The sequence below is a fragment of the Dromiciops gliroides genome, chromosome 3 (assembly GCF_019393635.1).
Source record: "Dromiciops gliroides isolate mDroGli1 chromosome 3, mDroGli1.pri, whole genome shotgun sequence".
Lineage (NCBI taxonomy): Eukaryota > Metazoa > Chordata > Mammalia > Microbiotheria > Microbiotheriidae > Dromiciops > Dromiciops gliroides.
The window spans coordinates 476,638,456-476,926,813 of NC_057863.1; the positions used below are offsets into that span (position 1 = coordinate 476,638,456).

The 288,358-nt window shown below is 38.8% G+C and overlaps 4 protein-coding genes across 4 annotated transcripts in view; 1 reads left to right on the top strand and 3 right to left on the bottom strand.

Annotated features, from left to right (window-relative positions):
• Positions 1 to 76,210: 76,210 nt before the first annotated feature.
• Positions 76,211 to 210,226, bottom strand: B3GLCT (beta 3-glucosyltransferase). Its single transcript, XM_043998031.1, is given in 18 exon segments — positions 76,211 to 79,149; positions 86,274 to 86,418; positions 94,920 to 94,959; positions 94,962 to 95,001; positions 95,003 to 95,030; positions 96,609 to 96,708; positions 100,049 to 100,156; positions 100,159 to 100,182; positions 108,676 to 108,745; positions 111,731 to 111,862; positions 116,776 to 116,839; positions 125,068 to 125,204; positions 131,995 to 132,106; positions 132,776 to 132,852; positions 166,818 to 166,927; positions 173,903 to 173,942; positions 183,714 to 183,763; positions 209,680 to 210,226. Coding segments are annotated over 18 exon segments (1,512 nt in total). The 5' UTR covers positions 209,747 to 210,226; the 3' UTR covers positions 76,211 to 78,981.
• Positions 210,227 to 223,652: 13,426 nt separating this feature from the next.
• LOC122746462 lies at positions 223,653 to 230,948 on the bottom strand. The gene is made up of 2 exons (XM_043992072.1): positions 230,837 to 230,948; positions 223,653 to 225,013 (listed from the first exon to the last, which is right to left on the bottom strand). The coding sequence occupies exon 2, from the start codon at positions 224,641 to 224,643 to the stop codon at positions 223,669 to 223,671; it is 975 nt and encodes a 324-aa protein (XP_043848007.1). The 5' UTR covers positions 224,644 to 225,013; positions 230,837 to 230,948; the 3' UTR covers positions 223,653 to 223,668.
• Positions 230,949 to 231,408: 460 nt separating this feature from the next.
• Positions 231,409 to 260,150, top strand: HSPH1 (heat shock protein family H (Hsp110) member 1). Its single transcript, XM_043992071.1, has 18 exons — positions 231,409 to 231,650; positions 234,375 to 234,432; positions 237,447 to 237,587; positions 238,867 to 238,989; positions 240,046 to 240,145; positions 241,539 to 241,672; positions 242,651 to 242,895; positions 243,788 to 244,016; positions 246,792 to 246,898; positions 247,185 to 247,318; positions 248,595 to 248,803; positions 250,395 to 250,526; positions 254,138 to 254,275; positions 255,475 to 255,600; positions 257,769 to 257,876; positions 257,978 to 258,097; positions 258,418 to 258,579; positions 259,242 to 260,150. The coding sequence occupies exons 1-18, from the start codon at positions 231,544 to 231,546 to the stop codon at positions 259,443 to 259,445; spliced, it is 2,577 nt and encodes an 858-aa protein (XP_043848006.1). The 5' UTR covers positions 231,409 to 231,543; the 3' UTR covers positions 259,446 to 260,150.
• Positions 260,151 to 268,834: 8,684 nt separating this feature from the next.
• The window catches only part of LOC122747801 (WD repeat-containing protein 49-like), a 118,389-nt gene continuing 98,865 nt past the window's right edge, over positions 268,835 to 288,358 (bottom strand). The window contains exons 17-22 of the mRNA XM_043993629.1: positions 287,480 to 287,519; positions 285,679 to 285,767; positions 282,931 to 283,121; positions 274,836 to 274,930; positions 272,678 to 272,825; positions 268,835 to 269,074 (exon numbers count right to left, since the gene is read on the bottom strand). Coding sequence (XP_043849564.1) covers positions 268,835 to 269,074; positions 272,678 to 272,825; positions 274,836 to 274,930; positions 282,931 to 283,121; positions 285,679 to 285,767; positions 287,480 to 287,519 — 803 coding nt within the window. The remainder of the gene's footprint in view (positions 269,075 to 272,677; positions 272,826 to 274,835; positions 274,931 to 282,930; positions 283,122 to 285,678; positions 285,768 to 287,479; positions 287,520 to 288,358) is intronic.

The window sequence follows — 288,358 nt, forward strand, 5'->3', positions numbered from 1 at the left end:
ATTTTGAATGATCACTAGAACCCCAGAGTCACCATATGGAAGGAAGTCGGTCCCCCCCCATCATCCTGTCTTTAAACTAAGAGTGCCTGAAGCCCTAGAGAGCAGTCTCCTCTTACTTAAATCCTTTCTTCTCTCTTTTAGTTAAGCTAAAATCTTATTTTACTTCCAGATGAAGAGATGTTACTCATATATTCTTTGGTCTGTTCTAATCTGATTTTTATTTGCTGTTTTGCTTGGATAAACAGGCTTATTCACTATTCATTTTTTGTGTGTGCTTGAGGGCAATGAGCATCAGGTGGGAAGAGGCTAAACTGGCAAGTATAACCTAAGGGCTACCCAGACCCTTGAGAATGATCAGGAATAATATCTTTTTTTTCTGAACCTACACTCATAACTCAAGATATGTAAATATTTGAGGAGTAGTATGAGAAAATAATGGGTCTGGGGACTCCCAGAGGCTCCCCCAAGGGCCTAATCCAGAGAGCCTTGTCTGACCATTCTTAAGGCCAGCCCAGAGTCAGGAGAATTTCAAGGGAAATGTAGATTGACCTTGTTGACTACCTATAGGAAGTTACCTTACTCAAAACCACACCTACCTGAAAGCTTTCCCCCCAGAGGGTCTGTCCTCTGACCTTTGACCTCAACACGTACTGGGCTGGAACACCCTCAAGTCCAGTAAACCAATAGATTTGAATGATGCTAGCCAATTAGCTCAAAGCAGGGTGGAAGGGCTGCCTTTCCTCCTGACCTCAGGGAGTTTACACTAGCACACTTTTTCTTGACTGGGATGCTCAAGGAGGCAGGATGTGGCTTACTATCTCTCCTCTCTCCTGGGTAGGCCTTCTGATCTTTTGGAGCCATGTGTGCTCTCTTTACTAACATTTAATATGTTTTAATGCCCCAAACTGGCGTTATAGCCTCGAATTTCTAAGTAACAATATATCAGAAACCCCAGCTAAGTTCCCTAAAATTTAGGACATAGATAGGGCACCCCATAATTTTTTTCTTTTTCTTTCTTTTTTTTTTTTAGTGAGGCAATTGGGGTTAAGTGACTTGCCCAGGGTCACACAGCTAGTAAGTGTTGTATCTGAGGCCAGATTTGAACTCAGGTACTCCTGACTCCAGGGCCAGTGCTCTATCCACTGCGCCACCTAGCTGCCCCTACCCCATAAATTTTTAATCACCACAGTGGGACATATGTACATGTACATACATACATATACATAGGTATATTTAAATATATGTGTATATTCTATATATATGTTTATATACATATAACTATTATAATGTTATATTCTATATGTATTCATAAATATATGCATATATTTGTATATATGTGGATATAGATAGGATCCTGGATCCTACCTGCCCCTCCTTACAATTAGGTCATTGGCATGGCCCTCCTACTCTCTTCAAATGTGGGCCAGATCTCAGATCATATGTAGTCATGTCACCTATGAATCATGCATAAGTATACATGTGTGCATAAATGCATGTGTGCACACACACAGTAGAGAGCACACATTGGATTTATGATCTGTTTAAAACTTTTTGAGAATTAAAGCCAGGGAGAAATGGAAGACAAGCTTTCATGCTTGATCTGAGTACTATAAATATCAGCTCTTTGAGCTGGACAGCATTTCAGTAACCTTTCAGGATTTCATTAAGGATGTTCTTACTGGCCTTCTGTATTGATTTCTTATTGCTTGACATTTAAATATTTTCACACCACAAGTAGGAATCTCTCTCCCACATAAGGGAAATGTTAACCTGGTTTTGGCACCATGGTCTGCTACTGCAAATTGGAGAAAGTATATTCCATCAACCCCAGGGAAACTCCTCAGGATTTACTATAGGGACAAGTGGACTACCAATAGCTCTGAAATGTGCATAGGCAAGAGCAGGATTGCACACCTTATAGAGAAGTTTCTGTATTGCTTCTTTGCAAATGCAAATATTTATTGGCAATTTATACCAAGATACTGAATGCTTCATAGAACTCCTGACTCCCTGTACTCCACTCCAAAGGGAACTAAACTCATTTGGATCTTGAAACAAAAAATAGCCCTCCAAACCTTGAAAAAATACATTTGCCCTGGCCTCTCTTTGATGGCATCCTGACCTAAGACAGTCTTTGTGTGAGGTGTGTGGGGGTGGTGGTGGTGGTATATGTGTGGGTGGGTATGTGGTGATAGATTCAGTCAAAGGGACTAGGCATTCAGGAAAGGAAGATAATAGCTTGTTTGAATGATTAATTATAGTGTCAAGAATGTGGAGAGAGAGAGAATAAAACTAGCACAAGGAGAGTAGGGACTGATAGGTCAAGTCAACATGGAAACACACATTTATTAAACATCTACTATATTTCAGGCATTGTGCTAAGGATATAAAAATGGCAAAAAGAGTACATAACTTCAAGGAGCACATCATCTGATAGGGGAGACAATATGCTAACAATTAAATTCAAACAAGATATATACAGGATAAATTGGAGATAATCTCATAGGAGAGGCATGAGAATGAAGAGGGATTAGACTAGGAACTGAGTATCAATTAAACTACATAATGACAATCTCTGATCTAATGCACCAGTGATATCCCTGCATCTCCTGAATCAGTGGCACTTACTTGTATTTCTTGTGTTCATTTATTATGTTCTTTTTTTTGAAAGTGAAAAATAGTATGCTTCAGTCTGTATTCAAGCAATATCAGTTCTTTGCCTGGAGGCATTTTTCACTATTCTCCTTTGGGATTGTCTTGGATCATTGTATTGCTGAGAATAGCTAAGTCATTCACAGTTCTTCATCATACAATATTGCTGTCACTGTAAAATATTTTCCTGGTTCTGCTCATTTCATTCTGCATCAGTTCATGTAAGTCTTTCCAGGCTTTTCTTAAATCATCTTGTCATTTCTTATAGCACAATAATAACTCCATCACAATCATATGCCACAGCTTATTTAGCCATTCTCAAGTTGATGAGCATTTCTTTGATTTCCAATGCTTAGCCACCACAAAAAGAGCTGCTATAAATATTTTTGCACAAATGTGTCCTCCCCCCGCCCCCCACACACACCTTTTTTTGTCTTTGGGATATGGACCTAGCAGTGGTATTGCTGTATCAAAGGGTATGCACAATAATTATATCTTCTCATGTGTCAGATCTCTCTTACAATACTGGTAGTTCCTTGAGGACAGTGGTCATACAAAGCTTTAGTTACCTTTGTATCTTCCTCAACACTATTCAACACAAGGTCTGGCAAATAGAAAATGCTCAATAAATGCTTGCTTAATATTGAATGAATGTTAAGTCATGTCCTCCTATGGCCTTTACTAAGTGGATGCAATAAACTTTTCTCTTGCCATGGGCACCTAGGTGGTACAGTGGATAAAGTGCAGTGCCTGGAGTCAGGAAGCCTCATCTTCCTGAATTCAAATTTGGCCCCAGACACTTACTAGTTATGTGACCCTGAGCAAGTCACTTAACCCTGTTTGCCTCAGTTTCCTCATCTATAATATAAGCTGGAGAAGGAAATGGCAAAACACTAAAGCATCTTTGCCAAGAAAACCCCAAATATGGTAACAAAGAGTTGGACTGACTGAAAAAATGACTGAACAACAACGTGCCATAAGATTCATTCATGGCCAGACATAGCCTCAGCCTCAACTACACTAAATGCCACTCAAGTCCTGAGCACATGCTGGCGTTAGGAGCAAATGACACAGGCATCCATGGGTCACACTAACAAGGGCTGATAAAAAAAATGAACACAACAACAGCATAACAAATACTTATGAAGCACTTAACTTTGAAGCAGATGTTGGTCGATGGCATAGCAGAGTTTTTAAGAGAGAAAGGGAGGGTTGAAGTTTGGATAGAAAGATGTGAAAGGAGTTTTTAAAGTAGAGCGTAATAAATAGTTATCTTTGAAAAGGCATATTTTGTTTGGGATGTCAGATCTTGAAATAGAAAGTGTGGTTGCCTGTTTTCCATTTCTTCTGCTAGGAGAACATGTGAACTCTGATTGATTGCTGGCCTCTTCATTTTTCCCCCTCTCCCCTATTAAGGCATTCTGAAGCATCATGGCGTGAGCAGTCTCTATGGCTGCATGATCAAAGGCACCAAGTCATCAATTTCCATGTAGAAATTTAGCAGCTTTTGACGTGGACTTGGGCCTACAATGGATTTGAACTAATCCTTTTTACAGTATTTCAGTGAGGGTATTGCCCAGGAAGAAAAGAACATTTGGAAATCTCAATCCAGCTTGAATGCTAACTCTGTAAATCAGTGAGGGGTTTTGGTGTGTCTGTGGGTTTTGTTTTTTTCCAGTGTTGTCAGCATGAATCCATATTTGGTATTTGAAATTTCTCTTCCCTTATTTTTCTCCCTTTCGGAAGGTCAGTCTCATGATCAACATATTTTTGAAAGATTAACAAGATATTGTTGAAAATAGGGAAGAATATTGAGGAATCATTCTCTATCCCCTCCCCTCCCCACCTCTACAACAAGAAAACCAGTTCCTAGCACAAAGGTGAGAGAAAACCTTCCTACCTCTCTCTTTTTGTTTTGTTTCTGAAGCAAGGGTTAGGCTATAAAGAGTTAGTGGTGAAATCCTCCTCCCACAACTTTTATCCATTGATCCTACCTCTGATCTCTATGGCTGCATGGAATAAACCTAAAGGTTTTGCTTAGTTGGTTGGGTGGGTGGATGGGTGGGTGGGTGGGTGGTAGGTAGGTTGTTTGTTTGTTTGTTTGGTCGGTTGATAGGTCGGTGTCCCTCATTCTCAAAGAGGACCAAAGTGAAATCACTATGTTACAGTCAAGTTGCAATGTATCCAAACATGACTGATCAGACCAATATGAGTTCAGAAGACTTTACTGTGAGTTGGGCACAAATAGTCCAAATGAACATTTGGAATGGAAATGTCTTTAAATTTGCCCATTTCACATTTCTTTTGAGCTACTGCAATTCTTCTTTGTTCATAGAGCATAGCACCTTCTTTGATGTGCATACATCATCCTGGACAGTCTTGTGCCAGTGCCTCCCAAATCTCTCCCAAATCTCACAACTTATTCCAAAGTTCTTCAAAGAGACCTTGAGAATGTCCCTGTAGTTCTTCTTCTAACCTCCATGTGAGGGCTTGTCTTATGTGAGTTCTCCATAAAATAGTCTTTTAGGCAAGCATACATTTGACATTCAAACAACATTGCCAGCCCATCAGAGTTGAGCTCTCTAAGACAGAGTTTGAATGTTTGGCAGTTTACTTCAAGACAAACAACAATCTCAGTATCCAGTATTTGCCAGTATCCAGTATCTTGCCAGGTGATCTTCAGAATCTTCTTAAGACAATTCAAATGGAAGTGCTTCAGTTTCTTGGCATGACAATGGTAGACTGTTCAGGTTTCACTGGCATACAACAATTAAGTCAGCACAATGGCTATGTAGACTTTCAGTTTGGTGGTTAGTCTAATATCTCTTCTCTCCCACACTGTCCTTCAGAGCCTCCCAAACACTGAGCTAGCTCTGGCAATACTTAACATCAATGCCATCATCTATGCAGACATCCCTGGTAAGGATACTGCTAAAGTAAGTGAAGTTATTCACAGCATTCAAAATTTCTCCATATGCTATAACCTATATTCCAAATATGGATGGTGTGGGGCTGGCTAGTGAAGAATCTGTTTTCTTAGTGTTAATTGTTAAGCCAAAATTAGCAAAAGTGGCAGAAAATGAATCCATACTTTATTGTACTTAAGCCTCAGAGACTACATTTGTGTGTACAGTCATCTGTGAATAAAAAGTCACACACCAACTTTTCTTCCACTTTAGTCTAGACTTGTACCCTTTTCAAGTTAAGTAATTTACCACCAGTGTGGTAGCTGACTTTGATAACATTTTTGTCCTTGTTGAAGGTATCTGATAACATCACCGAAAATGCAGGAAAAGCATAAGAGCATTATTCATTATCCCAACATGCCATCTTGAAACTATGAAGTAACATGAAACAAGGATTGAACTATAGTTAATGGCGAAATTTGCCTCCCATAACTTCTTATCTATTAATCCTACCTCTGTTTTCTATGACTACACAGAATAAAGCTAATTTTTGGGGGGGTGGAGCAATGAGAGTTAAGTGACTTGCCATGGGTCATACAGTTAGTCGGTGTCAAGTGTCTGAGGCCAGATTTGAACTCCGGTCCTCCTAAATCCAGGGTTGGTACTTTATCTACTGTCCTACCTACCTGCCCCAAAGCTAATCCTTTCAACAAATATTTGAAGACAGAAAAGGGTGAACCACAGTCAAGTCAACAAGAATTTATTAAGCATCTACTTTGTGTCAGATGCTGTCATAAGTTCTAGGAAAATAGGGAAGGATAAAAAAAAATAGTCCCCACTCTCAAGGAGCTTGCAGTCTGATGGAAAAAAAATAATCAAACAAGTGTGTACAAACAGGGTATATAAGCATTTTAATTCTTGAATTTTAAGAGTCCAAACAAAACCGCTAAATAACAAATAAATTGATAGTTACCTACATAAATATGTAATGATTGGAGTGACGCCACCTGCTGGAGAATTACTGTAGGAAAGCTCCACCATGAGGAGATGGCATCTGAGGACAAGCCACATGGTCAGTTTCTTGACATCAGGAAGTGACATTTGCTCGTGGGTACTGTCTATCAAAAGCTACCAGCCAATTAGCTTGGAGCTGTGTGTGCACGTGTGGATGGGATGTTCCCAGTTTCACAGGAGGCTTCTGGGAGGAAGAAGGAAGCGTTGGGTCCTTTTTTTTTCCTGACCTCGCCATGGCAGGTCCGATGATGGGGTCTCTTAGAAATAGTTAGATTTTACCTTTCTCTCTGATGATTAAATCCTAATGCTCTTTAATAAATACTTAAACACTTAAATACTCTTGCAAAAGCTTCTAATTTATTGGCAACCACTCATTAGATATTTTGGACAGACTAGCTAGGATTTTAGCAACCTTACAAATACAAACAAGATACGGATGTCAAGCTAGCTAACTAGATCTCTCTGATAAATTGGAGACAGTATTAGAGAGAAGGCATTAAGATTAAGGGACATGGAGAAAAGCTTCTTGCCAAAAGGGAGATTGTAGCTGAGACTTAAGGGAAATCAAGGTGGCCAGATTCCAGGGACAGGAAACAACCAGTGGACATGTTGACTATATGGAGTTAAGTCATTTCAGGCTCACCTCATTTTCCTTTTTCACAGTTATTAGAGGGCGAAATCAGATAAATAAGGCACATAAGCATATACCTGGATCATAGCAATGAACTTTGACATTTTCTCCTGAGATGGATGAGGTGGAAAGATGTGGACTAGATAAATGTACAGGCAGGTAGATTCAGATGAGATTGGATCATTTCACCCCAACAATGTTGGCTAATAAATGGAAGTTAAACTGGAGGGAGGCCTCTTGAGGCTGTTGAAATAATCTTGGCCTAAAATTATGACTATACATACACACATACATGCATAATTCACAATATATACATATATAATACACATATGCACTGTATACACATGTGTGTACATACATGTGTGTATGTATTGTGTTTGAATATATACATATCATATATACATTGTATATTTTTAAAATACATAGACATAGAGACCATAGGAGATACTGAGGAAATGGATGAGATCATCAAAAAAGAGTGGGGGGAGGGCCAGAGATATAACTTATCAGAATACCTATTCTTAGAAGCAGGAAAAGGAAGAGGATTCCTTGTAAATGGATTCATACCCAGACATTTTTTTAGCTAGGGCAAACATAGTTATGGAGGATCCAGAGATGAGATCCTATAGCAAACAGGGCAGAGGAGAGTGGGTTCAGTTATGCCACCAGGTAAGGGGCATTCCCCACAAGGATTAAAGGGAAGGTAGCTATAGGAGAGAAGTGTCATTATGACCAGATTTTGGAGAGGAAAGTTCCCATGGAGAAGGGAGGCAGTTGTTCTATATAGCAGTATATGTTGGCAGAGGACTACAAGGCAAGGGGTAGAAGCAGTTGTCACCACAGGAAGGAAACCAATACATTGGACCAGTGCCATTCTTGCCTATAAAATCACCCAATAGAATTTTGAATGAAGAAAATCCTATTTTATTTTAATAATAACACCTAGTATTTATGTAACAATTTAAGGTTTACAAAGAGCTTTATAAATATTTCATTTATCCTCTCACCAACCCTGGGAGATAGGTGTTCTTATTATCATTGCTTTACAGATGAAGAAACTGAAGCAAATTGAGGTTAAATGATTTGCTGCAAAGTTATCAAATGTCTAAGACAGAATTTGAACTCATTCTTTCCTAATTCCAAGCCCAAGTCTCTATCTACTGTGCCACCTAACTGCCTATTTCACAGTGAAACCTTTGAAAATGCAGGCACTGATCCAGAATCTAGTTTACATGTATTTTAGGGTAGATCACAGCATTTGTTTACACTTGCAGAGAAAAAACAAACATACTAAAATGAAAGTTTTGCAAAGATATCTAGCCTTATATCACATCATTATTGGCTCCCAGGAAACAAAGGGTAATCTGGAGAAAAAGGGAATAAAGTTAGAAAAGTTCTGGTCAGTCAGGGATGGTCCATTAAAGTCTGTTGCCTCAAGAGGAAACAAGCTCTTGGTATGAATGAATCAACACACATGTATTAAATTCTTACTGTGTTAAGCCCTGGGGATACAGTTTAGTCTTTCAGTTCTAATTGTGCTCTAGGCTTCCTTAGACTTTATAAGAACACCAAGACTCCTGAGCAAAGTTTATGGGATCATTTAGTGAGGCAAATATTACATCTGTGAAGAATGCTTAAGGAACTGGGAGGATCATTAGGGGAGTACAATGACAGATACCCAGGGGACAAGAGAGAAAGACTCAAGAGAATCTGAAATAGCTAAATAGTCTTGGATATGTATTAACTGTGTGACTCTTGGCAAGTCACTTAACCTCTGTGTGCCTCAGTTTCCTTAACCAAAAAATAAAGATGATAATAGCACCTATCTCCCAAAGTTATTGTGAGAATCAAATGAGATAATATTTGTAAAGTACTTAGAACAGTACTTGGCACATAGTAGGTGCTGTATAAATTATTATTATTATTATTATTATTATTATTATATAATGGGATGGTTCAGAGTCAAATGCAGATGGGTAGCAGAGGAAGCAGATAGAGAAAAGGTCCTTGAAATTGGCAAGAAGGTCACTGGTTGCCTCCTAAAACAACAGTTTCAATAGAGTGGTTGGAGTCTTCTAAAAATTCTTACAAATGTGTTAAGTTCGTGCTTGTTCCTCTTTCTTGGTGCTTGTCTGCTTCCACTGAAGTCCTGACTGAATGCGTCATCATTATGCCACTGAAGGGCAAGCTTTGGGAGATGCAATCAAGTAAGAAAGGATTCAAATACAGGTTTGGCAACTGCTAACATCAAAGTGTTGGACATGGAGTCAGTTACAAGCCAGTTACAAGCTATATTAAATAAATCTTGAAGAAGTTGGATTGTCTCTAGTTCTTAGAAGGGAAAGATATTCACGTGGGGGGGAGTGTATACTTCTGTAGAAACAGGAGCAGAAGATGATGAGTGAAGAAACTGAAGCCATTCTGTCTTTGAGGAAAAAAGGCCCACAAAGGGAGCAGAATACCCGGTGATGGCACTGGGTAAGAGAGGCAGCAGGTAAATCCTGGGCCTCAGGTGAGAAAGGAAAGTGAAGTATTATGAACCTCAATGATGAGCTCATTGATCTTAGAAAATGTAACGATTGGAATGACGCCACCTGCTGGATACTTACTGTAGAAGAGTTCTGCCCATGAAGCGAAGGTCTTTGAGGGCAAGACCAGGAGTCTTTTCTTTGGCGGGAGGAAGTGACGCGGACTAGTGGGAGGAGGAAGGAAGAGACTGGCGCTGACTCTGGGGCCTTTTTTTTGGACTCTGGTGGAGAGCGGAGCTAGAAATGTGCTCTCCCTTTAATAGATAGGAATCTAGGCCTTTCTCTCTCTTTACCAAAATTCTTATTCTCCTTAATAAATGCTTAAAAGTCTAACTCTTGCTAAAGCTTATAATTTATTGGCGACCACTCATTAGATATTTTAGACAGTTTAGCTAGAATTTTATCCCTTAACAAAAAACATGGAAAGACTTGCACGAAATAAGGAAAAGCAAAATGAGCAAAACCAAGAGAACATTGTATACACTAACAACATTGTTTTAAGAACAGCTTTGAATGACTAAGTCATCTTGACCATTATAAATACCCAAATTAGGGGCAGCTAGGTGGCGCAGTGGATAGAGTGCCAGCCCTGGAGTCAGGAAGACCTGAGTTCAAATCTGACCTCAGACACTTAACACTTACTAGCTGTGTGACCCTGGGCAAGTCACTTAACCCCAATTGCCTCACCAAAAAAACCAAACAAACAAAAAATACCCAAATTAAACACAAAGGACATATGAAGGAAGATGCTATCTGTATCCAGAGAAAAAACTGATAAAAGTATGTATCGAATGGTTACACACACACACACACACACACACACACACACACACACGTGCATTTGCATCTAATGGTGGGCATCTTTGGAAGGGAGGAGAAAAAAAGGGAAAAATAAGAAATTGCAACTTTATTATATATTTAAAAAGAATAGCAAGTTGTACATAACAGATTTGCAATTTCTTGTGCAACCATCTATTTTTCTATTCTACTATGTTACAGAAATTATTGTTTTCTTTCTTTTTTCCTTTTTTTTTTTTGGTGAGGTAATTGGGGTTAAGTGATTTGCCCAGGGTCACACAGCTAGTAAGTGTCACATGTCTGAGGCAGGATTTGAACTCAGGTCCTCCTGACTCCAGGGAAGGTGCTTTATCCACTGCATCACCTAGCTGCCCCTGTTTTATTTCTTATGTTCCGAATGAAATAGTTTTGTTTAAAGAGAGAACTGGGGATAACACCCATAGTACCTGGTTCCCAGGGCCAATGTAAGACCAAAATGAGGCAATCGATGCAAAGGAGTCTGTAAACTCTAAAATCTATATAAATACAATCATCATGGAGGCATCTTGGAGGAATGGATAGAGAGCTGGGGAAGATGGGAGGTCTAGTCCCACCTTTAACTCATACTGGTTATGTGAGCTCACATCTCAGTATTCTGCAAGCTAGCAGAGATAGTACTGACTGATAGAAAAAGGTTCCTCACCTGGGAGTTCCTTACACCACTAAAAACAGGCACAGTCTCCAACCCTAAGACCATCATGATCAATACGTACCTAGTATCAGTGCATCCTAATTGAAGGTGACAACCTTGGGAAGAAATATCTAGCCTCTTGAAAGGTGTCCTTGCAAGGTCAGATATAAAAGTGACTATAAAGGTCATAGCTGCCAAGTGGTTCCCATTCATATAGAAGTGTTATAAATATCAGTTGTTCTTGTTGTTACCAGTCTCCCTGAAGCTCAATTGCTTCATCAATAAAATGAAATCATAATACTATATCACTTACTGCACATGGTCATTGTAATAATATAGATAAACATAGATAAACTCTACACAAATATGTAAATATGAGGCAGTCTGGTGGTGCAGTGCCTAGAGTCAGGAAGACCTGAGTTCAAATCAGCTTCAGGCAGTTCCCAGCTGTGTGAACCTGGTCAAGTCACTTAACCTCTCTCTGCCTGAGTTGCCTCAACTGTAAAATGGAGGCAATAACAGCACCCACCTCACAGGATTTTTGTGGGGATCAAATGAGATAATATCTGTAAAGTGCTTAGCAAGGTACCTGGCACATAGGAGGTGCTACATAAATTTTTCTTGCCCTGCCCTTCCTTTGCCTAACATACATTACAAAGTCTAAAATAATATATGAATTCCCACCATTTTTATTACTTCACAATTTAGCAATAAATTACTCTCTTTATTTTTTTATTTTATTTTATGTTTTTTGCAGGGCAATGGGGGTTAAGTGACTTGCCCAGGGTCACACAGCTAGTAAGTGTCAAGTGTCTGAGGTGGGATTTGAACTCAGGTACTCGTAAATCCAGGGCCGATGCTTTATTCACTGTGCCACCTAGCTGCCCCCTCTCTCTTTATTTTTGCATGAATATAAATCTTGTTTCCCCAGGTAGATTCTTAGTACCCTGGGGATAGAGATGTGGATAGGAATTGGGCCTATGACTTCATTAGCAGGGGGAATTCCCAGGTGAAGAAATAACTGCTACCAAAGCAATTGGCACTTTCTCTGCAATTTATAGTCTGAAGAGAGTTGCCTAGAGCAATAAGCCATTAAGAGAAAGAATGAAAAACCTTTATGTGACAGACACTGTGCAGAATCTTGAGAACAAACAGGGAGGTAGGAAACATTTATTAAGCACCTACTATTTATTATTAAGGAAATATTTATTAAGCACCTCTGCACTACCTGAGCTACCTCTGACTAAGGAGCTAGACCTGTGATTTTATTGGTATAGAAAGTTCCCAGGTAAGGAAACCCTGCTACCAATGAATGTCAGTATATTTTCAGTATAATCCTAGAGGATTGTCTAGGGGTCATGAGAAGTTTAGTGACTTGCTGAGGGTCACAGAAACCAGTATAAGGGGGCAGCTAGGTGGTGCAGTGAATAAAGTACTGACCCTGGATTCAGGTGGACCTGAGTTCAAATTTGGCCTCAGACACTTGATACTTACTAGCCATATGACCTTGGAAAAGTCACTTAACCCTCATTACAGAAGAAGAAGAAGAAAGAAGAAAGAAGAAAGAAGAAGAAGAAGAAGAAGAAGAAGAAGAAGAAGAAGAAGAAGAAGAAGAAGAAGAAGAAGAAGAAGAAGAAGAAACCAGTAGGGGTCAGAGGTGGGCCTTGAACTCACACCTTCCTGACTCTCTACATACTAAATAGGCAGCTAGGCGGGATAGCAGATATACTGTTGGGCTTGGTGTCAGGAAGACCTGAATTCAAATTCGACCTCAAACATTACTAGTTGTATAATTCTGGACAAATAATTTTACTCCTCTCAATCTCAGTTTCCTTATCTGAGGATAATAATAGCACAGGGTTTTTGTGAGATTAAATGACTGTAATTTAATTAATACATGCGCTTTGCAAAACTTAAAGCATGATATAAAGATATGTATTAATATTAATGTTATTATTATTACTCCATGCCATCACTGGGAAAGGGTCTTATTTTTTCTTGTATAATCTCCCCACAATACTTAATATAGTCTTGAATACTTAAAAATATCTGCTGATTTATTCATTAGAATTTGGCCATTGAAGTATAGCAACAGCCTTAGTGACCTCCCCCGCCCCCCCCCCCAAAAAAAAAGCAAAAATTATTTTGTCAGAGTTTGGCCAGTGAAGAGGCAATGGATTAAAATTACAGTGACAAAGAGAAGAGTACCCAGATCTAGGAAGAGGGAAAGCCATGGGAAACTGCTAATGGGAACCAGATGGATCAGCAGCCCTGACTGATGGGGTATGTGCTGAAATGGTGGAGGAGCCAAGTTCACTAGCTCTTGTCATTCATTACTGCTTTAGTGCAGGGGAAACCAAGGTGTCAGATTCAAGGGGCAGATAGAAGCTGTAGCCAGATCTGGAGGTGTGAGTTGAGCCAAGCCTTAGCATGATGCTATGGGGAGATAACTCAGATAAGTGAGGCAGGCAAAAGGGGAAAGGTCAAGGCAATCTGAATCAATACCTCTGTGAAAGGATTACAGACAGAAGTCACCACAGAGACATGTTGACAAATGACAAGATCAAGGGGCCCAACAACTCTTTTTGGCAAAGTGTACCAACATAATGGCTTGGATTATCTAGATGACTTAAAGAAGCCACAGATCAGTGTCTTTGCATCCAGACATATTCTTTCATCCATAGCACAATGGAAAGAGCAAGATCTCTGGAATCTGAGGGTCTGGGTTTTAAAAGCAGCCTCTGATGCTTTACCACCTTGTGTGACATTGGGCACGTTAGGCAACCTCCATGGGGTGCAATTTCCTCTTCTGTAAAAGGATTGGGTTGGACTGGATGGTCTCTGAGGTCTAGATCTGGGATCCTTTGGTACCAAGTTTTAGGATTCTGCTATTAAAAGGAATTGCCAGCCTGGAGCTAAACTCACAGCATTTCATAAACTGTCTCTCAGATCACTACAAATAGTAGGCAGTTATTTTATGTAGATACAATCACATGATAAAGACAATCATCTTCAAGATATCCTGGAATCTTGGGCTCTAAGTCAAGGTTTTTTATCTAGGGCACTGACCAAGAGTGTTTTCAAAACTTTATAGCTTTCATGAGATCCAAATCTGTGGCATGAGACATTAAGAAATTGGGGATGTTTGATCTTCTTCGTGAGCCCCTCCTGGAAGCATGTGCAAAGCTTGTAGAGTTTGAAAAGGGGCTACATTTAGATTAAGCCAGGAACAATCCCCTTCTTTTACTCCCAAAGCTTTGTAGGAGTTACCTTTGTTCTGCCCCTATTAATAGTGCTGAGCTAGCCATCTCAAGAACTACATCTGAGAGAAGGGGGAAGTCATAAATTCTAACATCAAGGACTTAGGTGGAAGACAAGTCTTCCAAACCTATGGCCCCAAACTGAGTGAATGTGAAAAACTGGGCCCTTTGCATGAACTAACTTAGTGACAGAATGACTCAGTTTCCCATTAATGGTATGTTTAGAACCACTGATGTGCCTTATACCAAAAGTATCAAATATCCCCAACAGAGGTCTGCGAAAGACAGCATGAGATGGTGGAAAGAACAATATCCTTAAAGCTGGAATCAAGTTTCCACTCTGTCATTTAATTACTATGTGACCTTGGGTGATTCAGCTGGCCTGTCCACTGACTTCAGTTTCCTAATTTGTGAAAAGGAGGAAACAATGCTTATGCTCCCCCTTGTGTTAAGTTATTGTGAGGAAAGTACTTTTGAAAGTGAAAAGTGCTATAAAAATAGGAACTTCAAGGACCTCATGCTGCTCAGTGCACAAAAGATCATTTTTTCAAATGGTATCCCACCACCACGACCCCATATACCACATTGCTATGGATCTTGAAACACTACAGTGTCAGAAGATATAAAAAAGTTACTGAAAAGATGAGGAAAGACACAAGCCACCCACAATTGTGGGCAGCTAGGCTGCTAGATATTACCAATAATGACTTTTTCATGAAAAGTTTCATTAAAAGCATCATTATGGACATATAGATAATAATAGTTAAGATTTATATAGAATTTACTATGTGTCAGACACTGCTAAGTACTTTACGATGATTATCTTATTTGATCTTCACCACAACCCTAGAAAATAGGTGCTATTATTTACAGATGAGGAAACTGAGAGATTAAGTGAGTTGCTAAAGGTCACACATCTGATAAGTATCAGAGGTTGAATTTTTTTTGGGGGGGTGGGGTAGGGCAAAGAGGGTTAAGTGACTTGCCCAGGGTCACACAGCTAGTAAGTGTCATGTGTCTGAGTCCAGATTTGAACTCAGGTCCTCCTGAATCCAGGGCCAGTGCTTTATCCACTGTGCCACTTAGCTGCCCCCAGAGGCTAAATTTGATCTCAGGTCTTCCTTACTCTAGGCCCAGCACTCTACCCACTACATATCCTAGCTGCCCCTTAGAGACAGAAAAGCAACTCACATCTCTGAATCTATAGAGTATCAAATGTCTTCTAGTGATGTCATCATGCTGTTTTCTTCAGGCCTATTCCCTATTCACATTCCATGGGTGTGCAGTGTTTGGTGGATATCGTATGTAATCTTGACTAGATTTTGATCCCCACTGACTTCATGTGTCTATTGCTCAGCATTTTTCCTTTCATTCTGTAGTCACTGTTGATGGTTCCCAGACATGGGCACCTTGGCAAAAGGTATGGGGCTCATTTTTGCTTCCAATTTCTGGCTTTGACTATAATCCTCAGCTAAAATGCTACCTCTTCCCCTAGTAGGAATGTATTCTACTCTTGCTCTTCTGGCTTAAAACTCAAAGACTTTTCTGCTATAGCTTTGTTAGGAGAAAGAAGAGGTCCTAATAAACACAGTCATTAAACTAGAGAGAAAAACTCTTTTTTTCCTCCCATTGGAAAGTCTATTTCTTGAAGACTTGGCTAGAATGGACATTGACTGACCATAAGGAGATTCTTTGCTTCAGCCCAGCTATTGGGGCGCACACTGCTAGAGATACTTTAACGTCAATCATCAAGCTAAAATCTATCTTTTTCCCCTCTATTTCCTGGTCACTGAGGGCTACCTCTTAGTCACAGGTCTCCCTCTGACTTAGGATCAGAAAATCCATGTAACTTGTTCTTCTGTTTCTTCGTGCCAACCACACTCAGTAACACTAACACCAGTTGCTAACCAACTCTTACTGATGAGCAGATAAGACCATGAGCCCCAGGACAGCAGCATTGCCCAGATGAAGAGTCCTGCTTCTAGCCCACCCTCCACAGATAATATGTCAAAGACCCTTGTGGAGATCAGACCTGGAAACTGCTTCTGCAGTTTCTACAGCCTCTGCCTCTTCAGCAGCCACAACTACTGAAGACTCAGAAAAGAATGTTTTTGCCTCCAACGTCCTTGGCATTGTCAACAATGAATATAATTTTATTAGTGTCAAGACTCTGAGACAGCAGAACAGAGGAGACTTCTATTGATTCTAGGTTAAGGGTTTTAGCCCTTTATGGGGCTAAAAAGGCATAAAATTACCCTAGGTCAGGATTTCAGTGAAGCCAGAAGCCAGAGGTGGTGGTGGCTACTACAGTCAAACAGAAAATTCAAAAAGGAATAATTCCTATTTAAGAATATGCATCACAGGGGGCAGCTGGATGGCGCAGTGGATAGAGCACTGGCCCTGGAGTCAGGAGTACCTGAGCTCAAATCCGGCCTCAGACACTTAACACTTACTAGCTGTGTGACCCTGGGCAAGTCACTTAACCCCAATTGCCTCACTAAAAAAAAAAAAAAAAGACTATGCATCACAATCTGCTTTGTTTATATACACTATCTGATTTGTAGTAGAAACTTCCTAAATGTGCTGTCTCACCATTTTAGAATGTGGGCTCCTTGAGAACAGCAACTTTCTCCACATTACAGTTTGAATTCCCAATGCTTAGCACAGTTTTTGGCACATAGTAAACATTTAACAAATGCTTTTTAAAATTATTCATTCGTGCTAAACTTGCTCCTAAAATTATAACTCAGGAGCCCCATAAGTGTGTCTACTTTGCCCATCAGCCAGAAGATTCAGTTATCTGAAAGTAAAAATATTTACTAAAATGCCACAGTAAGAGCAATAGCAACAAAATATCTTCTCCATAAACCTGGGACACACTCTTCTACAAATACATACCATGTCAGTATATATATAAAAAAAAGATATCCAAAGAGTTCACAGGAAGGGAGCCTACATGGCCAAGTCATGTTTGAAGAGGAAAATCTCATACTTTTGGTACTTCAGGATCACTGATGTCTTCCTGTTTGACTGTAGTCTACACACACTGATACCTTCCTGTTTGACTGTAGTCACCACCATCTCTAGCTTTTGGCTTCACTGAAATCCTGACTATTGAAAATTAAATATAGTTTTTATTTCCCTGTCTCCTACAAAAAAATAATAAACAGATCAGTTAAATTAATTTTAAAATATCTCTTACAATTTGTGTCCAGGAGAACAAACAGATCAGAGAATATGTCTAAAAACCAGATCAGAGACAGACAGGAAAAACATGGTACCAATTTATTTGTCCCAAAAAGAAGGAAGCATGATCATGTGGAGACCCCTTCCAAAAGGGGCTCCAAGACTCCCTTTTTCTGAGGGTATATAAGGTTTTTTTGTTCACTGGTTATAGGGTGTTGTCAGTTTCATTAGCATGATATGCATCAACCCAAAAGCAAATATTATAACAGGAATGGATGTAATGCGAAGTAGTTTGAACAATTTTAGTTATAACAAGTATGGAGGAAATATAGAAGCACCATGATAAGATGATAGGATTCCAAAAAGGAGTTTGGCAAGGATGAGGATGCCCAGATGTCCCCATAAGATAGGGACTTACTATCCTGTGGAAAGAAGTCACCAGGTAGGGACTTTGATCTGCTAGCTATCTGGGTTCAGCTTGGAGTTCATTTGAAGGACATTTTGCTCCTATTAACACAAGGTTTCATAAAAAGTACTTTGGGATAATAAGGCACCTCCCTCAAACCCAGGTGGTCCATACATTCCTATTAACATGAGCTAAGGTACTTCTATGCTCTTTTAATTTTTTTCTCCCACAAATGGCTGAAACTCTTACTCTGGAATCAACAGGAGCTTCCTCAATGATGTGGTCTCAGTCTCCATTCTGAGGTCTGCCATTTCCCAAACAGCTGGGTCCTGGCCCCAGGCACTAGGTTCTCTCTTGTCCCATTAACTCATTTTAACTCTATATCTGGACTGCCTAGCAGGCTCAACTTTTCCATTTATAATATATAATTTCATATGTGTATATATACATATGTATAAAGTGAATCAATATGGCTTGTAATGTTGCATCTACTCATGACCAACTCAAAAATTAATAACTTTATAAGGAACTCAGCCAGTAGTGTGTAGGATGTGAGAGCTGGCAAGAAGGAAAAGATTCCTCTGTATTCCCAGTAGCAAAAGCATTTTATGACTTGTACTTGGAAACCCAATTATAATTTCACTGATTAGCATCATGGGAGACCTTGACATTATGGCAATATTCCTTCATGGGCTAAACAATGGATTGGAAACTCAAGAAGAATCATTTGTTTTTTAAATCTGCTTGGCCCCTTTGCCCTATGAGACCTTAGACAGGTTAATCCACTTCTTTATTTCTTGGTTTGGCCCAAAATAGAGATTATATTAAATTATCTTGTTGGGCAGTTGTGTTTCACAGCCAAATTTTATGAAGAATGACTCCTCCAGACTCTGGAGTTCTGCATATTACTACATTTGTTACCTTGGAAGATCTGTTCTAAAGTATCAAAAAAAACATTGTAAACTTTCCAGTTTGGGCTACAGAAACCAATAAGATGCAAACCACAGCTGGTAAATAGCCCTTGTTATAAGGAAAAACAAATCAAGAATTAGCAGAATACATAACAGGAGGCTTATGCCAGCACAATTCAAACAATGGTAATGGGGCTTTTAATTGTTTACAGCCTCTCTTGCAAAATCATCAGCCTCACTCTCTCCTCCAGAGCCATCTGGGTCCAGTGACAAGATATAGATCAGACCTACTGGAGATGGCCTTGGATGCAGTGGGAGATCTTGATCTTTTTAAGCTAAGGGCCTTCCCACACCTACATTTGCCTGAGGCAATGCACATTCAATAATTAATGCTAGGTAAGAAAGGAGGCAAAAAAAAAAAAGACCTCTTTTACCTAGTCAAAAATAAAAATAAATGGTGGTGTGTGTGGGGAAGGGGTGGGGATTGTTGGGGGGAACAGCCTCAGGGTTTCTGACCAAAATAGAAACAATTGCTATTCACACCCACTCTGAGCCATCAAGAAGCCAAATTAGGGCCAAATGAGGCTTGGGCTGGGACCAATCAATGAGACCCAGAATTATTTGGGTTTTAGGAGTGATCCTCAAAAGAAATCTAGCTCTTAAACATCAATACCCCTGGTGAGGTTTCAGCAAACATATTCCTTTGGGCATAGTGCCTGCAGGTAAGGGTTTTCTCCACTCCACTTATTTATTTTTCTTTTTTGACTAGATAAAAGAGGCCATTCTTTGCCTCATTCATTACCTAGCCTTAATCACTGGATTGGTGCTACCTCGAGACCTGGGAAAGACCTGAGCTTAAAAAGGCCAAGGTCTCCCACTGTTTCAGAGCCATCTCCAGTCTTTCGGATCTATATCTTGCCACTGGCCCCAGATTACTCTGGAGGAGAGAGTGAGGCTGGTGACTTTGCACATGCCTGCCTCACTTAAATCTAATTCATTACAAGCCGTCCACCACTGTCCTGATGTCATGGTCCTCTTTGAGAACCAAGGACAAACAACAATAACAATTACACATCCTCTCTTGTCTTGGCCAGAGCATTCTCAGCAATCCATTGTTCTAAAATTCTGCCCTGAAAACTACTCACAAAAAAATAATTAAAAGTCATATTAAGAGATTCCAACATATGGACTATTTCCACTTGCTTGGTTGCTTTAATAGGTACAAGGAACTTCTCTCAGAAATGGTGGTACCAGGGGGCAGCTAGGTGGCACAGTGGATAAAGCACGGCCCTGGATTCAGGAAGACCTGAGTTCAAATCCAGCCTAAGACACTTGATACTTACTAGCTGTGTGACCCTGGGCAAGTCATTTAACCCTCATTGCCCCACCTAAAACAAAAAAAAAACAAAAACAAACAAACAAAAAAACCCAGAAATGGTGGTACTGACTTCTGAAGTATTTGGAAAAGATCCAGGAATATGGCCTAGAAAGGCTACAGCATCTTCAGTACCAAGTAGAATTTCGGTGATGTTCGTTTTTCCCCTCTCTGGAGTGCCACTTCTTAAAAAAACAATCTATGATTTCATTGAGGTAGGGTGCTCTGAGTGAAGAACTCCCTCTTCTAACACAAAGCAGCACTTTCCCCAAATTTGTAGTCTTAAGAGAGCTACCAGTGGCACTGAGAAGTCAGATTTAGTCCAGGATGTTTCACCATTAATTCTTCCATTTACATTCCACTTTTGCTTCATCTCCTTGTATACTTTTAGAAGGGAATCTCTCAGCAATCCCTCTTTTATTGTTTGTTGTTTGGTGGTGCTGATCCCATAAGTATCTTTCTCTCTGTTTCCCCCCTTTTTTCTGGCGTAATTTATTTTGTTATGGATGCTTTTCTTGGTTGCTATATATGTTTACCTTTTTGTATTTCTGTTGTCTGGGCTGTTTGCAAAGCAAATAATCTGTTCAGGTCTGGTTTTCTTTGTGGGGATACTTCAAATGCCTCTTTTTGATTCTATGTCAATCTTTTTTTGATTAATAATTAGGCTTATATTTGCAGGATATGTTACCATGGGTTGCATCTTTAGCTCCTTTGCTCTTTGGAACATATAATTCCATTTTTTCTTGCAGTTTCTGGTGGATATAAAATAGACATGTTACTCAAATTTCCTTTCTTTTATATTTTAAGATCTTTAACCACTCTGAATTTGGGGTTTGCAGACCAGTTTGTTAGTTTGTTTGTTTTTTCTGGAAACAAATGTATGAATTATTTAAATTGGCACTGTTTTTTCTGTGTTCAGAATTTCTGGACAGTTTTCCTATTTTATTTCTTTTGTTCAATCATGTCTGGCTCTTCATGACCCCATTTGGGGTTTTCTTGGCAAAGATACTGGAGTGGTTTGCCATTTCCTTCTTCAGCTAATTTTCCAGATGAAGAGCAAAGGCAAACAGGATTAAGTGACTTGCCCTGGATCATTTTAGGAAGATGAATACTTTTGACTTCAGGCCCAGCACTCTATCCACTGCCACACCTAGCTGTCCCATTTTATTTCTTACCTTATGGTATTCTGGGTTTTTGACTTGTGTTCTTGAGAAAGACCTGTGATTTTTTAAATTGTCTTTATGCATAAAGTCCTTGAGATCAATGTGTTCTAGAGATTACATGCTCCTTTGATATTTTTTCTTTTTTACTTCCCTTCTTCCAGACTGTCCTTCATAATACAGCACCCTTTCCTATTAAAAACACTAGAGAAGGGGGCAGCTAGGTGGCGCAGTGGATAAAGCCCCGGCCCTGGATTCAGGAGTACCTCAGACACTTGATACTTACTAGCTGTGTGACCCTGGGCAAGTTACTTAACCCCCATAGCCCTGCCAAAACAAAAAACAAACAAACAAACAAACAAACAAAAACCCACTAGAGAGCATAAGAATAAATGGAGCTTTCCTTAAGATGATAAACAGTGTCTATCTTAAACCATCAGCAAGCATTGTATGCAATGGAGATAAATTAGAGGCATTACCAATAAGATCAGAGGTTAAACAAGGATATCCATTATCACCATTATTATTCAATACTGTACTAGAAATGTTAGCCATAGCAATAAGAGAAGAAAAAGAAATTGAAGGAATTCAAATTGACAAGGAAGAAACAAAATTATCACTCTTTGCAGATGATATGATGGTATTCTTAGAAAATCCTAAAGAATCAACTAAAAAACTACTTGAAACAATTAAACAACTTTAGCAAAGTTGCAAGATATAAAATAAACTCACATAAATCATCAGAATTTCTATACATGACCAACAAAGCTCAGCAGTAAGAGATAGAAAGAGAAACTCCATTTAAAAAAACTGTAGACAATATAAAATACTTGGGAGTCTACCTGCCAAAGCAAACCTAGGAACTATATGAACACAATTACAAAAAGCTTTTCACACAAATAAAATCAGAACTAAACAAATGGAAAAATATAAATTGCTCATTGGTAGGCCATGCTAATATAATAAAAATGACAATTCTAGCTAAAATAATTTACTTGTTCAGTGCCATACCAATCAAACTACCAAAAAAGCATTTCGTAGAGCTAGAAAAAGCAATGACAAAATTCATATGGAAGAACAAAAGATCAAGAATATCCAAGGAATTAAAGAAAAAAAATGCAAAAGAAGGTGGCCTACATGTACCAGATTTAAAACTATATTATAAAGCAGCAATCATCAAAACTATTTGGTACTGGCTAAGAAATAGAGAGGAGGATCAGTGGAATAGGTTAGGCACACAAAAAACAGCAGTTTTGATGAATATAGCAATCTCCTGTTTGATAAACCCAAAGATTCTAGCTTCCAGGATAAGAACTTACTATCTGACAAAAACTGCTGGGAAAACTGGAAAATAGTATGGCAGAAACTAGGCACAGACTGTCCTTCATTTCTGTATATTTGTATTCCCAATCAGATATTCTCTCTTTCACTTTTTTGGTGAGACTTACCACCTTGTACTATTATTTTTTTGCCAGCTATTTCTGCTGTCCAGGCCAGAAACTGCTTTTACAAGCAGAATACTCTTACTTCCTCATTGAGCCACTTGGGAACATCCTGGTATGGTTCCATGCTTTCTTGAGAACTCACAGTGTCCTCTGCTTCCTTAGGTGCTGAGTCATTTTCTTTTGTCTTGAGATATTTATTCAATGATGTTTGGACTCATTTAGGTGGTCCAAAAGCCATCTTTCCTTCTGTTATTAATATCTTCCCTATCACTTTTATCTGCTTGTGCTAAAAGTTTTCAATTGATTTTTATTCCTCCTGTTATCTTTGGTAATTTCAAGGGTTTGTGCAAGCAGAGATGGCAGCAGCAAAAAGGAAATTGCTGAGTGGTCCTAGGGCATAAACCCATAATTTCTGTTCTGGTACCCAGCTAGAATGTGGAGGCGGCTGGGCCAAGGGATGCTTTGTGAACGTGTTTGGGATTAGGAATGAGCCTTCTTCTGTTTTTAATTCATTGGGTTACTACATTCTCAGGGTTCTTGGTATCTTAACCTATGAAGTCAGCTACAATTACTTTATCTCTTGAGCACAATTCTTATTTTAGAGAATTTTAAGCAGTCCTAAGGATTACATGAATTCTGCAAAAGTATAGAAATAGAAGGGGGAATGGAAAAGGCCTAAGTGTTAGGGAGCATCCATTATTGGGAGGCAGAGGGAAGAAAAAATAACTAATAGCTATGATAGAAGAGTAGACCCAAAGATTGGCAGAGAACCAGGATTGTAGAGCAAAGTTTGGGATGGACACCTATGTCAAATGCTGCAGAAAAGTAAAAAATTATGAGGACTGAGAAAAAGCTATTGGGATTTGATAACTGAAAATATTTCCTTGGGAACATTTATGAATGCAATTTCAGGAGCATGGGGGAGGCAGGATTATAAATTATAGATAATAGGAACTTGATAGGAAATAGAGACAATAGGCAGGGACAACATTCATTTGAAAAATCTGGCCTCCCTTGTAAAAGGACATTTTTGAGGTAACTCAAAAGTTTTATGTAAGGCAAACAAGTCACAGGCTGCCCAGTCAGTTACCTTGGCAACCTAAGATAAGTTTTCTTCTCAAAGGATCAGGAAATTGTTGGCTAGTTTTGAGGACAAACTGTTTCCACCTGACCTTGTGCTATTTCTAACACTGTGTCTTTCCAAGGCCTCACTACAATGTTTTATTGGGCCCTTAAAGGCTCTCCAGAGCCTTTCCATTCTTCAAATAGAGAGACTAATTACCTTTCTGAATCAAAGAATCTCAGAGTAAGAAGAAAGGGCCTGAGACATCATCTAGTTCAACTTCCCGAACTAATACCCACTTACCTGTAACTTCTCACTTAGAGGAAAGTAGAGTTAGGCTTCTTTGTATGGGAAAATTTCTTAACAGTTAAAGTGGTCCAAATGTGGACTGAGCTGGCTTGGAAGAGTTATATTCTTTACCAAGAATCTCCTTTCTACCATCCATGAGAGGTATCTAGTCTTTGCTAGAATACTCCCAGTGACAAAGAATTCACTTTCTCATTAGGCAACAGATTCCATTGCTAAAGAGCCCCACTTACTAGGAAGTTCTTTTATATTGAGCACAAATCTGTCTTCCTGTGTATTCTGTTCATTGGTTCTAATTCTTCCCTCTGGGGTACTGCAAAATAAGGCTAATCTATTTTCCACAAGATAATCCTTTTAGTATTCAAAGACAATTCTCATGTTCTTTCTAATTTTCTTCTCCAAATATAATAGCACCTGTTCCTTCAATGGATTCTGGTTTTGTTAATCACCTTTTTTGTACAAGACACTGTGCGGGAAATAAATGAGACAGTCCCTGCCCTCAAGGAACTTACAGTTTACTTGAAGAGTTCACTCCATATGAGAATTGATTGAAGGAACTAGGGATGTTTATCCTGGAGAAGGGAAGACTTGGGGGGGGGGGGGAGAGGTTGGATATGACAGGTGTCATCAAGTATTTGAAGAGCTTCATGTGAAATAAAGATTAGTCTTATTTAGTCCTCATCCTTCTTGACCTCTCTTCAACATGAGATACTTGCCTACCCTCCCATCTTGAAGACTCTCATCTTTAGATTTTTGTGACACTACTCTCTTGATTCTCCTCCTATCCTGTTGGTACACTCTTCGGTGTCCTTTGTTGTATCACCACCCATGTTCCAACCCTAACAGTGGTTGTAACCCAATTCTCTGTTCTAGTCCCTCTTTTCTATTCTCTCTCTCTCTCTCTCTCTCTCCATTATCATTCCTCTGCAAATGACTCATATAGCTAGGTCTAGTCCCCTCTCTGTAACTTTTAATCCTATATGACCAACTGCCTATTGGATATATCCAAATAGATATTCCAACTGGATATCCTACAGGCATGCCAAACCCAGAATATACAAAAGAGAATTAGTTATCCTTCACCCTAAACTCACTCTTGAGCATCTAGGTGGCACAGTAGATAGAGCACTGGGCTGGTAACCAGTAACACTAATCTTCCTTAGTTCAAATCTGGCCTCAGACACTTTCTAGCTATGTGATCCCAGGCAAGTCACCTAACTATTTGCCACAGTTTCCTCATCTGTAAAATGAGCTGGAGAAGGAAGATTCGAGCAATATGGTGGATGTAGAATCAACAAGACTTGGAAACTGAGTGGCACATGAAAATGAAACATGGGACATTACACTGAGGTTGTGGACTTGGGTGCCAAGAAAACCAGTCATGAAGTCATACATGACTGAAAAATGACTGAACTCATACCCTCTTACTAACTTCCTTATTTCTGTCAAGGATGCCACCATACTTCTCGTCACCCAAGTCCACAACCTCAGTGTAATGTCCCATGTTTCATTTTCATGTGCCACTCAGTTTCCAAGTCTTGTTGATTCTACATCCACCACATTGCTCGAATCTGCCTCCTTCTATCTACCCGAATGGCTACCACTCTAGTTCAGGTCCTAATCATTTCTAGCTTGGATTATTGCAGGATCATTTTGATAGGTGTCCCCTCTCTGAAGCCTATTCTTCTCTAGTCTTTTTCAATTATCAAATTTTTTTTCTTCCTTCTACCTCCCCTGGCCCCCCAGAAAAAGAAAAAAGAAACCCCTTTGTAACAAGCAAAACAAATTCCCACATTGACCACGTCCAGAAATGTGTTTTATTCCATATATTTAGTCTATTAGGAGCTGGATAACATCTTTCTATCATTGTTCCTCTGGTTGATTACTGTGTTGAGCAGAGTTCTTAAGTCTTTCAAATTTGTTAGTTTTTACAATGAGGCTATTATAGAATAAATTGTTCCGATTCTGTTCTGACCATGCCACTCCTCTGTTCATAAAGCTTAAATGGCTCCCTATTGCCTCTAGGATCAAATACAAACTCCTCTGTTTGCCATATCAAGGCCTTCATAAGCTGGCTTCAATCTGCCCTTCCAGTCTTATTACACTCTATTTCCCTTCATACCCTCTCAATTACATTTAGCCTGTCCTTGGTGCTCCTCATGAACAATATTCCACATCCCATCTCTACATCTCTGTGACTTTTTACAGGCTATTCTCCCATTCCTGGCCTCTTTCTCTGCCTCTAATGAGCTCTAGCTTCCCCTTAAAGCATAGCTCAAGTTCTACTTCCTAACGAAGTCTTTCCTGACCCTCACCTCCTCCTCAAACTCCATTTTAACTTACTTTGAACATATATTAGTACTTACTTTCATTGTACATTCTATTTCCCTTGATAGAATATGAAGTTCTTGAAAGCAAGGAATGTTCTGTTTTGGTCTCTGTGTTTTCAGTGTTCAGCATACTTGCTGGCGGTTAATAAATGCTTGATTGATGTACTGTTAGAACTGAGAGTCATGAGTGGAAGTCATAAAGAGGCAGATTTAGGCTCCATATTCAGAACGAGGAAACTTCCTGACATAGGCTTAGAATAACATGGGCTTGGAATCAATTAGAGAAGGGGTTCTTCTGTGAGAAGTGGACTCAAAGATGAACAGATAGCAGGACAGACATGCCAAGAAAGTAAGGGAAGATAAAGGTTTTTACCAGGAATGTTGACTGAGTGTGTTTACAAACCTGGCTGGAGCCAGGAGACAAAGATAACCCCAAAGGTTAGGATCATCATTTAAAAAAAAACATCCCGGGGTAGCTAGGTGGTACAGTGGGGTAGAGCACCGGCCCTGGCGTCAGGAGTACCTGAGTTCAAATCTGGCCTCAGACACTTAACACTTACTAGCTGTGTGACCCTGGGCAAGTCACTTAACCCCAATTGCCTCACCAAAAAACAAAACAAAAACAAAACACAAAAAGCATAAAAAAAACATCCCCCTCAACTCTCAGGAATATGACAAGCATCCAAGCTTTCCCCACTTCACCCCAAAATGGAACTTTCCAGTTTTCAAGTGGTCCTCCCATCTATCCTCTATAAAAAGTCTTGCCCCTCCTGCTGTCTGTTGAAGTGTTTTTGTGGTAAATAATGGAATTTGGCAGACTGATTGGGATGGGCCACACCTGTCCTGTCCTGAGTGATGTATGCTACTGATGTCAGCAGGAGAAACCACTCTCCACAGGAAGTTTGAAGGACCTCCCCTTTTGGGGGAGGGAGAGTAAATGCTCGCTGAGGGGAACTCAGTCTCTTTCCAGAGTCACTTTCTTTCTAGTGGTTCAAGATGCAGGAACGGGCAGAAAGAGAAACCTCTTTCTTTCCTGGCAGTTTGTCCTGTGGGCCCTGACTGCAAAGCTGTTTCCTATTGAAGCTACAGACCCCAGGTGGTGAGTTAACATATGAGCCCTGATCTTTTGAATTAGCTGAACTGGAAGTGAGTTTGGGGGTTGTATAGACTTACTATACTATCCCCGAGTGAGATTACAGATATTATCACAGCAGGAACCCTGGATGTAAAGATCCTACTGTAGGATCTTTAAAGGTCAGAGTTAAGGGGATTAACAATTTTTCTTTTTCCTTATTCCCTTGTCTTTGATTTTATTAATTTCACCTTTGCTGTTTATTTTATTCCCATTAATAAAACCTGATTCATTTGTGGGAAAGAGGCTATTAGCCTCCTTTCTTATTGGCCTGGGAAAAATATCTAAAAAGGCAGTTCAGAGCAGAGGGAGCTTTGGGCCTAGAGGTCCCTCATTATTTCCAGGACCTCAATATTACAGCGAGCCACTCAATTAACTCTCCCTATATCAAATATGGCCCCAACACTTTTGAACTCTTCTTTTTCCTCCCCCAAAAGGCTAGGTCTCTTAACTTCCTCTCAGTCACTTTCCCTAACACCAAATAAAATACTAACTTAATTATAATGGGACTGTGAGAATGTAATTCTTTATTGAGGAATACCTAAGAACCACCACCTCTCACCTTTGACACTTTCAAATAGTTAAAGTGGATGCAAAGTAGAACAGGCTGGCTTGGGCGGTAGAAGGTTTCTCTTCCCTATAGGTCTTTGAACAAAAGTTGTGTGAGAATAGTATTACCAGCTTTCCAAGGTTAATCTAGTACAGGAAGTTACCTCACAAAACCTTGTTCCTGCCAGAGGATCTGAACTTTGACCTCAGCACATTCTGTTCATGAACTGCCTTCAAGTCATGCCAATCAATGGACTTGAACATTACCAGCCAATTAGCTTGGAGAAGTGTGTGGGGACCCCCTCTTCTTCCTGACCCACAGGGAGCTTCCACTCATGGAGACACAGGATCTTTCTCTTGGTAGCCTGGGTCTGCGAGGTAGAGGCAGCTTTTTCTCCTCTTTCTCCCATAGATCTTAGCTTGGGTTTCTTATTCTTTCAGAGACACATGTTCTCTCTTTGCTAACCACTAAAATACTTTAATAAATGCTTAATGCCTAAACTGTTGCTGAAGCTTCTAATTTATAAGTAAATCCTAGTTAGCTTTCCCCACACTGGGGACAGGAATAAGGTGACCACACATTTAGTTTTACCCATCACTTTTGGATGACCAACATTGTAGAGTGGATTCTTGTTCATGTAACAAGTTGTACATGAGAGTGTATGAGGTCCCTTGCAATGCTGAGATTCTGTGACTTCTGGAAGATTGACTCCTCTACATGATACAAAGGAAGATAACAAACACAATAGGAGATGAGAGCTTCAACAAGAAGCATCAGTTGTTCTAAAGGGTGGCTGGAGTGAGGGAAACAATGTAGTAGCAGGTATGGTAGCATCCACAAATGGCATACAGTAGAAGGAAATTCAGGACTCCCATATTGGGCTGATCGCTTCCAGAAGTAGCATTAACTTCCACAGTCACTCGAATGGAATCATTTAAGGGGGGGTGAGAAGAAATACCTGGAGAAAAAATACAAGTGGAGAGTACAGCCCAGGGCAGGAATATCTAATATAGGTAAGTTAATGAATATCAGGATTCCAAATTCAAACCTGCAATTTAAAAAAAAAAGAGAGAGACCAGATTTCAGAGTTTGGTGCTAACAATTTGCCTACAGCAAAAGTCATTTAATTCATCTTCATTTTAATAATTCAGAACATAACTCCTACAAGCTTCCACAGATCAATGAGCAATCTTCCCTGGGGGAGAAGGCTGTCTATCATGTCTGGGTGGGGTTTGGTGGAAAGAGAATGAGATCTTGCCCTCAGGAAATATGTGACCTGCAGGGGCCACAAAGCCCAGGGCAGCCTGTTTAATTAAGTGGAATACAACCAAACTTCCCCTGGGGTAACCAGCATAATCTTCCAAACTGCTTCTCAGTCTCACTCATCCTTTTTATTTCTTTTGGGTCCTCAAACTTCTAGATCTCATTCTTTTTTGGCCAAACACCAGCAGCCAAAATAAATAGTCCCCTCCACCAGGGAATTAGGAATGGTCTATGGAGGTTTTAGAAAGGAATATAATTGACTGCTTAGCAGAAGCCCTCTCTAGAATTTTTCTTAAAGTGCTCCTTCCCTGAGGACACTTTGAGGATAGGAATCCCACCTAACTGAAGGAAGTGTAACCTCTGAACTGAGAGAAAGCATGCGTTCTGGTTAGAATCAGAAAGACAGAACACAGGGAAAAAACATGAGGACATTTGAAAGAAGGGGTACACTGATAAAAAAAGAGTCATTTATGCACAGCTCTAAGAATAGAGCTAAAGATGAATTTTTCCTAAAGCCAGAAATATTTTCAGGATAGATAGAATGCCTTTGTGACATAGTCCAGACACTTTGTGGAGAAAGTGCTTCTTCAAAGTGAAATGTTCCTGATGTCCAGTTTTCTCCTTTGCATCTAGAAAATACTAGGCAGTGTACCTTATAAGGCTCAGAGAATAGGTAACATATTCTTAGTTCCTACTGTCAACCTGAAATAAAGAATACTACTCTTTAATGGAGACAAGGAGATTACAATCCAGGGCCACTAGACTGCACCAAAATGCTAGAGTGGTCAAGAAGGGGTAGGGGCGAGGCAGGGTTAAATATACTTCAACAGGAAGGGAGTCCCATGAGAACACATGCCTTGGGAAGCTACCACACAAGCTGTTTTGCATAATGGCCCAAAGTTCATAGAGAAGGCTGGTGGAGACTGGGGAGTAGTAACATCTGGTCAGAACTAGGGCTCTTTTCATTTTTTTAGCTGGTTTCTACTAGTTTTGACTGCCCTCAGGCAATTCACAGCTCTGGAATCAGGCAAGGTGAATTTCTAGTCAGCTGCATGGCTAAACTGTTCCACTTGTTCCCCATAAAGGACCTCCTGTCTCTTTGCCTTTCTATAGCCCTGCCTCCCCTCCCCTCCCAGACCTGGAATACATTCTTTCCTTCCTTAGTTTCCTTCAAGGTGCAGCTCAAGTACTACCTTGAGTCCCTAGGAGTTTTACATTATATAGAGTTCAAACAAAGGTACAAGCTTGAGGGACTTACCACAGACGGTTTCCAAAAACAGCATTTTTCAGATGTTGTTTGAGATGTACATCAGCAGGTAAGTATAAACATTCAATAAACTTAGACAAGGCCAAAACACAAGATTTGGGGGCGGACTCAAAACAAGACCTGGATGGGATCTAAGCATTTCTTGCAGTAATCTGTGGCTCTCTTGGATAGTCTTTGGGGGTCAGCATTACCCACACCTCACATTCTGGGTTAAACACTATCTAGCTACATAAAGCTAGGTTCAAACAATGTGAATAAACAATATTTTTCTCACACTGCATGAGGCCTTTCCTGATTCCCCTAGTTGTTAATGCCTTCTCCACCCCAACAATTACAAGAAGTCCTACTATTACTTCAACTACAAAAAGGCCTCTGTAATGACTTCAAGTATATTTTATATTGGTGTATACTGTGTACTTTGTTTTTTGTTGTTTCCCTACAGTAGAATAGAAGCCCTTTGAGGACAAGGACTGTTTCATTTTTTGTCTTTGTTTAACACATAGTAGGTCCTTAATAAAAGATAGGTCAGGCTGGTGGCACAGTGGATAGAGTGCTGGACCTGTAGTCAGGTAGACTCATCTTCCTGAATTCAAATCTGGCCTAAGATACTTACTAGGTGTGGGACCCTGGGCAAGTCATTTAACCTTGTTTGCCTCAGTCTCCTCATCTGTAAAATGATCTGGAGAAGGAAATGGCAAACCAATTCAGCATCTTTGTCAAAAAAAACCCACAACAAAACCCAACAACAACAAACCCCTGAAATGAATAGAAGGAGTTTTGAGGTAATAAATAATCAGTTAATTAGGCTAGCAAATAATAAATTGGTGGGCAATAGCATAGAAATGGAATGAATAATGAGTTTAATCAAAGCCAATCAGGAGGCAGAATGAGTGTTGCTCCAATTTGACATGCCAGTGATCCTTTTCAGTGTCCACTGGGTGAAAACTGAAAACTTCTGCTGTACCAGCAACCACAGGACCAGCTCAAACCGGTTCATACTGGTCCCAAATGGACAGAGCTTGCACAAATATCCTGGTTCCAAGGACTCTGTATTTCTCCTATTCTCTTGCCACCCTGTGTTATAAAACCATATAAGCTGCTTCCTAAACCCCCAATCTTTAGAGTAGGAGACCAGGTTCTGCTGTTCTCCATGCACCTTGCTGTCCTTGCCAATAAATGTTTCTGGTTTTTGCACTGGGACTGTGCCTACCTCTGTTTAGGCGAATGCTGTACCCCAATTTATCGAATGGTGTTAGAAGGGAGATCGACATACATGTATAACCCATATCTGATTGTTTGCTGCCTCAAGGAGAGGGGAGGGGAAGGAGTAAAGTGATGGGGACCAAACTGTTATTCTGTTAATTATTAAAACGGAATCAACAGCCTCAGAAACTTTATACTCACTAGCTGTGTAACCCTGGGCAAGTTACTTAATCCTCATTGCCCCACAAAACAAAAACAAAACAAAAAACCAAATCGAATCAAGAAACATCTTAAGTTTGTTTTGAAGAAGAGAATTTTAATACAATCACTTTTCTTAGAAGAGGGTAACTTAAGTTATATTTTGTGTTTCACCAATGGAAAAGTCAATTTCATTTGAGTTTATGTATAACGTGGAAATAACTCCTATGTGAAAAGCATGTCCTATAGTACAAACATGTTTCATTGTAAATAAGTTATTTGATATGCACTGTTTTTAAATTAATTGCTTAAGTTTTATTGTAAGTCCTTTGCTACAATTGCATCTTACTGATAGCCCATTACTCATGGAGGATAACATCATTGTCTTATAAACTGGCGATATCTCCTTAAATAAACTAAAAGGTAGATGACTAAAATTTCCCACTGGTCAAATCAATTTGTTTTTCCTCTTTATGGGAGTTTAGTCTTTTTATGAGATCCATTTCCCACCTTTGTATACCAACTTATTTTAAATAAATAGAAAATGCACCTCAAAACAGGAATTTCACATGAGCCCTTTTCCAATTGCATTTCTGGAACTGACTGGTATCTATTATGTTCCACCCTGGTGACTTGATATATGGTGTTTTCTCAATAGACCCTGGAACTATCACATTCCATCTTAAACTGTATAAATGACACTTCAAAGTCAAATACAATGACAATGACCATGGCTCCTCTAAGCAAATATTTCTAAATTTGGTAGTGTTATTTGTCCTGACGTCCTTCTTTACTCCTTCCAAGTAGCCTAGTCTCTAATATTTTTATGTTTGTGGATCAATTGAGAGTATTTTTTTTTTTTAGTGAGACAATTGGGGTTAAGTGACTTGCCCAGGGTCACACAGCTAGTAAGTGTTAAGTGTCTGAGGCCGGATTTGAACCCAGGTACTCCTGACTCCAGGGCCAGTGCTCCAGGGCACCACCTAGCTGCTCCAGAAGAAAGTTAAAGTCTAGCAGAGGATGGTTTCGATCCATCGACCTCTGGGTTATGGGCCTAGCACGCTGCTTCAGCTGCGCCACTCTGCTAAGACACCAATTGAGAGTATTAAAGATAAACAGGATGTAAGCTGGATGAGTGGTGGAATGGTGGGACCCATTTCCATTCAATAGACATTTACCAAGCACCAACTATATAAAAAAGACTTGAAATAAGACAAAAGTGAAAGAGTGCTCTCTACCCTCAGAGTGTTTATATTCTCCTGAATCTAAAGGGTTTTTACTGCTTAGTTGCTCTTTCCACAATAATGCCCATTCTAAAAAGTGGACACCATGCCTTTAAATACAATCTGTGTACAAGGGGTGCAAAGACAAAGGGATGAAAGGAGTGTGTGAGGTGTTCAAGGAGGATTAGCACCTCTGCTATGAGGGCTTGCTGAAACTTTTTCAGGGCTGTTTATCCACCTTGGGGTACATTGGGTGTCCATCTGTCACCCAATTCTCACTTGTGACTCCAAGAAGCTGTAGCATGCACAATGGCCATACCCAGATAAAACCATCTTGGCAGATGGGCTAAACCAGATTGAGGGTAACTGACAGGTCTCAAACCTGTCAGCAAGTTAGAGGGATGTCTACCCCAAGTATGAACTACCTCCAGTGGAATGGGTAGCAAAAACCAATTTGTTCCAGTGTCCACAAACACAGCTGAAGAAGGTATTGTGGAGTGCTTAGAGTTGGGTCAGACATCGAAGATGACATGATAATCCACTGCATCCTGAGCCATCGCCATTCATCTTGACTTTTATCTTGCCACTGGACTTTGATAAGTCTGGAAGACAGAATGAGGCTGATGACTTTGAGAAATTTTGCTTCACTTAAATCCAATTTACCCCAGGAGTCACTGGTCCTCTTTGAAAATGAAGGATGGACAACAACATAAACAAAAATGAAATATTCACTCCTCTCAGGGGGCTTACATAGTACTGGATTAAGGAGAATACTAATGGATAAAGCTCTCATTAGTGGCCATTTCACAGTGCTGATTCATATTCAGATTTCATTCCACTGCATCCTGATCCTTATCATGTTTCCCTCATCTTATACTTTTGATCTTGAATAGTATGAACTCAGTTGTAGGTAGAGTGTCAATTGTAGATTTCATCAAGATATTTGACAAAGGCAAGCTATTCCTAGTGCCTGGACCAAAGAAGACTCAATGAATTTTTATTTAATTGAATTGATCATGACAGCCAATCAAAAGGTGTTTGATTTGAAACCCTCCCCAGTGAATGTAGCTGAATATTTGAATCATCTGAAACAAATGTCCCAATAGAACATTTTGTAGACCAGGTTTGGCTTCTATGGCATAAAACTACAACCCACAAGTTTATGCACTGGTTAATTGCATCTCAACACATTTACTTGCAGTAATGTAAATATGGCCCAAGTGCAAAAAGATTATTTCTAAATGCAGAGGACATCTCATTTTGGCTTAAATAGCAATTGGGCTTCATTGGGCAGAGTCAAGCTCAGTATTTTTTTATTATTATACCATGAACATTTCTTGAGTGCTAATAGTGACCTTGGACATAACAAGAGAGTCGCAGTGCTTGCCCATTTGCCATATTGTAGGAACGGTATGTTCTTGACAATCTTGGATTATACAAAGTACACTAACAACTCCCAATGAAGTTATTTGCTCCTAATTTCTTGAACATCTGTGTATTGGATTCATTAAATAGATAATGAATCTGGACATATAAGATTCATAAAAAATATTTATATCTGATGTTAACAGAATGGCCTTCCCATCTTATTTCTGTATGTGATGTCCTGTAGTCAATCTCACTTTTGTGGGTGACTAATATTTTGGCAGGAATAACTAGTTAACTGAATGACTGATTACAGACAGCATACCCCATCTCTCTTACATGACACTAGAGCAAATACTCAAATTATCAAAGAAGCCTAGAATAGAAATCAGAGTCACACAATTGAAGAGTTAGTAGAGACCTCAGTGGTCATCTGACATGCCAGCCCATACATGAAAGGAATCTCTATTATATCATATGCAATAAGTACTCATTAAACCTGAATTTGAAGACCTTCTTTTCTCTAGGTGGGGCAGTTAGGTGGAATGATGGATAGAACATTGCTCTTGAAATCAGCAAGTCATCTCTGTGAATTCAAATCGAGGCCCAGACACTTACTAGCTGTGTGACACTGGGCAAGTCACTTAACCCTGTTTCCCTCAGTTCTTCATCTATAAAATGAACTGGAGAAGGAAAATGGCAAACCACTCCACAATCTTTACCAAGAAGATCCCAATTGGATTTGGACACAACTGAACAACAACAAAAAATCTCTCTAAATAGTCTCTTCTACTTCTGAACAACTCTAAAAGTCAAGAAGTTTTTCCTCTCTAGCTTAAATTGATTTCTTTATAAATTCCATTCATTGCTTTTGGACCTACTTTCTGGAATCAAACAGAACTAGTCTAAACCATTCTCATAGGCAGCCTTTTAAGTATTTGATAGCTATCATGTGCCCCCAAGTCCTTTCTTCATAGGCTCATTATGCCCTGTTCTTTCAAACATAAGAATGAGACAACAGTGATCAATAATTTGATTTGGGGAGAGAAGACCGCCCAGATATAACTTTAATAAATCAGCCGTCATTAAGAATACACACATAGGGGGCAGCTAGGTGGCGCAGTGGATAGAGCACTGGCCCTGGAGTCGGGAGGACCTGAGTTCAAATCCGGCCTCAGACACTTGATACATATGAGCTGTGTGACCCTGGGCAAGTCACTTAACCCCAATTGCCTCACCAAAAAAAAAAAAAAAAAGAATACACACATATTGTGCAAAACTCCATAAAGTCTTAGGTTTAAAGATGAAGAAGACTTTAGAGATCATCCAGTCTAGCTCCCTTATATTTGAGATGAAAAAACTGAAACCCTATGAAGTCCAATGATTTATCTAAGGTCACATCATACTAAGCAAAAGAGTCAGTGTTTGAACCCAGGTCCTCTAATGCCAAAACCATCCAGGTTATGGAAAATAAAAAACACTGAAGATCATTGGATTTTAATTGCATAGTTTTCTCCCAGACTTGCAATTTTGTCAGTGTGGGGAATATGAAATGTAGAAATATCTTCCAGTGTGCATCTTAGGCTTAGAGTCTTAGAAAGCTGCTCAGAACATCAGTAGTTTAAGTGACTTGCCTATAGTAACAGAGATAGTATGTATCAAAGACAGGTTAAATAAATAACCGAATTCCACAGAGTAAGTTAATGACAGCTATAACTATGAAGTTTTCCCCAATTTCACTTCTGTTTTTTTATCCACTTGTACCATGTTGCCTAAGGTTATACTTATCAGGTTCATTATTCACCATGGAACTGTTCTGGGGGAGTTAATAAGTCATAAGATCAATCAAAAGGATATGTAATGGGAAAAAAAGCAGTATAGTGATAATCAGAACTGAGTTATGGCTCCAGTCTGCCATTAATTAGCTGTTGTGGTCAGTAAAACTATATGTGGTCGCCTTATTTCTGTCCCAAGTTTGGGAAAATTAGCTGGGGTTTCTAATATATTGCTACTTATAAATTAGAAGCTTTAGCACCAGTTTTGGGGCACTAAGCATTTATTAAAGCATATTAGGTATTAGTAAAGATAGGGCACATTGCCCTGAAAGTTAGGAAAATCTTGCTAGGATCTAGAGAACAAGAAGAGAAAAGGGTGCCTTCACCTATGAGTCTTAGGCCAAAAAACAAAAAAGGAAGTCTCTCTCCCTGTGTGACCAGAAGCTTCCTACAGGTCTCCTTACACACTGCTTCAAGCTAATTGGCTAGTATCACCCAAATCCATTGGTTCACTGGACTTGAGGGCAGTCCATGAGCAGAACATGCTCATGCTCAGAGTTCAGAGAACACACCCCCTGAGGGCCAAGTTCTCAGGTAGGTGTGGTTTCAACCAAGTCAACTTTAAGTGAGTTAATCAGCAAAGTCAATCCAATCAATCCCAACATTAGTCTCTCCAGCAGGGCCTCTGGGCATCCCAAAACCCATTATTTTCTCACACTGTGTAGAATTGGGCTACTCATATAACCTGTCAGCTTTCTCATTTGTAAAATGAGGAATTTAGATCTCTAGGTCTAGTTCTTCACTAAAAGTTCTAAGTTTCTCTCCTAAGGAGATGGGCATAAAGGAGATATACAGAAAAATGGTAAATCATCATGATCTCCTTTGCACAAGGAAAGCAAATGTAAATGGAGGCTGTTTTGCCCACACACTCATTCATTCAGGAAGTAACAACTTGGAATGGGAGGGAAATGTTTTAGTTCCTATGGAACTAAATTCTGTTGTCACTGTCAAGTTTTTTCTTAATTATTTTTAAAAGAGACCATAGTAAAGTTCAAACTATCCTCATATAGGTGACCTACAAATAATTCTTCTTCAAAATCTTCCCATTTGTTAGGCATGAGCTGACTTAAAAAATTGGTCTGGAGAAGTGTTAAAAAAAAAAACAAACAACAAACTCCTCTCCCTTTCGTATCTCAAGAAGGCATTATTCTTAGCCCCATGTGGAAAACAGAAGAGGCAGGATGGTTTCTGGAATAGTGTACTGAATTTGAAATTAGGAGAACCTGGGTCCAAATCCTGCCTTAAACACATACTAGGTTTAAGATCTTGGGCAAGTTACTTAACCTTCTCTGTGCCTCAGTTTCCTCATCTGCAATATAGGTGAGGGGTGGGGAGGGGGGTGAACTCAGTGGCCTTGAGGTCCCTTCTAAATCTATAATCCTAAGAATTTATCAACTCTATCCATTGTGCCATGTAGTTGCCCTATGCACCACCAGCTGCCCCAATTCTTATCTTCCTTTAAAGGCTCACCTCAGGTTCCAGAGTGATGATGATAATGACAATATCAGTGATGATGATGATATTTCTGGTGATCAGCTGTCCTGGTGGGGCATCTTATTGGGAGGAGTTATGATCAAGTACAGCTGCAGCAGTAAAAACCCTTAACTGGGAGAGAAGAAACCTACCAATCCCCTAATAGCCATTAACATATTCTTATAGCTGTATTAGTTCATTATTTTCCTAGCAGAAATTGGAGTGCTAGGAAAAAGGGACATAGTATAACTAAGTTTTCATTTTCATTAGGAACGTCCAGATGCTATTGCCCTCTTTGTTCCCTTCATTGTTTTGCCTAGAGGAAAGGTTCCTCATCATTATTCTATCAGGGATCCCATTGGCAATCTGGAGAAACCTATTGACCCCTTCTCAGAATGTTTTTAAATTCATTCAATAAAATACATAGAATCAGAAAGAATGTTAGTTATATTTAAATACAGTGGTCAAAATATTAAAAACAAAACGTGTTTATGGTCTCCTGGCTCTAGAGTTCTCTCTATATACCCAAAGGGATCAAGATGAAATTGATGGGATACCAGTTGATGAAGATGAAGAGTTGAACCAATAAGCATTAATATTCTTTGATCTTCCATGAAAGAGTAAGTTCTGTGATTCTATATTTGTGAAAGGGGGTTGATCAAGGGAGATCCTGATCAGCTTGATTAGCTTAAAAGGATTATAAGCCCTTATCCAAGCCTTTTGAGAGCATCTTTCTATGGAGGATGTGGACATGCCAACTAGCAACTTGTTGAAAGTACTGAAGAAATCTTCTGATAGTGTCTGAAGTTGTTCCAAGATGAATGAACTGGATCAGATTCCAGTGGGGCAGATGTTGTGATAGGAGCCATCCTTTGTTCTGGCCCATGCAAAGAAGCCTTCATTTCAAACTTGGTTGTCTTTTCATTCATATAACCTTGTCTGTGAGATTGTGAATGCAGTAAAGCTTAGAGTAGTCCTGGGTCCTCCCCAGGAACCTTTAATGTCGGCCTTGGCCCAAGGTAAATGTGCTCCAAAGGAAAGGAGAATACCTGGGCCCAGTTTTCAACAATTGGTAGTTAACTCTGTTGCAAGCACAAAGAACAGACCATATGGTCAGAATAATGAGAATTCCTGAACCTGAACATTCTGGAGAGAAGAGGGGAGATTTTTATGAGTTATGTGGTCCTCGAATCTAAAGAATGGGATTTGGCAATAGGCCTCAACCCTAGTAATTGCCTCTCTAGCAACCCCAGGTTCTTCAGAATTCTAGAATCCAATCTTCTGTCACAGATGAAGAGAGTTCCTGAAAGTTCCTCCCCAGCCTCTTGGGAAAAGAACATGTGGGTGATAGGAGATGAAAGCAAAGAACCAAAACTTGTCACTCTGCTATTACTGTGAGTTATTCTGACAGAGTTCGAACACCTAGTAAGAAGGTGGTTGTCTGTCTAGCAACCTCATGAACACTTCCCTTATTGAGAAGCTCAAGCCCCTATAAAACACCTATATGAATCTCTGCAGTGAAATGAGACTCACTGTAATAGGCTGTTGCCTCCCTAAGAGCACCACATATATTTCATTTCTGAAGAAAGTCTTTAGGGTGGTACTGTCAGTCTAGAGTACTAAATAGAGCCTTATAAAAAACAAGACATGCCATATAGCTCGTTTGTTTGTTGTTTTGTGGGATAGGGAGCTGCCTAGAAAGAAATTTTATGTTTATTTCCCTTCTGGTTTTGTAGAATGGGGTTATGAAGCTGCTGTGGGAAACACCCACAGTAACCAGGACCACCCACCCAAAAAGTAGTGAGCAAAGCAAGCTTTATTAGCGGGCTACAGAGCAGGTGGACACCTCAGAGAAGTGCCACACCTTGATGCCTGTTGCAGCAGGCTTTATCCCTTGGTCCCTAGTTCCCTCCCCTAGTTCCTCATTGGTGGAGTACTTGAGAGTCACAATCTTTGAGTCCATCCTACTTCATAGACCCACCCTCCGCATACAATACTTCCACTTCATATATCACATGTCTCATTATAATGTTAAATCTCCACCTAGGGGTGTGTTAGTTAATATGCAATTATCTTATTAAGCAAGTACAGTTAAGTTAGGGGTCTACTTCTGGTCAAGTCTAAGGGTCAGTTCTGCTAAATTGGCTTACATATCTATTTTTTTGTTGTTGTTGTTGTTGCTTTTTTTAGGAAATGGGGGTTAAGTGACTTGCCCAGCGTCACACAGCTAGTAAGTGTCAAGTGTTTGCAATTGTTTGAAAAGTGAGATTCAGCATAGAGAGGGAGGTGAATTGATTGTTCATGGGCTATGATGAGTACTTTATTCATTTTTTGCATTTTTTGCCAGCTTGAAGAGTACATGAAAGTTTTCTTTTTCCCAGTTTTTTTCTGGTTCTCAAGTCAAAGTATATAAGTCCACTGTTCTTGGGTATATTTTCTTTTCTTTTCTTTTTTTTCTCTCTCTCTCTCTCTCTCTTTCTTTCTTTCTTTCTTTTTTTTTTGCAGGGCAATGAGGGTTAAGTGACTTGCCCAGGGTCATACAGCTAGTAAGTGTCAAGTATCTGAGGCTGGATTTGAACTCAGGTCTTCCTGAATCCAGGGCTGGTACTTTATCCACTGTGCCACCTTGCTGCCCCTGGGTGTATTTATTCAAGGCTGAATGATCCTGTTTGGGATAGCTGTAAAGAATCCAGTAGCCTCCTTTGAAGCTACACAAAAAAGCCCTTTTGGTTGTGGTTGTTGTTATTTAGTTCTTCAGGCTCATGCAATTATGGAAGCTCAAATCCCCTGAATCGCCAAGTCAAAATAAAGCCAGCAGTAACCGGTAGTTATGATTGTTGCTCACCCCTTTCCCCCTGCAGTCAGTTTGAACATTGACTCGTCACTCCCCAGGAATCTTTCCCTCAATCCATACCCCAAACCTCCATTATCATGAACTAGCAGTAGATCTCAGGTCCAAGCTTCTTCCTCCATCCCACCACTGTCTGGTCCTGCTCAATCCAGCAAGGAAGTATATATACACACACACTCATATACATGTGCACACACAAAGTCATACATGTATACATGCACATGTATATGCACACACATATTACATACATACATGTATATCTATGTATGTATGTATACATATATGCGCGTGCGCGCGTGTGTGTGTGTGTATGTGTGTGTGTGTGTGTGTGTGTGTGTGTGCGTGCGTATAAAATCTCTAGTCTTTATTGGTACAGGTACCCAATTTCACCAGCACCTCAGCAGGATGTGCTGACTTCTACTAGACCTGACCTATTTCTATCTTCCCCGACTGCTCTTCTTTATTGTATGTCCACTCCATTAAACTGACTTGCTTTACTTTTGCTGTCTTGTATGCTCTGTGTATCCATGTACTAAACTGTGGGATCCCCAATGTTACTAAACCTATAATGAAATAGTAGGGTCTTGGCAGGAAATTCAGTTCAGTTCAATTAAAAACATAATAAATTTCTTGGCTAATTGCCAAATCCTTAATTCAATTGGCCTTTGTTAACCAAATATTGGTTCCTACTGTGCTGGGCACTAGGACTTCCCAATAAAGAACTTTTTCACTCTGATTTTTCACTTCTGGATCTCTTAAAGATAAATCAGGGTCACTGATGAGCCAAAGATTGAGTTCTGGCTGGCAGGGTGAGTGGTTCCTGAAAGTAAAACAGCAATGCAAAGAGCTTCTTCTCCAGGTATCATAGAGAGAGAATACACTCTTCTTGCTACATGTTCAGCATGTTCAGTTCTTAGAGAAATTCTGCTTTCCAAACTTTTAAAAATTATTTAATTCTGTTCCTTATAAAATGGTAAACAGGTAAGCATGTCTTAAGGAACTGTTCTAGGCACAAGCCCCCACCAGGGTTAGGGCTGAGCTGATAATTATATTGAAGGAGATGCTTGAGCTCAGTAATTAAGGAAACCAGGAATTCTAAGAGGGAAAGGTGAGGGTGCAGTGTCTTACAGACAATGCTAAAGCACAAAGGGAGAAAATGAAGTCTCCTATGAGTAATGAATATCAAGGAAGCCATTTTGCCTGGATCTTGGAGTGTGTAGAGGGAAGTAATACATAATAAAGCTGTTAAGGTAGAACAGTCATATTGTAAAGAGCTTTAATTGCTAAACAGAGGGCGTTTTTATATGAATCTAGAGATGAAAGAGAGTCACTGGAGCTTATTGAGTAGGAAAGTGACATTGGAAGACCTGTGCTTTGGGAAAAATCACTTCAGCAGTTATTGTCGAGAACAGATTGGAGTGACTTGAAGGAGAGAGACCAATTGGGAGGCTGTTGTCATCATTCAAGTGGAAGGATTTGAACTAAGGTGTTGACTGTGTGAGTAGAGAGGAAAGGGTATATGTGAGAAATATTGTGGAGGTAAAAATGGCAAGATTTGGCAACTGATTGAATATTATGGGTAAGAGCAAGGAGTCAAGGATGACACCAAGTTGTAAGCTTGAATGAGGAGAAGGATCCTGCTGCCTTTAAGAAAAATAGCTACATCCAGAGAGAAAGTGAACTGCAGGGCATAGGGGGGAAGGGTATGGGAAGCTGATGTTGGAAGCAAAATTACAGAGATCGGGATGGAAGTTTAAGGGGATTATAGAGTCTAGTGAATTTTTTTAAGGGTGGGGACACTTAATGTTTGTTGATGGATGCAAGGGGTACCTTTGACCCAAAGGTTATATTATAAATTCTTCCTTTTGCCCAACATAAATCCACCTTTCAGTCTATTACCAAATATAAAGTCTGCATTCTTGATATCTCAGGAATAGTTTTGGGCAAAGAAAACCCTACTCTGACCCAGAAACTAGCCAATGAAAGTGAGTAAGCAGCACACTGCAAGTCAGCTTGGCAAGGGGCAGTAAATATATAGTCCCTTTAGAAAATGAACACAAAATAATTTAAAGGTGCTTTTCAAATTTTGCTATTATTGTTCAGTTGTTTCAGTCATATCTGACTCTTCATGACCCCATTTGGGGTTGCCCCTTTTATTTACGTTGACTGAACAGCAACTTTGTTCCTATTGACTAGGGGACAATCTTGTAAACTTTAAGAGGTCAGACAATTTGGACTTCTCATCAGATCTAATAACAATATCCTAGGACTGGCAATGACCTGCAGACAAACTAGGCCCATCATAGTAAGGCAATTCCAGAATTCTACAGAGGCATCAACTCTTGGTACCCATCAGACAAATACTACTAGTAGGGTTTGAACTAAGGTGTTGACTATATGAGTAGTGAGGAACTTAATGAGGTCCCTACAAAGAGAGAAAAGGAATTCAAATAATCAGGAGCCATGAGTTTACCCTTTAGTGATATGAACACTTTAAATTTGTCCCCACTTTCCCCAGGGACCCTGTGTATGAGAAAGGGCAGTGTGTTCCTTCTCTTTGAGGAAATGTTTCTTTAAGGTGTCATGGCATGCAGAGCACCCCAGAAATTCTCTGGGGCACACCAAGGAAACTTCTCCTTGAGAAACTAAACCAGAGGACAGATAACACCTAGAGAGATAAGGTGAACCAAATCGGACTGAGCTAGCTTCAGATTCCTACCCTTCATTCTGGTCTCCCTTACCCTGGGGAGATAAATTTGGGTGTGGCTGCAGCCTTTGTGTCCTGGAGAGAGATCTGTAGCCACCCCTCACCCAATTCCTCCAGTCACTACCAGTGGGGGTTGGTCCTCCCTCACTAAAGGAACTTTTCACTGGCAGATGGTCCACCCCCATCAGTCCTCTATAAAAGTACCTTCCAGTCTCCTGTTCGAGGAGATCTGGTACCTCAGAGCCATGTGCTTTGTGCCTCTCTCCCCATGAGAAGTCCAAGGATTTCTTTCATGGTTTCCCTCCCTCCACCCTTCCCTTCCCTTGCTCCTAAATAAACTACCACTTTATTCTAACTACTTTTTGTGTGCAAGAGGGTGTAATTCTTTAAAGAGGAATTCCTAAGAACCCCAACCCATACCCAAACCCATACCCCATTTCCCCCCATTACAAAGGTGTCCTTGCTATACCTGTTTGATAAATTTGTTGTTCAGTTGTGTCCCTATATATTGATAAATATCCATTCCTAAAAGCTAGTAGTCAGCTAGTTGGCACAGTGGATAGAGTAGATAGATAGTTCAAATCTGTTCTCAGACACTAGTTATGTGGTCCTGGGTAAGGCACTTAACCCTGTTTACTTCAGTTTCCTCATCTGTAAAATGAGCTAGAGAAGGAAATGGCAAACCACTCCAGTATCTTTGCCAAGAAAACCCCAAGTGGGATCACAAAGAGTTGGACATGACTAAAAATGACAACAAAAACAACAAAGAGCTAGTTAACTTAAATGGACTGATGATTATCAATGGAGATCACAATGGATGGGGGTCATGAGAAACAGTGCTCCCAACCTCACAGAGTCACCCCTTGAGACCCCTGAAGGGAAAAGTAGTTAATTGTTCTCTGAGGACTTGGCCTTCAGTGCTGGTAGGAATTGGAGAAACAGTCTAGAGAAGGTCACACATAAATGTTGTCTTTCTTTAATAGAGTGGAAGCTCAAGGATAGAGTCTGTTTTTGCTATTCTTTCTATACCAGTACTTATCCCATGCCATATATATTATAAATATTTAATATGCCTCCATCTCAGCATTATCTCTTCCAATTCAATGGTAAGCTCAAAGAAGGCAAAGATAATGTCATTTTTCATTTTTGCATTCCCAGGGCTTTGCATATAGCTTAATATTTCTTGAATTAAACTGAATTTCAAAGAATTTTTTAATTTATTTGACATGATTTTTACCATGCTCAATTAAGTTACTCCAGCAGATTTTTACAGGAAAAAAAATCTTCCTGCCTTTTTCCATCTCAAGCTGGGGCAAATCCAGAAACTTTTTTTGCAAAAAAAAATTTTTTTTCTCCACTCTTGTCAACCTATTTTTCCAAAAGAGACATAGCATCTTAGATTTAGTGTTGGAAGGGACCTCAGAGTCCATCAACTCCAATCCCCTTATTTTACATCTGAGGGAACTAAAGCACTGAGATAAGTGACTTAGCCCAGAATCACAGAGCTTATAAGCTGCTGGGGTGGGATTTGAACCAAGTCTCTCTGACTTGGAGCTGGAACCTTTCACCAGTCCACAAGGCTGCCTTTCACAAGAGTTGGCATCTCACTTTTTGCTCCTTTATGCCATTCTTGCTATACTCATATCCGGCTGACTTTGTTTTTCTTTACATTGGCAGCTTTGTTTGGGATTTCTCCATGAAATGATATTTAATTTTCCAATTCATTGACTTTTATTGCATTTTTGTCACCTAAATTTGAGAATTTGTATGCGGCCTCCTTGGAGATCATTGTGGTCTTTTCTTTGGGGAGTCTCGCCAGTCTTGATTCTGATATATTGCCATTGTTAGGCATGGGCCCCAAAGGGCCTTTTGTTTTCTTTCTAAATAATAATTTATGTTTATATAATGCTTAACATTTTACAAAACACTTTTCCTACAATAAATCTATGAGGTAGGTTATGCAAGTATTCTTATTCCCATTTTGCATATGAGAGAACTGAGGCTGGGTTCTCTCAAATCATTTGCCTAGAGTTATATGACTAACATGTCAGAACTAAGACACAAAGGCAGTTCTATTGATGACTCTCAATTCAAAGTACAAGGGTTCAAATCCTACCATTGATACTTACTATCTGGGTAATCCTGGACCAGGGTAGCTAGGTGGCACAGTCGATAGAGCACCAGATCTGGAATCAAGAAGACTCATTTTCCTGAGTTCAAATCTAGCTTCAAACACTTACTAGCAATGGCAAACTACTCCAGTATCTTTGCCAAGAAAACCCCAAATGAGGTCATGAAGAGTCAGACATGACTGAAATGACTGGACAACAATGACAACAACAATCTTGGACTAGTAACAACCTCCTTGGACATCAGTTTCCTCATCTGTAAAGGAATTGAGCTAGGTGGTCTCCAAAGTCCTTTATAACTCTAGGTCTATAATCCTATGATCATATGGCCCTTTTCATTATGCTCTCTCCCCAGGTACATGGTAAACATTCAATCAAAAACATGTATTAACATGTATTAAGTGTTTACTATGTACTGTGAACTTTTAGGCAATGGGTATAAAGATAAATACAAAACAATACCTGTCCCCAAAAAGCTTTTGTTATATGGTTGGAAACATGTATACATGCATGTATACACATGCAGGTATATACACATATGTGTATGTATGTATAAATGTGTATGTATGTATATGTATATTATGTGTATGTATGTATAAATGTATACAAAATGCATCTATGAATATATATATATATATATATATATATATATATATATATAAAACACAAAATAGATGCCAGGTAAGTAGGGAGCTGGGGAATCAGGAAAGACTTCATGTAGAAGGTGACTCTTAAACAAGATTTTTGGGGAAATCAGGGATTCTAAGAGGCAGAGGTAAAAGGGGAGTACATTTCCAGGCATGGGAAAGAACTAAGTTAAAAGCACAGAAACATGAAATGAAATACTGTGTATGAGGGAATATAGGAAGGCTAAATTGCTTGGATAGTAGAAGGTCAGAAGAGGAATAGTAAGTAATAAGACTGGAAAGATAGGCTGGGTCCAGGTTGAAGGACTTTATATGTTAAAAAAAGAGAGAGAGAGATTGCTCCTGGAGATAATATAGTCACTGGAGCTTGCTGAGTAGGGCAGTGACATGGTCAGGATTACATTTTATGAAGATCATTTTGACATGTATGTGAATAATAGATTGGAATGGGAAAAGACTTGAGGCATGGGAATCAATTAGAAATTATTGCAATGGCCCAGGAAAGAGCTGATGAGTACCAATGCAGGATTGGGGGGGGAGGGTTGTGGGAAGTATAGAGAAGATGACAAATGAGAGAAATGTTGTAGAGGTAGAAACTGCAAGGTTTCATGACTGATTGTATTATGTAGAGTGAATAAAAATGATAAAGTAAGGATGACACTGAGGTGGCCGACTGAAGTGACTATCTAGTAATTTGACATTGTCCTTCACAGTAATAAGGAAGTTCAAAAGAAGGGTAGGCTCCAAGAGGAGCGTTATTGCTTGTGCCTACAGAGGAGCAGGAGCCCTTCCTTGGTAAAGACCAGAGCACTGACTAGGAGAGCAGTGACCATAACTCTCATCAGATCACATCACCTTAGAAGGAAAAAAACTCACAGATACCCTCCCCCCCACCCTGCCGAAACTAAACTTTTTAAAGCCTCAAAGAAAAATGCTAATTGGACACAAACCCAACAAGAATTCCTGCAAGAGTTGAAGAAATTGGTACAGGAAAAAATGAGAAAAGAAATAAGAGTGAAAGAAAATTATGAAAAGAGTATTAACAGTTTGGTAAAAGAGGCATAAAAATAATGAAGAAAATAACACCTTAAAAATAAAATTGACAATGGTAAAGGAGGCACAAAAATTCAGGAAAGAAACAGTAACCCCTTAAAAAACAGAACTGGTCAAATGGAAAAAGGGGTACAAAAAACTCACGGAAGAAAATTCCTCAAAAATTTGAATTGAGCAAGTGAAAACTAATGACTCCATGAAATATTAAGAGTCAATAAAATAAAGTCAAAGGAATAAAAAAACAACAGAAGAAAATGTGAAATATTTAATTGGAAAAACAATTTACTTGGTAAATAGATTGAGGAGAGATAATTTAAGAATTATGGATTTCCTGAAAGCCATAATTAAAAAAACCACTTAGATATCATATTTAAATAAATTATCAAGGAAAACTGTCCTATCTTAGATCCAGATTGTAAAATAAAAATTGAAAGAATACATCAATCGCCTCCCCTCAAAAAATCCCAGCAAGATTATAGCCAAATTCCAGAACTCCCAGGTCAAGAAGAAAATATTGCAAGCAGCCAGAGAAAAATAATTTAAATATGAAGGAGCCACAATCAGGATCACACAAGATTTAGTGGCTTCCATGTAAAAGGATATGATATTCTGAAAGCCAAAGGGCTTGCAATCAAGAATAACCTACCCAGAAAACTCAGTATAATAGTTCTGAGAGGAAGGGGGCAATGGTTGTTTAATGAAATAGAGAACTTTTAAGCATACATGAAGAAAGGACCAGAGCTAAATAGAAAATTTGACATTCAAACACAAGACTCAAAGGAAGCATAGAAAGGTAAACATGAAAGAGAAATCATAAGAGACTTCATAAAGTTAAACTATTTGCATTCCTAAATGGAAAGCTGATACATGTAACTCCTAAAAACTTTATCATTAGTAAGACAGAAGAAGTTTAGATGGACAGAGAACATGGAAGTGAGTTGATTGTATTGGGATGTTCTCAAAAAACTGAGGGAGTAAGAAAGGGGGATGCTTTGGGAAAAGGGGAATCACTAAAAAGTAGCATATGATTGTGATGGAGTACTATTACACTAAAAGAAATGATGAGTGGGACAGTTTCAGAAAAACCTGGGAAGACCTATATGAACTGATGCAAAGTGAAATGAGCAAACCCAGGAGATCATTGTATACACTAAAAACAATATTGTAGTAATGAGTAACTATGAAACACTTAGCTACTCTGATGAACACAATAATCCAAGGCAATTCCAAAAGACTCATGATGAAAAAATGTTATCCACCTCCAGAGAGAGAACTGATGAACTCCGAGTGCAAATTAAAATAAAATTTTCTCACTTTCTTTGTTTTTCTTGCTTTTTTGGCATCATGTGGCCAATATGAAAATGTTTTCCATGATTTCACATGTATAATTGATATCATATACTTGCCTTCTCAGTGGGTGAGAGAGAGAGTAGGAAGAAGGGAGAGAATTTGGAACTCAACATTTGAAAAAAATAATGTTAACAATAAATAAGTAATATATTTTAAAGGAGCAGATTCGTTTCAGTAGAGCTAATCCTAGTGAATTAAACACTTCTTAGACAGGTCTGTGTTCTCCTCAGTATAGATGACAGTTGCACCTTTTCCATACTTTTCCAGTCTATTCAGTACTATACTTTTTATGAGCTCACTGTAGAAACTCAATGCAAATAATCTAAAATCAGATGTGTACAGGAGCATTTGGACCTCACTATCTGTAAGAAATCTTTCTTTTGTTTGGACTCTGCTAAAGAGAGTTTAAGTGAGACTGGTGAATACCTTAAGTAAACAAATTATTAAATACAGATTAAAAAACTAATGATGATTTTTTCTTCCCTATGAAAAAGATTTTGAAAAATAATGTTTCTACCAAGCCAGCTGAGAAAATGCAGACCACAGTACAAAAGGATGCATGAGCTAAACATTCCAAATGCCCCCCCCCTGCTTTCTCTCTTGCCCCTCCAAATCACTGAGTCAGATTCATGTTTCTATGAAAGAAATGGAAGTAATTGGGTTATAATAAATCTCTACAGCCTGGCTTATGTAGCATATGCAAATGCCTCAAAATTTATTGAAGATCCCAGCTATTACTCATCTCAAGGAGAGCCCTCTAGAAGTACCTCCAAAGAAGGCAGGATTGCAGAACAAATTTGCATCTGTCACCCTCTCATCCATGAACTTTCTTATTGAGTTCTGCCACTCTGAACAGCTAGATCTGCTTTTTTGATGCTTTGTAGAAATCTAGATTCAACATAGCCATTCTTGGCTAAAAGAAGAGACCTTCCTTGGGGCTAAATAATTGCCCAGTTATGCTTTTTGTCAATTTATGCCTCTGTTTATACATCCTTCAACTACAGGTCACCGAAATGCATTAAACAAACTACTCTGCAGGCTCATTTAAAATGAAAACATATAAATCAAGTACAATGAAATAATGTAGGCAACATCATCCATCAAAATATTATTCCTAGGTAATGAGGTTAGGTGCTGAGCTTGGTTTACGGGTAGTAAAGTCATCTTATAAAACAGCTGAAATATGAGAGTCACATGCCCAAGTGTTTGTGGAATAGATCATCTTGCAAGCAAGTTAATTCTCCCTTCCAGGGAACATGTGGCAGATTTATGGCCCATCTGTCACTTGAAAGTTCACTTTGGTTTTTAATAGCTCCAGAATTCCTGAGATTGGAGGCCAGGAGAAGAGAAGAAGCAGTGACTCGGCCCTGGCAAGGGATTCCTTATTCCCTGGTCCTTACTCTGTGACTAGAAACATTAGTCCAGCTTGTTTTCCTGTTTCAGTATCGACAACAACAACAAAAAACTGCCTAGAGCAGAGGTTCTCAAATATTTTGGTCTCAGGACCCCTTTACATTAAAAAATTATTGAAACCCCTGAAAGAGCTTTCATTTATGTCAGTTATAGTTATTGACATCTACTATATTAGGAGTTAAAATTCTTAGTATTGTTATGAAAATAATTTTAATCTTGCAGACCCTCCAAGTTTCTCCAGATCACACTTTGAGAACAGATGGCAAAAAGGATCTCTTCCCAGATGAGATAATAATTGTAAAGCACTTAGTACAGTGCCTGGCACACAGTAAGCACTATATAAATAATAGTGATATGATGGTGATGGTGGTGGTAGTGATGATGGTTGGGGGAAATTGGTGGTGATGGTGATGGTGGTGGTGGTGGTGGCAGCAGCAGCGGCAGTGATGGTGATAATGAGGATGGTAATATTTGGAGAGTTCCATTAGATATTCCCATAAGAACCAAATCTCTGGATCAGAGGCTTTTAGGTTGAGGTCTATGAATTTTTTTAAAATATTACTGATGGAGATTGGTATCTCAGAGCCACTCTCTCTGTGCCATGCCTTTCTTCCCATGAGAAGTCCAAGGACTTCTTTCATGGTTTCCCTTCCCTTCCCTTCCCTTCCCTTCCCTTCCCTTCCCTTCCCTTCCCTTCCCTTCCCTTCCCTTCCCTTCCCTTCCCTTCCTTCCCTTCCCTTCCCTTCCCTTCCCTTCCCTTCCCTTCCCTTCCCTTCCCTTCCCTTCCCTTCCCTTCCCTTCCCTTCCCTTCCCTTCCCTTCCCTTCCCTTCCCTTCCCTTCCCTTCCCTTCCCTTCCCTTCCCTTCCCTTCCCTTCCCTTCCCTTCCCTTCCCTTCCCTTCCCTTCCCTTCCCTTCCCTTCCCTTCCCTTCCCTTCCCTTCCCTTCCCTTCCCTTCCCTTCCCTTCCCTTCCCTTCCCTTCCCTTCCCTTCCCTTCCCTTCCCTTCCCTTCCCTTCCCTTCCCTTCCCTTCCCTTCCCTTCCCTTCCCTTCCCTTCCCTTCCCTTCCCTTCCCTTCCCCTTCCCTTCCTCTTCCCTTCCTCAGCCCTGAAATAAACTATTCTAACTGCAAAAAAATGACTGATAACTATATTTCAATGTAATTTGTTCTTTCATCATATCATGTATGTCATTTATTTTAAAGCCATTCCTCTCAGAAGGTTCCAGTTTATTAGGCTGCCCAAGGGGGCCATGACACACAAAAATATAGACTCCTCGTCAAGGGATTTGTGACCTAACAGTTCAATATAAGAAATATGCCCATTCTACTATCTTATCAGTGTAATATAGACAATCAAGAAAACACAGTACAGAACTGCTTTATAAGGTAAAGAAGTACCCATAAAAATGCTAGTTACATCAGTTTTAGATAATTGAAATTCAGTAGTGGATCAGAGGGAAATATGGGGATAATATCCTAGAAAGAAGTATATCCTTGCCATGTCTCTGTCTGACAATTGTCCAAAGACTGCTAGCACTAAATGCCACTAAATTGATAGTAATTGGTACTAAAAAGGGGGTATTGAGAGATGGGCTCCTCAGGTAGGGGGCAGCCTTAGCCCTTTTCCCTGAGTACAAACATATAGACACTGGGGCACTGTATACCATGGTCAGAAACACATGAAAAGCTCCTCAGGGATATGCAGAAATCCCTTGCTGGTTTTTCCTAAATAGAAGGTAATCACAGAAGAAAACTCAGCAGTCATCTAGGCCAAACCATCCCCCACCAGAAATTGCATGACAAGTAATTGTCTAGTTTCTGCTTGAAGACTTCCTGGAGGGAAGAGGTGGAAAGGAGCCTATCACCTTTTTTTGTTTGTTTGTTTTTGTTTTTTGTTTTTGTTTTTGCGGGGCAAGGGGGGTTAAGTGACTTGCCCAGGGTCACACAGCTAGTAAGTGTTAAGTGTCTGTGGCTGGATTTGAACTCAGGTACTCCTGAATCCAGGGCCAGCGCTTTAACCACTGCGCCATCTAGCTGCCCCAGCCTATCACCTTTTAAGACAACCTATTCCATTTTTTTGGTACTTGTATCTGCCTGCTGTGTAATATGCACTTAATAAATAGTTATCATTATCAATTGCTTGATTGGTATCTCCTTAAGTTGGATAGTCACACTGAAAAAGGCAATAGCAGATCCCCTGAAGTATATTCAGCAATAGTAGGGTAGATGTGCCAGTCCGTCATAGCTTAGACAGCAGAGGTCCTCAAAGAGTCCCAATGTTCCATGAAGGAGGAAGGAAGAAGATGCATGTGAGGGGAGTTTTCCAAGTAAGAAGTGATTATCAGTGTACTAGAATGTCAAGGATGCCTTGTGTTTCTGGAACAGGTTTTCCTTAGGTAATGGTTCTGAAAACAACCCTTCTTAGTGAAAACTATAGGAAACTACCAACACCTTCAAAGGGAATGCAGACACAACTTCCCAGGCTCTAGAGAGATGTTCACATCTTGTACTACTCCTTTCTGCTCTGCTATGGTCTGAAGATGGAGGCCTCCAATTATATAGTTTGAAAGCTTCTTTAGCTGAGGAGCCAAAGCAGGCCACTGTGGAGAGACTCCCATTCAGGGAAGTGCAGAAAGTATCTGCATAGTTGTCCAAAGGTAGAAGTCAGCTACTAATGATACAGGATAATGTTCAGCTGTCTTCAGACACCTCTATACTAAAATTGCTTCTGTGGCTTCTATCAAAGCACTTGTCATTGAGCAGTTACCACTGCCCCTGGCAGTACTACTTTCCAGAAGGAAATTGAGTCAGTCCAAAGAGGTGGTTTTCCTGTAGGAGGGCATCCATATTCTGGAGGGCTGAAGGGGAGGAAAGAAGTGAAGGGAGACAATTCAAGTTGTTTGTACCTTAGCCGTATGTCATGGAGTCTCAGATTAGTAGTATACCTTATGTAGCATATAAAAAGGGGCCTCCAAGGAGGAGTATTTTCCAGAGCAGGCAATATAGTGGGTAGAATGCTAGACTTGGAATCTGGAAGACCTGGGTTCAAATCTAGCCTCAGGCACTTACTAGTTATGTGACCATGGGCAAATCACTAAACCTCTGTTTCTTCTTCAGTAAAATGGGGGTAATAATGGCACCTCCCGCCCAGGATTATTGTGAAGATCAAATGAATTAACATATATAAAGTGCTTTGCAAACCTCAAAGCCCTTTAGAAATGCTATCTATTATTAACAAGAAAAAACCGATTGCAGCTGCAACTCCCAATCTTCTTGAAAGCTTTAAACAAATCATAGTACTTGGGCCTTGATAAGGCAAAGAGCAAACACAAATAGAGTATGATATTAAAAGTGTACCAACCACCGAGAGCTCAGTGGAGGGTGTGGGGGAGTCTTTTTCTATCTCCCCTAATGCATTTCTGTAATCCATCCCTGTCTGAGCTAAAAAGGGCTCTGTCCAAGCTCCTATTTTTTTTTTTTGCCCCCATTCAACAAACTGCTCTCTGGGTTGATAATGCAGAGGCAGCAGGAAAGCGTTAATCTTCATCTCTACCTCAAACTTCAGACTGACTTGATGGTCAATGAATTCAAATGAAAGCAAGAAGTAAGTGAAAACAAAATAACCAGCCACATCCAGACTTTAGACCAAAGTAGCCCCTGCATGTGGCAGCCAGCAAGGGCTGATTCCTCAGCATGGAAAGTGCACCATCTTCTTTTAATGAAAAAAGCCTTCATAAAGTCAGCTAAGAAGGAAAGGCTGAAAAGTTTTTGCTCCAAGAAAACAAACACCATGATGGCTGTAACCTGCCCTGAAGCACAAACACCAAGAGAATCAATGAGTACTTGGTGTAGCCATATTTCCTGGAAGCAGCTTCTCACAAGACCCATGTAACCTCCCTCTTCCTGCCATGGTTTGAATGAACAAATGAAAAGGAATTTATTGATCACTTGATACATTTCAAGTATAGCATACATAGATTCTAGACTTAACTCCCCCAATCCCCTTGGCAGGCTGGGGCTCCAAAGCAAAGCGAGCTACTGCTCTCTTCAAGGTTCTAGGAGATCTTGAAGGGTTTGGGTAGATTTCCAGTACTATAGTTAATGAGACCCTACTGATGTGCTCCCATGATTATACACTGATATCAATTGGTCAGTCAAATTTAATTAGCTTTTATAAAGGAGTTATTTGCTAAAATTGTATAGTAAGAACAACTGGCACAAAAATCCCCTCAAAAGTCTGTGACACATTCTCCCACCAGTGCATAAAGCGTCCAAGGGAAAGTGGACTTGAGAGTACATGTGGTAAAGAGATAATTCAAAGTTTTTGGAAGTTTTTTTTACCTTGGACATTGTCTGCTGGGTTCCTGATAAGGCCTGGAATCTGCCTTTACTAATGACATCCAGTCTTTCCTTAGCTCTCAATAAAGATCTTACTCTAAGCTGTTCTGGGGACACTTCTAGGATGTCTATGAGAAAATGCAAGTCCTTTGACCCCTGAAACTCACAAGATTCTCCTCTTGTTCAAAGAGAGCAGATAGAAGGACAATAAGGCTGAGACCAACACTAGGACTATTCTCTTCCCTATAAAATGATTCTTTCTCAGGTGTTTGGTGGGTGACCCCCATTACTCTGCTGCCAGATGCTCAAATCTTTCTGTTCCCAAAATGACTGTTTTATACAAAAGCCACAGGGAGTAAATAAGCCTCCCCAACTCATTCTAAGTCTCTTCCTTGGGGCTTCACACTATTTCATCCAATGACCTTTAAGGACTTTAAAAATTAGCAAGTACATTTTCTTCAATATAATTTCCATTGTTAAAATTGTTTTCATTTCAGATGTTGAACCATCTGGAAGTTCCAAGGGCTTTGGTGGTAAGACCTTTCCTTTTTGGATCTTAAGTAGCTGTGGCTGTGGATGAAATGGAATAAGCACAACACATGAAGTGTATTTAGGTCTTAACAGGGGTAATTACTTTGGCCAATGGCTGAGGGAGCCAAGCTAAAAACAGCATTGGTAGCCTAGCCTCTTACTTCCTAAGCTATTGATTGCTTGAAAGTCATAAGGTAATTGTCTTAATTTTATATTCATTTTTTCACCATATAGAGAAAGGTCTGGGTTATCATTCTTTACTCAAAAAGACACATACTTAATAAAGAATATTAATTAAGCACCTGTTATGTATCAGGCACTATGCTAAGCATTGTAATCCTACAACAGACCCCAAAGGTTCAATTCCATAAGAACAAATTACAAATTATAATAGCCCTGAGGTTAGAACAGGTACTGGGTGTCACAAGTGATTTGGGGGAAATATGTAGCAGAAAGATTTTAAAATAAGGAACAAGTGAGCACAAAATTCCCTTTTCATTATTCATATAATTCATATAAATCCTAAAAATTGTGGGGTTAAAGACACCTTTTTTGTTTAGATGCAGACTATGTCTTCCCTTCTATTACAATGGCACAAGATTCATAGTTTGGCTCCAAGTATTCACTTGATATTGAAGAGATCTTTAGAAGAACTGTGATCAGTGGAAACTTTTATGTTATTTTATTTTAAAGTAATGGAATAAAACAAGGATTTCCAAGACAGAGTACAATAAAAAGGATGACTGCATATGAAACTCAATCTACTATGCGCAACTTGCCTTTCCTTTCAAATATACAACAAAATTATAATGTAAATTTCTTTTTTTTCTTCCCTTACCTCCACTCCTGCCATAGAGATGGATACCATTAGAACCAAATAGGTGTGTGTGTGTGTGTGTGTGTGTGTGTGTGTATAAAATCATTCTATACATGCTTCTATTTATCAATTCTTTTTCTGGACGCAAGTAGCATCTTTCTTCATATGCCCTTTATCGTTAATTTGGATATTTATAATACTCAAAATTAAAATCACTCAAATGTTCTTAAAACAATATCACTATTACTAAATACAATGATCTTTGGTTGTGCTCATTTTACTCTTCATTATTTTGTGTGAGTACTTCATTGTTTTTCTAACATCATTGAGCTCATCATTCTTATAACACAGTAATATTCTATCACAATCGTATACCACAACTTGTTCAGCCATTCTCCAATTGCGGGGCATCCCTGAAATTTCCAGTTCTTTGCCACCACAAAGAGAGCTGCTATAACCATTTTAGAACATATAGATTCTTTTCTTTTTTTCTCTAATTATCTTTGGAAATATAACAAGTAATGGTAATGTTGGGTCTAAGAGTACATAGGTAGTTTAATACCTATTTGGACATAATTCCAGATTGCTCTCCAAGATGGTTGAATCATTTCACAATTCCACCAATGAGTTAGTGTCCCAATTTTTCCATATCCCCTCCAACATTTGTCACTTTCTCCAATATTTTAGTCAATCTGGTAAGTAGAAAATGATATCTCAAGGTTGTTTTGCATTTCTCTAATCAATAATGATTTACAGCATTTTTTCATGTGATTATTGTTTTGATTTTTTCATGGGAAAACTGCCTATTCATATTCTTTGATCATTTATCATTTAGGGAATGACTCATGTTTTTTATAGATTTGACAAAGTTCTTTATATATTTAGATATAAGACCTCTGACTGATTAACTGTCTAGAAAATTCTACCTCCTCACTCCCATTTTCTGCTTTCTTTCTTTTCTTTTTTTTTTTAGTGAGACAATTGGGGTTAAGTGACTTGCCCAGGGTCACACAGCTAGTAAGTGTTAAGTGTCTGAGGCTGGATTTGAACTCAGATACTCCTGACTCCAGGGCCGGTGCTCTATCCCCTGTGCCACCTAGCTGCCCCTTCTGCTTTCTTTCTGATCTTGGCTACATTTGTTTTATTTGTACAAAAACTTTTAAATATCATGTAATTGAAAATATACATTTACACCTAACTTTGTTCTCTGTCTATTTGTAAATTATTTGCCTAGGCATAAGTCTGATAAGTAACATGTTCTGTGTTCTAATTTTCTTGTAAAAAAATTCTCCATATTTAGGTCATGCATCCATTTTGACCTTACCTTGGTAAATGATGCAAGATATCTATGCCCAGTTATTTTCATTCACCATTTTCCTTCTCAACCTATGTTTTCTTTCTTTCTTTTTTTTTTTGCAGGGCAATGAGGGTTAAATGACTTGCCCAGGATCACACAGCTAGTGTCAAGTGTCTGAGGCCAGATTTGAACTCAAATTTGAACTAAATTCAGGGCTGGTGCTTTATCCACTGCACCACCTAGTGCCCCCCCCAGCCTATCTCTTCACCCTATCCCTTTTACCTTCTCTTCTGTCCTTAATCTCTTATTATTTATTTTACTCACCCCTCTAAATGTCCCTCCCTTATCTATTTTTATCTTACCATTCACCACACCCTCCTAATCTTAATTTATTTGCCCTTCTAAAAATTTGTCCCTCACCCTATTCCCCAGTTTTATCACCTTTCTAGAGTTCAGAAGACTCCTAAACCTCTTTAGATGTATAGTTACCTCTTCAACCTAGATGAGAGCAAGGTTCCCATATTACCAGTCCTCTACCCCAACCTGTATTAGTTCTTTCTTTCATGTCCCATTTTCATGAGATAATTTCTCCTTTTAAACTTTTCTTACCCAATTTGAGTAGGTCTTGGAACATTATCTTTTGAAGAGCAATGGAACTTTAGCCAAGAATAACTTATCCAGCAAAATTGAGTATAATCCTGAATGGAAAAAAAAATTGATGAACTGACTTTCAGGTGTTTGTAACAAAAAGACCAGAACTCAGTAAAAAAAAATTCAATATAAATGATCCCAAAGAAATATAACAAAATCAGTAAAGACTAATTATAAGGCACTGATTGAGGTCAAACTGTTTACTTATGATATATGAAAATGTTATTAATATTAGTAGTAATAGAACTCTTAAAATTGTTACCATTACTAAGGTAGTTTGACAGAAAGGTTGGTGCTGAGTTGTAAATGATGAGATAGAAAGTTTTTGATGAGACTTGAACTCTTTTTGCTCCCCCTTGATTCTAGTGAGCAACACCAGGAAATAAAACAGACCTTGGGAATCTGACTGAAGAAGCAGCTGTTGGGGATTCTGGTAGACTTGTGGACAGTATAAATGGTGTCCTTGTGGGGACACATGAGCCAACATTCTGTGAGAATAAAGGAGGGCATGGATGGAGCGGAATGAGGTAGAGTATCACTTAAACCCTAGAATCGTAAAGCTTGAGTGAGCACAGAGGGAAAGGAAAGACTGTGTTCCCTACTGATTTCCTTGATTGTATCCTTCTTTTCTCTTTCCCCGTCCTGCTTCGGTGTCAGTCAGTCCCAGTACAGGAGGTTAGAAAGAGGCCAAAGTTCCCTTCCCTTGTTGATACTATCTCCCACTCTCAATTCACTCTACTTTGTAGTTGGTTCAGTCATGTCTGACTCTTCATGACTCCATTTGGAGTTTTCTTGGCAAAAATACTGGAATTTTTTTTGCCATTTCCTTCTCCAGCTCATTTTAAAGATGAGGAAACTAAGGCAAACAAGGTTAAGAGACTTGCCCAGGGTCACACAGCCAGTAAGTGTTTGATTTGAACTCAGGAAGATGAGTCTTCCTAACTCCAGATTGGGCACTTTATCTATTGTGCTACTTAACTCCCCTGCAGCTACTTTAGTCACATAATTTCCCCTTAGACATAATAAATAAAAGAATTTATTGCTTTCAGCACTGGCCTATCTAATTCTTTTGCAGAACTTTTTAGTCCTATCACAGAAATGAAACCTGTCTCCAAATAAATTTCACCTCTAGGGGGCATTGCTTGCCTCTATTGTGATCCAGTACAACCACAGGCATCAAGCACTTAATACTGCCTGTGCTCGTGCAGGCAATTGCATATTGTACTTAACTTCAAAAGTTATATTTGGAGGATATGCTGTGGTATGCTGGTAAATGTTTAGCAACCAATTCTTGAAAAAAACATACACATGACATACTTTTAATTTTAATCTCCATTATTAGCATTTTTTCTACCACTTTCTTGTCTTGATAATCAATGAAACAATAAATCAAGCCTTGATTTATAGTGTTTGTTCTACTCACACTGAAAATTTAACAATTGACCCTCCTGAGCCAGAATGAGCTGGCTCCAGCATCATAGTCCTAGGGAATATGTCAAGCTATCTATGATTCTCAGATAACTATTATTTTCTATCACCTAACTGCTCCCCTTTTTGGGTAGTAGTATTCACCTCCTTAATCTATAGATACATGTGCCTTTATCCAGTTAAAATATTATCTTAGCCCCTGCAGACTGATAAAAGCCTACTCTTCTGTTTCCTTTTATGTTACATTTCCTTGAATTCTAAACACATGTGCATGCCATAATGGAATGGACCAAAGAAATATGACTTGACTGAATACAGTATGCTCATTACCATAAAATTCAAAAGAATAAAATCAAAATATATTAAGACTACTTTATGGACTGTGAACACATGACTTTTCCCAGATGCAAGCAGCCCACAATCTACAGGTATGATTCAAATGCAGTTACTTCTTGGGCACAGTTCAGATTCTTAGACTCAGCTGCTCTCCCAAAGAGCTGCAAGCATCTCTAGCACTGGAGTTAGCAAACACCCCTAGCACTCTCTCATCCAAGCCTGGGTGTCCTTTATCTATTTTTTCCCACTCATAGATTCCTGAGTGGTCAAAGTCTAGTCAGTTGAATAACCTGGGATCCAAGATTATTTCTTTTTGTTGTTGTTGTTGTTGTTTTGTTTGTTTGGTTTGGTTTGGTTTTGGTGAGGCAATTGGAGTTAAGTGACTTGCCCAGGGTCACACAGCTAGTAAGTGTTAAGTATCTGAGGCCGGATTTGAACTCAGGTCCTCCTGAATCCAGGGCCGGTGCTTTAACCACTGCGCTGCCTAGCTGCCCCTCAAGATTATTTCTTGATGTGGCTACTTTTCTGCTCACAGTTCTGTTGCTGGCATTAACTTCCAAACCTGCCCTCTGACTGTTTCTCAGGGTACTCTAGGCTGACTCTAATCAGTCTTTACTACTGTCACTTACTAATAGAGTAGTAGAAAGGACATAGGAGGGGGCAGCTAGGTGGTACAGTGGATAGAGCACTGGCCCTGGAGTTATGAGTACCTGAGTTCAAATCTGGCCTCAGACACTTAACACTTACTAGCTGTGTGACCCTGGGCAAGTCACTTAACTCCAATTGCCTCACTAAAAAAAAAAAAGGGGGGACATAGGAATATGCCACACAGAAGGAGACTCCTCCAGTCATCATTACTCCCATATCCTGGAACCACTATTCTTTCAATAATCATCTAACCCACGTCTTACATTATATCTGCCTTAGTACTTTTTGTCTTTTTGGTATATCAGTCATCAATTTTGGCCATGCTCACCTCCAAAACTTTTGTGGGCAAAACTAAGTCAAGGCAAGGGCGCCAATGGCTCCTCAGATAAGACATAAATATAGCCCTCATTACATCCATAAATGCAGACATATTTGAGAAGGATGAAAGCAATAACAACTAGATAGTGAGCAGAAAGACTTCATGAGTGAGCTCTAATGCTTGAGTTCTTGGAAAAAAAGGATTATAGAAGACAGAATAAGGAAGGAAAATGTTCTGGGCACAGTGGACAGCTTATATAAACAGTTGGGGGTGAAAGGTAACAAGTGGAGTTTAGGAAACAGTAGGTCAACTTGGCTAGAATGTGGAGTCCTAAGGAGGAAACATGGTGCACAAATAGGGAAATATAACAGATGCATATGAATGAATGCACTTTTTTACAGGGTAGGAGTAGGTATCCACTCAAAACTAGGGGAATTATGGCAGGCTATTAAAGAAAGAATAGACAATTAAAAATCAAACTAGTATATCATCAGCTCTGTATTTATGTTTTGGGACAGTGAAACATGTCCAGAAAAATGAAAGAAATAGGCTCCACAAATAAGGATTCACTTGCAAGCTTCCCACTGTCTTGCCTCAAAGAAGAACCACTTTTCTTTGGGTTTCTACATGACATCCTGGTCTATTGTCTGCTGTTGTTTCCTCAGAAGTCCATGACTGTGTGTATCATTCAAAACTATGCTTCAGTGTGTTCTTCCAGGGTCCTATTTGTCTTCCATGCTTCAAATTACCTCATGTTAGTTCTCAACACCTCTGTTGTTTCATTTCCCTGTTATCATGTTTATTTCCTACACAAAATCTGCCCACATCCCGCCCAATATAGTTCTGCTCTGGGGATATTAATTCCAGACAAATGAAATGATTGCATTTTGGGAACTCACAGTTGGAGATCCTGTCTTTTTACTTAATGTATGGCCCACAGGTGTTAAAATAACCAGTATCTGGGGTAACTTTTCTTGGATCTTGGTAAATGTCCAGAATTGAGCCTTACATGGAAGTTGCCTGTTAGATGTTGACTCATATTGCATGTATAATTGGACTGCATTTTTAGTCACTATTTTAATAAAACTGTTCCATTATAGTATCTTGTGTTTAATTTTTTTTAAAAGTTATCCATTTCCCCACAAGTCCTGATCCCCACAATTTCCATAAATTTAATTCTTTCTATGGCAGTTTTGAATTTTTAAGATCCTCATTGAATATAGGCTAGACAGATAGAACGGCATTTCTGTAAATATTCCAATTGTTCTGGAGTTAATGACCATACTAGCTCCACATTCAGTCTCCTCAGAAAGGCTATACTAATCTTCTTGGTTTGGTTTTCTAGTCTATCCATAGTGCCCATAAAATTATTCAATGTTCAGGATATCCAAAAACTCAAATGGATCTGTGATTGCATGTGCTCAGATTACAGATTACAGATCACAAACCATCTATGCCTGCCTATCCAATGAGACTTGTCCATGAGCCCCCCATAAGTTCAACATAGAGGGCCCACTCAACATTCAAGGGGAGCTCCTTGATTTCACTAGATAATTAATGACTATTATTCCAGCACATGGACAGCCCTTTGGTTATCTCTTACTCTTCTCCTGTGACCAGGTCATCTTCTTTTTTGAGTGTACCTTTCTCTAATGACATCCTTTGCTTCAGTTTTTCATGCTTCCTTATGTGGGATATGTTATACCTGTTCACACCTATTACATGCCTTCCCATTGCTCTCTGAGTGAAACTTGTTCTTTATTCTTCAGAAACTGTAGTGTTCCATGACTCAGAGCCACATATCAGTATAATATTGGACATATATATCAGGGACAAATTCAGAATTACTAAAAGAGCTTTGCAACTACTCAAAGACAATTGATCCCATCCTCCTTCTAATTCTGGGCCCAACTTATTGTCTATTTTCAGTGTCTATTCAAGCTATATGTACTGATAGATAAGCCCTGTAAGTTGTCCATCTAACTAGATGTCATAGTCTGGACAATAGCAATTCTTCATCCACTTGGCTTCTCCTCTGTGGATGATTTAGGCCAAATTCTTTTGAATGGCTATGGATCTCACCCAGGGTTTTCTGCAATGTTTGAGGGTTTAATGCAACCAATAAAACAATGTCATTCCCAAAAAGGAGCCTCTGGAGGACCTCACTTTCTATAGGGAATCCCTCTTCAATTTGGATTTTGTGCGGGATTTCATTTATGACAGTGGCCAACACCTTTGATGAGTACGTACCTCCTGTTTTATACCTCACCTTGTATTTATGATCAAATTGCTCTTCTCATTATATCTTCATGGGTGAAAAACAGAGAAGCAAATCCATCTATTACAATCACCTTGGACAGTTCCTAGGGGAGAGCACAGCACCTTTCTCCTAAGTATCTCATAATGCCATATGCTGTAAAGCACTACAGATATGTAAGGTGGTTCTATTATTATTAATATTTACTACTTGGGACACACGATCTCATCAATGTGTTTACTCCTTCCCGTGGTGAAGATCACAAGCCATTTATGCTTCTTCATGGTGTGAAACTCTTATCCACATTCTATTGTATGTGTTTCAAAGGGCATCCGCCTAATGTGTTGGGGGCTTTCCTGCTAATCTTTTGACCTTATGTGTGTATCACTGGAGCATGTGGTCTATCCATCTGTTATATGTCACTCTCACTACAAAAATGTTCCACAGACTTTTCTTTTTTCTTTTTTTTTTTTAGGGCAATAGGGGTTAAGTGACTTGCCCACAGTCACACAGCTAGTAAGTGTCAAGCGTCTGAGGCCGGATTTGAACTCAGGTCCTCCTGAATCCAGGGCCAGTGCTTTATCCACTGCACCACCTAGCTGCCCCAGCCTTTTCTAATCATACATGTCTTTGATAGTATCTTGTATGCACAATTTATCATTTGTAATGTTTCTCAGGTGTTTGTCACTGTCATGGAGGCTGTCTAGTGCACAGTAGAAATGGAAAAGGGATTCCCTAAATATGGTGAGACCCTCCAGATGTTCCTGCTTATATATAACACTGTGCTGATTTCATCAAGCCCAAGAATATTGCAGTGTCTCCTAAATTATACCCAAATCACTAAAAAGAGTTTGGTCAACCTATGTACATAAGAAAGATCAAGTAAATAGAGGCTATAAACATGGAACCACTGCAGAAATACCTGTATCTTGGACAGGCACCAATGGACAGTGAATTAACCCCAGAATCAAATAGAGGGAAGTCAACAGCCTGGATTGCATCAGGAAACTACTTAGTACTTTCAGTGACCCTGAAATAAAATAGCATCTTTTTAATACCAGTGTTCTTTTGTTTATGATACATGGCTACAAATCATGGAACGCCACAACTGCCTAAGAATCAAAACTTCTGGTCATCCAAAAGGCAAAGGAGAGATGTATGATAGGCATAAATATTGTTATTATCATGGGTTTTTATATCTATGCATAAGTGAATTGATCTATAGCTTTTTGAGAATCCTTTTTCATCTGTGATTTTGTTTTCCATTCTCTGGGGGATTTGAAATTGATTCATTCCTCTTTAGTACAATCTTCCTTTAAAAAGTCAGTAAACTTAGTTCTGGCAGCCACCTCAAAGTCTGTTCATTGGAATTTAATTCGAGCTTGGCTGTGATCTCATCCATAGCTTTGGCATTCAACATGCCCACTTGGCAGGGCTCCAACAAACCAGTCAGTTCTCTATATTACTGTGGCTGTCATGTTGTTAATCCTACTGGTTAAAAATAGTAAAAAGCCCAATGTAGAAAAAAATAGATTTGCTTCTGATCCTACTTCCATTTTGCCCTTCACTTCAAGTCTCTACCCAATTCCCTTTCTTTCTAGTTCCTCTGGATTTTATTACAGACTGTGTAGACCACCCTCTGGAGATGACAATAGTGTTGATGTTCCAGCAAGTATTCTGATGCTCTGCTGGGGGAAAGCTGGTGGCATCTTATGAATGTTTAGACCTTGGATCTGAAGAATCTTACTCTTACTAGTCTGGCTTCAGCATAAACAGTGCTGGCTAGTCTAGTACTAAAAGCTCAGCAACTCAGTCCTGGTTGAGTGAGATTGGTAAATAATATTTGTTAGATTAATAAATAATAATTTTATATAATACTTTAAGTTTTTCAAGATACCTTGCATAGACTTTCACTTTTGATTTTGATCACCACTGCAATGCTATGAGTTAGTATTATTATCCTAATTTTACAATAAGAAAAATGAGGTTAAGAGAGGTTGGGCTGGGGGCGGCTAGGTGGTGCAGTGGATAAAGCACTGGCCCTGGATTCGGGAGTACCTGAGTTCAAATCTGGCCTCAGACACTTGACCCTTGCTAGCTGTGTGACCCTGGGCAGGTCACTTAACCCCCATTGCCCTGCAAAAAAAAAGAAAAAAGAAAAAAGAAAAAAAGAGAGGTTGGGCTAGGGGCAGCTAGGTGGTGCAGTGGATAGAGCACCAGCCCTGGAGTCAGGAGTACCTGAGTTCAAATCCGGCCTTGGACACTTAACACTTACTAGCTGTGTGACCATGGGCAAGTCACTTAACCCCAACTGCCTCACTAAAAAAAAAAAAAAAAGAGAGAGGTTGGGCTACTTGCTTATGGTCACACAGTCAGGAAATGGCAGAAGGGGGAGTGAAGCCAGATCTTTATGACTCCAACTCCCATCTCTCAATCTACTATGTTATGGTTAAAGAAGTATTAATAATAAATGTTGCATAGTTGTACTCAAAGCATGGAAGAGCAACCACCGAACTCCTCCACTCCTCCCTCCCACCCCCCACTAAAGTCAATTTCTGGACCATCAAATAATAACAAGACCAACTTATTTGAATCTCTCTTTTTTGTTTATCAATTTTGTTTTGGTTTTGCCTTTCCTTGTATTCCCAGAACATAGCACAGTGCCTGGCACTTACTTACTAGATGCTTAATACATATGCATGTTGACTTGACTTGATTGGATATTATAATGCTCTACTTTCTGAGCTAGTAGGTTCTAGCCATGCCCTTGGTAATTACCATTTTAGTCTACTTTTTAATAATAATGATAATGATGACAACAACAACAATAATAGCTAGAATTTATATAGCACCCTAAGGTTTGCAGAGTTCCTTATAAATATTATTTTATCATCATAACCATTCTGAGATACAGGTGCTATTATCACTCCCATTTTATAGATGGAGAAATTGAGGCAAGTGGAGATTAAGTAACTTGCCCAGGTCACACAATCCATAAGTGTCTGAGTCAGGGTTTGAACTCAGATCTTCTTAACTCTAGGTCCAACACTTTTTCCACTACACCACTTCACTGCTTCCTTTTTAAGATAATTGATACACCCAGACCCACAACTGGAGACTGAGAGCAGCTTTTAAAATGTGTTGGCAAATAGCTCTGTGGTCCCATCCCTTTTCACAGAAAGAGGACAATGTAGTTTGTGTGCATTCCTTTGGTTACTTGAAAAAAAAAATCACTGGAATTTAACAAAAAGTAATTCCAGGGTTTCTGGCTCCTTTGTATCTTTATCTACACACCATTTATAGGTATTGGAAGCAGCAGCTCAGGATGTGTGTGGCCAAAGCTCCCCAAGGTCTTTTTCTCAATCCCTCGGACAAGCAATGTGAAAGTTCCTTGTATGTTTAGGTGTTTGAAGATGGTGTGTTTCCTTTGTCTCTCTTCAGAAAATTCAAATCAAGGTCTAGTTAATGAAACAGAAAGCCTAGAAATCAGGTCGTGGGACTCTCTCCATGACCTGAAGAGAACTGATTACATTTGGGTAAGAAGGCATAGCTAGCTTTAAAAATTATTGCTATCACTTTTGCATATGTTTTCTTCTGCTAGACATATGGGTATGTCTGGCAATCTGAGAATTCAAAACACTTCATATGTATATTTATGAATATATAGTGATATGGAGAGAGAAAGGGGAGGGAGCAGAGAAGGAACAAGAGAGAGGGAAGAGGGAGAGAGAGAGAGAGAGACAGGAAACAGAAAGGGAGACAGAGAGGAAGAGAGAGAGGGAAAGGGAGAGGCAAAGAGAGGAGGGAGGAAGGGTGGGAGTGAAAAGGGAGACAAGAGAGAGGTGGGTGCAGCCTGGCATAGTGGATGGGAGTCAGGGAGATGTGGATTCAAGTTCTGCCTCTGACAAAGTAGCTGAGGGACCCTGGGAAGACCCCTAGCCTTTCAGTGCTCTAGACAACTCTTTAAGACTATAAATTGTTAAGAAGTTGCTGACCTGCAGTATTGCAGTTTCCTCACCTGATCATTCCCTATAGACATGAATTGATATGTGTGTGTGCATGCATGTGTGGGCATACACACACTATAGGTATGCCTATGCACTGCACAATATACTAACATGTGTGTGCACACATACAAAGACATGTGTATCCGTGCACATAAAAACCTCTGTGCATATACATGCACACACATGTGCAATATATTTCTACACACATGCATACAAAGGCACATGTGTATGCATACTTGCCCAGCACATTTAAACGTGTCTTGCATATATGTACATGTATTCATATGTACAAACATATACATTTGTGTATATACACATATTGCATATATGTGCATGCTTGTGCTCTGGTAATGCCAGATCTCCCAGTTAGGGTACTGAGAACTCAGCTAGAACCAGGGTTATAGCCTGGATTGCTGAGAGATTCAGGGCCTTGCCTGTGGCTACCAGTCCTCTGCCCACTCTGCTGCCTCAGCTGCTTTTTAGCACCTCATATGCATTGGAGCTATTCCACCTTCCTACTGTTCAGTTCCCTTACTGTCCTCAGGGCACTGTGACAATGGGTGGTGTCACTCATCAATATGCAGCTTAGGCCTTGTGGTAAAAAAATATGAAAGTTTTTTAACAGTCGGTTAGGATAACTGAAAGACGCCAGTTTTTTTTTAAGGACCACCCTTTTGGGGAGGAGACCAAAGTCCGCCTGCTGCGCACGTTAGACTGCCTGCTACGCACTCGACTTCCGGGGTGCGAGCTTAAAAGACAAGGAAAGAACGGAAGTGGGGCTTTTTCCTGCTCTGCTGGTCTCCTGACTGTGCTGCACAGACGGTCTCTCTCTCCCCAAAGGTGGCCTTTGGTTTTGGTGAGTTTTTATAAGGAATATAGACTAAACTTAGACTTAAGACGATTTGTATTGTGTTTCTACTTTCCTATCCTTCTAATCAACATCACCTTGTGACTACCATTACAATAAAAGGTCTATCTAGAAAACCAAAAGCTTCTTCCATTTACTAGTTTGGGAGATAAATTAAGGGAAAGGTTAAGTAGGGGAGATTTATGATCTAATATCCAATTTTAAATCTCACAGCCTTCTGTGTTATTCTCGACCTGATTTCTTGCTCACTATATTTAGAGTTTAGCTTAGTGAGAGCTAATTAAACATTAGCATTTAAGAAGATGTTTCAAATTCTTCTGTTTAACTTTCTTCTGGTATGTAATAAGGGTCATGGGACAAGACCGGTGGCTTTAATGTCACCAGAGTCCTTATTTAAGCTGAGGAGGTAATGTCACAAAGATATCAAAGAATCACTCATAACAAGAGAAACAAATATTTAAAAAACTATGGGGTTTCAAAGAACACCTGTCAGATGGGCAAAGATGAAAAGAGTAGTTGTTGGCAGGACTATGGAAAGATAGGCACTCTAATGGTCTGTTTAATACACCTATGAGTTGGCCTAACTGGTGTTAAAAACAATTTGGAATTACACTTTAAAAACTCTCTAAGTTATATACCTACTTTGTCCCAGAGTTATCAATACCAGGTATATACCCCAAGGAAGTCAAAGTCAGAAAGGAAAAACCCAAATATACAAAAATATTTGTTGCAGCACTACCTATAGCAACAAAGAACTGGAAGTAAATGCTCAGCAACTGGGGATGGTTGATGAATATAATGGAATATCTTTATCTGAGGCAGCTTGGTATATACTAACAGCTGTTGTTCACTAATTTTTCAGTGTCTCTGACTCTTCCTGTCCCTGTTTGGGGTTTTCTTGGCAACGATACTTGGAACAGTTTGCCACTTCCTTCTCCAGCTCATTTTGCAGAAGAGGACTTGAGGCAAACGGTGTTAAGTGAGTTGCCCAGGGTCACACAGCTAGTGTCTGAGACCATATTGGAATGCAGGAAGATGAGTCTTTCAGACTTCAGGCTTGGCACCCTATCCACTGAGTCACCTGGCTGCCAACACTGATAATAGCTTACATTTTGGGGCGGGGGGGGTGTTTGGGTTTTTTTTTTTTTTTTTTTTTTGGTAAGGCAATTGGGGTTAAGTGACTTGCCCAGGGTCACACAGATAGTAAGTGTTAAGTGTCTGAGGCCGGATTTGAACTCAGGTCTTCCTGAATCCAGGGCCGCTGCTCTATCCACTGTGCCACCTAGCTGCCAATAGCTTACATTTATAAAGAGAGTCAAGATCATAGATTTAGAGCTGGAAGGGTCCTTAATGGTCATCTAGTACAACCACATCATTTTATAATTGAAGAAACTGGGGCCCAGCAAACTTAATTGACTTGGCTGAGATCACACACATAGATGTAGAGGAGCTAGGATGCAAATCCAGGTCCTATGATACCAGTTCAGCATTCTTTTCATGGCCCCAAAGAACTTTCCTCACAACAACCTTGTGAGGTAGGTAGCCCAAGTAATATATCCCCATTTAACAGATGAGAAAACTGAGACTCTGAGAGGTTGTATGATTTGCCCATGGTCACACAAATACTCTCATGTGTAAATCAAATCTAGGTCCCCTACCCCCAAGTCCAATGCTCTAGCCACTGTACCACAGTGCCTCTCAACATGTACTAGACTTGAGAGGTAAGAGAGCTGGATCCTAATCCTGGCTCAGATGTTTACTTGTTGTGCAACTGGCAAATTATTTTCTCTCTCTAAATCTGGGCTTCCTCATTATAAAACAGGAATAGTAGGAAAGCCATGTTCAGAGGAAAGCAATTTGAAAACCATGAAGGCACTATAAAAATGTTATTTTCTGTTTATATCTTCTCCCATCCAGCTCCATGAAAATCGGAACCATGTCTTACTTATTTACATCTCCCGCAGCCTAGCAGTATTCTGTGTACAGTAGGTGCTTAATGACTGTGTTTTAAAGAATTAATGGTTTGAGGAAGTACAGATCAAAAGTAATAAAATGGAAAAGTATCTCTTAAGCACTTCCTATGTGTCATGGACTGTGCTAAGCGATGGCGGTACAGATGTAAGCAAGCAAGACAGTCTCTTCTCTTAAGTCCCTCACTTGTAATTCCATTCCCTCTCTGGACTTACTCTACTGCAGGCTTCTCCCCCTGCAGATGCATGCAGTCTGAAGTCCTACTCTCCGGATTCAGTCGAGTCTTTAGCCTGGACTGCCATTTTCATCAGGGTCCCAGTCATATTCATTTCATTGCTTGACTTGGTTGTCTCTCCATCTTTTTGTTCCCCCTTTGGTGGGTATCCTCAAAATTAGAGAAAGAAGGAGGAGGAGAGAGGTGCATTAGGCATGGTATAAAGATAGCTAGCAGCTAGGTGGGACAGTGGATAAAACACCAACCCTGGATTCAAGAGGACCTGAGTTCAAATCCGGATTCAGACACTTGACCCTTACTAGTTGTGTGACCCTGGGAAAGTCACTTAACCCCCCATTGCCCTGAAAAATAAAAAGATAGCTAGAGAGTAGTGGAATGGACCTGGGTCCAGGCTACATGTTATGGGCCTAGCATACCCCAGAAGTTCTCTGGGGGTAAATCAAAAAACCTTCTCCTTGAGAAAGTAAACCAAAGGACAGACACACCTAACCAGCCTCCCCCACCCCTCGGGAAGATAAGATTAGGTGTGGCTGCTGCTTTTGTGGCATGAGGGGGAGAAAGATGGCTTGAGAGATCCTCAGCCACCCCTCACCCAACTTCCCCCAGCTACCATCAGTGGGGGATGGTCCTCCCCAATAAGGGAACTTTCCACAGTCAGATGATCACCCCCATCAGTCTACTATAAAAGTATCTGCCTGTCTCCTGCTTGAGGACATAGGTATCTCGGAGCCACTCCTTTGTGCCATGCCTTCTTCCCATGAGAAGTCCAAGGATTTCTCTCTTGGTTTCCTTTCCCAGCACCCTAAATAAACTATTATTATATTCTAATTGGATTTGTGTGCAAGAGGGTGTAATTCTTTAAAGAGGAATTCCTAAGAACCCCTATTCCAAACCCCTACCCCAAACCCCCATCTATTTCCCTATAACACTACAAATGGTGAATTCTTTATAAATGGTAGCCCAGAGTGCCAGAGGCAGAGCTTGGAATTCCAGGTTGGAGGTGGAGGTTTAAGTGCAGGGATATGTAGGTGGTTTGAGTCCATGTGTATTTATAATTTATAAATTTATAAATGAGCATTTATAAATGCTCACCAACCAGAAGTCTGGGGTCTCAGAACTCAAAGGAATCGAGATACAAAACTAATTAGCAAGTTTTTGTTAACTTATTAAGCACCTAATCTTCACAGATAGAGCACTTTAAAAGAACCAGAAAAGAAAAATGGAGAAGGGACAAAGTTAAAAGCTCAGTGTATGCTCTCCTTCCCTCCAAAAAGGGTAAACATTTTCACAATGGGTATTAATTTCTGGATGTGAAGAAATTGTGAGCAGGAAAAGCCATTTTCTCTGCTCCCCAGGTTTGGTCCTGCAATATATTACAAACTTGAAAAAAAGACCCAACACCTTAATTCATGATCTTGAAAAATGACAACAAAAATTGGGTTCAGCCTGCACTTCAGTGGGAATAGATTGTGGAGGAGATGGGTCATCCAATCAGGGTTGGGCTCTCTGTGGTCACTCTTTTATAGCTGGCTCATCACAAATAAAAAATTTGCCAGCAGTAGTACTGTGTACCCCTTCTCATAATAGTGTTTTTCTTCTGAGGAGCAACGAAATTTAGTTCTTCTCCATCTTTGGGAAGCCTAATTTTAAAAAATCTATTTGGAATTGATTGTGCTGGGGATGTCATTAGTATCTGCCTGGTGGATAGGGGAAGTTCCTAGGTCAGATGTTATAAAGACTTGTTGTGGGGTGGGAAGCAATTTTTTAAATTGTGGCAAAGTTCAGACAGTAGAAAGGAGTGCTTCAGAATCAAGAAGCCTGGATGTTCTATATTATATGGTGGCTGTATGGTAGGTTTCTTATAGATTAAAAAAGATCGATCCTAATAGAAAGTAAGACTTCACAATCTTTAGGAGAACCAGAAAGACCTTTTAAGCATGATAAAGCTCTGAAACCTTGGCCTTGTAGGCATAGCACAGTGAACCACAGTCAAATATAAAAGATGAAGATCTCCAGAGACAGAAGAGGCATAGAAAGAGTGGTGTGTGCACTGTTTTGATGAAGACCTTCAATACATCAATCACCTTATCTGTGTTTCAGTTCTAGAAAATGAAGGTAAAATATTGATAGAGCTGGCTTTTGTACAATGTTCAGATCCTGATATCAAAATTAGTCCCTCCTCCTCATGGGTAAAGCCAGTGTAGAGAATGTGAAAAAAAGAAAAAGACAAAAGGATAAAGTGGAGAATTAATTCTATTTCTAGAACCAAAATTGTCCACAAGATAGAATTTTCAGGCTGTTATAGCCATGTGTTAGATGGTGGCACCTACTGGTGAAGTGGAAGACTGCAATTCTGTAATCTGGGTTTCCTGGAATCCTGCTGGGGAGTCTCCATCAATCTGGTGATGGGTGACCAAGCTCTACTAATGTAATGAAATTACTTTCGTGCCACAAGAAATGATAAAGGAGAGACATTCAGAGAAAACTGGGAAGACTTATATGAACTGATTCATAGTGAAGTGAGCTGACCAGAAGAACAATCTATACAGTAAAGGCACTGTAAAGGCAAAACCAACTTTGAAAAGTTTAAGATGCCTGATTGATGCAGTGACCACCCATGATTCTAGAGGACCCATGATGAACCATATTACTCAATTCCTGACAGAGAGGTGATGGATTCAAGATGCTGAATGAGACATAAATTCCCACATCACCCATGTCCAAAACTATGTTTTTTCTTTTTACTAAGTATGTCTTTGTTACCATAGTTATGTTTTTCTTTTAAAATGGGGGTGGGTGGGAGAGAAAACAAATGCTTATTAATTGAAAAATAAAATAACCCCAAAATACTAAAGTCCTACTATTTTAGAGATAAAACAAGCCCTGAGAGGTCAACCCTCATCATAGGAACTTAGTTTTAGAGCTTAGAGCCCATCTAGTACCACCCCCTCATTATACAGATAAGGAAACTGAGACCCATACAGGTAGAGGTTAAATGGTCCAAGGTCACATAGGTAATAAGTAGCAAAGTAAGCATCCAAACAAAAGTCTTGAGACTCTCCCAGTTGTTTTTACTGTACCAATCTACCTCCCAATTTTAGAGATGAGGAAAATCAGACCCAATAATAATTAAGTTAAGCATTTATTAAGCATCTACTGCATTTCTAAAGGACTTTATAGTTTACAAAGTGCTTTCTTTCTTTCTTTCTTTTTTGTTGTGTGGCAATGAGCGGTAAGTGATTTGCCCAGGGTCACACAGCTACTAAGTATCAAGTGTCTGAGACCGGATTTGAACTCAGGTCCTCCTCAATCCAGGCACAGTGCTTTATCCACTATGCCACCTAGCTGTCCCCTACAAAGTGCTTTCTTTATGAGATTCAAGTATCATCCCCACTGTAGAAAGGAAACAACAGATCAGAAAATTTAAGTGACTTGCTTTTAAGTTATCTGACTGGCAAGAAAGTGGCAGACCCTAAACTCAGGTTCAGTCTTCTGACTCCAAGTTCACTGGCCATGCTTCAGCTAGTCTAAGTCCTTTCCATAGAGCCATCACTAGAACCTAGATCTTCCATTATATCATACAAGCAAAAAGAGGCAAGCAGTGTCCCAGGCCCTCCCAATGGGGAGACAGAGGTAACCCTGATATTAGAGAAAGTCTGTGTCACATTGTTAAGGACATAGCAGTGCCAGAGTAGAAACCCTAGAGACAAAGTTCTGCCACCTTTTGCATTATGCTCTCATAACAACTCACAATTACAATCTCTCAAGTTTATGCAGCACTTTTCAGTTAACAATAATTTTAAGGGAAGCAATAAAAATATATTATCAGAGTCATTTTCCACGTGAAGAAACTGAGGCTCCAAGAAGTATCTTGACTCACCTACTTGCCATTTGGCTGCTAAGTGGGAGAGCTGGGTTCCAATTCCAACTTTTTTGCCTCAAAGACTAAAATGATCTCAATGGCATCCTACTGTCTCTCTCAACCCATTTTGTCATGGGTGCGATGCAGAGGTGTTCTGGGGCCAGTTGTGAGCATTTACACCTCAGAATCAGCAAATACCATGAATCCCACAGCTTCATCTATTCTTTTGTTGATTGCCTAGACTTAGGAAAGTGGAGAAAATATCATTAATGCAGATTAAACCTAAAAGGATGTCATGTGTACATGGGTGTTTTTTTCTTTTTCTTGGAGAACCAGTTGTTAAACATTCACCAGCACACCCCTATCATGCGCAACCTTAACTTCCTTTTTGGACCAAGCTTTCAAATTCAGCACATTGGAAAATTTCTCTGCTCCTGCCCCTCACAAATCTCAGCAGTTGTCTAGACCAGCCATTTGGCAAATAATCATGTATTACTTTGTGATACCTCTTTCATGATTATTTAATTTCTTATGTTGTGGCAGGTTGTATACCCGCCTGGATAATAAGCTTTTTAGCATATTTTATTATACTACATGTTTTATTATATTCAGGACAAGTATCATAGCATCCTCACAAAAGCATAGATTTAGAGCTAGAAGAGGTCTTGGGGGTTACTGAGTTCAAAATGTCTTTATATAGATGAAGAAACTGAGGCATGGAGAGGGTTAAGTGAATTGTCCGGGTACATAGAACTGGTGGCTAAAACTGAATTTGAACCCATGTCTTCCTAATTCAATTTCAGCACTCTGGACCATTTTTATATCCCACTCCAGTACCCCATCCCAGTACCAAGATATCACATAGAGGCAGCACAAATATCTGCTAACTGATTTCTCTACCTGAGGATACATTTTTGATTTCGTGATGGAAAAGAATAGAAAATTAAGAATAATTTCCCCCAAATTACCTTTACAACAAAGGTTTGTTCAAATATTTCTGTTCTGTAAAGTGAGAAATGACTATACAAATCAGGATTGATTAGCATGTGCAACGACTCTGCTGACATTTCAATAATAAATTCAAGACCAGGGATATTAACTATTAGGCTTTCTGTGTGTTTGTTCTGTAAAACTGCTACAGTTATGTAAATGTGCCACCTGTGCAGAGACGATGCATTTCTCCTGCTTATTGAACATGACACCTTTGTTTCTGGAGGTAAAGGCTCTCAGGGCTTTTATCCATTCTAAAGGGCTCTGTTTTGCCTCTGCAGTTCTGGTTTAGTCAAAAGTTTAAAATGCAGAGATATGAAAATTCTACATCATTAGACAACTCCCCATGGCATGGCAATATCTTAAGTGGGTCTGAGCCTAAATGACTTTCCAGTTATCCCACATCCTGTGTGTTAACATCACCTGGAAAAAAATAATTCTTCTGGGGCCAAGTGTTAAGATCTCTGTTGCAAAGTCAGAGGAAACAAGCATCTGGAGAGGCCCTTTTCTGGACCCTGGAGGCTGAAAAATGAAGTGCTAAGTTTATAAAGTGAGTATAGGACATCCCTACATCAATAGCTCATTATCAGTTTGGTAGGACAAACTGAGTGATGAGTGATGTTTCAAGGGTTGGTTGGATCTGGATCAGTTATTTTTATTTATTTTATCAATATGATCAAAGTGAAAACAAAATTATATAGTATGTGGGAGATACATGGATGGATGGATGGATGGATGGATGGATGGATGGATGGATGGATGGATGGATGGATGGATGGATGGATGGATGGATGGATAGCTCCAGTTCTTAACACAATGCTTAGGATATAGCAAGCATTTAATGTGTTTGTTGATTGGACTTGCCTTTTAATAAAGCTTACTGTTTTGAATTATTATCAGTCATCATTCTTCATGTCTCTGTTTCAAGGTAAAGTGCCTTGTGCATAGTAGCAGCTTAATAAATCCCTGGGTTTTCTTTTTATTCAGAACTGTGATTGAAAGGATCTAGATAGCCCTCAAGAGGAAATTTCCCATTATGAACTTCTCTGAAGGTAACAGTGTCCCTGTATCAGGTTGCCAAGTTAAGGGACTTGCTTAGGATCAGCCAGGTCTTAAACCCAGGTCTTTCAGCTCTGCATTTCAAATAACATTCCAATACCAGCAAGGCTTCTTGACTTACTTAAAAAAAAAACAAACACAAAACCCAAACCTCCCTCCTGAACTCCTCACCTTTTCTTTTGATCTCATTAACTCATGTTTTTCTCCCTGTTGGACTAATGAATACAACATCTGAGAAACCATAAATGTTATCAAATATATTTTATTCATGTTTTGCTTATACAGTCTGAGGCAGTAAACAAAATTACTTCAACTCCCATGGTTCCAAAGAAGGTGCTCTCATGTAAGTAGGAAGGCACTAATAGGAACACAGAGGGAAGAAAGAATCAATGTAGGATCTATGTATATCTATCTATGTATGGATAGATGTACATATACATACACAGGTGTGTCTGTGTGTGTGTGTCTAAACACACAGATCAATCCAGATCCTATAAAGTAAGCTGTTGACAAGTAAGCAGGTGTCATTGACCTTTACAGGGGCAAGTGTGATATAGTCAGAGTGCTGAATTGGAGGAGAACCTGGGGCAACGATCCAGGTTATCAGAGACCACGTGATGTAATGAAACCGCTGAATTTAGAGTCACAGGACTTGAGTTCGAATCCCATTCTATCACTTACTTCCTGTGTGACCTTGAACAAGTTGTTTGTCTCTGGGTCTGCTTCCTCCTCTGTAAAATGAGGGGGTTAGATTACATGACCTGTAAAGTTTCTTCCAACTCTAGATCCATGATCCAATAAGCCTAAATCACTTTACCTTCCTCGCTCTTAACTTCTCCATCTGTAAAATGGGAATAATATTTCATTACCTACCTCCTTAGGGATATTTAAGGAAAGTGCTTTTGTAAACCCTAAACTGCTATGTAAATTTGAGCTACAATTCTTACCATTGTTGGAAATTACTTAGCTCTCACTCACAGGGCCCTAGGGGATCACCTAGCCAATGATAAATGGGCTCAAGAAAAACTATTGTTAATATTAGTGACTATTGAGATAATAGCAGCCTGGCATGTTTACCTCAATAGTCATGCTCTTTTGTCATCTCCTCACACATTATTCTGACTGGTCACAAATGAGTGTTCATAGTTCAATATTCTAAAGCAGTAGTTCTTCGCTTGGAGCCCATAAACTGGTTTTTAAAAATATTTTGGTAATTTCATTTCAATACAACTGGTTGCCTTTGTGATCGTAGAGATTTTATTTTATGCATTTAAAAACATGATTCTGAGAAGGGCTTCCTAGGTTTTCCCAGACTGCCAGAGGGCTCCTCAGCACACACAAAGATGAAGAAACCTTGCTTCAGAGCTAGTTACAAAAAATGGGCATAAAGCTCTCAGTCATTAATCAACTTTAGTGTTCCCCCATTTGGAATTTGGATTGATTTGGAAATAAGTAAAATGTTGAACTACAGGAAAAATATGGAAATTATTTCAACAATATGGCTTTAAAACCTTACATTCAGTCACAAAAGTATGGCCAGTAAAGTTAGAGAACAGCATGTCCATGTGTCTTTTTATTTTTTTTTTACAAAAAGAAAAGAAAAATATTTTACTTTACAAAAATTAGTTTAGAATATTAAAGTCAGATTTTATACAAACATCTTTACAAAACTGAATTATACATAGAAAAAAAACCCAAAATGATTTAAAATATATAATACTCTTTACATGGATGTGTTACATTACTAAGGTATCATTTGGATAAGGTTTAAAAATGAAAGTAGCTCGAAAACATCATGTTCAAAATACATCCCTTAAGAGTCCAAGAAAACTACTCAATGCTCCCACTGTCCACTTGTGTTATGGTATGGTGTTCTACAATGAGTCAAGACAGAGCTGTGAAGTAACATTTAGTGAAACCCCCAAATTACTGTGAAATAGTCAGTTCAGAACAGTCAAATTTAGCTCACTTCCTGGGATCTATATTACAGCTCATTAAGTCCAGTAAAATACTCCATTCTTATTTTCAGGTAGAGAGGGGCACTGTTATTTGGTAGCAATGAGCCCAGTGTGAGATTACATGTGGACTATAAAGACAGGGCTTCAGAGAGCAGTAGACAGGGCTGGAGACGAATTCCTAGAGTCTAAACAGGTTATTAGAAAACCCTTCTGCACCTGGGTACAGAATGAAAACTTTACAAGTAAAAAGTCAAAAAGAAAGAATGTCTAGCCAAAGCAAAGGATGGACAGACAGCCAGATTCTCCACAGGTCTTCTCATGACGTCTGGAGAAAGCGCAAGGAAGTCCTCCAGGACAGTGAACAGAGGAGCCACTGTGGCAAGCTTTTGGGAGGACATAGGCAAGCACCCCATGGGATGGGCAGCAACAATCTGCACCAGGGGAGGGAGTTCCCCAGTCAGTGAGGTCACAGATCCACTTGAATCTTCACAATCCATAGTGATTTCCCATAAGCCAGTAAGAGCTTCCATACTCTATCTACAATGCCATTCCTACTCCTTTCCCAGGGAGTGCTTCTCATCATTAGTAGATTTAAAAACCAGAAAGTAAAATTGGAATAGGTTCCCACCAATATTTGCACCAAAACACTACATTCTTCTTTGCACACTTATTTTAAGCAAGTTGTCACCCCTTGTTGAAAGATGGGTTGCAGTGTAAGGGAACAGCAGGGGGTCCGAGGGTGATGCTTTATTTTCCCTAGGATGAATTGTTGAAGATAGCTCATCAAGGCTTTAAAAATACCAGCTAAATATGATATAATAATCCCATGATTCAAAACCAAGGGAGTGTTATTCTAAGACCCACTCACATCTTCACAAAGGAAAAAAGCAAAGTAAATCAGTTGGACTCTTCCCCTTCCTCTGATCCCTCCCTTTTCCCCCACCCCAGTCCCCCACTGAAGAAACAGAACAATATACAGTTTCACTCCTAAGACTAGAAGTCTCCTATGCAACATGGCACAGTGAAGCAGTATAAGCACAACACAGCACAAGAATGCCCAGAGCCTCCACCTTCACCACCATAAGCATCTTCCTTAACAACACGAGATGCTTATAATTCTTCTTTAAAAGGTGCTTGCTTCCTGCCATTGGTGGCATCTTTCCCATTGGGTGCCAACCAGGTGAAATACACCTTTATGGGATCAATGTTCCAGTGTTTGTGAAATGATATGGGAACTTGGTGAGAAAGGTAGTCCTTTGGGTAATCCACTGGTCGAGCCTGAAAGAAAAAGAGACAATTATTTCCTTCCCCCATGGAGATTTTTTGTTTCATAGTCTTATCTGTAGGGAGAACGCTTTATTTTATTTTTTTAAACCATAAAAGCATTTTATTATTTTCTAGTTACATGTAGAGATAGTTTTCAACATTTGTTTTTATAAGATTTCTAATTTCAAATTTTTCTTCCTCCCTCTCCTCCCACCCCCCCCCACCACAAGACAGTAGGTAATCCAATATAGGTTATATATGTACAATAACATTAAACATATTTCTGCATTAGTCATGTTATAAGAGAAGAATCAGAGCAAAAGCACCCAAAACAAAAGAAATAGTATAGTTCAATCAACATCCATATTCCACAGTTCTTTTTTTTCTGGATTTGGAGAGCCTTTTCCATCATGATTCCTTTGGAACTTTCTTGTACTGCTGTATTGATGAGAAAAATCAAGTCTATCACAGTCGATCAACACATAATGTTGATGATACTGTGTACAGGGAGAATGCTTTATAATCTCAATACTCTAATAGTAGTTGCATGTATTCAAAATCAATACTGGAATCTCAGGTACCATCTTTCCTCTACACTTTACCTCTGCCTATGGAACTTCTTTCTCACCTTTTTTTTCCTACCCTGGCCTTTAAATATGTATATATAGATAGCTATAATATGTTGATATCAATATCTGGTTTCAGTTTCTTTTTATGATGTTTTGAGTTTTACATCCTTTGTTCTAAAGAAATCTATGATGGGTGAAGTTAAGATTTCACAAGTCCATGTGGACCGTGAAGCAGCAGCACGGCAGATGTCACCAAACCCTTCTGTAAAGATTTCAGGTGGCCTCCTAATCCCCCTTGCACATCTGGGTATAGACTAGAACCAGGGGCTCAAGAAGGCAGAAGTCATTCAATGTTCTTTCTCCAGTCAATGCCGCTCCCTTGAGGATGGGAAATTCATAATTAAAAGCTACAAGAAGGTTTATGATAGAGAAAACAGACAGAGGCTACCCACATAGGGTCCTCATTTTCCTTCTCAACACCAATTCCCATTCCCTTTTGCCACGCACATGCAGCATGCGGTGGACAATGAGCTTTATAGCCATCCCTTCAAAGACTGGGGTTTTGAGAATTGATCAATAAGCATTTATTTAATAACAGCCAGAATTTATACAGCCCCTTAAGGTTCAGAAAGCACTTTGTGTGTGTTGTCTCATTTGATGCTCACAACAACTCTGTGAGGTACAGATGAAGAAACAGACTGAGAGAAGTTATGTGATTTGTTCAACATCACACAGTTGGTAAATGTCTGAAGAGGGGTTGGGACTCAAATTTTCTTGACTCAGAGTCCAGTGTCAGTTAAGCCTTGCAAAGACTGTTGATATAAATAAAAAATAAATAGGAAAAAAAATCCCTAGACTCAAGGAGCTGTCATTTTTTTGGGGGGGGGGAGCACCAATGAGGGTTAAGTGGCTTGCTCAAGGTCACATGGCTAGTGTCAAGTCTGAGGCCAAATTTGAACTCAGGTCCTCCTGAATCCAGGGCTGGTGCTTTATCCACTGTGCCACCTAGCTGCCCCCAAGGAGTTTTCATTCTAATGGAAATTCTTGCCTTCCAGAATGGCTCTACCATGATATGACATAGTGAGATGAACTATTGCATACTGAATTAGTGATAGACCTAGTATTAAAAAGTACAGTCTCTGATATAGAGAATAGTATCATATTTTTTTACCTGTATATCATTTACTTAAAGGCAGCTAGGTGACACCATAGTGCACAGAAAAGTGGGCCAGGAGTCAAAAAGACCTAAGTTCAAATCTGGCCTCAGACAGTACTGGTGTGTGATTCTGGGTAATCACTAAACCTCTGTCTGACTCAGTTTCCTCAACTGCAAAATGGGGAGAGTAATAGTACCTACTTTATTGAATTGTTGTGAAAATCAAATGAGATGTTAACACTTAAAATAATTGTTTATTCCTATTAAGTGAACAGTTGTAGTTGAATCATAATCCTAAGAAATCATCTTGGGAAAAATGCCTTGTCCATCCCTTTCTCTTATATCCAAAGCATATGGTTTTCTCTTTTAAAGTCCTTGTCATTGTCAAATGATTCAAGAACAAAAATTGACATGATTTTATTACTGGCAATGACATCTGCTTTACTGATGGACCCTAAGGACCTCTGGACCTTGAAACCTGAGTTGTAGTTGAGACCTTCCATATGTGTTGTCTCTCCCATTAGAATGTGAACTCTTTGAAAGCAAAAACTGTCTTACTTTTCTGTGCTTTGCACATGGTAAGTGGTCAAATGCTTTTTTGCCTTCATCAGTTCACTCAATCATTTTTTCAAAGATCTGTAAGATGAGGGGTTTGTGATCCTGAAAAGTACAGATACTTCACAGTATTAGCTGGATACTATCTTGTTTTTTTTTTCTATTTATATCCAAAAAAGCACAGTGTTTTGTTTTATTTTTTAATTTCTGCATTAGTCATGTTGTGAAAGAAGAATCAGAAGAAAAGGGGAAAAAAACCTCAAAAAAGAAAAAAAAACTAAAAACTGTGCTTCTATCAAAAAGTACAGTGTTTTGCACAGAGTAAGTGAGCCCTTAGCAAAATGATTTTTAAAATTAATTCATCCATTCATAAATATCACCAAGACAACTTCAGGTTAGGCAGGAGTCTCTTAAGTATTGCAAAGTAGAAAAAAGTTCCCTGTGATGGCTTACACCCTGAGATAAGTGAGGAAAGGTTAAAAATCATGAATAGCGAGGCATCATTGGCTTTAAAAGTTCTAAACCATTAAATAGTTAATAACTATTTGGGAGCTATACTGTAGGAGAATATTCATATACATATATATATACGCATATGTGTTGCCATCTATTCTAATTGGTTCTTAACTTTTTGAATAATAATAGTTCAGGGCAATCATAAATCATTTGATGTTTATTTGTAAAACTCTCTGAGGCTTAACTGGCAGGAAGGAAGGGAAAAGCCAGGGGAGACATATTGCTGAATTTTTTGCTTTTACTCCCAATTCAGTACTCAGCTGATTTCACAAAGGCCCCAGAAAAGAGAATTGAAAGCAAGAGAGGCAAATCCTCACTCATTCTGCAAGGCTGAAAATGAGCTCTTTGCATTACTAACACAGCTAGCTAACAGGAAATAATAACAGACACTCACTATTTCTCTCTGCTAATGCAGATTACAAAAGGGTCTGATTTAGTCTCAGGAAGTCATGTTGGGAGAATCTAGCTTATTAAGCACAAACATGTGCTAATCGTTTTCAATAAATGAGGTACTGGAAAAAAACCAAGATGGAGCTTATGAAAAGTGAAATCCACTCAGAGAGGTGTGTGTTAATACCCAGGAGTCCTGTAAAGGAATCAATGTATTTATAACACCAAGAAAGACACCCCCAACAAGTTACCATTAGAGGATGAGAAAATAGGACACACTGAACAGATGTAAGGAAAATACCGACTAGTTGTTCTCCAACTCCACCAAATATAAACAAAGGAAAACAGACTTAAACTGTGGTAGGGGCAATATAGGCTGGGTTGAAATATGAACTTTATAGTTTTAAGGTACGGTTTCTTAATGTTTTTGTGTGTCATGGCCCCCTTGGTCAGTCTGGTGAAGTCTATGGATCCCTCCTCAGAATCATGCTTTTAAATACATAAAAGAAAATACATAGGATTACAATGGAAACAAGTAATGTTGATATATATTTATGAAAACATACATACATAATATAATATATACACATCCATATGTAGGTGTATATACACACACAGATACATACACGTGCATTTTTTTAAGTTCATGGACTCCACATTAAGAATTCCTGTTCTAAGGGTTGGGACACATTGAATTGGGCAAAAACAGAGGCTGTCCTCTTCTTCCCTAGACCCAGAATCATAGATTTAAAGACAAACAGCACTCTGAGATGCTGGGCAAGTCCCAACCATTATTAATTTCAGTCTTCTCAGCTGTTCCTTGTGCTGCCTTACCTCACAGAGTTGTGCTTCATAAATCTTAAAACATGATGGAAATGTGAGCTATTAGAGGTCATCTAGAAATATAGTAGGACTTGGAATTGGAGGCCACCTTAATTTTGCAGATGAGGAAAACATGGCCCACAGGGAGTAAGTGACTTGCCCAAAGTCACACACGTAGGAAGTAAAAGAGTCAGGATTCCAGTGAAGGTTCTCCAACTCAAAATCTACCTGTGTTCAAATCCTGCCTAAGATACTTTCTAGCCATGCAACCATAGGCAAGTCACTTCACTGCCTTCAAGTCTCAGTTTCCTGATCTGCAAAATGGGGATAATAAAAGCCCCTGCTTCACAGGGTTGTTATAAGGATCAAATGTGATAGCAGATATAAAGTGTCCTCGAAATACTGGTTACAACTGTTACTGTTATTAATATATATGCCATATAGCCGACATCAAAGTCCTTATTTTATAGATCCTTTTAAAAAAGAAAAGAAATACATTTGGATGTAAAGAGATGGACTGGACTTATTCTGAGTCCCTTTCTAGGATCCGGATTCCTATATAACCCATTCACTGAAATAGTCTGTAGAGGAGAAACCAAGCAGAGGAGTGTGAGGCTGAGCATCCATGCTAACTTTGTCAGTAAGTCAATATGTAAGCGCAGATGTTCACTTCTCTGTCTCAGAGCACAGACTCCTATCACAGGGATGGCCCTTTGAAGACATCTAGGCCAACTCCTTTAGTTTGTAAATGAGGAAACTGAGTTCCCGAAGAGTGAAATGATTTGCCCTTAGATCACTTAGTGAATAAGGACTAGAGTTTGGAATGAGAACCCAAGTCTTCTCATTCTCAGCTTGGTGTTTTCTTCCATTATGCCAAACTTACTTTTCAAATTAAAAAAAATAATCAGTTTTCAAATTTATGTAAAGCTCTCTAGGAGATACTTTAAACCTTACAAGATAAACCAGAACTTGCTAGGAATTGTAGGTTCTGGTTAGATCTTTCAGTCTTGGAAGAGGCTTAAAATACATTGCCTGTGGAACACAAATCAGGAGCTTTTAAGAATGGTAAAGTAAAAAATGAATTCCTTTAAAATTTCTTCCCTAGAATTTATGCCCAAATAATAGATTATTTTCTTTCTTTTGCTGTAAAGAATAGGAGAGCAGGATATATGGTCCCTGTCTACCTTTTCCTATGTGAGCATGCTCACAGTATTCCATCCTAATCTCTTTCTTTCCCTTTTTCTTCTTTTATAGGCCAAGTTTTTCCCTAGATAGCCAGGGCTGCTGCCCACATCTAAGAACTGTCATGTTAATATAGTGATGGATTATATCTCTCCTACTCCAAGAGTTTTAATAATTTTTTCATTTTTCACTTGAGAGCCGAAGAATAAAGACCCTCATCTGCTCTTCTAGGTCTTTATAACCTCATATGTCTAAGGTTTAGAATGGGTAAGATCATACAGGATTTGAAAGAACAGGAAAAATGCCCTTTTGTCAAGGAGGGTTTTCCAAGCTGATCATTAAAGAGCTATTTTTATCTTTCCTTACTGCATTTAGGGATGTTAAAGGGGATTCTGCCTCATCCAATGATGCAAATGCCTTCTCTGCCTCGCTAGAGTTCTCTTCTCCAGTGCTTTACCTGTCATGGTTGAATTTTATATCGCTAGGGGCAGTGACATAAAATATGGATTCTGTTGGATCTAAAATCAGGGTTTAAGTGCCATTTCAATGCTTGTTATGGCACCTAAAGTAGACATACATTTACATTTTTCAAGTCCTGAGCAGCTCTGAGTTTCTCTAAGAAAAGCAAACCGTAGGTGTTGAAGGCACTGTTGTTATTAATCCAAGTATAGAACAGAGATTTCATTTGGGGAATATAAACACATTCATAGACCTATTTCTCAAGGGACTACTAAAAATAGCACAGGAGGAACATATTTCCCCAAAGATTATAACGATGATACAGATACACCACTGATGCCTTGCGGAAATCACTGCTGCTTTTCCTTCTTTCCTACCCCCCCTCCCCAGGATGCATCCTCACAAGGGACACAACATTGAAGTTTAACAGACTAGAGAGATTAAGAGGGAAAAGGATGAAAACCCAACAAAAAAGCTGCAAAACTGATAGTGAGAACACTAGAAAAGGAGGCAAAGCTATACATGCAAGCAGAATTAAATTGAACAGCTTTGAAAGCTGCAAATTGAATTTATTATATGCTTTAAAAGGAAAGCAAACCATATATAACAGAGATCTGCAGTTTCATGTATAATCTTATTTTTCTGTTCCGCTATGTACATGGAAATATCCATTTTTATTTGGTATTTGTTAAATTCAGAACAAAAATTAATTAGGAAAAAGAATTTAACCCAAGCCAAAGGGATTCTATTAGGTTTGCCCAGGATATTTCCCCCTCAATGAGTAAATAGTGAATATCTTTCTTTTTTGGTTAAAAATGTCCAACAATATGGGAAGGGGGAGGTTTTCCTTCATCCCTGATGTGGGAGACATACTTATCACACACCATTTATTTTCCTACATGTTGTAATTCCATCTTTGTGAAGTATGTGACACAATAGCTTCCCCCAATCCTGCCCCTGTCAAAGAGGCCTCCGTGGCATGCCCATCTGGAACTTGTGTGCATAATTCTTTTTCTTTCTTTCTTTCTTTTTTTTTTTTTTTTTTTTTTGGTGCAGGGCAATGGGGGTTAAGTGACTTGCCCAGGGTCACACAGCTAGTAAGTGTCAAGTGTCTGAGGTCGGATTTGAACTCGGGTCCTCCTGAATCCAGGGCCGGTGCTTTATCTACTGCGCCACCTAGCTATCCCCCATAATTCTTAAAACTACTCAAAGAGGCAGGGCAGTTAGGTGGCGCAGTGGATAAAGCACCGGCCCTGGATTCAGGAGGACCCGAGTTCAAATCTGACCTCAGACACTTGACACTTACTAGCTGTGTGACCCTGGGCAAGTCACTTAACCCCCACTGGCCCACCAAAGAACAACAACAACAACAACAACAACAACAACAAAACTACTCAAAGAAATGATTCTGAGGGAAGAGAAAGAAATAGATTCCTCCAAGGAGAAGAAATTTTTTTTTTTAGCAGCATGGAAAATAATCCTCTCACCTGATGAAAGAGAGGGCTGTGTGTCACTGGGATTCCCAGACCACTGAAACACATGCCAAGCACCATGTCATCAGGGGCATCATTGCTATAGCATCGGCACTTACTGGCCAAAAGTCTCTGCACTGCTTCTCTGCTGAAGACCATACTAATAGATAAAGACAATGAAAAAAAAAAAACAAATAAGGAGCACTTCAATGACTATTTACTTGAACAGAGAAATCTGGTTCAATAGAGACACATTTTTGATTATGATAAAAGAGCAGTTTCTCTGGGGTTCAGAGATCACTTCATAATTACTCTGTACAAAAGAAATTGTTTTTGTGCTTTCTGTCAAATATTAACACTTGCATAAATATTTTAAACTTGAAACAGATGTTTTCCTTGTGGGTAAATTTTTACTTCTTTATACATTTCTCTTCTAACTTCTTGGCAAACATATACTGCCTCATGTTCTATCTTTTTCAAATCATCAGTTGGAAAATTAAAACACTCCCTGGTATTGAAACTCTCCATGACAACACACTTTGGAGTTCTCTTTGGATAAACCACAAGCCTCTACACCTCAGGGACATTCTTCATTCCTATAGGTTACGAATGACTTAAGAGGAGATATCCCAATTAAAAGATCCCTGAGGACCTCTGGTCCAGAGCACTCCTTACTGACAGTAAGGAAAATAGATTTTAGAGAATCTCAGAATCTTAAGAACTGGAAATGTCCTCAATGCTTATTTAGTCCAATCATCTACTGAATGCTTTAATTTGCTTTTACATCTCCCTGGAAGGTGGTTATTCAGTCTCTGTTTATATACATCCAGTGAAGGGTAATTCAATATGACCAAAAGCAAGCTGTGGGTCTTAATTTCTTTTCTAGTTGAGTTAAAATCATCTTCCTTATAATTTTAACTCAGGGATCTTAACTGCCCCTCATGGGACCAAATAAAATAAGGCAAATCCCTCTTCCTTTTGGTCACCCTACTTAAACTTGTAAAAGTCAAGATAGCAATCACAGGCCCCATAAGTCTTCCCTTCTTCAGATTTAATAGCCTCAGTTCCTTCAGGTGATCCTGCTTATAACATGGTTTTGAATGTCTTCAACATCCCAGCTGACCTTCCTTTGGACTTGTTCTAATGGTTAATAGAATCCTGGGAGAAAATGTAGGATTTTTGTTTCCAGGATATATTGTCAAAGTTCTACCATTAAATTGCTGTTACTCTGGGCAAATTGCAGCCTCTCTGGATGATTCTAGCTTGGTCTAGTCTACTCTGCTACGGAGCCTCATTATTACTTTGTCAAAACTTGGGAACTAAGATAAGCACATGGGGAAAGTCCAGAGACTTCCTTTTATAAGGATGACACCCTCCCCCTAAGCCACAAAATGAAAGATGCATAAGGACATAATCTTTCTCCTTTCCCCCATTCTCACCCCCTCAGAAAAAATTAACCTAAAGGTTAACACCTTTTTAAAGTTTTCCCAGGCAATCACTCCTTTCAAAATTACCCTGTAAGGCTAACATGAAGAAAACCATTTTTTTTTATTACTCATAAATGAAAAACAACAATATCCACAGACTACTTAGAAAACAACCAGAAAGTCATGCCACTATTTCTTCCCTTTTTAGAAATTCCTTTTTTCTTCTTTGGCTATGCCAGTCTTATGTCACATCAATGACTTTGTATTGGTTCAGATCAATTAAACTTGAACTCTGGACAATTCAATAAGAAGTCTTTTAATAAGAGATCCCTTGTGGGCCGAATTAGCCAACATTAGGGCAAAATCTCTCACACATTTCTTTTTTTTCTAGTACACATGTTGGTTTTATTTTCCCCTCAATTTAATGTAAACAAACTTTTAAAAATATTTGTTTTTAAAATTTTTGAGTTCCCAATTCTATCCCTTCCTCTCTTCCCTCTTCCTTGAGAAGGCAAGCGATTTGATATAGATTATACATGTGCAGCCACAGGCATGCTTCTTTTAAAACACTCTAGTGGCCAAAGGTAAATGGGTAATGGGGGGGGGTGGTAATGGGATTATTATACTAATCAGAACAGCATCTTTTCCATTCAATTCAACAAACATTCACTTTCAATTACTAGGAGTTGGAAAGAGTCTCAGGAAAGACTTCCTTTAGAAGGTGGTACTTGAGCTGACCCTTGAAGAAAACAAGGGATTCTACAGGCAGAGGTAAGGAGGGTGTACATTCCAGGCATGGTGAGCAGCCAGGGTAAAGGCCTAGAGAATGGAGAGAGTGTCCTGTGTGAGAGAGAGGAGGAAAGCTAATTTGGCATGGAGGGGAACAAGGTATAATAAAGGAATCAGGTTGTAAAGGGTTTTTAAAGTAGGCTAAACAAGTAGGCTGGAGCCAAGTTGTGAAGAGTTTTAAAAGCCAGAGGGATTTCCATTTTAGCTTAGAGGCAAAAGGGAACTACTAGAGTTTATGGAATAGGGGAGTGACATGGTCAGATTTGTGGTAGCAGTATGGTGTTTGGATTGGAGAAGGAAGAGACTTGAGGCAAGGAGATCAACTAAGAGGCTATAGAGATGTTTGTGAAAAGTGAACATTTCTCTCTTGTACTTAATAACTAATTATTGTATCAGGACCAATATTTTTCCTCTTTTCCACTTCTTCATCCAGAAACCAACCAGTGTGGGAAATCTCTAATTTTAGGCTAATGAGTGTGTTTCTGCTCATTGTGCCTGCTCAGACAGGTCTGGGAAAATGTAGGTTCTCCCTTTTGTCAGATAGGTGAGATGGAAATTTATGTCTCTTCGACCAAGATTTGGGCGATCTAAATTATGGACCACAAGACCCTCATTTTAATATAGCCCACTTCCCATTGTGTTAACCAATCAGAGTTAACTGACACCTCTCAGAAACACCTACTGTTTGAAGGGCATATAAACTGTAAGCTCACCACCATTAGGGGTCTTTAGTCTAAGAGAAATGGTCAAATGACTATCCTTTTATTAATAAATATACTGGCCTTATTAATAAAATGACTAAATTACCCAGAAACTATATCACTTGAAATTTTTCAATTGTCACATGCTGAAGCCTGAATTAGGGTGGTGGTCATGTAATAAAAAACTAAACAATATTGTGGAGGTAAAATGACAAATTTTGGACAACTGAGTAGAAGTGTAGAGTGAGGGAGAGTCAGGAATCAAGGATGATGGGGATGTTGTGAACCTTAAATTCTGAAAGGAAAAAGTAAAGTTCAATGAAAGATCTGGGTTGTAATCCTAGTTCTGCTATTTACTACCTATATGGTATTGAGTAAATCACTTTCCATTCTGAGCTTCAGCTTCCTCATTTAAAAGAAAAAAAAGAAATAGGAAAGTTCAAATGGGAAATAGGGAAGTTCAAAAGAAGGATGTTTGGGTGGAAAGCTAATGAACTTTTTTGATATGTTGAGTTTGAGATGCATAGAGTAAGAAATATTCAAGAGGCAGGTGGTGATATGGGAATGAGTTCAAAGAAAGAATAGGGCTAGATGTATAGATCTGAGATTTGGGAGTAATCATCTGCATAAAGATGAACAGTGAACCCTTGGAAGCTGATGAGATCACCAAGAGAGAGAATATAAAGAAGAGGACCTGAGAAAGAACACGAAGAAACAGTTAGGAAATATGATATGGATGATTGGCCAAACAAAGGAGAATGAGAAAGAGTAGCTAGACTAAGAGATAATAATATCATGAAAACCCAAAGAGAAGAAAGGATACAAGGAACAGAGGAGTAGTCAAAAGTATGAATATAGTTTGTTATCTCAACTAAATTAAAATTAGATGACGATAATTTGGAGCTGGAAGGGCCTTGGAGATAATGAAGTTCACCCTCCCAATTTAAAAGAAAGAAACTAACAACCAGTGACTTGCCTAAGGACCTAATTCCAGGTCCTCTGCAAATGTGGTACAGTAGTGAGAGTGCTGAACCTGGAATCGGGTAGAACTGAGTTCAAAACTGGCCTCAGATTCTTACTAATTATGTGTCCTTTGGCAAGTTACTTAATCTCAGTGTGTCTCAATTTCCTTAACTGTAAACTAAAGATAACAATAGCATCTACCTCACAAGGTGATTGTGATGATCAAATGAGATGACATCTGTAAAACATTTAGTGCAATGTCCTGGCATACAACAGACACTTAATAAATACTTCTTTACTTCCTCTGCTTCTAAATCCAGACTTTATAATAATTTGATCCATTTGTAGTTTTGTGGGCGCTGAAAGTTTGACTGGGGTAAAGTACAAGCTGAGGGTGAATTTTGCTGGTAGCAAATCTGTAATTTCTTTCTACACGTCCTGAACACTAGCTACATAAATAATCCAAATAGCCCAAGCACATGTGGATTTGCAATAAAACTTTTTATGAAGATATTAATGAGTTATTTAAGCAGCTGTCTCAACATGGAAAATTGCCCATCATGTTTTGCTGCAAAAGAATCATGTGTCCAACCTGTAAGTCAATTTAAAATATTTAAAAGATGTTTAGAGGTTAGAATTCTAACACTTTGATTTCCTTTGATATTTCTATTTCTTTTACATTGGAAAAACTGAAACAGGAGGCAGGGACTTGCCTGAAGTTCTACCAGGAAATTAATACCACACCAAAGAAGAGAGGCCAGTGTTCTCCATTAGAACACAACTGTCTCATGAAAATTTCTTTGGGAACTCTCTTCTGGGATTCTTCTCCAAAAATTATTTCATTTACCCTCTCTAGTGAATATTTTGGCTCTGAGGTCAGAGCTTATTACATGAGGCAGTGGTGCAATAGATGAGTCAGAAAGACCCTAGTTCAGTTCTAGCCTCAGACACTTACTAGCTTTGTAACCCTAAACAAGTCACTTAATTTCTTTTCTTCAGCCTCAAATGTAAATGGGGTATAATAATAGCACCTACTTCCTATGGCTGTTGTAAGGATAAAATGAAACAATATTTATAAAGCAATGAGCATAGTGTCTGGCACATTAATATGCATTTAATAATTGTTTGTTGCCTCCCTACCTTCCTTCCTTCCTTCCATGATCAACCTTCTGTCTCTCACTAGGTGACTATACATATTTCTCTTCCCACTCACACTATATCTTTTTCCTCCTACTCAAACTCAATCTAACAGCAGAATTTCTGGGTTTCATCATTTAACTTGCTATCTTTCAATTCCTGACCTTCAAGAGAGTAATCAACAAGATGAATCCAAACGTGTCAGTATAAAGTACCATGGGATTATATCAAGATAAGATCAATCAATCATCAAATATTTATTGTCAACTACGTGCCCAGCATTACAGGGGAGCATGGAATAAGGGCAGGGATAGAACTTGTGATTTCATGGATACAGGAATATCCTAGATGAGGAAAATCTCTCTACCAATGCTGGGCAGCACCTTCTCTGCAACAATCTCTCAATGCTTTAAACAATTCTCTAAGACTGGGAGTTGAACAGCTAGTATGTGCCATATAACTGAGTGGGATTGAATTCAGTTCTTTTTCTCTTTGAGGTTAACTCTGTCTCTGCTACACCAGTTGCCAGTGGTGGTTGGGGATGTCTCATTGGATCAAAGGGAGAAACAGGGAAGGTTGCACAAAGGGGGAAACATTGGAGAGGCATAAAATCACAGACTGTTACAGATGAGAGTCTTTCCCCTTAAAGGTGCCTATGATTATGTTAGGGAAAATTAAGAACAAAACCAGGAAGCAACAGCAGGTTTGGAGGTGAAAAATGAACATTAGAGTCAGTAAAGAGACTCATCGAATTTGGACTGAGATGCAGGAACCAATCCTGATCCCAGAGAACAGATACCTTTCTCCTCTAAGGATGCAAGGTGTAGGAATGGGGATGGGAAGTTCATATATAGACAGTACAGGTGGCCAGACCAGCTCACTGCATTGGACATTCTTACTTAGCTGTTTTAATTTGTGCCACATGTATAAACACATGTCTACATGTGCATATATATCAATTAATGACTATGATGTGAAAACAAAAGGCATCAATAAATTTTACATTAAAAAAATTTTAAAGGAAGTGAGAGTTGCTGTTGGTAATTATTTTGTAGATATTCTAAATAGCTCAGGACATTAGTTACTTTACATCTCTGGGTCTCATTCTCTTCATCTGTGAAGAGAGGGATTTAGATCAGAGGACTCTCAAAGGTCCCTTACAGCTCTAAAAACCTCCAAATCTGTGGGGAACCTCAAATGCCAGACTAAAAAGTTTGCCCTTAAGCAAATCAAGAGCTACTGAAAAATCATTCTTCTATTATGGTAACAGTACCTTTATTCTATACAATATACAATTGGCAGCTTTCAAAAACCTGAGTAGTTTTAAGATTATGTGGGATAGCTAGGTGTGAAAATACTCCCTGTTTCAGAGCATTTGGTTAAAATAACTGCAATAGTATGTTGTTTAAATAAGTTAACTAGTTTTAGTGAGTAGTACATTTTTTAAAATATGGATCAAAATCTTAGCGGATTGTAACTGCTCCATAAACCTAAATTATGTTTTGCCATCCTTCTTATTCACACAATAACACAACTCTCAATCCCTGGGTGCTACCCTTGTTTTCTCCATAAACAGCTGCCTTTGCTCCCACTATCTGCCTCAGTTAGTCAACTAGCATCTATTAAGTGCTTACTATGGGTTAGGCACTGTGCTAAGAAGTGGGAGTACAAAGAAAAGCAAAAATTCAAACAGAGAAACAAAAACAACCACCACCACTCTGTCTGAAGGAGCTCACAGTCTAAAGGGAAGGACACCTTGCAAACCAACCATGTCAACCAAATATATACATGATAAATTGAGAGTCACCTCAGAAGGAAGGCACAAAGATCAGGGAGGACTGGGAAAGGCTTCTTGCAGAGGGCAGGCCCAATCAATGGCTGGAATGAATTCCTGTATCACCATCAGTAAGTGCCTTCCTTCCTTCAAGTCTCAATTCAGATGTCTCTGCTTTCTAGAAGCATTTCTGGACATTGCCACCCCCTCTTTATGAGGCCTATGGACCCTCAACTGTGTTTAGGGGACTGTCTCCATGGCTCCTCATTTCACTTTAAGGTCACCCATGACAACAAAGCCCCTTAGCCGCTTTCCTCCATGGCTGCTCTGGCCTCTCAATTCCTGAAGCCTTAGCACCAACTGGATATTAAGTACTTTACCTTTATGGACTCAGAATAGATTGGCAGGGAGCCTAGCTAGGCGGGACTAGCCTTGTCTGTTATTTCTCAGAATAATGTTTTTAAATGTCTAAAATAAAATACATAGGAATAGAAAGGAAACCAAGTATATTAAAATAAATTATCAAAATCGTTTTTGGGGGGCAGGGCAATGAGGGTTAAGTGACTTGCCCAGGGTCATACAGCTAGTAAGTGTCAAGCATCTGAGGCCGGATTTGAACTCAGGTCCTCCTGAATCCAGAGCCAGTGCTTTATCCACTCCGCCACCTAGCTGCCCCCCATGAACCCTGGGCAAGTCACTTAACCCTTATTGCCCTGCAAAAAAAAAAAAAAAGTTCATGGACCTTGGCTTAGAGAGTGGCCTGAGACACTAGGTCATCCAACTAGTATGTGTCAGCAGAGGCAGTCTTCCTATCTCCAAGGCTAGCTCTCTATTCACTGTACCACACTGCCTCCCTCAAAGTACACATTTTCAACTGCTCTTTAAAAGCATGTACTATAAAATAGAGGCAGAATAATGGCTTGAACAATTCACTTGTCTATTCTCGATCAATGCTCTTAGACTATAACTTGAAGAGATTGCGCAGACCCGTATTGGTAGGGGTAGTTTCCTCACCTTGTAGTTCTCTAACCAATGAAAACACAAGTCCAGTCCCAATTCTAAAAACATAACTCTTGAATTTTCTAATAATCTCATATATTATCTCCCAAAGAATGAAGTATGTATTTTGGCTGCTGGGTCATTTTTCAGCTGTGTCCTACTTTTCATGACTCCATTTGGATTTTCTTCACAAAGATGCTAAAGTGGTGTTGCCATTTCCTTCTCCAGCTCATTTTACAGATGAGGAAATTGAGGCAAAAAGGGTTAAATAACTTGCCAAAGGTCACACAGCTAGTAAGTGCCTGAGACCAGATCTGAACTTATATGAAGATGAGTCTTCCTGACTCTAGACCCAGCACTCTATCCATTGTGCCACTTAGCAGCCTCTAGTATGTATATCCAAACAAAATTACAATCTGCTAAGATTTTGATCCATATTTTAAAAAAATATACTGCTCACTAAAACTAGTTAACTTCTTTAAACAACATACTATTGCAGAGTTATTTTAACCAAATGCTCTGAACAGGGAGTATTTTCACATATTCTCTTTAAGGACAAAATACTTTTTTCTTGAGGTTTACAACAGAAATACCTGGTTCAAATTCTCCCTGTGACCCAAGGCAAATCGCTTTATCTCTATTTTCCTCAGGCAGCTTCCTAGAGTTGTCTACCAAATCCTAGAAGTAGGAGGGAATTCCCATGGAGGAAGCTCCATGCCATAAATGTTTTTTTTTTTACCTAAATAACCCAGCCATTTTTCAGAAACAGACAATTCCACAGTAAACACATTGACATCCTGGAGCAAGAAGTCAGAAGCATTCCAGATAGGCATTAAACCCCAAGTTGGGAGGCATCTCAACATGCAGTTACCCTCCTCCTCCAGTGATGTATCTGTATCCTCCAGTCCCCGTCCATAGCCATAACGCTCTCCTAGAAACACTGGTTCATTTGAAGTCATAACAGCTGAGCAGGTTCCGGAGCCTGAGATACTAAAATGTCAATGGTATGTATAATTAACAATTACTCCTTTCAAACACAATTTCTCGATAAATGTTTCATGGCTTGCTGCGCCTGCTGTGCCATGCTTACTAGCTATATGAAAATTTATTATAACTGGGGCTCAAAAAGCTTATGGAGACAACTAAGAAAATGATAGAAAGCAGCCAGTGGTCATCACAAGGAAGCTGAGAAAGTGGGGGGCAGCTCTACAGTGTTCTCTGCACCCTCCGTTCCCCTCCTCTAAAGATCTTTTAAAAGGCTGCCTCCACTCGCTCTTTTCCTTAAGTCCTGCATAAAAATTCAAATGTGCTAAACTGTTTTTGAAATGATATAATAAAGGTATCACACCACTTCAAGGAGTTATGATCTCATTGCCGTGGGTATTCCCTATTTACACTGATGTGCACAGCAACCCCTCTGACAATTTAGGAGAAAGTTTCCAATTCGCTACATATTACGGTGACAGTCTCCCCAAACTTTGTCAGTCTGTCCTTGGCTGATAGATATAGACCTGGTCATTCCCAGGTCTATACCAGAAGTCTGCAGGACCCTCCAAAGCTTGCCTCAGAGAGCCTAGCATCACCTCTGCACCACTCTGAGGCAACCAAGGAGGAGTTTAAGAGAGGAAAGCTTTTAAGCATGTAAATAAGAAGGGTACACCCTCCTATTAAGCTTCGGCTCTAATAGATTCCGCCAGCTACCATTCTGTTAAACACATTTCAGTCTTCAAGAAAACATAAGTTATTGGTGTGCTCACAGTTCTAGTATCAACACAAACACCATCTCTGGGAACTCTTGTGCTTTAGGGACTTCAGTCACACACAATAAACACCTGAGCTATTCATTGTGATACAGAGCACTGTAATGGGTGATAAATGCAATAAGATAAATAAAAATAAATGAATGCCCCCCATAAAGAACACATAAGGAATATGAAGATTTCAGAGAATCATGAGATCTATATGAACTGATACAGAGGATACAAAACAGAGCCAAAAAATATACATAATAGAGTAAAAGGAGACATTGCTTAAAGACCAATAGAATAGGCCAAATACAGTGGGTAATGTGGTTCTCTATTACTGAGGTTAAAACTACAACCTTCTCTTCTGATAACATGGCAAAATATATGAGTGAAAAGTTACCTGTGTTGCCAGTAGTAACCAATGTACTAGATAGTTTTACTTTTTTTATGAAAAGGTATTTTATTAGGATAGCTTATCGGTAAGTGACTAATGTGTCAAACAAAATGTATCAATTAAAATATTTTTCATTAAAAAAATAATAATAGTCTCCATGGCATCATGAATATTTGGATACGTAATAAAAACAAATGCTAAAATTAATCATGACATTATGTTAATTATATTAATCACAATGTATCAAGTACATATTTGTACCAAATAGATACTGTATGATCAATTATATGGCAAACCCATAACTGATAGTCTATTTCTATGCTAACTAGGAAATATGAACAGAGGAAGGATTAAATGTGGAAATATATGAACTAAGGCTTTGAATGTATGTCTTCAGACAAGGTCAAGAAGGACTTCTTACCTTATTAATGTATCATCATCCACAATGACTAACCAAGATGCTGTATCACTGCTATGATTAAAAAATCTTTCCAAAATAGCAAAGGTCTTTCCACAATGACCTGTGAAAACAGGGAAGGATAGATAATATACAGTGATTACCCACAGATGTCAAGTGACAGAGTCAGGATTTGTGGACTGTGTTCTCTTATATAAAATGTTATACAAATGAAAACTGTAGTTGGTATTATTATCCATGTACTAAATAGAAACAAATAAAAGACATATGAAGGTAAAATGACCCAAGTTCCATTTCTGTTGAATGAAATGCCTAAATTTCATTAATTTAATCCCAACATCCAGAAGGCCTTCTCCCCATCTCCCAATTAAGTCTAATTTTAATTAGATAAGTTATAATACAAAGCTAACAGTTACATTTAGGATCATGGGATTTCAAGGGGAGAAGAGACTTTGGAAGTCATTTAGTCTAATCCATGCCTGACCAATATATAACTTTGTAACACATACAGAATACCCTTGCAATAGCTCCAGGGTTTTCTTGAGTTGTACTGACCCAACTCTGGGCAGCTAGGTGGCACAGTGAATAGAATGCTGGATCTTGACTCAGTAGAACCTCAGTTCAAATCTGAACTCAGACACTAGTTGTGTGACCCTAGTCAAGTTACTTAACTGTTTGCCTCAGTTTCCTCATCTATAATAAATTGGCTGGAGAAGAAAATGGCAAACCACTCTAGTATCTATGCCAAGAAAACCTCAAATGGGGTCACAGAGAGTTGGACATAACTGAAAAAACTCAAAAAAAACCCAAGACCAATCCTGACTAAAGCCTGAAATGGTTAACAATACAAACCAATAATATTGTTAATATTAACAGACATTCAAAATTGGCAGAGCTGAAAACTACAAAATTACTGAGATTGGCACAGTACCCTATGTTTGAACATGGTTTGTAAATGACTTATACTCTTAGCTTCTTCTTAGATCCCTTTTATTCCTTATAGTCCCTTTACTTTAGAGAGAGAAAGTATGTAAAAACTGATGAAACTCAAGCCACTCAACTGTCTGGTTTAAAAAAGGAAAGTTTGTTCTTTTAACATATGTTACTTTAAAAAAAAAACCCTAAACATACTCAAAATTGAGTTAACGTGTACATATTTGTACCAAATAGATATTGTATGATCAGTTATATGGCAACTCATAACTGATATTCAAAACACAACACTGATACCCTATCAGCATCTTTTATCATCAAAGGTCAAAAACGTACTCGACCGAACATCACTGAGAGTTACATACACTTTACTATTCTTAGGAAAGTCATTGTCTATTCAAAATCTGCTCTCTATTAACATATGTGCTACTTATAAGAAAAAAGAGTAATAGATTCAATAGGTAAGTGAACTCAAAGCTGATATGCTAATATGTAGTGCCTGGAGTAGGAGTTATAAAATATAAATTCCTTTTGAAAAAAGAAGGAAGAAGAGAAACTGATTTGACTGTAGGCCATAGTGCTTCTGGTCACAAGTATGAAAAAAAAATACCATAGAGTTTGACTAGTCGAAAGAAGAGATATCTTACCATTCTCCTCTGTGTCCTCTCATCTGACTGGAACTAGGAAAAAATCTAGGGATAGGGATTGGCTTGGAGACCCTTTAATGTAATTTTCTCTAGGACCTCCCAAATGAGCCAAAGCTAAGTTTAGACAAAAAACATTAGCTAAAGCATTAGGTTAGGTGCCTAGTAAGGTAACCTGAGATAGAAGGAACAGGCCAGAACACAATGGTTTTCCAGGAGAAATTCAGGAAACACAGAAGCACTGATGTTCCCAAGCCTCTAACAGTCCAAACATCTAGTCCATCTATTGCCAAAGCTGCTGGCAGCTTCAGTGCTCCCACGGATGCTGGAGTTCTCAAAAGGTACGGTGTTAAAAGTGCATATAATGGAGGTTTCTGAATATGGAGAAAAGGAGGGGAATTGATGAGACTAGGAAGGCTCAGAGTAGGCCAAGGTTCAGCTCTACGAAGTTAACTATCATATTTCCATCATAGGTCCTGGTACTTTTTAAGAAAACACTATTCCATTTTCCCCCACCTGTTTCTGTTATCTATTAAGTACTAGCTGTGTAATGTGAAGCTTTTTTGCTAATAAAATGTTTAATTCCCCAAGACGTTTGTCTTTGTATCTACAATTCACATTCACGGAAATGAATGACTAGCAAGTCCAAAGTTAGCAAGATAAACGAGACACCATCTGGTGGTGTCTCCCTAGAACTTCAGCAACATGATCCCTGGGGCTCAGAAGCATGCAGATAGTAATACTGTTCATCCACAAACTGACAGATAATGTCATCATTGCAACTTAATTCTTTGAAAAATGGAAATCTATCCATAGTATGTATGTGTGTGTGTGTGTGGTGTGTGTTGTGTGTGTGTGTGTGTGTGTGTGTGTGTGTGTGTGTGTAATATATATATATATATATATATATATATATATATATAAAAATGTGTCACTGGAATGCCTAATAAGATCTAATTTTCAATCATGACATGGAAGATATGAAATATATACATATTGTATGTGTATATATACATATTATATGTATGTATAGATGTAAACATACATGTGCATATAAGTGTAAATCTAAGCCTTATATGTGTTCAATTTCTTTTTTTTTTATTTCAGGCAATGGGGGTTAAGTGACTTGCCCAGGGTTACACAGCTAGTTAAGTGTCAAGTGTCTGAGGCCGGATTTGAACTCAGGTACTCCTGAATCCAGGGCCAGTGCTTTAACACTGTCCCATCTAGCTGTCCTGTTCAATTTCAACGTACATTAATCGTGGCATACTGAAAAACCATTGGGAATAAATAACCCTTCATTGTTCATGTAATTTGTTATACTTCAATTGTTTCAGTTATGGCCAACTCACATTTGGGGTTTTCTTGTAAAAGATACTGGAGTGGTTTGGCCATTTCCTTCTTCAGCTCATTTGACAGGAGAGGAACTGAAGCAAACAGGGTTAAGTGACCTGCTCAGGGAGCAGCTAGGTGGTGCAGTGGATAAAGCACTGCCCTGGATTAAGGAGGACCTGAGTTCAAATTCAGCCTCAGACACTTGACACTTCCTAGCTGTGTGACTCTGGGGGAAGTCCCTAAACCCTCATTGTCCTGCCCCCCCCCAAAAAAAGTGACTTGCTCAGGGCACACAGCTAGTAAATGTCTGAAGCTGGAATTGAACTCAGGTCTTACTATTTCCTCTGAACTCTAGGCCCAGCATTCGATACACTGTGCCATCTTGCCGCCCCTCTTGATGTAAAGACAATGCTTAAAGAAACCACGGGGAGAGAGGAAAATGTGGAAGGTGGAATTATATTCTACTTGGAAAATAAAGCACTTTCTGCCTTATTGATCATATTTATGGAATGAAATATTTCTTGCAAAGACACTAATAAAATCAGTGCTCTCCTCTTTCTGTATTAGGCACTCCCAGATCAATATTTGGAATGGAATTCTCTGCATAATCACTGTAGTATTCAATGAGACTTGCCTGACTTTCCAAGTTTGCTTTACAATAGGTACTGGGGGGAAGAAACAGTTACAGAAGAAAAGAGATTACAATCACATGCTTAAATATGTAGACAGCAGAGGCAACTCAGAACAGTAGATCTATCAGGCAGCAAGATGGGTACATGTCCTTCTTAAGGTCTCCTGGGATTGAGAGCTTGTTGGGACCCTGAGAAAAGCTATAGTTGAATGGTGATGATGGGACATGATTAAAAAGAACTTCTTCATCTGCATTTTTCAATACTTGAGTGATAAAATTCTGCCTTCATGCTGATGAATGCATTTATTTCTTTATATGAAATCCTAGCCAATTATATCACAGTGATATCTGTAAACTCAAATTATAATTAACCTTTTTCTTCTCCCACCAAATGTTAATTTAAAAATCTACTTTTTAAAGCATCATTTTTAGCTCAGCTAAAGAAAAAGTGTTATATTGTTCTGGCTAATCTTAGTGTCTTCCTCTGAGATTATCCCCAATTTATTCTGTCTATACCCTGTTTATGCATAGTTTGTTTGCGTGCTCCTTCCTCCAGTAGGCCAAGAGAGAACAGAGACTTTTTTTTTTTGGCCTTTCTTTGTACCTCCAGAGCTATAGCACAATGCCTGGTGCATAGTAAGCACTTAATAAATACTTGTTGATTTATGGAACTACCAAATCTACATATCCAGATCCCATCTTTTTAAAATCCCAGTGCTACATCGCTAACTGCCTGCCGAACATCTCCTGCATAAGCATCCAACTAGCCTCTCCAGAATAAAACTTATCTTTCCTCCTAAAACCTGTCTTGCTTCCAAACTCCCCTATTTTGGTTGAAAGCTTCCCTCTCCTTCCCATCTTTCCCCCATCCATTTAAGCAGTTGCCAATCTTGTTGACTTTACCTTCACAACATGTTGCATTCATGCCTTCTCTCTACTCACAACACAGTGACCTTCCCCTCCCCAAAACTATTATAATAACTGCCTAAATGATCTTTCTGTTCCCTCCAGTCTCTCTCCTGGGGATTCATTCTCCATATAGCTGTCAAACTGGGATTTCTGAAGCACATAACTAACCATGTTACTCCCTTTTTCAAAACACTCCAGAGGTTCCCTAGCCTTTGAGACAAAATGCAGACTCCCTGTTTGGCATTGAGAATCTTTCTCAATCTGGTACTGACGTTTTTCCCAGGCTGATTACAACATAACTCCCTCTCATATATATTAGACTTCTGTCCCATACATGACTTTCTATCTCCTATATCTGTGCTTTTGCATCTGCTGCCTCTCATACCTGAAACGTTTTCCCCTCCTCACCTCCTACAACTGACTGACTGAACTGCAAACAATTTTTAGGTGCCAGCAATTCTAGAATCCCTTCAAGGATCACCTCAGGTATCACCTAGTTTAAGTACTCTCCCTCCCCCCAAATAATTTCATACTTACCTTGTATATATTTTGTAATTGCTGATTTGCTTAAATGTTGTTTCCCTCCAGTGGAAAGTAAATTCCTTGCAGGCAGTAAGTTTTGTGATTGCCTTTGTATTTTGGGCCCCTAACACAGGGCCTGGCACATAGTAATCTTTTAACAGATGTTTGTTGAATCAATGAATGAATTAACATTAAAGTGATCAATCTTAATCCAATATTAAAGTAATCTCCATACCATAGATGGCCCTATGATTTTTCTTCAGTCACAGAAGAGATAGGACATGCATGTTTTCACTGTAGTTATTAGATGAAAGACAAGGTAAGGTAGCTGTAAAAATATTCACTCTGTTCTTTCCTTTCAAAACTCTGGGCAATTAAAATCTTAACCAGGGCACTGCTTTGGCAGCTTATTTCTCAATATAATAAAGAAAATGACTTACCATGTAATAGGGCTCTCAGGAGCATGCAGTCACTATATGTTCACACTCTTGGGTAAGATATCCTCCATTGCATAACACTGGAAGAAGCTGTGAGGAAAAGTCAAGAATTTCCCTCAGTCTTCAACGTGTGTTCTTGCAGGGTATGCAAATTGTTAAATTCGTTTTCCTTGACCTTTAGCCTTCAGTTCCTTTTTGCTCTAATATCTAATCAGGATGGATGATTCTCCACCAATGAGCTGATTCAAATGAAACTGAAATGAAAATCAAGGTTGATTCTCCTCCCTAAACTCCTACAGCCAACTACATTCTCCCTGCTGGAGTTTTAAATAGTGGTTGCCAATATCTCAGGATTATTCCCTTTCTCAAATCTCCTTTTTTTAAAAACTTAAAACAGGAATTATTAGATACCAGATAGTACTGGGAATTGTCAATATCTTGCCACATTATTGATTTTCCCTCTACAATAAATGAAATAGGAAGTCTTCCAATTTAACCAAACTTTATGAACATATGAGCAATTGTTATCAGCATCAGTAAGGTATTTGGGACCCAGTTCTAGAGAATGCTACATCATGTTGCCTGCTCACTGTAATTCTAAAGGGCTGAATGTTGAGAAAATATTTCTGCAGTCAATTCCAGTTACAGATTTCACTTTCAATCAATTCAACTTAATATGATGAAATTAAACAATTAAGTGATTGCTATGTGTAAGACATCATGCTAATGTTTATGTCATCTTACACATTGAGGTGCCAGATTAACACAGAGTGCCTCTTCAAGAAGTTTAGTTAACAACAAAATAATTAAAACTAAGAGCAAAAGAAAGAAAAAAAAAAAAGAAAACCCTTCTATTGTGAAAAAGCTCAGCCGAAGAAACGACATATATTTTCCATATGGATTTAAAGGCTCCTTAACCAAAGCAGTAAAACATTACTCTGAGGTGCACAACATACATATTTGCCCTTGTATGCTTCATTGCAAAGATGACTTAAGCCAAGAATGAAAATAATCCTTCGCTGTGCTTTAAAGCTGGCATGCAATCAAATGACAGTCTTTGGGCCTACTGAGGAAGGCATACCCTGATTACATATGATGTTGATCTTCATTGCATTTTTTTGTTCATGTAACAAAAAAATGATTGGTATTTTCTCTATGGGACAGATTCAAGACCACAAAGAGATATACACATATATACATACATATATATATATATGCAAACACACGTATGTATGTATATCTACATACACAGATATATAGTTTTAATTCAATATATGTATAATATATGTGTATATGTAAGAGTATATGTGTGTATGTGTACATATGTATATCATATAAGAATACACACCAAATGTGGGTTATAACTCCACATTAAAGAGAACAATTTCATAGAAGTGACTAAATTATTCTACCCCACTGATTGAAAGTGACATTTCCAATTAATCTGTATCCTCAACCACTTCAGAATCCATGGGGAGTACTCAAGAACTAGCTTTCATCCACAATTATTAATCTAATTACTTCTTCTAACAAGGAAATTGTCTTCCACCTGGGTTCCTTATAACCCAACTTTTACTTACAAACCTATTTTGAAGGCCCACACACTGCACTCTTCATTACCTGCCTACCCACCAAATTGTTTAGTCAAAGAGAGAAAACTAGGTAGGGGGAAATCCTAATGTTTGTTTTAGTACATTGCTGTGGATTTTACTCCATGATGCAAAATCACAGCAGTAAAGCTATCTACCTTTTTCTAATCTAAAAGCGGACAAAACATTTATTTATTTATTTTGAAGGAATAAAGAAGCTGTGAAAAGGAACTGAAGGCTGTATAAGTAGCAATTTTGCCTCTTTAATTAGAGGGGAGATAGCAGGAAGATGGCATATCACAACCTAGCATTTAATGAGCAACAACAGAGGCTGCTACCAGATACTTGAGACATGCACATGATCTGCATAAAAAAGGGAAGGTTCAGAAGATTCTTAAGACTTTCTCACAGCTCCCATTGTGCAATGAAAAACATATGACCCAAGAGCATGGATCAAGCTGAATCAAAACCATGGCGGTTTTGTTTATTTAAATAGTATTTGGCAGCATTTAATGGTACTTCTTTCCCTTACAAGTTTTAAAAGTCTGTTTACAAGCCTTACACATGCTTAGTTCTTCATAGAAATGCTGTTGTGGGGATGGAGTAGATAGGGATTTTTTAAGTGAACATGAAAAGTATGTGCCCATAAAAATGTGATGTTTCAAGTAGAGTTACAGAGTATCACAGATATAAAGAGCTCAGGAAGGCCGGTTCCATCAAGCAGTTATACTTTCCTTTGTATTAGTAGAGAAGAACCACAACATTTTTCTTTTGAACATTGCTCTTCCTCCTTTATTGCTAGTTTACTGCAGGAAGTAAAAACTGAATTTCATTTATGTCATTTTGTGTTCCTTTCACGTCCATTTACGTCAAATACATTAAAGGCAAGAATGGAATTTTCTTGAGAGCAGTTCAGACTATCCTTAGGGATTGTTAATATTTTATACAATCACTAATGATAGTTTTGTTGCCAGAAAATATATATTGGAAGAGTATACTAGTGCCTCTCTGGAAGTCAGAAGTTCAAATCTTTAAACCAGAAACTAGCTGTGTGACCCTGGGCAAGTCATTTAACCTCTGTCTGCCTCAGTTTCCTGATCTGCAAAATGGAGATAAAATACAGCACCCTCCTCCCAAGGTGTTTGTGAGGAGCAAATGAGATATTTGTAAAGTGCCTTGGAAACACTGAGGAACTATATAAATGCTAGTTATTATCATCGTCACATTAATATTATTTAACAGACAATATTGATAATACGATAATCATGAATAATAGTAAGCAAATTGCTACTACATAACCCTCCACCTATTCCCCTAATGTTCCATGGGGGAGAGGAATTGATCATTTTTCTAGTTTCTCTCTCCAGTACTTCTCAGCCATTTCTATGTTTATCAACATCTCCACTGGAGCATACACAAGGGCAGAAGAAAGATGAAAGATGACACTTGAGACCTCATTTTTCTGCTTAGGAGTATAAAACTAGGGTTGGAAAAGGACTTCAGGGAGCCACCTAATCCAAACCACCCATTTTACAGATAAGTAAACTGAGGCCCAAGGGAGCTAGGTGATTTACCCATGGTCACACAGATAGTAGCAATGGAGATGGGATATAAACCCACATCCTCTGACTCGGGAGGTGGTATTCTTTCCAATTTAGCATGATGCTAATTAGTATCTCCTTCTACTAATATTTATTTGTTGAGTCATTTCAGTCATTTCTGACTCTTTGTGATCACATTTGGAGTTTTCATGGCAAAGATACTGGAGTGGTTTGCCATTTCCTTTTCCAGCTCATTTTACAGATGAGGAAACTGAGGCAAACTTGCCCAGGGTCACACAGCTAGTTAGTGTCTAAGGCTATATTGGAACTCAGGAAGATGAGTGTTCCTGACTCCAGGTCTGGCACTCTATCCACTGTGCCACCTCAATCCCCACTAATACTTAATAATACCCAGTACAATAGATGGCAAAAGAAGAGAGCCAAGTACTCCTAACCCAAGCTAAAATTGTATTTTGGGGTTAATTTGTGAATTTTCATTTCATCCTGTCTTTATTAACACAGAAAATAAAAAGCTGGCTTTTATGAGCTTCTAAATGCTGGCTTCCTAAATACCTGATCTTCAGGAGAGTATGTTCTGTTCATCAACACCACTGAATGGTAGTAAATGTGTACTTGAATGCGCATTGGTCTGCTTTATACTATCCTATTACATTTCTCATAGCATCACAGACGTAGAGGTGGACATAACCTCAGATGCTATCTAATCCAACACTCTCATATTATAGACAAGGATCCTGAGAGACAGAGAGAGATGAAATGACTTGTCCAAAGTGACAGAGGTCACTAGTGGCATATGTGAGCCCCGGGTCCTAGGACTCCAAAGCCAGTGCCTTTTCATCATGTGCCAGTGGTTCTCAATTTGTTTTCTATGGCCAATACATGTCCTTTATGAAGAAAAACATGAGGCTTCACCAGATGGTAAAGGACTGGAAAGCCCAAAGCTCCGAGATTCTGCTAGGCTTATAACAAACTCAAGAGTAACAGGAAACTAAGAAATTCTCTCACATCAGAATATTTCTTTGAACAAATGCATCACATTCGAATGAATCTTGCAACAGAAAATCAACCAGGTTTCAGAATAGTCACAAATTTTCACCTTTTTCTGTGTCTAGAGCAAAAAGTTAAAGAAATCAATACATGTGATTGCTTAGGAGCTGAGATGGTTGTTCGCCGGTTTAACTCCCATAGTCCATAGTGAATTAAACATTATTAGAACTAGAAGTGATCATTAGGCCACGCACTCACTCTATAAATGAGGTGCCTGAGGTGGCAGAGAAATTAAGTGACTTGTACTGGGTCACAAAGCATGTCAGTGGCAGAAGTGGGACCAGAATCCAGGTCTCCTGATTCCCAGGCCAAACGTCTTTCCATTGTATCACACTCTTTCTGCTTTCATATTCTTTAATTTAAAAAACATTTTTTAAAAAAAATTATTTTCAGCCTAAATTTAAGATAGGAGGTGAGGTTATTTTTGGTTCTTGTGAAATAGAGTTCCTGCATTTCACCATTTTCATATTTCAATATTCCACTTGCAAAATGCTAATTCCAACCCATATTAACTCATTTCTTGTCCCCTTTACCCAGTCATCCAGAAATTTCTGATGATACTTAATTAGACAAAGGAAGGCAACAGTATATGTATGGCTAGGACACTGTCGTGTGCCTATCTTAGCTTCTAATAGGAAACATTTTGAATCTTCTTTTTTAAAAGCTCATATTAATAATTTCTTAATTGTTTTTATGGCTTTCCAATGAGGTGTAACAGACTCTGATAGCCTGCCAACAAAATGTTGCATGTGACAGATATTAGGAATCATCTTCATTTTGCTACTCTAAGACTTATGTTGGGTTCTTTTTATGAAGGATTATAGTTCTGAAGGGATTTTAAGTGTGATAAAAGCTGTACCCCTGAGCCTGGCTTTGTAGGGCAAGGAACAGAATAGGCAGGGGAAAGGGATGCAAGGCTTGAAGAAAGGCCAAGGGACTCAGTCATTTTCTGCCCAGAACACGTATTGAGCTGCCCAGACCCTCACTGACCAGGCATCCAAGCAGATGGCACAATGTAGGGGGAGGGGTCTGTTGCAATGAAGGATGAGAAAGCCTGATTTAGCAGTCAATGCTTCTCATTTCTAATTTGGCCAGAGCTGAAGATGGAGGGCTGGATCTGGAGTCAGAAAGACCTGGGATGAGATCCTCCCTCTGATACTTGCCAGCTGTGTGACCCTGAGCTAATCACTTCACTTATCTGTGCTTCAGTTCCCTCATCTATTAATTGGGTGATAACTGCATCTACCTAACAGTACTGTCTTGAGGATCAAATGAGATGATACACGTATGGTGCTCTGCAAATATTAATGTGCTACATAAATGTGAGCTATCATTATTATCTGATTATAGTTGCTTTGTATACTCTGAAGAGGATTAATGAGTCAATATTATTAAGCACCTACTATGTGCCAGGCACTGGAAATACAAAGGCAAAGACAAAAATGAAATAGCCCCTGCCCTCACGGAGCTTACATTCTCTGAGTGGAGGCAACATGTACACAAATAAGCATAAACAAAATAAATGCAAAGTAATTTTCAGGAGGAGGCATCTGTGGTGGTCAGGATTGGGGGTAGGGGGAATCAGGTAAAACCTAATGTATAAGCAAGGATAGCATCATGGATTTAAAGCTAAAAGGGACCTTAGAGGCCATCTTTTCCAGCCACCTTATTTTACAGATGAGGAAATTAAGACCCATAGAGGTTAAATAACTTGTCCAAGTTCACACAGATAGTAAGTAGCAAGGCTAGGAGTAGTACCCAAGTTCCTTGGATCTAAGTCCCATGCTCTTAACATTCTTGCCATTACACCATGCTGCCCATCTCAAGAGCACTCCTTTGCAGTACAATGAAATAACTGTACTTCCAAAAGTGTTCTCCATTCCACAGCTTAGTTAATAGGGCAATCCTGTTTCATAAAGCATCTTCCTTTCCCATGTTTTTTTTTTCTCATTTCTATTTCACTTACTAGTAGCACAGTTATTACAAGTTTTTTTTGAAGAACATGCAGTGAAATCTAGGATGGGGATGGACCAGGTACAATCCTCAAACATTTTCCTTGGACCCACTTAATTTTCACAGTACAAACTTTTCACAAGCACCTCACATGACATGACCAATTATTCTAGTGAACTACCAAGACTTTAGGGAGAATCAAAGGTTCTGCACAGTTCAAATTAGTTAAATATTTCTCACACACTGTCCAAAGACAGGTATTCTCCAAATTTTCCAGTTTATGAATAAAAATAGTTTAACAGTCATTTAAAGGAATTGCGAATTTATATTTTGAATTTATAGTCAGAGAATTTAACCCTTTTAGTTTATTTGTCAAAATAAAAATTACTGTTAAACGCAGATTTCACTGGTTGCCCCTTTTGTTATAGACTAATTCTTGTGCTTATGCCCTTTTAAAATGAAGAGCACGTTTTAAAAATCCAATAAAGACAAATGATCCAGAACATACTTCTGTCATCATGAAACTTCTTGCATGTTTTTACAGCAACAAAAACAGCCATCTCCTTCACTGGATTTCCCTATGAGACAATAAGAAAAAAATTCATGCATTTATAACTTGAAGTGTTTCTTTAAAGTGTGTATTATACAATTAAGCATCAACTATCCAGAAGTCCATAAAAGTGGTTTTTTTATGATAATGAGCCCAATCCTACCCCCCAATTAAATTTGAGCAAAAAAGGGAAGACACCATTTTAATAACAATTAAGGTAGCTCTTTTCTAATTATTAATGAACAGGAAGCTGAATGCCTAGAAACAGGAAACATTTACTGGAATATGTTTTAATTAGGATAATATTTGTAAGGCTATTGCCAATAAAATGAATTTATTTGTTTAAACTTAAGTCTATAGTTGGGACAGTTAAGAAGTCAGGATGGAATAGGAGAAAGAAGACAAAGCCAAGAGTCAGAAAACCTGGGCTCTTGTCTTACCTGTGCTTTAGCTCACTGTGGAACCTTTAGAAATGTCCTCAGTCCTTCTGTGGACCCCATTTCTTTATCTCTTATAAATCTATGGTTTGGGGCAGTTAGGTGGCGCAGTGGATAGAGCACCGGCCCTGGATTCAGTAGGACCTGAGTTCAAATCCGGCCTCAGACACTTGACGCTTACTAGCTGTGTGACCCTGGGCAAGTCACTTAACCCCCATTGCCCTGCTCTCCCCACCAAAAAAGTGTACATAAATCTATGGTTTGGAAAAGGTGATTGTGATGATGATTATGATAATAGCACCTAACATTTAGATGGTGCTTCACATTTTGCAAAATGTTTTATACACATTGTCTCATTTGCTCCTCATAAGAACCATACATGGAAACAGACACCAACCCGCCTGTCCTAGCCTCCTCATTTAGAAATATTAAGAATTCATTTTTCAGATGATCCTTGTCTGAAGCCTTGGGACTAATGTAAGAGAGAAACCTCATCAACCTTTGCTTAACTATCAATTCCAAAACAATGTCATGTTCCCTTCTTTCTGATCAGCCCAGGAAAGTTGTTCAGTCATGCCTGATTCTTTGTGACCCCATTTGGGATTTTCTCAGCAAGGATACTGCAGTGGTTTGCCATTGCCTTCTCCAGATCAATTTACAGATGAGAACTGAGGCAAACAGGATTAAGTGACTTTCCCAGGGTCACAAAGCTAGTAAGGGTCTGAAGCTGGATTTGAACTCAGGAAGATGAGTCTTCCTGGTGCCGAGTCCTGCACTCTATGCACTGCACCATCCAGCTGCTGACAGGTTCCTCCCCAAAAGTAATTAGGGCAATGAAGGGACAAAGGTAAACAACTTCTGACAGATCTGTAAAAGAGTAGAATCTCCTTTCCCCATGCCCTGAAGGGATCAGGATACTGATCTTCCTAAAACAGGGCTTCTTCACCTCCTTTGGATTATACATCCATCCCTTTATGGACTGTATGCTTTTGACATTCTAGTGAAGATCCTCTCTTAGAAGGTTTTAAATAACTAAAGGAAACACTACATTTCAGTTAAAGCTTAAAGAAAATTAAGGTGTGGTCTTTTTTCACATCCAAGTTCATAGACCCCTCAACTTCTATTAACTGAAATCTGTCTGTGGACTCCAGGTTAAAAGCTCTTGACCTAAAAGAAGGAAGAAATCTCTTTGATTGCTTCAGCTAATGGAGATATATCTTTTGGGTTCACCCTTGGCCAGCTGCAAAGGAGAATCCTTGGAGGTCACAATAGTCAAAGAGGAATGAATGGTTTGAGGAAATTATTCTCCAAGGCTGTGCCAAAACTTAAATGACCACTGCTCTGTTTGATAAAGCAAACTGGTAACTGAAATGGTACCAGAACTCTAGATGAGCCTTGTTCACGGTCTTATGATTTGGGACTTCAAAATTATTAGTGTTAGAGAGTGCTCTCCTTAATTAGCAATACAGTATTCATTGTGCACATGTATAAGGGTGCTAAATGTGCATATGGTATATATTTGCATTTTTTTCCTTCTAGACAAAAAGATGTAAAGGATAGGTGGCATGATCCCTCCACACTATAAAATACCTCCTTGGCTCTTCTGCTAATAAGACATTACTAATACCAAATATTTGGGATTTTGTCAGGATGGGCACCTCCTGATGTGGGAACTTTGCAAATTAGGATCGCAGTCTGTCTACTATTAGTACAATAACCCTAAGGCATACAAAAGTTCAGCAAATTTCTCATGGTCACATTGCTACTAGGTTTCAGAGGAGGGATTGTATCCCTGATTTTCCTGACTCCAAGCCCACTACTCTATCCACTAAGCCCTGCTGCTTCTCTGTAATAATAATAATAATGATAATAATAATAATAATAACAACAACAATAGCAACAATAACAATGATTTCTTTTATATGGTGCTAGTGTCACAAAATACTATTCATAATTCCCACCTCTACTCTCTTCATATCCAAATGAGCTTTCACTCTGCTTCCAGACTTATCTTCTTTACTCTTGGATCTGGTCATGTCATTCTAGTCCAAGGCCCTTCAACAGCTCCCTATTGCCCACCAAGTAAAGTTCTCTATATTCAAAGCTTTTCCTATTCAGGAGGTACTTAATAAATGCCTGAATTGAGTATGTTGTTTCATTTAATAATAACAAGAAAAACTTACAAGTATATAGTGAGTTAAGGTTTGCAAAATGTTTTCCTCACAAACTTGTATTCATACAAGAAATATCCTCATTTTACAGACAGGGAAACTGAGGCTCAGAGAAGTTAAATGACTTGTTCAAGGTCAGGCAGCTCTTAAGTAACAGATCTATCTAGGGCGCTCACTGAAGTCTTACGACTCCAAATCTAGTGTCCTTCCCACTATAACCCATAACAAGTACTCAATACATTTTAATTGGCATCAGTGATTAGACACAGAATCTGCTCATTTGTCTTCCATCAGTGAATAATTAACAGGACTCACCAAGTCAGTACTGCTCTACAAGGTAACAAGACAGCATGAAGCACACTACGTAAATTTAATACATAAAGAAATTTTCCCTATGGTACTCACACAAAGTGGTAGAAAAGTATGAAACATTGTGGCACAACCTGAAGCCTTAGGAGAGCTCACATCATCTGTGCAAAACTCAGGCACCGGGGTAAGATGTGGTCCATTGCCTTTGTCCCAAATGTAGAGAGCAATCTATTGTAAAACAGATGATTGGCAATGAATAAAGGAAGATAATAAACAATATTTAAAGTAAGAAAGGACATAAAGCAACAAGTATCTTGAGATGGGTCTCATAATTATTAGAGAATTATTCATTACATTGTGGTTATAAGTCTTATACGTGAACCATTCTGAGTACTAAAAGGTTCCCAAGTAGACATGGGAGTTTTGTAAAGTAGTAAAACTCCCATCAAAATGGGAGGGAAGTATAAGGAAGCATACCAGAAAATCATTAGCCTTGCCTACATCACCAAAACTCCTATGTACACCTGAGCTGCCTTCGCTTTAAAAGGAAAATGCATTCACAGTAACCTCCCTTCTTTGCTTTTGCAGAAAGGGGAAACAATGGCTTGTGTTTCCTCTTCTCACCATACTCAAAACTTTGCATTCATTTTTTTCACTAAGAAAAATGGCCTTTAAAATTGGGAGATGTGTAACAAAAATGAAACTCAAAATAATCAAGGAAATGCTAAAAAGAGTACCTAGCTGCCTTTCATGAGATCAGGTCACCAGGTCAGGACAAACTTTGTCCTAAGGCACTAAAAAACCATGTAGGTATAACTGCTGAGTTACTATCATTGGTATTTGAAAAACATTAGGAGAATGAATGAGTGAAGTGCTCAAGGACTGGAGCCTGAAATCTGTCCTCCATATTTTTCAAAAAAGATAGTCTGTTCTTCAAACCAGAGGCCAGTCCGCTTGACTTTGATTTCTGGCAAAAGTCTAGAGCATAATCTTTTTTTTTTCCAGGGCAATGGGGGCAATGGGGGTCATTTAAATGACTTGCCCAGGGTCACACAGCTAGTAAGTGTCAAGTGTCTGAGGCTGGATTTGAACTCAGGTACTCCTGAATCCAGGGCCAGTGCTTTATCCACTGCGCCACCTAGCCGCCCCCTAGAACACAATCTTAAAGGGAGGTCTTGATAACCCTTAGAAAGGGAGTCAATGCCCACTAAGAGACAACATGAGTCATCAGGAAAGGCTCATGCCAAATTAACATCCTGTCTTTTCTTGACAGTATCATTAAACAGATTAGGGAGAAGGTCACAGTCATACATAGCATATTTGGGTTTCACTACAGTCTTCTTGTGATATACTTGTGAACAAGATGGAGAAATGGAGCCTGGATTCAGAACTGGTTGAATTATATAAGACCTAAAAAAGTGTCAGTTCATGGATGGATGGCAACATGGAAGGATGTTTCTAATGGAACACCCCAGGCTTATCCCCCTGACTTTGGGAACAATTTAGAAATTTTAAATTTCTAATTTTAATTAAGATGAAATTTGCTAGGCACGAATGTTATAACATATATCTAGATTCAATAATAACAATGAGCATTCATGTTCAGTCATTTTTTCAGTTGTGTCCTACTCTTTGTGACCCTATTTGGAGTTTTCTTGGCAAAGATACAGGAGTGGTTTGCCATTTCCTTCTCCGGCTCATTTTACAGATGAGGAAACTGAGGCAAATGGGGTTAAGTGACTCTCCCAGGGTCACATAGGTAGTAACTGTCTGAGGCTAGATTTGAAATGAGTTCTTCCAGACTCCAGGCATGACAATCTATCCACTTTGCCATCTAGTTACTCTAAACTTTACCTGGAGCTTTTGAGTTTACAAACTGATTTTAAAATATTGTCTCCTTTTTTTTCTCACAACCACCCTGTGATAGGAGTGCTATCACTATGCCCATTTTACACAGGAGAAAACTGAGGTCGAGAAAGGTTAAACAAATTGTCCAAGGTCACATGGCTAATAAGTATCTGAGGCTAGATTTAAACTCAGGTCTTCCTGACGCCAGGTCTGGCACTCTATCCACTGTGCCACCTAGCTGCCTGATTGAACCAGTGCAGGATGGGGGAAACATTGCTAGACATTTTAATCTGATCCAGCTGCACTAGGGAATATATTGCAGTGTGTGTGTCTGACACCTCTGTTGTAGAAGATTCATAGTTTTAGAGTTGGAAAGGTGCTCTGGGGCATGCGCCAGGGGACGGGAGGAGGGAGGAGAATGAGCATTTTTTAATAAAGTACCTACTATGTGCTGGGCACTGTGCAAAGTGATTTTTACAAATATTATCTCATCTGATCCTCAGCCCTAGAGCCATCTAATTCAACCCCTTCATTTTACAGATGAAGACACTGGGAAAGAAAAATGATTTGACCCAAATGCCAAGATTTAAACCCGAGTCCTCTGGGGCCAAGTGCTGTGTTCTTCCCACTGCATCAGTCTGCCTTCCTCTTCAGGTATGGTTTGTGCTAAATGACTTTCAAGATTCCTTCCTGCTCTGCCAGAGTGTGCTTTTAAGGGCTGTAATGAAAAGCCTGCCCCGAGATGGTGGCATGCCTGGCAGGTAAAACAAAATGCTGAACGAATAATAATCTAAAACCTGCCAGAAGTCCAAGAACACATGGGTGAGCTCAGCAAAAATGACACACAAGTCTTTCTTTGGCAGGACTGGATACGTGCATCAGTATGATGTGAAGCATTGGATGCTTTTAGGGTGAACTATAAAACTTGTCTCAGGGATACCTGGTCACTCTGCACTGATGCCAAAATTACAGAAAGCCACCCTTCACTCCCCAGCTGTTCATTCCTAATTACCTTAGGGGAAAATGACCAATACAACCACAGGGTTGGGGATGCAAGGTAGAGCTACCCTAAATTCCTTCTAGGTAGCACAGTAGAGAGAGGTCTGGGCCTGGAGTTGGGAAAACCTGAGTTCAAATCCTACCTCAGACACTTACTAGTTGTGTAACCCTAGGCAAGTCACTTCTACCTCCCTCCCACCCCTCCCCTGCCTGCTTCAGTTTCCTCAAGTGTAAAAAGGAGATAACAATAGCTCCTATCTCAAAGGGTTGTTGTAAGGATCAGATGAGATAAAATTTGTAAAGTGTTAGCACAGAGTCTGTCCCATAGTAGGTATTTAATAAATGCTTATTTCTTCACCTTCTCCTTCCCCCTTAACTGTCCCACATTACTTGCTTTTGGTTGTTTGGTTAGATCCTGTTAGATTCATGTCCAAGTACAAGGCACTGTAGTCCAGACTACAGCTTTCTCTGAACTAAGCAACTTTGGGATTCTCTGAGGCAGAGATATGGGGGGAGGGCATCTCCGAGCTGGGGATTATAACAAAGGAATGGGGCTGGAAAATGGAATGTTGCACAGGAAGAACAGCTAAGCAGCAGGCCAATGTGACTGGGACAGAGACTGGGTGCAGCAAAGTAATGGAGGCTCCTACCAGAAAGGCAGCTGGGAGCCAGGCTTTCAATGGCAGGTGGAAGAGTATCTGATTTATTCCAGAGGTAACAAGAAGCTACTAAAGATTTATCTGAGTAAGGGAGAGACGTGATCAGATGTGTGTCTTAGGGATACCATTATGATAGCTGTGTGCAGCTGACTAGAGAGAGGACAGAGAAGAAGCAAGATGACCAACAAGGAGGTTCACTTCCATAGTCCATGCAAGGGGTGACAAGGGCTTGAAATATGGTAGAGTTTGTATGAGTGGAGAGAAGGGAATGAGGTAGAAGAGACATGACTTGTCAATTTGCCAGATATGAAGTTTGAGAGAAGGGGGAAAAGAGTCAAAGTTGATGATGAGGTTATAAACATGGGTATCCAGAAGTACAGTAGCTTGCTAGATAAAAACATTTATGAATTGCTTTCTATGTGCCAGCCACTATAATATGTGGTAGAAATACAAATACAAGCAAAATAAGGCCATCCCTATTCTCAATGATAATTTGATGTTTTTTCAGTCATATCCAACTCTTTGTGACCTCACTTGGGATTTTCTTGGCAGAGACAGTAGAATAGTTTGCCATTGCCTTCTCCAGATCATTTTATAGGTGAGGAAACTGAGGTAAATAGGATTAAGTGACTTGTCCAGGGTCACACAGCTAGTAAGCATCTGAGGTCAAATTTGCATGCAAGAAGAGAAGTCTTCCTGATTCCAGGCTTGGCACTCTATCTACGATGCCTAGATGCCCCTCAAAGATAATAGGATATAATATGAACACTATAATAATAGGGGGAGACAGCATCAAATCATCCTTGCAAAACTCAAAAACTACAGTGAGGGACCTGAAAAGGGGGAGGAGTGGAAGAGTGCTTGTATTGAGGCAAAGTGGACAGATCCAGAGAAACAGAAGATACCGCAAAGAAGTGAGCATGGTTGTCATGGAAACCTTCTGAAATGGTGGCCTCGAGTGGGAGTTCACTAATAAGAAGATGGGGCTGCAGGACTGATGGTGCTAGCAACAGGAATGGGTAAGTTCAGAGAAGAGATCAATTGGGTAGGAAGTACAGCGTGTTCCATTTTGGAATGGTTGAGTTTGAGACACTTAAAAATTGTCCAGTTAGTCAATATTATGGGACAGGCCTTCAGGAAAGAGATTAGGGATGAATAAGAATTTGGAGAAGTCATCTGAACAGAGATGATAATTAAACCTATAGGAGTTGATGAGATCACCAAGGTAGGGTGTAGAGAGAAGAATCAGGCTCAGGACATAGCCTTGAGAACAATTTCTTCACTTACTATGCAGGAGGAGAAGTTCAGTCTAGAAGGAAATGAGTAGATGGGGAAGAGCTGAACCAAAAGAGAACTTTACAGAAACCAAAGAAAAAGAGAAAGGTAGGGTAGAGCGTCAAAAATTGCAGAGACATCAAGAAGGATGAGGATTGAGCAAAGACACTTTCACCACACTGTAGTGTTTCACCCCTGGGCTCATGCACAGTTTTAAAAATTCAAAACTGGATTGAACTACACTGAGGACTGACTACTTATGAGGGAAAATATAATACTGGAAACTTAGAACTTTTCCAGTACCAAAATATTCTACAGATTTGATGACTCAAACATTCAACCCAATGGAATATGACTTACCTCATGTTTTAAATCAATTGTAAAGTCAGATTTCAAGGACTCACTTTTCAATCTCTTAGTAAGCCTGGAAAATGAAAGCAATTAAATTTACTTTCTGTCAAGAACCAAAAACAAAACAAAAAAGACAAGGAAAACATCATTTGGATTTTTTAAAGTTTAAAAAAGATTATGCAGAACTTTTTATTATTATTAAAAATTCTTTATAAAAATAAAACAAAATCACACTAAGTATGTTGAGTGAAGAAAATACAAATCATTTATTTATTATCAAAAGTGCCAATTATTGGGTGGCACAAATGCTGAATTTAAAATGCTTCAAAATGCTAGCCTTTAAAATGAAGATCATGTTACCATCTACAAAGAGACATACTGGAGCCCTTGAAAGCTAATGCAATTCGATCTTAGGCTATTTTTTTTAACATGGATATACTACTACTGAATTATAGGGAAAAAAAGAAAATAGAAGAAGGGAAAGAGAAAAAAAAGGAAGAAAAAATAGGTTGAAATTTTCCTCTACTATTTTCAATAACTCCAGTATAGCCTTTTTCTTTGCTTGTTTGGGAAACAATTGGGGAAAGTAAAAATCTCACATTATTTTTCTTGGAAGTCTTTTCTTTGATTTCAAGCTGAGGTTCATACAATGAACTGGATTGTAGAAACACGAATCTGTTTTATGATTCCCGTAAAATAGAAGAAATTTTGTTCTGATATCTAGTCATTTTAATAGTAGTGTATAACATTAGCTTCATTTCTAAGAAGCCATAGTAAGCATTTTAAATGTCTTCTACTCAAGACTAATGAAATAATATTTCAAAGTATAAAAGCAGTATCAAATTTTAAAATGCTACCAAAATTTTTGTTGTTCATTTGTTTATTACATCTTGACCTTGTGTTTGGTCAAAAAAGATTTTTTTCAAAGCTCAATTTTAAATATATAGAAGATAAAGACATGGAAGATGGATCATAATTTATATTTTGTTAAATAACAGTTGTCCTACAGATACTATTATAGGCACTCCCTGATTTACAAATGGCTAAGATAAAAATGTCTTTTTCAAATGCACCTTCTATCTATCTTCCCCATCTCTTCATCTTCCTCACCTTGGAATTTATCTCCCAGTTAATAAAAATTAAACAATTAAGCTCTTCAGTCCTTTATTTCCTTCTGTTCTCTTTGCTAAAATAAAGTTCTTACAACTGGAAAGGAAATAACAAATGACTGATAGGCAGTCAATACACAAAATAAGAAAGAAGACAAAATAGCACATTGAGCCTAGCACCACTAAATGTATTCAGGTCACTTGGCCCAGATGACCTTTACATTCAGGTACTGAAAGTGCTATCAGATCTGCCACTGAGTCACTTTCAGTTGGTATCTGAAGAGAATAGAATGAATGGAACGTTCAAACTATAAGCCAGCAACCTTAACTTAAATGTCTAAACATATTATTAAAGAGTAGGTTACTGAACATTTAGAAAAGGAAGCAGTAATCACATAGGGTCAGTATGGTTTTATTATGAAAAGGTCATGCTAGACTAATTTCCTTCTTTGTTATTAAGCTAAAGGGAATGATAAGGATGGTGTTTACCTAGATTTTAGAAAAACTAATTCGATCTTAGTCTATATTAAAAGACAGAACTTCTAGGAATAAAGAAGTAACCTTGACTATTTGGAGTATCATGTTTAGTTCTAAATATATTTCAAGAAGGCCATTGGTTAGGTGAGCAGCATCCAGAGGAGAGTAACTGGGATGGCCTAAAGCCGGTATCATTGGAAGATCAACAGAAGAAACTTGACATGGTTAGCCTAGAGAAGACTCAAGGTAGAAGTTCTCAATATTTTAAGGCTAGTCCTATGGAAGAGGGATCCAACTGGTTGTGTTTGGTCCTAGAAGGCAAGACTATGATTCATGGCTAAAAGTTGCAAGGAAGCAAAGTTGGGCTTGATGTCAGGGAAAAGAAATACTTTCTAACAATGAGAGCTGTCCAAAAGTGGAATGGGCTGTTCAGCAGGGTGATGGGTCCCCTCTCCTTAAGATTCTTCATGCAGAGTCTGGGTGACCACTTGTCAGGTAAGTTGTAGAAGGGACTCTCTTCCAGGTTTGGCTTGGACCATGTGGCCACCGAGGTGCCTTCAATGAAATTCTGAAACTCTGTAATTTCCCAATGAAATGAGTATAGGAACCTAGCTTTCCATCTCCATTACTTCTGTCATTGGTATTTTCTACTGTTACTTCTTGTGTCTCTTCTTTCTTCCTCCCCATTTTTTTCTTAATTCTTCTGCTACTTTTATTAATGCCAAAGACCCAGACCCCCAAAAGCTGCAGAAAACATTGTTACAACTGCCTACCTACTTTAGAAAATTGAGGTACCACTGACAACCTGGCCTGCTGCCCACTAAAGACCAAGACTCCTTCCCTACCACCTGAAACTTTTACCAGGGATCCCCTCTCCAGGTTCAAAGATCTATTATTTCCTACCTCCCAAATCCTCTTGACAACTGTATAGAACACCCTCCTTGCCACCTGGGATCCCTTAGGGAGTATAGAAATCCCAGTTCCTGATGACCAGAGGACAAAATTATAACCTAGAATAAGTTTTCTCATGAAAACCATGTTATGTTCTATTTTCAGGCAAAGAAAATCCCTTTTCCAATACCAATTGGCACATTTGTCTGTAATTTACAGTCTCAGAAAGTTGTGATAACACCAGAGTTACCCATTTCCCCCAAACAAGAATTTGTTTTCTCTAAAAAGGACAACAAAGCTGTCACTGGGACTTGATTGGCCTCTGTATCCTTTAATATAGCTCATTGGTCACCAAAGGAATAAAAATGTCCTGCTCACTGATGTGGTGTCTGAATTGGCAGATTTCTGAAGACCTCACTGGTCACTAATCCCTGCTGATCAGACATGACTCCTTAAGGAGATGGTGGTAGCCATGTCCAGGGAATCTAGGCACTACCATATCTTTGTTACACATCCTTTCTGTGTTAGGGCAAAGTAAATCTTCTTTTTTAACTGTTCAATGACTTGCAAGTGCCACATTGCATCCCAACACTGAATGTGAACAAATGGGAATAGGAGATGTACACCTGCCCCTCTTGGGTGCCTAGAACAATGAGGTCAATTCAAATAGAACCAGGGGCCAACTCATCCATACTTGAAGAGTCCTGCAAGGTGCATATTACTTAGTTTTCAAATTTAATGTTATCTATGTTTTATTATACTTTATTTATTTTTTTAAAAATTCTTTAATTAACATTTTAATCTGGGGGGAGAGTAGAGGGCATGAGGCCGAGGCTCATGTTTGATACCCTCTGGTGCTAAAAGATTAGTAAGTAACTTTGCCATGGTTACATAACTATTATATGTCAGAGGGAAGACTTGAACCCAGGTCTTCCTGGCTTCGAGGCCAGCCCTCTCTGTACTACAGCATACTACTTCTCAGGAAAATATCCTTAGTACATGATTACATACAGTTCAGCTACATTATCAATTATATGCTTTTGGTAGGCTAGACTGGGATCATTTGATGACGTTTCTGTGGGGAAAAGAATTGCAGAGTTCCAAACCAATTGACTTACAAATAATATTCAGAATCACAACCCATTTGGAAGTTGGAACTGACAACAATAATATTGAAACTACTTTATAGCAGGAAGTTTCAAAAGAGTCAGTGAGTCTTTGCTATACCTACCCCTCACAATAACCATATCCTCATAGTGTCTTTTTAAAAAATTATTTTTATTTATGGAATAAAACAAGCATGTCCATAACATAGTATATGAAAGCTGAAAATCGATTATGTATAATTGCTATTCCTTTTAAATATTAATAAAGTTATCATGTAAATTTCTTTTCCTCTTTTTTTTCTTTCCTCCCCCTACTCCCCACACTAAAGATGGCTACCATCACACACAAATATGTATATGCATGGAAAATCATTCTATACATACTTCCATTTATCAGTTCTTTCTTTGGATGCAGATAGCATCTTCCTTCATATATCCTCTGTGGTTAATTTGAGATTTATAATAGCCAAAATGACTTATTCACTCAAAGTTGTTCTTAAACAATACTATTACTGTATACAATATTCTCTTGGTTATGCTCATTTTGCTCTTCATTATTTCATGCAAATCTACCTGTATTTTTCTAAGATCATCAAGCTCCTCATTTCTTAAAATCTACATTTTTATAAATCATACTGACTACAACCCTAATCCATCCCTACCCAGAAATTTTTTGGGGGCAATGGGAGTTAAGTGACTTGCCCAGGGTCACACAGCTAGGAAGAGTCAAGTGTCTGAGGCCGGATTTGAACTCAGGTCCTCCTGAATCCAGGGCCGATGCTTTATCCACTGCACCACCTAGGCCCCCCCCCAATACATTTAACATATATCAAATGATGTTCTGAAATCTGGATTCCAAAGGTCTCTGAAATCTGACAAGACTGTTGGGAGTATAGCAACTCAGCTCCAAAAGGTGCTTCCCCACAACATCAGTTATGCAGGAAATGTTTATTGGGTCCTGGGGTGAAATGACAGCGTTCAATCAGCTTGGGTTTGGAAGCAACTAGGTGGTACAGTGGTGGGCCTAGGAGTCAGGAAGAACTGAGTTCGAATCCTGCCTCAGACACTTATTAGCAAGTTACTTAACCTCTGTTTACTTCTGTTCTTCAACTGTAAAAATGGGTATTACACAGCATCTATCTCACAAGTTTTTGTGTAAGGATCAAATAGATATTTCCCAAGCATTAGCATAATGCCTGGCACATAGTAGGACGTAGTAAATACTAGAAAAATGCTTAATCCTATCCTTCTTCAGTCATAGGGAAGAGGACAGGAACACTGGAACAGAAAAGGAAGTGAAGTTATAGTTATTATTGTATGCCCAGGAATTTTTTTCCACCAGTAGTTACTATAAAAATCAATATTCTTGAGGCACTACTGAAGGGGAAAAGGCCCAAGGAAGGCCCCATTTCACAGACCGTGAAGGCCATGAAGCTGTTGGTTGGTTGGAGGCAAGCTATACAGTGCACTGGAAAGAATCCTGGATGGTTGGTGTGACAGGGTTCGTATCCCAGATTGCTCCTGTGTACCTTGGGATTCAGTATCTTTCCAGGCCTGTTTCCTCATCTATAAAAGGAAGAGGTTGGATCAGAGGATCACAGATTGGAACTGGAAGGGACCCCAGATGCCATCTAGTCCTCCCTCTCAGCTCTAAGTCTATGATCCCACAACACTAGCTGAGGGGAAGGAAGAAAATGTGCCCAGTTTCTATTATCTCTGGACTCTTGGCCAGGTCAGCTCCACGTATCTGCTTATACCTAGACAGGAGAGGTGACAGTGCTGGACTCATAGTTCAAATTAAACTCCTGACATTTCCCAAGGTATTTGAGCACTTCATCTCTATAAGCCTCAGTTTTCTCATCTGTAAGATGAGAAATAATGACTACCTATAGTGAGTGTCTAACTTATAGGGCTATTGTGAGGATCAAATGAGCTAATAAGTATGAAAAGCACTTTACCTACTTGAAAGGCACTATGTGAACACAGCTATTATAACTATATAGAAACAAATTCTTTGGCATCTTCTAATGTCTATACTTCCTTGTATTTAAGTTATGGACCACCTCAGTCATCTGTCAGGCCAGACTTCAAAGATATTACATAAAGTTTGTTTGTTTTAAGATTTAAAATGCATTTTGGGGGTTCAATTTTATTTTATTTTCAAGATATTATATTAGGTTTTTTATCAGCTGGTTACCAAAGGCTCAGTTGATTTGGTAAGAAACCTACTTCACAATTGGGTCTCACACACCCCTCCCCAAAACTCTATTAAGGAGGACACCCAGACTAATCATCTCTTCATTCCCAACCAGCTACACTCTTTCTCCATGACAGATTTCCCCATCATGCCCTGTGACAGATATTCCTCCCTTTCCCCTACAACTCTTTCATTTTCTTTTTGTGTGTTATCTTCCTCCATCACATTGTAAGCTCTCTGAGGGCAGGAACTGTCTTTTTAACTTAATTTGTATCCCCAATGTTGATGAACACAGTGAGAGAAAAGACTATATTTGGACTCTTCTCAGAGCCCTAAAGGCAGAGAGTGAGTCTGATTTCAGGCATTATTGCTTTGTTTGGGGCCCCCCTCCAACCTCCCAGTACGGGGCTTCCCGGTATACGAGGCTATGAGGAGTCAAGGCTTCTGGGCCTTAGGCCCAAGCAGGGCCTGGAGCGGGGCCTAGGTTTTGTGGGAGTCAGGCTGCGTGTTCACCTTGAGGCACCCAAGGTGATCCCCTCGGGACTCAGAGTTCAAGCCCCAACTTGGGTTTAGTTTTGTTTTGAAAGGTTGTGTTTATACAAGCACTGTTTTAGTGAGGAATGGGGACATTCTTACCCAACATAGGGTTGGGGTCTAGGGCTGCAATCTGATTGGTTGATAAACCAAGCAATCTGATTGGTCAAACCCTGTGTCAGGTTTTCTTTCTTGAAGAGTTATGTACATTAACATAGCATTGTTCTAAGGAGGAGCTGATACTCTTGCTGAGAATAGGCTAAGGCCTGGTATCATAGTTTGTAAAATCTGATCGGTCAACTGGTACTACCTGACTAGTTTCTAGCACTGTGATTGGTCCACTTGATACAATCTGATTGGTTGTTTTGATTTTTTTTGGTGGCAGTGGTGGTGGTGGTTTTTTGGGGGGGAGTTTTGGTGAGACAATTGGGGTGAAGTGACTTGCCCAGGGTCACATAGCTAGTAAGTGCCAAGTATGTGAGGCCAGATTTGAACTCAGGTCCTCCTGAATCCAGGGCTGGTACTTTATCCATTGCGCCACCTAGCTGCCCCAATCTGATTGGTTGTTATTGTTGTGCAGGTGTATGTAAAAAGGGGGAAAAGTATGTAAATAAGGACTTGTAAAATGCTGTAATGTGATTGGTTGGAGGTATATACCCTTGAGGGGTATATATAGAGGTGAGGTCAGTGCACTCTCCTGCACATTCAGAAGAATGCCCTTCTTCATGAAGATGAATAAAGAAGCCTTCACCCACCGCCTCCTGCCTGCTTGGATTCTTTGAGTGGCAACCTGCTAGCAACACTAGAGCTGCTAACACTAGAGCTGTGAAACACTATTTGAGTTGTAAGCTGTGTTTCTAACAAAAGTACCTTGCATATAGTAGGTACTTAATAAACATTTACTGACTAAATTACCTTACATTCATAGTTTTCAAAGTGTTTTCAAGGGTACATCTCAAATCATTATAACTACTGTTTAAGGTAAATATTTTTAGCTTCATCATGCCGGAAAAAATGAGATACAGAGAAGTCATAGGGCAAATAAGAGGCAGAGCTGGGATAAGAACCCAGGTCTTTAACCCTTAAGTCTAGTGCTCTTTCCCCTTTATCTGACCATGGGTAGCAGTAACAATTTTGAATACATATTATTTGACAGTCAAGTGAGGAGCAGAACAATTTAGTCAAGTCATCAAGCATTTACTTAGTACATAATATGTGCCTAATAAACATTTATTAAGCACCTACTATGTGCCAAGCACTATGTTACTGCTCACACAATGTGAATTGTAAAGACAACTTTGAAAAATCTTAAAAATTCTGATCAATAGAATGACTGACTATGAATCCATAGGCTGGATAGTAAAGCAGGCTATCCATACCCCCTTCAAGGGAGGTGATGGACTCAAGCTGAAAAATGAGACACAAAGTTTTGGATATGGCACATGTATAGATGTTTTTTTCTGATTATGCTTATCTATTACAAGGATTCTAGTTTTCTTTTTTTTTTTTACCTGGGGGTGTGGGTATTTGAGGGGATAGGGGAACTAGTGATTCTGTTGCCAAAAATAAGCAAGAAAAGAGAGCCATCGAAGCATTTTCTAAAAATGCACAAAAGAGAACAGAAGGAAGGCCAGTTGGAAACACAGAAAATCAGAAAAGCTTTGAAAGTAATAATTTATTATAGGCTTTTTATAAAAGCATGCTGTATGAACTAGTGATTCACTGTTCCCTTTTATTCTCTTCTCCTTTGAAAATGAAAACATTTCCCTTGAGGGTATTTGGTATAGTTTTGGTAGTCTGGTATCAATAAGTTCAGAATAAAAAAATTAATTTTTTTAATAAAAGAGATTTAAACAACAATAAAACCCATAATGCACTATAAAAACACAGTTCATATGCTTGGGCAAAAAAAGCCATTTGTTAGTCAATCTACAAGTCATAAAATCATAAAACTGCTGTACAAAAAAATTGCCCATTTAATTCTTACTTGTTTATGAGTGGAAAACTAAGGGCCCAGCCAGCAGCAAAGTCAGGGAATTTGAAAACCGTAGGATCTTCAGCAAAGGCATAATGGTGGATGATTGTTGATTGTTCATCATATAACGCTTTCCCTAAAAACCACTCCTAGAAGAAAAATGCACAACATCATTGAATCATCCATTACGTTGTTTATTCAAGATAAATGATGGGAAAAAAATAGTTACATGCTAGGAGAAAGGACTATAGAACTTGCAAAATGTCTTATTTTACAGCCTAATAAAACACACTTTGTTTTATGACACGGTAAAGAAATAGCGGTCTCTGGTTAATAGAAAGCTAGAATACAGGGATTACCAATTTTCAAAGAATCAGAACACAATAATATAGATCTAACACTAAAACAACACTGAACATAATTCAATTTTTTATGATTCAGAAATCACTTCAGTATTTGAACTATGCCTCAAAATAATCATTATCAAAACTGATTGTGCTTATATTTTTATTTTTTTGTTCTAGACCTGTGATTTCATTGCTATAGGGAATTCCAGGTAAGGAAACACTAATATACCAAAGCAAATCAGCACTTGTTCTACATGTCATCTTAAACAGTTGCCTGGAGAAAGGAAAAGTTATGTAATTTGTGTAGGGCCCCATACTAGGATAGATCAAGAGGGTAGGACTCAAACCCAGGTCTTCCTTACTGTGAGGCCAGCTCTAAATCTATTATGCCACATTTCAGTCATCCTTATCCTACCGGTGTGCAAAAAACATTGGTGAACAGAATGGTAGATAACAAAGAGTTTACTCTATTTTAAGAAATTTTGAAGAAGGAATTGAGTCATGTCAATCTTGATATTCACATAGTATAAATGAAACCAAAAGACAGAAGGAAGTTGCAACTAAATGGAAGGCAAATCATGGAATTGGTTTTATTGCATGGCCAATGGCAACAAGAACCATTTTCCATTGGTACTTGGTGATTTTGTATTGTAGTACTAATGATAAATATTTGCAAAAACATCATCATGAAACTGATTGCCACTTATGCACCAATATCTGTTATAGAGGAAAAAGAGGTATAGAAGTTGCACCAAGAACTTGAAAAGATCTTCCAAATTAAATCAACACATATTTTTACACTCAGTGATATGCAAAAGTAGTCGTGGATGATGCTAGATTTGCAATAAATCCAAAATTGATATACAAGCTGACTAATACATTTCATATTATTTGAAATATTAGAAGAGAAATAGATCATATACTTTTCACAGTTATAGATGGGAGATAAATTCTTAACTAACCCAAGGAGAGGTAATTACAAAAGGTAAAATAGATCATTTTCATTACATGAAATTCAAAAGCTTTTACACAAACAAAATTAATGCTTTTAGGGTAAGAAGGGAAAAAGGTCGAATAGTAAAAAAAATCTTTGTATCAAATTTATGTGGTAAGGATTTGGTCATCCAAGATATACATTCATAGACAAACTAACAAAAATATGTATAGGCAAAAGTCAGTTCTCCAACAGATAAGTGGTCAAAGGTTATGAACAATTCTCAGAAGAATTACAAAATTCTCCAAATCATTTATAAGAGATATGGAAATCAGAACAACCTTGAGATTTCAACTCACAGCCAGCAAATTGGAAAAGATGAGAAAAAACAAGAATAATCAGTGTTGGAAGGGCTGTGGAAAGACAAACATAGTACTGCATTGCAGCTAAAGCTGTGAATAAGAATGAATATTCTGGAAAGGTACTTTGGAATTATGCAAATAAAGTGGCTAAAATCATACATCCAAGGAGGTCACTAATAAAAAAGAAACAGTTCACATACACCAAAATATTTATAGCACCACTTATTGTGGTAATAAAGAACTAGAAACAAAGTAGATGCCCAATGACTAGAGAATGGCTAAACAAATATGCAGTACGTGACTATAATAGAATAGGACAGTGACCTAAGGAACAGCAAAATGATAGATATAGAAAGGCCTGAAAAGACTTGCATTAAGTAATTTAATCTGAAGTAAGGAGAACAAAGAAAAAAAATAGGCACAATCACTACAATATAAATGCAAAGAACAACTGGAAAACAATTGAAAATGATTGCTATGTCATTACTAAAAAATAGCTTGGCCCCAAAGAAGAGATAGGAGAAGACTCCTCCCCATATTCCTCTGAAGAGGTGGGAGGATCCATGGACAGAGGACATTGCATATTTTGTTAGAATTTTTTTATGTAGTGATTGGTTTTACTGATTTTTTAAATGAAAAATGGCTTTCTGGCAGGGGATAATATAAAATTATGAATAGTATTATTGTTCAGTGATAATTAGAATTGCTGGAAAGAGATTAAGCTTCAAGAAAGCTTGGAAAAAGTCAACTGTGCAAAGATCATCCTAAGAGCATTTAGTCAGTCAGTCAGCCAGTATTTATTAAGCACCTACTATATGCCAGGCATTGTGCTGTGCTAAGTACTAAAAGGTAAAAGACAGTCCTTGCTCTCAAGGAGCCTACAGTCTAATTTAAGGAGGAAACTGGAAGAAGCACAACAGAGATTAAACCCTAAAATCAAGGTCTTAGATGTGCTCCTTGAGGAAGTGAAAATAAAAATGAGGAAAGTTGTATGAGAACAGATAGACAGATATACACACACATATATGTATATATACATACACACATAGATAGATATATGTGTATATATGTATGTATATATATATATATGTATATATATATATATGTCTATCTACTGATCCATTTATCTATCTATCCATCCATCTATCCATCTATCCATCTATCTGGTCTGTATTGAAGGCAACACATCTGAGGGCACTGGGGAATCCATTTTTGTTTTTTTGGTTTTTTTAGTGAGGCAACTGGGGTTAAGTGACTTGCCCAGGGTCACACAGCTAGTAGGTGTTAAGTGTCTGAGGCCAGATTTGAACTCAGGTACTTCTGACTCCAGGGCTGGTGCTCTATGCACTGCACCACCTAGCTGCCCTGGGAATCCATTTTTAAGGTAGCCAAAAGATACCAAAGCTGGGGGAAGGGAGGGATCTACTTTTCTTCACTTAGACTATCATATAACACTGATTACATTTTTATTTGATAGAAAGGTTGAATGGATGATGAAGAGAAAAGGACTGTTAACACAAAATAACATACTTCATGTTAAAAACACTAAATTGGATGCAAATTCTGGGAACCTAGAAGTTTTAGAGCTGGAAGGGATATTAAGGGTTATCCAGCCTTCCCAGCTCCTTTTACAGATGAAGAATGGGCTCAGACAGGTGAGTGGTTTGCCAGGGATCACACAGGAAAGAGTGTCAGAACCCAGCAAAGAATCCTAGTGTCCTGACTCTCAGTCTAGTAGGCTTTCTACTGTGGTGTTCCACCTCTCATTTTCCTTGTTCTAAAATTTTAGACTGAATTACAATTTGAAAAATCTCTGGCTTAAAAACAAACCTCACACCTATGGAATGCTTATTCTTTATAATATCATTTTAAAAATAAAACACTCTGGGGCAGCTAGATAGCACAGTAGATAGAGTACCGGCCCTGGAGTCAGGAGTACCTGAGTTCAAATCCAGTCTCAGATACTTAACACTTACTAGTTGTGTGACCCTGGGCAAGTCACTTAACCCCAATTGCCTCATCAAAAAAATAATAAATGAATGAATGAAAATAAAACAATCTAAATTTCTGAGAAATTCAGAAAAGCTAAGGATGCTGATTACATTCTCTTCTATATTCCAATTTTCATGAACTTGTCTTGAACTTTGGAAATCACTGTTCTATTTTTCACTAAAACAAAGGTGAGTCACCACATCCCTTACAGAATTTGAGCTATGGATAATGGAAGGAATGATCTGAAGATAAAAAAAAATTAAGTGAAAGTTATAACTCCCACATTGAAAAAGAAACTTGAGAGGTTTTTTTAGAAGGCTTTTTTAGTCTTGGGATTTTGTTGTTGTTGTTCATTTTTAAAGCAAGCAAAGAGAGCATACCACATAACAAAAGCTTTACATGAAACAAGAAAGACTATATTTCATGGCACATAGAGACTGGTGCCTCTCTCCTCAAAAATACCCAATATTTATTGTATATATATATATACTTACTTATGTACATGTTGTCACCCCTGATAGAATGTAACCTTCTGTTTCATTTTTGTCTCTATATTCTCAGGGCCTAGCATGGTGCCTGGAATTTATGATTATGCTAGATGGTACAGTAGATAGAGCACCAGACTTGGAGACAGTAAAATCTGAGTTCAAAGGCATCCTACTTTGCGGTATGACCTTAGGCAAGTTACTTAACCTTTATTTACCTCAATTCCTCAAATGTAAAAGGGGGACACATTGGAGAAGAAACAACCACTCCAGTATCTTTGCCAAGAAAATTCCATGGACAAAATGTCCATTGAGTCATGTAAAGTCAGACAACTGAACAACAACAACAAAATTATTATTAGTATGCAAAATAAGGTAACTGGATCCAGCCAAATAGAAATATGAAGTGCAAATTCAAATGTTGAGACCATTTCATGGGATTCATAATTGCTAGTTGATTGGCTTGACCAATCTGAAAATCCTGGGTAAGATAAATTGGTGATTCTTCTCTTCTTTGAGGAAGTTATTGTTAGAATGGATTATTACTTTAGACCTATCAGATTAGATAAAATGATTAAAGGGGAAAGTGACAAATGTTAGAGGAAATGAGGAAAAACTGGGACACTAGTATTCACTGTTGGTAGGATTGTCCATTGATAACTATTTTGGAGAGCAATGCAGAATTATGCCCAGAGTTATTATACTGATTATATCTGTTGATCCAGCAATATCAATACTAGGTCTATTTTCAAAGATGATTAGGGAAGAAGGAAAAGAACCTGTCCTAAAATATTTATAGCAGCTCTTTTTGTAGTGGCAAAGAACTGGAAATTGAGGGGATGCCTGTTAATTGAAGAGTGGCTGAACGAGCTGTAGTATATGATTATGATGGAATACTACTATTCTATAAGAAATGATTAACTCAATAACCTTAGAAAAATATGGACAGATTTTCACAAAAGAATAAAGTGAAATGAGCAGAACCAAGAGAATATCGTATACAGTATCAGCAATATTTTTAAGAACAACTTTGAGCAACTAAGCCATTTTGACTATTACAAATACTCAAATTAACCACAAAGGACATGTGAAGGAAAAAGCTATCTGTATCCAAAGAAAGAACTGATAAATACAAGTATGTATAGAATAATTTTACACATATTTACATATGTGTATTTAATAAACTATTACATATATGTATATATGTATATATATTTATGTCTAATGGTAGCCATCTCTAGGGTGGGAGGGGGGAGAAAAAAATTACATGATAACTTTATTATATATTTAAAAGGAACAGCAAGTTGTACATAATACATCTGTAGTTTTGTGTGCAATCATCTTTTTTGTTACACTATGTTATGGAAATAAAATAAATAAAAAATTTTAAAATAGAATGGACAGCTTGCTCATCCAACCCTATTATTATGGCTAAGTTAATTACAATTACCAAATTAATTCAGCAAATATGGATTGACTATGATGCACAAGGTACTAAAATCAGAAGAATGATAATGAACCCCAAAGCTTTCAGATTCAAAATGCTGATTTTTGTTATGCTGATGAATCTGCCCTTAATCACTAGTCCTTGAGGTTTTTCCTGTTCAGATTTTTGTATCCTTGGAGCAAAGTCCTATATAATGCAATCAGACAAAAAACAATCCCTCCTACTTCTCTTGGCCCAATTATATATGACTAGATTCTAGTGTATGCCCTGGGGAAAAGAGGCATAGAGATGAGAGGCAAGTTTAAAATACCCTAGCAAGCCTAACCCAATTCTGGGTCATCATCAGTTCCAAAGAATGCTCAAGCCAATTTGGTCTGAGTGAGGTTCCTACTGATCTGGACCCATTCTAACTTGTTCCCAGAAAGATCCCTACAGAATAGTGGTGGCTTAGAAACACCCGAGTTTGTTTCTAGAGATCTTAATTGAGGTCAAGATAGAGAATAAAAATAATAATAATAGCTAAGGTAATATGTAGAACATATATGTAACATAATATGTTAGTTAGCACTTTGCAAGCCTTAAATGACTGAAGTATTTATTAAGCACTTACTATACATTAAGTACTGTACTATGTGAATGTTAATTATTATTATATAGCTTTAAGCTGTGCAAAATGCCTTTACATATATTAATTCCTTTTAATCCTCACAATAATACTGTAAGATAAGTGCTATTATTATTTTTATTTATAGATGAGGAAAATGAGAGTAGAAGTTAAGTGACTTGCCCAGAGTCACAGAGTTAAATGATTGAGGCAGGATTCCAACTCAGGTCTTCATGACTCCAAGCCCTTGGGAGTTAATTTAATGCTGTCAATCAAAGGTATATCTACTCAGAAGAAGATATCTATACATATACAGACACATCCCAAAAAGTAAAAATTATAAAATTAACGGAACTAGAATGACCAAATTACCATGTTATTGCTGACTGGTAAAAAGAAAGAGCCCATTTAATTTTATGTCTAAAATAGATGATTTCTTAACTCTGGATTACTGCATTTTTTAACCCTCCCAAATTTCTCATATATTTTAATATGCCTTGCATTTTTTTAAAAGAAGTATCATACAAGGTCTCTCATTTTGTAATCCATAAAACATAAAAGGAAACATTCAAATTGGAAGCTCTTTACAAAGAAATCCTAACAACATAGCCTCTGGGCTTACACACTTAACTATTTCCAATTCTTTACTATTTGGAATAATCATTTAGAAGTGTTATTTACTAGCTTCCCATTCCTTTTAATCAATACTAAACCTTCTTCAAGGTTTTTCCCTGAAGGCTTAATATTAGCATTTCAATTTTCCTTTACCTTAGATGGGTCATATCTTCTGAGAGTTTCTAAGAGCTTTGGAATGTGTATCCTTGTTTCTTCTTCACAGAAGAAAATCCATGATGAGTTTCTGCTAAATGATGTGGAAAAACTAAGAAGAAATAGTTTACAGTAAGCTTTATTCTAAATTGGATTTGTCATAAAGCCACAAAGTTGTGAGTAGGAAATGGAAGAAATGGAAGATCGGGACGATAAGAGAGCCCTGCTTTCTTCATGTTTTTTCCTTTCCTTAGACAATGGCTCTAAGAAAAGAATCTTATTGACTCTTCAAATTCACTTTTCTATAAAATCTGCCAGAAGGCAGATAAGAAAATGTTCACATACTCAACTTTGAAGTTCATTTGTTTACCTTTGAAATAAATTATTTTTTTAATTTAAATATTCTCCTTTTCTCCACTAACAGCCTTTAACAATATGGTTTTAATGCTGTGACAAGCAATAAACTTTATAAGTTTATTATAATTATTATTATTTTACTTTTTTGTGTGTGGGGGGGGGTAAGGGGGTTAAGTGACTTGCCCAGGGTCACACAGCTAGTAAGTGTCGTGTCTGAGGCCACATTTGGAATGCAAGTCCTCCTGAATCACTGTACCACCTAGCTACCCCCAATTTATTATTATTATTACTGTAATTCCTCACCCAATCACCAATTCTGAAAGTCAGAAAAACCCCCACCAATCTCCTGGCAAGGAAAACTAAGTAACATGAGCACATTCAAGTGGGGATGTCAGTAATTCAGAAAGATGTTTTTCATACATACTGAGGTAATAATGGAAGTATGGTCCATGCACCTTCATGCTTATCCAGCAGATGAACAAGAAGAACTCTGGGGAGCTCCTAAAATACACAGTAAAGTAAAATCAATCAATAAAAAAACAAAAGAGAAATAACTCAAAACACATGACCACTACAATATTAAGGAGCCACTTAATTTAAACACAAACATTTCTGGAGAAGAGTGATTTTAATGTCTCATAGGTTGGGTCAAAGTCCCTTCTCTTCTCCCTAGGGTCTACAGGAAATGAGCATTCTCTAATCAAATGTATGTTGTTCCCTCCATGTGGGAACATGGGAAACCTTTGAGGATTTTCCTAAACTAGAACCTAAGATAGATAGGGGAAAGAAGAAGGGCCACAGAAAGAAGAGTTCCCAAGGGTTATAGCTAAACAAGAGTTAATCCTATGAAGAGGAAAAAAAAATTATTTCAAGGAAGAGAAAGTTCAAAATATTCTAAAAGCATAAATACCTAAGAAAAATAGGTATAGGGGGTGAAAGTAAACCTACAGGGGCAGCTAGGTGACGCAGTGAATAAAGCACCGGCCCTGGATTCAGGAGTACCTGAGTTCAAATCCGGCCTCAGACACTTGACACTTACTAGCTGTGTGACCCTGGGCAAGTCACTTAACCCCCATTGCCCCGCAAAAAAAAAAGAAAAAAAAAAGAAAAATAGGTATAAATTTACCTCATACACTAATAAATCAATGCTTAAATTTTCAGACAGTGAGGTACCTAATTTGGGGGGCAATATGGGGGTATGGACTATATGTAGGATTTCTAAATGCCATGCATTGGTACAGAAACAGTCATTGTTTTCAAGTAACACACCTGTAGCCAGAAGAATGCAGATACACATTTTGTGAGAAATAATTATTAACAATATCCTAGTGGAGGTACCCAATGTTCTCCCCTTCCTCCTTAAATCCTCACACACCCCCCCTCTCCACAGTTCTGTTCATCTTGAAAGTAAGATTCATTTGGGTCAAGCCCAACCCAAGCTTACAATCTTGGGTGGAGACAGATATGTCTATCTAAAAATTGAAGAACTTTACAGAGGAGACTTAGCCTGCAGCAAACCACACCCCATTAGAGGTCTTTGGGTTGAAATAGCCATTGGCCATCCTTTTATTAATAACCTGCCAGCCTAATACTAAAATGATTAAATTACCCAGAAACTATGTTTCATTTTTAATTGTCACAATTTAAATTATATTAGTGAATGAATGGCATTCATTTGGGGGATATAACACTATTCTTCTCTATTTTAAGTAACTACAGAAAGAGTCTAAAAATCTGTTTCTTATCATTAAACTTCCTAGAGCAACAAAGAACACACTTGGTGTTTCACTACTGGCATTCTTCAGCCCTCCCAATACACTTTATTGCCACAAGTTTTATATAAGACATAAAAACACATTCTCCTAATCGCTATAGACAGGAAGGTGAAATGATAAACATCCAGTTTTGCCAAGGACATCATCATTACAGAACCACTGGGATTATCAATTCAACCTGCAAGGTCGTATACTTTAAAAAGGTTGACTCTGACAAAGCTGGAGATTTAAAAGTAAATGAGGCTTGTTTCTTTGTTCTACATAGCAGCTACTTCAGCACTGCTGCACAAATTAACATAAGAGTATTCACAGAGTAAGATGAACCAACATTAAGTAGCAGTCTAGGAAAGAAGGAAAGAGATGAACCAATAGTCCCTTAAGCTCTTTGCTCTTCTTAACTTCCTTACTACTGTCAAAAGTACCACCATCCTCCCAATCACCTCAGCTCACAATCTAGATGTCATCCTCATCATCGCATGGGTTATTAAGTCCTTTCATTTATACCTTTGTAACATCTCTTGTGTATGCCCCATTCTCCCCTCTAACACTGCAACCCCTCTGGTGCACCTGGACTCCTACAATAGTCGGTTGGTAGGTCTCCCTCAAGTCTCCAGTCTCTCCTCCCTTCAATCCACTATCAAATTGATCTTCCGAAAATGCAAGCCTGACCATATTTCAGCCCCCGCCCTTCAAGAAACTTCAGTGACCTTCCTATTACTTCTAGAATAAAATAGGAAACGCTGTGTTTGGCTTTTAAAGTTCTTTATAACCTAGCCCTTCCCACCTTTCCAGACTTCTTAAACCTGATTCCCCTCTATGTATTCTGGGAACCAGTGATACTGATCCTCTTGTTCTTGAATTAAAACTGCTTTCCCTCTTCATCTCTACCTCCTGGCTTCCTTGGTTTCCTTCAAGTCTTAGCTAAAGTCCTGTATTCTGCAAAAAGTCATTCCTTAGTGCTCCTTCATTTTTTTTTCTTGTAGAAGGTAGTATTTTATTTTATTTTGAATTTTTTCCTATTTATTTATTTAAAGTTTTGAATTCCAAATTCTATCCCTTTCTCATTCCCTCCCTCTCTACCCTTCCCCCTTCTTGAGGCTGCAAGCAACCAGTTACAGGTTATACATGTGCAATTATGTAAAACATTACCATATTAGTCATTTTATATAAAAAGACTCAAGTAAAAAAAATGCAAAACAGCATGTTTCAGTCTGTGCTCAATCAACATCAGTTCTTTGGAGGTGGATAGTATGCTTTATCATAAGTCCTTTGGGATTGTCTTGGATCATTGTATTGCTACAAGTAGTTAAATCGCTCACAATTGCTCATAGAACAATAATGCTGTCACTGCACAATATTCTCCTGGTTCTGCTCACTTCACTATACATCAGTTCATATGAATCTTTCCAGGTTTTTCTGAAATCATCCTGCTTGTCATTTCTTATAGCATAATAATATTCCATCACCACCATATACCACAGCTTGTTTAGTCATTCCCCAATTGATAGGCATTCCTTCAATTTCCAATTCTTAGCTGCCACAAAGAGTGCTCCTTTATCTTAATGAAGGCTATAAGCCCCTAGGTGAGGAAAGAGAGACAGCACCAGCATGCCATGCTCCCCGCCAGCAGCCTGAAAGTGGTCATAAGCAAAGGGTGACTGTTTTTGTATCAGTTGTGTCTATTTTTTCCTGCTTTTAGGTAAAGGAGTCTTGGAGATGACTGCAACTTTATGAGTTTCAGAAGGTCAGAAGAGATCTGGACTCTGAGGCTGAACTTACCAGCAGCTGACCCTGGGATGCCAGCACAGCCCTGAGGAGTGATTGGCTTGACCCAGCCTAGCAGTAAATCAGCCTATTCAGAAACCATAAACTGCAGAAAATGAGCTGCTGTTCCAGCGTTTAGATGTAGTCTGAGGTGAGGCAAATACTTGGCTGTAACCTATTTAAGTTTGAGCCTACCATCCCTCAGGGACAGAGGGATTACAGGGGAGAGTGTGTCATGTATTTTGGGGGGGACTTTTTGTACTTTTGTTTTCACTATATTTTTTCAGTAAATATCACTTTCAAAAGATAATTGATTGGGGGCAGCTAGGTGGCGCAGTGGATAGAGAACAGGCCCTGGAGTCAGGAGTACCTGGGTTCAAATCCGGCCTCAGACACTTAACACTTACTAGCTGTGTGACCCTGGGCAAGTCACTTAACCCCAATTGCCTCACTAAAAAAAAAAAAAAGATAATTGATGTAACTAGTTAAATTGATAATGGAGTGCTAATCAATGGTATTGATGATATTGAGGAGATATTAACTGGTACTTGAGATTGAAAAGAATACATTGAAATGGGTGTTCAAGCTGAGAGCATTAGAGCAATGGTTCCTAACATTTTTTATTCCATGAACTACTTTCAACAACAACAAAAATGTTGTGAACAATTGTGGAGGTTGCAAACCCCCAAAGTAATTTGACATATTACTCATAATAAATTTTTAGATTTATTTTCTAAATGTTTTTACAATAACTATGAAAAACCTTTCCCCCCAAAGACCCAAATTAAAAATATATTTTATATAATTAAAATGATAGAATATAAAATTTTATTCTTCCTATAAATATGAAGTATGAATATGAAATTATAAAACAATAATAAATATTTTATGTGGGATATTCTGTAAAAATTAAACGAAGCAATCCAGCAAGACCTTATATGCTTGCTATCATCTACCAGAGTTCATAACAAATTTCTTTATTTCATAAATTTTGACAAATACTAATACTATTTAAATGAAATACGTTACAACTTGTAAGATGCTTCACATAAGATAATAAATTATTTAATTTCAATGTTGGACTGTTTTATTGAAGAAAGGTTTACAATATTTGGCCCAAAGTCAAACAAAGATGGCCTTCAATCTGGTGCTTCACTGAGTCTATTTCTGTATTTTGATTTAAAACAATAAAATGAAAATGCTCACTTGTGCAAATATGTGGTGAAAAACAAGCTCTCAGCAAATATTTAGAGGTGGAAGTAGGAATACTGAGTTTAGAAAATAGCTAGTCATCCTGGGTGGCTGTGGTGAAGGAAAATGATATGAAATAAGAATAGAAAGATCAACTGAAGCTAGATTGTGGAGAGCCTTAAATGCCAAGCTAAATGTATATCTTCCCACATTTTTTTAAGTGAGGCAATTGGGGTTAAGTGACTTACCCAAGGTCACACAGCTAGTAAGTATTAAGTTTCTGAGGCCGCATTTGAACTCAGGTCCTCCTGACTCCAGGGCCAATTCTTCATCCACTGCACCACCTAGCTGCCCCTGCTAAATGTATATCTTAAGGACAGGTAGGTGGTGCAGTGGCTAGAGTGTTGGACCTGGAGTCAGAAAGACTCATCTTCCTGAGCTCAAATCTGGCCTCAGATATTTACTGGCTGTGTGAACCTGGGCAAGCCACTCAAACCTGTTTGCCTCAGTTTGCTCATCTGTAAAATAAGCTAGAGAAGGAAATAGAAAACAATTCCAATATTTTTGCCAAGAAAACCTCAAATAAGGTTACAAAGAGTTGGAAATAACTGAACAACAAATGTACATTTTAAACCAGCAGCAAGGGGGAGACACTAGAGATTTCTGAGCAGGGTTGAGTAACCTGCTCTCTTACAGAGGTTATTTTAGAAGGAGCTTAGTAGTACTTTACAGAACATGGGCCCCATGGGCATTTGAGAACTCACCTCCAGACAACTATGAAGCACCAGAGGATCTCAGATCATAGCAAACTTTCTTGATAATCAAACTTTCTTGATATCAATAAGGAAACAGACTTCTTCCTCTCTGTAGCACACAGGTGACTATGGGAAAAATGTGGCATATGCTATCGGTTGTCTTCCCTGTGTTAGTTTTACTCACCTGTTTTTCTTTTTCTTTTTTGGTAAAGATATAGTTCTATTGGGAGGGAGTAGGCATTGGGAAGTAAAGATGGTATTAAAAAGGCATCAGTTGGGGGCAGCTAGGTGGCGCAGTGGATAGAGCACTGGCCCTGGATTCAGGAGGACCTGAGTTCAAATCTGGCCTCAGACACTTGACACTTACTAGCTGTGTGACCCTGGGCAAGTCACTTAACCCCAATTGCCTCACCAAAAAACAAAACAAAACAAAACAAAACCAAGAAACAAAAAAGGCATCAGTCGGGGGCAGCTAGGTGGCGCAGTGGATAAAGCACTGGCCCTGGATTCAGAAGGACCTGAGTTCAAATCCAGCCTCAGACACTTGACACTAGCTGTATGACCCTGGGCAAGTCACTTGACCCTCATTGCCCCCCCTTTCCCCCCCTCACCAAAAGGCATCAGTAAAACATGTTTAAGAGGGAAAATATAAGTACTAGGGGAAAACAAATCATACCAGCTTTGGCATCTACCACTCACACAAAACTATTTTAAAACCACACAAATGGAGATGACCTGTTGTCAATCAAGAAGGCACATGTAGACTGGCCCTTTCTTTCCTTCTAAATCTGGAAATTCAAATCCCTGTAAGTTCTCTCTCCGCTTACAGAGCCGCTTAGTTTTTCTGATTCCAGGCCTGGCACTCTATCCACCATGCCACCTATCTGCCCACAATCCCCTATCAGATAGCATGACGAAATGAAATGAAACGAAATAAAGCATTTTATGCAGTGGAGAGGATAAGTAGTCAAATTTCCTTCTCATTTCTCTGGGGCTTATTTTTATCTCCAAACTTCAACAAAGACCCTAAGACAAATACCACCCAGCATTATCTGTCCACCCTATACTTCTCTTGAAGGTTCAAGGATTCTACAATTCTCTTTTTGCCATCCAAAGTATCAACATAGCTTAGGCAGGGTTGCTTATCTCTCCTAGCCATTTTGAGCTCTCACTCAATTACTTAGGACATATTACTGTGTTGTACTGGGTCCTCAAGCTGGACTGAGCTTTCATTACAATAAGGAGGAACATGCCATGAAAATGAGCCATTATTTCATAAAATCATAGGATCTTAGAGATTTCTTAAAAGGCCTTAAAATCACATCCCCAAAAAGAGAAAAAGACCTATTTTTACAAAAATATTTATAGCAGCTCTTTTTATGGTGGCTAAGAATTGGAAATCAAAGGAATCTCCATCAATTGGGGAATGGCTAAACAAGCTGTGGTATATGATGGCAGTGGAATATTATTGTGCTATAAGAAATGACAAAGCAGGATGACTTCAGAAAGACCTGAAAGACTTGTATGAACTGATATATAGTGAAGTGAGCAGAACCAAGACAAGTTTGTGCACAGAGACAGCAATATTGTTCAATGAAGAACTGTGAATGACTCAGCTATTCTCAGCAATACAATGATCCAAGACAATCCCAAAGGACTAATGTTGAAGCATACACTATCTACCTCCAAAGAAAGAACTGATATTGATTGAATGCATACTATTTTTACTTTCTTTCATTTTTTCTTTTATTCAATTTTTTTTTGTATAAAATGACTAATATGGTAACATTTTACATAATTGCACATGTATAACCCACATATGATTGCTTACTACCTTAGGTAGTGGGGAGGGGAGGGAGGGAAGGAGGGATAAAATTTGGAATTCAAAACTATAAATAAAAATGTTTTTATATTTATGTGTGTATGTATATATGTACGTATGTATGTGTGTATGTATGTATGTATGTATAAAAGGGCCTTACAATCATCTATTCCAATTCATTCAGTTTGCAGGTGAGGTCTAAGAAGTATTTCATCCAAGGACATAAAACTAGTTTTTGAGGAAGCCAGACTAGAATCTAGACAGACAAGTTAAGAATTGTACTGAGAAAAACCCTTCACTGCCCCGCTACACACATACACACATACACACACACACACACTTCTAGCCTTGCACCTTTCAGCCTCAGGATTTGCTCTCTGAAGTTTATAGCCATGAGACACAGATTATCACAACAGAACATTCAGATTTGCTCAGGGCCAAATGTTATTAGCACCAAGGGTAAATACCTTGCCCATTCCCTTGGATTTTCTACTAATGGCATATGAATTAATGTCTCAATTTGAAACATTTCTACTCTGACTCACAATCCAATACTGTTCTAGAAGGATCAGAAAGAAGTCAGAGGAGACAAGGTCTCTGTTGCTAGGAGAGCACTTGGAAGAAAACATAATTTTGTGGGCTTGGTAACCTGAATAATGATGAGTAATTCCTCAGTGTGTTAAGTTTAACAAACCACTTCAGATGACTGTTTTACTTTTAAATTCTACGTAGCAATATCTTGAATACTGAGAGTACAAGAGGAATTGGAACAGTGAGCTGGAATAGGGGTAACATGTATCATAAAAGCACTTTGGATTGTCTTCTGAGGGCTTTCTCCAAAGCACTTTATTTGTTGTTGTTAAGTGGTTTTTCAGTTGGGCCTGACTCTCCCTCACCCTACTGGAGGTTTTCTTGGCAGATACTAGAGTAGTTTGCCATTTCCTTCTCCAGCTCATTTTATAGATGAGGAGACTGAGGCAGACAGGGGTAAGTGACCTGTGTAGGGTCACACAGCTACTAAGTGTCTGAGGCTGGATTTGAACTAGGATCTTCCTGACTCCAGGCCTGGCACTAAATCCACTGAGCCAAATGGCTGTTCTGAAAGCACATTTATAGCCTCAGTTAATTCCCAACACACACAAGAGGTAGTAGGACAAGGTTGTTTCCCTTTTTAAAAAACAGAGATGGAAGCGTGAGCAAGTTCAAAACAATTAGAGTTTCCATATGCATGACACTTTATTGCTCATCTTGGCATCACTGGGTCACAGTTCTGTAGCAGGCTCTTAGAGGCCATTTAGTTCAAACCCTTATTTTAGATAAAATGCTTCAAACTATTACTTACCTAATTGACTCAGATGAATAAATTATTAGATGACACTTTCTGATTGCATAAATCTACACTAGTATTAAATATTTTGGAGATCTTATGTAAAATACTTCTGATGTAGGAGGCAAAAAAGGGGTTAACAGAAAAACCTAAGACCTGAGCTCTAATTTAGATCTGAGCTCTAAGAGGGATTCAGACCCCAGGTAACGGATAACTTAAGACTTGAGTCTTCATTAATATAAGTCAAGGCCTAGGTTCTCCTTACCCACATTAATCAGCACCCATAACAAGAACATAAAGAGGCAGGTCATAGAGACCTTAACTATAATAATGATACACAGACAGGATATAGAAATTCAAACTGATAAATTAAAATATTTTGAAACTAAGCATGGGAATCAAAAGGTGACATGCACAGAAAAGGCCAAATTTGTTCCCAGATATACCTTATGACATGTAAACCCCCAAAACCACACCTCCATGGAAAAAGGTACCCACCTCAGGGGTTGGCTCAAGCCCCCAGGAACTCCAAATTAGGATAAGGCTTCCCCCGTACCTCCTTAAGGTGGATAATTTTTGGGGGGGAGCAGGGCAATGAGGGTTAAGTAACTTGCCCAGGGTCACATAGCTAGTAAGTGTCAAGTGTCTGAGGCCAGATTTGAACTCAGGTCCTCCTGAATCCAGGGTGGGTGATTTACCCACTGCACCACCTAGCTGCCCCAGGTGGAGATTATTATAATGAGACTGATAATCAATTTATCCATACTATAAATATAACTTTCTTTCTTTCCTTGTTCGAGAGATACCTTTCCACTTTTCTGGTTCTCTCCCAATGGTCACTCAGAGTATTGCAATAAAACTTGGGAAACTGAGTCACTGAGTCTTGTAATTCTTTTGGGATGACTCACAATCAATTTGACCCTAAATTCCATCCCACATCATTTCTAGGCAATATAATAACAAGCACTTTACAAATATTATCTCATTTGTTCCTCACAATCCTGGGAAATAGGTGCTATTATCATCCCCATTTTATAAATGTGGTAACTAAGGGACAGAGAGATTAACTGACTTGCTGAAAGTCATACTGCAGTTGAGTGTTTGAGGCCAGATTTGAACTCAGGCCTTCCTGATTCCAAATCCAGTACTCTATCAACTATACCACTTAGCTACCTCTAAAGAACTCTAAAAGACTCTTTTTAAATCTCATGTTTGGGGAAAGAATACTTAATACACAAAATAAATTCAGATAACACACATCTGTTTAGAAAACTACCCTAAATATCATAATGTAGTTTTAGGAGATGAAGAACACTATCATGAACTTTCTCCAAAACTAATGCTCTTACTGTCAAATGTTATCGTAACTGCAAGGATGCTCATCAAATAGCTTCCTCCAAGAATTATGCCAGTTTTAATGCTTCTAAAACCAGCCTCCTGACTGTTCCTCACACAAGACCGGCCATGGCCTCCAGGCATTTTCACTCTGTCCCCAGGACTGGAATTCCCTCCCTCCTCACTTCTACCTCTTGGCCTCTTTCCCAGCTTTCCTGTAATCTCAACTAAAATCCCTCTTCTCATCCTGATTCCCCTTAATGCTGGTGCCTGACCTCTAAAATCACCTTTGATTAACCTTGTCTATAGATAACTTGCTTGTACATAGTTGTATGTATCACCCTATCTCCCCCAAATAGATTGTGAGCTACTTGAAAACAGATACTAGTTCTTGTCCTTAGTGCTTATTAATAAAGAAGAATGTTTTAATTTAGCAAGTAGGTAGAAATTGCATAGGAAGGGATTTTCATCAATATCTTACCATTCTATTATTTTACTTTATTTTAAATTTTGTTGTTGTTGTTGTTTTTGGTGAGACAATTAGGGTTAAGTGACTTGCCCAGGGTCACACAGCTAGTAATTGTTAAGTGTCTGAGGCCAAACTTGAACTCAGGTCCTCCTGAACCCAGGGCCGGTGCTCTATCCACTGTGCCACCTAGCTGCCCCATTGTTGTTGTTTTTTAATGGGGCAATGAGGGTTAAGTGACTTGCCTAGGGTCACACAGATAGTAAGTGTCAAGTGTCTAAGGCCGGATTTGAACTCAGGCCTTCCTGAATCCAGGGCCAGTGCTTTATCCACTGCACCACCTAGCTGCCCCCCTCCCAATTCTATTATTTTATAACCAAGACATAAAGTCTTATTCAAGCTAATAAATCCATTTACTACACAACTAATTTTTATTTACATATTTTTTCCTTTCAGCTACTCTAATATTAAGAAAGTTCTTATGAGTTCAAATTATTATCTTCCATTGTAGGAATGTAAATAGTTTAATCTTTTAATATCCTTCATGATTTCTTTTTCCTGTTTACCTTTTTATGTTTCTCTAGGGTCTTATATTTGAAAGTCAAATTTTCTATTCAGTTCAGGCCTTTTCATCACAAATGCCTGAAAGTACTCTTTTTCATTGAAGTCCCATTTTTTGGTCTGAAAGATTACGCACAATTTTGCCAGGGTACATGATTCTTGACTGTAGTCCCAGTTCCTTTGCCCTCCAGAATATTGTATTCCACGCCCTCAGGTCCTTAATGTAGATGCTGTTAAATATTGTTTTACCCTTATTGAAGCTCCACAGTATTTTAATTCCTTTTTTTTCTAAATGCTTGCAATATTTTCTCCTTGACCTGGGAGCTCTGGAATTTGGCTATAATATTCCTGGAGATTTTCCTTTTGGGATCTCTTTCAGGAGGTGATTGGTGGATTCTTTAAATTTCTATTTTACCTTCTGCTTCTAGAATATCAGGGCAATTCCCCTGACAATCTCTTGGAAGATGCTATCTAAACTCTTATTTTGGTCATGGTTTTCAGGTAGTCCAGTAATTTTCAAATTATTTCTCCTAGATCTATTTTCCAAATTACTTGTTTTTCCAAAGAGATATTTCATATTATTCATTTGGATTTGCTTTACTGTGTCTTAGTTTCTCATAAAGTCACTAGCTTCCATTTGTTCAATCCTAATTTTTAGGCAATTATTTTCTTGAGAGAGCTTTTCTATTTCTTTTTCCATTTGGCTTTTCAAACTGTTGACTTTTTTCTCATGATTTTCCTTCATTGCTCCCATTTCCCTTTCCATTCTTTCCTCCATCCCTCTAAATATTCTTTCTATCTCTCCTACTTTCTCTTCAAAATCTCTTTTGAATGGCCTGAGACCAATTCATATTTTTTTGGGAAGCTTTGGATGTAAGGGCCCTGAAGTTGTTATCCTTTTCTGAGGGTGCACCTCTATCTTCCTTGTTGCTAAAGAAACTTTCTATTGTTCTCAACTTTCTTTGCTTGCTCATCTTGCTATCTTTTACTTGACTTTTAACTCCCTCTTACAGTGGGGCCCTACTTCCAAGCTACAGTGTCCCAAACTTCAGAGGGTCCCAGGTGTTTTGTTTGAGGGAGGGCAGGGTTTTTCTCTGGCCTGGCCTGGCCTGGCCTATTCTCTGGTCTGAAGATAACCTCAAGCCAACTTGCTAATTAACCAGCCAGAAGAACTTTGTGTGCTGTGGTTCTTAGCTCTGACAGGCCTGTACCCTTCCCCCACCTGGGCCTCCTGCTGCTCTAGATTTCTTCCAGTTCCCTACTAGGGTAGGACAGCCGAATTCCTCCCTAGGTCCCAAAGACACCCCTGCACGTTTCCTCCTGGCCAGCTGTTTAGCCCTCTCACCTGACTGCAAGCTCAGTTCCAGAAGATGCTGGTGCTGCAGCTGATTTGGAGGTTCAGGGTTAAGTCCTCTGGTGCAGGTGCCTGCGGTCTGTGGTCGGCATGGATCAAGGGTTGGACAATACTCACAGCCCAGCACAGTCCCCTTTAATCTGTCCTTTGGCTGGAAAATAATCTCAGCCCATCTTATTGTGAGTTTTTCTGCTCTAGGGGTTCTTTTATTGCTGTTTTGGGGTAATTGTATCAGGAGCTCGGTGCATTTAATGTCTTTCCTCTGCCATCTTGGCTCCACCCCTCTACACAACTATTAAAAAAAAAAAACTAATTAATGTTACCAAATAGGTTCTATATGGGAATAGTAGTTTTTTGTCATAATGTAATCTGCAGAACATATAACAAGGACACTGCTCTTAAAAATCAATGTGGACGACATTGACCAAAGGTGTAAAGCTAACCTAAACTCTCTATACCTAGTTTCCTCATTTGTTTAAAAAAATGAGGCTAATACTATTGAGATAGGAATTGCTGCTATTTTCTGGGGAAACATGGCCCATTTGATGTCATTGTTAAGCACTGGTGAACATCATCATAGTTTATGCCTCAAAATGGCAAGAGAATAAATGAACAAATCCCAATATTCTTACTTTTATAAAAATGAAGGAAAAGTCATCAACAGATGAAACATGAAACACAAAATGGTGTGATTTGGAAAGCCAGATTTGGAACTTAACAGCTGAGCATTTAATATACTGTAGAATTTCTTCACCTTCTGCCCGAGATGGTTCAGAGATTTGCCTTAGTAATTCTGCAGCTGGCTAGAATTGACTAAACTAATTATATATCCACTTTCTCCTCCTGACTGCTAATACCTCGTTAACAGTTTGTTTCCTCATGTTATAGACTTGTCATCCTTACATTTACCCTCTAAATTCCACAAGTCAAGAACTTCATTTATTTTCAGTTTAAATCCAGCTTGATTTTTTGTTATTCAGGCAGTGGTATCATAAAATAGGAGGGATTTTTGTCCCATATATGCTCAATTTTGGATATATTTGATCAATTTTCTGCAGAATGAGGCCAGTTTCAAGATTGATTCTAGCTGAAAATAGAACTGTTCTATGATTCGTGAAGCACATTCAAGTTCCTGACCCAAACCATACAGTGAAGAGATAACGTCTGCTTAATGTGATAATTTGCTCATCATTAATAAGAGGCAGATACTCCTAGGGGGTTAGGATAGATGTTCATAGTAATGCTATTTCTAACTATATTTCTGACATTTATTAGTTGTCATTAGTCTTTGAGATTTTTATTAAGATATATCAAATTACTTCTTAAAAAATACTTGAGGTAACTGAAGCTACACAAGAGAAAATACCTTCAGACATTTTTTCTTAATTACTATAATGCTTTTTTTTTTAACATCTTCCTATTCTTGAATACTTTTCTAGGACTAGGAAAATTTAACCTTGTTGCATTTTTATTTAAGTTTTGAGTCTTGGCTCGGTGAGATACTAGTTACTTATCTGTAAAATTGTCCTACCTACTTAGAAAGAGTTGTGAGGATCAATTAAGATGATATGTAGTAGGTACACTGTAACCTACATCTGGCTTCTGACCTCATCATTCAGTTGTAACTGTTGTCTCCAAAGTATGCATGGATATTCAAACTGCCAAATCTAATGGGTACTTTTTCCAAGTTCTCATCCTTTCCTGACCTCTCTGGACTCTTGATTGCCCTCCTTCTCCTTGTGCCCTCTTCTCTTTAGGTTTCCAGAACACTACTCTCTGCTGGTTCTCCTCCTACCTGTATGACTATCTCTCCTTCTCAGTCTCCTTTGTTGTATCTTTGTGACCAGGTCATATCCTCAAAAGATGGATGTCTCTCAAGGCTCAGTGCTTGAATGGCTCTTTTTTCTCTTCTCCCTTTATACTATTTCATTGGGTTAGCTCTGATGGATTCAAATATCAATTGCTAGGTAGATGATTCTCATATCTCCTTATCCTGCTGCCCTAACTTCTCTGATGATCTCCAGACTTTCATCTCCAATTCACCCATTAGACATTCCACAGTTGGATTCCCGTAGACATCTTAAGTTCAACATACCCCAAAATGAACTCAGCAGTTGTTTGCGCCAAACCCTTCCTTCTCTAAACTTCCGTTACTACTGAGGATACCACCAACCTCCCAGACACCCAGAATAACTATCTAGGTGCCATTCTTAATGCCTCACTCTCTCTTATAGCACTCTCCTTTCCCATCACCCCATATTCAATCTGCTGCCAAGTGCTCTCAAACTGAAGTATGCTGGTAAATGTTTAACAATCAGCTCTCCAAAAAAAAAGTAAGCATGACATACTTTAAAGTTTTTTTTCAAGTAGTTCACAGTTTAATTGGGGAGAAAACATGCAAACAATATGTAAAAGATACATATAATGCAAATGGAAGGTGGGTAGAGTAGTGACAGTGAGACAAATGAAAGAAGTGGAAAAGAGAGGACAGGTTTGAGACAGGATGGGTAAAACTGTGGAAATAGAATAACAGGACTTGGCAACTGATTGGATGTGGCGGTGGGACAGTGAAATAGAAGAAAGATCAGACGACTGATCCTTTGAGTCTGGGCAACTGGAAGAATGGTGAAATGAGGATGCTGACAGAGATCTCAGAAAACTATCCAAAGGAAGATGCCCTATAGTAGGGATTCAAAACCTCTTTGTGATAGAATCTTTCCTTGAAAATGATCTCCAGGGGGCAGCTAGATGGCACAGTGGATAAAGCACTGGCCTTGGAGTCAGGAGTACCTGAGTTCAAATCCGGCCTCAGACACTTACTTACTAGCTGTGTGACCCTGGGCAAGTCACTTAACCCCAATTGCCTCACTAAAAAAAAAAAAAATGATCTCCAGGGGGCAACTAGGTGGCACAGTGAATAGAGCATGGGCCCTGATTCAGGAGGATCTAGAGTTCAAATCTGGCCTCAGACACTAGCTGAGTGACCCTGGCAAGTCACTTAACACTCACTTGCCCTGCCATAAAAAAAGATCTCCAATTTATACTGTCTGTATCTTGTTTGTACAAAGTTTTTGCATATTTTCTCTTCCATTTGTCTATGAGCTCCTTGACAGAAGCTGTCTTTCGCCTCTCTTTGTATCCTTGGGGTTGTAGTTTGATCCCTGGTACAGAGCAGACACTTAATGATTGCTTGTTGGTTTGACTTGACTTGTTATGGAACCCTTTGGGAATCTGGTAAAATCTGTGCATGCCTTCTCAAAATCATGTTTTTAATTGCATAAAACAAAATACATGTAATTATAAAAGAAGCCAATTAAACAGAGAATAAAGATGTAACTTTTCCCCCTTCCAAGTTCATGGACCTCTGAAATTTATCAGACTCCTTAAAGGCCTTTTCCTATAGATTATCTGAAAAATTCAGGACTTGGGAAGTAAGTTTGAAGGCAGGGGTTCTCAGAAATATTTGGGATTCATACAAAGATAAATTGAAGCCTTGGGATTGGAATATGCTCATGAAGGACATAAGGAAACAACATATACTGTATCACTTTTTTTTAAGTCTAGAAACTAGACAATCAACAGAACAGTAAACCAAGCCCTATTTGTAGCATTTGCCAATTTCTAAGGTGGAAAGTACTCACACTGAAACATTAACAATGTGTCTCCTGGGTGGGTAGGGAGCTGCTCTAGCACACTCCTGCTCATATAACATGTCCTTCTCCTTCTGACACTGCCATCACCCTGGATCAGGGCCCTTATCACCCCCACAGGTAACTATTGCAATAGCCATTGGGTTGGTCTCCCTGCCATGTCCTCGTCCCAATCCATTCCATTCTCTAGTCAACTGTGTCAAACTAATCTTCTCCAAATGCAAATATGACCATGTCCCCTTCTCCAGCCCATTCAATAAACTTACCATCCAAAATCAAACGTAAATTCCTTTTTTGATGTTCAAAAGGCCCTGCCAACCCATAGCCCCTTCCAAACCTTTCTGGTCTTCTTACATCTTGTTATCTCCTTGTGCCCAACCACCTCCCACTCATATTCTGAGACCCTGCCCACTCCATCTACAGACTCTGGGCATTTTCACAGGCCTTCACATGCTTGGGTAGATGCCCAATAATTTATGCATGACTTTGAGCCCTGTTAGTTACCCTCATCCCCAAGCTCCTTAGCCTGTCTGCCAAGATGGTTTACAGGGGTGTGGCTGCTACCATGCTTCAGCTTCTTGGATGAAAACTGACTGCCAGGAAGACACAAAAGATGAATGAACAACATTCTCTAATAGCCCTCCCATACATCTTGTTTGTGCATTATTGGCTTGCCCCATTGTCTCCCCCATTTGAATATGAGCTCCTTGAGAGCAAGGCCTCTGTCTTGCCTTCCTTTGTGTCCTTAGCACTTATATGGTGCTTGGCACATAGAAGGCACTTACTAAATGCTTTTTTACTAAATGATACATCCTAAAACATTATAAAATGTTTTATTTTTCCTTAATAAGTAGAACTATCACATGAATGAATTCTATTTGGGGTCTATTTGTCAGTGATTATGTTTCTATTAAAACATTTTGGAAAACCTCACATTTCTATGACACTTTGCATACATAGATTGAGATTTGCAACAACCTGTGGTAGTGAGGTAGTCACTATCAATATTATCATCCTCTCCTTACAGATGAGAAAAAATGAGGTTCATAAAGGTTTGTGACTTGCCTATGGTCACACAGCTAATGAGGGACAAAGGTGGTATTTTAACTCAAGTCTTTAGGGCTCTAAGTCCCCAAATTTGTCCCCCGCACCAACCATGTAATATTTTGGGTTCATTCAACAAGCATTTATTGAATATCTATTATGGATATAACCCTGTATCCCTAGGACTAATAATCTACCATTTTAATGATAATGATCACAAACTTTAACAAGACTATAATTTTATTACAAGACCAAGAAAAAAATAACTTTAATTTCAAGTCTTGGAATAATCTTGCAAGAAGAAAAACACTAAAATTAAAGGATGGAAGAGGGGGAAAACCAATCTAGAATTCCTGCTGCTTGTATGGAGTTATGCACTTTAATGAAAGGTATGACTACAGTCTAAAATTATAGGGAAAAAATGGTAGAAACAGATGTTTTGAAACAAAAGGAGAAAAAACATACAGTAATGAGTAAATATGAGAAGGCATAAAAAATGTGTTTCATTTTGGTAAGAATGAGACACTGTGCCTTAAAATGGCAATTCTAATGCTTAGATAAAACATGTACTAAGAACAATTATGTAAATGGTAGATGAGAATTCTTGGAGCTAAAAGAAACTGCTCTGTTGTAAAAATAGGTAACTAGTTTCTTCCTCAGGAACATAAAATTGATGTGATCATTTTACATTGCTAAGCAAGTTAACACTTAATTTTTACTGCCTTTAGCAAGGTAACTCCCCTGTGTTAAAGGACTTAATGTGTTAAAGGTCTTAATGGGCTTAGTTCCCCCATTTTTTGACACAAATTATTTTTGATTAAAGAATTAAGAAGGTATTATGCATATCTACTTTGGAATTACTTTGCCCTGACAAATACTAATTAGGCCTGATTTTGCAATTAATGAAAGAATTCTATCAACATATTCTCAGATGAGCTGCTTGGGGTGTGGAGTACTTCCTCTCATCCAGTGTGAATTGTGATGTTTAAAATCCAATGTGTGTCCTTACCTCCCTCCCCAGTTTGGGCAGGGGAAGGGGAGAAACTAGCTAAGATTTACTGATAAATTCAGCAACAGTTTAGGCTTTTAAGCATTTGTTAAAGTATATTATTTATTATATAAATATAAAGTATATTAGAGGTTAGCAAAGAGAGAGAGATAAAGTTGCCTCCACCTAGCTATCTAAGAGGGAACATGTGAAGTTCTGAAAGTTAGGAAACCTGCCTGCTCTCCTTCTTCTTCTGCCACCACAAGCTTGTTCCCAAACCAAAGAGGCTGATCCAGGGAGCCAGCCTCACCTTCCTACTTCCTGTCTCCCTCCCAGGAAGGGGAAGTCCTTCAAGCTGATTGGTTGAGGGTGGTCTCCTGTTGATGTCTGTAGTCCACAGCCTCTGAGAACAACACCCCACCCAGGTCCAGCCTGGTGTGGTCTTGATTTAATCAACCTTAAGGTTCTCAGTCAGTCTCTCAGCCTCACCCAATTCAATCAATTCTAAATCAATCTTCAGGTGGGGCCCCTGGGCGTCTGCCAAATCCCATTATTTTCTCACAGAATCAAATGAAACTCTCCATATGTGTGCTCTCTAATGGACAAATGACTTTTCAACCAGGCTTCCCTAGGTGTTTTGCCTATAGCTTTTGAAGCCACTGTTTTCATGGCAAATGATTTACCAGGCATGCTTCTTGAAAGACATGGGGGGGGGGGGGCGGAGATGAAAACCCTCCATATCTGTTCAAACCACAATTATATTTTCAAACAAACAGGCTGAACTGGTGAGTTCAATTAACCTTCTAAGAAGGGCAGTTGTTTAGCTCAGAATTCTGAGGCCAAATTGGCTTCTTCAGTTGGCGTAGGATTGTTACCAATTTGTCAATAAACCATCAAAATTAGGATGTATCTCTTCTCCATCATTCACTACCAATGGAGAGTCTTTTTATGAATTTATGAATTCAAATTAATTACTTTCACCTAAAAAGAAAAGTTAAGCAGAAAGACTGCAAAGGGATGGGGCAATGAGTCATACTCATTACTATTAACCTTTCATCAGGAGACCTCCTACAGTTTCCCACTTGTCAAGAAATAATAAAAATAGACTATGGTAGGCAATCTGATTTTGTATTGTTGGTGTTTTTTTTCAGGCTGAAGAGTTCTGCTACCTTGTCATGCTAGCACATAGTAATGAGGTCCTAAACTGATGAGCCAAGACCTTACATTACACTGTCCTTGGAAGCTGCTTTTGTCTAAAAGTTCCAGGTACAAAGGGTAAGCTCATTATTCAGGATGTAATTGGTCCAGGTGCTTGGACAAAGGTCATTCATATCACATAGAAAAAAGAAGAAAGTCAGACATAGACACTCAATGTCAAAGCTGCTGGCTAGTTTTTTTTTCTTTTCAAGCAGCTGCACATCCTCCTTTTGATCGTATCCTCCATAAAAATGTGATACAATCTCTGTTTTCACATGTTTCAGCCAAACCTCTGAAAACACTCCCCTAAATCTAGCTAAGTTCTCTCTCTCTCTCACACCCCCATATGCACACATACATGTGCATGCACATGCCCCCACATGCACAAACATACTGTTTGTTGGATGCACAGGAAATTTACACATAATTCATGGTGACCCCCACATTTCAGCTCTTTCAGTAATGGCTAATAATGCAAAACAATGTCTGATTCCCAAAACTCTACCTCCACCTTTCTCTAAGAACTCCCTCTCATCCTGAATTACTTCTCCTCTACCTCTAATCCAAAACTGATACTTCAGGGTTAGCTAGATGGCACAGTGGATAGAGCACCGGCCTTGGAGTCAGGAGGTCCTGAGTTCAAATCCAGCCTCAGACACTTAACACTTACTAGCTGTGTGACCCTAGGCAAGTCACTTAATCCCAATTGCCTCACCAAAAACAAAACAAAACAAAACAAAACAAAACTGATACTTCAGTCAAACATCATCCTCATTCTGTGTTAATATTACTCTATTCCTTTAAGCTAGGGGTTCCTGACCTTGGGAGAGCCCATGGATAGATGTCAGGGGGTCTGGGACCTTGAATGGAAAAAAAATACATCTTTATTTTTACTAAAGTCTGAAATTTAACATTTCCTTTAATTGTTTAAAAACAGTATTCTGTTAAAAACTATCTTTATATGTAATTGGAAAAAAATAAAATTTTGATTAAGTAAGAGGAAAAAAGCAAACTGAACCTCCTTCAGGGCAACATCAGGGCAAAATGAGACTGCTAGCTACTTATGATGAAAATAGATGGTATTTGTCCTTGGGGTAATCCAAGCAAAACCTGGGTATCACTTGTCAGCTATGTTGTAGAGAGAATTCTTGGTCAGATCGAGCTAGAATTAACAGGCCTCTGAGGGACCCTTGTTCTCTAGTATTTTGTGATTTCTGTGCTTCTATCCTCAACCCTTGCAAACTCTTAAACTTATTTAAAAAAAAAAAAAACAATTTGGGAAGTGCACCAAATACTATGAACAAGCAAAGTAACTTTATCCAACTGCCAAAACTCTGTTCAATTCCTTGAAGCTGTACTTGACCAAACATTTTTGATTGGGCCAAAAAAAGGTCAGTATCTGCTACTTTCTGATTGATAATTAAGGCAACATTTAAATAAATACTACTGTTGAGTATAATCTGTCCTTCTAAAAGCAGATGGGAGACAGTTTCATGATATTATAATTCATTGTTGTCAACATTTTCCCTGAAATTTAGTTGATCCTCCTTAGAAAAATTTACAGTCATGAATATAACATAGTCATTACCTGATTTTATCTAATGATAATCTAATCTAAAGCTAATGGGATCCATAACACCAAAAAAATGGATTAAGAACCACTGTTTGGGGGCAGCCAGGTGGCGTATTGGATAGAGCACAGGACCTGGATTCAGGAAGTCCTGAGTTCAAATCTGACCTCAGATGCTTGACAGTTACTAGCTGTGTGACCCTGGGCAAATCACTTAATCCCAATTGCCTCACAAAAAAACACCCAAAACACCCAAAACCAAAAAAAAAATCCATTCATTCAGAATAAAAGCCACTTAAAAAAAAGAACCCCTGTTTTGACCCTGATTTATTGGGGGGCATTCTGAACTAGTGATTCCTTTCCTATTGGAAATTTATTCTGCAAATATATATATATATATATATATATATATATATACATATATATATATATATACGTATATATATATATATATATGCCCTGTGAAGCTCTCCCTGAGATTATAAACTTCATTGCAGGTCCACTGGGATTTTAAGTGAGGGTCCCATAGCCAGTACTGGTCAGAAGCAAGACCTAAATAACAATAACACTAGCTAATGTTTATAGAGCACTTACTTAGTATGCCAGGTATGTTAAGCACTTTAAAAATGTTTCATTTAAGCTTCACAACAACCCTGAGATAGGTAATATTAGTATCCTTATTTTACAGATGAGGAAACTGAGGCAAACTTAGCAAACTTGAGGAGCTTAAGTGACTTGTCCTCGTTGTTGTTATTCAGTCGTTTCCGTCATGTCTGACTCTGTGACCCCATTTGGGGTTTTCTTGGCAAACATACTGGTATGGTTTGCCATTTCCTTGTCCAGTTTATTTGACAGATGAAGAAACTGAGACAAGCAGGGTTAAGTGATTTGCCCAGGGTCACATAGCTAGTAAATGTCGGAAGCCAGATTAGTCAGGAAGATGAATCTTCTTGATTTCAGGCCTGGCACTCTATCCACTGTGTGACCTAGTTGCCAACTTGCCCTGGATTATACAGCTATTACATGTCTGAGGCCACATTTTGACTCAGGTCTTCCTGACTCCAGGCCCAGTACTCTATCCAATGCACCACCTAGCCACCCTAGTTCTTCCTGACTAGAGAGTCTGCTACACTAGGTCAAGCTTAAGGGTCTCAAAAAGGCATACCACCTTCCTATACTGTGTTCTATCTTTTCTTCCCCAGCCCACAAACATGAGCATGGCTGCCTAAAATTCCTTGGCCCTCCTTGAAACAGCAGTGGCTTTCATAGTTTGTTGACCATAATGCTCCAGACTCATTACTTACTGTATGTTTAAGGAAAAATCATATCACATTACATCACCGGGGAGACCTCTGGCTACTGGTTTGACAGACTCTCAAAAAGTGTCTTCTGTCTTATACAGAGCTTCTGAACCCCAATACAACACAGAAGACACACCAAAGACATGCTGTATGACTCACAGGAGTGATGATAAACTGGTTTTTATATGACTGCCGAAGCATGAAAATTCTTATTACAAAACTGACATTAGAAACTTTTAAAAGTTCAAATAAAAGAGTCAAGGTCACATGAGAGTCCCAAAGTGTTGAATCTACTGTAAATACTCTAATAAAATACATTTCCATAGCAGTATACAATTTACAGAGTAATTTCCCATGAAGAAAGTGACAAACATGTCCACAGAAAGGTATGCATAAAGCATGAGCTGTGGCAAAACTTGCTCCACATTGAAATGATGGCATTTCACTCCCACCCCTCTTCAGGACTTTAAAACCATATTTCTGGTGCTGTCTCATCCTGGAACACCCAACTGTGCCTGTGGCCTTCTCAACCTCAAATAGTCCTCAGTAAGGCCCCACCCCCTTCTCCCCTTGGTGAGTTTCTCCTAGAGTCTCCATTTTGAAGAGAGGCTCAAACCATCCCCAAACTCCAATCACCCTAGTTTCTGAGCTCCGAAATCATGCTCCTGCTGGGTACCTTCATTCCCCATCTCCTGTTAAAATGTAAACTCCTCCAGAGCAGGGACTATCTTTCTTTTTGTATCTAGTCATATCCCTGACATATAGTAAGTAGTTAATCCTCCCTCCCTCCCTTTCTTGCTTCCTTCCTTTTATTCTCTTCCTTCTTTCTTTCCCTCTTTTTTCTTCCTTTTCTTCCTTCTTTCCTGCCTTCCTTCTTTCTTTTCTCCCTTTTTTCTCCCTTCTCTTCCTTTTTTCTTCCTTCTCTTCCTTTTTTCCTTCTTTCTTTTCTTCCTTTCCTTCCTTCTCAGCAAAGTAAAATTATCAAATGAAACAACATACATAAAATGCTTTGCAAATCTTAAAGCCCTATGTAAATGCTAGCTATTATATTTATTCTATGATAGACAAGTACAGAAGGACCGCTGATAGGACACGAGAAGGGCTTCCAGCCTAGAGTTTGGACTAAGCATGTGCAAAACATACCAATATGTGTAAATGATAAAGAGAAGCAGGACATCTAGGACTCATGCCTGAACATCTGGGGAGGAGCAATGCTTGGGAGACTCATAGGTATCAAAAGAAATGGGGTGGCTCTTTCTGAACATTCCTGGGGAATCTAGAATTTGAATATCAATTGTACAGCAAGCACTGCTAGTTGGTGCCACATGTACACAATAAGATACTTAGAGAAACACAAGTTCCTTCTCCATCACTCCCAACCTCAGAAAGTAAGCTAGGAAACAACAAATATGAATTTTATTCTATCCTGTTAATCTCTTTTTGGATTCCAAGTGTGTCATCCAATATACTCACTAATCTTTTTCCATTATTGTCCCCTGAAAATTTGATAATCATATTATCTATGTATTCATCCAAGACACTGCCAAAATTTTGACTAGAACAGGCCCAAGAAAGAGTCTTATGGCACACCCTAGCTAACTCCATTTGATTTTTTCATAGGATCATAGATTCAGAGCTGGAAGGCAACTTGGGAGTTATTTAGTTCAAACTCTTCATTTTACAAATGAGAACCTGAGGCCCAGAGAAATCAAGTAACTTGCCCAAGGTCATACAGGTGTGACCAGGATTTGCTCTGACTTCAAAACCAACACTCATTCCACTGTACCACACTGTCCTTCTCCCTTTCCTGGCTTTTAACAATAATGTTTACAGTTACCCCCATATCAGTTTATAATTTTATATATGTTTCTTTGTGTCTTGAATGGTCTTAGAATTATGTATTTGTTCCCTCATAATTTTTTTCCAAAGCAAGAATGTCTTCTAATTCTTCTCTTCATGAATAACATTTGTAGATCCTTAAAAATACTTTATTGAATAAATCATAGACTTGTTTTGCATTCATATGTGCCTAATCGTCTATTACTTCATAAGCATGCTTAATACATCTTGTGTAGGCATAAACTTTGTCTCTGAAAATAAATTATAAATTCCTGTAAGAGGAAAATATCACTTTGAAAGCTCTGCCCCTGACATAGCCCTTGGCACACAGTAGACAGTCAAGAAATGTTCTTATCTTATCATTATCTATGGAGAAATTATGGAAAAAACATACACAAGAAATATACTGGCTAATAAAGTATAGAAGCATTGTTCTTTCTCTTGATGGAGGGATAGCCCATGCTGAAGAGATCACACCTCCCTCAAAGCAAGATTTATTATATGCTCACAATTGCAGGCATCTTACCCTGACCTCTTAATTCATTCTTTACTTTCAGAAAATGGCTACAGGAAAGAACAAACCATAGTGAACAAAACTTTTCTCAAAGGGAAGAAAGGTAAATAGCATCATCTCTCTACTCTGTGAGGAGTATCACAATCAATTACAGACAGAACCTTCCTTGAGGCACTAGCTTTTATAGTCATACTGTAAGGATAGAAGACATTTGTGCTTTTAATCAGAGCATTTTAGCTCCTTAAGGCAAAGGAGAAGTGGGTAATAGCTTGCCAGGGCAATGAGGGTAGAAGGAAGCTGATGAGGAATCACAGAAATGATAAAATTTCTACATCTTTGAACGCTGACCGATTTCTAAATTCAAGCACAACTTATCAAGGTCAGTGAAAATATTGAGCAGTGGCAAACTTCTGGAATGAGTTTCAGCTGTTCAAAGTTCCTTTTGCCATCTAAAAAGGAAGTTAATAGTATACAATGTTTATACATAATTTCTTAGCATCAGGCACACACCCAGAATCAAACACCAATTCATTTCTCTACCACCAAGTGGATTTGAAATATAAAAACTCATTCTGATTATTTAAAAATGCACTGTTTAGAATTGTGGTGCTCAATGTGTAGTACAGGGACCTCTGGGGGTCCCCAACACTCTTTTAGGGTATCTGCAAAGCCAAAATCATTTTATAATAATATTGAAATGTTTTCATTTCTAATATTATAAATTTTAACAGACATAACCCACCTAAACAAAAGCTACTGGAGGGGGGAATTCTCAATGATGTTTAAGAGTGTAAAGGGGTCCTGAGTCCAAAAAGCTTGAGAACCCATAGCTTAGAGTACTGAATGAATGGAAAGTCAGGAGAGCCTGACTCTGGTCCAATCCTGGCCACCTACTAGCTACATACATGACTTACGTGACTCACTTAAACTGTTTGGGCCTCAAAATCACCTTCATAATTAAAAAGGGGAGGGGAGGAGAGGGGGGGGTCAGACTACATTTTCTCTATGGTTTTAGCTCTAATATTCTAAGAGTCACTGAAGATTTAGACCTATCTGCCAAGAGTAAATCTACAAAAAGGATGTTTCTTAAGTCTCTATGAGCAAATTAAGAATGCACTGTCATAACTGTTTAAATCCTTATACTGGACTTTCTTATTGGGAAACAATTTTAGAATTAAAACAGTCATTAAAGCAAAGGATAAAGAACTAGTTAATATTTAAATAGTGGTAACCTTATCATTAAGTCCTAGTCCTTTTCACTAACATAGAAATTAAATTGGAAGGGGGGGGGATGTTAGGGGTAGTGGTAAATTATTATTGTCCAATAATAAGCAGGAATCACATTTCTTTAAATTTTAAAAACCAATATTGCCATCTAGTGGTAATCTGAATTTCAAATTACAATTAAGCAAATTACAAACAATAACTTTAAAATGGAAAAGGACAGAAGCATATATTCTGTATTCTGTATGTGAAGAACACCTAGGAAGAATCATTGCAAATCATCAATCCCATTTAAAACAGACTATTTTCTACGTTAAGGATGCAAATTTTTGTTTGTTTTTTCATTTTTGGGTGAGGCAATCAGGGTTAAGTGACTTGCCCAGGGTCACACAGCTAGTAAGTGTCAAGTGTCTGAGGCCGGATATGAACTCAGGTCCTCCTGACTCCAGGGCCAGTGCTCTATCCACTGCACCGCCTAGCTGCCCCTGCAAATTAGAGAAAAAAAAAACAAACAAAAAACCATTAAAACACTGTAAATACAAACCCAAATTCTTGACTAAAGAGGCAGTATTGGTTCGTGGTGGCCTTTGATATATGGTGTATAAATTCACTTTGCTATTTCAGAAATTGTTAGAAAGTAAAATTAAGTAAAGAGCTAATTTAGAATCTGCTTTCTGGCAACTATTTGTAATTATCCTAGAATAATCTATCAAAAGCATTGATTGGGTTCCTCCTATCTACTAGAGAGGCAGCACAGCCCAGCACATAAAGAGCAGGTGGCCTTAGAGTCACGAAGACTGGAATGTGACCCATGCTGGCTGGATGACCCTTTTGCAAGTCACTTAATCTCTTTGTTCTCGGGTAGTTAACTTCATAAGGTTATAACACTGTAAATATAACGATTGGAACTACGCCACCTGCTGGAAACTTACTGTAGAAAAGCTCCACCATGAGGTGAAGGTCTCTGAGGGCAAGACCATGCACCTTTTCTTTGGCATCAGGAAGTGATGTTTGTTTGTGGGAGGAAGAAGGGGAGGCTGGTTGACGCTCTTTCCTATGGACTCTGGCGGGGAGCGGAGCTGGGAATGCTCTCTTCCTTTAATAGATAGATGAATCTAGGCCTTTCTCTTTCTCTTCACCAAATTCTTATTCTCCTTAATAAATGTTTAAAAGTCTAACTCTTGCTAAAGCTTAGAATTTATTGACGACCACTCATTGGATATTTTAGACAGTCTAGCTAGAATTTTAGCCTTTACAGATGGTGACCACAAAGAGGAAAGCTGAACCTCACTCTTCTGATCTTCCGGTTGGGTAAGAAATTTCCCCTAACCTGTCCCTTTAAACTGCTATATACCTTTAAATTTTCAAATGGACCTTTTAAACTCCCTAATTACCCTATTTCTGATTTTACTCTGTTTAACCAGACAAATGGGGGATAAGATCATGTTAATGCTTTGTTTTTGTGAATTTTCTATTTTTATTTTTATTTTTGTTAGAAAAGCCAGCAAGGTGCTCACACAAGGGAATATAAATATCCCCCTCTCTCCCAACCATGCTTTTTCAGAGAAACCTCTGATTCCTGCAACTTTTCCAAGTTCTAACACTAATTGTTGCTCTAATTTTGCATGCCTGGAGGCAGCAACCCAACCTCTAGAAGCTTTTAATCCCCTAGCAGTGGGGGAAGGGGAAACCAGGCCTGAGTTCAAAATCTAGTCTGATTTAAATTGCCCTGGTCCCTCCCCTCTTCTCCAGACCCCACCTTCTACCCCTCCCTTGGCCAAGCCCCTTGATTCCCCAGCCAGGGAAGTCCAGAGATCTAATGCACATGTGCAGCTTTCTCTACCTGCATTTGCAGCTTCTACATTTGCAGCTTCAGGCTCAGCCCTTCCCCAGCCTGGCTGTGCTTCTGACTCCACCTTAGAAAGCCCTTTAAATTCCAGATATGCTCGTTTTGTTCATAATTTTGCTAATCTGCTTTTGTCTTTAATTAGTAACCTTATAAAGCATTTGTATGGTGAAAGGACTGACAGACAATATAGAGGGGTTAAAGAAGACAAACTTAAGCTGAATAAAAATGACAATCATCAGCATAGTTCAAGACTCCGCTTTTTTTGCCATGGAAGGGTACATATTTTATAGAAATGTAGAAGTAAGCAGCAAGGTATTGATATGAGTATTGGGGATTTTAGATACCAGAATCAAAAGTGTTCTAAATTCACTCAGAGGAATAGTATCAGTTAAGAGGTTACATAGGATTTCTATGCTATTACATCTACATTTTGAAATTAATGGTATGGGTCTATTTTCATGCTTTTGAGATTGTGTTTTATACTTAGTTTTTTTTTTAAAAAAGAGAATATTTGTAAAAGCTTTTTATAGTCATGATCAAGTTTATATTTTATAATACTCTTACTAATATTAAGTTCATATTCATTTAGATTTCCCTAGTTTGAATTTCATTGTCTTTTATTGTTCCATGTGTATTTTCTTCTATTCATTCATCTATCTAATTTTGAAACATTGCAAGATGGTTTTGATTTCATAATACAATGTTAATTCTAAGAGTATGGTGCTCCCATATTCTGAGTTGTTTGTTTTTGTTATTTTTTTCTCTCAACTGATTATTTGATCAAACTCTTTAAAGCATTTCCCTGGCAAATCGGTTGCCATGGCAAGTGTAAATTGATTTTAGAAGTATTATTTTTGATAAGCATATTCCAAAAAAAAAAAAAAGAGGGGAACATTTGTAAAAGTTTTCTTTTTCAAAAAAAAAGTTTTCTTTGAGATTGTGTTGTGCTTTCACTTGTATTTAAATATGTTCCAATTTTTCACAAAAGTAATTGTATACTTAGTAAAAAAAGGGGTATTATTTGAAATTATTGCTTAATTATATATTATATTCTGAGTGAAGATGTATTCACATTTTTTGCGATCATTTATTATCCTCAATTTTTAAATCCATATGAGACTTCGATTATGGGAACTTATCATTTAAGACATTCATTGCCCTTATTCTGAGTTATCAGATGCCAGTTGGCCAAGATGCCATCCAATCACAAGAGGAATACATGCAAGAGCAGACATTGAACTGTCACATGAGGGGAGACATGCATGAAGTCAAGGTATGGCCAAGGGAATGGTTTTTGACAAATGTTGAGGCTGGATTCTCTTGGTTTAATTTTTTTTCTTTTTCCCCACAATATTGTACAGATGGCTGGATGCCACCCATATCATTCTACACCTAGCTTCTACGCCCCCTCCTATATGCCTGATGCCATGGACATCTCAATCACATGCATCTGATTAAGTCTGACTCAGTTTCCTCTAATATGTTTGGTGGCATGGACATATATTCCATCCACCTATTTTAAGCCTGGCATACTGCATGGCTTGAGCAAAAGCTCAAATGTGGAAATGCTCATATCCCATCATTTCTCTGTTCTTTTATGGTAACCCCCATAATTATCTCAGGTGTCATGATAAATACAATGTTGGATTTGGCCTTGACATCTGTTACCAATTATATTAGATTTTTTAATTTCTCATAATGGCATGAGGATAATTAGGCAGATGATGCAAAAAGTGATGAAACAAAGATAAAAATTATTTTTAGAAATTAATATCGCAGCAATTGTCTTCTTAATTTACCCTCCATAAGGGAGGACTATAGTAATATTAAGTTTTAAAGAATGTTTCAATTTTTGTTTTATTATCTGTTTCATGTGCAACAACTAAGATTCTGAATTCCCTTAGACATGTTTTTGATAACTTTCATTGTTTGATTTGATTATTGACAAAGCTATTTTAAAGTTGTGTTAAGCTCAATTTTGTAGGAAATTTTCCTGGCTGATTACCAGCATCTACACATCAACCCCTGAAAAGATTTCCATTCCATGACTATACCGAGAGGACATCTGAGAAAAGACTTTCAGAGACTTTAAATGAACAGTTTTCTTTTGTTGTTATTATTTTTTTCCTTTTCTCTTTCTGTTATAATACACACCATCTGTTACATGTACTCTCTGCAGAGGCCCTCCCTTTACAAGACCAATGTCAAAGTGCCAGTTCATGAGGACAAAAAACCGCCCCTCTGGACAAAACGTTCCTCTCTTCCTTTTCTATATTATTATTAACATATTGTTAGTTAGCATAGGATATTATATTCTGTTATTTTTGACTGTTTCATCAAGGAAACACCCCGTTTCTTGAAGAAACAAAGCGGGGACTGTAATGGTTGGAATGATGCCACCTGTTGGAGACTTACTGTAGAAAAGCTCCACCATGAGGTGAAGGTCTCTGAGGGCAAGACCATGCGCCTTTTCTGTGGCATCAGGAAGTGATGTTTGCTTGTGGGAGGAAGAAGGGGGAGGCTGGCGCGCTGGCTGACGTTCTTTCCTATGGACTCTGGCGGGGAGCGGAGCTGGGAATGCTCTCTCCCTTTAATAGATAGATGAATCTAGGCCTTTTTTCTCTCTCTTTGCCAAATTCTTATTCTCCTTAATAAATGCTTAAAAGTCTAACTCTTGCTAAAGCTTATAATTTATTGACGACCACTCATTTGATATTTTAGACAGTATAACTAGAATTTTAGCCTTTACATAAAGGAGTTGCAAATGTGAATGAAGTGGAAAGTATTTCTACATAGGAAGGTCAAAAGAATAATAAAATCACAAATCTGGACCCAAAAAAGTGTTAAAAAGGAAACAACTTGTGTGCTGGTTGCTGTGGGGACTGAAAAGAAGTTTGATTGATAGGCTAGATGCATGTAAAAGATCATCAGAAATTCAAGACAACATACAAGTGCCAAGTGAGCAGCTCAGAGAATCATTGTGGGTTGGGATGACAGGGAAAGGAGCTTAAAGGGATGGGTAGGATCTATAAAAAATGGAGATAATGGAAAAGAGCATTTTAAGGTCATATAAATGGCAACAGCAATGGTGTGGAGAGGGGAACTATACATGCTATACTCAAGGGACAATAAATAGTTCAGTTAAGGATAAGTCTTTGGTCGATAAATAAAAGTTTAGAAGTCAAGAGAAATCCAATAGAGAGCAACTGAAAGGTTAATTTCCAAATTATCTTCAAGAATTACTTGCCTTTATTTTGACTCATACCTGATTTTTTTTAGTAATAGCAATTATGCCATTTATGTACCAATTCATACATAAGTGATCTCATTTGAGTCTCATGGTAACCTTTTTAGTTAGGTTCTATAGGGATTATTAATCCCTATTTTACAGATGAAGCAAGTGAGGCTCAGAAAAGTTAAGCAACTTACTTCTTGTCACATAGCAAATGAGTGTCAGGGGCAGGATGTGAACCCAGAACTTCTATACTCCAGGTCCAATACTCTATCCACTAAGCCACACTACCACAACTCATTCCAAAACTATTCTTTACCCTTTCCTTCAATTTGAGCTTTCAAACAACACTTCTATCTAGGAAACAGAAAGATATAGAAGAAAGAGTTCTAGATTTGGAGTGAGAGGAACTGAGTTCAAATACTGACTTTGCAACCTCAGACAAATCATTTAATCTTTCTGAGCTCCCCTCAATTTCCTTATTTGTAAAATAAGAAGACTGGACTTGGTGAGGTCTTAAGTCCTGTCCGTAGCTCTAAATATATTATTATAAGGGAGCTAACTAACTCTAGATATTATTAAAAGAATACTTGTATTTCAGGGGCAGCTAGGTGGCACGGTGGATAGAGTACCAGCCCTGGAGTCAGGAGGACTTGAGTTCAAATCTGACCTCGGACACTTGACATTTTACTAGCTGTGTGACGCTGGGCAAGTCACTTAACCCCAATTGCCTCATCAAAAAACAAAACAAAACAAAACCCAACAACAACAACAAAGAATACTTGTATTTCTTCTGATAAAATACAATGTGGCCAAGTCCAAATTGTTCTCTGTAATGGAGACAACTATTACTAGTACAACTCAAACAGATAAAGTGGGGAGGGGAGGAGTGGAATTCATAATCTAAAAAACTGCCTGAAGATAAAATACCTTTCTGACTAACCAAGATGGAAAAGGGGGTTTCTAGTTCATGCTGAAAACGTAAGGAACTGTCCCTATCAGCACATAGATAATGCATATAATGGAAGGATAGTTGCCCATCAATGTTACTGTCAATCAAGGAATTTTTCCTTAGAGGTAAGGACAGTAAAGTGACCTCATTTCAGTTCTGTGAACTCTTGATTGGATGCAATTTGCAAATTATCCAGGCTACTGGTTTCTCCCTCTTCCTCCTTGATGCCTACCTTTCCCTGTAGAGAACAGGCAGGGAAAATTAAAGGAAAAGAAACCCACACCAGCCAGGCTGGGTACTTATTAACCATTCAAATGAAATGGTGAAAGTTTAGCGGAAGATACGAAAGGCTCGCCAAAAATGAGTTCTTTTTCATATTTATAATAAATAAAGCATGATTATGCTTCCCATCTCCTACTCCCCAAAATAATCAAAGTCTGAACTGTAGCCAGGAATTCTTCCTTCTCTTTAAAGTGCAGTCATGGGTAGTATGGCATATAGATGGCTAGGAGACAACTAATCCAGATGCTACCACGTCCTGAGAAATACTTCCCTGCCTTCCCCACACCCTCCATGGGTCTCCATAACTTATAGACGTCATGAGTTTGAAGAAGTCAATTTTTTTTCATTGAACATTTATTAATTACCTAACTACAAAACAACTTGAGAAAATGTTAAATATTAAGTATAGCCATTATTCACTGGTCTTTGTATTCATCAATGAAATAGTCAATAAGACTGCTCATTTTTCTATAAGGCATCCTCATCCTTCCTACCACTACCCCAATCACCAAAGAAGAATCCTCTACTGGAATGTGTATACATTTCTTTTGCAAAAGAGCTCTTTAATAATAAAGCAAAGCAAGACCGTGTCATGTTGAGTAATTCAAATTCAATACCATCTGTAAAGATAACAGCAAGGCTGGTGTATTATTTTTTGGAATTTCGGCCAAATATAAAAAAGTATCTTTACTATTAATGGAGAGACAGTGTGACATATTAGATGAGGAGCCAGTCTTGGAGTCTCTAAGACCTAGGTTCAAGTCTCAACTCTAACACAAACCTCTGTGACTTTGGGGTCAACCTCTCAGTGCCCCAGGCAACTCTGTAAGTCTATAAAACTGCAGAGGAGGTGCTGACCTATATTGGTAGAGGAACTTTCTTCACCAGAAGTTCCCTAGAACAACGAAATCATAGGTCTGGCACCCAAAATGATGTACATGAATGTACATGTTCCTCTTGGAATAATACACAAAAATAGGCATTCTGTGACCCCCATGTCAAAAGTTCAAGTTATAGCTGGTTGAAAGAAATAATCATAATTAATAATAATAACAATAAAAGCTAACATTTATAGAGAGACAACTATCTGCCAAGCTTACTATGTGCTAAGTGATTTACAAATATTATCTAATTGACTATGAATGACAACTATTTTCAGCAATACAATGATCCCACAATACAATCGCAAAGGACTGATGATGAAACATACTATCCACCTCCAAAGAAAGAACTGATATTGATTGAACACAGAGTGAAGCATACTATTTTTCACCTTTCATTTTTTTCTTTTATCCAAGTTTTCTTATACAAAATGACTAATAAGGTAATGTTTTACATGATTGCACATGTATAACCTATATCTGATTGCTTACTGCCTCAGGGAAGGGGAAGGGAAGGATAAAATTTTCAAAATTTTAAATAAAAATGTTTATTATTTTAAAAAATCCTCACAACGACCCTGTGTGGTAAATGCTACTATGATCCCCATTATATAGTTGAGGAAACTGAGGCAGACAAAGGTTAAGTAAATTACCCAGGATCACACAGCTAATAAATGTCTGAGGCCAAATTTGAACTCAGGTCTTCCTTATTCCAAACCCCATACTCTGTGCACCACCTGGCCACCTCAAGTAGGCTAAGCTTGCCCACTTTAACTGTTATGAACATGTGATTTCTTCACATATATTTGTCATGTAAATATCATTTCATAGTCAATTATTCCTCCATACCAAAGAATAAACTGAATTGAAGGAATCATGGACTATCAGTGGTATATCATATCTCCTTCTGGAATTTTGATGGCTTTCTCCCTGTATTCAAGTATCAATGCCATTAAATTGTAAGCTCCATCAAGGGAAGGGACAGTCTTTTGCCTCATTTTGTATCCCCAGAGCTTAGCAATATCTGGTACATCATAGGCACTTAATAAATGTTTATGGATGGATGGATGGATTGATACAAGGGCAAGACTGGGGGGATATTTATCAGAGAAGGTATTCTGGCCCCAAACTACAAATTAAATTACAATTAAATCACAAAGGCCAATTAAAGATAACCAAAAATTAGAAGAAATCAAAACAATCATGTCACCAAAATGAATTCAAATTTTATCTAAAACATGCAAAATTATCTGTGAACAAAATGTTAAATATTCTGAATCCCATTATCCAATTTTCATATTTTCCCTTCTAAAAATTCTTCTCTACTTTCCTGTTCTATATTTCACGCCAACATTCAAACCCAACATTCTCTTTATATATACATTTCAGAATGTAGTCATACTAAAAGCACTGGTGATACAGTGGAGAATTTTAAAGAGTAAACATCCAGTACTAAGTGAACACACTATATATCAATCCAGACATTTTAATGAGAGTTGAACATATATGAAAGAACAAGTGCTTCAGAAAACCCACACATCCCCAACCACATGCAGAACAAACAAACACTCACTCCTCATGGCTTCTGCCTACCTGGGTAAGATCGGCAGCCTGTTTTAAGATGTTTTGCTCTAATTGCTTTGCTCTCTCTGCATGAAAAGAATTACTTTGACTCTGGATGACAAATACAACTTCTTTTAAGTCTGTGAATCAGAAAATAGGAATATTAGGTTTGGTTTTTTTTCCCCTTGCCAAGGTAAATGTGAGAAGTAAAAAAACAACACAAGGCACCAGGCAGGAAATCAATAACTATTAGTATAAAGCTAATAGGTTTGTAAAGCACTATACAAATATTATCTCATTTAATACCCACAACAACCCTAGGAGGTAGGTGCTATTATTAACTTCAATTTACAAATGAGGAAACTGAGGCTGAAAAGATTTACTTGTTCAAGATCACATAGCTAATAAGTGTTTGAAAGAGGATTTGAACTCAGGACTTCTTGACTCCAAGTCTATTGTTCTATCTAGTCACTGTACCACCTAGCTAACTTGCCTTATGTAATCAGAATTCCTGTAAAATCTATACCCTTAAAATGTTCTTCCAGTGGCTGACCTAAGGGGAGCGTAGCATCAAGGAAACAAGATTACTATACTCAGGCTGAGTCTGGTGAGGTGACCTCTTCATTTCCTTCTGAATGTATTATCCAACACACCCAGTGATGTGTGTGTGTGTGTTCATGTAGAATTATCTGCAAGGTTTTCTGAAAGCTCACCTGCCACATGTGGCTAAGAATTCAACTTGAGACTGGCACATCAGAACAAGTGCCATATGATGCCCAACCCAGACACTCCAGGAATCTTTGGGATAACCTGGGGTATACTGCTACCAAATAATAGCAGTATGTTGCTTCTACCTGCTTAAGCATTGGAAGCTTTTCACAAAGATCGCTCTAATCCCTGAGATATCCCAGAAGTCGGGTAGTCAGGATTAAGCGTTATTTCCATGAAAACAGCAATATAAAAATGTGTCAGTACTTGGTGCTTAAGGAGGAAATGTTGCATAAAGCACATCTAAAATAACCCTGATGGTATCTGCCTGCCAACTGAAATGCCTGGATAAGAGCCTGGGAGGAGAAAAGCCCTCTGTGCTAGAGAGTGGGAGCTCAAAAATTAGTCACTAGGTCCCTGCTGGTTGAGGCCACTGCTCTGGCGGCCAGATCAGAGAAATACAATTAGGCATTGTCATGCTTTAATCTGATAACAAGGAACAATCAATCAAAATGCCTTGATTGAGCACTTATCATCTGCCAGGCACCAGTCAGGGGCTATACAAATAGAAAAGTCCTTGTCCTCAAGGAGTTTCCACTCTACAGTGGTAAAGTGCTACACCTCAGGTGGCTTTGGGTACATCCTTTCAGGAACTGCCTTTCAGCTGTGTGGGCCTTGGGCCACACCCCTTCATATAGTCAAGGTGGGCTTTTGCCTTTCTCTCTCTTCACTTCTAGGGCCTGAATAGGCTTTCCTATTCTCTCTTCTTACAGACCCATTGGAAAGAGAGGTGTGTACAAGAAATCAGACTTGCTGTAGGTGGATGCCAGCACCTGCCCAGCCCAGCTCAGCCTGAGTGCAAAAATATTGCTTGGGATAGAATTTTATTGAACTATCATTTATTGTTCTGCAGTTATGGTGCTCTACCAGCCAACTGCTCAATTAGCTGTTTTGCATATAAAATTCTAATCTAAATTCTAAACATTGCCCCCAAATGGTCTCAGATGAAAACCTAATAAAAAATCTAATATGGAAAATTCCATGTTGCTAGCCATATGTAAATACAGACTGGTTCTTTATTCAACTCAATACGCATTGTCTGTGATGATGCAAGGTGCTTAATACAAAGGTATGACCCCACTCACTGTAAAACCTGCAATATAGACTTAAACTGTTTATATATTATAGGTTATATGTATACACACATGAAAATGTCTATACATTAAAATGTATAAATCCACATGGGTGCGCTCTCTTTTTAAATTTTTTTTTTTAAGTTAGGACTGAAATGTAATCTCAGATTCATTGCTCCAAGTGTGCCAGTTTACATTCAGCGAAGCCTGCCCATCCTAGCAAAGAGACCAACCACCATTTGGGTTTTTTTGTTTTATTATTACTATTATTTTATTATTTTCCAGTTATATGTAGAGATCGTTTACAACATTTGTTTTTATAATACTTCCAATTTCAAATTTTTCTCCCTCCCTCCCCTCCCTCCCCCATCCCCAAGACAGCAGGTAATCTGATATAGGTTATATATGTACAATAACATTAAACATATTTCTGTATTAGTCATGTTATAAGAGAAGAATCAGAGCAAAAAGGAAAAACCTCAAAAAAGAAAAACAACAGCACCCAAAACAAAAGAAATAGTATGGTTCAATCAGCATCCATACTCCACAGATCTTTTTTTTTTTTTTTTTTCTGGATTTGGAGATCCTTTTCCATCATGAGTCCTTTGGAACTTTCTTGTACCATTGTATTGGCCAACCACCATTTGTGATGAGATATGCTCTTGAGTCTCAATATTCTCCTCTGGAAAAATGCTACTATTTGCCTTGTTTGTGAGTTGTGTTCATCAAAGGAAAGAATTCTGAAATAGGAAATTGCTCTCTTTATACATGTGAGCTACTGTCTTATCTGCTTGATGCCACCATTTCTACAGGGTCAGCAGTGAGAAGCATCATGATTCAATAGGCAACCAGACTTGGGTTCAAACTCCACTTGAGATACTTCCTAGCTATGTGACCCTGGGCAAGTCACTTAACTTCTCTCAGCTTCAGTTTTTTCTTCTATAAAAGAAGGATACTAGTCTCATTTATGCTAACTTAGTCTCTTCTAGCTCTAAATCCATGCTCCTGGAACACTAATGCACTGTTGGTGGTGTTGTGAACTGATCCAGCTATTCTGGAGAGCAATTTAGAACTATGTTCAAAGGGCTATGGGATTGTGCATACCCTTTGACCCAGTAATACCACTACTAGGTCTGTATCTCAAGATCATAAAAAAGAGGAAAGGACCCACATGTACAAAAATATTTATAGCAGTTCTCTTTGTGGTGTTAAAGAATTAGAAATCAAGGGAATGCCCATTAACTGGGGAATGGCTGAACAAGTTGTGGTATATGAATGTAATGGAATACTATTGTGCTGTAAGAAATGATGAGCAGGCAGATTTCAGAAAAACTTAGAAAGACTTAAGTGAACTGACAGTGAGTGAAGTGAGCAGAACAAGGAAAACACTGTACACAGTAAGAGCAACATTTTGTCATGACCAACTGTGATAGACTTAGCTCTTCTCAGCAATACAATGATCCAAGACAACTCCAAAGGTCTCATAATGGAAAATGTTCTCCATATCCAGAAAAAAGAACTGTGGATTCTGAATGCAGATTGAACCATGCTGATTGAACCATGTAGGGGCTGAGGTTTTTCCCTTTTCAGAACAATGATTCTTCTTTTACAACATGACTAATGCAGAAATATGTTTAATGTGATTATATATTTTTTTATGTATGTATATATGTGGGTGTGTATGTATGTGTATGTGTGTTTGTGTATATATATATATATACATATATATACACATACATACATACATACATATAACCTATATCAGATTGCTTTCTGTCTTGGAAGGGGGAGGGAAGGGAGCAAGGGAGAAAAATTTGGAACTAAAAACCTTATGAAAACAAATGTTGAAAACTGTCTTTACATGTAACTGGAAAATAATAGAATACTTTTATGATTTAAAAAAATAAATCTATGCTTCTATGAATGCTGCTATTTCTGTTTTCCAAAGATTTTGTGTTTCTTCTCTATGTACATAGCAGGGTAGAGCAGCTAGGTTGCTCAGTGGATAGAACATTGGCCCTGAAGTTGGGAGGACCTGAGCTCAAGTCTCACCTGAGATACTTACTAACCGTGTGACTCTGGGCAAGTCATTTAGCACCAACTGCCTTAAACGCCTGGGGCCATCTCTAGTTGTTCTAATCTATATCTTGCCACTGGACCCAGATGGCTCTGGAGGAGAGTGGGAGGCTGGTGACTGTGCACAGCCCTCCCTCACTTAAATCCAATTCAGTGCAAGTCATGACATCACCCCGATGATCTCTTCAAGAATGAAGGAAAAATAACAACATGGCAGGGAGAGTTCAGCATTGTTGGATAAGTAAGAAATATTGCTGGCAACTATCTTTATGTACAACTTGATGGAATCCAGTTATGGCCCCAGTGAAATTTATTATGTGAAAGGGTTTATATGTTATTTGAGTCTCTCCATCCTGAAAACAAAACAAAACAAAAACAAAAACTAAACTAGCTTGGGATGGTTTTTTAAAAAAATAATTCAAATGTTGAAAAACTATTCCTCTTCAGGCTGCACTCATGATTCTGCCAGACTTTCTCTATCCCGTCCCCATCACCGTGGTAGCACACTCCACCCACGCATTTCATTCACACCTTTGAAACATCCTCAGTCCCTATGGCCTCGATCTTCCCAGAACTACAATTTAAGGAAGAGGCTCAGGACAGCCATGACTTCACTCCTTTCCAGGCTGCATCCTTCCTCTGCCCTCCTCCACAATGGCTCTTGTCACTTCATAGCCGCCCCCCTTCCCCCACCATCAGCATTTCAGCTCCCTTTTGGGTGGCTTCCTTTTTTTGTCTTCTCTGATGAGAACATAAGCTCCCAGAGGACAGAGGCTATCTTTCTGTTTGTATTTGTATTCCCAGCATTTAGCATGGTGCTGGGGACATAGTCACAAAAAAGGTAATACATGATTATGGACTTGACAAGACTCTAGGAAAACTAGTCACTGATTCTTTTTTTTGCGCGCGTGCGCATGTGTGTGTGTGTGTGTGTGTGTGTGTGTGTGTGTGTGTGTGACTGATTCTTGATAATTATTGGAGAAAGTAAGTACCTTGATGCTATAGGACTCCTCACTTCTGATAGCAGCCCTCAGGTTTCACTTAAAGAAGGGCCCTCATCATCTACACTCTTCACTTATCTTCCAACTCTAAGTCCCTACTCTATAGTATCTGCCTAAGGAACAGAACCAAATAAGATACACACATTGACTGGCCCTCTATCACGGAGATAGAATTTGAATCCAGGCCCTCCCAGTACAGAGCCAGTGTTATTTCTAAAATTTTATACTGTCTTTCTCAATTCATTCCATTGTATTTAATTTAAAAGCTGCAACAACTCAAAACACATCACCATGGTTTTTCCAGAAGAAAAAGGTATGAGAAGTCTCTTGAGGAGGAAGACCAAGACATTCTAGGGAGGAGAAGGGGAAAGACACAAAGAAGCAAGTAAAAGAAACTGAACACATAAAGTAAATAATAAACATGAAATAAAATTAATAAGGTAAATAATAAATAGAAAATAAATAACAAATATGAATAAGTAAATAAGATTAAAAAATAAAGTAAATAATAAAGGAGACAATCAACTCATAAAAGGAAATTGAGCAAAAGGGGAAAAGGAAATTGTAGTAGCAGCCTGGTAGGCCTGAGTCCAGTTAGGGATGCTCTGGCCCTGAAGGGGACACGATGACCATGGAGAAATACGGTTAATCAGCTTGCTGCGGTCAGTTAGAGATGACTCTTTACTTGGAGAAGCAAAGTAGTTGATTAACCAAGTAGTGGCTGGTCAAGCAAATAACAAAGTAGACATGTCAGGGACACCCAGAAAGCCGCATGCCTTGAATTTAGAACATGAGCTTAGTTGGCAGCCAGTCGTGTTTGCTATGTGATTAGGACCAGGTAGTGACAATAATCTCAAGTTAGAAACGTGGAATTTTTATTATTCATATATCCAAATAGCTAGTATCATCATTTTCCAGGCTGTTGTAACTTTTCAGTCTTAGGTCTCTCCCCCCACCCCCTTCTCGCCTCTATAAAATCGTCATCTTCTCCTTTGTTTGGGGAGTTGAAGTTAGACTTCTTCTCCTAGCCATACCTCTATATGCCAAATAATAAAAACTTTTACTTAAATTTTGATTGGATTGTGTGGGTGAGTAATTCTTTTTTTTTTTCTTTTTTTTTTTTTGCCGGGCAATGGGGGTTAAGTGACTTGCCCAGGGTCACACAGCTAGTAAGTGTCAAGTGTCTGAGGCCGGATTTGAACTCAGGTACTCCTGAATCCAGGGCCGGTGCTTTATTCACTGCGCCACCTAGCCGCCCCCGAGTAATTCTTTTAAAGAGGAATGTTTTCAAGAACCAATCTAGTGGTAACAGAAATGAAGAAAAAGAAAAAGGATCTTGAGGGAAAGGATCAAAACCCATCCTATGGGGCAGCTAGATGGCGCAGTGGATAGAGCACCGGCCCTGGAGTCAGGAGTACCTGAGTTCAAATCCGGCCTCAGACACTTAACACTTACTAGCTGTGTGACCCTGGGCAAGTCACCTAACCCCAATTGCCTCACTAAAAAAAAAAACAAAAAACCAAAAACCTATCCTATGCCTTCCTTGTAAAAACATATAACTAACAAGGATTTTAGAACCACCAAGTTGTCATGGAAAGTCTTTCAAGGAAAGGTCTATACCTATGCACATGCTCACCTCTTACCTGGACAGTGCAGTTCAGAGGAGGGGACAGAATGATGAGGAGAGGAAAGGACTCTACTGGGAGTGAGGAAGGACCAGAGTTCCCATCCCAGTGCTGACAGTGTCTATTGGGATTGTGACACTAGGCAAGGCACTTCGCCTTAGGTGGCTTTTGAATTTGACTCTGTCACCCAGTGTATCAGAGAGCCTTTCTAGCTTTTTGTTGCCTGTGTCTCCTTCAGCTTCATCTTAGGCATTGATAAAAATGGGGCTAAAGGGGACAGCTAGGTGGTACAGTTGTTAAAGCACTGGCCCTGGATTCAGGAGGACCTGAGTTCAAATCCAGCCTCAAATACTTGACACTTACTAGCTGTGTGACCCTGGGCAAGTCACTTAACCCCAATTGCCTCATCAAAAAAAAATGGGGCCAAAGAGCCAGGCTTGTGATAATATACCAAAAAATATTTACTCCACACATCAAAAAGAGCAAAAGGAAACCTTTATTCTACTAGACTATTACAAGATTAAAATATTTAGATATAAAAATATAAACACAAATTTTTTCCAGTTACTTACCTAAGTCATTTTTACTTGATGTTCTACTTTTTCCCAAATTCTGTTTTTAAAAAAAAGAGAAAGAAATATCACATGAGAAAATATGAATATATATGAATATGAGAAAATATGGAATAAATATGTGCAGCCAAACATCACAGCTCTTGGAAAGGTACAAATACAAGTTTTCTGATCATGATTTTAAACAGGAGAGCTTGGCAATGTTCCCTTCTTCTTACTCACAGAAAAGATCAGGAAAAATGAGATAGAAAAGGGGTAGACTCATGAAGAAAAAACTAAGAAAGATGACAGGATTTGGTGGTATATTTCTCATGAAGATGAATTCATTTAATTTTTATATATTTTATCATCTTTGGGGGTAATATGATTAATTAAGGTAGTCATCAAATAAAACGAAGATTTTTAATCAAAGGGACTGCCATTTTCGGAAAGGCCTCACCCCACTCCCTTCCTTCACTCCCAGCTCATCTCATTCTCCAGACTTCTTTATCTCCTCAACTGCTGCTTATATACCCTGAGGGCTCAAATCTCCTAATTAGTGGTTCAATGGCCAAGATTTCCATATAAAGATGAGGTGCCAACCATGCTCACTTCACTCTCAGGTCAAAGTTACTTCAACAAGAATGACACTTGTCAGACAAATGTAATGTCCTTTTTCAGCATAACTAGACTAGTAGATCAAGGGCATACTAGAGAGACAGACAGACATAGATATACAGATATCAGAAAAGTATAAAACAAAGCTTTACATTCTATACTTATAGGCAAGATGGCAAAACATGGACTATATGGTAATCGCCTCAGGTGTATTTGAAACCAGTTGAATAGATGGACTCAGTCAGTCCTTAATGTGCTGTGATCAGCTTGGAGGGGCAGCTAGGTGTCGCAGGAGATAAAACACTGAGCCTAGAGACAAAAATACCTGAATTCAAATCTAGCCTCAGATACTTACTAGCTGTGTGACCTTGGGCAAGTCACTTAAGCTCTATTTGCCTCAGGTTCCTCTTCTGTAAAATGAACTAGAGAAGGAAATGGCAAACCATTCCACTTTTTTGCCAAGAAAACCCCAAATGGGATAATGAAGAGTCTGAAACAACTGAGCAACAATAATAAATCAGCTTGGAAGAAGGTCTACAGGAGAGGACATTGGCTCAGGGTTCTTGGCTCTGGACTGCTCAACATTTATCCATGACTTAGATGACACCATGGACAGCATGCTTCTCAAACCTTTAAGTGAAATAAAGTTGGGAAGAGCCGGGAGCAGGGTATAGGAGCTGCAGAGAGGCAGATCTGATCTTGATATGAGGAAAAAGCTTTTTGGGTATTAGAGCAGTAAAAAACAAAACAATACAAAAAAACCTGGAATGGGCTCTCTCAGCAAGTAGAGAGATCCCAGACCTGGGGGGGTCTTCAAACAGAGAGGGTATGATGATTAAGTCACTCAATCAATCAGCATTTAATAAGTGCTTTCTGCACATCAGGGACCATGCTAAGCACTAAGCATACAAAGAAATACAAAAACAGTCCCTGCTCTCAAGGAGCTCACAGTCTACTGGGGCGACAACATGCAAACTATGTACAAACTAGATATAGACAGGATAAACTGGGGATAATCAACAGAGCAAAGGCACTGGCATTGAGAGGGGTTACGAAAGGCTTCCTGTAGAAGGTGAGATTTTAGTTGAAAGAACCCAGGGAAGCCCAGAGGGAGAACATTCCAGACACAGGGGAAGAGGAAATACCTGGAGTCTAGAGATAAAGCATCTTGTGTGGGGAACAACAAGAAGGGTGGTGTCACTGGATGCCAGAGTAAGGGAGGGATGGGAAGAAGGATGTTAAGGAAAGGCAGCTGGGCAGCGAGTTACAAAGGGTTTTGAATGACAAACATAGGAGTTTATATTTGATTTAGGAAGTGATAAGGAATCATTAGGGAATCTTGCAGAAGGCATTCCTGTTCAGAGAGAACCCTCTGAGGTTCTTTCTAACTCAAATTCTGAAAAATTGTTTGTCCTCTGGATCTGTTTCCTCATGTGTAAAAGGATGTGGTGAATGATATGATCTTGATCATTCCTTGAAGTCCTAAATTATATAGTCCTAGTAATCCAGTTTGGCTGTAAAATACAATCTATGAGTGAGCCAGCAGACTTCAAATGCCAGGCTAAGAAATGTCTATTTCAGCAGCAGCAAGAGATACTACAGTCCCAAACTCTTCCACCAAGAAGTCATAGCTATGACTCTGAGCAAATCATTTAACCCTGCTGAGCCTCAGAAAAGGGGATAATAATATTACATAGGTAATATTGGGATAATGTCTCTAACTCACAGGGTTAAGTTGAGGATCATGTGAAATCATGTATAAAGAATTGAGGTCTTATATGAATGCGAGCGAATATTGTTGTTGTTTGTGAATAAAGTACAAAGTGCCAACAACTAGAATTGTCCATTTTGCCCTGGTATTTTTTTCCCAACCATACTTGTGATTTCATTGTTATGAGGAACTCCCAGTGAAAAAATTCCCTTTACTAATATAAACTGGCACCCACTCTGCAACTTATATTCTTGGAAAGTACATTGGGACACTGAGAGATTAAATGACTTGCTAAAAGGCATGGAAACCAGCATGTATCAAAAGCAGCACCTGAACCTAGATCTACCTGGGGGAGCTAAGTAGTACAGTGGTTAGAGTCCTAGGCTGGAGTTAGGAAGATTTGACCTCAAACCCAGCCTCAGACACTAACTGTGTAACCCTGCTCAAGTCACTTAACCTCTGTTTACCCCAGTTTCCTCATCTGTAAAATGGGGTTAATTATAACACCTATTTCCCAGGGCTATTGTCAGGATCAAAGGAAATAATATTTGTAGAGTGTTTAGCACAATGCCTGGCACACTGTAAATGCCATATAAATGTCAGTTGTTGTTGTTGTTGTTACCACCAGAGTGAGACCAGGTCTCTCTATATATAAAACACTGCATGTCCTACAGATACCTCAAATTTAACATGTCCAAAAAAACCTCATTTTCTTTCCCTTCCAATCCACCTTGCTTGGTAATTTGTATATATACTCATATAGATATAAATATAGATATAGATAGTGAACTTTCTTTCTAATATAATCATGATGATAATAACTGCTAGCATTTGTTAAGGGCTAAAATTCTAGCTAAACTGTCTAAAATATCTAATGAGTGGTCGCCAATAAATTATAAGCTTTAGCAAGAGTTAGACTTTTAAGAATTTATTAAGGAGAATAAGAATTTGGTAAAGAGAGAGAAAAAGGCCTAGATTCCTATCTATTAAAGGGAGAGCACATTTCTAGCTCTGCTCTCCACCAGAGTCCCAAGGAAAGAGCCCGAGACCGAGAGCCAGTCTCTTCCTTCCTCCTCCCACTAGCCCGCCTCACTTCCTCGCGCCAAAAAAAAGACTCCTGGTCTTGCCCTCAAAGACCTTCGCTTCATGGGCGGAACTCTTCTACAGTAAGTCTCCAGCAGGTGGCGTCATTCCAATCGTTACAGTTCCCCGCTTTGTTTCCTCAAGAAACAGTATGTTTCCTTGATGAAACAAAACGGGGAACTTTAAAGTATGCAAAGTACTTTTCATATGTTGACCCATTTGATCCTCACAATGGGTGCTATTATTATACCCACTTTGCAGAGAAGGAAACTGAGGTTAAATGACTTGCCCAGGGTCATTTAGCTATTAAGTGTCTGAGGCAGGATTCAAACTCAGGTCTTCCTAGTGCCAAGTCTCAAGCTCTATCTACTGTTATGAGTTCTATTCAGGGTGCCACCTACAGCTTACTTTCTCTAGCCTTACGCTGCCATATGTGGTGGCTGGACCCCCAACTAGTCATCCATTAAGGGTCCTTTTATGTTCAGTTTTCTTTACAGATTTTGCCAAGACTACATATGTGGATCTTTGCTGGCAAAACTGGGAACAGTGTAAATTCCACCACGGAGAAATTTATCTATTTAGCTTGGCAAGTAAATGCTCGTTTAGGGAAGAAAAACAAAATCTAGTAATGAGGAAACAAACACCTAGATTAAGCCTATTTTCTGAAATGACATGTGTGAGTGACTGAGGGTGGGGGTTGGTACAAAGCTGAGTAGCAGAGTGCCAGGCCTTTCATATGAGGGCTGAACCAGGAGTACAAATAGCTATTTTTAAAGCTAGACTACTGTGATAGGTGCCACAAGAGAAAATGACAAATAACTTCTATTGAGGTTCCTATGAGGTGGTTCACATCTGTTTGGAGGGAAAGTATCAAGGAGAAAGCATTTGGCAGGAACTTGAAGGATGAGCAGGAAAAGGCATTTTTAAACAGAAGGAACAGCATGAAAAAAGGCACTGAGTGGAAAAATGGTGGGGGTGCTTACGAGTCAGAGGTTCATATGGTAACAAAGTGGGAAGACCTTAGACATTATTCGGTTCAAACCCCCTAATTTTACAGATGAGAAAACTGGCTCAGAGGCTAAGTGACTCGGCGTGGCCAAGGTCACTTGGTGAGATTATGGCAGAGTCAAGACTAGACCCAGGACTCCTGATGCCCAGACTGGTGGTGCCCACTTCACTGTACCAAGCCTGACACACTTAGGGAACACTAACTAGTACTCTATGACCACAGCATAGAGTCAGGCGGTTGCAGAGAAGAATTCGTGTTTTAGGTACAAACTAACTGGACTGGCCAGCCTTTGAAGTCACTTAAAATTCTGAGATTTTCTCAACAGATAGGAATAGTAGGGGATAAAGCTGGAAAGATGCCAGACTGAGAGTTTGGACGTTTTTCTATAGGCAATGGAGAGCTAATGAAGTTAGGCAATAGAGCTAAAGGGTGAAAGTCCTCATTTATATGATCTAACCTTAACCAGGCACTCACTATAGTAAGGCAATCATTTTATTCCTCCTCAATCGGTTCTCTAGCCCAGAGGCTAATTCAAAGCTTCCTTTCTCACATCTCACCTTCCCACAGCTCTCTCAGCTAAAGCTTTTCCTCTTATTGAGAAAATGGAAGCCATTAGCCCTGAGGTCCCCCTAGTCCTCTTCATCTCAAAAGCCAGGTCATCTTCCACTTTCTCCCCATTTCCCCCCAATCTATGAGAATGAGACAACACATTCTTTGCATAATTCCAAATTGCTTTCCAGAATGCTTGGCCTAATTCATAGCTCTCACATGAATGTGCCCATTTCCCAACACCTTTCCAACACTGGCCATTCCCCTTTCGGATTCTCTGCCCAAGTGCTGAGTGTGAGGTGAACGGCCAGCCATAATGGTCTTTTCTCAGTCTTCATCCTTTTCAACTTTTCAGCAGCATTTATCATATCAACTTCCAAACTGCATGACCTACAGATACCTCAAATTTAACATGTCCAAAACCAATCTTATTTTCTTTCCCTTCCAATCCACCTTCTTTAAAACTTCCTTATTTCTTTCAGGGGAACCATCATCCTTTCAGTCTCCCAGGTTCCCAAAACTCAGCTTTATGTTGTTTGTCACTTTTCCTCATCCCATATACCAGCTGTCACTTGCTGTCATTTCTACCTTCCCAATATCTCTTTCATCAGACTCCTCACTACTCACATGATCACAATCCTAGTTCGGGGCATCATCACCTCATACATTGATCACTACTCCTGTACATCTGCCCCATAGATGCTCATATGATTTTCTTTAAGTACAGGGCTCCCTATATGACTCCCCTACTTCATAAACTCCCGAAGCTCCCAATTGCCTCTAGGATAAAACATCAACTCCTTTTTGGCTTTTAAACTCTTCACAATCTAGGTCAAGCCTACCATTTTAGGCCCCCATTCCTCATTCTTCTCCCCATTCTCTGTGGTGTAGCCAAACTGATCTTGTTCTTCCTTATATGTGGCACTCCATCTCCCACTTCTCCACCTTTACTCTGGCCAGCTACCATGTTGGAAATATACTCCTTACTCTCCCCCACTTTAAAGAATCTCCTTTTTTCTTTATGACTCATGAAGTCTTTCTTGTTTTCCTTTACTCCCACCCCCAACTGTTAGTGTCCTCCCTCTTCACCTTCTATAAACTAATATTCATTTTATATACTTAAAATATACTTATAAATATGTGCTTATATATTTACACTTACATTCATTTTATATATACTTATATATAATGTATATACTTTATATACAATGTTGTATCTGCTAATAAAATGTAAGTTATTTGAGGACAGGAGTTATTTCATTTTTCTTTTTGTTTCACTTCTGCCTAGCATAGTGCCTGGCACACAACAGATACTTCATAAATGTTTATTGAATTTTCTTAGGGATTTTTCCTCATAGCCTTAAAATGGGAATTATGAAATCACAAAATTTTAAAACAGAGAGGAACCTTAGAGATTATCTAACTTCATTTTGCACAAAAGGAAACTGAGGCCCATATAAGTTAGGGCCTAAGGTCATACAACTAATTAGGTGACAGAGCCAAACCCAGGTCTCCTTACTATCAATTCAATTCTTCTACACCATAAGAATAATACCTGTCCAACCTACCTATCAGAAATGTTGAGGATAATATGCAATAGCAGATGTGAAACTACTTTGGAAGTAAGTTGAAAATGATATATGAATGTAGGGTATCATTGCCATCATAAGGCTGAAGAGGGAGAAATACCTATGATTCTGCTTCCAGGCTGGATAGCTTGGACAATAGTTGGATCATCCTGTGTTGAATATCAGAATAATGGGTATTTAAACCAAAGATAAATGGACTTTACACCAAATGCAACTAAATACAAAAGAAAAAACCATCAATTTTTTAAAAGTTATTCTTTTTTGCTTGTTTGGTTGGTTTTTTTGGTGGGGCAATGGGGGTTAAGTGACTTGCCCAGGGTCACACAGCCAGTAAGTGTCGTGTCTAAGGCCAGATTTGAACTCAGGAACTCCTGAATCCAGGGCTGGTGCTTTATCCACTGTGCCACCTAGCCGCCCCACCATCAATTTTTTTAAAAAATCTTAATTTTTTTTAAAGTGCTGGAACTCAAAATTTTTAAAGGCTTAGTTTAAATTTTCCCTTTCCTCTCCCTGTCCATATTTCATTGAATGGATGACTTAGGTGAAATGGAATGGAATCAAAGTGAACTCAAGTATTTTTCCTTCCTAGAGAAAAAATTAGTCTCAATGAACAAGTTGATAGCACATTAAAAATTCAGTCTCTGACTTTCCCAGGAAAAGGCTCAGTTCTTCCTAAGAAGAAACAGATGACTTGTTTTATTATCTCTGCTGCAGTTATGTTTCTCACCCTGACTATTGATATCAATCACAAGCATAGGGACTGTCAGATTTTTGTAGGTCAGTCGTATTGTAGTTCAACTTCACACAGTGTATATTCATAATATAACCGTACAGTACATGGTTCCTTCTCCTGGTGGGAAAAGTGTAACCTCATTAGACAGGTTTGGGATTTTGATTTTTTTGTTATGAGATGGTAGATATGGTCATTTGGAACATCAAAATTCCTCATGCATCCCTGTAATATCTAGTTTGGAAATTCATCAAAAGACAATATTATTTATCAAAATCATCAATTATTTGGTCTTAATGCTCTTTGAGAAGGGAGGTAGATGAAGGTGATTCCTCTCCTCAGTCATTAACACTAGAATGAAAGGGGTATTTGAACAAACAAATTCTGCAGGATGCTTGCACTTAACACTTCAAATAAACACCCATTTATTTGTGCCATTTATTTGCCACCACAAAATCCAAAGAAGTCTATGAGATCTGAATTATCTCTGATCCCTTCTTTGCTTGGTTTTGATAGAGAATGAGGGTATAAAAAAGAAAGAAAAAAAGGGGTAGCTAGGTGGCACAGTGGATAAAACACCAGCCCTGGATTCAGGAGGACCTGAGTTCAAATCCAGCCTCAGATACTTACTAGCTGTGTGACTCTGGGAAAGTCACTTAACCCTCCTTGCCCGGCAAAAGAAAAAAAGGAGAGAGAGAGAAGAGAATGAGGGCATGCATCCTACATAACCAGGAAAAAATTGAACCAGCATTTACCACTGTAATGTCGAGTTAACAACAGTAGGTTGTGGATACAGGATGACTGGGAGATCAGAAGAGGTGATGTAGGACCACGAGTATAGAGTAAAGAAAAAGTACAGGCTCATGGGCAGAGCTGGAAGTCAGGAACCAGGTGAACAACCTGGAGTAAAGGTTCACTTAAGTACTAATGATAAATAGTGGTCCATGAGCAAAGTTTGAAGGATTTGGTAAATGCTAAAAAAAAGTCCATATGAGCAATAGGTTGGGAATGTGGGGAGGCAGTAGGAGCATCAGGTCGCCTCAGGCAAGGTGGCATGGCCTGCAAGTGTGTTAAACAGTCTACTTTCTCCTACCAGAGAGGAAAGCTTTTGACCATTTGTTGTTCAGTCGTTTTTCAGTTGTGTCCAACTCTTCATGACCCTATTTGGGGTTTCCTTGGCAAAGATACTGGAGTAGTTTGACATTTCCTTCTCCAGCTCATTTGATAAGGAAACTGAGGCAGGGATAAATGACTTGCCCAGGGTCACATAGCTAGTATCTGAGGCCACATTTCAATTTAAGTCTTCCTGATTCCAGGCCTGGTGCTCTTCACTTCATCATCTAGCTGCCTATCCTTAAAGGCCCACTGTTTTAATGAAAAACCCTTCTAGAACGAATTAATATCTTTGGATGAAAGATGCTATGAAGATATAGGAAAACATTATATATTCAAAGAGAAAAGAGACAATGTCCTGATTTGAAATTAAAGATCAGCTGAAACCCATCAGTGAACATATATGGAGCTAATCACCAAATTCATTAAATGAAATTTTAATTTCCTGATACTGAACCATAGGTAGCATTTTAAAATCCATAACAAATAAGCTGCATTATTATTAAAGTAATTTGAAGACTACTTATAATTATAGCAGTGCAGAATTTCTTGGGAGATTCATACACTATTCAGTTTGAAAAGGATACGACATTGGGGTTACTGAGAAACATTCAATTCAAAGTCCTTGTACATGGCCAAGAATCAGCCAGGTGCAGTGATATACTCCTATAATTGCTGCTGCTGGGAGAGGCTGAGGTTGGTGGAGACAGAGGCTTGAGTCTGGAAATTCTGAGTTGCATGAGGCTATACTGAGCAGGCACCAGCACTGAGACCAGCAGCAATATGGTGAGCCCCTGAGAGGAGCTAGCCAGTACTGTAGATAGGGTGCCAAGGCCTGGAGTCAGGAAGACTCATCTTCCTGAGTTCAAATCTGGCCTCGGACACTTGATAGCTATGTGACCCTGGGCAAATCACTTAACCCTGTCTGCCTCAGTTTCCTCTTCTGCAAAATGAGCTGGAGAGGGAAATGGCAAGCCTCTCTGGTATCTTTCCCAAGAAAATCCCAAATGGGGTCATGAAGAGTTGGACATGACTGAAAAGACTGAACAACAACAGAGAACAGAGGACCTCTAGGCTGCTTAAGGAAGGGCAAATGGCCCAAACAGGAAAGACTGAGTAACAATTACTAAAAGGCAAATAGATGAAATGTGGTAAAAGAGAAAAATTACTGGCTTGGGTTTGGGCCACCAACTTTTACTAGGTGTCCTTGGACAAGCCCCCTTACCCCTAGGTCTCAGTTTTCTCATCTGTAAAACAAGGCACTTGAACCTGAATTGATCACAAGCGATCCTTCCTGGTCTAACATTCTCTGACTGCATAAGTTTTCTAATCTACTTTTAACATCAGTCTAAGGGGGGGAAAGCACCCCCATCTTCTATTCTCCAAAGAATTTCAGACAAAGAGAATATTTTCACAAATAGAATTTGTACCTGTAAATTCTTGGCATTTTTCTTTACATCTTCGGCAGTCACAGCAGAAGCTGGAGAGAGAAAAAAACACATTTTTTTTTCATTAAAATTAGCAACTAAAACCATTTTCACATTCATAAGAATTAAGCTAAAAAACTGAAACACCAATATTATTTCCTATGACACACCCCTGTTCTCTCTATTTTTTGGGTTGTTTATAAAAAACCAACAGTGTGGACAATCTGGCATTTAAGTAGCTGCATTGCTGCAGACGGGCACTTCTGTTTTCCTTTATCTCTGAACCTAAAATTATTCATTGATGTGAAGCCAACCCACCTTGGCTAAGAAAAAAAAATAAATCCTACACACACACACACACACACACACACACACACACACATACACCAAACAAGTATACCACTAAATTTACAAAACAAAATATAACATGCATATTTAAGTGATTAAAGCTGCACTAAGACTTTTGGGACACACTATGCAGTCATACTCAAATAATCACAAAAAGACTTTCATCTAAGAAATCTTTATTTCAATGCCTTCTTAACTGAACAGGAATTCTTCACACTACACAATGATAATATTCAAGCTCTCACTGACCCTGCCAGAAACTGGCATTCAATAGTGCTCCACCTGGAGCAAGCTTTCAGTCTTCTGGGACTATGGGGTTAGCAGGGCAGTCCAGTTACAGCTAACCAGCAATGAGAAAATAGTTAAGAAGGCCCTTAGCAGAGTGATACCAGGACAAAAGGAAGGGAATGAATTAAAAATTATTCCCCATTTAGAATGATGAAATAGTTTGAGTCAGAGCCCATAAATAGATAGAGATGCCCCTAGAGAAACATCCAGGCTCTGCATTAAAGAGAATCACTATGAAGACATTCAACTTATGTAAAATGCTTTGGGAAAAAAAGGAACCCAAATGAGAATTAAACAAAGAGTTAGGTAGGTAAAGGGAACAAGTAACACCTGAATTTCCTGATGTCTTTTTCCAGAAGCACTGCAGGTGATTTGCATAGTTCTGTTTTATCCTGCTAGAAAGCATTTCTACTCAGCTACAGCAATAGAGCAGATTTCAGTGGCCAGGTTAGTAGTAGGTGAAAGCTGGTCTTTTCTTCTGTCCCCCTCATGTCCTTTTTGCTCCCTTTTCTCTCTTCCAACTCCCTTTCTGTTGACATCTCCCTACTCCATTCTGATGTGCACTAGTTGATTTATGTCTGGTCGGATATTTACCACATCACATTTTAGTTTAAGAGAATAATCAGATAAAATCATTGTTCATACTAAGATGCAGTAAATTACTAACTGAATGATAGGAATTTATCAAGCAACTACTCTGGTGGGGATTACACTAAGGTCTAGGGATACAAAGGAAAAAAAAAAGAGTCCCTGCCCTTTAGAAGCTTACATTCTATTGGGAGAAACAACATGTACATATATATTTAAGTATACATGAAACCAAAATACAAGGTAGTGTCATTTTGTTGTTGCTGGTTGTTTTAGAAGAGGACCAAGGACATCACAGGTGATGTCTTGACTTGCGAATTGAATTGAAGTGAGGCAGAGCTGAGCAGTCATCAGCTTCACTCTCTCTTCCTGGGTTATTCTGAAAGGGAGGGAACCAGCACTTGGTATGGGGTTGCCAAAGAAAGATTTTGCTTGATGTTGCTTGATGACAGAAGCTGTTGCTTGAGTTGAAACCTAAAGGAAACAAGATCCTTTACAGAAGAGAGGGGATTGATGAGGAAGGAGAGGATTCGAGGCATGGGGGGCTGGCCATGCAAAAGCATTGGATGGAAGAAAGAGTATCAGAGAAACAAGAAGAGAACCAGTGTGATTGGACTATAGAGGGCTGGAAGAAGAGTACAGTAAACAGCAATGAACCTGGAGAGGTAGACTGAGGTCAGGTTATGAGGGGCTTTTTAAAAAACGGAGAAAAAAAGAAACTAATAAACAAAATTTCAAAATTAGGGAAAGAAGTAGTAAATAGGGTGAGGGAGTAGCTTGAAGGTAAAAGGAAGAGAGCTAGTGGGAAATGGGTTGCTTTAAATAGATTAAGCTAAAATAACAGGGGAAGAGGGAGATAAATCCAAATTTGAAAACAAAAGACAATATTAGAGACAAATGGAAGAAAACAGAAACCTCTCATAACATTACATTTAGATGGATTAAGAAATCCTTAAAAATTTTTTTTGAAAGTGACAGATTGCATAAGAAAAGCCCCAGGATCTGTTGCCTACAAGAAACATGTTGCTTTTTTTCCCCTAAAACATACACAGAATAAAAATGAGGGGCAAGGGGAGAACCTTATATTTTATCTTAGCAGCAGGAGGAAGCCACTGGTATTATTGAGTAAAGAAATAATAGAGTCAGACCTGCTTTCGGGAAGAATTATTTTGGCAGTGGACTAGAGCAGAGAGAGACTTGAGGCAAAGGGACCAATAAATTAGAAGGCTATTGAAATAATCCAAGCAAGAGGCAATGAATGCCTGAACTAAAGTAGTAGTTGTGTGGTTGTTTGTGTAGTGAGAAGGGAATATATGCTAGAATGACTGTGAAGGCACTTGATTGTATACAAGAAGTGAGGGGACAGTAAGGAGTTGAGGATAATGAAAAGGTTGAGTATTTAGGGGCAGTTGGGCGGCTGAAAAGATGTTTTAAATTCAGAAGAGGTTTGGGTTTGGGTGGAAAGAGTTGTGTTTTAGACAAGTTGAGGTGGAGATGGCTATGTATGACCATTCCATTTGGTAATCCAGGACTGAAGCTCAGAGAGAGAGACTAAGGCTCAACATATAAATAAATCAAGAAATCCTCTCTGCTGATGACACCCAGATTTATGGATGTAGGAGAGGATGAAATCATCAAATGAGAGTATACAGAAAGAAGCAGGACCCAGGACAGAGGCTTGGAGTATAGCCACAGTTAAGAAGCATATGTCAGCAAAAAAGACTGAAAAGGAAGTCAGACAGTCAGTGGAGAACCAGAACTTGAGGCAGCTAAGTGTCCCTATGTACAAAGCTCTGGGGTTGGAAGTCAGGAAAATCTGAATTCAAATTTGGCCTCAGACACTTCCTAGCTGTGTGACCCTAGATAAGTCGAAGCTCTGTTTGCTTCAGTTTCTCGAACTGTCAAATGGGGATAACAGCATCCACCTCAGAGGGTTGTCCTGAGGATCAAATGAGATAATATTTGTCAAACACTTGACATGGTGCCTAACACATAGTAGGTGTTATATAAATGCTTGTTCCCTCCAGTCCCCAGGATTATTGCATACTGTACTAAGGCTGTTACAGCTGTCAAGTCAATTTGCATTTTAACAAAGACAGGAAGCCTTTAGCCAAAATCATTTTTATTTGTAGAATTTCAGGTAATATAGACATTGTTATCCCTTTTTTCTGGATAAGGAAACAGAGGTTGAGAGAGATTATATGATTTGCTTATCACCTGGAAGGGACCTCAGAAGCTATCTAGTCCAACACTCTCATTTGACAGATGAATAAACTGAGGTTTAAGGGAGTTACATGACTTGCCTAAAGTCACATGGAAAGTAAATCAGGGAGATTTTTTTTTTATTCTTAGGGGCCAGAAGCACCTTCTCCTATATAACTGGGAGTCTCCTGATTTGCTGTCGTGGGGAATTTTGCATACTGAGAAGCCCAAGCCCAGCACATATCCAGTAGACTAGAGGAAGGGAAAGAGGAGTATTTAAGGGGTCATCAGGTTGTGTTGGAGACAAACTCATGATTGGCTTTGGGAAAGGGAGGAAGGGAGGGAGGGAGAGGGAGATTCAAACTCTACTCGATCAAACCACTCAAAACCTTGGGTTATTCCAGGATGCCCCTCCTCATTCTGGAGGCCACTGGAGTCAAGAAGTTCTGGGTTGTATGCTGCTTCTGTGTGTGACCCTGGAAGAGTTTCATAATCTTTTCACCCTCAGTTTCTTCATCTGTAAAGTGGAGATAATACAGAGTGTTTGGGACACCTCTAATACCTCATCATAGGGTTGTCGTGAGGCTCAAACAACACACACAACATATAGCTTTTCTTGTGTCATTGAGGGACTAGACTTATAACTTCATTAGTATAGGGAACTCCCAGGTAAGAGAATTCCCTCTACGAATGCAGGATGGCATCTTTTCTGCAATTAAAAGTCTTAAAAGAGTAGCCTAAAGCACTGAAAAGTTAAGTAGTTTACCCAGAGGCACACAGCCATAAACTGTGAGAAGGGTAACCAAAGCACAAGTCTTTCTAGCTTCAAAGCAGGCTCTCTATCCACTATGCCATGCTGCCTCCCATTATTATCATTAGGCTCCAAATTTTTTTAGCCTGATCAGACTAATATGTTGCTCTGTTTACTGAACTGTAAGAAAGGCAGAAGTAACTGTCTCATTTTACAAAAAGAAAAGGGAAAGGGAGAAGCCAACCCTAAATATGAAGGAGGCAGTAGCAAAATCTAAACGAGAACTTAAGTATTCAGAAGGAAGGGCTGCCAACCCAATATTGGACCTCTAATTAAAATCCTGTTTCTGATAACTTCCATTTTGGTGTCAGCATCTGATATAGAATGTTTGTTGCTATGGTTGTGGTTGTGGTCATAGTTGTGATTGTGGTGGTTTGTTGTTGTCGTTGTTCAGTCGTGTCCAACTCTTTGTGACCCTGTGGACAATATGACACCAACACTATCCATGGGGTTTTCTTGGTAAAGATACTAGAGTGATTTGCCATTTCCTTCTGCAGTGAATTAAGCAAACAGAGGTTAAGTGACTTGCCCAGGGTCACAGCAGCTAGTAAGTGTCTGAGGGCTGGATTTGAACATCTTCCTAACTCCAGAACCAGATCTCCATCTACTATCTATCTAGCTACCTAACTGTCTCTTACAGAATATTTACTTGTGCCCATTTATTAGGCATACTTATGATACCAGACTATCCTAAAAAGGTGTCATACATACAGTTAATAAACATACATGTTATATTGAAAATATATTGTAATGTGAACAACTTTGTTCAGCACCATAAATTACTTAAAGTTGGCTTTTCAAATATTGGGATGTTCTGCCAATTTGAAGCAGCTAAAGATGGTGGTTAATCAAATATTTGTTTCTCATTGACTTTGCTCCTTGACAAGATTTTTCAAGGGGTAACTGTAATTAAGATACTCCAAGTTCTCTGTATTAAATTTTCATCCTTAATAGGGAAATATAATTTTCTTAATTTAACATCCACAGTGATTCATCATCTTAAAACCCTTACTTCACTATCCAGCAGGTCAAGTTAGCCATAAAAGAAAGAACTGTCAATACAATATATAATTTGAGGTTTATCAAAGATGTGGGCTCAAAGCATGCAAGACCAGTATCTTTCTTGGAGTGGACTTGTATAAATTACTTGGCAAAATCCCATACAAATAGACAGTTCATTCTGTTATTATTTCCTTGATAATGCAACTATTTTATGGTGGTTTATAAAGAATAAAAAACTGGGTAACAATACAACGAATTTTCCAAATATTCCCCTTCATGATGAAATAATAGAGATAGCAATACCTCACTTAGAAAAGGCTTAACTTAGTCAAATAAAATTGCTTCTACCTAAAAATACCCATGCCTTTAACTGAAATATCCTTCCAAAAATGACTTTTACTTATTAGCAATTGACATCAACATGGATTAAAATTCAGAGAAGGAATTAAACAAAACTGTCCTTTCCTTTGTCCTTTTTTGCTGTGACTATAAAACATTGTCCTTCATTAAATTTAGAAATTGTCTAAAATCTAAAATAGTAGCATTAGTCATATCAAAGCTAGAGTACTCCCTAATATCTTTATCAAGATAGCCCTATGTAGTACTCTCTAATGCCATACAGTATTCTCTAATACTTTCTATAAAATCAAATACTGTATTTTTCTCCTGTTCAGAGAAGGCAAAAAAGAAAAAAAATTTTGGTCCTATGAGGACAAATGATTGCACAGGGTTACTGTTACCATACCAACGTTTAATGAGCTCTACCCTTATACTTCCTTAATCTAAATAAAATGTGAAAAGAGAGTGCAGTGTATTTTAAGAGTAGAGTGTACAAATGACTACAAATACATGTTAGCACTAACTCAAATAAAATCTCTTATTAAGCTTCTTGGATAAGCAACTGTTGCAAGTAGCAGGAAACAAATGTAACATTTAATAAATCACTTATAATATTCATCAGTTACAATAAAGCATATTTCACGTATAAGACTTTGTTCTTTAGGGATCCTTTGGACTAAGGCACTGATAAGCAAAAGTAAAGAAAAAACATAATTAAATTTCGTTCCACCTACTATGTTAGGTACTGACTAGGAAAATTATAGGGCAGCCAGGTGGCGCAGTGGATAGACTTCTGGGCCTGCAGTCAGGAAGATCTGAATTCAAATTGGACCTCTAATACTTACTAGCTGTGAGACCCTGGACAAGTCACTTCACCCTATTTGCCTTAGTTTCCTCATTTGTAAAATGAACTGGAGAAGGAAATGGTAAATCAGTCCAGTATCTTTGCCAAGAAAACCCCAAATGGGGTCATGAAGAGTTGGGCATAACTGAACACACAAGGAAGTTATAAGGATTATTTAATTGGACCAAATTATAATTTAAAAAATAAATTTCACTTTTTCCTATACTCACTTTGAATTCTGGGAAACTAAGGAGTTTGGATAACTGGTAAACTGGCGAACTATGCTTAATATGTAAATGAGGACAGACAATGAAAATAAGGGTTTCTTCTCATAATTTTAACTAAAGACCGCCCTAAAATACTAACACAACTAACCTTTGAAACTAATCAAATTTTTATGGATAAACTGGGACCAGTGTTTGACCTAGAGTTTAAGAACTCCTCTGTTAGGGCCAGAAGGTAGGAAGACTTGGGAGAGCAAGAGCAGGAAGCAACCCAGTCTTCCTCTTTCTTTTGCAAACCCTAACATACTATATAAATGTCAGGTTTTTTTATTATCTTTTAAACTATATTAGTTATCTTTTTTGTTCCATTGTAAATTCACCTGTACTTTGTAAAAAGTGGGATTTTTTCCTTCATATGTCTATTTTTGCTGTTTGCTTGATTTATATTCACAAGTTATTCTGATACTTCATTTTATAAATCAAATTAAATTCAAAGAAGCACTAGATTATGTTAATTAGCACTTTACCTTTCTCCTTGTCAACGTGATGGGGTCTTGGTGATTATCTGCCCTCCAGGAGAAGCAAAAAATAGACTTTTGCTGAAGCTCTGGGATCAAAGGTGGCCCTGAGAATGAGTCCACTCTTAGCACGTACTGGTTCCGTGCTGCTGTCAATGTCACAGGCACTTATTTTAGTGGTAGTTAGTGTCAAAGATGACTTTTTTAAAAGTTACTGAGGGGAGAGGATTGTATGGGGCCTTACTTTATGTCTTGTGACCTACTTAGAAGATACATTACTCAGAGCTATGTCAAAAAGCATCAGAGAGTCCAACACATGTGCTAGTTTCTTGCCTGTGTCTCCTTTCCCTAGAGTTTTCTAATTTTAATTCAATGTATTCTAAAGAGCACCTTAAACTCCAGGATACATAACCTCCACATCTTATTTTCTGGTAGACAATTATATGCTTTGAAGATAAACCAGGGCAACAGAGGGATTAAAAACCAGATGAAATGGTGGCCAGGCAACACTAATCTGTAATCCATGTCTCCTCTATCTCCTGACCCCCATCCTCCTGCACCAGATTCTCCCTCTTTCCCTCTCAGCCAATGTACACCTGCCCAAGAATGTCAGCAAGCCAGAATTGGCTTAGACCAAGGCAGGAGAAGCAAAGTCAAATTAGTTCCACCTTTCTATGCATATGAGAATCAGAAAAATTCCTTGGCTCCTAGCAACCAGGACAACAAGCATTTATTAAGCTCCTGTTATGGGCCACGCATTCTGCTATGCTCTGGGGAGAGAGAAAAGCAAAAGGCTTTCCCTGCTCTCAAGGAGCTCACAGTCTTCCGGGTGAGACAACATGCAAACAACTGCGTACAGGTAAGATACACACAGGAAAAATTGGAGATAATACACAGAGGAAAGGCACTGGCATTAAGAGGGAAAGGGAAATGCCTGAGCCTTGAAGGAAGCCAGATGGCAAAGATAGGAGAGAAAGAGTTCTGAGAATGGGGAACAGCCAGTGAAAATGCACAATGGAGAGGTAGAATGCCATGTTCCAGGTAGCCAGGGTCACTGGATCATACAGTATGTGAGACTAAGGTATAAGAAGACTAGAAAGACGGGAAGGGGCTAGATTATGAAAGACTGTGAACCCCAAACAAATGATTCTATATTTGATCATGGCAGTGATAGGAAGTACTGGAGTTTACTGAATGGTGGGAAAGGGGATTGACACTGTCAGACCTGAACTGTAGGAAAATCAATTTACCAATCAAGAACAAACAGAGTAGGGATCCCAACCAGAAGGCTAATACAATAATCCAAGTGTGAGATGGAGGGTCTGAACATTAAATTACAAGCACAGAGAATGAGAAAAAACCCCTAAAGCCTCAGTTCTCTCCCACTGTTCTAACATCTATGATTTTCCTTCTCCCATTCAAACATAAATCCCTTTCAAGTTCACTGGAATGTGCTAATGGATTTCAATTTTGAGGATAAGAAAAAAGAATGATTAGCATCAACTCTGAATAATTCATAATACATTTTTTTTTGTACAGTCCCTGTAGAATCATAGCTTAGTGGAAAAAGAGCCAACTCTGGAACAAGGATGATTCTGGTTCAAGTCCCACTAGTGACACATACTAGCCATGTGACCCCCCATTAAGTCACTTAACCTCTTAGTTCTCTAGCTGACTCACTAAGATGATCTGTTGCAGAGAAGGTGTCAACTTGCATTGGTAGAGGGAGTTTCCTCACCTGGGAGCTTTCTAAACTAAAGAAAGTACATATCCAATCTCTATCCCTAGCCTCATAAAGCAAAGAACACAAAATAAAATAAAATAAAGCAAAGAACACAAGACCAAGCATCATAAGACTTGAGTTCCAATGCTGACTCTATCACTAACTTGCTGAGTGACCCTAAACAAGTTGCTAACCCTCTCTGACTCAATATATCCATTTATAAAATGGGAATGATAACAAGTTGCTCTATGTCAAAGGGCTATTGTACAGAGAATATAAGAAAATGTATGTGAAGTACTTAGAAAAATGATGAAGTTCCATATCATTGATACATAAATACTATATTTATTCTCTAGCATTTATTCTACACAACTGCAAAATTTGCTTACTTGCCTTGGTAGCAAAACTTTCAACATCTCTCCCAGAACCAAAAGCCTGTTTTCTGGGGAAGGGAGCAGAATGATACAATGGCAGAGCACTGAGCCTGAAGTCAGACTTAGGTTCAGTACTCTCATTGAAGATATTTGCAGATGGAGGTAGACACTAGCAAGAACAGCACATTAGAATAATTAATCTAGCAATGGTACGCATAGTTTTGTTTTGTTTTTTTGATGGAACAAACATCCAACCTGAAGGCAAGAAATCTTGTGAGTAGGCTGTTCTAATACTCAAAGCAAAGAGTAGTAAGAACCCTGGGTGTTGCAGTAGGAAAAGAAAGGAGACTGCAGAAATTATCAGAATTATAAGGGAATTGGAAGAATAGTAACAGGAAGTCAAGGGAAAAAATATCAATAAAGAAAATGGTATCAAAAGATAATGAAGATGGGGCAGCTAGGTGGCGCAGTGGATAGAGCAGCAGCCCTGGATTCAGTAGGACCTGAGTTCAAATCCGGCCTCAGACACTTGACACTTACTAGCTGTGTGACCCTGGGCAAGTCACCTAACCCCAATTGCCTCACCATAAAAAAAGAAAAAGATAATGAAGACTAGAAAAATAAAATGCTGTTGTGTTTAAGATGGGTGGTGCAATGAATAGAGTCCTGGACCTGAAGTCAGAAAGACCTGGGTTCAAATCCTGCCTAAGAACTTGATTAGCTGTCTCCCTCTGGGCAAGTCCCCAAGCCTATGTCTGCCTTTGTTTCCACATCTGTTAAAATGAGGCAGGTTGGACTCAATGGTCTCTTCTAGTTCTAAATTGATGATGTTCTTAATGCCAACATACTAATAAGAACTCTCATTTCTAAAGGTTACACAGCTCAGGTCCCAGGCAGGCAGTAACAAAATAAAGTGATCAGCTGGGAGCCAGAAAATTCTTTTTCCCAACTCCAGGGGATCTTCATCACTGGTGACTTAGCCAGGCAGCAGGGTTGACAAAGAGGGCAACCTAAAAGCATGGGAGAATGGGGTAAAACAAGGGAGACAAGAAGTAGGACTTGGAAGAGAGGTCATGACCAAACTACTTCTTCCTTTAAACTCACTCTTGGCCCAACTTTGACCTCATTCCATCTGGAATTCACTGTCAGCAGGAAAATTAATTTATGCAAAATTTCATTTTATAATACACTCTTCAGAAAGGCATCTATCTACCCAATGCATCAAGGGGTAACAAGACTCAATGACAAAAAAAAGAAATATTTGAGTTTAAAGATGAGAACATGATGACCACATGTACTTTGCTTCTCTCATTTGAACCATGTTTAAGTCAATCACTATGCTTCTGGAAAAGGGTCAGCATCAGAAAATAAGGAAAAATTTCAATTCACAGATAGTGTGTTTAACATTTAAAACACTATTTTCAGAGGACTAGAGAATGAATTGACAGGTAAGTATAATTTTTTTTAAAGAGAGAGAGGCCCTATATTTCAAAATTTTCCTTAGTCAATTGTATATCAGAATCTGTGACTTGCACAATACAACATAAACTTACTGAAAATACTAGCACAATATAAGTATGCTCTCACTTAAAAAAATTCAAACTAAAAAATTGATGAGTTGGAAGATAATTATTTGTAATACACTTCCACTAAAGTTCTACTTTAATATTCCATCATGCTATAATAATAATAATAACTAATATTTATATGGTACTTTATGGTTTGCAAAGTGTTTTATGAATATTACCTCATTTGATCCTCAAAACAATCCTGGGAGGTAGGTATTATTATTATCCCCATTTCACAGATGAGGAAACTGAAGCAGACAGAGGTTAAGTGACTTACTCAGGTTCAAACAACTAGGAAGCATCTGAAACTGGATTTGAACTCAGATCATCCTGACTACAAGTGCAGTGTTCCCTCCATTGTGTAACATTGCTGCCTAGGTGTTGGGTATGTATGGTATGAAAGTGACCCTGGGTTCTCAAAGTCTATGGTATCAGAACCTGAGTTCTGGCAGGTTCTACCAAGCTGGGACAGCTCAGCAAACAAACCCAGAAAAAGAAAGACAGTCCCAGCAACATACCCAGCTAAGTTTGCAAAGGCGTGTCACCAGATAGCTGGTCACTAGGTGACAGTTATTTCTTTGACCCCAACAATTCATGAAACTATCTTCAAAGGCACTGAAACACTGTAATAGAGGGAGTGCCTACAACCATGAAATCACAGATCTTTTGAAATACTGGAGTGTGTTCATTACCCAATTAAAGCATTTAAAAGTAATTTTCTACCTACAAATCACTGCAAGCTGATTGTAATAGTAAGTTCCCCTAGATCAGTTACAATTAGGTTCGATTTATTTTTTTTTTAAAGTAAACCTACAGGGGCAGCTAGGTGGCGCAGTGGATAGAGCACTGGCCCTGGAGTCAGGAGTACCTGAGTTCAAATCCAGCCTTAGACACTTAACACACACTTACTAGCTGTGTGACCCTGGGCAAGTCACTTAACTCCAATTGCCTCACTAAAAAAAAAAAACACAAACAAAAGTAAACCTACAAACAACATTCTGGGAACATGAATATTACACACAATATAGTTTATAAATGTGTACATATACAAATACACACATATATACATACATATACATGCATGCACACGCATGAATGCAAGGTTTTAAAAGCACGGTCCTATAACATATACACAATTTGAGACTTCCAACTAATCTTACAAACTTTGACTCAGTCAATTTCCAACTCCTTGTCAGGGCAAATAGGCCACCACATTTTACAGATGGAATGAAGTAAATAAATACCCAAGTAGTAAAATGGCTTGTTCGTTGTCCAAAATGATAGTGGCCTCAAACCCAAAGGACTATTATGTGGAATGCTTATTCTGCTCAGCTCCCTAGGGAAAATGAGCCTAGCTCACCTGACTGCTGAGTCCCTGGCAGAGATCACCATCTCCTGAGGACCTCTATCCATGCTCAAATTAGCCCTAGCTCACTGAATCTCTAGACAGCTTCCCTCCATGAGAGTACCCTTCCTTCTCACACCCTGCCTCACCTTTCAGCCTGCTCTTTATGTATTGTCTTTTCCCATTAGGAGGTAAGTTCCTTGAGAGTAGGCACCATCTTGTCTTATTTGTATCCCCAGGACTTAGCACAGTTCCTAGCATATAGTGAGTGCAGAATAAATGCTCCATCTATCTAAAATTAATGGAAGGGCTAATAGATGGAAGTTACAGGGACATAGAATTTGGTTAACTATGAAGAAAAATGTAGACAACTAGTTGGCATAGTGGACAGAGTACTGTATTTGCACTGAGGAAAACCTGAAAACCCACTTTTGACATTTACTACTGTGTGACCCTGAGCAAGTTCCTTAACCAATCTCAGTCTCAGTTTTCCCATTTGTAAAATGGATATAACACCTACATCATAAGATTTTTGTAAAGATCAAATAAGATGATGCGTGGAAAGCATTTAGAAAACCTTAAAGCAACTATACATAATTTCTACCTATTGAACAACTCATGAGATATTAAATTCCTGTCAACACTGATGTTTAAGGATGGATAATTGCTTTCAAGAATACTGTAGGTCAATCAACTAACAAACATTTTTAAGTGCCTACTATGTGACTGAGGCCTTGTGCTAGGCACTAAGGAGACAGATCCAAAAAAAGATGAGATTTCCCCACTGGTCAAGGAGGTGGATTTAATAACTGTTAAGATTTTATTTCCCTAACATGATAATGAATCAGCAGAGAAAGTAGAAAACAGATTCAAAAGTCAGAACAGCCAATCCACAGCACTCACTTTAGAAGGACAGAATTTCAAGAGCAGAGCCCCTCTGCACAGCTGATTTCCCTCCTTGAGAGCAAACGCCACTGAGACCAGATTTCTTATTTTCAACAGCCTTTAGAGGAGTAAACATGAGATTAAGATACTATGCTTTCTGGGGCAGCTAGGTGGCTCAGTGGATAAAGCACTGGCCCTGAATTCAGGAGTACCTGAGTTCAAATCCAGTCTCTGATACTTGACACTAGCTGTATGACCCTGGGCAAGTCACTTAACCCTCATTGCATGCAAAAAAAAAAAAAAGATACTATGCTTTCCCTTTTACAAAATCAATTCCTTTTATTTTCAAAGGAAATGAAATAGAAAGATTACATGCAACCAGCAGTCATCATTAAATATTCATGGACTTGACTCCTATTGAGCCTTACTGGGGATTCAGAGAATCTAAGGATTGTAAGGAATCCCAAGCCACAGATATACAAGAATCACCTTTAAAAACACCCCCAACTAGTGGGAATTCAACCCTCTGCCTAGGACCTGGATAAGATCTTGAAGGAAGAACCCCCACCCTGCCTTGAAGCTCTTCATTCCATTTGGGGATAACTCTGCTTGTCAGAAGATTCCTTATGCCTAAGGTGAATCTCCCTCTGAAATCCCCAGCCACTATATTGGCAGGTCTGCTCTCTGGCACTGAAAATGAACAAGTTAAATCCCCAACAGACCTTCAGATACTTGAAGACAGCTATCAAGTTTCCCCTGGCTTTTCGCTTCTCGATAAAAGAACTCAGGTTCCTTCAACCATACCTCTAAGTACGGCACAAGGCTATGGGCCTTTACCCTCCTGGATGCTTTCCAACTTTCCGGACCTAAAGACAGATGTGGCCTCACCAAGGCAAGGTACAGCGGGGCTATTACCTCCCTTGTTCCAGGCCCTATGCCTTTAAATGTGGTCTAACACATTATTAACTTTTTTGGCTGTCATATGTTGATTGTGTGAGGTCAAATGCAGTAATTTCACATCTAAATATGCATTTATTAGAGAGTATAGCATTCAACCATTTATACTGTCATGGAGACCTTTGTTTTTTGTTTTTTTTCCCAAGACTTGCTCATCTGATAGCCTATTCTTTTTTTTGTGTGTGTGAGCCTATTCTTCTAAAAGGATCACAGAATTTTAGAGTTGGAAAGGAGCTCAGAAATCATCTGGTGCAAACTGCACAAGTTATAGTGGATTCCCACTACATTTTTGACATGTGACCAACAATGAGTACAAACCCACTGCCTCCTTACAGCCAGCCTAAATCTTCCTCCTGGCGACGTGAACCCACTTCTCCAAAACAGTGCTCTCTAATGCTGAGAAGGACCCATCTTATCCCTCTTCTACCCCTTAAATACTTGAAGACAACTACTATATTTTCTCCAAGTTTTCTCTTCTCCAAGTTAAACATCTCCAGTTCCCTAAGTCTGCCATTTTCTAGTCTCATGTTCCTTTTCTAGATACTCTCCAGCTTATCAATGTTCTTCCTAAAATGTCATGGCCAGACCTGAACACAAAATTCTAGATACGGACTACCCAAGGTGGAGTACAGAAGAACTGACTTCTCTTTATTCCTGGAAGTTATTTGCTTTGTTCACTATCATTTATCAATTTAATAATTCATACTGAGCTTTCAGCCCCCTAATCCTCCAAGACCTTTTTTAGTAAAACTGCTCTCTAAATGTGCCTCTCCCATACTGCACTTATGAAGCAGAAGTTTTAAATACACTTAGAAAGCTTTATATTTATTCCTATTAAATTTCCTCTTATTTGAGTCAACCCAGTGTTCCAGGCTAGGATATACTTCTATATATATATATTTTTAGGATATACTTCTACATAATTAAAACTTGAAGGGCTTCAAGGAGCCAAATACACACTGGCTTGAGATTCCCAATCTAAATCTACTCAAAAAGGGCTTTAGGGGCAGCTAGGTGGCGCAGTAGATAAAGCACCTGCCTTGGATTCAAGAGGACCTGAGTTCAAATCCAGCCTCAGACACTTGACACTTACTAGCTGTGTGACCCTGGGCAAGTCACTTAACCCCAAATGCCTCACCAAAAAAATAAAATAAAAATTTTTTTTAAATTAAAAAAGTGTGTGTGGGGTGGGGGGGGACAGGTAGGTGGCTCAGTGGAAAAAGCACTGGTCTTGGATTCAGGAGGACCTGAGTTCAAATCCAGCCTCGGACACTTGATACTAGCTGTGTGACCTTGGGTAAGTTACTTAACCCTCATTGCCCCACAAAATTTTTTTTAAAAGGGCTTTAAACTGAAAGCATCAAGAAGACTACCAATGTTTTATATAAATATATATATATATATATGTATATCCACCCCAGATACTATCCAGAGAAAAGCCAATAAAGACAATCTAAAAATAAGCAGGAGAGAAATTTTCTTTTAAAAAGAAACTAATAACAAAACACAGAGATTCAGATGTCTATGCCAAAACCTACAACGTAACAAACAAGGGGAGCTAGAAAGTCTAATGCAAAGGCCAATGTGACCTTGTAAACATCACTAAGATATGATGGGATGCCCACCATGACTAGAGGAAGGCACCCTAAGAGTACATTTTACTCAAAAGGAAAAGGACAGGTAAAAATTGTGTGGGTTGGAATAGGAGAGGAAGAAGGCTAGCCTTGTATATCAATTAATCAATTGAGAATATATTAAGCTCTTACTATATGCTAAGTACTGAAGATGTAAGTGCCAAGAATAAATTATATCAAGAAGATATTGAAATATAAAGAAATTCAGAAACGAGGAGGGGGAAGATTCTGGAATATATTTGGGTGAAGATAATGGATATAGAAACACGCAATACTGTCATCAGAGTGTATTACAGATTGCCTAAGCAGAAAGAGGAAATGGATGAAAAGTTTGGGAAACAACAAAAACAGCACAGAGGCATGATATATTAGTAATGGGAGATTTCAGTGATGGAAGATTTCTGTTATCCAGACATCCATCTATGGGCAAATGCTTCTCTCACCCCTCTTCCCCTTCCTTTTCCTGTTCCTCTCTCTTTACCCCTTCCCCCTGCCAGAAGCATAAACAGCTTATCATTTCTTGATTTGATAGAAGGATAACTTCATTCTTCAAAAGGTAAAGGAACCAATAAAGAAAAAAAATATATATATATATATATATTTTCTGGATCTGATTCTCAATAATAATAAATAACTGGCCACTGTGGTGGAAATGTTGGGAACTTGGATGAAGTTGCCATCATAGAATCTGTGATAGATGAGAGGAATGCTGGGCATAGTTAGACACGTACCCAAGATTTTAAGAAAGAAGATTTCAAAGGGTTCAAAGAGAGAACAGATAGGAACCTAAGATCTAACATTCAATGGGTAAAGTTACCCCAGGAAGAATGGGAAACTAAAGAATGAAATCACATCATGGATTTAGAGCTAGAAGGGGCATTAGAGGCTCCTGAATCCAAACCTCTCAGATATAGAGTGGTCATGCAATTTGCCTAGGGTCTGAGACAGAATTTGAACCCAGTTCCTCCTGACTATAAGTCTAGAGCCTTATCCATCAAGATTCACAGAAAATTACACATTTCAGTCAAACTGGCTTACTTGCTGTTCTCTGACCTTGACATTCAACCTCTCTGTCTTTGTATAACCTGTTTCCCATCCCTGGTATGTACTCTTTAGTGATCTCTGCCTCTTAGAATCACCTACTTCCTTAAAGGCTGAAATCAGGTGCTATCTTATGCTAGAAGCATTCCCATAAGCCCCTCATTGCTACTGCTCATCCCATCCTTAAATTATCTTGTTTGCTTTTCTGTTTATTTCTTGTATTCTTCCCTCCCAGCCACCCAGTAGAATGTTAGTTTGCTGAGGGAAGGGACCCTTTTTCACCTGTCTTTTTTATCCTCAGAGCCTTGCAAAGTGCCTTTCATAGTTTGTGCTTATTAAAAACTACTTAGATTGAACTCAACTAACTGAAGTTCCAAAATGTTTCTACAGAATATAGAAACAAGAGGACTGAGTCATAGTAAGAATGAATAGCTTCAGAGAAGATAGAGCTCAAAGTAAACTAAAGCCAGTGAACTTGAGGTAAAAAGAAGGGGTTTAAAGCTCTTTGGAGTTAAAGGGGAAGATCAAAGATGAGCCAGGATGGGACAATAATGGGGAGGGAAAGCCTTCAAAGAGGAGGAAGGGCTACTTAACTTTTATTTTGCTTCTGTCTTCTCTACTAAGCAGACAGATCTTTGAACAGAAAAGAGCAGAACAAAAACGGCCAGTGGAGAATCGTTATTAAAGATAAGTAAGGAAATAATGGGAGTATCTGTCCTTTGATGAATCCAAGTCACCAAACTCAGAAGAGTTATGATCTAGGGTAGTGGAAGAATTGGCAGACATCATAACTATGCCACTCATGGCCAGGGATCCTTCAAAAATCCTGGAGAACAAGAAAGGTACCAGAAGATTGGAGAAGGGCAAAAGGCCAAACTGAATGAGAATGCAGTCGGCAAACTCTAGGTTAGTGAGCTTGACTTCTAGTCCTAAAAAAATTCTGGAATGCATTATTAAAGGTATGGTTGGTAAACATTTAGAGAAAGAAGCTGTAATCACAATGGGAAAGCTTGACTTTATCGAGAATAGGTCATTCTATATGGCCAAAGGGCTATGAGACTGTGCATACTCTTTGACCCAGTAATATCACTACTAGGTTTGTATCCCAAAGAGATCATAGAAGAGGGAAAAGGACCCACATGTACAAAAATATTTATAGCTGCTCTCTTTGTGGTGGCAAAGAATTGGAAATCGAGGGAATGCCCATCAATTGGGGAATGGCTAAACAAGTTGTGATATACGAATGTAATGGAAATATTACTGTGCTGTAAGAAACAATGAGCAGGAAGACTTCAGAGAAACCTGGAAGGACTTACATGAACTGATGCTAAGTGAGATGAGCAGAACCAGGAGAACATTGTACACAGTAACAGCAACATTGTGTTATAATCAACTGTGACAGACTTGGCTCTTCTCAGCAGTCCAATGATCCAAAACAATTTCAAATAACTCATGATAGAAAATGTTCTCCACATCCAGAAAAAAGAACTGTGAATTCTGAATGCGAATTGAACCATACTGCTTCTACTTTTTGGCTGTTTATTTTTTCTTTTTTGAGGTTTTTCCCATGTTCTAATTCTCCTTTCACAATATGAGTAATGCAGAAATATGTTTAATGTGATTATACACATATAACCCATATCAGATTGCTTTCTGTCCTGGGGAGGGGGGGAGGGAAGGGAGGGGGGGAGAAAAATTTGGAACTAAAAAATCCTATGAAAACAAATATTGAAAACTATCTTTACATGTAACTGGGAAATAATAAAATACTCTTATGATTTTTTTTTAAAGAAGAAGAACAGGTCATTCTAGATCAAATGGCTTTAACATGGGTCTATAGATAGGTTTCCAGAAATCTGAGAATTTGGATAAGAAAAAAAATATTTCTTTGTTTTCACTAACTTGTAACTGGAATTTAATATTTCCTTTAATTATTTAAAAACATTATTCTGAGAAGGGACTACCAAAGAAGTTCACAAAAAAAGAGTTAAGAACCTCTGTTCTAGGCTCGCCTAATTTTCTTTTTTGTTGGGGTCACTGGATAATAGGAATGTTGTAGGTATAATTTTATTTTATTAAATATTTTACACAGGCTTTCATTCTATTCTTGTGGAAAAGATGGAGAGAAGTGGGCTAGACAACAGTATTGTTAGATGTATTCAGAATAGGTTGAATAGTCTGACCCAAAAGAACAGTTATTAATGTTTCAATGTCAGTTCAGAAGGAGGTCTCTATTGGAATACCCTAAGGATTTGTACTTAGTCCTGAGCTGTTTAACATTTTAGTCAATGACATGAATAAATGTATTGATGGCATGCCTATCAAATCTGCAGACACACAACACTAAGAAGAATAGTTAACACACTGGATGACAGGCTCCATTAAAGGTCTTGAATGGATAGAACACTTGACCAAAACTAATAAGATGAATTATTAGGAATGGATATAAACATTTTACATTTGGGTTTAAAAAAAAAATCAAGATGGGAGATGCATGGTTACAATAATTTGTCTGAAAAGGGCCTGGAGGGTTTCATATTGTACTCGAAATGCGAGTCAACTATGTGATATGACTGACAAAAAATCTGGTGTAATTTTAGGTTGCATTGAGAGAGACATAATGCCCAAGACTAGGAAGGTGACAGCCCCACCATACTCTCCCCTGTTCAGACCATATCTGGAGCAACGAGTTCAGTTCTGGGTACCAGGTTTTAAGAAAGATATAAGTTGGAGAGAGTCCTAAAAGGAAACCCAGAAGGTAAAGGATGGATTAATGAAACTGGGGATTTTTAGCCTGAGGAAGAGAAGACTTGAAGAGAATATGACAGTAGATTTCAAGTATTTCAAGGATTGTCACCTGGAATTAAATTGGCTCCATTTGGCCCCAGAAAGCTAATACCAACTGATGTTGTGAAAAGAAAAAAAAATAAGCTTGATATAAGAAAAAAACCTTTCAAATAATTAGAGCTTTCCAAAATTAGAAGGGGCTGGCTCGAGAAGTAGTGGGTTCCAGGGGGAGCTAGGTGGCACAGTGGATAAAGCACTGGCCCTGGATTCAGGAAGACCTGAGTTCAAATTTGACCTCAGACACTTGACCCTTACTGCTCACTTAACCCTCACTGCCACCCCCCAAAAAAAGTAGTGGGTTCCTTTCTTTCCATTTGAGATTTTCAAGCAGCCTGGATGCCCTCTTGTTGGACTGAAGAGATTTTTGTTCAGCAATGAGGTGAACTAGATGACCTCTAAGGTGCTTTCCAAGTCTGATTCTATAAAAGCCTGAACTACAAGCCACAGGTACTGACCGAACAAAGGACTATTCTCTGCTCAGTTATCTACTCATCACTTGGGGCCTTGGACAGGTCATTTGCTTCTCTGTACCTCATTCACTTTAGAAACTAAGTACAATAATTTATCCTCTAGCTCCCTGGAATGTTGTGAAGATTAATTTGATGTAATATATAAAGAGCCTAGAGCTTCTTGCAGAAAAGCAAGATAACTAAAATATATTATCATTTGAGTTCCATGAAATATTCCTTTAGGAGGGGAAATTAGTCATATCCCTAGAAGAACATAACATTGTTGCATTTTGTGAGGGTGAAAACCAGTTGGAGATTAATTATTTTAATAAGAAGGTTAATAAATTTTAATCTCATTTAATGGTACTTTTAATCATTCTTCTGTCAAAACCGGCAGCTTTACTTAGTAATCACTTAGATAAAAGACTATTTTTTTTTCCTACTGTGTCTACCACGAACCATTTTGTAAACATACATTTTGAGCGAAAGCTTAAATCATTTTGCTCTGGCTAAAACTTGGAAATAGTATTAAGATAAATACTGCTCCTATTTATAAATTGTTTACATTTTCTAGTAGTTCAGTTCAGTATTTATAACTATTAAGTTATCTCATGATTTCTAATTGCATACCTTTCTCCATTGGGGCATCTCAATCGAGCCAATGGTAAGGCATAAAGAAAGGAAGGCAGGCAGGCAGGCAAGAAAGAAGGAAAGAAGGAAGGAAGGAAGGAAGGAAGGAAGGAAGGAAGGAAGGAAGGAAGGAAGGAAGGAAGGAAGGAAGGAAGGAAGGAAGGAAGGAAGGAAGGAAGGAAGGAAGGAAGGAAGGAAGGAAGGAAGGAAGGAAGGAAGGATTTTTTAAGCACCTACTATGCGCCAGGCATATGGTAAGCACTTTACTAGTATTATCTCATGTGATCCTCAAAACAACCCTTTGAGGTAGGTGCTATTATGATCTCCATTTTACAGCTGAGGAAACAGTGGCATGTAAAGGTTAAGTGACTTTCCCAGGGTCATAGAACTACTAAGCATCTGAGGCCAAATCTGAATTCACATCTTCCTGATTCCAGGTCCAGCATTCTATCCACAGTACCACTTAAGCTACCAATAGAAGGAAAGCTAGTACCTTTTATTTTATCATTAACACTCTGGAACAGACAAGCTTCTTTGTCACTTCAGATTTGAAATTCCCATAAATCCTATGGCCTATAAATCCATTCCATCATATATGAAGTACTTCAGTTTTTTAAATTCCCCAAAATTTCCTTTCCTCTGAAATGCCTAAAGAACAGCAATTAGGCCACACTTAAAGAGCTTTTGTTTATAGCTGCTGTATCAATCAATACTAAATGTACTAGAAATTAAAATACCTTAGTTTTTATTGCTGAGACCCCCTGAAAAGGTCTTGAAGACTGACACATTTTGAGAACCAGTTTGAGAAGAAACTGGTGTCTCTTATAGCTTCCATTGTTCTTATTCTGCTTCTCCATCACTCCATTCCAATACACAGAAATTAGCCTGTCTCCTGTGAGGTAAGCACAATTTTAGCAAAACATTTAAGACCATTCAAAACCATTAGGGCTGTTCTCTCTCTTTTCTAAAATCTTCTATCAACTGCTGACTGGACCCTTTATTTGAGACTTACTTGCTGCCCTCTCTGTTGGCTACTTCTTTCTGTTTGTCCTATAATATAACCAGATTATAAACTCCTAGAAGCCAGTTATCTTACAACTGAATGTATCCCCCATCATCTAGTATATATTTGGGATCAATATTTGTTCACTGATTGATTTCATCTGAGAGACAAGAAAAACATCAAGCAGCAAGTGGACAAACACAAATCAGATCTCTAGGGCACACCAATGGAGATCTTCTGAGATGACACTGAACCATTAAAGACTATTCTTTGGGTGGGTCTAACCTGTCTTGAGTCCACCTGACTAGAACATCACACCACCTTTTCCATGTGAATAATAATGATAGATAAGAATAGTTAATATTAATAATAGCATAGACATTAGTTAATATTAATAATAACAACAGATAAGAATAGTTTAGAGATCAGGAAACCCAGTTCCAAAGTGTAATGAAAAGGCAAAAAGAAGCCCAGTGGATTTGGAATTGGAATCAGAAGACCTGATTTTGAATCTCAGCTCTGCTACCCATGTGACCTTGGGCGAATCACTACACTTTTCTTTGTCTCAATTTCTTCATTTCTTAAGTGAGCAGATTGAACTACATGATCTCCAACATCCAGGAGTGTGCTGGAGCTGGCTCCTATCAGCTTATGAGAGTCTATTGCTAAATTTTCAGTGAGATCATGTATACCCTAGAAATCAGTAAACACTACAAAACAGGGCTTGATTTATTATTCTTTTAATTTTCTAGGTATGAGAGTAATGGAAAAACTGTGAATAATGCAGATTAAACTTTTAAATGTGTCCTTCATACCTTTTTTTGGAGAGTTGGTTGTTAAACATTTATCACCACACCCTTGCCAACATCTCTTCTAGCTATAAAACCTAGGATCCTCAAGTCCCTTGTCCAAGCTCACATAACTAGTAAGTGTCAGTCATTATTGGAACAGATGTCTCTTGACTCCCTGTTCTTCATCCCTCTGGACCTGCAGAAACTCTGTTTCTGATAACCCAGAAAGAGATTAGAAAGCTAAAGGTGGGGCAGCTAGGTGGCACAGTGGATAGAGCACTGGCCCTGGATTCAGGAGGACCTGAGTTCAAATCTGGCCTCAGACACTTAACACTTACTAGCTGTGTGACCCTGGGCAAGTCACTTAACCCCAATTGCCTCACCTCCCCCCCAAAAAAAAAAGAAAGCTAAAAGGATAGAGTCCAAAGCTTGTGAGAGAGAAGATGCACATTCAAGCCTTGGTATCTATCTCAGCTCCAAACTATGAGGCTGGGATTTAAATACTGCCTTTGTTTACTGCCATTCTCAGTGGCTTGACAGGGACAAACCACTGATAACATTTTAATTTCTGAAGCAAAATCATTGCTAAATCAGGCGAGGCATTTGTGCTATATTAAAAGAGGCATGAATCAATCTTCCAACATCCCAGGGTCCAATCAACAAAGGAATTAGAGTCCCACCTCAAAAATTCCAGCAATCTTAGGCTCTGCAATAAAAGTGAAGAAATTCAGCTGATTTCCCCTCTGGAGCAAGCCATGCTGTGGCTGAGGAAACATAGCATTTGAACCCAGAAGATTTACTCCTAACTGTGTGAACTTGGGCTAATTATTCACCATCTCTCAGTCAGTCAGTCAATGAGGCAGTCAACAAGAATTTAAGAAGCACTTACTATATGCTACACACTATGGTGAAGTTAGAAAGAAAGGGAGAAGACTCACTAGGAGCTCCCAGTCTAATAGGTGAGATGGCATGCAAACAAACCACTATGTACATACAAGCTACATATAAGGAGACCAGGAAAAGCCTCTTACAGTATGTGGGATTTGAGCTGAATCTTGAAGGAAACCCGGAATTCGGGAGTTCTCTCAACAGTAAAACAGGGATCAAAACATTTGTACCACATACCTTACAGTATGGTTCTGAAGATCAAGAAAGAGGAGATGCATCTATTAAGCCAGACATTAAAGAAATTTTTAAATATATAAAACAATGTCACTCTTATCGCCATGTGTTGTGGTTTTGTTTTGGGGGGGTTTTTTGAAAATATATTTTTTAAAGTCCATGTTAACATTTACTATTTTTAATAAATATTTTAAAAATTTAAAAAAATGAAAGAGGAGATGCAAAGGCTTTCATAAAGTCATGTGTGTCAGCCATTATGACGAACAAAAACCTTGCTTTAGTTCTGCTTTATTTCTCTGTCAAATCATCAAAGCGATTTCCCAAAAGCTGGAAGGTCTCACACTACCTTCTAACAGGTTTCAGTTTTGTTTATTGTGCAAATCAGACCATTTCACTAAAAGCTCTTTTCAAAGAGTGTCAATACAGTTGATTTTTAATAATCTTTAAAATCTTATTGAATTTAGGGAAAGCTTATATATATCTCAACTGATTGGCTTTGTAATGTGAACTATAAACATTTTATATACATACACACTTTATATTGTAACAATCTACCTTGCAAGGTCATTATGAGGAAAAGATTAGATAAAGTCAGTTACTGGTAGTATTACTGGCCATAAAATATACAATTGGAGCAGTAGTAGTAATTGTTATTAATTATAATAACCATGCTCGTTTCTGCTACCTCCTCCCACTCCCTAGCCCTTTTCTTCAGTAACAGCAAGTCCTGGGCAATAAGTCAATGAACAAACTAGCCACCTAGTCAGTTTCCTAAACTACCAACCTTATCATTTACAGGAAAAGGATGGCAATCAATGATATTCCCCTTCTTTTAAACAAATCTCCTGATGAGGCCACCTTATTTCCACCATCACAACAACCTTCTTTACCCAAAGCATTATGCCAGTTTTAATTCTATTGTTGCTTAATTAATCATGCATGTTAACATTTAATTACAAATTAATCATCCCTTCTATTATTTCACACTTACTGAACACTTATAGAATGCCATCAATTGTATATAGCAGAGATGAATGTAGTCCCTATCCACAGGGCTGACAATCGAAGTAAAACAGGTTCCAGTGGGCCGAGGAGCAGCCGTGAGATACTGAATCTTTTTTTCTAAACAGCAACATACTGCCATGATTAAAAACTCAAGTTGCTGCATTTTTAAAGGCTCAAACCAACCCTAATCCGAAGCACACTAACACCTCTCTCTTCTGGCACTAGCGCAGAAGAGGGGGAAAAAATCAACAGAATCCTGCCCTAATTCCTAGCATGGAAACACGTCTCTATAACTCTACAAAATCAAAGTACTGGAACTTTTCACCAATTTGTGACAGCAATGTTCATAACCGTAATATTTTTTCAACTTTTACACTAGCATTTTATAACAAAATATCCTCAGAATGAAAAGGAAGGTGGGGGCTGGAAGGCTGGAGGGCGGAGATATTGAAGAATAGGGCCAGAGACCATTATTTTTTGAAGGGAGCCGCTAATTTCCAAAGACCTTACTTGGGAAGTTTCCCCTCCTATTTCCCCACCCCCACCCCCACCTCCACTGGCCACTAGGTGAATGTCTTCTCTCCTTTTTGGCCTGGGAGCTAGGACCGCACAAACGTCCCGGGGGGCTCTAGAACATCTCCCCTCAGACCCCACGGAGAGAAAAAGGAACTCGCAGCGAAGCTGAGTGCCACCATTTCGGAGGGGCTCGTGCCAGACCATGGAAGTGGGGCAGGAAGGGTTAAGGAGGGAGGGGCGCCGGGGGCCGAGGCGCGAGAAGCTGAGCAGCGGGGAGAAAAGAGGTCCCCCCTGCTGTGGGGTGAATCATCTCCTCTCACCCAAGTATCTGCCTCCAACTTACTGGGTGGGTGTGGAGGAGGGAGAAGGGAGGAAGGAAGGCGGAAAGAGGAGGATGGGGCGGGGATCACACAACCGGTTTCCCTTTTTAAAGTTTCTTGCAGTTCCACATTGACACCGGCGCTTCTGGTGGGACTGAGAACACCCCACTAGCGACTCTATGCCCAAGGTCAAGTTCTCTGGGGGGTGGAAGGGAGCTGGGAAAGAAACCAAGGAGGGGGGAGGAGGGCACCCCTGTTAAGAAAGAAAGACGGGACAGGCCGGCTGGGGGCTGAAGGAGGAGGGCAGTGACGGCGGTGGCCGGACTAGCCCGGGGGGAGTCGGGCGGGTGGGCTGCACCTGGGAGCAGCGGGACAGAGAGAAGGCCCTCCTTGAGCAACCCGTGAGGGAGGGAGGGGACAGGACGGGACGGTCAGCAGCCCCGGGAGCGAAGCGGCGCTGCCCCGGAGAGCGCGGGGCTCTGCGCCTCGCGCGCGCCCTCCCGGGGCTCCGGGGCCGGGCAGGAAGCGAGTCCCAGGACCCCGCCTCCTCTCCCCGCTCCCTCCTCGTCCCTGCCCCGGGCCGCCCGCTACTTACCCAGGGAGCAGGTAAGAAGCGCAAGCACAGCCGGGACACCGAGCGGGCGGCCAGCGAGCGGCCGCATCCCCGCGCCTGGAGCTGCGCTCTCCGCCAGCCCGCGGAGCCGGAGTCTGCAAGCAGGGGCACTTGGGACTGGAGCCCTAGCTGCGCGGCGGTGGCCGTGGCAGTGGCAGTGGCCGTGGTCGTGGCAGCGGCTGCTGCTATTGCTACTGCCGCCGCCGCCGCCGCCGCTGCTGCTGCTGAGCCGTCTCCGCCCGCTCGCCGCCTCCTCTTGGCCGAGTCTGGGTACGCCCTCTAGCGGCAGGCTGCGGGACGGCGTCTCCCCTGCGTCCCCCTAACTCCTGGCCTGAGGCACGGGGCTGCAGCGGCGGCCGGGCGCCCCAAGATGGGGCGGGAAGGCTGGGGACCCGAGGACTCACTCCGGCTAGGTTCTTAACCGGTTCTTGTTCTGGCCCTCCTTTCCTCAGCCGGTCCCAAGTCTCCAGGCACCCCAGACTGCTACTTTTGTCCTCACGTGCGCGCAGCTCGGTCTCCCTTCACTCTTTGCCCGGCCCCCCTTTCTCCAGTGCTAACCGAACAGCTCCACTTCTTAGCCCGGATGTGGCATGGGGTGGGGGGGGCGGAGGAGAGAAGGGGAAGGGGGACGGGGAAGGAGTGGGGAGGAAAGAGAATCTTTTCTCCCTTCTGCTATAAATCAATAACTCGACTCAATTCTGTTGGCCCCAGTGTTCTTTTGATTAAGGTACTTTTAAACAGCTCAACTAATTTACTTAATATCCCTTTATTAAGATGGGACTTGTCTAATAGTTGGGAGCCTGTAGTTCTGCTTTTTAACAGAAGAATCTTAAAACTTTTTTTTTAAAAATTCAAATCTTAAAATATTTTATCAGTATTTTTAGTACTGATGGAATTTTAAAATATACACTCTCATAGGGACAAACTTGCCATTTTCAAAGCACCTTAGAAAATTGGGTAAATAAACATTTTTCATTAAACTATTAAAGGTATAAATTAAAGTAACTTATTGAAGGCTCATTCTGAAAGTAAGTTAACATAACAACAATAATAATAACTAGCATTTATATAGTGCTTAAGGTTTGCAGAGCACTTTACAAATATTTCATTTGATCCTCACAACAATCCTGAAAAAAAAGTGCTATTGTTATCCATTTTTATAGATAAGGAGGCTGAGGAAAACAGAAGTTGTGACTTGTCCAGGGTCAGGCAGGATTTTACCAGAGAGAGGCCTAATGGATTTCATGTCCAATCCTCCAGGTTCTACATTATCAAAACTAGGAAAGGAAATACTGTAACCCCACGATTCAGCTTTAATCATGTAATCTGTAAAATATTTTGTGGAAGGGAACTGAAGACATTCTACTCTCACATATGATTGTATTATGTTATTGTGTATAATAGACGTGATAATAAAAATAATATGATCATAATACATGGAAAATAGCTATAGGTGAGAGCTGTGGAAACCGAACTAAAGTTCTTTTAGCCCCAAGATGCTACTCCAAACTTGATAAGACTAAGTCTCTCTCATCTCACTGTGTTCTAACAAATAACTCAATTCTACTGGAGCAAGCAGGTTATTTATCCACTGAGCAGGGAAGGACTGTTTGTCACTACCCCTTCAAAGACCTGTTACATTTCTGACCCCAGTGAAGGTTGTAGAAAGGAAACCTTTTTGAGGTGATCACACACACTGTATCTCTGTGAGGCTCTTCAGGACCTAGGCAAAGCACCTTCAAATAGATGGGAGAGGGTAGAAATAATGTTTGGATTGGGAGGAACAAGTCCCCCACTCAAAATAAGATTCCCCCTACTACCAGAGTGCAATAGTTGAACCTACAATAACATAGGACTTATAGCCACAGCTTCCATGGTTCCTGATTAAGTAGATCAAAATTCAGATTTTAAAAAATGAACAAATGAATGCAAAAGAGGGCTGTTCTCTACCAAGTCCCCACCTGTACTACACTTGGAGTTTTGTTATAGTTTAATTGTCTTTAAGAAAACATCCTTAAGTGTTGTATTGTCTATTGCTTTAACCTAATATAAGTCCTCATTACCAACCATCTATACTATTGCAGTAGACTCCTTATGAGTCTTCCAATTTCATTGTCCTTTCCTCCCCCTCTCTCATCCAGCCTACATACTGCTTTCAGAGATATATTTCTCATGCACCAATCTGATCATGTCCCTCCTGAGCTCTAAAGTTTTCAATGGCTCCCTACCACCTCAAATGAAATTTCAACTCCTTTCCCTCACAATGAAAGGCCCTAAACAGCCTGGAGCTACCTTACTTTTCTAGCCTTATTTCATATTAATGACCTCTATATACTCCACATTTCAATCAAACTGGATGACTTTCTGCCCTTCAAATATGCATCAGGCTCTCACACCTCTATGTCTTCAGGATGTCTTATATGCCTGAAATGCTCACCTTCTTCATTGACTTCCTATAAATGCCAACTCATATGCCAACTCTTCCAGAAGCCTTCCCAGAATCCTCCTGTAGATTAACAACCTTCCTACTCAGACCTCACAGTCACATTCACATAGTGTAACTCAATAAAATCATGATAGCTACTTATGTTGGTGGCTTATTCCTAACTAGACTGGGAGATCCTTGAGTACAGGGGACATCTAAATTTTGTACCTAAAACAGTGCTCCACACCCAATAAGCATTTAATAAATGTATATTATTTGATGTTGATGGATATAAAATACTTAAACAATAAGAAATAAATAGTACTGATTTAACTGAAAAACTTGATCACCTGTTAGCATTTTTCAGTTATCTAATGTTATAAGTAGTCAATTACCTATTGGTATTAACTAATATTCATAGAAAGAGTGAAGTATCTACTAGAACAAAATATGGAAAACCAAATCTTGTCTTGAAGACAATTAAGAGGAACTATGTTGTTTAAATAATAAACTCATCCTTGTGTTCCTTCGATTTCAGACACAGATAAATGGCATGTTACAGAATTCAATAACTTGAGGGGAAAGACTATTAGCTATCATTATTACTCTAAGTCATAAGACAAATGGTTTTGCTGGGAGTTCTTCCTTCCATGAACAAGTTGAGGGTGCTTACTGGAATGGAGAATATTCATTAAGATACACCTAAATTAATACTACTAATAATAAAAGATACATCTAGATTTCATGACAACTCCATGAGGCCTCTGGTTTTAGCCCTTTTTGTTTTCTTACCTGTACAACTAAGGCCTCTTAGCACTAAGGAACACTATGCCCCACTTTGGGGATCAAAAGGATCAAAAGGGGAAACAAAATATGAAAAACCAAGTCTTTACCTCACTTTGGGGATTAAAAGGAATCTTGCTCATACCCCTTCATCAATAGAAGGGTGAAGGAAAAGTAGAAAGAAGAAAACTTCTAAACAGTATTTACTACTCTGAGTTAGGAAACCTGCCTGATTCCTTACACTACAATGGGATACTGGATGAAATTCAATTCAACACTTATTAAGCATCTACTACATACTAGGCACTACCTAGTATTCAAAGATGGAAATAATAGTGCCTGCTGTCTGGGAGTGGATTATCTAATAAAAAGTTCCTTTGAATTGGTAACATGCAACAGATAGTCTACACTACCCCAAGTTTCTTTTAATTTTTTTCTTTTTAGCATCCTTCCAATATGGTAACAGCCCTGCTCTAAATCTACCACAAACTCAGCTCCCACCTATAACTTTCAAACTGAAGAAGAGGAAGTTTATCATTAGAAACCCTGGAGATGAATATATTGGGACTTAGATAACCATCAACTCAAAAACAGATTTCAGGCAAAATGTAGTGAAGAATGCTAGGCATTGCAAATAATAAGGTGAAAAGTAGAAAGGTCCCTGCCTTCAAGCAACTTACAAGCATACACAAGGTTCCAGCAGGGAAGATCTCGCTCTTTTCCACGGTAAAAGAGAGAAAGGGGGAGCAGGCCCTGGTGCTGGGTGCCATAGCTCCACATTCCTCCATGAAGCCATGAAGCCATGAAGCCATGAAGCCATGAACCCATGGCCACCTGTTTCCTTTGTCCGCGGTGTGTCTAGTCTATCCTGATCCTAGGTGAAGAAGTATTAAAGATTAACAGAACAAATTACAACTTTGTGAGTGTCAAAATGTAAAGGAGCAACCAGACATCTAGCAATTGGAGTCCACTGTCTGTCAGTATCCCCAGCAACCAAGATGGGTGGAGTCAGCCCTGGGGAAGGACCTGCTTGACCTCACCCAGCAGTGAATTGATTCAGCAGTTGAAATAGTATGTTTAGTAAGCAAAGGAGCAAATCACCTATTAGCTATGCCACAACCAGAAGAGATTATGGGGGCTTAGGGTAGGGACAGGGGAAGGAGAAAATGGTTTATAGCAACCACTTCAAGTCTGATCCTGCTCTCCCCTGGGGATCACAAGGGCATGTAGAAGAGTAAGCCCAGAACCTGTGTTACATTTGGGTTTCAAGAATACCATACACAGGTTATGGTTCGTTGTTTTGGGTGTTTAGCAGTCTACACAAACTGTGCTGGTGTTATTAGTGACATCCATAATAAGTAGTTGTTATTTTTTACAAAAACAGCTTTTATACATGGATTCTTGATTTAAAAGTTTAAAATTAATTGGCAATAAACTTGTTAATTTGCAAAGAGTGTGTCCTAGAGGAATTCCATGCGCTCTTGTCCTTTAATGAAGTTATACTTGTATTTAACTGACATCTTCCCTTCTCCAGTCATGCTGCTGCTGCTGCTTCTTCTTCTTCTTCTTCTTCTTCTTCTTCTTCTTCTTCTTCTTCTTCTTCTACTACTACTACTACTACTACTACTACTACTACCGCCACTACCACTACCACTACTACTACATAACATTTATATAGTGCCTACCATGTGCCAGGCACTATGCTAACGGCTTCAAAAATACTATTCATTTGATCTTTACAACCACCCTGGGAGGGAGATGCTATTATTATCCCCATTTTATAGATAAGGAAACTGAGGCAAGCAGAGGCTGGATTTTAACTCAGGTCTTCCTGACTCCAAGTCCAATTCTACCCACTGTGACACCTACTTGCCTCTGCACCACCTAGCTATATGTTGGTAGCCACAACCTATCTGTCAACTCAGGATGTTCCATATTTTGATATACTGATGATTGCATCAAATATATCAATATTCATTTCTATAGTACATATTGCAACTCCTCCACATATTCTCACCTGGCTTTGGTACACAATTTTTTCATCAACAAAATACCATCGTCTAACATAAGTGAGTGTCCGTGAATTGGCAATAGATAAATGAATTGTAGGACTTGGCAGGATGTAATGGAACACCAGTGCGTTAAGAGAAACAACAAACATAAGGAATTAAGACAAAAAAATCAACAGGAAAAATGGTATGAAGTCATGCAGAGTGAAGTAAAGTAGAGGACTGTGGATAGGGCCCACAAGCATATAAAAAACATGCTAAGATAACCAAATGCTACTCATAGTAAATAATGTTGGTCCCAGAGAATACAAGATGAAATATAGCACCTTCCTCTCAGCAGAAAAGTTTTAATTTTTAAAAGTTTGTCTGGGAGGAAAAAGGCTGTCATTTGGTTTGGGTTCAATATTGTTCTTGGTTAGAAGGCCCAAGGTATGGCTATGGCAAGGAGGAGCGTAGTAAAGAACACTATATTGGGAAGTGACATTTTAAAACAAAAGGCATCAATAAAACACCTTTTCCTTCCATGTGACAACTAGAATAACCTTTCACTTCTATCCTTAAACTGCTAGTTCTAACCCATCCTTAAATATCCACCTCAAACTTACATATCTGTTCAATTGTAGACTAAGTCCACATGTGATCAAATGACCACTTATCAAGAATGTTGTAAATGGGATTTCTACATGAAGTAATTGAGAAACCAACCTATGTAAATGTTAAGGCCCCCTCCAATTCTAAAAACCTACTATAAGAGTCTATGATTCCTTTTTAAAAATTTTTTGTTGTTTAGTCATATCCATTACCCCATTTGGTTTTTTCTTGGCAAAAATACTGGAGTGGTTTGCCATTTCCTTCTCCAGCTCATTTTACAGATGAGGAAACTGAGGCAAACATGGTTAAGTGACTTGCCCAGGGTCATATAGCTAGTAAGTATCTGAGGTCAAAATTGAACTCAGGTCCTCTAGGCTCCAGGCCTAGCACTCTCTTTACTGTACCACCTGGGTGGCCCCTTTTTGGTTCTAGGACTAGTCTTTCTAATAGCTAAAAAAAAAAACTCCTCAATCTCCCTTTAAAACCTGCCCCCCCACCTTAAAATAAAACCTGTCTACCACCTAGTAATGATGCTTTAAGCTCTGCCATTAGAGATTTGTTAGCCTGGACACAGGAAGGTGGGTGATGCAGTTGATAGTGTGCTGGGCCTAAAGTCAGGAAGATCTGAGTTCAAATAAATCTTTAGATGCTTTCTAGCTTTGTGACCCTGCACAAGTCACTTAATGTCTGTCTGCCCTCAATCTCCCTATCTGTAAAATAGGGACAATACTTCAAGGCTGTTGTGAGAATCAAATAAGATATTTGTAAAGCATTTTGCAAACTTTAAAGTACTCTATAAATGCTAGCTATATAGGCCTTATGACCTGTAAAAATGAAAAAGTTTGGAAGGGTAGCCTAATAAACCAATAATAATTATTAAAGTCTTAGCATGACTTAATTAGAGATCTTAGTGTGAAAATACCTACCTGACCAGTTAGGTTTGCTAGAATGGGGATTGGTGGAGGTTGAAAGGGAGGAAAAACAGACTTTACAACTGTAAGGGGAAGACATTGGTTCCCATAAATACATCTGAAAATAAGACTCTTTTATAGGCATAGCTCACAACTGTGGGATACTCAAGTAGAAATCACCAAGAAGCCAGGAGAGTATGAGAGTACTAGATACCCTGAAAGGACAAGGAAGCTGAAACAGGATGGTCTCCATCATTTCTGTTACAGGTTGCAGGAGCCAGAATATTTCTAATACAACTAAAATGCCAAACACCACCAAAATGTTGTTTCAGTCAGCCAATAAGCACTTATTAAGCTCCTGTACTATGTGCCAAGCATTGTGCCAAACATCTGGGATACATAAAGAGGCAAGAGACAGTCTCTGCCCTCAAGGAGCTCACAATATAATGGGTGAGACAACAAGCAAAGAAACATATGCAAACAAGCTATATGCAGGGTAAAGAGGACATAATTAACAAAGTGCTTTCTTTACAACAGTTTAAAGGTAGAATATGTCTAATTATTCCCACTTTACAGATTAGAGAACTGAGGCTGAGGTAACTTAATGATCATCACATAGCTAGAATGTGTCAGAACTAGGATTTGTACACAGGTTTTTTTGATGCACAATGCAGAGCTCTTTCTACTTGACCTTTTGTGTACACATTCTACTTTCTTTGTATACACATTCTATTTTGCATTTGTGCAAATATTTGTATTTATTTAGAGCAGGCCAAATAACATATACTTGAACACCAAGGTTAAGGTTTTTAATAGATGGGAGCCATGGTAGGACCTTCAGGAGAAGGATATAAATAAAATAATCTTAACCAAAGTAAAGGTATCAATGCCCTCACACTAGGGGACTTCCACATACATAGTAACTCTCCTCTAAAACCCTAAGTACTCAGTTTCACAATATACTCACTTTCCATGACTGATTCCTCCATCCCACCTCAGCCACAAACAAAGATGGCCATATCCTTGATCTACAGTTGATTTATTACTCCAAACCAATCAAGAAAACAGATTATTCTTCACACACAACTTGCCTGTTCCCATCCTGAGCCATTATCTCAGAAACAAAACAGGATCTCATTTCTAGCATCTAGACCAGCCTGCAGAGGAATAATTGAGGCAAAAAATCCAGACCAAAGAGGAGCCTGCAATTCTGTCACTTTAATAGAGCTTTGTAGCTGGTTGATGGGGTGGAGTCCAGCAGCTGTCTACCCTTGTACATACCCAAACCCAGGAACTTGCAGAGTTCAGAGTAGGGGTGGGAGGCAGCAATCATACTTTGCCCTGCACCCATCCTTTTGGGAGTACTGAAAGTCCTCAGCATGTCCCTGAGATCCTTGAATAAACAACACTCAATATCCCAAGAAAGTAGCAACAGGACCAAACTAGAAATTTTCTCCAGAACACCAAGTCTAAAATCAGAAATTAGGCTGAAAGAAGAGACAAACAAAAATGAACCACATCATAATGAGCTATTTTGGTGATGGGGATGCTTAAGACAAGCACAGAAGAGAATGACTCCAAAACATCAACAAGCAATTCCTAAAAGAAAAACACAACATGGGCACAAGCTGAACTAGAATTTCTGGAAGAAATAAAGCAAGTGTTAAAAAATCTTTTTATAAATGGGATTTTGCTTGAGGTAAAAATTGGGGGAAAATGAGAACTACAGAACAAAGAATGGGAAAGTGAATTAACAGCTTGGCCTAAGAGGTATAAAACCTTGCCTAAGCAACAAAGTGAAAATTCTAATGGACCCAAACAGAAGCCAATGACTTCATAAGGCAACAACAAATATTAAAATAAAGTTAAAAGGCTGTTGGGGGAGAGCAGGAAACAGAGGAAAATGTATCTCATAGCAAAAACAGCTGACCTGGAAAACAGATCAAGGAGAAAAAAAATTAAGAATCATTGGACTATCTGAACAATATGACCAAAAAAGAAAGCTTAGACTCCTATTTAGAGCAAAGGATATAGGCTTACAGGCAAAAATAACTTACCCAGCAAAACTAAGTTTAATATTGCAAAGGGGAAAAAAAAAATGAACCTTTAATGAAAGAGAAGTTTGAAGTATTCCTGATGAAAAGACTAGAGCTGCAGAGAAACTTTGAAGTTCAAACACAGGAGTGAAGAGAAACATAAAAAGGTAAATATGGATTAACAAACAATGATAAAGGTCTAAACAAGGATAAACTGCATACATTCTAAGATGGGAAGATCATATCTGTCCCCTGTGAACACTATTATCATTAGAGTTCACAGGGGTCCAAATAGAGAAGGCCTGAGAATGGTTCTGTTACAACTTGATGATCTTAAGAAAAGAATGGAAACAGAAGGGAAGATGGCTACATTGGTGGGGGGAGCAGGGGGAGGGGGGGAAGGGAAAAGGAAGGTTAGGGAAAATTAGCTCACATAATCAGGGTGCACAAGTAGACATCTATTCAAAGACGAAAGAGGAGGAAGTGAGGAGAAATGACTGGCACTTGAACCTTATTATCATTTGAACTGGTAAAAAGAAGGAAATATACACAGAATTAGGTACAAAAATCTATTCTGCAATAAATGGGAGGGAAAAGGGAGGATGGGGCGGGGTGAGGAATTTGAGCAAGGGTAATTTAAGGGAGAGATTAGTCCTAAACAAAACAAATTCTAAAGATGTACAAAAATATTTTAAACTCTTTTTGAAGTGGCAAAGAATAGGAGTCTGAGGGAGTGCTCACAAACTAGGGAATGGGTAAACAAACTTTGGTTTATATATGTGACAGAATAATATTGTGCTGAACTCTTATCAGTGTCACAACAAACTAGAATCCCAGAGGACTAATGATGAAACATGCTTCTCATCTCCTTATATAGAGGTAAAGGACTGAGAATGCAGAATGAAGGGGAAAAAATTTTGGACAGCCAATGTAGAAATTTGTTTTGATTGACTATACATAATTGCAATGTTTATTTTTTTTTTCATGTTCTCAGTCAGGAATGGTTGGGGCAGGAGGGTTAAAAAGAAGAGCTTGGCTGATTAAAACAAGACATATATATATACACACACATATACACTTTTTTTTAATAATGAACATTTTTATTTATAGTTTTGAGTTCCAAATTTTATCCCTCCTTCCCTCTCTCCCCTCCCCCCCACCAATCGGTAAGCAATCAGATGTGGGTTATACATGTGCAATTATGTAAAACATTACCATATTAGTCATTTTGTACAAGAAAACTTGAATAAGAGAAAAAATGAAAATGGAAAATAGCATGCTTCAGTCTGTGTTCAAACAATATCAGTTCCTTCTCTGGAGGTGAATAGTATGCTTCATTGTTAGTCCTTTGGGATAAGACATATATTTTTAAAAAGATAATCCTTGCCCTTAAGAGGGCTTCATTCTAATAGAGAAGCCAATACAAGGAGGAGACAACACATGAGGAGCAGAGACCCAGGAGAGATGTTTTGGTTTGGGAAATCACCAGTCCCATGACAGGGGGCTTGACACATCTTGTCCAGTAGCAAAGGAAGTATGAGTTAGAAAGCAGAAGGGTGGAATGTCAAGTTTTAATGATCCAGAGTAGAACAGTAGGTAAAGGGCAAGAAAATGGCCATGGGGAAAGCTAGATAGGTCTTGTGGTACACCAATCAAGACAACACAAAGCTTTAAGATGTCCCAGAGTTGAGTGGTCACCCACAAGGTCTCTGTTCTAAGTCTGGATGTTTAAGAACATGGCCAGGCTACACGAGAGTGAGGCATGGAAAATAGAAAGTGTCTGGGTATGGGTGTGCGTGTGTAAGGATGTGTATATAGCAGAGAAAGACTCAGATCAGTGCTTTTAGGGATATCTTAAATAGGTGAAGATCAATAGATTTTTAAAAGGTCACAATGGGGGTAAAGGGATACATTTAAGCTATACTGGGATAAAAGAGGAGTCAAAAAAGGTGTGAGATTTAGAGCGCTGCCAACCTGTTGAATGGGATGTTACAGGGAAGCTCTGCCATGAGAAGAAAGCATGACTTGGAAACCATGTGACTTTAGCATCCGGAGGTTACCACCTGTTAGTTGTGTCAATCAAAGTTACCAGCCAATTATCTTGGAGGTGTGTGTGTGTGTGTGTGTGTGTGTGTGTGTGTGTGTGTGTGTGTGTGTGTGTATAGCCCTGTTTCCTGTCTCAAAAGAGGTTCTGGGAGAAGCCGCTCAGGCGAGGCCCTTTCCGTTCCTGGCCTCAGCTTTGGTGGGTGAGATTCGGGGCACTCTTAGAGATAGTTAGATTTTTACCTCTCTCTCCTCACCAACTTCTGATGCATTTTAATAAATATATACAAGTCTAAACTCTGGCTAAAGCTTCTAATTTAGTGTGGGTTTTTTTAAAGATTTTTTTTCCCTTTTTTTTGTTGAGGCCATTGGGGTTAAGTGACTTGCCCAGGGTCACACAGCTAGTAAGTGTTAAGTGTCTGAGGTCAGATCTGAACTCAGGTCCTCCTGACTCCAGGGCTGGTGCTCTATCCACTGTACCACCTAGCTGCCCCCTAAAGCTTCTAATTTAAGATGACCACTCATTAGATTTTAGACATCACAGCTAGAATTTTAGGCCCTTACAAAGGGATACGATGACAACAGGAGAATGAAGGCAGGACTGCTCAGTTTTTATTTTCTTTGGTTTTCCCTGCCAAGGAAAACAATCTTAGTCTGGGAGACAGCAAATAGGGAGTTAAAATTGAAGCTAAGAAGAGAGACTAATGGAGCACCCAGCTGATCCAGGCAACTTCAGGCCAGGAGGCCCAACTGAATTACATTTTAGGTACTGAAAGAACTGAGAGAAACCACTGCTGGGTGATTGTTCCAAATCTGTGGAGATCAGGAAAAGTACTATAGGACTAACTGTCCTGATTTTTAAAAAGGGAATTAAAGTGCTATCTTCAAACGATACAGACTAGTGAATTTGATCTCAATTTAAAAACATGGTGAGTCAACACAATGTGCAATCTAGACTTTCTTGTGCATTCAATCAGCAACTGTTTCTTATGTCTTATTATTTCTCTAAGACTGATGGCTTTTGCACTAGGTTCTTCTCTTATCTGGGTTATTTCTTAGACCATTCTGGAGGTTCTTGCTATTACTCCATTATTTCTGGGTGTCCCATAGAATTTATGGTCTTTTTTTGGGAGGGTTTCTAGATTGCTTTCCATTAGTGTATAGTATTTATTCTGACTTACTCCAAGTACTGGCATTCTTTTATAGTTTGATTCATTCCCACCCCAACCCTGTGTCCTCATCTCACCCAGCCAGGAAGTTTTATGGTCACTAACAGGCCCAATCCAAATAGCCATCAGTATGGAAATCTGAATCTGCTTTTTCTGACCTGGGTTTGTTTGCCCCCTCCTTAGGCAATATAGGCCCTGGGGCTCACCACATCAGTGAAGATTTTGGCTTAAAATAAAGACAATTGGTGAAGACAATTGACTTAAAGCCCTGCTGCAGGGTGATTCATTAGACAGCCTCTAGCAGCAGAGATTACGAGTATATATCACCACATGGTATCCTACCCACCTTAAAAAAACCCCAAACCTCATAGCTTATTTTTCTACTTGTGGGCTAGACTTATTGCCAGATTTTGTCTGCCTTCTTGTCCTTCACCTTTTATAACGAGACCAATTGCTTTTAAGACTTGTGGATTGTTTAGGCTCTTTCCTATCCATTGCTATGGGGTTTTCTCCTGTACAGAGTATTGGTGGTGAGCAATTTCAACGTCCTCCTCAAGTTGGGGTGTTGGAATATCTCTTGCTGCATCTAGGAAAAAGGAGCAATGATCACTAGAGGCAGAATGGCTTCATCAAAAACAGGTCATGGTAGACTCTTTATTTTGACAGAGATATTAAACTAATGAACCAAGGGAAAGCTATATAGTTTGCTTTCATTTTAACAAATTTCTGAACAAGTTTTTCCTGCAATACTTGTAGAAATGACAGCCAAATGATTCATTAATCTAGAGTAGGTACTGATTGAAGTGCCAAATCAAAAGTACATTGTATTAATAGCTATTTATCACCTTGGAGGGAAATCTCTAATGCAAGGTCCCAGGGTCTGTCTTGACTCTATGCTGCTTAGTGGGGTTTTTTTCTGTTTATTTTTACCAATGACTTGGATAAAAGGGTGATCTTGATTATTAAATATGTAGACAACATAAAAGTTCAAAACCCAAGATGCAAAAAGATCTTGGACTAAAATATTAGTTTCAATCTAATAACATGAAATCAAACAAAGATAAATGTAAGGTTTTATGCTTAGTTTCAAAAAAAGAGCTACTTCATAAATAGAAATTAAAGGAGATATAGCTAGTGATTTAGAGAGGCTTAGTATATACAAGGCTGGGTGTGGGGTTAATAGGGGGAGTGATCATCTTGCTGTATTTGTTCTGGCCAGATCAATTCTGGAGAACTGTTTTCAGTTCTGAATGCCACATGTTACAAAGGACATTGAAATGATGGTTAAATCCATGGGAGTCAACTAGGTTACCAAGAAAAGGCAGAGGACCTAGTACAGAACCTCGGAGCAGGGTGAACAAAGTGGTAAAAGAAGAGGGGATATACATCCTGGAAAATACACAAAAGGACACTAAAGTGTTAGGTCTATGACACTTGCCTGCTCAAAAATCTTCAGCATCTTATTATTTCTAGGATAAAACATAGACTTCTCAATCTAACATTTAAAACTATCTATGGCTTAGCTCCAACCTCCATTTCCAAACTTACTTTTGCCCCCTTTTATGAACTCTATGCTCTAGCTCAGCTGTCCTACTGTTACATAAAACCCATATTCATATCTTTACACAAGTAGTCCTTCATAACCTCCTTACTTCTACCTCTGATTCACCAAGTTCTTTCAAGGTTCACCTCAGATTCTTGGACATTCAAGAGGTACAACTAGGTTCCAATAATGACATTCTGTAAAGCGGTAAAATTGTCTAACTTCATGCTATTTGATGTTATAATCATATGTAAAATATGCTAATTAGTTCTAGACCAATGGAAATGTGCAATGAAATTTATAAAAATACATTTTTAATATTCTTGTTAACCTAATATAACAGCAAAGAATAAGAAAAAATATTTTTGATTTGAGTTTATTATAAAGGAATAAAGCAAAATTTAAAAATGACTACTGTATCTAAAAAAAAAGCTTACAATGATGATACAACAAAAACATCTTTATTCTTGTTTAATATATTTTAGCAGAGTAGGCTGAACTGTCTTTTTCTTTAAATCCTCATACATATGTTGGTAGGTACAGAGAGCTTTATCCACATCTTGTCGAATCTGTATGCTTCGACTGACGTTAGGATCAGCATTCATAATTTTTTGCTTCATGACTTCTACAGCTCGAAAGATATCTTCCAATTCCTTGAGAGTGAACTCCTTCATCTGCACATTATCTGATTCTTTGGCATCATAGTTGGCTTCTTCAAACACTTTTTGTTGTTCTAAATGAAGATCATTATCAAGCAATTCCTCTGAGTGTGAAATAAGCAATTCTTGGACATCGCCATTTTCTAGTTCATCAAAACCAAGCTTTTTTCCAATGTTTGTTATTTCTTCTATAACAGTCTGTTTTTGAGGGGGGAAACCCTCAAAATTATTATTTGCAGAGTGTGGCAAAATGTGTTTCCACACCGGGATATCCTTCTCTACACTGGCTGCCTCTCTGGTAATTTTAGCATTATGCAATTGAAGTCGATTTTTAAAGCGATTAAACCAACCAACGCTTGCAGCAAAAGTTTCTTCACTATCCACTTCATTTCCATTTTCTTTTACTGCCTTAAATAAACTTGAAGCTTTTGTCTGAATGGCTGCTCTGGTAAGAGGAATGCATTTTTTATTGCAATCTTCAATCCATACAGCTAACAGACGCTCCATTTCTATCATTGTAATACTTCTATTTCTTGTAGTTGTTTGCAAACCACAAAAGGTTGATGCAACTTTGCCTTTTTTTTTAATTTCACCTGCATGTTTTATAATATTCCGTACTGTAGATTCAGGCATTCCTATATCTCTTCCTATTTTAGAGTTACTATGACCACGTTCATGTCGTTCAATTACATCAAATTTTTGTTCTAATGTAATAACAAGTCTCTTCTTTTTTGTGTTGGCAACATTACCACCTGAAGTGTTCTTCCTTTCCTCCATTTTATTACAGGCTCTTTTTAAAAAAATTAACACACATCTGTTGATAACATGGTATGCAATGGCACATCACATCCACGTTCAATGATAGGCAAGTACAGACTGATGATTTAGTGGCTTTTTAATAACCTTGCCTAGCTCCCACATATCACATTAATTGAATTTTTGCTTACATTAAATGTAACCTGGTATCTTTTTAGAATCCACACTAAAGGAATTCTGCATTATTCAAACACATATTCATTATGATCTAGCTGTCGGTTCCTTCTGATTTAAGAACTTCAAGCAAAAGCTGAATGAACACTTCTCTGGGATGTTTTTTAAAGTGTTTTCTTGTTCAGGTATGGACAGAATCATTGATGTTCGGAGGTTCCTGTGAAATAAAAGCAATTAAAAAAAAGATAAGTGTTTAAAAATAAGATAGGCTTCTTTGATCTTTATGGCTTCAATTATTTTCCTACAACTAGTGATATAGTGTGCTAGTGATATAGTAACTAGTACATACAAGGTCCACACAGTGTTTTAACAGTTAAAATATAAGGGAGGACAGGGGAAAGCTTGAATGCCAGATGTGCCATGCATTTACCAGCCACATAAATATGCATGTTTAGCTGTGACCTGCCAAGCCCCCAAATTGGTTTCTCTCAAGATTAAGAGCTTAGTATAGTGCCTGGAAGATAGTAGGTGCCTAATAAATGTTTACTGTTGCTGAATGATTGAAAATTAAGATAATCAATTGTCAAACAGTCATTCTTTGTTCCCTCCACATAAACAGACTGTTTCAGAGGGCAGCTTGGGGTCATTTACAGTATTTCCCAAATGCATACAGGAATAAATGTACGTGGCATAAAAGATACCATCCAGTAAATGTGTTATGTAAGAAGCAAGTGCTTGGTAATAAGCACAAGAAATTTTTTAAGAGAGTCAACATAACACAGATACCCAAAGGAAAAAAGATCTGGACAAATACTACTAGGACTTTGGGGAGACTATGAATCCTAAGGTTTGGGGGGAAGTCACATACAGAATTAAGCATGTCTAGACTGTGATCTGAACTAATGGCATATAGACCCAATAAGATATAAAGCCACTTAATTATTAAAGTATACCCCTGCATTAGTCTCTAAAAATGTAGCCACATGCCAAAACAGTATACTAAATAGATTCACAATGTTTTATATTACTTCTGAAAGGCTAGCAAAAGAATTTAATTTATTGTAGCAATCAAATGTTCCAAGAGGTCAGGACAGACACTATGTGTTAAGAATATTTGAGCACCAATAATTTTATCTATACAGAATATAAAAAAAAAAACCACTTCTTACACGTACAATACTACATACTTCTGTAACTCCACCAGGCACTCAAAATACTGGACTGATCTCAGAAATTTATAGTCTGAAGAAGCACACATGTGTATACTTCAAAATTGTTGTATACAAATTGCATATCCTCTCTTATACCATATCTGACCTTTCCTTCCCATGCTGCTGTACTTCCCATATCTTGGGGGCTGCCTTTGTCCACACTTCCCTCTCTTTCACCCTAGGTCCCACTGTCTCCAGAATCAGGTAGAATAATTTTGTGGTACCTGCTGGAGAAGAAGGGGTGGGAAGGTAGTCTTGAGCATAATTATATGCAAGTCAGTCTCAAAAATTTGGAAGGATTTGAAGATGCTTCTCCAACATGTTAGGCACAACCCACCTAAGTTCATTAATTGCTTCTCCTGAAGCTGACTGTAGCTGAAGCAATCAATGCATAGAAATATGATCAAAACCTCCAATCCCTTTACCACCTTCAGTACTTCTCCAGGCCATCATCCCTGCTGGCTTCACTTTCCTCCCTCTCGAATCTCAACCCAGTTGTTAGTCATTTCAATTCTACACTGTCCTTTGCCCCACAGTCCTTTGCCCTCTTGTCCTACCATCACTCATCTCTTGCCAAACCTTAGGCCTTTTTTTCACCCCTACATCTATCTATCTGCATCTGCTTCTACACACACTGTATGAACACACAGCTAGGAATCTCATAGCCCTGCTGACTAGGCATGTTACAAATTCACGATTTAGCCTCTTGGGCCCTCACTGCAGCAAGGCAGTGCACTGATTTCTTCCATTCCCTATATCAATCTCTACAGAAGGTATTCCAAATCTCTTTCCTTCTTAAGCCACTCCTTCCTTCATCTCTTAGCTGAGCATCTTAGCTCTTATTTTTCTGAGAAAACTGCAACCATCTGCCATGAGCTCCTCCCATTCTCTTTATCTCAAGACACCATGACATCATCTCCCACTCTCTCCTTCTTTACCCCCAGTCTTTGACAAAGAGATGGCCTTTCTTCTTACCTAGCCTAACCTGGCATGTACTTGATTCTGCCCCTTTTTATCTTTCCCATTATACTGTATCTCAATCATCCCCCAGCCTTCTCAAATCTTCAACCTCCACCTAGCTACTGGTTCCTTCCCTACCCTAAAACAAAAAAACCCAAGCAAAACCCTTTATTAAACTCTACCATCACCTTCTCAAGTAAACTCCTTGAAAAAGATGTCTCCACTTGCTGCCTTTACTTCTCCTCAACTCTTTACAATTCTGGTCTCCAACCTCATCATTTAACTAAAATTACTCTTTCCAAAATTACTAATGATCCTTAATTATAGAATCTAATTCTTTTCTCAGTACTCATCCTGCTCATCAGCTGCATTTGGATTTTCATGATACTACTCACTCTTGATTCTCTTCCTACCTATCTAACTGCTCCTCAGTTATATCACACCCCCTAAATGTAAGTGTTCCCCAAAATTCTTTCCCAAGCTGTCTTTTCTTTCCCCCCATACTCTCTTTGGTAATCTCATCAGATTTTATGGGTTTAACAATCATCTCCATACAGATGAAAAGTGTGTACACATCTGCACACTAGCACATCCATACCCACATACCACATCCAGCCTCAGTTTCCCTTGAACACCTTTAGTCCCATATTATCAAATGCCTATTGGACATTTTCAACTGGATGTCCCAGAACACATCTCAAACTCAACATGTGTAAAACTGAACTCATTACCCTTCCCCCAAAACACTCTCCTTTTCAAAGTTCTATATTTTTGTTGAAGGTACTACCATCTTTCCAATTGTTCAGGTTTGTAATCTCATTATGCTTAACTCCCCTTCAAAGTCCTTTTCTTTCTTCAAGGTACAATTCTTGCACCATTTGTATACAAAGTCTTTCTTGATCCCTTTAACTCATAGTTCCCTTCCTCCCATACTACCTTTTATTTAACTTTGTATTTATTCACTTTACATTTATGCTGCATATATTCATATGTGCTTAATAAATGTCTATTGATCAATCCTACAGAAACTTAAACTGTGGTGAGCAAATTACATGGGACAAACAACAATTCTGATATGATTTCATTCTCTAACAGCAGTGGCCCTGTGTGTGCTTTTATTGACACTAGGCTGATCTTGACCAAATGAAATCAAATTAACCTGGTTTCCAACCTTCAGTTAGTTCTCTGTCAATTGAATGCTGGATTTAGTGTCATACACACATATTTCATTGCTCTTTTCTTGGGATTTTAAAGAATGGATATTACTCCAAGACAATGTGCAAAAGTTATGTTCCTGAAGAGCCTAGTTTCATAACTTTAAAGATACTGCAATGAATGACTGTTGATGTGAGGAAGCCAGTGTTTCAAACTTTATTCAAGTCCATAAAATCATGGGATCAGTAAAGAAAAGTGCATCAGAAAAAAAAAAAAGAAGAACTGGAAAACTATAGTTGCAAAGCAGTCTAATTAATCCTCGGAAAACAAATAACTTCAGAGCCATTAGGCACATGGCAGAACTGTTACTGATTTCCCCATGAAAGGCATAAGCATCCTGAAATCAGAAGAAAAAGGATACCAGCAAAATTTTAAAACCTTTGCTGACTGTATATAGGTCCAGTACTGTACCTAGCGTATTAGGACTGACCTGGGCTTATGCTGGGGATTGGTTTATGGAAATTATTTTTAAAATAACTTTAGCATAGAACTTAGTTGGATTATTTTATATTAAAAACGTATTGTGCAGGGGCAGCTAGGTGGCGCAGTGAATAAAGCACCGGCCCTGGATTCAGGAGTACCTGAGTTCAAACCCGGCCTCAGACACTTGACACTTACTAGCTGTGTGACCTTGGGCAAGTCACTTAACCCCCATTGCCCCCCCCCCAAAAAACCCCAAAAAACAAACAAAAACTTATTGTGCAATAATTTCCCCCAGTAAAATAAAAACTTCTTTTTTTTTGCAGGGCAATGAGGGGGTTAAGTGACTTGCTCAAGGTCACACAGCTAGTGTCAAGTGTCTGAGGCTGGATTTGAACTCAGGTCCTCCTGACTCCAGGGCTGGTGCTTTATCCACTGTGCCACCTAGCTGCCCAAAATAAAAGCTTTTTGAGGAGAGGATTTTGGTTTTTATTTTGTCTTTGCTAGCACCTCACACAGTGCCACACACTTGATAGATTGAATTGGTTGGTCTGGGAACTCTCAGGTGAGACAAGTGGTCAGGGAAACTTTATGGGAGTGATTCTAAGTGAGAAGTTTGGACAAGCTGATCACTACAGGTCCATGAGCTCTAAATCTATGAATCTATGAGCTAGGCTTAGAAAGAATAGATTTAATTCTAAGCATGGAGAATGACATAAATAAATGGAGATGATGAAGGACAGTATGAGCAGTGGACAGCCCGACTAGAGAATAGAGAATGTAAAGGGCAATAACAAGAGATTAAATGTAGGAAGCCAGGGACAGGTGAGAAAAAAGCATTCCAAGTACAAGGGACAGTTAGTGAGTGTCGAGGCAATATAAGATCCCGTGTGAGCAATAGCAAGTAAGCCAGTGTGGTTGGATTGTGCCTGTAAGGAAGGGAAGGAAGTTATGAAGAGATTAAGGAGAAGAAGAAAATAATAGTGGGACGATCAGGCAGAGAAATAGGAGGAAATGGGATCGAGTGTACAAGTTTAAGGGTAATCTTCAGCAAAGGGAAAGACAAGGAGGGGAAGAGAGAAGGGGTAAAGAAAGGAAGAAAATGGGAAGGGAGAGAAGAGGAGGAAGAAAGGAAGGGTAAAAGGAGAGAGGGGGAAAAAGGAGGGAGGTAAGGAAAAAAGGGAAAGAAGAAAGGAGGGAAGAAAAGAAGGAAGGAGGGATGGTAAACATTTATCAAGTTCATCAAGTTTATCAAGTATGTGTCAGGCACTGTACTAAGGAATTTACAAACATTATCTCATTTGATCCTCAGAACATTTCTGGGAGGTAGTTGCTATTATTCCAATTTAACAGTTAAAGAAACTGGGGCAAACATAAATTAAGCGACTTGTCCAGGGTCACACAATTACTAAGTGCCTGAGGCCATATGGCAGCTGAGGTCTTCCTGACTCCGGGCCCAGGGCTCCATCCACTGCTGCCTCCGAGACTGGAGGGGCAGAGTTGGATTTATTTCATCAACAGTAAACGAAAGTAGTTTGATCTTCAAAGTCATAAAGTAGCTGAGAGCTCGGTTTTAGCCGAGACAGACTTTAGTTTGCCTTTATTGAGGGCAAACAAACAAAAAACAGCTGCCAAAGCAACACCCTTTAACGGTGCACCTGATAAAGGCATCTTATTGGCTTTCAGAAGAAAAAAACAAAACAGTAACGCATTCTTATGCTCACTCCTTACTTTTCTAAAAATAAAAACCTATATAACAAGATGACTAAGGGAATTCAGCACCCCCCCCCCCCGCCAAAAAAAAAAAAAAGCAAAGAGAAAAAGAACGCCTAAGGTGAAGAAGCTGAAGACAAGTGGACCGGCAGGCACAATAGAGAAGGCCGCAATGGAAGGGACCAGATCTATCCCCGCTTCCTCCCCCTTCCTGGGCAGAGCACTAGAGTCAGGGACGGCAGGTGTAACCTAGCACTTCAAATCCGGGCCCCAGCTGTCGGTAAGTGGGCCTACTTCTGCCCCGCCCCCTCAGCCCCTCCCTCCCACCGCACCCACAGGCCCCCTCCACAACAACACCCCAGTAAGGCGTTCATAGAGCTATAGTTTAACTATATGGAATCCCTAGGGTCCGTAATTGTAAGAAACAAACACCGTGGCATTTTCTGACCTAAACTGCTCATTTTCCATCTTTAGTCTGACTACAGAGTTAAGACCGATTCTCCGAAGCGCGAACGACTCACCTCGGAGGAGGAGCCGCTTCGGAGCCCTACATGTCGGAAGCCATTTCCCTTACTTCCTGTCAGGGAGGCGAACGGGAAGGGGGGGAGGGACAGAGGGCGGGTCAGGCTTTTGTGTCCGAGGCCTATGGCAAATGGGCGACTTCTCCGCGGCCATGGCAACGGCCCTAAGTTGGGAGGAAGGGACAGCCTCCTATTGGCTAGAATCTTTCGAGAAGGCTCGAGAAGACGGAAGCGGAAGTGGCACGTGGTAAGGGGAGGGGTTGGGGAGAGCCGGCGGAGGCGCCGGGGAGTAAATGCCGCAGATTCTGGAAAGTTCTCATCAGGGATCTACATAAAGCTGAGGAGGCTGGATTTCCCTTCTGTTTGGGCCGGAAGCTTGGAGCGTACGCTGCGACCTGGGAGTGAAGGCAGGAGCAGGTGTGCGAGACCGACCGGGCGCGCTAGACCAGCAGACGGAGCGGGCAAGCTGCAGGGGGCACGTCTGTCTTTCTCCCTCCCTCCCCCCCACTCCGCCCGGCGCCCTGAGTCGGTGCTGTCAGAGCATTTCCAAGCTGAGCAGGCGCGAGACGGCGGTGGCAGCAGCGGCAGCGGCGGCGGTATCAGCAGCAGCAGCAGCAGTCCAGCAGCAGCAGCAGCGCTCGGGGGGGACCCAGCGGGAAGCGGCTCGTGGGGAGTAGAAGGGAAAAGCATCAACCTCAGCTACAGCCATGTCGGTGGTGGGGCTGGACGTGGGCTCCCAGAGCTGCTACATCGCAGTGGCACGGGCCGGGGGAATCGAGACCATAGCCAACGAATTTAGCGACCGGTGCACCCCGTAAGTGTGTGCGCGCCCCAGGGCAGCCGCGACTGGTGCGGGGGTGAAAAAAAAAGCGGCTTTTGGGGGCGAGGGGCCCCAGGAGAAAGCATGGAGAAGGGGAAGGGGCCGGGGAGAGGAAACCAGGTGAGCGGGGCTTCTCCCTTTTCCACGCGGATCCCCCCCATCTCCCTTTTCTGAACCCCGGGGTCTTAAGTTTGGGACTGGGAAGAGTGGGCGTGACCCACTCTTGAATACGGGGGGCGCACTGGGATTTCTGAGGGAAGGCTCATCCTTAGCATTCTCCTCCTGGGAAGGGAATGGGGGTGGTGCTGGGTGGGTAGCAGCTTTCATTCATTCGTTTTCCGTTTGTTCATTAACTTTGGGGGGATCCGACTGCGACAAAGCCCCAGCCTCTGCCTCGGTCTCTTTAGCCGGCTCCCATGGAGGTGCTTCGGGCGTCCGCCCACGCTTTCCCCCCACCCGGCTTTTGCTTTCTCCGGAGCCGCCTCCAGCCCGCCCGCCCTGCCCCCTTCCCTTCGCCCCGGCAGCCAGAGCGTGGATCTTAGCGCCGCTCCGCGGAGCAGCAGCGTCCTACCGCGGCCGCGCGCTCCTCCGTCTTGGAAGCTTCCAGATCTGCCCGTGCTCCCGGGGTGCGGGCGGGAGGGGCCCGCCCCTCACAGACGCCCCCTCCTGGCGCGCGGGGCCGCTTCGGGGGGTGACCGCCTGCGAACCTGCCGGAGGGGCTGCGGCGGGGGAGGTGCTCTCGGCTGCGGCCCTAGGATGTTTGCGGGGCTGGGAAAGTTGGGCCGAGGGGAGGCAGACCCCCGGTACAGGGTGCAGAAGGAACAATGCAGGGTGGTTTGCCCATGGCCCAGAGCCTCTGAAGCCATGCGGTGAAGGTGAGGAGCCTTGTGCTAGTTGTCAGGGGAGATGCTAGGAACCCCCCCCCCCCACGCACTTAGCGATGGGGTAGCTTGAAAGGCTCCCGCCATTGGCGAATTAACGAAATTGTGTCCAGCACGTTGTCCTACATAGGGACTCCCGGAGCACGGGGGCGGCTGAAAGGCAGTCCTTGTTCTGGTCCCTCAGGTATAGCCACCATCTTGTGCAGATTCATATAAAACTAGATACCTGTGAGGAGGCAGACGATTATTCTAGGCATGAAGTTTGAAGATGCTTATTTATCATTGCTAGGGCCAGGCACGCCTCTAATAGACATTCTCCACTAGGGTCGGTCTGCCAGCCGCCCCCCCTCCCCCCAGACCACCACCACCCCTTTTTCCTTCTCAAAGAAACCTTTTTTTTTTTTTAATTGGAGTAGGGACAAAAAAAAACCCGTCAGTAATAAACGATTTCCTAGTGAATTAAATTAAAATAAGGTCTTACTTAAATATCCTCCCAAATTAAAGCAGTAGGGAAATCTGGAGTGTTTGTCTAATGTGAAGTTAAGAAAATGTATTTAGTTACTTGCATTAGATGTCTCCCCTTCCCCACTTTTAAAAAAGTTAAATGAGTAAATACATGTAATCCTACATTTGTGAAACTACTTTTTAACTTTGGGCCTAAAATTGTAGAATTTTAGAACTGAGATATATAAATTATCTTGGCTTGTACCCAGGGCAGGAAGCTCTGTAGTACCTGCTGCTCTACTGGTGTTTTTCCATCGTCTCACAACTTCTGGTTTCACTTCTAAGGCCATTCGCATTGCCATTCTCCATCCTTCAAGTATTTAGTCTAGGAATCTATTTTTTTTTCTTTATAAACTATGTTGACTTTAATGAAATGTGTTCCCCTTTTTGGGGTCTTTACTGTGTGTGGTGTTTTATTTTCAGTGACAGTAAAGTCTGTATATAGGTCCCTTTTAACCTTCATTAGGTATGTTAATTTCAGTGGTACTCAGATACCACTTGCTTGTATTTTGAACTACAAAGAAAATTTGCTGATCCTTCTGTATACATAAGTGCCACAAGAGAACATGAAAGATGATTGGTATGAATATGAAAGATTGGTAGTAGTAGTAATAGAGGGTGAAAATAATGGAAGTGTTGTTGATGTCAACTGTAGGTTAAAGACTAATATTCCAGCCCCTGGTGGTCCACAGCACATAAAATGGAGAAGGGAATGACCCTCAATACATTGTCCTAGCCTTCTTTCCTGTTCCATTTCCTTGCTTCCTTTTCTGGGGCAATGAGGGTTAAGTGACTTGCCCAGGGTCACGCAGCTAGTAAGTGTCCTGAATCCAGGGCCACTGCTTTACCCACTGGGCCATCTAGCTGCACCCCCCCCAGCCCCCGCCCCATTTTCATTCAGAAGGAGATGAGGAAAATCTGAAAAAAAATTTTAGAGGAAGGTATTTAAATAAGTTATCACCTAGTGATATTTCCCATGGTAAAGATGGTATTTGATATTGCTGCTAAGTGATATTCCTAAATGCTTGGCATCAGTAACCTTACCCTTCAGAATTATTTTATTTGTGCTCTAAAGACCCAGAGAATTGCCCTTACAGAGCACATAGTTGTGGCATTTTCTCTAAACCTGTCTGTCTTCTAACATGATACCATATAAAGGCATTATTAAAATAGGCTGGCAAGCATGACTTGGTCATTCCTCCCTGGAGCTCATTGTTTCTGTGGCTTCACTTGAAGCCAAGGTTACAGCTAGATGATTATCCTTAGTGCCTTGCAAATTGCCTGTTAATGTTCCTTTATATTGTTTTAAATGTGGCTTATATTTTTTCCTTAGATCAGTAATATCATTTGGATCAAAAAACAGAACAATTGGAGTTGCAGCTAAAAATCAGGTATGTCCTTTTGGGAAGGAACAGTTCTAATCGCTTATTAAGGAAATGAACAGAGCAAATAGAAAAATTATTAATCTGAATTGTCTATAAATAATTAATAAATGTATGTGTAAGATATGCCAGTGAATGCTGAAAGCTACAGGCCTTTATTGGCCCCTTATCACAAGGCCTAACATCAGACAGTCAAGGGCAATGAAGGATGTTTGGGAACATCCCTAGAACCTCAGACACAGTGTCCTTATGCCAAGAAGGAGGAGGAAGGTAAGGAAGTCAGCTGAGGCGTTGTGTGCTCTGTCCACTTATTTTGATATCAAGAACATCTGGGTCAACCTGGAGAGGGTTTTATAGAAGGGGACAGGATCTTAAATGGGTTTAATTGGTTTCCATTCTGACATAACAAGTAAAGTCGAGACTTTATTTCATAGGACAGAAGTTTCCAAGTTAGTTTATACCAACACAGGGCACGGGTACCAAGGAGATACAATCAAGCCTTATGTGTCTTAGACTTCCAGTGCCCTCCTTTACCGAGGACAGGGATTTGGAGCTATCATAGGACATTACATCAATTCTTGACCTTTTTGTTTTATTGAATGAGATACCATGCACCTACTGTGGGTTTTGGGGGGTGGGGGAGGCAGCAGCAGGGCAATGGGGGTTAAGTGACTTGCCCAGGGCCACACAGCTAGTAAGTGTCTGAGGCCGGATTTGAACTCCGTTCAAATGGCCATGGCCAGTGCTTTATCGACTGCACCACCTAGCTGCCCCCCCCTTTAAAAAAATTTTTTTTATTAACCTACTGTAATTTTTAACATTTTTATGTTCATCTAGTATTTCCAATTTCTTGTTTCATTTTTAATAGTGCTCAATTTTATGTCATTTAGCCTCTGGGCCCCAGTTTTCTAACTTATGTAATGAGGAGGTTGAACCTTAGGTCTCTTTTGGCTCAAGTGAAGATCCAACAAAATGAAGAGCAAGGGAGAGACATGAAGTCAGAAAAAAACAAATAGATAATAGGTAGAGCAAGCTCTGTATATAGAGCGAAATTCCTTTGTAACCTTGGGGGATATTGCTATTTAAGACAGTCCAAGACATCCCTGTTTAGTCATGGCAAGGAAAGTTGACTCCAGGGCCATACCTGGCCCATTAATAATCTTTGCCATCTGATGCAAAGAGTTTTTATAGGAGAATATTGACAAGATGTTTTTTGAAAGCATCTTGATTAAAAACTAATACCCAAGCCCTTGGTGGTCTGTACAGCACATGAAATTGAGAAGGGAATGATACTTGGCACATTGTCCCAGTCTTTTGTTTCTGGTCCCATCTTCATTCAGGAGGAGATGAGGAAAATAGTTATGGGTCAGTTCGGGGTCAGTTTTAAAGGAAGATATATAAATAGCAACTTTGTTTATCACTTAGGAATATTTCACATGGTACTGTTAGGTTTGAGAACAGATAAGTCTGAAGCTTTATTTTGCTTGAACTTTATTATAGTCAGCCCCAAATAGAGAGGGAAAGCTATTCTCTCAACTTAACATCCTAATTTTCGCTCTAGTGCTGTGACTGATTGGTGAGGGAGGGACTTGATACAGAAGGCCCCCTACTTAAAAGAGATCACTTTGATTTGGAATCCTACAAGACTTAACTCAAGGAGGCAGCATTTAAAAAAAAAATCAATAATTATATTAAAAGCTTTCAGGATTCTAAACAAATTAATGAGTCTTTGTACTAATCTATATTTGAGGAGATTTTTTTAAACTAGTGAGTCCTTGATCTTGTATATGAATGCATTTCCAAACCCGTAGATCTCCAAGAGATATTACTAAAGCTGTTGTGTTTTATATTTTTTAAAAGAAACTTCGTAAACTGAAACAATAGTTTTATGATGTTAAACATCTTAAGTGCCAATATAGTATTTTCTTGTTAGACTGCAAGCACTGAAAGGACAGAGCCATTTTCAGAAGTTTAAATATGTTCTGAATTGTCCATTCCTCTTTTTATTAATGTGGATAAGTAATTGAGAAACAGTTGTCAATCAACAAAGTATATTTAATCAGAATTTCATATCTCTATTTACATAAAGAATATGTGATTCTGTGTAAGGGATATATAATTTTGTGTGTATATGTATATTGCATCTCTTCTGTATGCAGTAGATCATAGGTTGTGATCTGATATGGTAAGGACCATAGAGGTGATCTAACCTAACTGTCTTATTTTACAAAGAATGCCTAAGCAAGTTGTGACACAGGTAATAACCTCAGTTGCTGGGATTGCAACTCAGTCTGATCTGGTTCCACATCCAGTACACTTTGCACAATACACTCTCTTCTTTGAGAGTTGCTGTCACTAAAATGACAGATCACCACCCTGTGGCTGGCCTGATAATGAGCCTCTGAATTTAGCTAGTCTGATCTGTGGATAGCAGATATGAAGCTTTTCCAGCTTGGTAGGACTGGCCAAACTTGAACCCTGTTGGCAGTTTTCAAGAACTTTAGTTGGAGGCTCATATTAGTCTTCATACTATTTAACTAAAACAGGATTAGAATATTTAAATAACACTCTTATCTTCATTTGTGTGTTAACTGTCATAGTTCTCGACACATGAAACAGGACACCTAGAAATCAAATGAAATGACAAAAGATTGATGCTCGGGGATTTATTCATATTCTTAAATGTACTGTGATCATTCTGAAAAGTTCACTAAACATCTTGGTGCTATATGACACAATTTCTTAGTGCTTTTTAAGCAGCAAGAAGTCCATTCCTTTGGCTCCTCTTGGCTTCCTGTCAGAAAAGAAAAAAGGCAACAAAAGAAATTAAGCCATTCTGTTTATTATTTTTATCGAAAGAATGGTGAGCAAGTTTAGTGCTCAGGGAAGCTTAGTGACCTCGGATCTTCTGGGATCCAGGTGTATGTGCCATTACCAGGGTTGTTTTAACTACTAATGTAGGGTATTGTTCCCAAGAGGTGGAGAGGAAGGCAAATAAACACCTTAAACTTTTTTCCTTTCAGCAAATCACTCATGCAAACAATACAGTATCTAACTTCAAGAGGTTTCATGGCCGAGCATTTAATGACCCTTTTGTTCAAAAAGAAAAAGAAAATTTGAGTTTCGACTTGGTTTCCATGAAAAATGGAGGTGTTGGAATAAAGGTAATTAATGGCATCATTGTTTTCTTTTAATCTGGTAAAGAAATTATTCATAATTGAAAACTGGTTGATCATAGAAACTATTCTTTTGCTTTAAAAAAAAATCCAGCTTGCTATAGACTTTTGTAGCTGCAACCTCACTTTTCATTTACTTTTAGTTTGGAGAATAGTAGATAATGTAGATTACATATGCCCTTAAAGCAATTTGTCAATCCCCAACTTATTGGAAATTCTCAAACTGCTAAAAATTAAGTGGATTTTAAAAGCTAAATTGATTTTTCAGTGTATCTAATCATAGGGCTTGTTATATTTCTTCATGTTCTAATACCAGTCTTTTTTTTTTTTTCTTTTTTTTTGGTGGGGCAATGGGGGGTTGAGTGACTTGCCAAGGGTCACACAGCTAGTAAGTGTCAAGTGTCTGAAGCCGGATTTGAACCCAGTTCCTTCTGAATCCAGGACCAGTGCTTTATTCACCATGCCACCTAGCTGCCCCTCTAATAACAATCCTAATGATTTTACTTTTGCTATAGTGTTAGTTTACCCTAATAGTAATTCGTATAATTAGGAATGGAAGCAAATTACTTATAACTGCTATTACTTGTAAGGTGTCTCTGAAAGTACCTCAGCCTCCAGGGGGAAAAGGTGGGGTCGAGGCTTAAATATGATAAGGAAATTGGAAGTATAAAAAAGAATTGAATTACAATTTTATAACAAAATAGCTTAGAAAATTAGGGTTTAAGTATTTAAGGAAAATAGACCTCTAAGTCAGGCCACACAACGTGTTATAGTTGAGGTAAGAAATTAGGTATGTTTTCAATTCATAAAATCTTAAGAGTTTGAAGATACTAAAACTATCTGGTGTTTGGAAATTGAGTTTTACAAACTAAATAGTTTTGTATAATTGCACAAAAGCACTGGAAGGCAGCAGTTTATCAGGTTAATAACTTTGCTTTCCTCAGGTATATAATAAAAGAAGTTGGTTGAATTGAACTTTTGATTTGTGTAGCAGTTGTAATCTATAAAAACTTCAAAGGATAAAACAATCCCACAATTTAATCTTTTATTTATAATAGAAACATTTTCTGGACATTGATATTCAATTCTTTGAAGAGAAAAAATGGATATAGACTTTCTTCCATTGGAAATGTGCTTTGTATCTACTTTAGGATCTGTGCATTGTGAATATAAAGACCCTTTGAGGAAAGGGAAACAATAGGGCATGTACTAATACTGCAAGGTAAATTAAATGCTGTGGTCTTTTTGCTTCCTCTTTCCCTAATAGGTAATGTACATGGATGAAGAGCATTATTTTAGCGTGGAACAAATAACTGCAATGCTGTTAACCAAGTTAAAGGAAACTGCTGAGAACAACCTCAAAAAACCAGTAACAGACTGTGTTATTTCAGTAAGTAGTTGGATTATAATAGATCAGAAAGACAATTATCTGCTTTCTCATAAAATACAGGTGATAAATTTAGATTTCTTTAGTCCCTCCCAACACTGTTGTAGCTATATTGGGGACCACCTCTCTCCCCACCCGGAAGAGTATGCAAGAGACTAACTCTTAATCTTGTTAAATTTTGCCACAGAAAGTATATTTTTAGGGCTATGATTATGGCTAGGCACTTTTGGAAATCTTGTGAGCTGCTATCTGGGCCTATCTCTATGATACTACCTACTTAGAGATATTTGCACATCAGGACATTGCCAGCATCTAGATAGGTGGAAAGTGGCATTGACCTTGTGTCAACATTTTGAATTGAACAGTTCATAAATGCTTTAGTATGATACAAAAATAGCTTAACAGTATCCTTTATGCGAATTACCTGTGAGTTGCCTAATATGTCAACTAAAAATATGGTATCAGTTTGCAAGATAGAAAGGTAATATATATTTCTTTGGGACAGTTAATCTATCCCTCCCCCTAAAGGGGAGGGTATTATTTGGAAAAGTATAATTGTGGCAAATCAGATGATGATAAACAGACTGGGGTTTTTTTTTGGGAGGGGGGGTGTTGCCACAAATTTATTTGCAAGCATGTTAAATGATTTGACATTTTATAAAACCTGAGACTAGGTCTCCTTCTTGCTCAAGATGAAAGTCGAGTGGCTACTTATGGGCCTAATCCCAGTCTGATTAGCCTGGAAGCTTTATCCTGTTCTTTTTTCAGTATGGGCCAGTTTGCCCCTGCTGTTGAGGCAGGGTTGGTGACCCCTCCCTACCAGAGGCTCACCAGATTGATGGCAGAATTAGATAGGACAGATACCCAGTGGACTAAGCCCAAACCTAAAGCAAACCAGTAACGGATCCATACTTACACCGTAGCTTCACTATTGATTTCTTTAGAGACAGAATAGCTATTGTGTTTTAGAGGCTGATTGTGAAGACATTTAACCCAAGTAAAATTGAGGATGATATGTAAGACTGAAAAAGAAAATAATCTATTTCATTCTTGTTCTAGGTTCCATCATTTTTCACAGATGCTGAAAGAAGGTCTGTATTGGATGCTGCTCAGATTGTTGGCTTAAACTGCCTAAGACTAATGAATGACATGACAGCAGGTAAGAAAGTTTTAGTGCAGAGCAAACATTAGAAGGAAGTCTCAAGTTTACCTTTGCCAGAGAAAGAGGGTAAGAGCTTAAAACAAACAAAACTTCATATGAGCGTGCCACTCTTTTACAAGTTATTTGTAGACTTATAGGTTATGTTAAGACAATTCTAAATTGTTTACACCTGCACTGGTAGGAGATTTGCTCACTATAGTAGTGAAGCAACAGGTTGTATCAGACAGCAAAAAAATAACCTCTTAAAATGCATATCATCAGATCAGGAAACAAAAAGTTGAAGAAGAAAAAAAAAGTAATCTATATTCTATTCCATCATTACTTACCCATAATCATTTTTGTGTTCTGGCTTTCTTACAAACTACTGACCCTACCTTTTCAAAGATTATACTTGTGACCAATTTGCTAAATCTCAATAGACTTCTTATCTCGCTCTCCATTCTCTCTTGATTCGGCAGAGTTTGACACTGCTTTACTGTATCCCTCCTTTCTTCCCTTGACTTCTGGTTCTAGTCTCCCAGTTTCCTTATAATTCTGATCAGGACTGTCTTTTGCTTTTCTTTGTATATCCTGTGCATAGCAGTGCTGCCACATAGTGTTTCATAAATGTTTGACCAGATGGCTCACTACAGTCTTTCTTGTGAAATACCCTGGGTCATATCCTTATTACTTCTTCTCTAGAGTATTACGATTTCCTCCCTGCCACCTACATGCCCCACTCCAGTGTTCTTTCCCTCAAATTGCATACCATTGCCAGACTCATCTTTCTGATATGCACTTCTTGCCAGCATCTACTCTAGGCCCCTGGTCAAATAACCAGCAGCTCTACTTTGTATAGTTAGTAAACTTTTATTAATCACTTCCTGTAGCAAAGCACTGGGGATACAAATAGGAAAAGGAGAAACATTCCCTGCCCTCAAGGAACTTCCCTTCAAGAGAAGACAACACATAAAAGGAAGCTGGGGGTGAGGGTAGTCTTTAGAGGTCCCTGATGAAGTTCTTGGGGTCATGGTGGAGAAATTCAAGGGAGTACAACTTTGTCTGCGGGAAATAAATATACACCAAATGAGGTCCAGACGTCTTATCCTGACATTCAATGCCCTAACTTTCCAATTTCTTATATCCACCTTATAATTCTTGCATTCCCAGTTTGAGCTTTTTGTCATTCCTCAAACATTTCCCATATTTAATTTATTTCTATAATGGTATATTTTCCAAGGGGAATGAAACTAAAGATAACAGTGACCTTTATACAATAAAAAGAATTCATTCTCCATTTAGTTATTTCAACTTACTGTTCTGTGGTATTTCTACATGTCATCCTGTTAGGAATTACATTGTTGTACAAAACATGTTTCAATTCTTTTGTCCACTTGTTTCTTTTTTGTAGTTGCTTTGAATTATGGGATTTATAAGCAAGATCTTCCAGGCCCAGAAGAAAAACCACGGATTGTGGTTTTTGTTGATATGGGACATTCTGCCTTCCAAGTATCTGCCTGTGCATTCAACAAGGGTAAACTGAAGGTAGTTACATATTCTCAACATGTCACAAGTTCAAGTGAAAGCAATTTATTGAAACTAAACTGTCAAAGTTGTAACAAACACGATCCTAAGCATATCGGAATTTCCTTAGTCCTGGCAAGTGAGAGAAAAAAATTAACCATACAAATATAAGACAGAGGAAATGTGACTAGAAAGCTATTCATATGAAAAGTTTTCTGGCACTGGTACTATCATCTTTTCCCATTTACCCATGGTCCTCTGCAAATATGATCAGTTTGCATCTGAAATAATGTGTCCAGCTTTGGACACCACATTTTAGGAAAGTTTTGACAAGCTACCATGAATTCAAAGGAAGATTGCCATTATAGGGAGAGGGAAAAACATGTGAGCTTTGGTTTTAAGAACCAAGGCATACTTAGCCTGGAAAAGAAAAAACCACAAGTACTCAGTGTTATGGAGAAGGGTTAGTGCTAATGTTTGGCTCTAAAGGGGAGAACTAAGGCCAGAAAGTAGAACTTATAAATTGGCTGGTTTCAGTTCTGTTCTGATTTATTCCTCACAGTTTTCTGAGATCTGATGTGTTTTCTATCACAAGAGGCTGTAGAGCAGAAGCTAGGTTATACGTCCTTGGGAATGTAATAGAAAGGATCCATGTTTTCAGGTCAAGGTTTGCAATGGAGACCTTGAGTTTCCTTTCACCACCCACTACTTTTTCATTTTAAGGAAAATTAGGACTTAGTTATTGGAAGTTCTTCATATTTTATCTTTTAAGCAAAGCTTTAAAAACAGAACTATTTCTACTCATTCTAGATAGTCTCCAGAAGTAAAACTATGGGGAGTATGTAGGTTTCTTTCATCATGACTGATAGCAGTATTTCATTGCAGTGATGTAAGTTGAAATGTTAAAAGAGCATCTTGATGACATTTAAGGAAGGGGGGAATTTTAGTTACAAACCTGACTCTAAACTAGTTGCTGGGGGGGGCTTTGTTTTTAATTAGGTTCTAGGAACGGCTTTTGATCCTTTCTTGGGAGGTAGAAATTTTGATGAAAAACTAGTGGAGCACTTCTGTGCAGAAATTAAAACTAAATACAAATTGGATGCCAAATCTAAAATCCGAGCACTCCTACGCCTCTATCAGGAATGTGAGAAACTGAAAAAGCTGATGAGCTCTAATAGCATGGACCTCCCACTGAACATTGAATGCTTTATGAATGACATCGATATCTCTGGGAAGATGAACAGGTGAGTTGCTGATCAGAAGAATCAGGATGGATTCTCTAAGTCATTTTCATAGGCAGAACTGAAGCCAAAAATGTTAAACAACTTGGAAGAGTGGTGGTGCTATCTTTTGGCTGACATTTTTTTCCCATTTTGAGCTTGTATTTATTGGCCACTCAAAAGTTTATGAGATGGGTTGACTTAAGCCCTGAAAAAAATGAGTAATGTACCCTACCATTCCTTGCATTCATCTCTTTTTCACTACTCAAAAAGCTACCATACTAGTTCAGCCTGGACTATTAAAATTTGTCTTCTAATTGATCTGCCTCAAGTCTCACCCAACTCCACTCTGTGTTTGATTGTAGTTTTTTTTTTCCTCCACCCCTCGTTGCCTTTGGGAGCAAGTAGAATCTTCTCTTAAGAGCCCTTTACAACCTGTCTTCAATCCATCTCTGTAGCCTTCTGTAGTGCTCCTTCTCTCTCGGCTGAGGTGGCTTTCTTGTTCTTCCACAAGAGCAAGACACTCACTTGGTTCTGTGATTTTGCAGCTTACTGCACCCATGCCTGGATTATACTTTATCACCTATTTCTACATTAAGCCTTCCTTGATTTTCCCCTGCTACCAACTGAAGTGCTTTCTTGAATTTATGTAATTTATAATTTAATATGTGAATGTAAACTCTGATCTGAACAGGGACTGTTTGATTTTTGTCTTGATATCCCCACCCCCTAGCACATAGGCTTGTGGTAATGGCTGATTATAGTCCTTTGAACTGTATTTCAGGGCTACATACTAAAAAATTTCCGTAAGTTTAGAAAGCACTTCACTGCCTACATGTTTAAGTCCTGAAACACTATAGAGTTACAGGGTGCCTTTTGTTTTGCTTTTCAAAATAAATTTTCCTTCCATTTCCAGATCTCAGTTTGAAGAGTTATGTGCTGATCTCCTGCAAAAAATAGACAAGCCCCTTACCTCATTAATGGAACAAACCCAGCTCCACATAGAGGATGTAAGTGCTGTGGAGATTGTTGGAGGCACCACAAGAATCCCTGCAGTGAAAGAGAAGATTGCCAAATTCTTTGGGAAAGATATCAGCACTACTCTGAATGCTGATGAAGCTGTAGCCAGAGGATGTGCCCTGCAGGTAGGCCCTTCCTCAGCTAGTCTCAAAAAGTGATATCTGGACTAATGAATTGTAAAAGATATGATAGCCTAGTTTTCCACCCCACTGGGATATGTAAAGAAACACATAGGCCTGGAAGGGACCTGGCTCCTAAAATTTGTCACCTGGCCTAGTCCCATCTAGGGTTTCTTTCAAAAATCCTTTGATGTGTAACTCCAGTTCCTCACAACTGAGAAGAGTTGGTGTTCTCATTCATGTCCTTATTACTTCTGCTAACATGTACCTGACCTTTGCATGGATTTCCCTCCTGTACCTGATTGAGAATCCCTTTTACATCATAATCAGCATATGGTCATTCAACTTTAGCTTGAAGACCTTTACTGAGGGAGAATTTGCTACTTACTTGCTGAGGCTGTCTGTTCTTCTTCAGAGAATTAGCAGAGCCAGCCTTTGCTGCATCCATGCCTAGCCACCATTTTGCCTCAGGACAATCAATCATTCTTTTCCCTTGGCCAACTAACCCTAGTTTGTCCTTTTCTCCACTTCGAAACAGATTGCTTTTCTTACCTTGAAAATTATGCTTGCTGACTGAGGGATTATTTCAGGCAAAAGGGGGGCTGTTTACCAAGGCTCCATCTCAGTTCTATGTTGGAAGGGAGGTGGTTATTTATATATAAATGCTTAATGTTTTTTGGTGGGAATTTTTAAAGAAGTTTAGGATAAGGAGGCAAGGAAAATATTTTTTAAATCAAGAGACAAAAATATTAGGCAATGCTATTTATACCAGTATTTCTCAAACTCACTGAGAAAAAGATAGGGAGGGAATGCTGTATACTAGTATAGATTATAGACTGATATTAAGGCTACTGCTGGCCAGAGCTATATGAATTCTAAATAGCCATTTAATGATAGCAGTGTATATTAAGTGAATGAACTACTTCTGACCAGTTGGATTTATTTTTTAACTAAATTTACTTTTTTACCCCCTTCAATTTAAATTTATTCCATTCCTTATTCTCTCTCTTCCACCTCCTCCACCCATTCAAATAGCATGGGGCAGGGGGAACTCATTACAAATATATATAGTTGAACAAAATAATTTCCTACATTAGCTAAATCCCCCCCCCAAAATATGTTTCAGTCTACACTTTAGTCCATCAGCTAGAGGTAGAAAGCATGTTTCATCATGAGTCTTTCAAATCTGGTCATTTTGTTGTTCAGTTTCTGTCTTTCAGAGTTGTTTATCTTTACAACATTATCCTTGTCTTGATTTTACTTCTTTCACAAGTCTTTCCAGGTTTCTCTGAAGCCATCCCCTTTTATCATTTATCATACAATAGTATATCACTAATTTTCCATAACTTAGTTATTCCCCTATTGAGGGGCATCTCCTCAATTTCCAATTATTTGCCACTGAAAAAAGAGCTGCTGTGAATATTTTTATACACGGGGGCCCTTTCTCTGTTTTTTATCTCTCTGTTGTATAGATATAGTGTTAAGTGTCGTTATTTTAATAATGGGCTAAAGAGGATGTTAAATTAGAGCAAAGGAGCAATAGATGAGATTTACACATACATACATATATACAAATACATAAATATATGTGTTAGCCTATGCTATATGGCCAATATCAGTTGGATTAGTCCTCTTAAGTCAGGGTTATCATATCTTGGAAGAGCAAGAAATTTAGAAAATAACATCTTTGAGAGTAATCTACTTTTTTGTGGTGGGATACCTAATATAAATGATGACAACAGTAATAGCATTTATATTTTAGAGTTTGCCAAGAACTTAGTTTGAGATTAATGCAGGCTCAGAGCATGCAGCATCACTGTCTTAACATTTTGGAAGCAACTGAAGTCTGTCTCTTGGAACATCTCTTAAGTTAATCAGAGCACATTTGATTGTTTCCCTTGGCCAGACTGTTCTAATGTTAGCAGACCTTTAGTCTAACCACGTTCCCCACCTCCTGCTTTATCTTGGAGACAATTAAGGCCCCCAAAAGTGAAGTGATTTGTCCAGTATGACAGAAAGTTAGGCCTAGAGCTGGACTCTGTCCTTCTCATTGCAGGGTTATCTATAGTGTCTGTCTGCTAAGTCAGATAGATGATCTTCTCAATCAAATTATCTTATTTAGTTAATTTAGGAGCCTTAGGTGCCTACCCCAATATTCACTCTTCTCCAATTTGTAAAATATAATGTGAACATCTTGACATAGAATTGAATGTATAACCCTGTGGGTTAAATGTGTTCAGAGTATGTTATCCTTATTTTTTTAGCCTAGAAATTTTGTTTTATTTTGTTAGGTAGAGGACAGGAGCTAGGTCTTACGGTTTAATTTATTTAAACTTATTCGTGACTCTTCAGAAATGAGTCTTCCATGTTCTCTTATTTGTATGAGTGATCCTGGAAAGACCATTGGGGAATCAGTGACTTTCCATTCACAGTTCTGTAAAAACTATATTTCTATGATGAGTAGCTGTGGTCCTGCCATCCTATGCCTGTTGAAATTCTTATATGCCTCTTAAGTATTGAACTCCTTGCAGTTACATATTTAGGTACATATACTTTTGTTCAGAATAACTAAGTACTTAAGTGTATTCTTCTGTTGTGATAAATAATACCAGATTTTAAAAAACATTTTAAAAAAGCCATTCAAACCTATCAGTCATATCCTTTCTTTGTGTTATGAAAAAGAAAATTAAAGCAAAGTATGACTTAACAACATGCTATAAGGAGCCCAAAGAAATCCCAGAGGTAACATGTAAACATGTATTTTTTTTTTCTTCTTCCAAGTCTGCAATCCTCTCCCCAGCATTTAAGGTACGAGAGTTTTCAGTCACGGATGCAGTTCCTTTCCCAATCTCTTTGGTCTGGAACAATGACTCGGAAGATGCTGAAGGGTAGGTAGCTAATATTTTTCTAAAGGAGACAGTATTTGTTTTAACATAAAGGAGAAAAAATGACTAATATAAAGGTTTTAGTAGGTGATGTTTATCAGAATCATCTTTGAACCAAACTTGTCACTATTGTTTCTTCAATTTATTTAGGTGAAATACGATGAGTTAGAGAGGAGCATCGTTTTCAGGATGACAGGATTTAGTTGAAGGTTATTTTATGGTATAAAGTGGAAATATTAATGACCTTTGTTTAGTGACATTTTCCTTCTCTCTTCTCTTCTAACTTTAGTGTTCATGAAGTGTTCAGCAGGAACCATGCTGCTCCTTTCTCCAAAGTTCTCACTTTTTATAGAAAAGGTCCCTTTGAGTTAGAAGCCTTTTATTCGGATCCTGAGGGCTTTCCATATCCAGAAGCAAAAATTGGTAAGTACAAGTTACCAGTCTGCTGATTTTGCCCAAAATAATATAGATGAAGTTGTAATTAATTGAATATTGCAACAAAGAAAACACTTTATACATAAACTTTTTTTCTTTTTTTGAGTTCAGATTGAAGGTGAAACACCACAAAGCATTATCTTTATATTAAATGTTACAGGTTCTTCTTTGGTGTTCATTTTAATCTGTGACATTTATTCAGTGCTTTATGGTTTGCAAAGCACTTTGTTTTCCTTTGGTCCTCACAACAGAATAGCCCTGGGAACAAACAGGTGGTATCCCCATTTTTACAGATGAGTAAATTAAGGCTAAATGACTTGACTCTGGTCACATAGCTAGTAAGTGTTGAAAGACTGCATTTAAGTATGTCACTCATGCAAGTCACTGAGATCCATCCCTCCCAATTCATCTGCTATAAGCCTCTCCTTTTACAGATTAGGAAACTGATTGGTGGTACAAGAAGGTAACTCTTCTAAAGGGTATGGTACACATTAATTTCCAGGAAGTTTTAACTGCAACCCACTCCAGAATTTTAAAAAAGAAATAAAACTTGGAATGTCTTACTGTCCCAAGTCCATAGTAATCATTCCTTTTTTTTAATGTCATTCTTTTGTTTTAAGAGTAATGGGCGGAGGGCCAGCCCTAGATTCAGGAGTACCTAAGTTCAAATTTGGCCTCAGACACTTGACACTTACTAGCTGTGTGACTCTGGGCAAGTCACTTAACCCTCATTGCCCCGCCCCTGTGCTGCCCCCCCCCCCAAAAAAAAGTGGGGGCATCGAGGTTGTATGGTGAATAGAGCACCAGGTCTGAATTCAGGAATATCAGGTTTCAAATCCTGCCTTGGGCAACATTGAACGAGCTGTGTGAATTATTGACCTTGAAGTTAGGAGCCAGTTAGGATGTAAGTATAGACCAAGTAATCTAAAAAAGCCTTAGAGATTATACTAGTATGTATTCCAGGCTGCAGAAAGTTTGATAGACCCTGTAAATGCTACAGAATGAAGAGAGAATGGAGAGTTGTGAACTAGAGTAGTTCAAGGAGGCTTTTGGAAAGGAGGAAGACCTAGAGTAGGCCTGGGAAGAGGTTTAAGCCCCAGATTAATGGAGGGCCAGGGAGAGAAGAGCAGCCTATTGGAGCTGATGTGTATTTATTAGTTTTCTTTCTGAATGTTTGTCTGTTCTTCTCTAAGGTCTGATTGTGTGACTTCTCAGTATTGATTGCAGCCTTTGACATGCTTCCAAATGTCTGCCTCTGTTTTAGGCCGCTTTGTAGTCCAGAATGTTTCAGCTCAGAGAGATGGGGAGAAATCCAAAGTCAAAGTTAAAGTACGTGTCAACACTCACGGCATTTTTACAATTTCTACTGCATCGATGGTAGAGAAAATCCCTACAGAAGAAAGCGAGGGTTCCTCCATTGAAACAGACATGGAGCATCAGAACCGACCTCCACCTGAAAATGCAGACCTTGATGTAAGTGTGGGGACTTGGGTATGAACTATGTAGGAGATATATATATATATATATAGTGATACAGCCCATATTATGGGGATGGTGGAAGGGAGTTAAAAATTAGTTTTCTTAATTTTAACTTATCAAAGTTGTCCAAGAGAAGTAGCAGCAATAATGCATTGAGAAATGTTTTTATAATTTCATTAGATATGACTTAGTCCTTTGTCTTTGAACTATTACCTGAAGCAAAGCAGTTTCTAATTTAAATGTTATTCCACATCTTTTAATTACAGTTTGCTGCTAAACATGAGGTAGAAATAATGCAGTGTTGTACACATTATAGATGCTTATTGAATGTTGTTTTGCTTACCTCACTTATACCATAGGAAAAGCTACTTGGTTTATCTAATAAATATTAAAACTGATATCATCCTACCCTCCCACCCTGCATGGAAAAAACTGGCATTTATATTTTTGAATGGTGTATTTTTTGTTCTTTTTGTGGTTTTAAACATTAGCTTAAAAAACCAACATCATAACCTATTAATGATAGCAAACTCCTATATGATATAGACCTCAGATTCCATTGGTAACCAGTCTGTATAATCATTAGTGACACAGAAAATCCTAAAGCATAGCAACTTATTAATGTATTCATTAGAGATTTTCAAATAGACTTTGGTCAAGGAACTCATGGAGCAAAACTAAAACTGAATTAGAGCATTGCACCCAAAACCTCAGTGATATTGGGCAGATAGCAATCTCTTCAGTCAAAGGAGATGAGCTTACCAATGTTTCTTTTTCAGGTGTTCCTTCATTAGCTTTAAGTACTGTTATTGATAATATGGCCTTAACTTGCTCTCCCCTGTCTTTTGGACTCCTAGTAAAGTATACAGGAATCAGGTATTGCTTTTGGCCATCCCAGAAGCCTCTGTGATTGAAAGGGCAAATAGTTGAACCAGCTGTGTGTTTGGGGCTTTCCTTAGAACAAAAGAAGCTATAGCCAACTCTCAATCATCTGGTTATAGGGTGACTGTACAGATAGTCCAAAGACTTTCCCCACTAAACTTTTAGTGAGATTTCTTTGCTCTGTCTGCTAAGCAAAATAGCCTCTCTCTGCTTTTGTAACCTGTGTGGAGTGTTCACAGCCACATTGAAAAATAAAGAACCCTGCATAACCTACAGACCGCAAGGATGAAGGCATTCTCTCCATGTAATTGAGATTGGCTGTATATACCCTGAACACCAGTAACTGATAATGAAAGCCATGCCAGAGTCCAGAGCATAGAATAAGAGTTGTCACTTTTGAGGGCCTGGCATTATGAATATTGGAGAATTGTGTACATTTCTAAAGTAAAAGTCATTGCACTTGGTGGTTGTCATCACATTGTCTACTTTTAAAATAACTTATGTTAATTTCAACCAAATTTTTTTACAGGTTGCAAATTTCTCAGTTTCAGATGTTTTATTTAGCTTGCTTTGATCAGACACCTTTTTTTCCCCCCTACAGTATAGCAGAAATTGAGTGTACTGACTTTTGATGCCCTTTAGCTTTAATAAAAATCAAGTACACACGCTTTCTACATCCTTTGTGCCTGGGCTTTCATTTCAGAAAAATATCCAGCAAGACAACAGTGACGCTGGAACACAGCCCCAGGTACAAACTGATGGTCAACAAACTCCACAGTGCCCCCCTTCACCTGACCTTCCCTCTGAAGAAAACAAAACCCCTGATGCTGACAAAGTGAGTGATTCTTCTAGTTCATACCATAAGACAATATTACAACATGTAAGCATTAATCATACCATACAGAGTTAACCTATTCATCTTACATAGGATTTTTATGTTAACTTTTTTCCAACTAGCAACACTTAAGTCAATCCAATGTTTTACTTTAGTTCCAAAAGCTTCTAATCGAAGGAATCTTTGATTTGCTGTCATTCAGTAGTAGAAAACTAGTTAATTCATTACATTAGAATTTAATTCTTGTTGGCAGCAGACATAGATATGTACTGCATGCATGTATCCCTGAGGTATGTTTATCTTTTTTAATTGATTGCTTTAAGTTAGTTTTACCTGTTTAACTTGTTAGAAAATAAATGTGTAGGTAGATTGATGCTTAGTATATATTCTCCTGAAGTCATTTTATATTGTGTTGAGAGATTTATGAGGAACTGGTAATGAGCAGAACATTTTTAAAATGGTCCTTACCTTTCCCCATAATAGGGATTTTACATGAATATGTGTAATGAAAAGCAGCAGTACCATGCAGCTGCTTGCCTTTATACAGCCACCTCTCAATATTTTCTAAAAGAACATTTGATATAATCAGTTAGTGATGATAGGTCTGCATGTGCAAATGTAACTAAAAACTGTTTTGCTGCTTGGTTATTTTTGTACTGAATGCATGTGAAATTTGTCTTCTAATAACCGTCCATCTAAAAGGCGTTTCTTCTTTATTTGGCCAAAGTTTTTTTACTTAAAAAGAAAGTAACTACTATTTTTTTATCATTGAATTTTCTGACATTCTGAGGTTTCCCGCTGCATGTTTCACATTTTTATACCTTACTGCTTTGGGCTTTGTTTCAATTAGTCCCTTAAAGTGATTCCAATGTCATGTCTTTTCAGTCACTTACCGTGCTTCATCTTCTGACATCACAATATCTTGGATATCTTTCTCTGCTGTCCATTTATCTTTATGATCAAGTTTGGAGTTTGATTATAGGTTTCTTCCCTTTTCCATCCCATCCCCCAGGTAAAAGACCAGGTTGATCAATAGAATTAAAGCTATTCAAGTCATCTCTATTAACTCCAGGTTTCACTGTCTTGGTAGAAGTCTAACATTGCTTTGTGTAAACCTTTTTTAGTCAATTTTGGATCGTACCAAAGTCTCCCTCCCAGAGGTCCTAGTAGTGGTCTTGATGTTGTTTCCATGATATGTTTTTTGCTAAGAACGTGTTTGCCCAAGTAATAGAAATAATTTACAGTTTTCAGTTCTGTGTTTCTGATAAAGCTCTTGGATCAAGACTATGCCTTTATATTCCTAGAATTTAATGCAGTGTGCTGCACATAATGGTGCTCCTGCTATATAGATCATAGCTGAAGTCATCTTTTGAGTGCTTTGCTGATGCACTTACATGTGCACTTCAGGGACATCATTGCTGGCGTGACACCCCTTACAAATGGGTATCTCTGCTAACAAAGTTTGGAGTTTCTTAACTCCTCAGGATATTGACGGCATCTCCTAGGTCCCCTATTGATACATCATCAAACATGGCTGTATGGAAACACTGAGCTTTATTTTATTACATCGCTTTTCTTTCTCTGTCTGATAGGGAAGGGATAAAATAAGACACCATCTACAATATCAAGGAACAGTTTATGTAGATATCTTTGCCCTTTCTGCCTAATGACTTAAGTGATATGCCATCAGGTCCAGTAGCTTTGCCAATTTTTCCCCATTGTGTAGCAGTAGTAGCCTCAAATTAGTTTTTCACGCCCCTGTGCTTAACAGAATTTCATCCCCAAAACAGCAGAAGCAAAACTTAGTTTTTGATCTACTCTTTTTTGTGTGTGTGTGTGTGGGGGGGCAATTACAGTTAAGTGACTTGCCCAGGGTCACACAGCTAGTAAATGTTAAGTGTCTGAGGCTAGATTTGAACTCGGGTCCTCCTGAATCCAGGGCTGGTGCTTTGTCTACTATGCCACCTCACTGCCTCTTGATCTACTCTTTAAAAAGATCCTGAAATGATCCTCTAAAGTATTCAACGGTATTAGAAATATGGATTATTCCTCATTCCTATATTTAGATATTCATTCTTTATTAGTCTACATGCCACTCTTGGCTTTATCTTTTACCCACTCATCACATTTTTTAGTTTCCTTTAAACCTCCTTATTGTAATTTTTTTTGTATGTCAGGAGAGCATTGTTTTCTTCTGACAGTTTGAATTCCCTTTCATTCTCCTGTAATCTGTTTTGGTAGCATCAGTTAACAGTGCCAGTATTAATGATGGCTATCTGGTTGGTTACATTGTAGTTCCGTTCCTCTTGAGAGATGATTACCAGATCCAGATGGAATATCAAAACGATGTTTCATTTTGTGGTGCACACTAGTCGCATCATTAGTCAATTTAGTCTCGGGTATATAGTCTCTCCTTTTCTCACTATTGTGCATACTTGTAACAACCCAGCCATCAGTAAGGGAGGACTGTTTTGACACTGGCCATATCTGTTTCTCTACTAGGTGGAAGAAGTTATAACCTTCATAAGGTACTCATTGAGTAGAAATGTGAATTGTTGCTATTGGTATTTTCTAGTGCTTAAGAGGAAGTGAAGTTTTTAGTAGAAAAAAATTTGATAAAAGTATAGGGACCAACTGTATGAATTTCGATCCACAGCTTTCTGGGCCTCAGTCTCCTTCTGTACAGGCTTGCTTCAGATGATCTATAAATTTCATCTTATCTTACCCTTCTTATCCATAAATTTCCTTAAGATCCTTTGCATAATTTTCCAAAATACTTTATTGACCAGCTTCTTCCCTATTTACTCCTACTTTGAGCATCACAGTTGTACATTGAAATATTTATTACCTGAAAGTATGGTAAGCCTGAATTTTTTTAGTCATCTGCTTGCTTGTAGTAGAGGATAGCATGGATAACAAACAAGTATAAGAGGAATTTCTGACCCCCATTTGAGCTTTGTGTTTACAAAACAAATATTTTTGGTAGCTGCTGAGTTCAGACCATTTTATGACCATTTTCTGTAACTTACCTGCAAAGCTGGCTAAAAGTAATGAAAAAGACCAAAGGCACAAATAACTGAAATGAGAAATATTTAAATCCTCATTAGGTATTTATTTCCTTAGGCCAAGATTCCAGAGAGTCATACTAATCAAGATGTCCAACAATCTGGACATTTTTTAGTTTTGTAGAAATTACATGATAATGCTGGGATGTAGAAATGATAATTGTAAGTTAGTACTGATTGGATTTTCTTTTTAAATACTATCACATTCTTCTTAAACTAAGGATGTTGAGAATTTGAAGAGGTCACAGAAGATCCAGAAAGATGGAGAAATAAAGGGCCTGAGGCATAATTCTGTGAGGATAGCGTAAGCATCGTAGGAGAGATTTAAGTAGATACAAGAAAAATTCTGACGATGAGGTATGTTAGTCATTAGAATACATGATTATTGGTAGTTGTACAATGGGTAGATGGCACTATTCCATCTCTTGACTGATTATGACCCTTACTAAAAGTGGAGATGATTTCTCCATGTAGTTTTATTTGTATAAATATGTCTGTGATTTTTTTTTTTGAAGGAATACTTAAGAAATGTTTTCTCTCCTAAAGGTCAATGAGAAGAAAGTAGATCAACCTCCAGAAGCTAAAAAACCCAAAATAAAGGTGGTGAATGTTGAGCTTCCCATTGAAGCAAACTTGGTCTGGCAATTGGGAAAAGACCTTCTCAACATGTATATTGAGACAGAAGTAAGTTTCTAGTCAAGTATTTTCTTATACAGGTCTAACTGTGCCTGATGTATTTGAGTCTGTGTGTGTGTGTATTCAAATAAGTTTTGAACAAATAGAACTAGTGAAATACGTAAATACTAATAAAAGCAAAAAGCAGTTGTAAATTGGGTCATACAGAATCCTAAACTATAACAGTACTGTGTCAATAAAATTGTGGGGTTTTTTCCTAACTAACCTTTTGCATATTTAATGTTAATTTCTTAATGCATATATTTGATATGAACTTCTTATTCATGGACAAATGTTGGCTACATTTGAGGAAGCTTTAAAGAAAAAACAAACTTAAAGATAACCCTGATGCAGATAGTTGGGCTTTGGGCCCATTTAACTTAACTGAGCCTCAGTGTCCTTTTTCACAAAATAGGGATAATAAACTGTAGTGCCTACATCAAAAGTTGAGACTCAAATGAAAATGCATATAAAGCACTTTGATAACTTGTACTAACTTTAAGTCTTATAAAAGTAATGGTTCAATAGGTTCATAAGCAGACACTCAAAGATTGATCAGCAAGGAACCTGAGAAAGTCTAACCCCTTCTTTTCAGAGTACAGCTTGACTTGCTGAAAGTCATGTATAGGTAGTAAATGGAAAAGTCAGTATTTCATGCCCAATCTTGTGCTCTTTCCATTGTACCATGCCATGTTTCTTTTGTGGATGACATTTTGGCAAGCATAATGTTATTATTTAAGTTTCATGCTAAGAGACTGCTGGAATGGCCACAGTTTTTAAAGTCTTATCCCAGTTAAATTCCAGGGTACTCTGAAATAAAAGTATTTGGGGATCCAGTTTTCCTTCTCATTGGACCAAATGGTGTTTATTGCAGATGATGGGGAGGATCATTGTCTATAAATTGAATATAATGAGTCTCACTAATAAAATAGTTGTATTTATTTTCTTCATGTTCATGAATTAAATTTATAGTTGATTCAACCAAGGATAACCAGTGTTGTTCTGGTTTTTAAATGTCATGAAGTTACTTGCCTACATAGTTTTTTTAATCCTAAGAACAAAGTGTGTTGGCTGGCATAAACCAGTATCTTTGATACATACAAGCAATCATGCAGTTGATTTAAAAAATACATGTATTAACTTTGGGATCTTTTTAGCAAGGTTTGATGGGCATAAAACATGAAATAAATTCATATTTCTTTTTACAGGGTAAGATGATCATGCAAGACAAGCTTGAGAAAGAAAGGAATGATGCCAAAAATGCAGTAGAAGAATATGTGTATGAATTCAGAGATAAGCTCTCTGGGCCCTATGAAAAATTCATATGTGAACAGGTAATGTAGTTGTCTAAACACAGGATTTAATCTTCCTGTTGGCTTTCAAATTTTGTTTTCTGATCCACAAAGCATTGTGTAGCTTAAGCTTATAGAAACTGAAAGCCCTGTATATTTGAAAATTGTCAACCAGAGTTGTCTGTTTTCAGATGGCAGAGAGTACTAATAACAAGCAGTCCTGTGACTTGGTTACCAATGACTTACAAAAAACCTAAGCTATATATATAGATATATAGATATAGATAGTTTTTGTCCTTGGCAATTTTCTGGGTTTGTCTTTTGTTTTCCATGTCTCCAAACTCAATTCACATGAGGGTTACTACTCAGGGTGACCGCATGGTTCTCCTTTCTGACTGCCCTTTCTCAGTTTTACTGTGTCACCATCCGGATTTCAACCCCTAACTGTATATATACCTCCAGGCTCCATCCTAGGCCCTCTTTTTCTCCTGGATATCTTGGGGGACTTTTATCTGCTCCCATGGGTTCAGTTATCTCCTATATAACATATCTCCAGATAGATTGATCTCGATATCAATAGATAAATATCTACATATGGTAAGTTGACTTTGAACCAGTTAATGGTAGAACACTTGGGTATAAGAGTCTATTGCTTAGTTTTGCAAAACTTAATAGAAGTCTGGAGGAATAAATTAAATGGTTATGTATTGTTTTGGCTTATAGATTAGCACTCAAGTTAAGATTAGGTTTCAAAAAGTTGAGGAACAACCAAAAATATTTTAAGAACTAGGTGTAAATATACACAGAGAGAGACTATCTTTGTTTTTGTACAAAATTTATTCAGTGGCAGTAAATGCCTAATAAGTGCTTATTAAACAGGCCTTATCGTAGTTACTCATTTGGCTTCTTTCTAAATTGGAAGCCTAGGTCTAGAGCAGGTCATGGGAAGACTCAGAATGTTTCTAGGACTAATGCTGGACATTTCACATCTGTTCCTAGGTTACTCCAAGGGTGATCCAGTTCATTTTAAGACCCCTTTGTTTTCTGGTCAGCTTTAAAGCGTACTGAGATTGGGAGCATAAAGGGGGTGGGACAAAGATCTGCCAGTTCTGGGTAATCCAGTTCAGACTCTGGGGATTTGGGAGAAATTTACAAAAATATAATTATAAGCAGTTAGAATTATAAACAGTTGATTTTAATATTTGTTTGAATGCCCACATGATAATATAATTTAATGGATAACAAGTTGTTGGCTCTTTCTTGATCAGTCCTGATGTTAGCTGATCTTATTTAAAGAGGAGTGACATTAATGTCTATTAGAGTACTGAACTTGACTGTTATTGTATACCTATTCTTACATTCCTCATAGGACTAATTATTATGACGTTTAATGAAAAAGTTACTTTGAGGTCTTCATGTAAGTAAGTAGTGAAAAAAGAATTAGTCTCCCCTCTCAATATATCTTAAAGTGGGAAATTAGTGGTAGAATCTCTTGAGTGACTGAGCCAGGTGCAGTAACATTAGGCTGCTTATAAATTACTTGGACTCCACAAATTACATTGTAAGCACAATAATGATGTATATTCTTTTTTTGTTTGTTTTGTGGGGCAATTGGGGGTTAAGTGACTTGCCCAGGGTCACACAGCTAGTAAGTGTCAAGTGTCTGAGGCCAAATTTGAACTTGGGTCCTCCTGAATCCAGGGCCGGGTGCTTTATCCACTATACCACCTAGCTGCCCCAATAATGTATATATTTTCCAGGTGATATAATTGAAACCCCAAGATAACATAACATGCTACTGATTAGAAATTACATCATGAAAAATTTTTTTTTTTAATTAAATAAAAGAATAGAAGAAAAACAAAAGAAATTCCATCATGATTCTTCCCAAACCTCTTGAATTTTAAGTATAACAAATACTATATACTTTACCATTATTTGATGCAGATTGACTTAATATTCTTATGCTGACTTTGATTTGAAGGAAGTAAATTCCACATATCTTTCTGGAGCAGGATATCAGTCAGCCTGGTTCCCACTCTCCTTTCTGAAGGTTTTATGTGGGCTTAAGTATACGTTGTAACCAGTACAGCTTAGTCAGCTCCACAAAGGCCTACAGCTTACAGACCTTAGCACTTCTTCTGAATAAGAAGGCCTAGACTCAATTGTGATAAAGCCATATCTGAATACTCAGCTTTCATTTTTTCTAGGATCATCAAAATTTCCTGAAACTCTTGACAGAGACTGAAGACTGGCTATATGAGGAGGGAGAGGACCAAGCCAAACAAGCATATGTTGACAAGTTGGACCAGTTAATGGTAGGACACCTGGGTACAGGGGTTATTCCTTTGTTTTGTAAAACTCCATTAAGTCTTGTGGAATAAATGAAAGGGTTTTTATATGTCTCATTCTGTTTTAGAAATTAGGCACTCCAATTAAGATTAGGTTTCAAGAAGCTGAAGAACGACCAAGAATGTTTGATGAATTAGGCCGAAGGCTGCAACACTATGCAAAAATAGCAGGCGACTACAGGAATAAAGTGAGTCCTGCATATAGCGGGGTGAAAACTCTGTAGAAATTACCACTAACAAATGAGTCAATCGGACAACTTCTATACCTAGCAAAATTCCCCTCAGAAGAAAGGAAATTGGTACTTTGGATTGGGTTGTACTCCTCTTGCTCCATCAGCTACACTTGAAAATTTGCCCAGAAACCAATTATAACATAGTGGGAAGGAGTTGATGTTCTCTTCAAAGATTTCATTTCACTGCATGTGCTTTGTTAATTGTCCCTTTTACTTCAGGTACACCTTTAGCTTTTTAATTACATAGAGTAACCAGTTTTGTATATTCCATTCAGGATGAGAAATACATACACATTGATGAATCAGAAATGAAGAAAGTTGAAAAGTCTGTCAATGAAACAATGGAGTGGATGAATAATGTCATGAATGCTCAGGCTAAAAGAAGCCTTGATCAGGACCCAGTTGTACGTGGCAGTGAAATAAAAATGAAGATAGAGGTGAGTGTTGCCATGTAGCCCTGTTTTCATCCCTTGAGCCTTGAATAGCATACCCATCTGGGAGATTGTATCCCCAGAGGAGGAGCGACCCTGGTCTTCACAGGTAGCTCCATTCTCAGGAAAGGTTTCTTTTATTAAATGAGCTTCTGAAGACCTGTTCCTTTTAATCCTTTCACCTATACCTGAGCAATTACTCCATGCTTGGTACTTAATGCTTGCTGTTTGATTGAATCACATCCCCTAGAAAAAAAGGTTTAAAAAAGCAGTTAAATATAATAAACAATAGAATCTTAAATGATGAGAAGTAGTGTGGTATAAAGGCTAAAGAGCCAGCCTTGAAGCCAGGTAGAGCTGTCTGGGTTTAAGGTTCTCCTCTGCCCCATCCTAGCTCTGTGACCCTCAACTTCTGAGTGCTCTGGGCCACCTTCCAAAATTCTTAAGGTCCTCTGCATTCTTATCCAGTGGAGCTGCAGTTCAGTTTTCTCCCTAAGTAGAAAAATGAATGGCATGGTGAAAATGTTTGGTCTGTCTTTGTTCAGTCTGCAAAAGTTTAATGTGTTTAGTTCTGTTTTAGCAGGATAGATTGGTATTAGATGAGGAATTAGAAAGTGGAGAAAAAATGAAGCATATCTGAGCTGACCTCATTTGTCTTTCTGCCTCAGGAATTAATCCATGTTTGTGAACCAGTTGTAACACAACCAAAACCAAAAGTAGAATCTCCCAAGCAGGAAAAAACGTTAAATGGTCCCAACATGGATAAGAATGAAGGTTCTGAAGTAAAAAACAACCTGAATACTGAAGGCCCTCATCAGAATGGAGACTGTCATCCCAGTGACAACAGCACCATTCACATGGATTTGGACTAAAACTGGGAGTTAAGCAGGGTCCCTACCAACAAATGAAGAAGAAAATATTTTTGCCGTAGTATGTAATTCTGAGAGACATACTGAGACTTATTTATATTTTCTTTTTTAAGAATGTTTAGAAATTTTTGTGTATTATATGGAAAAAATGAAAAGCTTAAGTCTGTAGTCATTATGATCCTAAAAGGGAAAATTGCCTTGGTAACTTTCAGATTCCTGTGGAATTGTGAATTCATACTAAGCTTCTGTGCAGTATTAACCATTTGCATCAGTAAGGATGAAATTGACTTTGTCTTCTGGAAAAAAAAAAATGTACTGCTCATTCAAGAGGGTTGACTAAAAATCTTTAAGCATTTGTTTCTGCCAAGGTAGTTTTCTTGCATCTTACCCTCCATTTCCGCATGTGTGTGGGTGTGTATGTGTGTAAATATGGTGAAATCTGACTTCATAAGGGCTTTCCAAAATAAATTGTCTAATAGGATAGGACTTCTTTCTTTGTTATTATTTAAATTTCATTGGGTAAAACAAAAGATAGTGAAATGTATTAGTAGCATGCAGAACAAAAACTTAAATTTTATCTCTTGCTAAACAGTACATTGTCCTGTGGAGATTTACCAATGGAGGAAATGTTGATCCTGTTGTAACTGGTATTGTGAAGCATTGAATGAGCTTTAATAATAAAGTTCATATGATGGTGTCATTTCTAAATTGTTGGCTTTGTTGGTTATTTTTAAACACTGATAGACATAGATGCTTATAGGACAGATGCCCCAATTCTCTTTTCATTTCTTTGCAGTTTATGCAATTACAACACCTGTTTCTTGAGTTCAAGATGACAAGCTAACATGCATTTGTAAGTAAGGCCTGGAAGGTACAATGAGCAGCTTGGTAGAGATACCTTATTTTTATTTCTATTACTTTTATAAAAACATACCCATTCCTCCACACACAAACACAAAAAAATTAAAGCATTCTCTGGTGGTAGAATATCAGAAATTTTGTATTTACGTTGTTAGAAGTACAGACTCATTCCTTTACAAATACTGTTATTCAGCACTTATTCTGGAAGGTTTAAAGCAATGAATTCCCAAAAACTGTTACAGGAAGACAAGTTTAATAAGCATCAAGTGATAATACAATTGTTAATGGATCCAAAAATTAATGTTCTACTGTTCTACTCTGAATCATTAGAGACGAGATCAATTCTGAATGAGGTTTTCTTAGTAACTGCGTGTTTTGTCTTTTTGTTCCAAGTCTCCTAAAAATGTCTGGTGTGCTTTCTTTCTGCCTTAGTTCAGTACCACAGTCTCTGCTGTATGCAAAGTACACAATTGGCCGCTGGGTATTACAGGTGTGTTCAGATAGGTGGCCCACTGGATAGAATACTCGACTTGAAATCAGAAAGATGAGATGAGTCTTTCTGACTTCAGAAAGAAACACAGCTAGTAAATGTCAAGTGTCTGAGGTCAAATTTGAACTCGGGTCCTCCTCAATCCAATGGATAGCTTTTAAAGCACTATAATTGCAGCAGATCCAATAGGAAGCCTGATGTTCAATAAAGAACAGTGAGGTTTTTGGCGGGGCAATGAGGGTTAAATGATTTGAACTCAGGTCCTCCTGAATCCAGGGCCGGCACTTTATCTACTGTACCACCTAGCTGCCCAAGAACAGTGTTTTTTGTTTGTTTTAAACTAACGGATTTTCTATGACATACCTTTGACATTTCCAAAGGAGTTTTAAGTAGTCAAGTACTTTTATTAAGAAAGCAAGTTTCATGAGCCAAATTTATAAAAATAAGAACCATTTGACAAATCATCAAAAGATATGAACAGGCAGTTTCCAAAAGAAATCAAAGCTATCAGGAGGCACATGAAAAAATGCTCTAAGTCTCTACTGATTAGAGAAATGCAAATTAAAACAATGGCTAACAACAGAAAAGAAAAATGACAGTTGCTGGACAGGATGTGGAATTATTGGGACTCTTAATACATTGGTGGTGGAATTATGAATTGATTCAGCCATCCTGTAGAGCAATTTAGAACAATACCCAAAGGGCTATAAAACCAGTCATACACTTTGACCCAGCAATACTATGAGGTCTGTACCTCAAAATCAAAGAAAAGATAAAAGATCTTACTTGTACAAAATAGCAACTCTTTTAGTGGTGGCAAAGAATTGGAAAAGGGATGCCCATCAATTTGGGAATGTCTAAAAACGTTGTGGTTTATGATTGCACTGGAATACTATTATGCTATAAGAAATGACAAGCTGAAGGCTATCAGAAAAACCCGGACTTAACTGATACAAAGTGAAATGAGCAGAACCAAGAGAACACTGTACAGTGACAGTAATATTGTAAGGATGATAACTGAAAGAATTAGCTGCTCTGATAGAGACAATGATCCAAGACTATTCAAAAAAAAATCATCAACCTCCAGAGAACTGATAAATTGAGTGCAGATTGAAGCATACTTCTTTTACTTTATTTTTCTCATTGTCTGTTTTCTTTTGCATCATACCTATTACGGAAATGTTTTGCATGACTTTATATGTATAACTGATAGCAAAGTTTTCCTTCTCAGAGAGGGAGGAGGTACAGAAAGGAGGAAGAAAATTTGGAACGCAAACTTTAAAATGTTAAAAAAAAAAATGTACATATAATTCAAAAATCATCAAATAAAGATGTTAAAATGTTTTTAAAAAGCAACTTTCAGGGGCAGCTAGGTGGCGCAGTGGATAAAGCACTGGCCTTGGATTCAGGAGGACCTGAGTTCAAATCCAGCCTCAGACACTTGATACTTAACTAGCTGTGTGACCCTGGGCAAGTCACTTAACCCTCATTTCCCTGCCCCCCCCCCAAAAAAAAGCCATCCCTCCCCCCAACTCCCCTATACTGTCCTAGTTCAGCAGGTTCACCATCTTGGTGTCAGGATTACTCTGAAAAAATATGCAAAAGGAGGCAGAGAAAGAGTGGGGGAAAGCATCAAATAGGAGTTGGAACCTGGCAAGTGTAGTAGATGCAGAGTGGAGTGACTTGAAAAGTCCGATTTCCTCTCTAAAGGAAGGCATTGGGAGGAGTTTGGTACTCGATGCTCTAGGACTTCAATCAGAAGGGAGAGAAGAGACTGAGGGAGGTGATGGATACCATCTCTAGCTACATCTCTGACTATCCCTTTCTCTTCACTGGCACAGACACCTGCCCTAGTGGTGGACTGTGAATCAGTTCAGCCATTATGGAAAGCCCTTTGGAACCATGACCAGAAAGGTAACAGCCTGTACACCCTCTGACCCAGTACTATATCCCTACTCCCATTTCATCTCAAAAGAGGAAGAAAAGGTGTGGGAGCAGTTAGGTGGTGCAGTGGATAAAGCACCGGCCCTGGATTCAGGATGACTTGAGTTCAAATCCAGCCTCAAACACTTGACACTTACTGTGACGGTGGACAAGTTCCTTAACTCATTGCCTCGCCAAAAAAATGAGGAGGAAAAGGATGTATATGTGGTAGGTCCCAGGTTCCCCATTTCCTGGCAGGAGGGATTATTGTTCCCCCAAAAGCAACAAAGCTATCCCTGGAATTTGTGTGGCCCCTGCCTCCTTCGATGAAGCTTCCTGGTCATCTAAGGGTATAAAAACTAACATTTATGTAGCCCTTACTATGGTACCATTCATTGTGGTAAGCACTTTCAGTATCTTATTTGATCCTCACAACAACCCCCAAAAGTGGGTGCTATTATTATCCCTTATTTTACAGATGAGGAAACTGAGAGAAATAGGTTAAGGGATTTGCTAGTCACACAATAAATTACTGAAACTGCATTGGAACTCAAGTCTTCCTGACCCCAGTCCCAGACTCTATGTACTGTACCACCTAGCTACCCCCACTAAGAAAATCCCACTCACACAGAGCTGGAGCACCAATGACTTGCACTTTTGTTACAAGATGTTTCTATATGGAGACAAGGAGGGAGCTACACCCAAGGTAACCTTGTTGAATATTCCCACTATATTAGGGCAAATTTAACCTTTTATTAACTGCTCAGAGTCTTTCCAGTGTTTCATTTTGTCCCATCAAGGTGGTGGTGTTAAGTCCATCTCTAATAGTACAAAAATATTCATAGCAGCTCTTTTTTGTAGTTGCTGAAAATTGGAAACTGAAGGGGTGTCCTATGGGGGAATGGCTAAACAAATTGTGATATGTAAAGGGGATGGAGTATTATCGTACCATAAGAAAGGACAAAATGAAAAATTTCAGAGGATATTGGGAAGATCTTAGGAACCTATTTTCATACATGTTTAATATAAGAATATGTTTTGCTGGACTATGTAGCTATGTGTTGAGATTTTTTTAAAGTGTTTTAATAGGCTCAGTGGGGAAGGGTAGGAAGGCTAGAGGCATGGCCAGAAGGCTAGATTGATTTTTTTTTTTTTTAGTGGGGCAATTGGGGTTGACTTGCCCAGGGTCACACAGCTAGTAAGTGTTAAGTGTCTGAGGCCAGATTTGAACTCAGTCCTCCTGAATCCAGGGCCGGTGCTCTATCCACTGCACCACCTAGCCGCCCCTAGATTGATTTTTAAAATATTTGTTACTTGGGGCAGCTAGATGGCACAGTGGATAGAGCACTGGCCCCGGAGTCAGGAGTACCTGAGTTCAAATCCGGCCTCAGACACTTAACACTTACTAGCTGTGTGGCACTGGGCAAGTCACTTAACCCCAATTGCCTCACCAAATATATATATATATATATATATATATTTGTTACTTGAAAAGTAAAATATTAAAAAAAAACCCAACTACCACCTTGATTCAGACTTTGTCTCTTGCTCTGGGCAATGGTATTATTAGCAGTCTAATTGGTCTCCCTGCTGCTGGTTCCTTTTTGTTTGTTTTTTTGGTGAGGAATTTGAGGTTAAGTGACTTGCCCAGGGTCACACAGCTAGTAATGGTTTCTTTTTTAATCCATCCTCCCCACAATTGTAAAATTAATGATCCTAAAATGCAGATGAGGCTATGTCACTCTGAAAATTTTGGGGTAGTCCCCAGTTAGTTGTCTTAGATTGTCATTTCAAGCTATCCATAATATGGTTCTCCTCTACTTTTTCAGTTCTATTTCATCTGTGTGTGTAAGCCATTCCAAAATGGCCATCTGTCCTCCACACAAATTCCATTTCCTGCCCCTGTGTCATTTTAGATGAGGCTATAAAGGACTCTCTCCTCAACTCTGAAGTATCCCTAGCTTCCTTGCTTTGATCAAGCATAAAATGCTAAGGCCTTTCGTGATTACCTCTCTCCCCGCAGGTGTCTTAGTTTGCTCACCTCCTTGAAATTACTTTGTATTCCTTGATATTATTAGTGAAAACTAGTATGGTGCAATGGACAGAGAGCCAACCTTCGAGGAAAGACCTGGCTTCTCAGCTTGCTTTGGATACATGCTAGCTGTTATTTAACCATTCAGTTCCTACAAATAACTCTAGACACTGAATTGCAAGAATTGCTAATCTAGATAAATCACAAGGATAGAATTATAGGCCCATCTGAATCCTTCCCAACCCCAAAATAACAACCTATATACTTCATTATTCTGTTTACATGAATTAATCCTCCAGGAAACAGGAATGGATACCTTCGGGTTATTGTTTGGGTTTTTGTGTCCTCTGTTTCTTGTACTGGGTCTTGGACCAGTGATTTCATTGATGTCAGAAATTTCATCCGTCAAAGTGGGTTGGCAACTATTGTGCATCTTAAAAAGTATGTTGGAGGGGGGGCAGCTAGGTGGCACAGTGGATAAAGCACTGGCCCTGGATTCAGGAGTACCTGAGTTCAAATCCGGCCTCAGACACTTGACACTTACTAGCTGTGTGACCCTGGGCAAGTCACTTAACCCCCATTGCCCTGCAAAAAAAACCAAAAACCAAAACCAAAACAAACAAACAAAAAAAGTATGTTGGGGATCCTTAGATTTTGGGTGACTTCCCATGGTAATTTAGCTGGTATGTTTCAGATGGGCTTGCACACAGGTCTTCTGCCTGAAACATATATCCACTACTATTTTATGCTGGCTCTCACAAATAAGGAATGATGAATAAGTGTTTGTTGAATTGAATTGCTCCAAGTCACACAGATAATCAATGACAAAACCAGGAATTGAACTCCCAAATCTAGAATTCTTTCCACTTCACATCTATAGCTAGTGATGAGCACAGCAAATTTAATTGATTGCTTCATGGTGTCTTCTAGTTTCTGACCTCTGCCCTAGTTCAAGCCTATATCACCTCTTGACTAGATTGCTGTAATAATCTCTTAATTGGTGTCTGCCTTTGGTATCTCCCTCTTTCATTCCATCTTCCACTTAGCTACCTAAATATTCTTCCTAAGACATAGCTCTGAGCATGCTCTGTTCAAAAAACCTTTAGGGGCATCCTGTCCCCTCTAAGATAAAATATAAACTCCTTAGCTTGGTTATAGGAGGCTTTCAGAAATCTGGTTTCAACTTATCTTTCCAGGCTTTTTTCATATCGTTCCCATAAACACACTCCATGATCCAGCCAAACTACCCACTTTGAGCTCTTCTCTGAATTTTACATTTTATCTCCCACCACCCCACATTCACTCAAGCTGGTATGCCTAGAATGCATTCTTTCCTCCTCCTAACCTTCTACAGGGACTTAGTTCAAGGACCCTCTTCCCATAGGAAGCCTTTTATGATGCCCCTAGTTGTTGATACTTTCTCCTCAAAATGTCTTCTATTTATCTCTGTAACACATTGTGCCCATTCTCAGCACCAGTAGAAGGTAAGTTCCTTGAGGGCAGGACTATTTCACCTTTTTTTTTTTTTTTTTTTTGGTGAGGCAATTGGGGTTAAGTGACTTGCTCAGGGTCACACAGCTAGTAAGTGTTAAGTGTCTGAGATCGGATTTGAACTCAGGTCCTCCTGAATCCAGGGCCAGTTGCTCTATCTACTGCGCCACGTAGCTGCCCCTATTTCACTTTTGCCTTTGTATCCTTCAAGACTGCATACAACAGGTCATTTCTTTAATTTTAGGGAATTCCCGATGAGGAAATTCCCTCTACAAGTGCAAATTTGTACCTAGTGTGAGGGAGGTGTTTGATCATTAATAATTTCATAATTAAGCCGTTTGCACATCTCTGGCCAAAACAGTGAATCCAAGTCCAAAGCAATCTCCTTCCGTTTGTTTTTCTCATCCTCCAGAAAATATTACCAGTTTAACTGGCATCATTGTCTTTGGACTGGCATCACTCAGGAGCTGATCTTTCAAATGACTGCCAGTAGGTCACAGAACCACCTTTGACAGTTTGCACCCACCCATTCTTCTATCTCATGTACACCATTCGTTAGGTGGGGGCATTATGGAGGAGTATTCCTTGCCATTTCATTTTGAGGGGGTTCTGCTAGATGATGTAAAATATTTCTGTCAACTGTTAACATCACATGAATCCCATGAAATTACTAGAATGTTTTGTGGGTGGCTTTACCAAATCCTACACGTCAGAAGATGAGGATCCTTCCATGGATGTGATAGCAGGCCACATTTCCCCCTGCCCCCCAGCTCTTATTTAAGATAGAATTCCAGGCATAGCAACATTAGCGACTGAATCTTTAATATCTTGTGATTGAAAGTTCTGTATAATACAGAACAGCAAATAGCTATAATAGAAGTCCTTACAGTCTCCAAGCATTATAGTTATCAAGTATTTTACATTTGCTATTTCCTTAGGCCAGATAGATAACATTGGAGGGGAAAAAGGATAGGGATAGAAAGATAGAACAGACATGGTGATTTCACTGGCATAGGTGAGAAAACTTGCACTACTAATGCAGGTTGTCAACATCTCTACAATTTATAGGCTTACAGAGCTGCCTTGAACATTCACCTAAGGGAAGAAAAGGGCAGAAAAATGGCTTAAAAAAATTATCAGGAGGCAGCTAGGTGGCACAGTGGATAAAGCACCAGCCCTGGATTCAGGAGGACCTGAGTTCAAATGTGACCTCAAACACTTGACACATACTAGCTGTGTGACCCTGGGCAAGTCACTTAACCCTCACTGCCCTGTGTCTCCCCCCCCCCAAATTTTTTTTACCAAATTAATATTTCTTGAGAGTGATTTCTACCAATTTATAGGAATAGAAGGCTCTGCTCTTCTCAAGTATTCCTACAGCTCTGAAATGATCTTTTATTGAGGATTCAAAACCAGAAAATGTATCAAGCAGAAATTTTTTTTTAAAAAATGTCCCTTTCATACATTAGCTTTTACTCTATAAACACTAAAGTAATGTATGACACTTTTGAAAGCTCTCAGGTGTTGAATTTTTCAATCACCAAAGGTTTTATTTTATGAGTGCCTATTAGCACATTTAAGAAAGTCTAGCTATCTTCATTCTGCTTGAGCTCAGGGCCTTTTATTTCATTGTCAAATGCCAGGATAGAAGTAGGCAACTTCGCCCCCGCCCCCCCCCCCCCAATAGAGCAGTATAATCATTATTTTTAAATTTTAAGATTTGGTACTCATTAGTCAGAATTATAGAGTATGGCTAATTATGACTTTTTCAGAATTATTTAAAAAGTCATTTTTTCTATATTAGCATTTTTAAAAATTTTATCTTTTGTTTCTACATCACCTACATTTTTCACTGTATCCCACGTCCTACCTCCTCCTAGAAATCCATTCCTTAAAATAAAAAAGAAGGAAAAATGATCAGCAAAATTCACCAATATGTTGAAAAAAACTTGTTTTTTATGTAGTACTCCATACCCATAGCCCCTCACTTCTACAAAGAAGAGGAGGCAAGTCCCTTCTCATATCTCTTCTTTGGGACCTAGCTTGTTCTTTATAATTTAACAGCATTCAAATCCCATCTCTGAAACATACTGGTTACATGACCCTTGTCAACATCACTTAATTTCTCGATGTTCTGGGTCAATTCTTTGACTACATAAATTGCAGAGGTGCTTGCCTACTTTGGTAGAGGGAGTTTCCTCATTCAGTTAGTTCCCTTTATCAATGAAATGACAGGTTTAGTTCTAGTCTCTTATCAAGAAAGAGCAGAGAGCTTCTTAATGTACTTTCAATTGTGCATGTGCATCTCAATTCCTGATCGCCAAAGCATCCCACATGCTGACTTCTGCACAATGCATTTGACTGGAGCCTGTAGCTTTGGCAAGTTCAATGGCTACAAATTATCATTATTATTTTCATGTACGTTTATGATTCCTTGCCATTGGAGATATTCAAATAAAAGCTGAGGGATCACTTCTCAGGAACATCAGACAGAGTCCCACATTGGTGAAGAACTTTGATAATTTATCTCTAAAGTACCTTCCAAATCTAGAATGCTGGGGCTTCAAAACAGTTTTTGTTTGTTTGTTTTACCAGTTATATCAGACTTTCTGTGTCATCTGCTTGGATTACCAAAGCCAGGCTTTTGAAAATGCAGTTGGCTATTCCCCAAGGGTTTTTGTCTTTTTTAAGGAGCATTGGGCCAAAGAGGATGGCACTGTCTGCTCTTTTCACGGGGAGGCAGACATATAGAACATTATCTGGTCCTTTACTGGGGTTGGGTGCATTGTGTGGTCCTTGAGATGACTTAGAGTCTGCAAAGAATTTCAGCATTGTCTGAATAAGGACATCATACAGGGGAGCTAGAAGAGCCAGCTTTGCACTATGCCAACAACATTTTCCTGAACTTGCCTTTTTGCAAGGGACGTTCAGAAGTGGAAAATTGAATTAATCTATTGAAAAAACAACTTATATGCACAGCTCTGTTTCTGCAGAAGTGTGTCTAGTCAAGTTGATGAGCATTTATTAAGCACCTGGTATGTGTCAGGCACTGGGCTAAATGTCAGGAAAACAAATACAAATAAAAAGGCAGTCTCTGCTCTCAAAGAACTTACTTACTGGATTAAGTGCTTTACAAATAGTATCTCATTTTATCCTTACAACCATGGAGAGTAGTTGTTACTATTATTCCTATTTTACAATTGAGGAAACTGAAGAAGATAGAGCTTAAGTGACTTGCCCAGGGTCATACAACTAGTGTCTGAGGCTGGATTTGAACTCAGGTCTTAACTGACTCTTGGCCCAATGCTCCATCCAGAGTACCACTGAGATACCTCAGTGGGAGGAAAATAACCCATAAAAGAGAAAGGAAAAGCTGAAGGTGGCAGAGAGGGAGGGAGATCTCCAAGGATAAGAAGGCTACAGGTGAGAGGTATATTCCAGGGTGAGAAGGCTACTGGGACATGGAAGAGAAAGGGAATCAGGAGCAGAACTAGAAGAGTATATGTACTTATTATCATAAAGGCTGCAGTCCCCAGCTACATCACAGCTCAGTTAGAGGCTACATATAGTAAAATCGACTCCTTCCATTCTCCGGTTTGTTGAATTGTACTAGTTGATGCACTAAAGAGGCTTTCAAGGGCCATTGAAGTACAGGTGGATATCACCTCCAACAAAAACACTTTGAAATATTCTAGACTTGCACATAATATTTTGATTGCAGGTGTTTTGCCCAATCCCCTTTTCCACCCCCCAGTCCCCTCTTCCCACACAAGAAAGCAGAGCTGTCATTGGCCCTCTCACTGTCAAGGAAAAAAGCCTTTTCTAAGCTGCCTTCTTTTTCTCATTCTTATCTATGTGTTTCTTCTTCTTCTGATTCCTGTGGTTTTGTCTTACATTTCTTGACTTTTGCTCAACATTTCTGGCATTAAAAATATCACCAGCCAATTACGGGACTCTTCTTCTAGCTAGGTTAAGTGAACTTACTAATAGGATGTCAGGTTGTAATTCTCACATGTGGATATGCTTTGTTTTCTTTGTTACTGAGTGCTCCCAAGAACAGTAGAGGTGAATTTTTCCTTAATTTATGTCAACTTGTGCTTGGTGAGCCCAATTCTTTGAACAATGGACCAGAATAAACTCCAATATGATGCAAAATAATTTGATTAAGTGTGACCTTGGACAAATCGCTTTATCTCTACAGACCTGTCTCCTAATTCTTTTTTCCCTCTGTACTGATTCACTTGGTGATCCCATCAGTTCCCATGGATTCAATTATCATTGCTATGCTGATGATTTTCAAATCTATTTATCCAGTTCTAACCTCTCCAGTGACCTCCAGCCTAGCATCTCTAACTCCTATTGGACATCTCAAACTGCAGACAAACTGAACTACTTCTTGTCCCATCTACAAGAAGCTTTTTCTGATCCCTTTTAAGCCTAGTGCCTTCCCTGTGAGATTATCTCTAATTCATCTTGTATATATCTATTTGTAGGTAGTTATTTTTATGTAGTCATCCCTGTTACATTCTGAGCTTGAGAGCAGAGACTTGTTTGTTTGTGTGTGTGTGTGTGTGTGTGGTTTGGGGTTTTTATTTCTTTGCATCTCCAGTGTTTAGCACAATGCCTGGAACATAGGCCTGGTTGACTGTTTCCCAAGCATAACGTTCCTTCTCTATGCCTTTGGAAAGTCTGTTCTGCCTTCCTGAATCCACTTCCTCCTTCCCTAGGCTATATATGTTTGCTTTGTTGTGTTCACTTTGTTTCTCTTCAATAAAAGTTTGTTGCTTGTGGACACCCACAATGTTTGAATTTTTGTCTTTGTATTCACAGTACATGGTACATAGTAGGGAATTAATAAATGCTTGTTAAATGAGTGACTGCATGAACACATGAATTAGTGAAATGAGAGAGTTTGGATTACACAATCCTTCTCCAATATCTGTTTTATCTCTAATGTTCTAACGTTTGGTTGGATTCTCCAAGGCAATCTCATAGAACAGAAAGCTATAACAAGAAAGATTGTTATTATTGTGTATATTTACAGTTTCTTCTCAAGTAACATATATTACTATTTTGTTCTCCCACCATCTCCATCAGGGGGTGGGGCTAGATATCTAGCAACAGTTACTTTTTGCAGAGGTAAAAATGGACACAGACAGTACATAATATTCCCAGGGTTGACACAGTGGGAGGAGGTGGATACAGGGGACAAGTGGCAAAGCTGCTAGGACACTTCCCAACTTTCCCTACTCAATGCTAAGATGAGTAAATAACTATTTCCTTGTTAAGGGCTAAAATTCTAGCTAAACTGTCTAAAATATCTAATGAGTGGTCACCAATAAATTATAAGCTTTAGCAAGAGTTAGACTTTAAGCATTTATTAAGGAGAATAAGAATTTGGTAAAGAGAGAGAGAAAAGGCCTAGATTCATCTATCTATTAAAGGGAGAGCGCATTTCTAGCTCTGCTCTCCACCAGAGTCCCCAAGAAAAAAGAGCGAGTCAGAGCACCCAGCTCTTCCTTCTTCCTCCCACTAGCAAACATCACTTTCTGATGCCAAAGAAAAGACGCATGTTCTTGCCCTCAAAGACCTTCCTTTCATAGCGAAATTTTTTTACAGTAAGTCTCCAACAGGTGGCGTCATTCCAATCGTTACATCCTGGGAGGAGGTGGGATCAAGGGGAAGGGAAAACTTGAATCCCTATTTGTACACTTAGACATAAATTCCAATTCTGCTGGAAAGCCTGCCCACATCTGCTGAAATCTCTTTGTCTTGTTATTCTTTGACTCTTAGCAGCAAAAGCACAGACCAAGAGTTCTTAACCTTTTCTCTATTATGGACTCCTTTAGTTTTTAAATGCATAAAATAAAACACGCAGGATTACACACACTATTAATGTGGATAGGTTCTTAGTCACACTTCCTATGTTGAAATAAAGATGTGATTTTTTTTTCAATCAAAGTTCACAGACCCTCCCCCTCCAAATATATACATAGAACTCTTAGAGGGTGTTGGTCTGTGGACCTCAGATTATCTGGGAGGGGAGGAGGGAAGAAAAAAGGAAAAAAAATTACACAATAATTTTATTACATATTAAAAGGAATAGCAAATTATATATAATAGATTTGCAGTTTCATGTACAATCATCTTTTTTTCTATTCTATGTTATGAAAATGCTTGTTTTATTTCTTAAGTTTAGAATAAAATAAATTTTAAAAAGAATCCCTGGGTTAAACTCTGTCAGACCTTTTGATTTCATATTAAAGGAAAGCTGTGAATAAAAGAAAACATTACAAGTTTCTCTAGTATTCAAAAAGAAAAAAATTAAGAGGAAAAGAAAACATTTTAAGTTTGTCTAGAATTCAAATTGCATGGGAGCAGCTACATGATTGGTCATTTGAAATAACTTTAGCCACTCTTTTCTTTAATATCACTTACAAAAAAGTCTGTACCAATAATAGACAAATCTGGTTTTCTTCCTATAGGTGGAATATTGGCAACCTCATGACATTTGAGCTTGCGGTAAGCATTGGGCCACCCAGGGTTAAATGGTCCGATGGAATTCTTGTTCTGGTCTTGTAGCAACCTAAGAAAATAGAGCCATATAAAAATCTAAATTAATATTGCATAGACCAGGACTATGGAAAGCCTACCTCTTATCTTGAGCACTCCCTCCCCACATAATCTACTTCTACTCATTTCCTGTTGTATAAATAGTCAAAAGGAGATTTTCATTAGCAGATGTGGAAAAAGAGCCTTGGCTCAATTCTACTATCCACCCCAACAACCTCACATTTCTTTCTTCCCAATCACTTTTATTATGTTGAAAACATTGATTCCCATTGCTTCAGATTATTATTTAACACCCTCATAGATTCCAAGAAGTCTTCTTACCTTTCCACTAAGACTCCCATGTGAAAGTTTTCAAAGACCTCTTAAGGATCTTCATCTTAGAACTGCATGTAAGGCTTTTGATCATCTTTTTCTTGATATGTTCTTTAAAATCCATAGAATTCTATGGTTTTGTCCTTTACTAGTTCCCCTTTATTTCCTTAGTTTCTCCTAGAGCCTCCCTTATCTACCCTTTTCTTATTTCTCCTTCATTTCTCCCTTATTTCTCTTCTCATTTGAACCTTTTAACAATATGGTGAGATAGGATGAGGAGAACCCTGGGGACTCTGGCACAGCTAAATCAATTGAAGGATTTGAGAAAGGCTGGACTGAAAGAATTTTCAAGTTTTTGAAGGGCTATCATGCAGAAGAGAAATGAAACTTTTTCTGATTGACTGTAGATAGCAGACCCAGGATAAGTAAGTGGAAGTTATAGAGGGGCTCATTTAATTGGAGAGTTAAAGCCATTCACATTTAAAATTCAATTATTGAGCTTGTGCTTTTCTCCATTTAATTGTTTTTCATTTATTTTTTTCTCCTCATTTAAGGAAGCACTGGGTTCCTACATTGTTTTGCTTACATTAATTCGATCTAGGCCAGCTCTCATAAACTCTTCTTCCATCCTTATTCCTCTATTCCAGCCCAAGTTCCTTAAGCTTGCTTTATTGTTGCTGTTATTCTCATTTTATTTTTGCTCTTTTCTTTCTTCTTGTTGTTGCTATTCAGCCATTAAGTCATGTTTGACATTTCACAACCTTGTGGACCATACTGTCCACATATTGGACCATACTGGGTTTTTTTTGGCAAAGGTACTGGAGTGATTTGTCATTTCCTTCTCCAATAGATTAAGGTAAGAAGAGGTTAAGTAACTTGCCCAGGATCACATAGCTAGCACAGTACCTAGCAAAGTACTAGATACATGGTATTAATAATATTAATAATAGGGCAGCTAGGTGGTGCAGTGGATAAAACACTGGCCCTGGATTCAGGAGGACCTGAGTTCAAATCCAGCCTCAGACACTTGACACTTACTAGCTGTGTGACTCTGGGTAAGTCACTTAACCCCCATTGCCTCACCAAAAAACAATATTAATAATAGCTAACATTTATATAGTGCTTTAGGGTTTACAAAATGCCTCATGAATATTATCTCATATAATCCTCATGACATGTCTCATTTGATCCTCTCCTCCTGGGAAGTAGATGCTACTGTAATCCCCATTTTCCACATAAGGAAACTGAGACAAAGGTTAAGTGATTTGCTCAGGGTCACATAGATAATAAAGTGTCTGAGGTAGGATTTGAACTCAGGCCTTCCTGACTCCTAGCCCAGAGTTCTATCTACTGTGTCACCTAGCCGCCTCACAGCAGATGCTTAATAAATACATAATGATTGACTGAAGAAAAAAATGGGGATGTGTTAGACATAGTGAGAAATAAGTGATATAATAAAAAATAAGTTATCTTGTCCCTTTAGATTCCTACAATCACCTGTAAAATATACCAAGCAGGTGCTAATGGCCCCATTTTACAGATGAGGCAATAGAAGGAATGTCAAGCAACTTGCCCCAACCTATAGAATTATTAGTGATAAAATAGAACTTCAAACTGTTGATCAGAACCTGGCTTTGGGGGCCTTTGAATGCTTTTAAAGCCCAGAATGTTCTCTCCACCACCACCACCCCCCCATTTTGTATTTACTCACCTAGTTTGCTGAGGAGCTGGAATGTTAATTTCTTTTTTTATTTCAAGATCAGTGGGAGGGTCTTCAAGTATATAAAGGTCTGAAGTCTGTTCAGCCTAGCAGAAAGAACACCAGAGTCTTACCATTCCAATAGTATCAGGAAATACGAGTAAGTCTTGAGGCATATAGATGAGAGCTGAAGCACTATGCAATGTGATTTTATTGTCATTTCAATCTATCAGCTTCTACATGATATAGTTTACCAGTCAAATGGTAATAGTAGAGAGTGAACTGCACTGAGAGTACATTTGGATTCTAATCCTAGCTTAGCTGCTAATTGATTGTGTGACCCTAGGCAAGTGACTTAACCTCTCAGGCTTCAGTTTCCTCTAGAAAACAAATGGTTTAGAACTAAAATAGAGAATCTCTTACATATGTTATAGATTTTGAAAAAATTATAATTCTTTGATTCTAAATGCAATTCCTTTTCCAAGAGAATAATCATAGATTATTAGTCTTTCTGCCTCAATTCTTGCTCTTATATTAAGGTACTTAAACATATCTATTGATGCTCTCTCAAGGATTCCAACTTCCTAGTTTTTCAATCTTCTCAGTTCCCAGGATCTCCCTCCTCCACTCCACCTCAGCTATACAGAAAGATGATCAAAACCTTGACCTTGCCATCACACATGCAGTCTAATTCCATATTCATGAGCTTTGAAATTCATTTATCTGATCATAGCCTTTTGGCATTTCATCTTTCCCTCTGCCTTTACAACTCTTAGTCCTGTTCTTGCTCACAAGAACTGCCAATCCTTTCACCCTTTAGTTATTTCCCAGTTGTTCCTTCCCTTGTTGCCTGTTCTCTGTTCACTTCCCTATCTTAACCCCTTGGTGAACAAGTTCAACTCTACATTGCCCCACACACTCTAATCCTTTGTCCTCTTGTCCCATCACTAATCATGTTTCATCAAATGCCAACCTGAGATTACTCCTACCATTTCCTCCTACATCCATGTTGCTAAACTGAGCTGGAGAAGGTCACAAAACCATCTGTCCTCAAGATTTTGATGGCACCCCTTCTCTCCTCTCAGCTGATAACCTTGCCTCATATATCTTTTTTTTTTTCTGGTGAGGCAATTGGGGTTAAGTGACTTGTATGGGGTCACACAGCTAGTAAGTGTCAAGTGTCTGAGGCCGGATTTGAACTCAGGTCCTCCTGAATCCAGGGCTGGTGCTCTATCCACTGCACCACCAGCTGCCCTTCTTGCCTTGTATATCACTGAAAAAAAAAAAACAAGGCTGTTCAATGAGAGCTCCCTCTTCTTCATCCTTCTCATTTCATATCCCTCAGACATCTGCTTAACTGGGTTTGTTTCCTTGAGGGATGTATGCAATTATGATTCTTTTAAGTTTGTTCAACTTGGGTGGCCTAAAAGGATGTATTAGGTTGCTGTATGTCAAAAATTACTTCTCTGTCACTCTGCTATAATTTTGTCTATGAAGAGCCTTGCTGGAATTCTAACATTTGTTCAGTTATTCTTCTAACTCCTGAACCTGTGCTTGAGCATAGTAAAGCCTAAGTGTTCACTTCTATAATATCTGCATTGTGATGGGTTTACTCAGCAGCAGTAACCTACCACACGAACTCAAAAAGGAGATATTTCTCCCATAATAAATTATATGTCCTGAAGGCATCTCAAACTCAATATATCTGATAGAGCACTCAAAATCTTTACCCAAAAAGTATTCCCTCCTCCAAATTTCCCTATTACTGTTGAAAGTACCTCTATCCTCCCAGTCACCCTGTCAACTCCAATGTCACCCTTGATTCCTCTCTTGAACTCACTCCACGTAGCCAATCTATTTCCAAGGTCCTCCCCTTCCCAACAATTCTCCACTCTCCACTCACAATCCCCATCTGTTGTAGGCCCTCATCACTTCATCTGTGGACTATTGCAGTAGCTTGCTAGTTGGTCTCCCAGCCTCAAATCTCTCTCCACTCCAATCCATCCTCCATTGACCTGCTAAAGTGATTTTCCTAAAGCCCACTCCCTCTTCCCCACATACTGCTAGCGCTTTCCTTCTGAGATAACCTTTTTCCCACACTGTGTATATCAAGTATGTACATATTCAATCAATAAATCAACCAACTAGCATTTATCAAGCACCTATCATATGCTCAGAATACAAAGAAAAACCAATCCTTGTTCTCAAGGAACTTGCTGTGTCTATCATTAGAATTTGAGGGGCCGGGTGGGGGCAGCTAGGTGGCACAGTGGATAGAGCACTGGCCCTGGATTCAGGAGGACCTGAGTTCAAATCCAGCCTCAGACACTTAACATTTACTAGCTGTGTGACCCTTGGCAAGTCACTTAACCCCAATTGCCTCACCAAAAAAAAAAAAGAATTTGAGGGACAAGAATTGAATTTTTGTGCCTTTTTTGGGGGGTATTCCCCAGTGTTTAGCAACAACAATGACAAAACCAAACATTTTTAAGTACTTACTATGTGCCAGGTATTTTGGTAAAATCTTGGGAATACAAACACCAACAAAAAGAAAAGCAATTCCTGCCTTCAAGGAGCTTACATTCTAAAGGGGAAGATACACATAAAAGGAAGCTGAAAAGGGGTTAAGCAGGCAAGGTAACCATGGGGTCAATGGTGGAGAAAGAAGTACAGACAGTCAGAAGCCAACCTAGAGAGGAATGAAGGAGTGAACATGGTTGGCCTGGGTGCTTCCTTCAAATGGAGTTACCAAGAGGAACTGACCAATCAGAGAAAGGGGCTACAGGGATGGAGTGATCTTCTGGGGCTAGAAGGCTTCTGGGTTATAGTGGAGAAAGAGAGTTGGGAGTGGAACCCAGAGAGGAATGCACAAAGTACTGTTCCTTAAAAAATAGCAAGAGCTAAATAAATGCTATTGACCAACTGGTTAGATCTGGAAAGGACTTTAGGAGTCATCTAGTCTCACCCTTTCATTTTTTTTTTTGTTTGTTTTGGTGAGGCAATTGGGGTTAAGTGACTTGCCCAGGGTCATACAGCTAGTAATTGTCAGGTGTCTGAGGCCAGATTTGAACCTGACTCCAGGGTCGGTGCTCTATCCCCTGCGCCACCTAGCTGCCACCAAACAATATTTCTTTTTTTTTTTGGTGAGGCAATTGGGGTTGAGTGACCTGCCTAGGGTCACACAGCTTGTGCCATGTGTCTGAGGCTGGATTTGAACTCAGGTCCTCCTGAATCCACTGCAACACCTAGCTACTCCTCCCTTCATTTTTAATAATAGCAGCTCACTTTTATACAGTGCTTTAAGGATTATAAAGCACTTTACATACATTATCTCTCTTAAGCCTCACAACAACACTATGTTGTTCTATTACTAGCCCTTTTATACATGAGGACATTGGAGCTGAGAGGGATTGTTGATTTTATAGGGTCACATTGCCATTAAGTGTCTGGGGAAAGACTTGAACTCAGGGCTTCCTGACCTTCCAAGTCCAGCATCCTCTGGACAAGATCATGTTGCTGCTCCATTGTGCCATCTTTACAGATAAAGAAACTGAGGGCCAGGTGATTTGCCCAAAGTTACATAGCCAATCAGGAATAGACTAGAACCTAGGTCTCCTGACTGTCAGCCCAAATACATTAACATTTTTCTTTCCTGTTAGAGGAGTTAGAGTCTCAATGACCAAGCCATCAGTTGGAAAATGATTTTACATAAGAATATTTCATTTTTCCTTTATTCTTTTTTGGAAGGAATTTGGAGAATGGTCCTAAAGAACCCCAGGTCATGTTGGGCAGAGCATTGATATAATGTTTCAGCTTTCACAGATACAAAGAATTTCAGAGCTTTATTATAAAGCACCTCAGAAACCTGGCAGTCCAGCCAGTATCAGGACAAAAATCTCTTCTCTAGTGTTCCCAACAAATAAGTCTTTGACTGAAGACCTCCAGAGGAAAAGAACCCACTGTCTTCAGAGTCAATCCATTCCATTTTGGATAACTCTCACTCTTAAGATGTTTTTCCTTACAATAACTTTCCTTCTATTATTCCTAGTTGGACATTTTGGGTCCAAACAGAGCAAATCTTTTTTTCTTTTTTCTTTTTCTTTTTCTTTTTCTTTCTTTCTTTCTTTCTTTCTTTCTTTCTTTCTTTCTTTCTTTCTTTCTTTCTTTCTTTCTTTCTTTCTTTCCTTCTTTCTTTCTTTCTTTCTTTCTTTCTTTCTTTCTTTCTTTCTTTCTTTCTTTCTTTCTTTCTTTCTTTCTTTCTTTCTTTCTTTCTTTCTTTTTTGGTGAGGCAATGAGGGTTAAGTGACTTTCCCAGGGTCACACAGTTATAAGTGTCAAGTGTCTGAGGCTGAATTTGAACTCAGGTCCTCCTGAATCTGGGGCTGGTCCTTTATCTACTGCACCACCTCGCTGCCCACAAATATTTATTAAGACAGCCTTTCAAACATACTTGAAGACAGCTATGTCTTTAGTTCTCCAATCTAAATATCTCTTATTCATTCAACCAGTGCTTATATAGAAGCAACTAGAAGTCCTTTGCCATCCTGGTCACCCTTCCTTCTGGTTCTATTCCCTAGCAAAAGCCCTCAGATATGACTTACCCATCAACCCATTATACTCTTGGGGAGGGAACATTATAGAAATTATTTATATTCTAGTTGTGGAGATAAAACTTACATGAGCATCTGGCTCCTGAGGTGCTTTATTATAAAGCTCTGAAATGCTTTGATTCTGTGAACTGAATGAAAGCTGGTGCATTATACCTACCTGTTCTGAAATTCTTCTCTCTGACTCCAACCTCTTTCCTTTAGTCTTTTCCTCTGTCTCCTCAAATCCACTCTTTGGCCTTACTGTAACAGCTGATCCTTCGATTTACTCCTACTTCATTCTTTTAATCTGATATCCAAGCTCTGGTTTCACTTCCCTCCTTTCATAGTCTTGACCTAAGATTAACCAATTCAGTAACTGCTTTCCCATTACCTTACTTTGCCAAACCCCAACCCTAAGTTATCTTTATCATCATTATCTGCTCCTATCCAGGTGCTGCTGAATACGAAGAAAAAATTCTTCACTATCTTCACTGCAAATTTCTGTTATGTAGTTTCAATGGCTCCCTCATAGCTGTATGACAATCACTTTATTCTTCCCTTTATATCTTTATATCATATCTTCCACTGTAGCTATTCTAAACCTGTTCCTCTCTCTTCAAATCTCCTATACCATCTCCTCTTCTCCACCCTCTCAACAAAGGGCTTTATTTCTCATTTTTATGATAAAATAGAAGTCATGCGTCATACCCTTTCTCTTTCCCTTCTCTCCATGCCTCAAAATCCATTGTGATCCATTCACTCGTCCTTAGTTTTAGTCTCTGATGAAAAGATGACCCTTCTTGCCAAAGTTTATTTAACATTTATTCCCCTTCATGTACTCTATGTTCTAGACAACATCATTTTTCTGCTATTCCCTGAATATGACATTGCTTCTCCCTCCTCTGGGACTTTGCATTGGCTGTCCTCATTCCTAGAATGCACTCCCTCCTCCTTTCCATTTCACAGAATCCTCTTTGCTTTCCTTTATGATGCAGGTCATGTGCCACCTCCTATGAGTAATCTTTCCTGATTTTTTTAGTTACTAGTGTCCTCTCTTCCTCTTCCAATAATCCCATGCATATTTATTTATCTATTTTATTGTATACCCTGTATCAGGTATCAGTTTGAGGATGAGTTTGAGGGGTTTGTTTTGGTCTTTACATTCCTAATGCCCAGCATAATACTTTACACATAGTAGATACTTAAAAGTACTTCTTGGATTAAACTGCCACATATTTGAGCTTTACTTAACCGAGTATTTGAGTTCATTTTTCTTTTTCATTTTGCTTCTAAATCAGTTCTTTGAATTTGTAATCTGGTTTTCCTCAGGCCTGGTATATCATAGAGCTGTTCCCATGCAGGATTTATTTAAAAATAAAGCACATAATTTGGATAATTTCTGTTTAAACCTTGCTTACACTTGTTCAGATTTTCATATTCTTTGTCTGTCTCTCTCCTCACTCTTCCTCCTTTCCCTTGCTTTCAAACTGCCCTGTTCTTCAGCTCCTACCCTTATTTTTGTTTCCATTTTTAAAAAATTGTAGACTTATCATATTTAAAGAATACAGTAGCCAACACTGAAAACACTGTCCATGGTGCTGTGTACACAACTCGTTCTCCTCCAGTGACAGTAGTACCTCTTTCTAACCTTGGGAAGACTTCTTGAGCCTGGCATTATCAAGGGTGCAGTATGTCTGATGAGTCGGTAGGTTTTCTTAAGCTCTGCTTGCTCAGTAACTTTATTTCCTATTTTGACCACGTTTTAGGCTCCTGACAGAGACACACAATTAAGGTACACTGTATGATCTGAATTCCAGAAGGCCATCTCGCAGTCTGCTCAGGAAAACCAAAGATGCATTTATATCACTTTGTAAACAGGATCTCTTGTTTTTTGATATGCAGTACAAGTGGAGAGGAGTGATGGCTTGTAAATGACCTTCTTTGCTGTCTAGAGTTTCTTGAAATTTCTTGAAAAGCTGGTGTGAATCATTGACCACTAAGTTTATTCAAATCTAGTTGCTGTTCAGTCATTTCTGTCATGTCTGAATCTTCATGACAATATTTAGGGTTTTCTTAGCAAAGATACTGGAGTGGTTTGTCATTTCCTTCTCTAGCTTATTTTTCAGATAAGGAAACTGGGGCAAATAAGGTTAAGTGACTTGCTTAGGGTCACATAGCTAGTAAGTCTCTGAGGTCAGATTTTAACTCAGGAAGATGAGTCTTTCTGACTCCAGGCTCAGTGCTCTATATCCACTGTGCCCACCTAGCTGCCTCATCCAAATCTAGAGACCTCTTTAAAAATTCACTCTCCCAGCTCTTAGTTCTTCCATAACTAACCTGACAAAAGTGATGATCTTGGTACATCTTAACATTAAGACCCAATCTTTATATATATTTAATAATTGATTGTTAAATTCCTTGAGCCATACATCTTGTATAGTCTTCTTTGTATTTTCCACTCTGCCTAGCTAGCTCAATGCATAGATATAAAAGAATTCAGTAAATGTTTACCAATGGTATAAAAACTCTCTGCGCCAATGTGAGAACTCCTTCATCCTACTGCATGTTGATATTAAACAATCAATAACATATAGTTTTAGATTAGGAGCTCTTAATCTTTTCTGTGTCATGGACCCCTTTGGAAGTCTAAAGAAGCCTATGGACCCCTTCTTAGAATTACATTTTTTAATAATTGAAGGAAATGCTAAGAAGTTAGTGAAAATAAACAGGTAATTATTTTTGCGTACAACTTCATGAACTTTCTGAAATCTATCCAGAGGGAAAAGAGATATTCTATGGACTTCAGGTTCAGTATATTTATCATTGAGGGTTGACTGATTCTCAACAAAGTTAAGTGACTTGCCCATGATCTGATTTACTGTCAGAGACCTGGTCTTACTACAAGTCTAGAACTCTATTGATGTTTACTTAATTGAAAAGTAAATTGAAATGAGTAATTGGGATTGTCCATTCTTGGTTGGAATCTCCATTTCTATACTGGTTTGGCTCAGTTGGTGCTAATGAAGTCAGGGTTATAAGTATATTCTTATGTAAGAAATTTAACTTTCTTCATCAGAGCACCCTGAGCCCCAGCTAACAATCTCACCAGGCAGTGATAATGGTCATCAGGGAAACTGAGCAAAAGAATAAGAGCTTATCAGTACAAATCTATCCCTCATCATTAGAAAAATTTCTGGAATCACATGCCTTTTTAATGGTGGGTTGATGGTGACATTTTCATGGTGGAAGCAGCATTTATTTGTTTGGCTCTGTGATTTAATTGGTAAAAAGAATCTATGCTGTGAAAACTTCCTCTACCAAGGCATATCAGCAAGGTATCTGTTGCTACAGCCAGTAAGAACTTAATGTGGATATTCTGTAGACCTCCCCTTGCAGGGCTTCCATGGTCCCACACCCTCTGGGGCTCTGTAGCCTAGCAACCTAAGTGGCTTCAGTGCCTGGAGTGGAGGGGTGGCATCTAAGCTGCACTGGCATTCTCTGAAAGTTCAAGCACCAACCTTAGCACTGGATTTCTCCTTCATTATTTTGTCTTCTTCTGTATGATCAATTTGTAAAGCTGAAACATCCTCTGCTAACACTTGGTGGACTGGCATACTCTTTGGATCCATCAGGATTTCATAGGGCACCATAGGATGCTTCCAGGAGGCAGATGTAAAAACATCCCAGAGCTCACTCTGCCCAAAAGTTCCTAAGAGGAAGAAATATCAATGAATAAGAAGATGACAGGAAATCAGCTACTCTCTAATCATGGAAAGCTCAGTGATACGATCCCATGTGCCTCTTTTATAATCCATTAAAGCTCATTATTAAACCACACTGAGGTTCAGCATATGTACTTATGTATGAAAAAATCCCAGTGAAAATGGTATGAGAAACACCACCATAGTACACTTCATTTACAGTCCAAGTTATTCAATAAGTCTACTGAATGTCCATACTATCAATGTAGTTGGAACATGGAAGAACAAAGACAGGACTTTGGGAGAACTCAAGTCCCAATCTTGGCTTTGCCACTTTATATGTCACTTAACCTATCAACACCTTGCTGTCCTCATCTGTAAAATGGGAATGATAACTGAGCTTCTGTGCTTTATAGGCTTGGTACAAGGTTCACACAAAATGATGCTTGTGAATGTGCTTTGCAAACTTTAAAGCTACATAATTGTTCTCAGTGGGATATGGTAAAAGACAGATGTAGTCCTTGCCTTAAGAACCATGAAGCTAGGTGGTAGAGTGGGTAGAGTGATGGGCCTGGAATCATGAAGACCTGAGTTCAAATTTGACCTCAGATACTACTTACTCGGGCAAGTCACTTAATTCTGTTTGTGTCAGTTTTCCTCATTGGCAAAATTGGGGTAATAATAGGACCTCCCTCCCAGGGTTGTTGTAAGGATCAAATGATATAATATTTATAAAGCCCTTAGCACAATGCCTGGAGAATAGTAGTCACTATCTAAATTTTAGCTATTAATAAGAGACAAGACAATCCACTCACGGTATACACACAGATCCTCTACATCAGACAGTCTCCTAAATATGCCCCAGTCACATCATTCTCTTTCCACCTCTATACCTTTGTACCTCTTTTATGCTCTCATCTTGCCCACACTGCATTATTTTTACTTATGTATGTGTTTCTCTAAGTTCCATGAGGACATATTTTATTTGGTTTTGTACCCAGCACAATATCTTATATGTAGTAAGAACTTAATAAATATTTACCAAATTAAATACTAAAGTAATTAGGACAAGGATTGTGTATATTTGAAAAGGGGCAGAGTTGACTAGGAAAACTTCCCAGAGAAGAAGGAAGTTGAAAAAAAAGGAGGAATGTGGCTTATGCCACACATATGTGAAAGTGTGAGGAAAAGTTCAGAGGAAGACAAGAGGCAAGCCAGGGAGCAAGAGTGTTTGAACTTAGGCACAGGGCTAAGAGCAAACATACAGAACTGTGACCAGCCATTATGGCACCTGAGGCAAATACCCCAAATTACCTCAGGAGCAAGCAGCATAGAATGGTGCCTTTCAAATGAACTTCAAGACAAAATTCAGTTGGGAGTAACTGATAAATTACATAACTTATAAAATAAGTAACATAGCTTAAAATTCATTTGAGGTAACTTATTAAAGAGACTTCAACTTCAGATTCACCTAGGTGGTGTAGTGGATAGAGAGATGGACCTGGAATGTGGCAGACTTGCTGTTTGATACTGGACAAGTCACTTAACCTTAGTATGCCTCAATTACCTCATCTGTAAAAAGATAATAATAAGAGTACCTATTTGATTACTGGTAGGTTCAAATGAGATATCATTTGTAAACGCACAAACCTTAAAGCACTATATAAATGCTAGGTGATATTATTATTGTTGTCATTGTTATTCCAGGACAGTTTCTCATGGGGAGTAGCAGGACACAGAAACAGAGAGTTCAAGAGACCAGAAGACAGTTTTTGGGAAGTTACTGCTTGGTTGGGGATACTACAATTGGGGAATGAGGCAGAGTGGGGCTAGGATACCAAGGAGATCACCTAGAGATTCTTGATAATCAGGGTTTAAGCTCATTGAAGAATCTTATGTGCTATCAATGTCATCTAAATTTCAGTTCCCATGGGCAAAGTCCCAATAGTCCCACCTTAGTTATAGCTTTGCAAATAGGTGAAAACTGCCAGAATTAATTTGTAATTTATAAATATCTGTTGACTCTTGCTATCTGTGCTGAAGGTGTTCCAGATTTAATGCAACAGAAACAGATATTTACTCAATGCTTTCTATCTATACTGTGATAGAATTTATATGAGATTCAAAGATGAAAGAAGCAACTTGCAGTCTAATGGAGAAGGGGGAGAGATATGTGCATAAATAAGGAATGATACAGGTATATAAAATATAACTTGGCAAAGGAGTGGCCAAGTCAAAATTACAAAAGATCTCAGCAGCCAGAGATTACAAATCCCTAAATAAGATGATGCTCTTAATTTGATATTTTCTCTCAGGTTGTTTTCTAGGTTTTCAAATATTGTTATCTATAGAAATACAATTCCCAACAAAACTCAGTGCTATCAATCTAGCTGGATTTCTCAGCTTAGCTGTCCAAGGATTCCTACTTTGGCCAAGTGGAATTAAGTTTTGTTCCCCAGGAAATAATTTCCTAAAGTGATTTTTGACTTTTCTTCCAGGAAACAGTGTATGTGTGTCCCACACTAAACCTGATCTTCTGCATAGGTGAGTGTGGAAATTCCATACCTATATACTCTCCATCCATGCTCCATAGACGAACTGTACAGTCAGTGGAGGAAGACAATAGAACCTTTTCTTTCTCTATCAGCTCTAAGCTAATGAAATGAAAGAAAACATGATAAATTCACTACAAGAATGCAGAGAGATTTTCTAGAATGATGACAGTCAACTAAATGGGGCCAAGAATTAGAGGATCATGGAGTCAGTAAGTCAACAGCCCTTTAACGATAAGAATAACAATAATCATGGCTGACACAAATATAATATTTTAAGCTTTGCAAAATGTTTTCCATATATTATACCACATGAGACTCAAAGAAACCCTGTGAAATAAGCAACCACTGAAAGCATGTTGTCCATTTTACAGATGAGGAAACAGGTCCAGAGATATTAAGATTTGTCCATGGTTACATAATTAGTGTATCCCACAATACAAGGAAACATGAGGCAAATGTAATCTCCTAAATTATTCAATTTGTCCCAGCACAGTTACACCTTCTTTCAGTATCTCATAGCATACTTCTTCCTCCAATTATAACCTGGCCTCACACCTCAAATAATCAAAGAAAGCACCCTGTAAACAACCTATAGTTGCTAACTAAGAAATAGTCTTGGGGCAGCTAGGTGGCACAGTGGATAGAGCACCAGCCCTGGAGTCAGGAGTACCTGAGTTCAAATCCGGCCTCAGACACTTAACACTTACTAGCTGTGTGACCCTGGGCAAGTCACCTAACCCCAACTGCCTCACTAAAGAAAAAAAAAGAAAAAAAGAAATAGTCTTCTTGTCTCGTGGAAAAGGTCCAAGGTTGGGACTTAGTTCCAGCTTGGCCACTGACTCCTAGGGTAATTCAACAATTTTCATGCAGCAAACATTTATTAAATATCCTCTACATTCAGCTCCCATAAGGCAGCTGGGAATACAAAAATTCTTAAGGAGATTACCATCTGGGAATAAAAATGTTCTTAAAGAGATTATCATTGAATAGAGGAGATAAGACAAATCACTTAAAATGTCCATGGTTAAAACGAGATATTTTTAAAGCACTTTGCAAACCTTCAAATACTATATAAATGCTAGATATTATTATTACTGCTACTACTAAAAACAACTATCCATTAATTCAGAGGGAGTCAGGGAGATCAAGAGCATTGTTGGACAAGTAGTTTTCATGTTATGGAAAAAATTTTATGTCAATTTCTTTATCAGAAAAATTAGGATGACTATTTTTTCCCACTAGTTTGTTGCTGTTATCTAGTCATTTTAGTCATATCCTTTCATGACCCTATTTGGGATTTTCTTGACAAAGATTACTGGAGTGGTTTGCCATTTCCTTCTCCAGCTCATTTTATAGATGAGGAAACTGAGGCAAATAGGATTAAGTGATTTGTCCAGGGTCACACAGCTAGGAAATGTCTGAGGTTGAATTTGAACTCAGGTCTTCCTGTCTCCAGGCCCAGCACTCTCTCTGCTGTGCCACCCAGCTGCCCTTCCCACTAGGGGATATTGAAATGATAAATGAGAGAAAAGATGAAAAAAATTCTTCTAGCTGTGAACAAGTTGATTGAGCAGCAGATAGGTGCTATTATTTCCCACATTTTACAGTAGGCACATTGCTCTATCTCCCAGGGTTGTTGTGAGGATCAAATCAGATATGATTTGTAAAGAACTTAGCACTGTATCTGGCATGTAGTAGTCACTTAATAAATGCTTGTTCCCTCTTTGTAAGAATGGTGCTAAATAAGTAGAATATTGTTTTTTTCTAGCCTTTCTACACCTGTGACTTGCAAGATACAGATAGATACTCACGATGTGATAGCATTAACATGGGCTCGCCAAAACTTGATATCTGTAGCAATAGAAAGAATACATATGCATAAAATGGAACAAAACCTCCACCATTTTGTTTGTTTCTTATTACAATAAACACATCTGGTCACTTCATCTGGTTCTAAAGGCAAAGAAAATGGAGGTAAAGCCTGGTTAATGAAAAAAAGAGAAAGAATGACAAGAAAAGTTCAATTTCATACCAGCTCCTTGGAGGAAGGTTTGGACTCACATGGACCTAAGTAATCCATTCTAGTCAGGCCTCCCCCACAGGTATTATGATCAGCAACAACCACTGCTATTTCCTAAGCAGATTTTTTGGGCTGAGCCTCTGAGATTCAGGGCCCATCCATGAGGGGAGCCTAGGCCTAGTAATCTAGACTTGGTCAGAACCAAGTGAGTACATAGGGGAAATGGGCAAGGGGCTAAGGGCAGGTGCCAGGGCAAACGATCAAATTCCCTAACATCCTCTTCATTCAACATTCATTTTTTTTTTTTTCAGTTCCTGCTTTATACAAATCACAAGGTAATGCGTTAGAGAGATACAAAGTAGTACGGAATAAAGCTTACACTCTCAAGGTGCTCAAACTCTAGTTTTGGTCAATGACGGATTGTTTCATTACACACAAAGTTTCATTACACATTAGGTTGTCATTTAATAAAAATTTCTTTTTTTTCAAAAATGGTCTTGCAAATAGCCATTTGTCTGGGTTGAGTGATGGTGAATGACAGAAAAGTAAGGCCGAATTCTAAATTCCAATTTGAATGACAACTCTTCCTAAATTATGTGAACTAATGCAAAGTGAAGTAAATAGAACCCGGAAAATAATAATTATGACTAAAAGAGTATAAATAGAAACA

What these genes read in the sequence shown, in the direction of transcription:
- HSPH1 (XM_043992071.1), top strand. Translation starts at nt 231,544, where the DNA reads ATGTCGGTGGTGGGGCTGGACGTGGGCTCCCAGAGCTGCTACATCGCA. An exon ending in AAACCCCTGATGCTGACAAA is followed by an intron (nt 250,527 to 254,137) that starts GTGAGTGATTCT and finishes TCTCTCCTAAAG; the next exon opens with GTCAATGAGAAGAAAGTAGA. An exon ending in CAGGCGACTACAGGAATAAA is followed by an intron (nt 258,098 to 258,417) that starts GTGAGTCCTGCA and finishes TATTCCATTCAG; the next exon opens with GATGAGAAATACATACACAT.
- LOC122746462 (XM_043992072.1), bottom strand. Translation starts at nt 224,643, where the DNA reads ATGGAGGAAAGGAAGAACACTTCAGGTGGTAATGTTGCCAACACAAAA.